Genomic DNA, 288,358 nt, shown 5'->3' on the forward strand with positions numbered 1-288,358 from the left:
AGGCCCCCTCTATAAAGGGTTTATAGGTTGTAATTTTTGGTTTTATAGATCAGTGTTCAGCCACAAATCCGTACAGGTTTTAGGTTGCCAGGCTCAGGAGAATCCTCCTTCAGTAAGACACACTTTGTCTTTTAGCCGGCTTCCTAATCCATCAGGAAAACCACTAAAATGGACTCTTTGACCCTTTGGTTGCAAGACATCATTATTATCATTTTAAAATGTTATATATTTCTCTGGCAATTTTTCTTATCTGATCAAAAAGCTAGTTTCTGCGAAGAAGCCATTAAAGAAATGGCTGGAATGAGGACAATTTAGTAAATGAGGAAGAGAGTGTCTCAGACTCTGAGATTACAGAGCAATTCAGGTCACTGCCGGATACAGAGAGGCTAAACAATTACCCCACCAAGCAGATGTCTCCGAGCTACAACACAGCAACACCACGCATCAATAGAGAGACTGCTCAGTCCGTGTATAGCGTGGACTTGTTTCCCAAGAGGACAGACTGTTAGACAGCCAATTTGAGAAGCTTCTCCTCTGTTTCTATATGATCATTAGTTTAGCAGGAAGGAGAGGCAGGCTGCAGACAGGAGAGGAGTTTGACCTGCCGTGTTGACCTATCATAAGGCTTAGCTGTTGTTTTCACAGGTTTAATTAGCACTTTCACAGATGTTTCTTGATCATTTTCACATGCTTTTTCTACAATGTCTCATTTTATTATAAACATCTGACATGGATGGTTCCAAGAAAAGTATTTAGTAAATTACATCACAGCAAAATCTGTGATAAAAAGAGTGCTTAGTCTATGTCACACTTGCAAGAAGCAGAAGCGAAGTCTTATGCTGTGTTCCAATTTTGTATTATATACTAAATTTTTTAGTGTATTGTCCTGCCAGCTAAAACAGACCATCTGGACACTACTGTGATGTGACAGTTGGGCCTTTAAATCAGAGTTGCTGATACACAATCTTTTTATAGGATGTGCAACTTTACTTCAGTGCATTCATGATTGCAGCTTGAAAAGACTGCAGGACACTTCTGTCGTTTGGATGCATTCATGGCTGCAACTACTATATGTTTTAAAGGAAATAATTATTCATTAAGTGTATAAGTAGACTGAAAATGCAAATCCTCACATTTGTAAACCTGAAACAAAGACATTTTTTGACTTTTCACTTCACAAATCATTTTTTAAAACTGATTGATTTTCAATTTACCTTTTTTTTTTTTGCACTAGATTCACCAGTGATCCAGGAAGTTACAAATCCATTACTTAAAGGGTCTGCACGCCCATGGTAAACCCACACTGGTGATTTTAATTGTTTTACCTGATTACACCATTTATCTTGACTGTGCTTGTAGAGACAGTGCTTCATCCACACCCCACTCACTCTGCTGTTATTGTTGTTGTTGCACCTGTTTGTGTGGGACAAGTTACACCTCTATCACACACACAAGGTCCTTTGACATCAAGTTAATTACACCCACATTAAACCTGAGCAGAGGTGGGAACAGCCAGAGAAAACCCCCCCTGTTTGTGTGCATGGAGGGCCTTAAAATAAAAGAAGCAAAAGACCTTTTTCACAGATGTTATTTGGTAAAGTTAGAGCAGGAAAATAACCACAGGTGTGAATAATAAAATTAACGATGTCTGAATTCCATTAAGCTGCTTCAGTTTCAAGGTTTCGATATTGTGCACGCGTCTCACTTTTACACTGTCATGGCTTACTGAGCCATTGTAAAGGTTATTAGTAACACCTGTGCCTTTTCCCTTTTACAGTCTCAAATATCTCCTCTGTAGAAGGCTACATCAGTATAGAACTGCAACAGAAGTCCTGCATCCGAGTATGTTAGTATTGGCACAAAGAGACTCATTTTTCAGAAAAATACAATTTGTATTGTCAAATGATCAACTATTTATGGTTTATCAATCATACTTTATGTACTATTACAGCCATTTTTATAGTAGTATCACAATGTCTATGTAGTTTGCAAGTGGTGTTTAACTGTAGCAGTTTTTTAAAGTAAAATGTATTTTAAAGTCGAGGTAATCCTTATGGATCACATCCCCGGTAATATTGTGCATCTATTTGACAATATAGGCCAAAAAAAATACAGAAAATCTATTTCTTCGTATTCTTATATCAAAATCCGATCATCGGTCGGAACGTCGGTCTACGCCCACTTCTCAGCGATCAAATCAAATCCCTCTAATGATATGTCCCGCCTGCACGTCCTGTTTCACTCGGAAATACATCACAATACAGAAGCTAGATACTCTCGAAATGCTGTTTCAGCTCGACTTCAACTTCTTTATGTAATGAGTAATTGACATTACACTGTTGTAGTCAAAGTAAAACAAATAGTAACCACTTAATGTACTATTAGGTAGTATAATGACAATACATTTCATCTGTATTCAATGTGTAAGAGGCATTACCCTGTTGTAGTAGGTCAAATAAACTGTAAGCAACTTTTACAATTTCAGCACTGTTGCAGTAGATAAAAAAATGCATCACAATTTACTGTTTTTATCAGCAACTAGCTGCCCCATAGAGTAAAACTACAATCCTGAGTTAAAAATGTTACTGAGTAGAAGCATAAAGATTTGCTCATGCAGGGAAAGATAGGGAAAGACAGCTCAAGTAAAGGTGTCTTGTATTTATTCATATCAAACTCAAATTATATCTTATATATAGTCTTGGCAGTTTGCCATTATGCTGTGGCATTAATGTGCAATAGCCTATTTTGTGTCCGCCCACCGCACACGCGCTAAACTGACTCCTGCGTGTTTAAACCACGCCCCCTTCTGCACGCGCAAGTTTGGTTCAGGAGTAACGCAATTAGTATGGAAGAGTTTGACCCTCTAGCGCCCGCAAATTATGACTTCCTTCGCAAATAGTTTGCCAGTGACACAAGTTTAAGCCAGCATTTTGGAGGCGAGATGAAGCAGCACACTAGGACTCATCTGTGGCGGAGGTAAAAAATGACGAAATTCAAAACAATTCCAGCGAAGCTAACATCTCAGAGGTTAGCTTAAACCAGGTGAGGCCACACCGGTTAAGCCCCCTCCTCCAATGTTCCCACAGGTTGCTCCTGCTGCTCTACCATACTATAGCCGAAGAGTTATATTACAGTTGACAAATCAAAAGCGCCATTTTCAGTGTCGTATAAGGACTGAAACTACCTGTATAAATATATTTTCACTTTTATAATGCCAGTACAGCTCGAGCAGCAGTTGTGGACCGAAAATAGCCATCTTTGTAACTTATTCAAATTGTCTCTCTTTGACTCTCAGCGCCTGCATTACTTCGAGTGAAAGTTCCCCATACTTTCTTCACACTTGTGCTAAAAATGGCCGAGTCATGCTTCTCAAATGGAAGAAAGTGGAAAAATATTACTCAGTCTGAGCCAACTGCGTCACTTCATTGGTGAGTAATTTTTTTTCATGACACTGTCGTTCGTGTGATGTGCCGCTGTAACCCTCTTCATTGTCGCTGTCCATGGTGTCTTGAAAGTTGAATGTTAAGTGATCTCACATCACAGCCAGTGTTGTGTTGAGTATGCACAGTGTGTTTGTGTGTTGTGTATTCTGGTCTGGTCACAGTGCCCTTCATAGAAGAGCAGTCTGGTAATTCCTCCTTCTTCTACAGCCTCTAAGCTTGCATATAAATCTTCCTGAAACTTTAATGCCTGGCCCTTTGTGAATTACATTCAGTTATGAGTTAAATAGAATTAATGTGATGAAACCATTGACAATAGCCAGTACAAGTATACAATATTATACTAATAGGTAGGGATGCACGATATTATCGGCATGTTATCGGTGCAGATTATGGCTTTAAAATGACATATCTGCATCGGCATAAGAGTAAAATGTAATGCAATTCAACAGCACCATAAATAAAAGCCTCTGAAATACCTTCAACATTGAATAAACACAACCCTGAAGTTTTATTAAAAACTCAACGTCATTACTTTTAATATCAAATTCATTGTCGGGCCAGTTTATTAAATAACAATAGTTTTATCTCAGTCTATCTAATAAGTTGGCAACTGAATGCATTTTGCAAATTTGCAATAATTGCAAATTTGTTCGCAGTTTTTAAAATTTTAAGTGCATTTCAACATTTTTCCAATTTAATTCCAAAGCCTGCATTTTTCATTATCTGCTCCTTCCATCGCTCCTCTCATCCTCTATCAGCCCACACTTATTATTATGTCAGCTTTCTGCAGAGTGCGCTCCTTGTATCAGACAATCAATAACTGTCAATTATTAACCAAGCATACCTAAGTAATATCTGATTTTCAATAGCTGAGTTTTGCTCCTGCTGAGTGTTATTATCTCTGCAGCGACATAGCTTTCATCTCTTTGAAGTGTGACTCACTACTTTGGCTTGTTGATGCTGGTACTTCAAAGTTAACAAATTAAGGCTCTGATCATCAGTTGGCAGACAGACTCTCAGTCGGGATATTGTTTGCTTGAACGGCGAACACACAACAAACAATTACTCTGGTTGCGCAATAAATCGCAATTATTTTTTTTTGCCCAAACATGAGAATTCGCAATGAACACATCACAAAATCAGAATTTATCGCGAAGAATAAGACTAAGCATGTGAAAATTTGACCTAGTGGATGGAGCCCAGGGTATAATGACCAGACTTTCACACCATACTGATGCAATCAGATGAAGCCCAAGCTAACTGTCAGATACCCTCGGATTAATTGGTGTCAATTTAGTAAAGTTTTTAAAAATGTATTTGCATCCAGGAGGGATTTGTTACAACGCGTCTTATGTAAAACATGCAGAACAGCAGCTAGACATAGGAAGTAAGAGTAATAGCTAATATGCAATGTTTAATATTTGTTTATTAATCACACATCATATCGTTATCGCAATATGGAACAATGTAATCGCACATCAGTTTTCTTATATGCTGCAGGGTTTAATTTAACACAAATCTGTTCTTGTGCAGTGAACAATGATTGTAATAGCTTTCATAAATGACATATAAATCTGTGCTGCTATTGCTCATGAATTATAACGATAGAGATTTTCTGGATTTTTATTTTTATTAAAAAGCTGCATTACTGAAGTCAGAATTGTTATGCCTGAAGTACAACACTTTACTGTCATGTATTAAAGGTGCGATTCTCCCTGGAAAAAGCCGCTGTCAGTCAAAGCTGGTGTTCTCTGTATTCGATAGAAACAATATTTGAAATTGTGTGTGGAGAAAGTTGTACAAACAGCTCGTGGTTTCGCCCATTCTACATTCCTACAACACCCAGCATGCATTGCGCCCCTCCCTCTGAAAGGAACGGCCCAGAAAGAGACGCTGGGGTGAAATACTACCGTTTTAGCTGCAGGCAATGGGTCAGAGCGGTACAGAATCCGAAATATGATGAGAATATACCAGTGGATTATCTAAAAAATCTTCAGGTCTGCAGTCTACTTTCAAACCTGACGATTTTGAACAAGACATGACATCGGAGGCGGGCGTCCTAGATTGTGGAAGTGTAGTTTATCAAGCTCCCTGGCCTCAGACTTGAAGCATATCTTTGCAAAAATGCTGTTACATAGATACTCTGAGGACATACACTAGTATTTGAGATGCACTCCCCATATCCCAGTGAACTGTATGAAAGTAAAACCCTATACTGCATTCTGTGCTGGACCGTCTATCCTAAGCAAAGTCTTGGATAACCAATCTAAAATAATCAGCAAAACAATGTGTTTTAGACCCCTGCTTACATCATTGTATCAGTTAACACTGCAGTGATAAGAGGGAAAAAACACCTGTGGGGTTAGAAGAAAATTGCATTCTGTAAGATCAGATGCTCTCGCTGTGATAAAAATGCTGTAATCATACACCACAGAACAACAAGCCGATAAAGCCTTTCTTAAAACATTACAAGGATGGTTCAAGTTTGAGGACAAGCTTTGCTATGAAATACCTACTGTGCTGTGAATATACTGCATAATGAAACAAACACACAGTTAATCAAACAATGGAACAGTATCAAGTGATTAAACAAAAAACAATGACAGTACACCATAATAGGTCTTTATTATACTGATTCCCAATACAAAAGGAAAAGGAGAGCACAGTTTAACCTGTCATGAAATACAGTACTGTAATACAATGACTGTTGTGGTATCTTCGTGATCGTGAAATTTGCTTTTCCAAGCTGAGAAGCTGCAACAAATTGGAGCCTCATTCAAATGAGCCAGCACAAAACAAGTTTTTGTTATTTTGGGGGGACGTGGGTCTTAGACTTAGCGCCGAGAGTCTGTCTGCCAATCTGCTGCTAATCTGATGATTTTATCAACAGCTGCAAACAAAATGGGAGCAATTACACAACAATTCTTAAAATGTAAATGAACTAATTTAAACACTCTCCAGCATGTAGACAAATGTAAATCAGCATCAAAAACATGTTATGTGTTTAAAGGAGAAACATTGTATGTCATATCTAAATTGACCTGCAAATGAATTAGTGATTCTTACAGTATCTGTTGTCCACAGCTGCTTTATACCGTGAAAAGCTTATCCTTAAAATCCCTGCAGCCATCTGAAGACAGCAGGACAGATATAATGATAAATCTACAGCCTCTGACTTAAGGAGTGCGGCACCAGAGCGCAGTGCTATTATGCATGACCATCCACTGTGTTTTACCTTAACTTACATACAAATAAAACCGGGCCACTACAAAATCACCGCACACCTCTACACACAGTGTAGTCTGTCATGTCTCTGTATTGTGGACTATCTGGGCTGATTCATCCTGTACATCAAAGCCTCTTTTTCAACTTCAACAAAAAAAAAAAAGGTTCATGTTTTATTTCTGAACTTCACTACAAAAGAACACATTTGAAATGTCACATTTTAACAAATAGGTGTAACCATGTACAATGTAAAATACAGTAGATGTATGAATGACATGGCTTTAGATTGATAAAAATCCAACCATATAAATGGCTTTACCCAAAAAAACTTTCCCCTCCATTATATCACTAACTAACTGTGTAAAAAAATACACCATCTGCCTCTGGCTGCTGATTGCATTGTGTTTACATCCTGCGATTTGCACTATCCAGACAACAGTATGATATTCTAGAGAAGCAGATTTTTTATTTCATTGTCATGTGTGACAGCATGCTCAGATCTACATCCACTTGGTCATTTTGCACTTTGCCCTTCTGCACCAACATGAACCAGTGTGCGCTTGGAGATGCCCACACAGTCTGAGCGCCAAAGACCTATAGAGTCCTGTGCATGTGACATACCATGACTGAATACAAGTAACTGATGAACACTGAAAAGCAGAAGTATGTTAACATTGCAGTTTTCTTCTCATTGGTGGTACCTTATGGCGATAAACGGTAATTGCGGGAGTACACTTCCTACATATCCAGACATCCACGGTTGGCTCCGGTTGTAACAGTTCTAACTCGTGATTTTCCTCGCTGACAGTCGCTTTCCTTCTTAGACTGTTTGCTTCATCTGAGCGTCAAATTAGTTTCTTTGTCTTTGGATTTTCTCTTATTTTTGAAGTTGTATCTGTAGTCATCGATCTTTTCTTTGTTTGTTCAGCCATAGTAGATTACTGTTTACTCGCAACACTTGCAGAGACCGGAAAAGCAGCCGCTTAGCTCCGCCTACTCTCTCTGGCAGACCAACCACTGCTGGGTGATGGAAAACGCGTCGCTAACTGGTCCATAATAATACTATATACTGCAAATGCAAAGGCTTTCATAAGTGGGCCATAGGCTCAGTCACCATTGTGTTACCTCATTCGGCAATAGATAGATAGTGACTTAACAGACATTTATTTACATGAAAATCTTGGAGATTATATTTCTAAAGAAGAAACTGTAATTGATTGACAGGTCATGTCTGGCTGTGCTAAATAACCTCATATGCCCTGGTACAGTCCTTTGGATCAAACGGGTCATTGCTACATATTAAGCCACTTTACTCTCTGAACATTGAACATACTAAGAATTACATACAAACAATAAATTTTTCTGTTAGCTGAAATGTCACTCCAATTAATGAGATTGACTGAACCTTTCCTTACTGTTTGAGCGACTCATGTCTTATAAGCATCAGCCTACATTATTTAATGTTAAACATGATAAAATGTATGAACAGTGGTTTATATGATTTTCCCTTCTGTCATTAGTATTGAATCACAGATCAGTCATGTTTAAGTGGTTATTTTTTACTTTACAGTATGTGAGTGATAGATTACTGTATGGGCATTGTATAATATAATATAGGTGTTTAGCCACAATCTGTACTTTTATAATGGAGACGGCTCTCTTCACTCAGAACATCCTCTGTAACCACCTTTGGATGTCCCCTTGATTTATTGTCTAATTTCCCATCGTGTGGGGAATGTGTAACCATTTTTATTCATAAAGTCAAGTCAGTGTGACAGGTTGGTCATTTCTGTCTGGGACACATATGTCTTTCAATATGAGGTCACACACTGGGGAGTTGTTCTCTTCTAAAAATAAACTTGGTAGTACAATGACAAAAGGCCTTACACTAAATTGTCTCAAAGGAATTTATGTTGCAAATCGAGAGGACTCTTTGTGTTAATCTTACGTTATAAGAATTGAATAACCGCTGTCAATATGCCCTCGACTAGGATGCAACCCTGACTGGCCTTTATTATAAAGTAGGAACTTGACAGTGGTGAAACAGAACAAGCAAACTCTGTCGACTTCGCCCCCGAATAAATAAGGTTTAGAAATCCTTGCAGTGAAACATCATTATAGACTCCTCAGTTGACCAGCAAGTTGCAGCCTGAGAGGGACTTGTGGACGAGACCCCTATGTCTGTCTTTAGCTCATGTGCCAGTCACCATTAATGCTTGTTGCACCAGCATGGCTTTTCCCTCTGCCTGACACTCACTTGTACTCAGTCTACCCTCAATTGCTGTCACTTGTGTCCTAAAGGCTGTCATCTCCACTTTGTGCTCCATTGCCACCATGTCTCCTCCACTGCTCTATTTTCCCCAGTTCACTCAGGCTTGTGGCTGTTTGTCAGTAGAGGCTGATAGCCCAGTTATTTGGTTTAGCTGTCTGCCTCCCTGTTGCTCTCCCACTACATTTTGGCTCCACTGAGACATTTCATTATCTATCAGAGCCTCAGCAAGACTGTATTTCTAACAGTATCTGATGCTCATCATTTTGCTAAATGAACCAGTGTCGTCATCTCTTGTACAGTACATACATGCATGGATGCCTACAAAGAACGCTTGAGGGAGATTTTCTTGTTCGGGGTTTGTTAATAATGATTTCAGTTGTAGATTTAGATAAGAGCTCCTTAATGTGCTCCATAATGTGAAGTGATATCTGTCAAGAATGCAAGGCAGAATCATACCTGTAGAGGTCAGTATCTGTCTAATCTTTTTCTAATGGAATATGGATAATATGTGGGGAGAGTTGCATCTGCCCTCCTTTTATAACAGCTTAAACAGTATTTTCACTGACAAAATACAGAAAACATTTCTCCACCATAAACATAAAAATGGCACACGTAGGAAAAACAAACTCTTAGATTAATGACAATTCCTCCTCCTTTGGTATTTGAATTCACAAGAAGTGTTCATCACAATGCCAGATTGTTGATTCCACATGCAGTGTATGATTTTATTAATGATCAGGGACCAAAACAGCAATTAGCTGATTCAGCTTTCAGCTGAACTATCCACCAAGGTTGTAACCCTCCACTGCTTTCACAGCAGGATTTGAAACACAAGACTCAGTTCAGCAAATAATTCTGTTGCTACCATGCAAGCATTTGTGGTTAGGCTTCAGTTATCTTGTTTTGGATCACTTTAGAAGAAGCAGCTGTTTTTTAACACAGAATAATTGAACATGAGTATTGTTCTATTAACAGCTCAAACAGCACGACTTTGTTTACATGTTAGACAACACTTGTAAAGGTGAACAGCTTAAGAACATATTCATAAATCTTGAAAAAATATTGTGGAATACACTTTTTTTTGCAGCCGCATGCCAAAATAATTAATATTTCTGTGTCAGATCTTGTTAGTGTCCATGTCATACCAGTGCCATTTTACAACATAATGATTCAAAAGCTTGACAGTCATTAGGCAGAACTCGTCAAAACTAAAAAGCCCTCTGGCTATTGGCATTTGTCTGTGTAACAGTCCTGATTAGTCATTGAAATGTGTGTCATTTAGATATTGGAAACACTGGATTGTTTTTATGGACAAGGCGTCCCACCCTATCTCACGTTCCTCTCCCAAAGCTTCACAATCTCTCCCCTGTATGCTGAGCAGTAATAGGAGCGCTTCATCTCACCAATTATAATAAGCAGAAATCTATCACTGTCACAACATGCCAAGATGGATTAATATCTAAATTTGTAAATGTTCAAAGCCTCAGGTAAAGCCTGTAACATACAAATTAATTAACACTCTTTGCAATTTAATTTGCAAATTAATTTGCACTAAAAAAAAAGTGGCACATTTCCCTGGCTGATTGCCAGAACTAATATATTTCTCAGTTTTCGGCTGAGATGAACATTACATTGACTAATCTACTCTGAGTAATCGGAACATGCCTTTTAGATACATACACAAATAGCCCATTTGACACGTGGGGGTAATTAGAAAGGTCGGAAAGAAGTATTGCCTCTACTGCAGCGCTGAACGTGACACCCAAACTGCTTCAGCAGAGGGATTTTATAGCCGATCTGTTTAATGTAAACGTTATATCAGTCAGCCTTTGTTTACTTGCTGCTGTAGGAAATCAAAACCAAAACATTTTACTCATCCGTCGGCATCCTTACCTGACAGCCAACCTCCCGCACCTGGAGAGTTTTCATTGCCAGCTGTCAGCAGGACGTTGGATTTGTAGTGCTGGTGAACACAATGTAAACTCCTCCACCACTGTGTTACAAAGTGCATAGGTATGGCATGAACTTCCAGTAAAAGCTGACACAAGCATTTTATTCCTTTTTTAAATGAATCGTATAGCCGAGTACAAACAAACGCACCAACTCTGCTGAGCCAGAATGTCCCTTTTTTAAGGAAAGCACTGCTTCACATTGATGTACAGTATTTACTCGGAGGAGGCAGCTAGTTTAACAATAGTGTTGCATTGTTGCAAACTGTGGAGCCTCGGTGGAGCAGTTGGCGACGCTCCAGAGCAAGTCAGTATTTATAGAGGGAGAGAAAAGCATTTATCTTTCCCCCTTTTCCATCCAATTTCCTACCCAGGAATTGATTTAAAACATTTTGATATCCCCCCCTGTCTACAATCACTGATGTGTCATAATTACACCATTATGTAAGGGTTTTATTTTTATTGGACAAAAACAGTGACATTGTTACACTTGCCCACTCACTATCTACATACAGCAGATCAATAGTTCCATACAAACTTTCTTAAGTTAGGCTAATTGTGTGTAATGTCCTCAGAACTTCTGTTAGAGACTGGTATAACAAACGACATGACTACAAACTAAACATGTGACTAAATGTTGTGATCTTGTATTGTTTTCATCACAATGATTTTGTGTCTATTATTCCATGTAAAGATTCTTTCAGTGCAAACAGCTATATAAGCCAGCTGTCTTTTGATAATCTACTGCATGTTTTAAAGTGATGTTGTTAGGTCTTCTATTCATCTCCAACATGGATAGTGAGAGGAGAACTGTAACTTGATTTCTCCCTTATTTAATTTGGTCTGAATGAGACATTGTGATTCTGCCTCGAAATGATTAGCTTCTTAAAGGGGCAATATCTTCTGAATGGGTATTCTCATATTCTGCATGGGTTTCACATGTTTGGGTGTTTATCGTTCACAGTGAAAAAGTGAAAACTGCATAATTTGGTGTTAGCCTCTGAAATCGACTGTTCAGAATAGCTGCAGGTTTCTACATAGAACCTTGCTTTCGCTGAAATTGGCTATTTGTCATTCATCTTCATTCACCTCATGCTGCCTTCTTGCACCATCCTGTAATCAAGTCGTCCTTTCCATTCTGATACTTCCTGCCGATTCTAGCTCGTACATATAAGGCCGAATAGCCGATCCTAGAGCAGCCATGTTTTCTACAACTTTGGAATGACCGTGGGGGGAGGGGCTACACGGTCACTCCAAATACTCAGCCAGTCATGACTAAGGTCTAACCTTTGAATGGCAAAACGGCGTCTTCGTTTCAGGAGGAAGGAGAGGCTCTGAAAAAAAAGATTCATAAACACATTAGAATAATAGAAAATTGATTTCATAGCTAAAATATGTCCCCTTTAATTTCGAAATAGCATGTTTTTTTCTTGTATTAAGGAGCCATTAGGTTTTAAATATTGTCACAGGGAAGGAAAAAGTTGGTTATTCTTTGCTGGCCTCAACTAATTGTTCCGCCTTGCTCTTGTCCACTAAAATGTACAGTCCAAAATATCCAGTTTACTGCGTATTGTTTGCCTGAATGCACGTTAATGCTGCATGTGACTTAATACTTTAAATAAATGCAAAAGCAAGTTATACCAGATCCAGTTGCTGACCGAAAATGGAAATTGTCAGCTGAGAAGCTTTTCTAACTGGAAAGCTGAGAGCACTGTAGAGCAAAAAGTGGTAGTGCAACTAGTCTGGGTGGATAAACAGAAAAGACCATTGAGCATGTTGGGTTGTATGGAGGCAGTCAGCTGAGAGATGTGTTTCAGGTTGGAGGGCTAGCAGAGTAGGCGGACAGGTATCGAGGAAGAGGCTGCAGAAGCGGCAGGCAGAGCCGGTAGAGATGGACTAATTCCACCTCCCACAAATCCTCCAACAGTTGATTGCCTGGGTGGGCAGTGTCGGAGGCAATCCTCCCTGCCCTCCTCTTTGCTCTGGCATTAGGCGACTGCTCAGCGGAGAGCAACTGGCAAGCAATGACCCTCTCAGCTGGATGACACACTGCAGCTTTTCCCTGGAGCAAAACGAAATGGAGCTGTGGCAGACTGCAGAGGATATCAGGACAGTGTTGATTGTCGATCTGTATCTGGACAGGATATGTTCTGATATGTTTATCTGCCTCTTTCTACAGAAAAAAAAAAGGTGCCACTTTTTTTCCGAGAGAAAGCTGCAGATTTTTTTGTATAATCAAGCTGGAGGTGATGGTTAGTGATAAATATATTCTAGGATAATGTTGCTAAGTGGGTAAGAGAGACGGGCATTGTTTCTGCTGTTTGATGTGCTGACCGTAAATTAGTTTGCAGCACACAGTGATGCTTATTAGTGTTGCTAATGCTAATTAATATTCAAAATACAAGCTTTGTTCTGCCGCTGGTCTGAAACCCTATTCAGATGGGATTTAGGGTGACGTGCTGCTTCGTGATTTTAATTTTATTTTAAATGCCAGAATATACTGATTACTAACAATGTATCCAAACTATTGATGTCATAGGTTTTAAATTTTAGCACAGTTAAAAACTTATTTACAGAACATTTGCCAACTTTCAGGCCTATTTATGTTCATGCACAAACACTTACTGAGCTCTTGCATTTATATCCATGTGCAGTAGGTAATTGCAGCTGTTTACTGATACGTTTCTGTCTATACATGTTGGTGGAATACTACTTTGAATAATATGACCATAAAGGTCTTTTCAAACATACAGCAGCTATGAAAGTTTTCAGTAAGAAACCCGCATTAAACTTTTTCAGCACAACAGCAGAAAGTGAGCCTCTGAGATTTGACAGAAGCTCAAAAATCCAGGGCCTTCGATTTTTCCTGAACTGACGTATAGAGGATTATCTACAGGCTCTTGATGAGATTATAATTCAAATTCTTCGTAACAGCCCTCATTCCAAATTACTCACTCTTATTTCCCTTCGTCTTTAGCATTTAGAGACTTAATACTTAGTATCACAGACGGATGAGCACGACTCATAAATCTCGAACATCAAGCGCACATGTAAATGTCGCACTTTGAGAGACTGAAGCAAGCTCTCGCTCTTTTGCTTACACACACACACACACGCACACCACACAAACATGCAGGCGCATGCATACAATCCACTTCAGGAGCAACCTGTATCAACAAGAGAAACAAATTGTAGTTATCAAGATGAAGCATGCTGATAACAGGTTCACCTTCTCTGTTGACCTAATGGGGGAAATCAAAAGCAGGGGCTGAAACAGACTGCTGAATCGATATAAAGCACTTATCCTGATTGGGCACAACTACAGGGACAACAGTGTTAAAGCTGCTAAGGTGGTTAGCTCGCTTTAATTCCCCGCCTTTCTGTTGTCTTCTTCTCAAACCAAAAGCAATTCTTTTAAAAAAAGCATTTATGCACACTCAACACAGATGAAGCGAAAGTCTCTCAAGGGAAACGTACATCGTTACGTGGTCCTGACGTATTAATCTTACAGTACAACACACGTCATACAGTAATGAACAACACGTGTTGACTCCAAATGATGGTTAATGCATCTGTCGGGTAGGATACAGCACATACACTACTCTCCCCCTCAGCGGTGTAAATGGAACATGGCCCCCAGCCTCGAACATGTTATCAAGTACAAGTGTCCATCTGCCGAGTGCTGAGCATTTGACAGTTCATCAATAGTGATGCTATTAATAACTTGGTTCGAGCACAACAGCCCAGGGACCAGGTTTGATAAGACAACATTCATCTCCTCAACAAGTCAATCCAGTGTGCAGCATAAAAGAACTCAATAGCAATTAACAGCGAAGGTACTCAATCAACTTCTATCTCCGCTGTCATTCCACAGTTATCACATGAAACAAAGTGCACGTAATGAGGTAATGCCTAAGTATAGACGGTCGTTAAATTAATTATCTATGATCCTTCTTGAAAGATGCATTAAAAAGGGAGATTTTTGACTGAAGGAATGTTCTTCGCTCATGTGAATGTGCAATTAGCTTTTTATCGTGGATAAGAGAGTGGCAGTTTTTCACTTTGTTTTTATTACTGCTGCCAGCACATGTCCGTGTTAGGCACAGGGATTTCATCATTCCCTTCCCAGTCTAAAATACAAACGTGTAATTTGTTCCTTGAGCTTTTCATTTTAATTCTAAAACAAGTTATGCTCAATCAGTAAAGTTTTGGCAAGTGGAAGCCCTTTTAATCACTGACGCACTGATGGTGTGACACCAGGTGTTGTCCAACCAAATCAACAAGATTTTTTAATGGTTGCAGGTCAGTTTGTTCAGTGAGGTTATTATTGTCTCTTCCAGTAATTTAAGGACAATTAAGCCAGGTAATTTACCCACTCCCCTACTCCAAACGCCTTCAACCAGGTAGAAATACACAAGCAGGTATCGCTCATTAGAAAAACAAAAAGGATACATGCTTATCTTTTAAAAATCAGCCTCAGTAATTGTGCTGACCAGTTCCACACAAAGTTTCAAGCTGCCTGCACAGCAATGAATTGTGCATTGAATTATTTAATGGTTAGTGGAGATGGCCTGTTTTTTTGCAGCCAGTTCATTATACGTGTTTGGGAGATGGCTGGGATGGAACTGCAGCAGCTAATTTGCAGGCTTTTTTAATGGTCATATACATTTATTTAATTTAAAGTGGACTTAAGGTAGGATGATTTGTTAGAGAGCATCATACCTGTAGGTGAATAGTTAGTACTTGTGCACATTCAGGCTTCAAATGTAGGATTTACACAACAATTTTAAAACACATGACCTTTCCTTAAACCAGTGGTTCTTAAACTTTTTCCGTCATGCCCCCTTTTGGAGAAAGAAAAATTTCCAGGCCCCCCCGCCCCAACAAAATAGTCACAAATGGGTCAAGTTTAACTTTTATTGAAAGAAAGTCAAGATCGTGACCATTCTTTTCACTTTTCTCTGAGTAATTTGCTGTGCCAAAAAAGAAGAATATTTCAGTTGCTCCATCATACTTTTTCAAATAGAAATATAATAAAATGTGTAATAACTTTTTCAGAACAATAACAATAAAGTTCAATCTGTGCTTAGAAAAACAACAAACAGATTTTTCCTGCAGCTGCCAGACTTTTCAGACATATAACACAGACAGGTTTCTCTCCATCTCCTACCATATTCGCTGTAAATCCAAGAGCAAGATAAGCGTCGTCATATTTTCTTGAGTTCTTGGATTTTGGCGGTTGGTTTAGCGTTAACGTCGGCCGACGTCATCTTGTTGGTATCTGATGCGTCAGCTGTTTTTGTTATCGCCCCTGTAATATATTTGTCCATTGGCAATGCTAGACTTTTTCTGTGTGTGTGTCTAAATGTGAAATCTGTCATGGAAATCACCAGGGCAACGCGTTTGTGTACTGTGCCACCCGGAAATGAGTCCGGGTTGTCCGACGTCAAAACATAGTTCCGCCTGCTACATTTTCCAAATGAAAAACCCCCCACACAGGAGCGGTGACGGGCCACTCCTGTCATGCCGCTGTGCCCCACAGTTTGAGAATCACTGCCTTAAACGGTTAAGAGAACACCGAACTATCTTTTAGCCATTAGGTAGCATGTGGAGTGCTATATTACTCATCCTTTTCAAACAAACACAATACATTTATCATGCTGAGAGGGGAAATAAACACACGTTTTCCTGTTGTCTATCACAGTACCTGACCTGGTGTCTTCAGCCGAGTTCATGGAGACAAATTTGCCCTTTTATCACTTTCTGTGCTTCCAAATTCACTTGGGCACCTGATACAGTGCATTGAGAATCCCTGCTACCTATGTGCTGATGACATGTCTCAGTAATACGAGCTGCGTTCATCCCTACTGTTTTAATAGTTCCTCTCCATGCCAAGTTATCTGATGACATCACCGAGTAATGCAATTCTCCCCCTTGTTTAGCCTGAGTGTAAGAATTGAATACTCGTGATGCAATTCACAGCAATGACTTTTATGCTATTGAAAAATAAGACAATTAAAGAATCCCAAAATTATGTCAGCAGTGCACCTCTTTGTGGTATAAAAGTACATTTATATTCACTCTAAAAGCAAATCAAAGCCATTTGGTATTTTTCCAGTGGGGAAGTTCAGAACCTGCACAGCATGTTTTGTGTGCTGGCAGACTTTCCACCTGCACAACTTGTGTGCATGAAACATATTTGAATAGTCTAGAAGAGAAAGCCTTTTGTGTCAGTGCACATTTTAGAACTAGATTAGGAGGAGGGCCGCTGCGTCCCTGCATACCAACATTACAATTTTTATTAAGGGCACATTGCTAAATCCCTCTTAATCTTTTAATCTGTAAACTTTTATTACTGTTTTGCTTCATCTGTCAGTTAACATTCCATTTCTACATAACGAAGGATGAGTCCTTTCTATGTAGGAATCTGAGCAATCAGATCCTTACATTTTAAACCCAAAGACTCTTGATGCTTTCATAAATGAAAAGAAATGCAGCAAATTCTAAAATGTGCGAAGCTGGAACCCTCATTTGCCATTTTTGCTTGAAAATACACTGAAATGATTAATTGATTAAAGGAGAAATTCGCCAACGTCAGTCAAAGCTGGTGTTCTCTGTAATCGCTAGAGGCAATGATAGCTGTGGAGAAATTTGTACAAACAGCTCGTGGTTTCGCCCCTTCCTACATTCCTACAATGCTCTGGGTCAGAGCGGTACAGAATCTAAAATACGACGAGATTATACCGGTGGATTGTCTAAAAAAACATATACGGGTCCACAGTCTACATTTCAAACCTGACGATTTTGAACGAGACATGAGTCGGTTATAAATGTGGAATGTCTGGGAGGGAAAACAAGAGAGCGGGCAGCGTTTCAAGGCTCCTCACGGAACAAATGATTACATTTTTCAGTATTGATAAGTTCAGTTTCAGTTTTTTTCGGCTAAACACTGCAGACATCGGAGGTGGATGTCCTAGTTTGAGGAAGTGAAGTCTAGATAGCTCCCTGACCTCCGCCAGATGACACATTTTCGTCTGGCGGAGGTTTTCCAAAGGCACAGCGCGAAATTGCATTTTTTTCCCTACCATAATGTCATTATCTCCCCTTAATAGCATGATAGGACTGAGGTTGAAAATCGGTGAACTGGCCCTTTAAGAATCGATTTGCTGATTAATTCTCTTTCCCTCAATTGATTATTAATCGTTGCAGACCTAATGTGTACCAAAAGTGGTGTTGTTGTATGTTTCGTCTCCACCAAATGTTGTGTGAATTCTTAGTATATCAGAGCTGTTATGAATAAGAAGAACATTCTATTGGTATTGTGGAAAAGGCAAGACAGATCACAGGCAGTTGACAGCCCTGCGGCTAAATCAAAATAGATTGAGGTTTTCATTTATCCCATCATGCATCACAGGACTTGCCTTACTATATTTCTGACTATCCAGCCCTTGCTGTAACTTCCTTAGGCATTAAATGTACGGCTCTTTGCATTTTTCCATTTCAGTGTCTTCAGCTTGCTCCTGTGTTTATGCGCAGTGATGTATGCCTTGATAGACTAATGGGTGACATTTGGGTGCGAGTCCTGAGGTGTTGAAGAAAAAAAATGAACCACCACCCTGCAGACACTGTATGTAAAAATACAGACAATGCACGTTTTGAGGATTATTTTTATCCTCATTACATTTACATTTTGTGTCGCACACTGAACATGTTAAAGAAAAGATGGTTATGGTGTTAAAAGTGTAACTGGCGATGACTGATAAAGGCTTGGTACGAAGGAATGCATTGGGCTTGTTCAATCTTAAATTTGGCTTTGGGCGCTGTGTGAACCAGCTTAATGTACCTGACTTCCATGTTGAAATTGCACCAGAGCACATTTATTGCGACAGAAGGGTGATGATTTATGTTTTCCTTCGGAGCCCTCAGGAAATGGACTCTAATGTCATCTATATACAGATGAATCACCTTTTCTTCACTGTGCTTGGAGCATTCAGAAACACTCGTCTAAAACGCCTGTGCAGCGTGAAGGATACCTGATGTTAGATTTGTTACCTAGAGGGACAAAGTTGGGACGATTATGCAAGGACGATATTGTTGACAACCAGTAATTGACTATGAAGATCTCGGGGAATGTTTGCCAGTGAGGCAATTTGGCCCCATGAAACAAGGAAATGAATGGCTTAATTAACAGCTTTTTTAAATTTACAACTTGACAGCACTTTCGGGGACCAATTTTCCCTCCGAGTCTTTCACGCAGGTGTTCATTGTGTTTTTTTAGCTAAACAAAACGTTCACAAAGACAAGTGGGGCGAATGTGTTTTCCAGCCATATCATTATAGATTAGATGGATAAGATTTACCGCCCTCTTACAGACCTCATTGGCGTTAACATAATTGTGCCTTCCTTCCTTATGATATAACTGTATGCAAGTTGACAACCGTGACGGCGGTATATTAACGCATTTCTCAGAAGTGCAAACTGGGTCATAGATTTATCTTTAATCAAAACATACCTCGTAAAAAAGGTTTCATAGGACATAAATGGCAAGGATGATCAGAGAATGAACAAACAGAGCGGCGTTTATTGTAGAGGAGCGGTGTGGCCCAACATCTAATGAGATTCAATTAAGCTAAATGGTGATAATAGGATTGGATTTGAGGTTACTGTATATTGCTTTACGATAGTTAATGTATGGCGTCAGTGTTAAAGCTTATGGAGGGTAATTAGCTAATATTGTCTTCCTGTCAATACATGTTCTGTGATGTTCAATAATACCCTTTTTATTTTAATAAATAAAGGTCACCGGAATTAATCATCCTTCTATTAGTTATTGGAAAAAAGCCAAGTAAGTGATGAAAGGCAAACCATTCATTGTGCTTGAAAGCAGGATGGATGCAGTGATTGGATTGATTAATTTACTTCTTAAAGTGTCAAAGCAGAGGACTCGGTGATGGGGAGAACCGTTTCAAATATTCAAAGGGGCGAATGTTCTCGTGAAACACCTATTAATCACGGAGATTTTGGCCGAGCAGATGAATTGTGGTGTCGCTTTTCTATGCACTCTGCCACAGAATCATTAGCTACAACAGTCGCTCAAGCCAGAACAGACACGGAGGCTAATCAGCAGCCGTAATGGACACACTTCATAATTGTCAGTCTTTAACTGAGTATGGTAAGCCGGGGGAAGCTGAGAGCATACTATGAAATGCAGGCAGCTTTGATCCCGTGAGCTGAGACAGTGATGTGCCTATGTACTCGTTATTTTACCTCCAGACTAAAGAACACAAAGGATTTCGAATATTTAATACCACAGTATTTTCAAAGTACAAATGTCGTCCTATTCTTATACTTACTGAAGCGAAGTGAGTTCCCTATAATTAAGGCAACTTTATAGGCACGGTTCCCAGGCGAGTGTATGTACGAGTACCTGTGTTAGATGTTTCATCTTTATTAGCCAGAGCATGGTAAGCCTAGCTCTTCATGCGCTAATCCCCAGCTAAAGAAACAGCTTTCAAGGAATTAACATCAAAAGTAAAGCTTTGCGTGCCGGCGGGGGAGCTTTCAACAGAGCCTGCCTCAACTATCTCCTAAGTATTTTCAGAGCCTCGGGGATGAAGTGGAAGTTAAGTTTAACTTGCTCTGTGTTCTTCGGCAAGTCTTTGACCTTGTTCTCAGGTCCCTTAATAATCCCTGATATGTTTGAATCCGTACGGCGTTCGGGGGCGTTTCCATGGGACACTGGCAGAGGGTGAGGATTTTTCACTGGGGCCCATTGCCCCTTCTTCCCTTTAACCGTAATTCCCTGTGATCAGCAGGCAGGGCTACATGCAGTGGAGGCTTTAGATCAGCACCTGACAGACATGAATTACCTGCATTGTCACCCGGTGTGCTTTGCAAATCTGTGAATTTCCATATATGCTCATGTAGAACATATTCATTAAAAGCAGCTGAGTATTTCATTTGATTAAAGTGTACACCAAATCATTTTTATCTCCCTGATCGGAACCAAAATCAGGGTTTATTGCCAAGTAGGTTTGCACATACAAAAAAATCTGCCTTTGTGAGTTTGGTGCATAAAGCAAAATGTAATAAACAAACTAAACAGCAGTGGAGAAACTTAATCAGAATGAAAAAAACAATATACCATAAAACCCGGAATATAAGTCGCACCGGAATAAGACGCAGTCTGTTTTTGGGGGTACCCCAGAGGGAAAATGTTTCTCTATAGCTATTTATTAATAAAAAGTGTATACAAGTTATTTCAACACAATTTCAATTTATTTTCATAATAATAATATAAATCAAATCATATAATATAAATCATATAAAACACATTCAAAACACCCACAAATTATAGCCTGCCATCTGTTTTTCGCCATGTCGAGTCTGCAATCCTGCTGGCTACTGGTGAGGTAGCTAGCAGCCTGCCTTAACGTTAATTGTTGTGAGGGTAGCGGCTGCACTGGCGGTCATGGCATTGCACGTCCGTGACGGCGCATGTCTGGGGTGAAGTGTTAGCTAGCTTATAGCGCCATCGTCTGGGTGAAATACTGTAACAAAATAAAATACCTTTCTCTGCATTTTATACTGGTATATCTGTTGCACTGGTATATAGGGCGCAGCCCACTTTTTTGGATGAAAAAAAATGTCTTAAAAGTGCGTCTTATACACCAAATGCTACGGTAAATATATATAAATAATATGCTAGATATTGCCAAGGAAGTGTGCAAAATCATGAATGTGCAATTGACAGAGATTATTGGAAAAATGCCTTAAACCAAAACATGATGTTTTTGAATCGGTTATAAAGCATACATTATGAATTTCTGTCTTTTTCTTTTTCAGAGATGTTGCAACAGCTGTACGAAGAAATATTGATTAAGTAATTTCATGGCACCATATTCCATTAATTTAGATAACATTGTGTTGCTATCATCCTTGCAGCAACAGCTATCTGTCTCCTGCTAAATGTTCCATCCCCTCAGATTAGCAGATGAATGAAACCAACAAGTGCATGAAGCTTACATAATGTTTATTTTTAATCTCTATATTCTTGAGACTGCAAAGTAACACATCACTGCCTCCTAAAGCCCCTTTGCAATAGATTGTTCTTTGGCCAGTGATGATTGCTTTCACAATACTTCCTCTTGCTTATGTTCCCATAACTCATTTAGTCTTTCATAGGCTGTGACAGCTTGGATTGAGCTAAGGGACACTGACGACGGATCCATTGTGCCTTTCCAACATACAGTCGGAGAAAACGACATTGGCAGCTTTTCTTTGTAGCTCAAAGCAAAAACAAACCGTCTTCTATCTCCCATCTTGTGAGGTCCACACTGAATTCTCCACGGTACGATAAATCACTTGTCTTCCTGATGTTAACATCCCATCAAGCAATCATCAGGCAATCTTCTTTCTCCCCTCCAAATCTATTTTTAAGGCTTTCTTGAAAGAAATGCGGTGGGATTTATTTTGTCACATGTCACACAAGCTGTGGGACTCTGGAACAGGCTGAACCGCAGGTCGCATCACAATGTCTCTATTATACACTTATGACAAGGTGAGCTTGTTTGACTGGGACATTGCATTATGAATATCTTTGATAACATTTGAAAGTCCCAAACTCAAAAAAAATGTGAGCCAGAGTAAGAACAAGAAATATTTCCACAGGGGCAAAACGGTGCGTGTGTGTGTGTTTCCAGCCAGAATACAATAACTACCTGCAATATCTCCTGCAAATGATTTTATACATTGCTGTAATATGTTGTGTGAGGAAATGCAATACCACCCAGTTTATGTATTCATCCCTTTTTTTATTGTCTTTAAATATATTCACGTGGGAGCTCAATATTCTTTTGTATGAGTTGGTAAAAAGACGTTACATGCCCAGATTGGAAGATATTAAACTGTAGAAAGAGAAATAAAATCACAATATAAAGCTGAACTCTTGTATTCTGGCCTGAAGGAAAAGCTGCCCTCAGGGTTTCTATCCTCAATCTGAAGGCGTTGTAAAAGCCTGCCACTCCCTGACCCCAAACTTGTTATAGAACCACTTCTATAACCCTGAACTCGAGTTCACTTTGGCCTCATCTGACCTTTCTCTTTTCTATATTTTTTCGTTATGGGATGGTTGAAAGGTTTGAGATCAAACTGCATATTTATATTTCAGTTTTCGAGTGTTTGTTTTACCAGTATGCAGCAAAAGCAACCATTCTCTGCCATGCTAAAAATGTAGCAATTAGCAAAGTCATTATTTAGAGTGCTGTCACTGGTCATGCTATCACAAAAGCAGAATTAGCTGCCCGTGGGTGCTGGGGGAACAAGGATGTGGCTGTGAGGGAATGGAGATTACTTCTCTGCAGTTTTTCTTTTATTGTTGGAGCCCTTGTAAAACAGCAGACGGGCAACTTAGGGAGGTGAAGGTGGGGTTACAGAGAATGATGTCCAATTTTTATTGTTGGTCAGATATCATACGCATGGGTGCTTTACAGCGTAATAGAAGTACAGTATGTTTGAGTTGGATAAGTCTTCCATTAAGATTTTTTACTTTTTAGTATTGTGGCCCTGAAGCTAGTTTGAAATAAGGCGTGTTCACTCAAACTTGAATGCCTGGATATCAACAATTCTTCTGTTAATCTTAAATCCATCAAGGCCATGGCCAACAATATACAACAATATATAACAATATTATAACGATCCCCACAGGTGAAAACACTGTGTATTGAAGATACAATAGATTTGTGCAGATGTCCATAACAATATTGATTTTAAAGTCCATAATATTAAAAGCAAGAGAGCTGTTTTCCAAGCAGAGTAAATATTTAGGCTGAGTTGTTGAGGTACTGCTTAGAATCAATAAGATGTTGTTTGAACCTAAAAGGAAGCATACATTGATGAATTGATGTACCCTCCACTTTAGCAAGCTTACCTTAAGCTCCTCCACATTATTTACTGTAGAAAGAGTTCTCTTCCACTTCTCCCCGAGTGCAGGGCTGAGGTGAGGGCGTATCAAAATCTTCATTTATTTTTTTATCTGGGGGCCTGCTGTTTTTTCCTCTGACCTTTATGTGCAGTTCTTTCTGCAAAGCTTCAATGTCCATGGTAACTTAAATGGCTGACCCCAAATACTCCTAGTCCTAGTCGACCACGTTTTCATTCGTCGGTTAGTCACAGGGTGAAAAAGACGGCCTCAAACACCATCCAGTAGCTGCACCTTGTCGGCTGTCTGAGCACCTTTGAGACCTGTAAGTGTTTCCAGCGTCATCCGTTTTAAGAAAGGTGGCTTTGTTGTGACGTATGCATATGATGTAGTCTGGCAGGTTTGTTATGGAAAGTGAGTCTCTTCTGTGTGTGAGTTAGGAAAAGTATGCGGATATACCAGCGACACAGAGAAGCACATGTTTTCCAGGGTTATGTAAAGTTACAGTAGTCAGCAGAAATGTCCAGATAAGCTCAGGTTCAAGTATAGCAGCTGTGAAAAGGGCTGTCATGTGTTCGCTGCACTGAATGAATAAAATATCTCTTTTATGCAATGTTACTACAACATGTGACAACCATCCTTCACTGGTTATTTAGTTTGCGACTTAGCAGCTACGAGCCAGGCCAGTAGAATTAGCCTAAAGTGTCCAGCAGTCTCCCAACTACTGCTTGGAGGACCACAGCTTTGGAAGGACGATCACATACTGTGATGAAATGACTAAACAAAATGCAAAGTCTCCTTTCCATCCAGGATCTTTTGATAGTCAACTAGTCGTTGATTATTACAACGATTAATTGATTAATCGGATAATGAATTGCAAAATTACTTAATGGCTCTGATATAGCTATCAGCTTTTAAAATAGGTTGGATGTATGTGCTAACTAGCTGCTGATTTGGCTCCCACTGATACAAAAGATAAGTAAAAGGAGAAAGTCTTTCAGGAGAAAGGTTTTAAGGTGATGGACTGAAAATGTAGAAGAGAGAAAAATCACACAGCGTGGCTGTAACTTAAGTAATTAAAGAATGTCACAGTTGATGTTTAAAGAGAGATGCGTCGGGTTCTTTCTATAGCACAGGAATAAATGAATGTTAAAAGACAATGTAACTCTGTCTATATACAGCTAACTTACTGAGAAGCTAATCATTGTATCTTTAGAACTCTGTGGTGTCTATGATGTTTCTTTATTTGATCAGGGACAATGTACAAAGAACATTAACCTTATGTAACACAAGTTTTAGCAAACTGCTATTTTCCGTCCGTAGTCCCATTTTGCCGTGTTTTGTTTACCCGTCGCCTCCCGGTCGCTGTTTTGCATGCGCAACTCTCAGCAGAGATAGTTAGGATGAGAGATGGCTTAACCCCTCAGCAACTCGGCTCCGGAAAACAACGTTATGTCTGCATGAAAAAACATGTGACTAATCGACTAATCGTTGCACACCTATTTCACATGTTTAAAATCATTTCCTGTTTTACCAAGCATTGGCATTAACAGGCAGCCTGCTTCCTGCATGCACTTGAAAAAGTTAGATTTTAAAGGGTCATTATTTGTATTTTCTGTAATGTAGCACAGTGTTAATAATCATACAGTATTTCTCAGGGCTGGAATTTTCACCATTTTCTGAAACATTTAGGCAAGGTCAGCCCTTGTAAATTTCGAACAAAATGTAATGGGCTGGTTTTTGAAGGTAAACAGATCAAAAGCATCTTTTAGATTCCATATAAAAGTCCATGTACTTGACTGCTGGTTTGGATCTGAATCTCCCCGGTGCCACTAAATGGGACAATGATGCATCTGCCTCTGGGATTGTTTGGTCCTCACAAAGCAGATAGCAGCCATGATAAACTGTGTGGTGGCAAAAAGTTGCTTTCCTTCCCCGTGAACTATTTGATAAGCAGAGAAAACAAAAAATCTTTTGTTTGTTCAGTTTTGATTAGTTTTTGTGTAATACAGGAGAGAAGGATATAGACTCGGCCATGATTTAGTTGTCTGTAGGTTTTATCAATATATTTCTTACTCCAGATAACAGAAGAACCGCCGTTGTCAGATATCTTTGTCATTATCTTGTAACCACTGTTTGGTTTCCCTCTCCCCTGGGGACACACTTGAGGCAGCCTTTACCCTTCCTTTCTGGAACAGTTTGTCAATATCATACAGTATACAATGTTTTATTTTCTTAGGGAGAGTTAAAGTCGGACGTGGCAGTCTGTTGGAAAGTCGCTGGAGCTCAGGCTGACGACACAATTTGCTAAAATGTGACACTTTTAAGTGCAAATAAGGTTAAACATTGTTTTAATCTTTTAATGGTTAATGGGTGCAAAGCAAAAGTCCTTGTATTTTTAGACTCGTTTCAGTCTCCCTCGTCTTTTCTAATGTTTATGTGTAATTTCCTAGTGTTTATTGCATTAGGAGAAGCCACTCTGGAAGCAGATGGAGGTGTATCCTCAGATTAACGGGTGGTATACTCGTGGGAATGCTAAATGAGACAGAGCGTGCACTTGCACAGAGCATGCAGTTTTTAGACAAACTTTAACACTGACAACAAGCATATCAAGGACAAACCTGGGGTGTCAGTTTGAGGACAAATGATTACACGTAATAAACTCCAGCGCTTCATACCACTGTCTCTAAAAATACACATTTATAAGTTAGAAGTAAAAAAGTCTGTTGTGCAATGAACAACAGCCGACAAAGAAAACTGCACACCTCCCTATGCGATGAAGCAGTAACACGGTGAAATCCCTTGGCACTGTTGCACATTAAAGCTGTGCAGTCACTGGTGTAAGACTGTCTGTCTGTAAAAACGTTAAGAGTATTTTACACTTTATCTTCCTCTTTTCCTCATGTCACACGTAAGGAGCCCAATCTTGATACTTTCTTTCCAACTACCACAAAAGAGCTGCTGTGTTCACTGGCTTGTGCAAGCTTTCCAGTTGTTAGTACACTCAGGTAGAACATTGCGTGCATTTGTCACACTTCGACTGGATAAGCACCTACAAATATGTTAGCCTTATCAGTGACTTGAAAGACTCTTTGGAACCTTATTCTCATCATAAAAGGGGCAGTTATATTTTAACTTAATAACTGCTTTAGTTTGAATTAGATGAGGCTTTTATGAAGACCATTCTGTGGCATCATTTGGTCTGATGGTACTAAGACAAGATCACATACTAATGTAAACTGTGATACTAGATCTTACAGCAACTACTACTTTTACCTGATTTGACTGTACTACCTTTTTGAGTTCTGGCTCAGTATTGAACTTAGAAAACACACATTCTGTCTGATTTTTGGAAGCATAAAGGATTTTCTCATTGTGATAAAAAACCTTGAACTGTGGGTCACCTTTATGCACGGGATGTAACCAAGAAAAAGGTTAATCACTTCTGCTCTGCCTTCTTAAGAATCCCTCTTTTGTTACATTTATTTTTGCAGAACTATTAAAAAGTCCCAAAATCACCTTGGAAATTACATTATTATTGATGTTTCTTGTATGAGTTTTGGAATTGTGCAGCGGCTGATTCAGAATATTGACCTCAGCAACCTTAAGTAAAACAGAAACTTTAATGCTTTACCCGAGCATTTCATAAATTTCTAAGAAGGCCAGGACAGTCAGGATCCGCTGAGCAGCAGTTGCAAAGAAATCACAAAGCAACACAAAACACAAAAATATTAGCGTCCAGTGTATTGCAAGTGTTTCTTTAAAGTACCAGAGAGATTGCCCAAAGCAAAATACTCCAATATTTTTCAAACTTGGCAACGCTGTAAGAAAAGTGAACTCTTACTTTTACTTGAAGGACCTTGCAAGAAAAAACATGAATGCAGTAATATTGTAAGCAAGTTCGACAAATAAATGGGAAACTTATCATATTCATGGCACCCTTTGGTTCTGAACAGTTGGAATACATCATATCCTCGTTACTCTTTAATCAAGGCAAGCTGAAAGTTTACTTGACTTTTGTGGTGATTTTAAACTTCCAAATAGGGGTGGGAATCCTGGGTAACTCATCAGTTTCACAGATTTTGACACAAGTTGAGATAAACAATGATGCGGTGTAAAGTCAAAGTTAAATTGGCAGAGAGATCTGTTTAGAGCGCTACATTTAGTTAAAATTCAAATATCAATATTTGGCGCCAGCAATACGATAATTGTATCACACCAGTCTGGACGAGGATATATATATTGCAATATCCATATTTTGTCCAACCCCTACTTCCAAATGAGTTTTTGTTTTTTATTCCTGCCACACTCTGATTTGCTGTATTGTGATTGATCAGGACTCTTGAATGAACTAGTAAAAATGATAGCTAACCACGCTAACAAATCAAATTGAGTTAGCATCATTGTCATATGAAAGCACCACAAAGTTTTGTGAGATTACTGACAGAACTTAGTCGCAAAAGATTTGTGAATTGTGAACGATTAAGAACTGGAGTTTGTGACAATAACCAACAGAATGACAAAATACAGAATTTTTAGGATCACATTATTATTCATGCTCCCGAAATCCACGTCTACGTCAACAACACAAAACCAAACATAATCCACGTCTACATGCTACGACGCTTTATCAGACAAAATGCACTAACTGCTGCTGTAGCAACAATCGCTAATTGATTATGAGTGGCTTCCTAAATTAATTAATAGATTCATTGCTAAGTAAATAAATGGATAATTATAAATAAAAGCAACTCCTAAATGGCTATGGATGAATCCACTTGTTTGTTGCTCTTATCTGCAGGCCAGAAATGTTTTGGGGATTTTAAAGCATGCTTACACCAAAATGTTTTATCCTGCAAAGTCCCTTGCTGAATACACTCTTGGAACAAAGCCTGGTAATCCATAACAGATGCTCCACTGGAGTCGTATCCCAATTCAATACATGAGTCATTGGGCGTTATTAAACCCAATCTGGGCTGAACACCATGCTGTGAGATTGACAGGCATATTGCTGCGACCCTTTGGCCTTTGCTGTTGTCCACAGGCACAGCAAGAACCTTTATTTTTCTGTGGTTTGTGTTGACTGTAATTGCAGTTGGGTGGTTGCTGATGCTGGCTGGGTTTGGGTTGAAGTTCTTTGATTATGGATTTTGTTTACAGTAATGAAATGAGTTCTCACAAGAGAGCCTTTTTGAACTTTATTCTACGAAACCAATGCCAACAATATAGTTTGGCGTGCTAAATATGTCAAAAACAGCAAAAGTTTGATATATTTGCCTGATCAGTGATGTTACATTTCCTATTAATCAACTAATTAAGGCATTTCAGCCCTTATAAGAAGTAAAGCAAATAGATACAACATTTTAATATGTTTATGTTCTTCACAGAAAGCGTGGTGGACAGAGGGAATAAGTATAGTTTCATACTTCATTTTTAACACTTCAACAACCATTATGGAAATTCATGCACCTTAATGACCAGCTCCAGTCGTGTTTTAAGACATATAGAATGCTCTGTGTGAAATAATAAATTGTGTCTGATATGTTTTTTTTGCAAAATACATTTAATTAGCTCCCAATCTGCATAGTCCCCGCCCACTATGCAAATGTTCAACTGCCCCCTCTGTCACGAAAACAAAACATGTCTCTGCCAACTTAGCTAGCTTGAAATTTAGTAATAAGTAGTAGTAACGTTAACGTTAGCAGTCAGTAGTGAGCTTGCAAAAATGACGATGACGGTTACAGCTGGCTCGCGCATCGACAGAGTGGTTGCCATAGGTTACACATAATGATATGCATAGCGTCACCCCGTCCATCAACGGGATTGGCTCCTTAGGTTTGTGACGTCTCAAACCTGCCAATCTGAAAACGTGTTGTTCAGCCTATCCTTGGTACACTGCAGTTTAAAGGCAGACAGGCCCAGCCATGGAGGTGACTGCTTATGTTGTCCTTGATATGTCTGTAGCACAGGAAAAACACCACATTGAGATGTTTACAAGGTTAAACACTTGATTCTCACTGGAGGGGGTCTTTAAACCATAACATGATATTCTAAACCAGTTACTTACTTTGTAAAGCAAGTGCTGTAAATCAAGCCCATACAATACATATTGCATTGTACATTATACCCAGTGGTAGAAGAGCAACAGCACATCAGTCAAGGTCAAAAGCACGTGTTCTTCAGTTGTGATACACATGACTTCATTGCACAACTAACTATTGATTTGTATTGTAGACCCTTTTCCCTTTCCAACAGTGCATTGCCTCTTCATAACCACGTCGAGGAAGAGTGGGAGGCAAATGCATATAATCTCTTCATCTCCACATCTGTCAGCTGGGGCTGTTTTGATATGACTGCACTTGCAAAGATTTCTTTTGCATGAAGTCATGGAACAAAGAGCATTCACATAGAGTCTAAAAAGGCAATGAAAAGCCTGTTGTGGCAACACCTTGGCTCTTCAGTCTGCTTCACGAGATCTTGAGGTTGAAAAAGCTTGAAATAGGACACTGCAGAATTAAAGGCTGCCTCAATACATTGTTGGCTTTTCATTGTTGTCTAAGCACTCAGTCAGTAATTTGGATGCATAACTAATTGCTGTCTTGCATTAAAGCAGAACCTAAGCTGTTTTGATGTATCAATTTGGAGGCTTGGCTCTGTCAAGGCTCCTTTAGGTCTTTCATTTTTCTGAATATGTTGCTGTTTCCCAGGTGAGCTTACTTCTTTACTTCAAAAAGTGAAGCAGAGGGGGATTTATATCAGAAAAGCAAAATGCTAACTTTGATAGAACGTGAACCACCACCTGGGATGGTTTAAGCTCACAATTGTGTTTGGGTGGTACCTTGTCTTGTCTTTTCCTTCAAATTCTATGTTATTCTTTTTATTTTAAAGATTATTTCCTTTTTTCCCACTTAAAAGTCACAAGGCCATACTTTTATGCTACCAGCTGTGGGGAAATGCCTTACAGCACCATCCCCAACAGTGGTGAACTCTCATAACTCACTACGGTGCTGCAAGTGCAACAAAAGTCCTGCAAGCAATAGCAAATAATTTGGCTATTTAACTTATTAAATAATCTGCACAAAAAATGTACCCATGACCAAAATAAGCATTTAACAGTTTATATAATTAACCAGGCAAAGGCTGCACCAAAGCGACAAACGCTAGGGGATAATATTTAAACCACTGGGACATTCCCTCAAGACAGCGTCAAGGTCAAAACCATTTTATTCAAACATTCCAAGAAGCTTCCAAATGAGTCAGGAATTTTGTTGAGTTTGGATGATCCCTTCCTTAGCTCTATGGCCCATTTGCTGGATAGTATCAATTAAAGGGGAGACTGCATGTTCCTACCAGCTGAACCGTGATGTCAATGGGATTGGTAAAGGGTAACATGGCCATTAGAAGGTTGTTTTTTTTTAGCTTAAATTCTGAGACTCTGACCTTGCCTTTGCAGGGTGTCTCTGCTGCCTCCATTGAATTTACTCACAGAGACTTTTTCAATGAGTTGTGGCTTACCCTGTTAATTCGATTCTTTCAAACATTTCTGCACAATGCAAGGGGAACTCGTCTTGGTAGCAGCTGGGTTTTATTGGGGCCAAGCTAGATTTTGCAAGATGGAAAATTGGTGAAAACATTTGCTAATTCATTCATGAGTTGCCCGCAAACATCTCGGATACTGCCAGAAATTCCAACTCCAAGAATCAAAGAATACATAAGATAAATTATGCAAAACTTTTCTCTGATACCATGGACCTTAATTTGTTTATAATGGCACACTTCAGAAAATGTATACAATTCCTTTGCTACATGTTTCACTGCCTGTCCTTGGCTAGAAATGTCCACAGTAATCGCTCATTCAACCCCTCTGGCTTGCAGTCACTGTTTTTATTTGGCGCATACACTGTCTTTACAGGCAGGGTGGTGAAAGCAGCCAGTTGGTAGCACAGTAGCGGTTTGAGTCTCCCTGACAGTATTTATCTAACACAGTAATATTGTGCCCATCAAATGCAATTGGCAGTGCTCAGAGACCAACACATAATCACTGTGGATACAAATGTTAAAGTAAGGAAAATGGTGTAAAAATATACTTCAGGATGGCACTTATGGATGTTATGTGCAAGCTGTTTCTTGCCCAACGTAGACTGCTGTATAACTTATAACTCCTTCAGTGTAGAAACCTTTATAATGCTGGTTTCCTATGAGCATTCATTGAAGATGTCTTGCTGAATGGGTCTTCTCACAGGGGTTAATGGAACTGCTAGTTGTTGCTTTTGGTTAGTTACACCTATGCCATTTTTGTAGGTATTTTTTTAGGGAAAGTAATTAGTACTGTCCCTAATGATCCTTTTTACTCTTAGCATTAAGAACAGCCTATAAGCAGTCAGACCATTGGTTATAATATAATGGTTAAATATACTGTTAAAGCTACTGTGAGAAACTTTTGGTTTTTGTCGATCTTGGCGACCCCTGAGGACAAAGCGGTACGTCTTATCTCTTCACTGATCTTTTCCTGTACATGTGTAAGCAGTATCTCATCCTGCTGTCAAACGTATCGCTCACTGTAAATCTTTGCTGTGGAAAATGTAAAAAAAGACTGCTTCAGCAGCGTGCTGTTAATTGACTTGTCTGACACCGACCTGTTGGCAGCAGTTACAGCCATTAAAAATAACTATACAGAAATAGTTAGTTTTCTTCTTGATGGTGTTTGCTTTTGTAGCTCATATAGACGCATCAGTATGAAGTTTCATAACCAGCAAGAACTCGTCACCGGCACTTTAACCTCTTGTACTGTCTCATGAATTTTCCAACCACCAAACGAATTTAGCATTCAACAGAAAATATGTCTCTTAGCGATCATACTGCAGAATCCAGGGGGCGGGCATGTATGGATGGACTCCAGGTTAAGGGACTCATGCTGATGAAAATAAGTTTACCATTCCTTCAATGTTAATAAGACCAAGATAGTGTGTTGTTAGGCATGTTTCCATAGTTTTGCATGCATTACTAGCAGAGGCGTGGTCTCATATCAGTAATTTTCCCCCTTGTGTGAGAATCTGGGCTTTCTAATGTAATCGGTTACTGTGCTTGTTGTTTTGAAAGTGCCACAACCACAGCAGGCTGGCAACTGTCATGCCTAAGATTGCCTTCTCCATTAGTCGGGGGCTGTGGCTGTCCAAAGTGAGGTTGTTCACTGAGGCTGTATGTTGTGGTGGTGTAATTAAAACAACAAACCGCTACTTAAAACATGTAAATGATTTGGACACAGCTTTCTGATGCAATGTCAACAAGGAGGAAAAGTTGGTTCAAGTATGGACCCTGTAAATCGGCAAAAAATCTGAAAGATCAGAAGTGATGCATATGCTTAGCAATTTTCAAAGACGTAGATGTTACCTAGTTAGTGGGCTGAATTTTGGAAAATCTGTAGAGGGCGCGATGGAGCTTTTTACCACGCCTATGTGTGAGACCCACATCAAACTTACGCTTTCTCCTCTCCTGATATATGTGCTAAGATTTGGAGCCCCTATAAGTCACCTTATATGCATAATAACTTTAACAAGGAAATAAATAAAGAAACAATAATCCAAGCAATAACGATGGGGTCCTCGCAAGGTCAGGCTCTAAATACTACCAATGTATAGTAGAGATTCGGTGGACTGTAAATTTCTTACTTCTACGTAATGCTAATACCATCGGGAAATTGATAGCCTTTGGTTTGCACAATTGAGGGAATTTTTCTAGTGCCGATTTGAATGAGTGGAGGTCATCTTTGTTTTGATATTTATGTGTCACTGATGACTTAAACTGATGGGGCACTATTTTGAATAAATCTTACTTTGTATTCCTTTTAAGTGGCAGTTATTGTTTGCTTACACGAGCTGTCTCATTGTGTCAGTCTAGGGAAATAGTGCTTAGTTAGAAACCACGGCCACCAGCAGAGAAGATTTACTTTGAACTGCCACTCTAGATCGCACATGTTGTGACTCAGCGGATGTAGTGGAGAAGACAATGAATTCTCATGGAGAATGCTGAGAACAAACAGGAGTGCAGGAGAGAGTGTCTGAGTTGCATATATCTGTGGGACATGCGCATCCCTCACCGTACGGTGGGATAAAGCAGGCCTGAAGTGCGGTGATTTATTGAGTGTGCGGAGGGGCCTGACAGGCACGGCTCTCATTAGACAGACAGAGTTTTAATTAGAACGAGCACAGCAGTGATGCAGGTGTTTACATTTTGTGGGGAAACTATGCCAAGAGCACAGGGGCTCACACGGCTCTCTCAGCGAGAGAACAGCATGAGTGAGATACTCTCACGACTTCAGAGGGCTTAAACTAAACAACCTGAATAAGTGTACAAAAACTCAAGCAATACAATAACTTCTCTGAAGGAAAATATTTTGTGACAGCGAAAAGGGACTAATTTATTTAGGTTTTACCCTCAAGTGATGGTAAAAATCCTTTCCACTCTTCATGTTGTGCAGCCACTCTCTTGTGAAGGTCATCAACACGGCACTTTGTTCAACTTTTGTTGGCCTTTTTAAATATAAAGCAAGGCTACATTCTTGTTGGGATCATTTTTACTGAAAGAAAATGTTTTCAGTTTTACAAAACTGTCAACTATTATAAATTGCTGGTGCATCACACAGGATGGTGAAGTGTTATTGAATTGATGCTACTCAGTATCAGTATATTCACTTATAGTAATGCAGTTCTAGGTAAATAAAATGCTGGTTCCCAGTCCACTACAAAGGTGTAGAACAAGTTGTAAACTCCAAGGGGATAGTTAATGGGTATATCAAACAAAGTCTATGATTATTATGATTGTATCTATTTTTGTTTGTTTCCATGACTCTGATTTCCTTTTGGTTAGTCAGAGATGAGGTTGCTTCATTTTTGGACAAACAAGTATTAGTAAAATTGGCCAAAAATTACGTTCCTTTATTCCTTCTAAAAAAACACACAGGTTCAAACTATTCGAATATCTATTTTTACGCAATATGTCCGCAAGAGGACATACCAACACAACGATAGACAAACTTACTTGCAAAGATATATTTATTTAAGCATAAACATGTCTTTTAAAAGATCAACATAGGCTTCCTACACCTTGCAAAATAAACAGATACAATTATTTGGTTAGGTAGGACAGACATTCAGCGCTCCGAGCATACATACATATACCTGTCTGTTATGCTTGGGGTGAGAATCTCTCTCTCCGGCCAGACTGGCATATAAATTCTCTGCCATCATTAACACACACGGTTGTTGTAGCAGCTCGTTTCGGCCAGTTAAAGTAAATTATTAACGTATCATAGTATAAAGTGATGTTGTGTGCATTCAAAATGTCTGTGAAGGTTCTCAGTCATCCAGGTAATTCTAAGCTTAATCCAAAAAGCAGCTGGACTTGGTTGAAGTTCTTGAAGACGTTTCACCTCTCATCCAAAAGGCTTCTTCAGTTCTAACTGACTGGAGGACTGGAGGACTGGTGGACTGGTGGACAGTCCAGTTGCCTTTTGGATTAAGCTTAGAAATGTGCATTCAGAGATGCTGTCATGAGTTCTTATTGTTTAATTTTGTATTTAATACATTGTGTTCTTCTCTTGATTTAGTCTCGTTTAGTTATGTAATTCATTTGTGTTTCATTGTCTAGAGATTATCTCCTTGAGTTCTGCTGTCACAGTCCTGAGTTTAGTTTTTAGTGTTTCCTGTTTTATTTTGTAGTTCTTACCCTATGTTTGTCTTGTCTTGTTTTACTTCCTGCCTTTGTGTGTTTTCCCGCCTGTTGGATTATGTGCCCTGCCCTTATTGTTTTCACCTGCTCCCTTGATTGTCTCACCTGTGCCCGATTAGTTTCACCTCCTAAGTTTATTTAGTTTTTTGTGCTCCCCTGTCTCGTGGCTAGTTCGTTGTCGTCTGTCCGTGTCCATGAATCGTATTATTCTCAGTGATCTCAGTGTTCCCTGTGTGGATTTTTTCACCTTTCTGATTTATTTGGATTTCTTATTGCCTGTTTTGTTGGATCTTTTTTTGCCATTGGATTTTGTTTGCCTGCCCCCCTTGGATTCCTCATATCAGTAAGCCTTCTGCCTTTTTGTTTTAATAAATACTTATTTCAGTCTGCATCTGGGTCCTCAACCGTTTGTTTAAAACCTAAACCTTGACTCTGTAACCAAGAGAATGCGTGCGAGACAGCCGCAGTAGTGCTGACTTTTTTGACATCGAATATTAATTCTAATATCCAAATATCTGTTTTTTATTACAATTTGGTTATATATGCAAATTTTGAATATTTGTTGACAGCCTAACAAGTAATAAGATTCCCATTTGTTCTAATTGGCTATATCAGTTTCTTTCCAACTTGTATAGAAAGACATAATCTGCATGTTATTCTGGGTATAAACAGACTGTCCTGCCTGATTATTATGTGAAATAATTCTATTTTAATGTCATATTTTGAGCACTACTATTGCACTCAAGCCTGTGATTGGGCCCACCAGTAAAAAGCTGGAACATTTTTGATTTGCAAATGATGGTTTGATAAACATAGTTGTTTTGCCTCATGTCTGATTGGCCAAGAATAAAAAGAACCACGACAGCCATATTTAAATCTGAATCATTCTCTTCAGGAAAGAAACTTGCCTGCATGACGTCTTTGACAGTGTGAGCAGGACAGAAAAAATCAGTGCAGCTAAGAATGTGAGTTTAAAACTGAAAATGTTCTGCCAAAGTGATTTATGCCAAAGCCTCTTTAATGTAAATGAATCTTGCATAAGAAGGTGGGAGGAATAAGTCTGCCTGCTTTCTCTCTATCATTATATCTCTGTTCATTAGGGCATGCCTCTTTGGATAATATCAATCTGAGGCTGTACAGCGGCAGACTGACACGTTTGATGTTAAGATTAATGACGGACTGAGCGCCGGGAACTGAATTATATTGATCTCTGGTCAGAAGCGATACCTAGTATCCATGGCAGCAGACCTGAAAGCTGTGAAGTCGCATATCAATCCGAGGGGTCAGAAACTACATTTGTCATCAGCAGTCACTCCCCAATCCCACACAGCTCTTGAAAAATACCACGACCCAGTCCTCTTTCCGGCATGCTTAGAGAAGATATTTATTGAAGTTAGCAGCTTTCATTCTGTCTGCCCGATGTCAAATATCAAAGGATCTTTGTGTCAAACAATGCCTTTTCATTTAGGAATCACATTGACTGAGATTTCTTATAGCATTCTGTGTGTGTGTGTGTGTGTGTGTGTGTGTGTGTTTGAAGGGGATGGATCTCTATAAAATTTATGCACTGACTTCTTTTAGTTGGATTGAAAAAATGATTACAAAAACAGTGAGTTTATGTGCATCATTAATCACACGAGATCTTGGAACAATGAATCTTTGAATAACTGGATATGAATGTAAGCGATATTAATCTCCATCAATCACTGACAAAAAAAGAAAAATACAATTAGATATAAAGAGCCATATTGTTATGAGGGAGGAAAAGCAGGTCAGGACAGCATCTGCTCACTGTTAGAAAGCTTTTGTGGTCAGCATTAGCTGCATTACGCAGTGCTGGAACCAAGAGCAGCTCCTAATGGGCATTAGGGCTTAATAATGACTACGTTATTACTCGGTTACTGTATTATTCATGACTTCCTCATTACACAAGCAATTCTTTAACAGTGAGGATCACATTTCTGTCCGTGTGTGCTTAATTGTAAGTGTGCTGACAGCGAGGAGGAAACGGAGACAGCTGGTGGAACAACTGTTTACCCCAAATTGTATATTTCCTATGTGTGATAACCACAGCCCCCGAGAATATAAAAAAGTAGGATGCCTCACTTGAGTTTTAGAGAAGCAGACACAGTCTCTGCAGTGCGGAGAGAAAAGAGAGTACATCTGCAGACATGCCCAAAGCTCATACCTTTTTACGGAGAGAAGCATTCACATTTACACCTTTTAAGACGATCAGATTCTTCTTCTACACCACACACCCTCTTAACACATCTCTATCTTGACATTTAAGCATAAAAAGATGTAAGTTTATGTTTTTATATGTCAAATTAACCCGAGTTACACTCTTAAAAATATACGATAAGCTACCTTCTGTACACCTTTAAGAAATATACAATCCCTATCCCTTTGTTTTTCTTTAATTGAGTGGAAAAGCATTGACGATATAGTCTCTCAGCTTCCTGCTAAGAGTCGGGGGGAGTGTGTGTGTCTATGTGTGTGTGGGATTTAGGAGGGTAAACAGTTTGTGCGTCTCTGAGGATGTCTCCCTCTGTTAGAGTGACTAAGAAGAGAATTATCCCGTTCAGGTGGATGTCTGCAACCCAATTAGAGTTATGACAAATAGGAGGGAAATCAGAAGGCATTACAAAAGTTGGAATCAATATGCATTTATGCAATTTTGACTTTACATATATTTTACATTTATTATCTGCAGGATTTGTCAAAATGAAGTCACTTTTTTCCCCAGAAAGAATGTAAAAGGGAAGGAAGAGCGAGAGGGAGAAGATAATTTGGTAACATGTAAGAGGTGCTATAAACCGATCAGCCATAACATTATGACCACCTGCCTGTCGAGACATGGACTCACCCAGACCTCTGAAGGTGTGCTGAGGTATCTGGGACCGATACATTAGCAGTAGATCCTTAAAGTCCTGTAAGTTGCGAGGTGGGGCCTCTATTGATCAGACGTTTGTCCAGCACATCCCACAGATGCTCGATTGGATTGAGATCTGGGGAATTTGGAGGCCAAGTCAACACCTTGAACTCGTTGTCGTGTTCCTCAAACCATTCCTGAACCGTGTTTGCAGTGTGGCAGGGCGCATTATCCTGCTGAAAGAGGCCACTGCCATTAGGGAATACTGTTCCACAAAGGGGTGGGCTTGGTCTGAAACAATGTTTGGGTAGGTGGTGCGTGTCAAGGTAACATCCATATGAATGGCAGGACCCGAGGTTTCCCAGCAGAACATTGCCCAAAGCATCGCACGGCTTGTCTTCTTCCCATAGTGCACCTTGGTATACCAGGCAAGCAATGCACATGTACCCGGCCATCCACATGATGTCAATGAAAACACGATTCATCAGACCAGGCCACCAGCCGCCAGTTCTGATGCTCACATGCTCTTTGTAAGCACTTTCAGGGGTGGACAGCAGGGCTGGGTATCGTTAAGGATTTCTCAATTCGATTCGGTCCCGATTCGATCTAATTCAATATCGACTTTTGTTGAAGGCATTTCGGTTACAATATCAGTGCACCTCTAACCTGGTGCATTATCAGAATGTTTAATGTTTACAATAACAATTGACCCTAAAGAAGTTACATCACGTACTTTTTATTTAACATGACCAACACACAGCCGTCAGCACAATATTAACACGAGAGACTAAGAGTTATAGGGAAAGGCATACTAACGTATAACAACGTGCCGAAAATACACTCGCGCCCAAAGCCCACGCTAACAGAGAATAACATGAACATCAGTGCAAAACTAACTTACATATTCATGGACGCACACACGATTAAAAAGAGTCAGTCAGCGATCACTGATGCCTCCATAGTAGGTGCAGTAAACAAGTCCAAGCATGTCTCCCTCACTGCCGTGTTTCCAGGGGATGCATTGAGTTGTGCTGCGTTCAGGAGCACTCAGAAACGTGAGTGACACGTTTCTACATATTTTTAAAGGTCGATCTTAGGATTTATGAATCGATTTTGGGTCATTCAAATGAGAATCGATTTGAATCAGAAAAATTTATTTTTTTTAAACCCAGCCCTAGTGGAAAGGGGTCAGCATGGGCACCCTGACAGGTCTGTGGCTACGCAGCCCCATACGCAACAATCTGCGATGCAATATGTGTCCTGACACCTTTTCTATCAGAACCAGCATGAACTTTTTAAGCAAAGTGAGCTACAGTAGCTCTTCTGTTGGGTCAGACCACACAGGCCAGCCTTCGCCCACCACACTCATCAATGAGCCTTGGCCGCCCATGACCCTCTCACCGGTTCACAGGTTTTCCTTCCATGGACCACTTTTGGTAGGTACTGACCACTGTAGACTGGGAAGACTGCCAGGTTTGGAGATGCTCTGACCCAGTCATCTAGCCATCACAATTTGGCCCTTGTCAAAGTCGCTCACATCCTCGCGCTTGCCCATTTTTCCTGCTTCCAACGCATCAACTTCCAGGACAAAATGTTCACTTGCTGTCTAGCATATCCCTCCCACTGCCCGGTGGTATTTTAAGTAGATAGTCTATGTTATTCACTTCAACTGTCAGTGGTCATAATGTTATTGCTGACCAATGCATATTTTTTTCTTCACTTTGTTCAGTCTTTGCATTTCTAATGCTTCGATATTTTAGTCACTTAAAATAACAGCACCATGCACTGCAATTTCTCAAACGGCAGACAAGTATTTGCAGTTTTCTCAAAAAGCAAGTTTGAAGTGGGTTATTTCAGTTTAAGCCTGGTTGACTGCTATACTGATTGCCTCTACTGTACTTACCCCGTGCGCTGCTCTGCACCAGCTACCATTTTTGGAGTTGATTACAATCATCCTTGTTTGCTTGTGTTTTCTGTGCTCTGAAGGCATCCTTGTAGTGCAATCCCCTGTAATTTTCTTAGAAAGTGCAAGAGCACATACAAGGCTCCATCAGTGTTATTTAAACACCAGCCATGATTGTCAGGCTCTTATTACTTGCTATAGTCAGAAGATATGGATGTTTTGTTGGTGTGCTTTCAGGTCTGGAGTACTTTTATAAGAGAGAAGGATTACAAGGGTGGTGGAGAGGATTTTTTGTCTCTCAGCCTTTGTGATAGCTGGGCTGCATTTTGTACAAGGTAAAAAATGACTGTTGAGCATTGAGAGGACACTTGATGAAAACAGCTTTAAGTTCTAGTTTAACAATGATTTTTTATTTTGAGTGGTGTGTTGTGTACTACCTGCAAAGAGTTTCTTAACGATGAATGAATGGATTGCTCTACTTGAAATGAAAATAAAGAAGAGAGGCTTTTATTTTATTGTTTGTACAAAATATTAACTACATGAATGATACTTGGAGTTCAGAAGTTCGGCCCTCTTGCGTCACCACAGAATGTGCTTAAATATGTGTTTGCACCCAGTAATTTCAGTTTGAGAGTGATTAAAAACAGGCTTCATACTGTAAAAGCTGCACCTGGTGCAGCCACGAGCAATTTATGCCAACCCCTTCCCCCTCCTACAGCAGTTGTTTCTGACAGCTCACAGTACGTCTAAAAGAAATGTTTGTCTATTAATGAATGACTACAGCACACAGCTGAAAGTGTTTACAGTCCATTTCAGGTTAAGTTGTTAAGATACACAGTTTTAGTATTATTAAATCATTAGTTAAGAAGTCACAGTTGGCATCAATTTGTCATCTTTGAGCAACATGTCGCCTACTTTGGTTCCCTACAGCATTTAGATTCAAACCTAAAACAATGTTTGTTTGCAGTGGTGGCATGTTATTTGCTGATAGAGCGATGCGAGCACAAAATGAGTTTAAAAAAGGGATATGCATGCTAAGTAGAGTTTGTGACTCAATGCTCTTGCTTTGTCAGGCTCAATGCACAGTTGGGAGTAGGGCTGCACAATATGACGATATATATGAAAATGTCTATCGTATGTGTTTTTCTATATCGTCTCTATTGTGATGTCGCAAAACCAGCGGCCGAACTGACACAATTTTTACGTAATTTTGATGATGCTTGGCGTTCTAAGCCTTGCACATGGGAGTGAACCTGGAGCGAACAATAGATGGAGGCGCTGTTTATTTACATTGAGAGGGCACAATGTGCAGAAAAGGACTTAGGCTCAGCCTAAGTGAAAACGGAAACTCAGTACTCTTATATGTCAAGTATTTAATTTACACAGGATTATACAAACATAGGCTTTACCATGTCGTTATTTCATACAGACTAATTATTTGTTAAATTACCAGAAAACATGCTTTACAATATCGTTATCGAGATATAAAAAATTCTACATTTTGGCCATATCGCCCAGCCCTACTTGCGAGGACAGGACCAAACAGGTTTACCACAAATGACATGCAAATAATACTGGTGAACAACAATATAACTATACTCACCTTTCCACTAATTAGATGTGTCTGGATGTGTAGCACTCTGTATTCTAGTCGTTTATGCGAGAGACATTGGAGCTTTTATCCTGCACATCACAACCTCTTTGCCAACCTAAAACAAAGGTTTTAGTCTACAAATGCATGACAAAACAAATGCTGAGTCACATCTTAAGATCTAATGGACCCATTTGCAACTTGAAAAAGAGCCAAATTACAACAGTAGATAATACAATCCAACAGTGTAATTGGCTTTAAGTGTAATGAAAGATATAGATTGATCCAGCTTATGTCTGCAAGTTATATTATGCTGACAGTACTATGAGTCCAGTGTAACCATTCACTGAATTTATCAGACGATCAGTCTAGTGTGTAGACTCCATTACCTCCAGTACAGAAAACCAATTGTCAGTAGCCCTTGGAAAAAAATGATGTGAATGAAAAGTGATATATCATTAAATGAATTTAATGTTTAAACAGAGTAACGATGATGTGAATATAATAATGACCTAAATAAATAATCTGTAATTTATTTATGTAATGAATCTCTGGGAATATTGCCTCATGTGGTCCTTCAGTCTTATATTGAGCAGTTGTAGCTGAGGCTATTGTGATGCCCAGTAATAAGTTGACTTCTAGGGACATATAGTGCAGCATGACAGAGTTAATGCTGCATAGACAGAGATGTGACATAAATGAACCTTTAGTGCTGAATCCATCTTTTTAGGTGTAACCTTTTATTAAAAAAACCTCTAATATTCACAGTTTATCTAAGACGTGTGACTACTGCAAGATCCTGCAAATTCTGTAAAACTAAAAACAATGGGAAAAGGAAAAAAAAAAAAGAAAGGTGTTCAGGTGTACGACAGAGTTGTATGGTTCTCAGGGGAGCAGCAGATTGCGGGGGTTTACGGCTGAGTTTTAGTAAGTGTGACATCTCATGGGAACAAACTGTTGAGGTGATGTGTGACCTCAGTCCCAGAGGAAAGTCTCCGGCACAGATAGAATCTAAGGTGGACAAGAATGGTGACAGCTCTTCCTGACCCCTTTCTCGCTCTGGCATCATTCCTTCCTGTTTCGTTGATCGAGGGTAGCAGAAAGGAAGTGTTCTGCTCTGCAGTCTAGGCGACACATTTGAGCTAAAGTACGTGGTGTTTGAGAAGCCACTGCCAGAAGTCTGTAATTTCTGTGTTAGAAAAATCAACCAGGGCTTTTTGTCAGATGATTTGCTTTGTCAGTTTTAACTTTTTTTGGATTGATATGCTATTCAAACCACCTGACACAGATTTCTCTGATCCTACTATTTCAATCTTCTCCATTTATGAACATAGTTTCTTCTCAACCCTCATGAAATTGATCAGCCTTTGCTCTCTCCTAATGATGCTGCATTTCAACCAGCAATTACATCAGCCTCTCAACTTCTTACTCTCAGTTTAGAGAGCAAAGTTGAATCAAAAGGCCATTTTGCCTCCCTCCTCTGTTCGTAATCTCTCTAAATCTCATACCGTTTCATCTCTGTCCTTATTTTAGCAAGTTGCACCATTTACCTGAGCACATGCAATCTTTCTTCCCAATCCATTACTTTCCCCTTTTGTCTGTCCCTCTGAGCCAAATGACTTCTGAGGCTCCTAAATCTCTTGCTTCTTTCAGATCACTGCCAACCATCCCTCCCCATTGGCAGCTGGACAAATTTTGGGTCATTAAATCCCATTTGAGCATTTTAACCATCCCTTGCACCCCCACCACTCCCATAGAACTCGATTACTTTGCAGTTGTCCCAAGCGCAGCACCCACACCGCCACACAGTAGCAGGTTCTATTAATTCATGTCTTGCCATCCCTTATTTAATATATACTAAATATGCTACTATTTTATACATGTTATATCATCCCTTTCCTGTTTGCAGAGTATTTCCAACTTCACATTAGCAAAATACCGTGTTTACGTTCGGAACATTTTGTGTGAGGCAAGAGGGAAAAGACAAAGATCAAAAGAGAGAGAAACTGAGCACATTTTATTCTTTAAAATATTTTTAGTAAATGTTAGCCCTTTCCAAAATGCAACCCCCCCCCACCCACAGCGAGGCTCCTTCACCCCGCCTGCCTACACCCACCTGCCTCCTCTCGTGCAGAGCCTTGCTTTGGGCTGACTACATCAGAATCTGCACCAAACTGGCAATCAGTAGCTGCTTGTTGACATCACAGTTAGTGCCTGCCAGGGGGATCCCAGTTGCTGGGAGATGTGTGGAGCGTGGCACTTTGAGCTTCTAAAGCAAGTATCTTTTTGTGCACTAAATACTGTAGCAGCTTATGAATATTCATCGCCAGACTCTACAGAAAAATGGATTTGCTTATGGTTTCCATAGCTGAATAGGTGATGATAATGAAGACAGCTCCCTCTAATCCCAAAGATTTTAAAAATAGATTATTTTAATGCCTCATTGCAAACGCATGACTGCCAGGCCTGACTGCTGAGGCACTGTAAATCTTTCATATTAATCCTACGCTGTTATACACTGCCTGGCCAAAAAAAAAAAAAAGTGACCACCTGGATTTAACTAAGCAAATAGGTAAGAGCCTTCCATTGGATACTTACTGCAGTGAGTAATATGTTTCAACTGGTAACAAGTTATTTAACTCTAACTGATGCAGTGAGCAGCTTCTCATTTATTAAACAACCATGTCAGAAGACAGATCCTGTGGTCGGGGAAAAGATGTGACTCTGTTTCAGAAGGGTCAAATTATTGTCCTGCATCAAGGAAAGACAAACAACTAAGGAGATGCTGAAACTACTAAAAGTTGGTCAACATATTATTAAAACCTGGAAGGGTAGAGGTGAACCATCATCTTTATGGAAGAAATTAGGTCGGAAAAAAATCTTGAATGATCGTAGTGCCTACGGTACAAGCCTGTGGGGGCATCGTTATGATCTGGGGTTGCTTCAGTTGGTCAGGTCGAGGTTCAGCACCGTTATGTGGTCAGCTGACTACCTGAATGACCAGGTTTTTCCATCAATGGATTTTTTCTTCCCTGATGGCATGGTCATATTCAAAGACAATGCCACGATTCATCGGGCTCAAATTGTGAAAGAGTAGTTCAGGGAGCATGAGACATCATTTTCACACATGGATTGGCCACCACAGAGTCCAGACCTTAACCCCATTGAGCGTCTTTGGGATGTGCTGGAGAAGACTTTACGCAGTGGCCCGGCTCTCTCATCATCGATAGAAGAAAAATGTATTCAACTCTGCACGGAAATAAATGTTGTGACATTGCATAAGCTTATCAAAACGATGCCACAGCGAATGCGTGCTGTAGTCAAAGCTAAAGGCGGTCCAACTAAATATGTGACTTTTTTTTTTGGCCAGGCTGTGTACCTACCATGTAATATTATGCAGAGTCCACTGTACTTTACCAATGGGTTACTACAGCACAAGCACTAAGCTGGGAAGACTGAAGTTAGATATTCTGAATAAAACATGCAGTCTTTTCATACAAAGTACATTGTGTCATTTGAATATTGAAAGGCCAGGTTGGTAGTTTACGTCCTCATTTCCTGTGCGGGTCCCAAGCTTTTAAATCAGCTACATGAGTCATCCATTCAGTAACATCGTGTACTAACAGGAAGATGAGTTGAAGTGATGGGTGGAGAGGGAGAGTACAATGACGAGTGGGAAGTTTTTGTTCATTATTCTACAGGAAGTGAAGACTGTGGCTCAGTGGTAGAGTCGGTCGTCTTTCAATTGGACGGCCGGAGGGTCGATCCCCAGCTCATGTCGAAGTGTCCTTGGGCAAGACACTGAACCCCAAATTGCTCCCGGTGGCATAGCCAACGGGCATGAGTGTGTTAACTGATTGACAGTTGGGAACTTTACGTAGCAGCCTCTGCCATCAGTGTGTGAATGTGTGTGTGAATGGGTGAATCTGATATGTAGTGTAAAAGCAGCTTTGAGTGGTCGCAAAGACTAGAAAGCGCTATTTAAGTACAGTCCATTTACCATTTAGTGGAAAAAAATTGTTTCCCATAAAACATATACTACATGTAGCCTATTTAGCCTTACTATGTTCAAAGATATTTGCTAACAATGCATAGCCCAAGTTTGTATTTCCATGTGTGCTCATATTAAAGACAAGTGTACTGTAATTTATGTATTTGCTCAGCAGAGTTTTCTGTTGCATTTGTATTCAGGGTTCATGTGTTTTAGGCTTTGCATCATGTATGTATTTACACATTTTGCTGTAAATGAATTTGTTTTGGCTTTCTGAAGAGCTTTTATTTATTTGGATATGTGTCTGTTATTGTTTTCCTTTCGGATATTTGTCTGTGCTCCTGAATTGGCTTCATTTCTGAAATTTCAGCCAGTCTCTTCCAGTCGAATTCTTTGGGGCTGTTAACGCCTTTTTGCCCTCGTCAATCACCATAGCAAACCAACAACACACACAGAACACAAATGTATTGAACAATTGTTTCTTTTTCTACAGTCTAGTTAAGTGCACTAACTTGCTTTTTTCTATGCAGACAGTAAAATTATTACATTTCTTTGTAGCTCTATGTAGTTAAGCTCCTAATACCCACGTAATAATGTGTAGATATTTATTGAAAGAATTAATGATTGTGACAAACTTCATATGTTACAAATACAGATGGTAACGTTGGGTCATAATCAAATTCTTAATCTCACAAGACACATCAGGGTATCAGTATAGCACATTACTTGCCATACAAAGTATCATGGTAATAGATAGTAAGTACATTTTCAGCAGTTTTAGGACAGCACCATCAGAAGCTACAATAAAATAAAGCTGACATTTCTTTTCCTCTTTAAAGATCTGTAATACTGTCAGAAGTCTAGTTAGAATTCAGTCCCCCCAATGATATGGTTATAATACGTTCAAATGAATAGCAAAGGCTCCTGCTCAATTTTCAGGACTTGCCCTTACTTCACTAATGTTGTTTTGTCAGGTGAAGACAGTGGAAGACTGGCCAGAATAAAAGTTTCTGTCAGCGATTATTGGTGTGATTTGGGAATGATTAAGCGTGAACAGGCGACGTCTAAGAGCATGTGTTAGTGTGCTCTGATGTGTGCTGCATTCCGGTTAGAGAGCTAATTTTGATTTTTCAAATATTAGTCATTTCTAACAACAATTCTTCTCAATATGAAAAACCTTTTTGTTCAGTCATTTTGGAACATTTTTGGAACTCTTTGTGGGAGCTAGTCCATACACCGGTCACACACAATGGGCCTGTGATTCACAAAGAGACTCCTGGAGATTGTGCTTTGGCTTCTGGAGAAGAAAGCACCGGTAAATTGGACATACTGCCATTTGAAACAACAGGCAGCATCGGGGCTCAGGCTGCAAAGCACATAACAAATATGAGTGAGAGCAAAGGAACAGCTGTCAACACTGGAGGAATCATGGAAAGGTCACACTTATGTCCCTTTCCACCAGTCACTCTTTTTTCTTCAGTGACCAGGAAAAAGCATGGACCTGGAAAAAAGCTGCTAGACTAGAATTGTGGTTCATCCAATCTATCTACAGATACAGTGTACAAACAAATATCAGCAGACACCTGACCATCACAACAACCTATATGAGCTTATTTGACATCCCATTTAGAGCCATGTGCATTTATATGGACCCGCTTTGTAGTTGTGACAGCCGCCTCTTTTCTTCAGAGCCTAAACATAGACTGTATAAAAAGATGGACGACAAGACAGCTCCCTAAAAGTGAAGCCAAAACATTTCGGGCGCCCCCTGCTGACTGGCTGCAGTATAGGTCATAAAGCCCGCCTCCTCCATGTTAACAGATGGGACATGAGTCAAACTATAAAATCAAAATACACGCCCAAAATTTTTTTCTCAAACATGGTTTCTGTCATTATAGCTAGTTATTATCATGCTGATTTACGTCCAAGTATTCAATTTTCTGACAAGTTTATTTTTAATTAGGTATTTGATGCTGTCAAAATGATGATTGACAGCTCTGTTGACAAATCCGGCTCCTGCAGCCGATCATTTCCGGGTTAGCAGAGCGGAGGAAGATCCGTGAGTAGAAACGTAACTAAAACAATCACTACAGTCATTGAAGTTTCCATACCTGTGAACGTCTGCCTCAGACCAACACAAGAAGCTGTTCTGCTGTTGCGCAGACTCTGGCTCTGTATGACATCACCATCGGAAGATGGCAGCCCCTATCGCAGGGGCTATTTTGGCATCAATTACGTACAATGGGAGAAGATGGAGACGCGTTGTCCATCTATATATGTAGTCATTGAGCCTAACAGATAACTAGGGCTGATCAAGTATCTCAGAAATTTCAGAAACTGACTTGTGGCAAAAGTTGTCAGGGAGCACCTTCAAGCTAATTTTTAATTCTTATGTCTGATTACGGCGATTTCATGCCCAGGTGTTGATTTTTGCCAACACCTGTTAGCACTGGGTGTAGCTGAAATACCTGAATTCAACAATTAGTTGTGACCTTTGATCCCTCAAGCAAGTAAGAAGTTTAACCAGCACCTTATCCAGATTCTGGATGAGACGATGGGCTTCAATCCAGGGCCTCAGTCTACCGGTTCATCTTTCTAGTGATTGAACCTTCTCTTCACTGGTGTCCTTGCTGGTTTGGTTTAGCCATTTGTAATATAGTAAGTAAAAATTACAAGTTTACTTTTAATGTGCTCAAATTTCCATCTTCACTCACTTGATTGTAACAGTGGGCTTAAAACGACTTGTCATAAAACATACCTGCATATTCATATAACCATAAAATGCATTTTCAGTAACATAAGAAATTGTGTAATTTCTCAGTGTGAGCGCAACGATTAAAAGAACTTATCAATTTGGATGTGACAGCCGGCTCAGATCCTCTGTTTTAATATCTGGCGATGGGGTCAAACTTAAGTCTGGCGTCAGTGCATGGAGATTAAGTTGAAGAAATAATAAATGGAAACAACAAAATCTCTCGAATGTATTTGTGCATCTCATTGCTGCACACTTGAGACACCTCCAAGAATAACTCTCCTTTCTCTGTCAAGGGCAGTATCATCCCGGTAAACATTTTAATGGAATAACTGAGACGTCTTATGGGAGGTGATTGCAGAGGGTGTACTGTCTATTTAGAATTCATTAAAAAAATCTTTGAATTTAATGCTTTGTCTAACTTGTGTAAGTACAGTAGGTCATTCAGAGTTCATCTCACAAGTCATCTCTCATCTCAATTTAATGAACTATGACACATAACAGCACACACCAAACAAACACTTTACAACGTCAAGCATCCGTTATTTTTTTTGGTTTCACTTTAATTGCTAACGACTTTCAGCTAATGTGTAGTGACAGAAAATTGCTCTATCTACTGTAAGGTGGAGAGTTAGATGAGGTTAATGCTCTCATTGCTGTCCATTTAATACAATATGTAATCATATAACAGTGGCCCTTACAGTGGTATTATGACGACCTTATAATAAAAGTTAGGTTGGACTATTGCATGGGATCAAAATGATCAGGGTATAGATATTTAACTTTATATAACTTATAAACCTCTGTCATACCTCATCAAGACAACCAATTTCCTGTTGGAGCTGATCCATCTTATTAGCTTTTGCCACTGATTATTCGGCAGCTCCTGCCCTATTTAGATTGGCTACTACTCGTTACTTGGATCCCAAGTTGTAGTAGTAGTGGTAATAGTTTATTTCAGCCTGTATAACATTGAGGTATAGATTTAACAGCAAAAGGCTTAAACTTTAGCTCTTATACCGACCATTTTAAACTGACAATCTTGAAGATTTCTTATTAGTTCTCTTGGGCGCCATCTAATGGAGATATACTGTAATTGCAGGTGGACACCTTCTAATTTAACGAGACGTCCATGGTTGTGCTCCCTCTTGATTTTCCTCGCTGATGGTCGCTTTCCTTTTTTAGACTGTTTGCCTTCATCTGAGCCTCGAGTTTGTTTCTTTTTCTTTGGATTTTCACCTATTTTCGAAGTTGTATCTGTAGTCATCGATCTTTTCTTTGTTTGTTCAGCCATAGTAGATTACTGTTTACTCACTTGCAGAGACCGAAAAAGCAGCCGCTTAGCTCCGCCTACCCTCCCTGGCAGACCAACCACTGCTGGGTCAAAACGTGTCACTAACTGGGCGCCGCTTGTGATTTTTCCTGCAAATGTCGCCACAGACACCCAGTCTGTAATAATACTATATACTGCAAATGCAAAGGCTTTCATCAGTGGGCCATAGGCTCAATCACCATTGTGTTACCTCATTCGGCATTCGGCGATAGATAGAGACTTAACAGACATTTATTTACATGAAAATCTTCGAAATTATTACTTAAGCATAAGATATAGCTTTAGTCAACCCTTTATCTAAAAGGCATCCTTGTGATTGGATGTCAGCACGGCAAGTCCCTCCCTACTTTAGTGAGAGCATAGTAAAAGTGTTGAATGTTTTATTCATGTGTTATTTTGTGTTCTGTGGTGGGTTTAAGCAGCAATGTAACTGCGACTTGTGTATTTTGTCATGGGGCGAATGACAAGTAAACATGATGTATCAATGTATTTTGTAGTATTTTACACAACTCTGGCGCACTAAATACTGCTGTTTAGTTTCTGTGCTTTAGCAGATGCTACATTGGTATCAGAGGGAAAGACAAAGGGCGAGGGATCTGTACATTTAAACATGTACATCTCTGTACATCCCCTTTTTTTTACAAATACAATCGTGCATTTTTAGGTATGTTATGCCTTCGTTGCATCACACAGCTCTTCACTTCCTCCATAGATCATATCCTCTAAGATGGGGTGAGCTGTATACGCCCCAAGGATGACAGAGATCCTAGGTGCTCCCTTACCTTTGATTTACTGCCTTAATTTTCTGCTTGGTCTTTATTGCAAAACAGAAAATATTGTATTATCATTTCCCACATTGGCACAAATACTTCTGAGGGGCATGTGTTACAATATTAGGCAGATAACGTGACAAATGATGTTTGGCGTGAGACACATCCATTTAGATAATTTAGCTTGTTTTGTCATCTTTTAATATTCTCTGGCCCTTTGTTTTCTCTGTGGCAACACATGGATTAAGATTGAGTGTATTATGTTCACTGAATAAAGTTATGGATATTAATACATGATTTGTTTTGAAGCTAATGTTCTATGAACATGAAATAGAAATGCAAGAAATGAAATTGAGTTGCAGCCCTGCCATTGATGTTACAAATAGATTTTTCTGTTTGTACTAATTTTGCCATATTGTCAACGTCAGTAGTGGGATTGGCCAAAAGCAGAACCAGCCAAAAACTTGACAGAAAAACTGGGGCAACAGGCATCATTCACAAGGATGCATCAAAGGAGCAAGTACTTCCCACCTACAGCTGAGTACGGAGCGACTTGAGGGGGGAAATGGTGTTTTCTTAGGGTTGCATAATTAATCGAATATTAATCCTGATCACAATTTCACTTTCCCACAATTGAATAAACATGATTGACAGCAAAAACGACGTTTAAAATGTGTGCTTTAGAAAACTCTGCTGCGTATCAGACACAGCCACTCTCCCAGGGCGCGATCAAGAGGTTTTGGTTTCACTTTTGGGGGGAGCTGGCATGTCATGGCAGTTTAGATTGAAAGAGTAGCTGTGTCCCAATCCAGGAGCTGCAGCCTTCGAAGGCCGTATTTGAAGGCCAATTGCGTCACAGCGGCGCATCGAGGGCTGTCCCAATTCGAAGGCTCCTTCAGATGCGGCCGACAAATGCGTCCTCCGTTTCCCGGGCCGCAAAGGATCCATCAGGGGTATCCTTCACGGCCCAACATATCCCGAGATAAATTGCACGCCAATTCAAACAAGATGGTGGACTCTTAGGCAGCCCAAAGAATAAACTTTTAAATCTAAAAGTTTTTGGTTTCAACTCAGTTGAATAGCTAGCGTTACACATGTTTACAAAAACGAAAGGGCCCTTAAAACAAATTATCTTTAAAATAACAGGCTAAGTTACATGACGTTTGTTATGCTAGCTAGTTAGCCTGCTATCAACCTGTTGCTAGGCGACAGTAGCGGCCTTTGGTGACGCAAGGGTAAGGGCGGGAACAGCTGGTGACGCAAACAGGAAATAATCTGTAGACCAGACCATCTCATTACAGTTCGGCTTTAACGGTCTACGCAGGTTATGAATGGCGCATCCTCAGTAGACCGCCTCCTTCAAAGGCTGCAGCCCCTGGATTGAGACACAGCTAATAACAACAGAGACCGGTAAGGAGAAACAAAAGTCACACTTATGGAACAGAAGAAGAAGAGCTGGTCCCCCCAAACTGCTCGTCATGGGTTGTTTGGAGGTATTTCAGGTTTAGGGCAAGTGAAGGTAATTTCAATAACAATTATATTTATATTTTACCTCTAGAAGGCAAGATGCACCAAATTCTTACTCTGAGCTATTTTTAGCCAATGATAGTAGTATTTTAGTGTGCTGATGCGTAACCATCTCCTCTCACATACAATATTTGCAGTGCAACTAGACTCAGCTGTTCTCAGACCAGCCGTAGTCTCTTTTTGTTAGTACCGTATATATATATCTCTCTTTCTGTATAATAATAGAGGTACAGGCTTATTGTGTTCTGCTGCTTGTTGTGAATTTCATAGACAAGATGATCCTTTTTCTTCCCGTAGTGAGGATTTTGTGCCAGGACCTTTCTAACTTGAGTTGGGGTTATATTAGCAGTTTCTAATAATTTCAAACTGGGCTGTTGGACTTGAGGGCACAATACAAAATAAAAGCTGTAACATCCTGCAGGAACATTTGCTTATTAAGAAGCTGCCGTTAAAACATTTGTTAGCCACGTTTTATAACCAAGCAGAATTGCACTGCGGACCATAAAATGTTGCAATGACAGCATTAACTCAAGGCAACAGGGAAGCAGCATCTGATCAGTTCTCTCTAGTGTTCTGGTACACTTGTACAGACACATTTCAGGCCGTATTCAAGCACTCTTCTGCATTGATTCCTGGAAGACAAAATGTGTCTTGAATGGATATCTGTGGCCTCGAGCCCTTTTAAGAAATAACAGGAATTTTGTTCATGAAGTTACAACTACTGGGTGGCAATAACAGTCTTTATTGTCTTGAAGCTTTTTGTTCTCAAGGACTAGTATTAGAATAATATTTTCAGTCAGACCACAAAAGATGGTCAGAAAGCTGAAATGGTCTAGTTAAAGGTCGACAGCTCCTTTCACAGCTGCAGTTTACCAGGTTCGGGGAAACCGATGTCACTGGAGATGCTGAAATGTCAGAACACATTTAAAGGTAACCGCAGTCACTTTTGGTGCACGAAAATGATTTTCTTGATGCCACTCAGCCACATGGGGAAAAGAGCCCACAATTTCTCTTCTTTGATTGCTGTGAGGAGAACCACTGAAGTGCATAAGAGAGATCATTAAGGCTGCACTAAAGATTGACACGTCTTTGTTGTTGTTAACGTGAAACTTTATACACCTGACCAGACAAAAGCCACATGCAATTTTGCTTTTGCTTTTCAAACTGGAAAAAAAAAACAATCATGGCACCTGGTGTGAAAAGATCAGGTGCCAGGAAGATCAGCTTCAAAAAGGAGAAGCCATACATAGACTTTGTATAAGAGGTGGATGTAGCTTTTTGGTAAGGCTGGGCGATATGTTCTAAAAATTAAATCTCTGATTTTTTTTTCTTTTAATCAAACAAAAAAAAGAAGGAATTATTTTAAATCCATTTTGTTATACATATATATGTATATATATATGTATATGTGTATATCTGTATATATATGTATATGTGTATATATATATATATATATATATATATATATATATATATATATGTGTATATATGTGTATATATGTATATGGCTCCGCGTGTAACCAATCAGTGCTGTGGGTGGGACAATGCTGGAGACAGAGTAGCGAATGCAGACAGAGAGGCGCGGCTGCATCAGAGCCAAAATAACCCATTTTTAAATTGATCTCTTATCGGCCATCGGATTAAAAAAAAAGGCAGATGCCGATATGCGTCAAAATGCTGAATATCGGCCGGGCCGATTATCGGTCTATCCCTAATATATATGTATGTATTACAGTATGGTATTTGCATGCTAAATAACAAGAACTTAAATGAAGTACTCGAAAGTGTTCAAAACTTTCTTTTTTTGGCAAGGAACACCAGCTTGTCTACTGTGTCAGGTTTAAGACATGCCGTGTTATAATCCTGCCTGTATCTGAAGTAAGCTCTTGGGGGCGGGGGGATGGGCTAACTATGAACTACGGGAGCCCAGAGGTTCTGCGAAGCTGTGGCGGTTCCCTGCCGTGTGCACCCAAGTTAAGTGAAAGTTGATTTTCTTTTTTAAAATCTTTTTAAACCATAAATTTGATTAATCGATAAAATCGATTTATCACTCAGCTCCACTTCTTGGTTACAAAATCGAATCCAATGCAGAATTTTGTTGATAGTCTCATCTGCTAGTTTCAGTACTGATGTTTATGCTTCACATTATGGTCTAATTATAGAGTTACATAAAAGATAAAGCAGGATATTATCTAGGGTGCGGCCACCTGTAATTGACAAGTCGCTTCATTGGCTGCTTGTCACCAGGATTGATGTACTGTAGCAATGAGTTTCTGCCCTGTCTTCCAAATATGGTCACTTATGAAAAACAAAAAATCTATATGGCAATGGCAAATATGTCAAACTTGAGGCCTCAAAGGGGGTTTACAATCTTGTGGATGAAGTTATGCTGGATACATCCATTTCTTATATACAGTCTCTGGACGATTCATGACAAAGACCTTGCAGTTGTATGGCAATTAAGATCAGTTGTTCTTTTCTTTGCAGTGTCTATAATCCTTTTTGTTTGTAAATATTTGAAAGGTGCTGATTTTGTGTTGAAGTGATGTCGCTGAAACCTACTTATAGGTGACAGCTTTTCCCTGGCATCTTTGTTGCCACCACTCCTTGCAGCTATGTGCTGCCAAGTTCAAAAGGAATTCAGCTCCATCCTTTCCACTTTTGCTTTGTGGTCAGCTCTTTGGGTAGATGAACTGTGTGACATGCAGCAAGCAGCATTGTTTTGGTACAGCGGGGTACCAGGCTGTGCAGCCCAGGGGAGCAGTCTTTATCATTCCAGGTACTGAAGGCTGGCCGGCCGGTGATGGTGCTTCTAGCTCAAAGAAAATGAAAAAAAAAAAAAAAAGTGAAGTTTGCCCAGAGAGTGTGTCTGTGGTGTATGCATTGTTTATTTCAGGCAAGAACAACAAAAGCGTCAATACCTCCTTATTGGCAAGACTTTGGCTTCTGCCCGACTGTCTGTGCATGTATGACTGGGAATTCCAGACTATCAGAGAACTCTCTCTGACACGGAGAAACTGTTGATGGATTTGGCACCACATTTTGAATTCATTCTTAATATATAGTGGCATAAAAGATAAGAAAGTAAGTCAAACCAGCACATTTACTGATTTTATACCATAAATTAATTATTGATTTTAAAACATCTCACAATTGCTTAGCTCCATGTCTCCTTAAAGCCGAGAATCAATTCTGCCACTTTATGATTATGTTTTAGTGGATTATATAATTCAGCGGCTGTGATGTAACCATGTCACTTGTGCTAGAAAGCTCTGCTAAAAGGCACTTCACTATCATCCTCAGTGTGTGCACTTGTTAGCTTGTGAATTTCCTTTATCATTAAAAATGTATCTGCCACCACGGAATGACATCAAATATTATTTTGTTAATGGCATTACACTATTAACTTTTTGGCATTTTACATAATTGAAATGTCACGTGTCGTTAGATGGCTACTTAATTTTTCATGAAATATTCCTCTCGCTGTGAATTAATAAAGGCAGCCCTATCAACAAGTTAGACTGCAGCAAATTAGCGGTCATTTAAACTCAAAGTTCAGACACACTACTTGATGAATTGGCCAGAGGCACAGGCCAAACACCCGACCTAATCTTGCATAGCCTTGCCTCGGGCTGCTTTAAATTCTATTTAACATCTCTGTTTATTGGGACTTTAAACATGGATGGTTTTAAAGGCGAGTCCGATGTCTTTGAGACCTTTCTCAGAGTTTACTGTGGTCTCGATTTAATTAGAATGTGCACTTTGCCCGAGCTCGAGACTTTTCATTTTGCCTTTCTCAGGGCACGGCTCCGCGGGAGATCAAAGAGCGCGTTTCCTCTTGGCCTGCCTTGTCAAAGTTTGTTAAAAATACTGCTGCTGAAATAGAAGCCTGTTGCACGTGCATCCTCTTGACATTACTTGCAAAACACTCCTTGAATAGTCTCATCTTTTGTTGGCTATTTTCTCATCATTCGCTGCTGCTTTCCAAAACCCATGCTTGAGGGTATGATGTGTGAGGAGGCATTGTTCTGCTTAATCGTTTTCTTACCTGACTATATTTTATTTTCTTGAGTCTTAATAATTTACAGCTAATACCTGTGTTTTGACAGAACTCTAGAGCAGAGAAATGACTGGCCTTTCTATATTACGACAGGTGTCTAAAGCCAATTTGTCGCTCGTCACATATTTTATTGAAAGGATGCCCATGGGAACCTCTTATCTGATGGACGCTTTCCAACAGCTTTGTGCCGACTAAAAGGCTTGGAAAAGTCAACCATTTACCTCAGCCCAGAGGTTTGGGATGCTTCTTTGTTTGTGAGAGCTCAAAGGCTCAGAAAGGCCAAATGCTTATCATAGACCAAAAGACCTTTAAGGCTTTAAGGCCACCTGCTCACAAAATATAATCTGTTTTGTGACTCTGCTGCTGGTGATTAATGCTGCTGCAGGCTGACAAGAAAGGCATCCACTCTATCTTTAACTTACACTGAGGGCATCGTGGTTCCTGCCCCTTGTACCTTTTAAGCCATGATTTTAGGATTCTTATTGGGGTCACATTAAGGAAGAAAATAAAAAACTGCATTATAAGTTTTTCTTCAACTTGTCAAATACATCGAGTTTGATTCATTTCTTTGAATTTAAGGTGTCCTTGAAAAGCTTTCAATATGCATCTATATGTCTATTATTCCTGTGCTGAAAGGCTTTAATGAATCATCAGACATGAGCTTATTACATCTCCGTAAAGACCTGTCGCATATCTGCATCCCCTCCTTGATTTCAAGGTTGCTCGCTGGCATGTGTGGTATTTTTCCCTTGATCAAAGAGATATCCAGACTGCCCTCCAACCTGGTTGTCATGGGAACAGGTGTCACATGACCCGAAGTGAGACAAACTTTGGATGAGAGAGGATTGGCTCTCTGGAGGGCGTCAGTCCCCCCCTCTCTCAATTCATCTGACATGGTTGCCTGGGAAACAAGGCTGTGAGACAGGAAGCTGAGGAGAAGAGATGTAAGCTCTTGTTTGTTTGGATAACAGCAGAGAAGCTGCTCGGACTGCAGGCATCTGGGGGATTCGCTATTAGCTGGAAGATTTTAAGCATTTAGAAATACCTGTCTGTGTAATTTTCTGTCCATCTGTTTCCATCTTTCAATCTGTTGGTCCGCGTGTATTTTCATAGGGACAAATTACAAAGACGAACTGTAGGATCATGGCAGCGAACAGGAGCCAGTTGATGTCCCCTTGTGATCAAACACCATAATTATAAAACTCAAAACAACAGGGTGAAAGGGGTTCATACGAGAGGATGTTTGATGCTTCCGGCAGCCCTACATGACTATTACTCACATTTGATTTGGATGGCACCGAGACTGAGTCTGACAGTCTCTCAATAACTCTGACAGACCATGTACTGATGGGGGCGGTAATCAAGTTTGCCTTGGGATGTTTTACAGGTCCCACTGGCTGTCAGTCATCTCCAACTCCACTCACTGTTGGGGCCCATGTGTTGTTTATTTCATGCCGGTGTGGCGTTGGTGCTCGTGGGTGAGATTATGAGTAATCACTCAGATTGGTTTGTGGTAGGAGTAGTCAAAGTGGTTTTTTTTGGGCTGCTTTCTCTTTGAATAAGTCTTTATATATGAAATAACCAATCAGAAACAATCTTCCTCAGTGTGACACAATCACTACACTTAGAAAGAAGAGTCTGTTTCTCATATATATTGTTGATATTACTCATAGGGCTACAGGCCTCTTACCTGCCAACTATACAATCTACTTTTTATTATATTGGAGGATCAGGACAATAATAAACAGAAAATCTCTTGCTTTCCTCACCTCTATCCTCTCCTCTCCTTTCATCAACACATGTGAAGCCTGCTCCACAGTGAGCCATCAAAAGAAAGATCCAATATTATATGATACCAATGTGCTGCTGCGTGCGAGCACAAGTTCAATAATCAGTGACCCAGTTATTTTAATTGCTTACCCACAAACACAAAGAGGGAAAAAAGATAAATAGCACAGTGTTGTTCCTGCACCAGCATCTCCTGCCATAAATAAGGAGGGTCTCCCCATTAACTCGCATGTGATCAAGGCGCTCTCTCACACAAAATCATGAAAGAGAATATATAAACAGGCTAATATCCAGAACCGTGTTTTATGTAAAAACAAAAGGGCCCAATCCAAGGAATAATTCAGATGCTTTCTGACCTAATAACACAAAAAGAGAGAGCTATCCAGGATTTCCAGGTGCTTCATATAAACTTCATTTGCTGCTACTTTGTGGAACAGCATTTTTAATGACAGTTTTATAACCGATACATTAAAGCGGTAGTGAATTATGGCTCGAGAGGCGGGTTTAAGAGCACTGATGTTCAATTGTCTGTCTTACAAATCTGTAGCACATCCTCTTCTAGCAGAAACACGACTAAATCAATCCAGTTTGCAGCCTGTCTCACTTTTTACCAAGAAAAAAAAAGAGGTACCATAAACAGGTTGGCACGGAAATATCTGATGCGGCAAAACCACTGAGCTGTAATGCCTATCGCCAGGTAATTATGTGCTAGTGTTTCTTTCTGCAGCACAGCTAGCAATCAGTTTACTCAGTTTAGCCTTTGGACGGAGGCGTTGCAGGATGGCTTTAGTAGCTCTACCAGTCTTCAATCAGTCAGCTGGCAATATAAGAGCTGATCTGGGGCCTCATGGAGTCATTTTCTGCTCGGCACAAGGTTTTGACATGATTGCCTTATTATCAAATACGTATGAAGAAGAAAGTGGACTATTAATTTTTCATTGGAAAGGTCTGCAAAACAACATGCCCTTATCATTATTTTTAATTTATAAAGAAGAAATGTAAAGGAATAATGTTTAAATGTTGATTCAATCCATCAGTGAAAGAAGCCTGTGAATGGAAGTTAATTGGGTTGTAGCACAAGGCGCCGCTGATAAGTTATTCTCTTTTTGTAAGAAAGTCCTACTTCTGTTCTTCTGTTTTTGGGAGTCTTACAAGGCAGCGCGAGCAACAGTGTGCCAAATGAAGTATTCATGCATTCATGTATGTTTTTTTGGCAGAGTTTGGATTTCTGTTTCTTCTCTGCACTGAATGTTGGGAGTGAACATTTTTTATGATGATAAAAACACACTGGTAAAAGACCATCAACAAATACAGTTTAACAAATACAGGATTTTAAATGACCAATTATACTGGGACAAGAAAGAGCCAGCTCTGTAGTCACAGGATCCTGAACAATACCAGTATGGAACATGTAGTAGAGAAACGCTTTGTGTAGTGACAGACTTCGTGGAGTGATCAGACCAATTTGTTTAGAACAGGTTTATTGTCTGTAAGGTATTTGGTATTTTATGAGATAGGCCTATAGGATAATTTATCAAATAAAATTCCATCATTCATTTCTCACTCATTTATATTCACTCATATTTTAGTTAATCATCCCAATGCCACATGCTGAAAGTGGGGGGTATTATACTGATTTCAAGCTTCATGTTTCACTGATACCTGTGGAGTAGCTTAGCGTAATTTACAGTTAAACTTCTCACACTGGTGCTCTGTGCAGGCCCTCATGCAGCCTTTGCATGAAACCACACAATCAGCTCTGTCCCTTTAAGAAACCCCGCCCCTACAAGCCTGCTTTCTTCTGATTGGCCAGCTCTCCGAAGCCTGCTGAGGCTGCACTTTGTGATGTCACAAAGTGCATTGTGTACAAAAAAAACTGTGTGAAACCTGGCGTTCACAGCAGTCTGCAGACTGAGCTGAGAAGCCTGGTGATTACTCCAACATACTTTTACCTACAGATTTGAAACTTCACCCACATTTAGTGTGAACATCCAACATTGTAACTTTATATATATGTCTTAAAATGTAAAAAAACATAATACCCCTTCTTTAAAGTGAGAATATTACTACAACAACCACAATCACATTTCAGATTAAGTTAAACTCCCTTTCTAGTTATAGACGGATCCTAATGTATTTATTATGATGATAGAAGTGAGTCAACAAATCGATTTATAACGCGCTAATATCAACTCTACTTCACTTTATACTGTAAATGGTCATCTGTACACTTTGTAAGTCAGTATAAGATCAACAACAGAAAAGAAAAACCCCACTATTACATGTGTAGGTACACACGCACTAACACGCAATGAGTGCCCGCAATAATGCAAATATGAAGAATAGGTAGAAGTAGGGATGGGTGCCGAAACCCGGTATTAAACGGGCCCCGGGGCTAAATTATGAAATACCGCAGTATTGATAAACTTCGGAAGTTAGCGGTTCTGCTTTCATTACTAGAGAAATTAAGAAAATTAATTTCCTGTTTATTATTGCTACAAAAACATTCGTCTGTGATGCATATTTCCAATCCAGAAGAGAGATCTCTCTCGCGGAGCCTGTGTGTGAGGGGCGGCGGCAGCTCTCTCTCTCTCACACACATACACACGCACGTGCACACAAAAGATCCTGCTCATTATGATGGCGGAGAGAACTAAACGGTCAAAAGTGTGGTTACACTTCACCAGAGTCGATGCTGATGATGCTCGTTGCCACAAGTGCAACAACAATTTTGTTTGTAAGGGCGGAAACATGAGCAATCTGTCCAAACAGCTGTCTAAAGTGCCTCACATACAGGCAGAGACGTGCGTCAAACTTCTCACTGGACGCTTTTACCCAGCAAACTTAGAACACCTGAGGAACAGGGTTAATTGATAAGCCCCACCCACTACCAGCCAGCCAAATTTGTTTTATATTTCCATCATCACAACATTGGAGTCTATATTAGTGATCTGTTCTAAACATTGCTGTTTTTTATACTGTGAATAGTTGTTTATTTTACATTTCAGAAATTCTTAATCTTAATTCTGTTCTCAATTTATTTCATTTTTTCTCTTAAAAAATAACAAAAAGAACCGATAAGAATACAGTTAAAGTACCAGATCATTAAGCAGTATTGATAAGAGTATTAATACCGTTAAAATCTTAATGAAACCCATCCCTAGTTAGAAGCTAGCAATTTTTAATAGCAGCAGCTATCCCAGCTGTCAGAGGGTGAGAGGGTACTACCTTAACTAGCATGTCTTTGGGCTGTGGACTATGTTGGAGTACCAGGAGGGAACCCACGCATGCAAAGTCCACACAGAAAGAGCCGCCTACATCCGTACCGGGATTAAAACCCGGAACCCTCTGTGAGGCAACAGCACTTACCACAGTGCAGCAAGAAGAAACCATGTTTTAATGATGATAGTATTTGTAGGGCTGGGTTTAAAAAAAATCGCTTTTTCCCATTCGAAATGATTCTCATTTGAATGACCCAATATCGATTCATAAATCCCGAGATCGATCTTTAAAAATATGTAAAAACGTGTCAGATCACTCAGAAATGTGAGTGACACGTTCACGCATCCCCTTGAGACACGGCAGTGAGGGAGACATGCCTGGACTTGTTTACTGCAGCTACTACGGAGACATCAGTGATCGCTGACTGACTCTTTTTATCGTGTGTGCGTCCATGAATACGCAAGTTAGTTTTGCACTGATGTTTATGTTACTCTCTGTTAGCGTCGGCTGTGGCCATGAGTGTATTTTCGGCATGTTGTTATACAGTATGCCTATACAGTATACTCTTGTGTGTCTTTGTTCTTCGTGCTATGAGATCTCGTGGCCAAATCTCGCGCAAGTTGAAGCCCAGTTCGTTTAATCAAAACCATGAGCCAGATGTACAGACTAGTTCAAGTTCATAAGCCGTCTGATTCATAAAATTGTTAATATTGTGTTGGCGGCTGTGTGTTGGTCATATTAAATAAAAGGTTTAGGGTCAATTCTTATTGTAAACATTAAACATTTTGATAATGCACCAGGTTAGAGGTGCACTGATATTGTAAGTAAAATACCATAAAACAAATCAATCGGATCGGATCGGAAATCGAATCGAATCAGGAAATTGTGAATCCGAATCGAATTGAATTGAGAAATCCACATCGATACCCAGCCCTAAGTATTTGCAGTATGTGATGTGATTTTTATTAGCTGTGCTATTCTTAAAATCCATTAGCTGATTGGGGGCTGTGCAGGAAGCAGTCCCATAATAGGTTGTTAAAAGTGGCATGTATATTAAGTAACACTTAGTAACCATGGCATCAGCATGTGAGTGTAGGATTTTACCTGATGAATCAGAGAGTGAAGTAGAAATAACCGTGGTGGGCTTCAACTCTGAGTACTTGCATTAGCTAAAAAGAAGAGAGTGACGTGGTTATCCTTTCGCCTGTTTTTGACCATTTTAAAAAAAATCATTTTGTCTTTAATCAAATGTTTCTTTGTGAGCTCATTTTTTGTTTACAGCGGCTGTGGCTCAGTGGTAGAGTCGGTCGTCTTTCAATCGGAAGGTCGGAGGTGAACCCCAAATTGCTCCCGGTGGCATAGCCAACGGGTATGAATGTGATATCTGATTGACAGTTGGGCACTTTACGTGTATAAATGTTTGTGTGAATGGGTGAATGTGACATGTAGTGTAAAAGCAGCTTTGAGTGGTCGCAAAGACTAGAAAAGAGCTATATAAGTACAGTCCATTTACCATCATAAATATACCACAACAATTGGTAGAGAGCTGCGCGTCAAGTCACTTGGTTTTGATCTCACTATGACTGACTTTCACTGAAACTGTCCCATGAGTAGGTTACCTGCTCGTTTGTATAACGTCATGCTCACTGCATTTGGTTTGTTTGTTAAAGTCAGTCAACAAAAACTGGACCATGACAAAAAGTAACACTGTGTGTTAGTTTGGACCAAATAAACATTATACCGGCTTAACATCGGCATGTTTGCATTGTTTTAGTGGACATGTGTGCGTGCTGATGGTGACATTTAGCTCATGCGAGAGCTTCTAACACGACTTTAAATCCCACTCTTGTGGCAGTATGACAGTTTATGAAACAGGTAATTACTCATAATGACTAATCGGCAAAGAAAAGGCACGCAAGACAGTCTGTGGTGCTGATCTCACACGCTGTAAGCCGTCACTAAGTGTGAGGATCTCCACTGCTTGAGGAGCAGGGAATGATTTGTAAGCCAGGCCGATCTGCCCACACTGTGTGGGCTGGAGGAATAAGATGACAAGACATAGCATGTCCTTGTGTAAAAGCCGATGCCAGGCATTCAAAATGTAACATGTTCACCTTGTTTTGTGAATGATGTCTATTGATTTGTGCAAACCATGAGCCAAAGCCAGCTGGGGAATCAAAGCTGTCATATTTCTACCCAAGATACTGCAGCTATTCAAAATATTTAAGGATAGTAACTTTGTATCCCTGAGTATTTGAATTATAGTCCAATGTGAAGTGTCCTGTGTATGTATGTTAAACAAATACCACAATTAAATGACATAAAAACTAGGGATGCGCTATATTATCGGCATGTTATCGATATCTGCAGTGATGGCTTAAAAATTACATATTGGCATCGGCACATGGCATTCTTCTGCCTATATTTTCCACCGATAAAGCAACGCTTTAATTCTGCCCAAATGCTCGATGATTCCCTTAAAAAGCTTGACATAATGCTTCCGACATTAACTTGGCGCGAGTGTGCGAACGCACTGCATGCGCAAAGTTATCAAGAAATATACAAATAAAGACTTAAAAGTCACAGAAACTCGAGCCAATGAAAAGAAGTTAAACGACTTTAACAGCTCTTAACTAGCTATCAGTTCGCTCAAATACTTATCATTTTACCGAACTTAACAGCATCAAACACGCCGAAAATACGCTCGCGGCCAAAGCCGACACTAACAGAGAGTAACATAAATATCAGTGCAAAACTAACTTACATATTCATGGATGCACACATGGGGGGGGTGCTGCATTCAAGTACGCTCAGAAACATGAGTGATCAGACACGTGACCTTTTGTACAACCCTTCTTCACGCCGTCAAGCGTGAAGATGTCTGCGGTATGGCAGTTTTTGGCCACTACAATAAGAGTAGGCATGATATTAATTCCACTACAGGGGAGACTTGATGTTCTCTGCAATTAGGTGGAAAAAAACGTGCCTAATATATCGGTATCGAAATCAGCAATCTGCATAAAATATCGGCTATCTGCAAAAAATCTAATATCGCGCATCCCTAATAAAAACAATAATAAATGAAAATTAAAATGTGTAGTCCTGCTATTTAGTAATGACAGAAAGACAATTTCTAATTCAGCTATGGAAATTTAACTTGTTTAAAATTCATCGAGGGACAGAATTAGAGAACTGCAGTTATAACCAAATTGGACAGCAGTCAGCAAATGTTCTTGTAGCTCCGACACTAACAATGGGTAAGTTGACTAAACAATGAAGTGAGAGTAAATCCAAAAGGAGATGATTAATGACCCTGCTGTTTGTGTCCTCTCTCCTTTGTTTGCAGTTTTTTTGCTCTTTCACGGTTGATTTCCGTCCAGTTTTTTCTGTGCATATGTTTCAATGGAAGACCTAACAGATAGAACAGAAACCTGCCATTCCAAAGTTTATCAGACATAATTGACATTTGCAACCTTTATCATGCTCCCCCCAGGCCTGGTGCGAACGAGTCGGCATCTGGATCGGGGCCTGTGACATTTAGACAACAGTTAGAGCAATTTCAGTAGCCATTAAAGCACTGGTACTTGTTATGAGTCTTTTTTTTAATTTTTTAATTTGGACTGATTTGTGAGAATAATATGAGTGGGCTGAATTAAAAGCAACTAATTAGAAATGACTCAAAAAATGCAGTGAGTAACTCTTCTTCAAAAACCAATAATTACCATGCCAGATAATACGCAGATTGTAACCTTTTAAACCTTGAATTAGAAATCCCATTGCTCGCTCATGATTGTTGATTATCAAGGGTGGCCTGTTGGGACAATTTGGCAAACAGCTGCTTGTTGGTGTGAAGATTTGACAGTGCCGGCTGCAGAAACTGCTTATAGAAGTGCATATTTTCATTGAAACTAATTCTAGAAAATGAATATAACACATCATGTCATTGCATGCTTAGTTGAACCTCATGAATTCTAAGATTGTACAAAAGATAAAACATTCTGTGTGCTGCAGTCTATGACTGTACAGTGGCTATATTTCAGGCTGTGCTGACATGCGTTTGATGGGACTCTAATCAGTTCACCAGTGCATGCCATAGTAATAATAACACCATCAAGTGCATGGTAATTATAGCTGCAGGCTTTTCATTGATCTCCAAGCAAAAAGGGTGATCCCCTTTCAGCCGCAGAATAATAGCTGAACCTTTAACCTGGACTTGAATCAATAAACCTGCAGGATTCCCTCTCCATTGTGACTGAGCACCACTGCTGGAACACCCATTAGGTGTAGCGCTCCTGAAATTCTATCATTGTCTTCTCCCTCAGAAACTTGCTGCATAAGATGAAAAAAAGCTACAGTGTTTGATTTGTGATGAGCTGATTGTTCTTAGTATTAATTACGTAGAGAAAACCAAGAAAATCTGGGTATGGATGAATAATTCATGTTTGTTTTTGAACCAGCCTTGTGAAACTGGCATTCCCTAAATAATGTATGACTGTGTGTCTTTGATAATAGGGTTTGCATTAGAACTAATATGCTTTCCTTCATTCCACAGGGCAGATTCTTGCCTGGGCCGGTTATTGTGCAAAAATTGATCTCCCTTAAACCTTGCGTGCCAGAAGACATTAGTCAGCGTTGTCTGGAAGCCAGTGATGTACGTCAGAAAAGCTCCCACGTGTTGCCGCAGGAAGGTGAGGGATATTTTTTAATCTCGTATATGCAGGCTTAGCAAATATGATTACTCCCATAATGAAGAGAAATTACTCAACAAAGAGATCAATAAGATTGAAAGTATACAAACACCTGCAATGATGAGAAATCTACACGTGGAATAGGAATTAGGACCTCTGTTGAATGAGGTTTATCGCATCCAAATGAGATTTCCTGGTAGTAAGTGGCAGGAACATGAACCTTTAACAATTAGTATTTAAGATATCCCCTGCTCACTGGAGCTTGAAGGCAGAGTGTGATGCACATATAATTCACTAGAGCAGCTTTAATTTCAGCAAGAGCTGAAAGAATTGCTTTAATGAGTGTTCAAACAAAGAAGGGAATTAATATGATGTGCATGCATCAAACTTGCAGTCGCATTAGAAAATAACAGTGTCCTTGGGTAGAGGGAGTGATAGAGACCGCTGAGGTTAATATACAAGCATTGCTGCTAGTCAGCACTGGTGTAGTATCTTTTATAAAATGAACAAATGTCATTAAACCAAAGTTTTTACACAGTGTCATTTTCTCATGGGTAAATGTTTTTAGTCTGACATTCTGCAAAAGTATTTTAAATACTTTAGAGTGAACAGAGACTCGGGGAAATGGTTGGATTTCTTTTTGACATTTGTAGGTTTCATGATATTTTTAGATGTTTTGATACAAACAACAACATCGCAGAGCATTGATCATTGTACTTGTCACAGACACAGAAGAGCGGGAGAGAAGAGACTGACAGAAACAGATTTCTGTCAAAACTCCGCTTCATAATATGTCACGCTCAAATTCACAATTACAAACGCATTGACATAAAACTGGTTCATTTTCCCCATTTATTATTTCAAAGCTCAGATTAATAACATGGAGGGGAATAATGACTAAACCTAATCACAGACTTCTGCTTCTTGCTCAGCAATAATTACAGAGACTGGCTGCCCAGCTATATGATTTATGACAGAACATGATGGATATTAATGGATTTTGTAATTGGTGCACGTGTTTATGAAAAGGCTGTCTGGCTATGACAATGTGAAAAGAAGTCAGGTAAAGTAAGACTTTGCCTTAAGACTGGCCACTGTGGGACAAAGACTTCTGTTGTACCTCCAGAAGACCTAGTTAAACAAACCAGTAAACATGTCACTGAATTAGAAATGGAATGATGTAGGATGATCCTGTCGTGAGTCAGGGACTTGAGTTGAGTTGGTTATAATGCCGATATGGAGCATTGACAGTCAGCTGCCAAACAGCGTTAAATTTGCATCAAGGTGACTCGATGCATTTTTACTTTCAGAAAGGAACCAAAAGAGAAAAACAAACAAAAAAAATTCTGTCAATAAATCATTTTGGATGCCAAAAAAACTGATTCAACTTATGTGCTTTCAAGTTTTGTTCCCCAATAGTTTAGAGGCTTTATTCTAGGATTTCCTATTGGTCCATGAAGGCAACATAAATCCAGGCATCTAGACCAAGTGGCAGCCTCCGGTGTTGAAAAATGAAGCCAATGGAAAAGTGCAGTTCCTTGAGTGTCCACTTGAGGCTGGCTCCAGAAACAAAGAAATAACATTATGGCAGATGGGAAAATACCCATATTTATAAGAGAAATAAACATGTTTACAGCCTGGTACAAGAACGGTTTAGTCATATATAGCTAATTTTAGTGTTCAAGATAACTGTAAATGTCTTTTTGTTTTTTAATATCACACCCATTTTGATTATATTAAGCCTCAAATTATAGGGGCAGGTCATTTAAGTGACAGGTGGATACTGCTGGCTGTCTGCGAGATGTCGACACAGACACAGACATTGAACTTAACTTCTCCTGTTTGTGTCTGTTTGTTGTTTAATTCAAAATTTGGACAAATAATTTGTTTCTCTGTTTATGAACTTTTGGCCATGCAAGAAGTCTGTGCTCCAGCTTTTCCTTGAAAATGCTAGTTATATGCTAGTATTATTTTTTGGGGCTAAGTAACAGGTATACTGTGCTTGCCATACCTGGCTTGTTAGCCTGTTCAGTTATCTGACATTTATTTAATGGTCAGCCAGGTCAGGAGCAGGGATTGTTGTTGGGGAGAGCCCGGTGCGTACACGGTGGATTTCAGTCATTCTTCTTCTATAAACCGGACCCCGACCGGCATATTCAACTTTCTGGAAATGTCTTTCCACTTTGTCCTTGGACGCGCAGAAAAAAACACAGGTCACTGTACGATACATGTTGAAGCACGGATTGATGTTGAAGCCACTGAAGCGATCCCACTGCAGCAGAGACGAAAATGAAAAGAGGCATGCTGTGTACATTTACGCACAAGGCACAGCATTAATGATTTAAGTCTCCAGACGGACAGGATCTTATGCTTATTAAAGTTCTGTGTGCTGACGATCAAAGAAAGGAGGCTTTAAATGTTTATTTACTTATTGTTGCTGCTGGATCACATGGCTGTGTTGTCTCGAGTGTGCGTAATTGGCACTCAGTGTATTAATATCTGTGGGCACGATTGTCGGTGCCACAGGTTATGTTTGAGTATGATTATATATTTACCTCTTAGTTCAGTGTGTGAAATAGAACATGCGTCAGAATGAGCGCGCATGATGGAGAGCTTGGTTTCAGTCTCGGTGATTATGGGTCCCCTGAAGTGAGGCAGGTGTGTGTGGAGGCAGCGGTGAGCTTGTCCACGTCTTCCTGCACTTCTAAGTAGATCGGTAACAACTAGAAAACAGTATCATAATTTAAGGAGAAGAGGGAAACCAAAGCTTGTAAACCTGTCCCTTAAACAACATTTTTTCACTGTATCTGCAAACACAAAAAGCACTGTATCAACAGTGAGTTTTCCTTATGAGTAGAAGAACTGCTGTGCGTCCCTGTGTGTGCAACAAGCATATACTCCTGTTGTGAACTCTCCGATGTATGTCTATAATGCGCTCTTTAAATAGCAGAGACAGACTGTGCCATAGACTTTAGACTTTAGGCCAGGTTTTTGTTGGTCTAAGACGCAGTCGCTTTCTGCGTCCTCAAGATAGCAATGCACCACCCCTGTAAATAGTCTTGTAGTGTGTTTTCTTCTTCTTCCATTGGCTGTCGTGTGCGTGTGTGCTTTATTTGGCAGAAATAAGAGGGGGGAAAAATCACGCTGTGTGAAATCATGTGGTCAACGACTCGTCGACGTCACCAAATAGACGTCAGCTTGTGGTAGTGACGCTGATGACTTTTCTGTGAAGCCCTACGGTGGCTTCATCAAATATTTATACAGAATGCAATGGCTGACAAATAAGAGACAGAATGAAATCTTCCCATGTGCCGGGATGAGCTCTGTATCTGAAGGATACAATTCACTTTAAATCCAAAGTGAAAACAGGAAAATGCAATTGAAGTAAAAGTGCCCACAAAAGATTTCTTTCAATATTTTAACTTGCAGATGTTTCTTCCATTTACTTTTCAAGCTCAAAAACATTCAAACTGACACTTAACATCTGGCGTAGCATCCCCTGAAGATGAACAAAATGTCCTCAAACAATGCTGTCACGTCCCAAACTACAGAAATAACTCGAGTTATCCTTCCCAAAATGCTAGAACTGGTAGTCCCATCATTTTCAGGTCGTCCAGGCTTGTAGCACACTTTTAGTAATCCATTTCAGTGCCATTCAATGCACACTACACTTTTGGTAATGGTCTTGTTTCAAGTAATGATACTCCTGGTCTGCTGTCGGCTATCTACCCCACTTGAAAATACTGCAATTTAAACACACATACTAACTTGACTGTGATAGTTAGAGAGGATGATAGACGGTTAATGACTCATAGAGGGTGAGAGGCTTTGAGTGAGTTTCTTTTTTTTTTATTGTGAAAGGTTTGCAGCTGTGTGACAGGGGCAGAGGAGACAGAGGCAGACAAAGTCAGACCGAGATAAAGGAAGTGAAAAGAAAAGTTTAGAAACAGATAAGAGGTGAAGATAGGGAGGTTGAGGAGCAGTCAGGCTGTTCACACTGGCAAAATGGATCCCGGAACAGTGCCAGAGGTGATGGATTTGAAACTCTATATATGGTTATGAGGTGTCAATCTGCGAGGAAAGATTTGAAATACAGAAAAAGTTGATACCTGTAGGGTAAGAAAGACAAATAAGACAGCACTGAAAAAAGTTATCTCTGCCACGGTTGTGCCCCCAATAATCTGATATGTTTAGTTTAATACCAGACTTGTACTCCATGGGGGGAAAGAGTCTGCGGAAAAAAGTTTGATTGCAGCCGATTAAGTGGACATAATGGAGAAGGCCCACAGTGCAATAGCAGGCCATTATCATTTGCCTGGTATGGGAGTTGACATTCGCAAGTGGGTTAGTTGGTATCTTCAAAGTAATGAGGTGGAATACTTCACATTCAATAATAGTTCACTTATGTAGCCTGGGGAGTGTAATCTGTATTTGTGCAAATGTCAGAGGACTGTCCAATTATGACATAATAAAGAGGAGAGGTACCTGCAGCTAATTTGAGCTTTTTTATTCTGATAAATGTTGAATCTCTTGCAAGCCTAAACTCTGCTTCCCAATAAGGGGTTTAATTTCTGCGGTAATGTTAATCACTGAAATAATAAACTAGAGCCACCTTTTAAGCTCAAATTAACTTGTATTCTTTGTAGCAGACACTGACGCAGGAAGTAGATGGCAACCAATACCTCGACTGATTAATATTTCATGAAATGGACGCAGGCAAAAACACACAACTGCAAATCAGCTGGAGTGGAGTGAACCATGTGCATCATTTCTTTGGAAATCTGTTGAACCCAACAGACGGCTCACACACCGGGGCTTAGCCTTTCATAACAAGGCAGAGTAAAAATTGTGTTGTCAATTTCTAGTATGTGACCATTGCTGGGTTCTTTTTAAAGGTCAACTACAGCCTGTGCAAGCTGCAGTCCATTGAACAGAGCCTCTGTTCCCCCTTCTATTTCCTAACAACTAAATTCAAAGGTATGTTTTATATTTCCTCTGAATTCCCCTCTTAAAGTTTAGATGAACTAGTAGACCTTGGAGTTATGCTTCTACAAAATTAAGTCTTTTTTTTCTAAACACATTTTACCCTTCCTATCTTAAGATGCCCCAGCATACAAAGTAACGGCAGACCACGCAAGACGTTGGGGAGAATGTGACAGCCTGCAGGGACCAAAGAATATCTGCACAAAAAACCACTCTTTTAGTGGAGGTGGGGGACATCCAAGGTAAACATTTTAATGTGACTTTTTTTTCTTTTCTGCTTGACAATGTCAATCATCTTTGGCAGAGTGGAAAATATGTGAGAAAAACAGCGCTCAGTGAATGACAGGCAATATCAAAAAAGGCCATCAAAAAGTGTGAGGAGAGAGGAAAGAAGTTGAGAGGACACTTTGAACATTTGAGCAAGAGAGTTCAGCACAAAACAACAAAAATAATCACAGCCAAAAAGTCTACCAAATTCACTTTGGAGCATTCTAACACATCTCATAGTCTACGCTCAGCAATGTGAGATTTTTTTCCCAGTTCCAGATGGAATAAATTACAATAATTGCAAACTTTTAATTGTTTTCAATGTAAACTTGTCATCCTCTGAATCTAGTGAATTATGATATGGCAACTGGAGCATTCTAATAATCATAAGCAATGTAGTCCTATGTAAACTAGGGATGGGCATTTGAAGGCATATCAATATTTGAATATTCTATTAAAAAAAAAGGTATATCCGGTTAACCTCAAAACAAAAAAAAAAAGTGTAGTGCACTCATAATGTAGCCTGTAGCAGGCCAACCGCGGGGGCAGAGGGTGCGGCTGCCCCAGGGCCCACGTTCAGTGGGGGCCCTCTAACGAGCTAAGTTTCAGCCATAGGGCCGTATCGTACACCCGGACCAAAGTGCTGTGGCCACATTAGTAAGATTGCCATCAGTGCGAAATTATTGCCGCCACTGTTTCAGATTTCTTTAACGTGTCCTGAAGTTGCAATTAAATGACGGTAATGTCCGCTCCAATTGTTCACCGATGTCATTTGGTAATGATCGATCGAATGTTTTGATCGCTACGTCATTAATAAAGTCCCTCGTGCACGCGCAGGTCACGTGCTGTTTTGAATTGTGAGAGAAAATATTTAACTTTTGTAACTTAATTAAAAAAGACTGCTGATGAAGACAGTCAACAAAGCAGACAGAGAGGCAGACAGAAACAGGGGGGCGGGGCCAGCAGCTGTGCAGAGAGCAGAGGTGCAGGTGTGTTGGGGGACGGAAGCAAAGCAAAGTGATCAGATTAAAGTAGATTGTGAATTAAAACTTGATACAGTCAAAAAAAGAGTACAATGTGTGTGGAAGTCTACATGTGATGTGGAAACACTGGCCACACATCGGCAAGTTCACAATGCACCAGTCTCTGTTTGTTACTCACACAGGAATGCACTGTAGCGCTCTTCCTCATAAGGAAACATCAGTGTATTTGCTGACGCAGCGAAATTAAGTTATTTATGAGACAGAGGACTGAGAGACAGCAAGCTTTTGTTTCCATCGTCTCCTCACATCATGATACTGCTTTGGGTTTGGTGCTGACCTGATGAGGACACGCTCACTGCTGCCTCCACCAACGCCTGCTTCACCTCAGGGACATCCCTGCTCGAGCCACTCACCAGCCAAAAACAGCCAGAGACAGACACCAAGCCCTCCATCATGCGCGCTCATTCTGATGCGCGCTCCCTCTAATACACGCAGAAACAGACACCTCAAACACAATTGCCTGTAGCACCGAACACCGTGCCCACGGTTATTAATACACTGTCCAGTATCTATTACGCTCGCACTGGAGAATACAGCCATGTGATCCAGCGGCAACAATCTTGGCTAAAGATGGATAAGGACAATGATGGTTTTGAAATTCAACTTCTTGGCCTTCTAGGTTTTGTTATTATTTCTTTTAGTACATAAGAAATGGCCTTCAGGGATTTATTGGAAATCTGTGGTTCACAGGAGATAATCTGTTTATAGTTAAAAAGATGCCTATTAAACAATAGTATTTTAACTTAATTTCTTTTGTGTTGATTCTACATTAATTTCCTGATTTTAGATTTAAATATCCATTATTACAAGTTTCAGTCTTAAGAAGAAAAAAGCGATTAATCACAGCAAATGTGCGATACATAGTTACTTTTTCAGTCGACAGCCCTGTGTAGGACTAAAAATAACAATGGTTTTCCAAGCACTTATTCAGTGTACTTAACAGTGGTACATTTATCAAACAATAGAGATGCATTATGTTTTACTGCATTCGTGAAACATGTGTGCCTATTTTGTTGTCCATATGGGTCGTCATTGTTAGAACATGAATATAATATAATGTAACATGAAACGGCATATAACAGAGAATGACATTGCCATTGAATTCTTCTACATCCTCCTGCTGTATGCAACTTGAGCGGCACAAGAGCAGACTGGTTGTTTTCAACATTGTTCTGTTTGTGTAGCAGCTTATCCTTGGGAAGTTCTTGTATAAAGGTCCACATTGACTCAACAGGACTGGAGAAGAGCCATACATCCATTATGTGAAAGTAAGAAGTGTTCTCTCTCGATAATAGTAATACTAATAATTTCATGGGACCCGAGACCACTTTACAGAGTAAATAATGAACAGACAACAGAACAAAACAAGCAAACAAATAGGCAGAAAGAGGTGGTGAACTATAGTCCAAACAGATTTTTTTTTAAATGTCCAGGGAGGTGGCGTTGCGTATCTCTGCAGGCAGAGAGTTACAGAGGGTGGGGGCTGCAACACTGATGGCTCGGTTCCCAACAGTTCGGAGGCGAGAGTGAGGGATGGAGAGCAGGCCTGCAGCTGAGGACCGCAGACTCCGGGATGGGATATAGGGACGGAGGAGGTACTTTAGGTACTTGGGGGCGAGGTAATGGAGAGACTTGTAGGTGAGAAGGATTTTATAGGTGATGCTGGACTTGACAGGGAGCCAGTGGAGATGGATGAGGGTGGTGGTGATGTGCTGCCGGGGCTTGGTGGGGTTGAAAACCCTGGCGGCTGAGTTTTGGACGTACTGGAGCATGTCCAGGGCTTTGCTAGGAACCCCGGACAGGACTCCATTGCAGTAATCCAGGCGGGAGGTGATGAAAGCATGAATAAGGGTCTCTGCAACAGAGTCTGGAAATGTTATGGCGGTGGTAAAAAGCACATTTGGTGTCCGATTTGATGTGAGCCAGGAAAGAGAGGGTGGAGTCTAGGATGACGCCGAGGTTGCGTCAACGGAGAGGAGCAGATCTCCAACCTTCCGGAGCAGTGCCTTAGGACCCGCAACCATGAGCTCTGTTTTATTACTGTTGAGTTTGAGAAGGTTAGATGACATCCAGTTTTTTATTTCCTGCGGGCAGTTGACAAGAGATTGAGGGGGGAGCTGTGTGGATGGTTTGATGCAGAGATAGAGTTGAGTGTCGGCAGCGTAGGAGTGAAAGTTGAGGCCGTGGTGGCGGATGATTTGACCGAGTGGGAGCGTGTAGATGGTGAAGAGGAGGGGGCCAAGCACAGAGCCCTGAGGGCACGCCTTGGTTGACTGGGGCAGGGGAAACTGGTGTTATTGATTGTCGCAAACTGTTTCCGATTTGAGAGGTAGGACTGAAACCAAGAGAGAGCTGAATTTTGGAACTTTTTATATAGAGAACTAGTCTGCAAACAATCGTCAAGACATAAAAGATTGTCTCGAGCAATAAAACATCAGAAAACTCCAACATCAGAACACAACATCCATCATTTCAAAGAGATCAGAAATAAACTTTGAGCCTGCAGATCTAATTTTCAGAAGGCACGCTGCACACACAAAACAAAAACCCAACAACTGTACTGTGTGATTTTATATGAAAAAATACTGTTTGAGTTCTAACTGGCTTTTCACATCAGCTTAAAAAGGCCTTTGCATCATTTTATGGCAGAAAAAAACACAACATTTTATTAAGAAGTCCAACTTTAGGCCGGGGCTAATTAAAAATAAGAGCTTCCAGATGTTTTTTTCCACTGTTTACAAAACACATCCCTTTGGCAGTCGAAGCTTCCTGCCAACACGAGCAATTTTGACTCCCCATGAACTGAATTTCTGACACAAGTTCATGACATTTGGCTCATAAATACGGGTAGGTGTTTTGGAATACGAAGAGTGAAGGCGTGCGTCACATTGCTAACAGTGCTAGCCAACGGCAGCACACTCAATACTTAAGCTGGTGACAACATGCACACAAAAAATGATGAAATACTGTTTAGGTTCTTACCTAAACACACTGGGAATGCTGCCTGTGAATGTATAAAGGCCGCTTCGAATGTGAGGTAACTTACCGCGTCGCTCTTTGTACGCATGTAGACTCAGAAATAAGCCAACTGCACAGCTGCAGATCTCAACCTCACTGCTCCAAAATATAAATGAAACACTAACCCAGCATGCGAAAAGTATCTTTCTCTGTCACTTAAAGTATTGTATGACAAAGTGTAGATGTTCTAGATTTTTTTGGCATTAATTAACATTTGCTTCCTCAAGGCACAATCCATGACAAATATGTTTTAGATTCAGTCAGATCTTCTTCCAAAAACTGAATCCGATCTTCCAAACTGGCAGCAGCACGGCCTTGTTTAGCAGCTCTCTTCCAACACTCGACATCTTTCCTCTGCAGTGTTTCCCTCACATGTGTTTCTGTCCTGTCAGCTGTTGCTGCCATGGAGCTTGACTAGACATGACGGCTGAGATGAAATGGGACTGTGAGGAGCCTCCGTGGCACTTTCCTCTGCCATCCCTTCGGTAACATTCTGGATGTTTTTGTTCTACCTTTCCAGAGTTTGGATTAAGCTCTGCCTCATCTGCATATCGCCTGGCTGGCTATGAGGCATGGAGGCAACCATCAGCTTATCTATGAGATCCAGATTGCTCTACATCCTCAGCACTCTACCACCAGACTGGTAGCACTTCATCCCCCCAGCCGTGCTCTGATTTAAGTGAGTTCCAGCTGGTTATTAGCATTTCAGCCTATGAATATGTTTCAAAGTTGATAATGGCAGATACTGGCCCGTTCCCAAACCAACTCGATTTCACTTCACTTTCATTCAAAGTCTCACCAACAGCTGTGGATGTCACACACTTACCACTCCATTATAACCATTAACAGGATATATCTTTCACTGTTGATGCTGTTAGGTATTTTACTAGTGATGATCTGATACCTTTTTTCCCATTACCAATTTTAATACCTATTTTGGGTGCCCCCAAAAAGTAGTTATATTTATATGTATGTACATCTATATATATATATATATTTAGCCTAGGGTTGTCAATCGATTAAAATATTTAATCGCGATTAATCTCATGGTTGTCCAGAGTTAACTCGCAAATTAATTGTACATTAAGAGATATTTGTTAAAGTGTTTAATCCTCTTATCAACACGAGGATGGATAAATATGCTTCCTTTATGCAAATGTATGCTTATTATTATTGCAACATTCCAAAACAATAACAAATACTGTCCAGAATATTCTACAGGATAACCTCAAAGGTACTGCATGCTCAAAAAATATGCTGAAAGCAGAACATGGCAATCATCGCATATATCAATGATTTCTGTGAGAAGCACATCACATGTAGTCTCACTCAGTCTGGATTACCCTCTTTCTAGATGCTCATTTCTTCCTTCCACAGTTTAATTCTGCATGCAAAGGCTTTCATCAGTGGTCCATAGGCTCAATCACCATTGTGTTACCTCATTCAGCGATAGACTTAACAGACATTTATTTAAGAGAAAGGAGAAATTCGCCCTTGGAAAAAAGCCACCATCAGTCAGAGCTGGTGTTCTCTGTAATCGATAGAAGCAATAATATTTGAAATTGGCGCCATAGCTGTGGAAAAAGTTGTACAAACAGCTCGTGGTTTCGCCCATTCTACATTCCTACAACACCCAGCGTGCATTGCGCCCCTCCCTCTGAAAGGAACGGTCCAGCGAGAGACACTGCAATGAAATACTACCGCTGCAGGCAATGGCTCAGAGCGGTACAGAATTCGAAATATGACGAGAATATATACCGGTGGATCGTCTAAAAAAATCTACAAAATACATTTCAAACCTGACGAGATTGAGGAAGTGTAGTTTATCAAGCTCCCTGGCCTCCGCCAGATGACGCATTTTACGTAGTCTGGCTGAGGATTTCCAGGGCCCATTGGAGAAGCGGATAGCGTCCTCCAAAGGCACAGAGTGATATTGCATATTTTCCTACCATAATGACATTAGCTCCCCATAATAGCATGATAGGACTGATGTTAAAAATCAGTGAACTGGCCCTTTAAGTGAAAAGCTTTGAGGTTATCACTTTAAAATATACTGATGGGAAACACTGACTGTTGACATTTAGTTAGCTATGCCTAATGTTACCCTCTCCACAAGTGATAATGTTGTTGCAATAAGTTCTTCTTTTGCACTCTAAAACAGGTGTGAGTAGTGCTCTTGAAAGATATGGTTCCTTTTAATTTCAAATTTACTCCACACAATGTGATCTATCCTGCTACATTAACACTGACGATACATTAACGATCACATAGAGTAACAGGTAGGATGAATATGCAGGAGCAAAAATTAGATTAACCCTTTCTGTCTCAACCTCTACCCTCACCTCCACCCTCCCCTCCCCCTCTGCCTGGAGCAGAAGTGTTCTTCCTTCCGTGCCACTCCACTCCTCAGCAGTGTGTCGTAGCTCGCTCAGACCTTGTTCCCTGTTCACCTACCGGGAGTTAAGGACATCACCTTTCCCAGTTTTCAGACAACCCCCTCAGGCTAACTGATTCACTGTGAGGGGTGTGTCATCTGGCAGCATTTAGGAGGCGGAAAAAAATAAGCTTTTTCTCTATATCTCTCGGTCCCCTTCTGCTTAAGTGTAAGTTAGCGGTCACCCCAGCTGGGACCTTTTTTTCCCTACGCCTTATGCTCACTCCTTATGCTCTGATTTCATAACACACCATTGGAGAGTTCATATAAAAAGTTAAAGTAACATTACTGACCTGAGGAGTCAAGATGAGTTTAAATGATAGCAGATCAATTTTTACCATCATAAGGTGTTATAACTTACCTGCTGGTGGTGTTATAGATAAACATTATATGAAGCTATGGTTGCGTTGCTAGGCAGGGGAAAGTAAACAGCAGCAGAATGGGTCAGTAACAGATATGAGATGAGTTTTGATTATCCTCTCAAACTCTTATTCAGAATATCAAAGAAGTACAAAGAAGTTTTTGATCAGCATTGTGACAAAGAGATCTGAGACGAGACCAAATTAAAGTTGTTTGCAATACTTTAGGACTTTTACAGGCTATTAGCTAAACAATACCACATTCTTCTGAACCGTGATTTGAATTGCACTCTGCATTTTACTCTGATCAGCCATAACTTAATGACCACCTGCCTCATATTGTGTAGGACCGCCACCAAAACAGCCCTGACTCGTCAAGGCATGAACTCCACTAGACCTCTGAAGGTGTACTCAAAATGGAGCATGGCAAAGGTCTTGGGATGTTGTTTTTTGATTTTGGCGACTGTTTTTTTGCTGCGCCGCCACGACCCCGCTTCCTGAGGTAGAGTCACAGAATTTTTCCCAGACCTTAATCAATGTCTTAGGTCCCCTTGTAGTATATAACATGAAATTACCTGTTATTTCTTGTCGCCAGAAGGTGGCGCTAGAAGTATCAGTGAATAATGGCATATCCACATGTTCAGGCTGGGAGCCTTATCAAACATGGAAAGGCTGGGTCACATTGAAACATGTACGGCCGAGTTAAAGGCCACTTCCTGTTCACTTCCTGGTTCGTAGCAACTCATGCAAGTTTGAACCCCATTAAAGGCCACTACCCCTTCAAAAAACGTCAAGCTTTTGATAACTTTTAGTCATCAATGTCTTGTCAATGCACTGAACGAATTTGAAGAAGATTGGATGGAGTCTCTAGGAGGAGTTTGTTAAAGTATGGACCCTGTAGATGGCCAAAAATCGCCCGAAAATTGTTTTGACATTCAAAGCAAAATGGCTGACTTCCTGTTGGGTCTGAGGTATGGGTGCAAGCAGCTTTTTTGTGCATGTTGACCCCTTATAGATACCTACGAAATTTCAGAGACCTAGGTGAAAGTAACCTCTGTGGGGAGGCCTTTTTGCAATTTTCTAGGGGGCGCTTCAAAGTCATTTTGCCGCTCTCGTGGCGGTTTAATGAAAGCAGTAGTTCATGTAATTTTTCATGTCTTTGGGATTATTTGAATATACTCAGCATATATTACTTTTTCCTTTTTTTATGCCTTTATTTATAGAGAGCACAGTGGATAGTCTTGGAAACAGGGAAAGACGGGAAGGGGGGGATGACATGCGGTTAATGGCTGAGGGTGAGAGTTGAACCAAGGGCCGCCGCATTGAGGACTATAGCCTCAGTATATGGGCCGGCGATCTAAGCGCTGAGTCGAACCAGCGCCCAATGCTTGACAAAACCTCAAGCTCACACTGGGTCATCATTGTGGATAGACAACAACAAAAACTGCCTGATTAATTCCTTCAGGACTTAATAACCAATTATTAACTAATCAACAACCATAAACTGTTGTGTGACTTGTAATTCATGGTGATGCATTTAAAGTTAAACCGGAACATAAGCATCAGTTGAAATGGTTGCATTTTAAAGAAGTGATCACCAAAGTCATACATTTCCATTTAATTTAATTTTCTTCCAGGTTAGTTTCTTGTATTCTACTTCTCCATATGGCCAGTATGAATACTTGCAACATCAACATATTGATTCAGTGTGTTAGCTAAGCACACTTCTCCCATGCTGCATAACACAGTAACAACACATCTCAATCTGCCTGCTTCCTAAGGTGGTGGAAAAATTTGAGATTTCACTGAATGAGCTTCATTTGAAATGTAACCGAACAAGCCAAACGGTGCACCCGATGCTTCCTTGCTCAAAGCTACGAAGCAAATCTTTGCATGTGTTGATCTTAAAAGGCCGACCTACTTCCAAAACCAACAGACAGGACTGTTTTTCTGAAGTCTGGATGGATTCTGGCACCGAGTCTGCTGACAAACAAGAATTCTTTGCGAGTCTTCCAATGTTTGCTTGAAAATAACTTCAAGCATGTAGCATCAAGTCCACATTACTCTGGGCCAGTTATATCTCCAAGCACAATGTCAGAGGAGTCAATTTAGTTTTTTAAGCAGGGCGATTGCTACCTTGTACTTTATCTCTCTGGTATGACTTAGTTTCAATAACCCCAATTCTAGAGGCTCATAGAGCAGAGAGATAAAGGAGTATTCAGAATGAAGCTTTTGTCGTAGAAAATAACAGTAATTGAATAGATCTTAAAACCTTACAGAACACCTCACAATCAATCAAACTGAGGGTTATGAAAAAGAATAGCAATGGCTATGTAACACTGGTCAGCTACAAAGGGAGTCTGGCATGTGCAATTCACCTGTCTAAACATGCTATTTACTGTAATTTACTCTAGTGAAATATATATTGAGAACACATACAAATTATAAAAAACATGCCCTTCTTTATCCTTTAGAATCAGACCCTATTCCACCATTAAACAGTATATGGCAGCTTACCACAGAAGCAGAAGGGATTACAGTTATTTTCACAGATGTTTCTATCCTTATGGGCCTGACTCAGACGTGCTTAATTAAACAGATTTTTCATTGTTTGGCCGGGCACAGTCAAGGTGAGAGTTCCCTGCATATGTAAGAACCCGGTGCTCTCACTATGCCAGGACTGAATCCAGTTAAGACTTTCCCACCTGTCTCCCTTGTTCCCTTGTTACTTTTTCTCCTTTCCAGAACAAAGAACAGAAACATTTTAAATTGTTACTGCGCCAAACCTTCATTGGGCTCACAAAGTGCTGCTGCTCTGGCCAAATTTGTCCTGTGTATCTATTATGTCAACCACTCTCTGGCACCTGGTTTGTCCCAAATATGATATATATTTGTGTTGAAGCTGATGGTGCCCAAAATATTCCAGACCTTCACACTAAGCATAGTTTAATTAAAGGAGCAGTTAGTGTATTTGATAGTGCACTCTCATTTCTCCTCAGCACTCCCTTTTTTATTGTCTGTTTCCTCCAGTGAGGCGGGCCGGCCAGTGATGCCAGGCCAGGGTTGTTTCCGTGGTAATGAGCTGTCAAGGATATAAAGAAGGCTGTTCTTTTTTCTTTGCATATCTCTTCCTCCCAAATAGGGAGTGTAGATGGGAGAACTAGTCTGGCAGCAGCATCTGTGGAGAGCACGCCCTGGGGATTCTAGTGTCGCAGATGCAGTTTAAGAAGCATGTGAATGGAGTGGCTCTCCCAGGCTGCGGGCTGCGGGACTGGCATGATTAGACCTTTAGATGTTGTCGAATGAGAGCCGGGGTTCTGAGGTGCTGGGAAGGACTCGGTCTAAAGGGCTGATTTAATTTGTCAGCCTCTTAATGACAAAAATAAATTCTCCAATCAGCCTCTGCTGTTTTGGGTGTGCTGATATGTTTCCCTCTGATTGTGTAAGCACTAATTGTCTCTTTCATCATGCATTTCTGCTTGCCTCAAAGCAGCAGCACATTTGTTCACCAGTAATATGTGCAGCTATTAAGACTAGCTGAAGATGAGATTTAATTAATTTCATCCCCTCTCTCTTCCACTCTGTACTAGTGTCACAGGCAAGCACGCTGCTTTCTATGATTTCATTGTAATATTTTTAAGCTAGGCTGAAAATCTTGGAACTGATAGAAAACTCTGGTGGAGACATGACGCAACACCGACATCAAATACAGACTCATGAGTTGCCTTAATTGATGGCATGACCACCTACTCTAATGCTAAAATGCATGAGACTCTTGAAACTGTGATAAGAATGCTCACATAAGATGATATATTTCTATATCATCCTTTAAGTGTATATATATGCATGCGCTGCTAGTTCCATATAATTAGGTTAAGTGAGCGCGGCTCTTGAGCTGTAGAAACTGAATGAGAATGTGCGTCATTGCAATAGAAAGTTGAGTTGCATGAATCATTGCTATTGCTAAGATTTATGTTCCGTTAGCAACAATGTCACTTTGGCTACTATTTTTCAGCAATACTTTTGGTAAGAGTGTATTTTATTACATTTTTAAATATAGCTTAAAACACAATTTTTGTGTATGATTAATTTCTCTTTACTCTTACGTCTATTTGCATGTACAAGTTAATTGCTACTCTTTCTTGGGTGTCACCATAGACTGTATGAAAAGGTGGACGACATGTCGGCTCCCTATAAGTGAAGCCAAAACATCTCTATTGCCCCCTGCTGACCAGCTGCAGTATAAGTCATAAAGCCCGCCTCCTCCATGTTAACAGATGGGACATGAGTGAAACTATAAAATCATGCATAATTAAGGGTGTGGACACTTTGAGTGACAGGTGTCTACATGTCACCTCAGCTAATTCAGTCACTGAACTTAACCTCTTGGCCATGTATGAGTTGTTGTTGCCTTTTGGGTATTTTTTAATGCAAATTAGGGACAAACATTATGGCTTGCTGTTCAGTTTGTTGTACAAACAGACTATTCAAGAAGTCTTTTTCCAGTTTTTTCCTACAGTGATTGAAAATCTACTATTGTATTCTTTAATGATAAGCTTTAATTAGCATGTGTCATTGTCTATGCCAACCATACATGCCTTGTTACCTGGTTCAGTATTTTTCTCTACTGGAGAAAGTCCACTACGTTCCACTCTTAGTTTCTTAATTCCAGTACATAAACAACTCTGGTCAGCTATCACCACCAATAAAGTCTCTTTCTGTTGGAAATACAACTGTTGACTTGCTAAGTCACCAGCTAATGAATTAGCCACAAGCACAGGGGGAGTACACAAAACAACTCGCTTTTCTCTATCGCCGCTTCTCGTATAAATATGGTCAAGTCTTGATCAAGAAAACCATCGTGGGGACAGCCAAAATGCCGAACTGAAGGCTTCAAAAAGGCAGCTCACAAACCAATCAGTGACCTCACTTTGTTCACTTTTCATACTGTCTACGGGTGTCACCTTTGCTGTGATTGACAGGTCATTCATTAACTAGTAAATTATTTACTGGATTTTTTCGCCCTAAAAAATAACGAGACAGAAAAGGATATCTGTATTCTGTACACATTTCAGTCAGGACTCGATACAAAACAAACTGGGCCGGTAAACAACAGTCAGTGCAGGATGTGGAAGCTCCATACTTGGCATATTTTGGAGCTGGGCGACAGGTGCATTTTACCAAATTAATTGAGGATTGGCAGTTTTCTCTCTTTGTTCCCTTAGCATATTTTTCATTGTTAGAGTTATAGCTTTAAGCAGATTGTGAAAAGCTAAACAGCTTGATAGAATCATTAAAATGACATGTCCATTTCACATTATCTGCCCCTAATACAAACATAGATACACATAGAATAAAATACTTCTCATGTTGTTGCTGTACTGCATCAATTTGGGGCATGTGAGTTTTCTGTATTTCTCAGTTTATTGGTCAGTGTTAAAGAGGGGGTATTATACTGTTTCACATTTAAAGACATATGATGTGACAATGTTGGATGTCCAGGATGTCCAGACTAAACGTGGGTGAAGTTTCAAATCTGTAGGTAAAAGTATGTTGGAGTAATCCCCAGGCTTCTCAGCTCAGTCTGCAGGCTGCTGTGAACGCCAGGTTTATACTCAGTTTTTTCTGCACGCAGCCTCGGCAGGCTTCAGAGAGCTGGCCAATCAGAAGAAAGCGGGCTTGTAGGGACGGGGTTTCTTAAAGGGACAGAGCTGACTGAGTCGTTTCAGGGAGAGGCTGTATGAGGGCCTGCACAGAGCACCAGTGTGAGAAAATGATTTTTTTAAACTTTAAATTATGCTGAGCGACTCTACAGGTATCATAAAGTGAAATATGAAGCTTGAAATTAGCATAATACCCTCCCTTTAAGCATGGGCAAACTTTCGATATAGTTACAGGTTATAGTCCTTTGCTGAGACATCGTTTAGGGTTATCTCGAGACTTTGAACACACCTTGCTGTAACAACCGTTGCCATCTGCATTTGTTGTTTTGTAAAATATTTAGTCTTTTGCTATTCTCTGATAACCTGCATGATTTTATATGCACCGAATAATTGCCCTTTCTATCCTGGCTTCTAGGCATATTTGAGAAAAGCTGGGAAATTACAGTTTTTAACTCATAACCATAAGAATATCTTCGCAGTAACCTGCAGCACTATTAAGACGCCGAACTAAAAATGAGATAGCACTACATAAAATAAAACAAACAGAAAAAATCTGAAAATATATTGAAAATCTAGGTCTCTTGACACCGTAATGATCATTACTGGCAGAAAAAATACAGAAAATTCTCCTGCTGCTCATCTTACAATGTCAGGCTGCAGTGGAAATCAAATTAATTTTCCACCCGGGATTGCCATTTTGCTAGTCAGACAAGAATGATGTATTGCACTTGATATTCATTTCCCATCATCTTTGGCAATCTTTGAACTTTTTGGCAGGCTAATAGGGTTTTTTTTAAAAGTAGGGACATCATGCATTTCAAATTCAAGATAGTTATTATCTAACACAAGTGGTTATCTGTATCACTGCAGGAATGTTTTCCTTTAAGAGCAACACAGTTTTTACTATTCACAATCCAGTGCATGATGGGTTATCTGCAGAGAATAATGATTCACAGTTGTAACAAGGTGCAACAATAATAATAATGATTAAATAACAGTCCAGGTGCTTTGCGTAACACTGTGACATTCCGTTAAAGTAATTAACAGCTCAGGAGGTAATTAAAGCGTACAGAATCAGTATTTGTCTCGGTTTATCTCAATCTGGCTGATAAACCTGAGCTTCGGATACTGCCAAGTAACAACTCTTCATTTAGTGCACTCGATACACTCAGACGCATATGTATATATAAAAGCAAGCCTTTTGCTGAAGCATAATTAGCCTATGAATTATGTGGTCAATTATATGTCAAAGTATGATTTTGTTATAATAATGCCACGTCTGAGTGACAGCAGAACGATGAGTGGGATAGAGATGACAATGTATGTGGGCTACAGAAAGAGGGAGAGACAAGGCATCATGGGGAATTTGTTTAGTTAAAGCAGGTTCTTTTTCTTTATGACTCCCAGTCCATGTTAAAAAATGGCTTAGCGATGCCCCTATTGAATGGTGCTTACACCGACTTTTCCATTGAATGCTGCTCCCTGTTTTAATGCTGCTTCTTTAAATTTCCAGAATGTGCAATTGAGGCCACTTTGCTGTGTTTACCCCTCACTAATATTCATTCCACTCATATTTATCAATATATTTTTGACTATTTATTATGGTATTTTGAGGTCAGGGAGGGAGGTATAATTTTTATTTAAAGCTACTGTGAGGAACTTTTGGTGGTTTTTAACAAAAAAATCTCATCCTGCTTTCTGTATTACACATTTTACATTTTTGCCCTGGAAAATATAAACAGCATGCAGTAGCGTGCAGTTAATCGCTTCATCTGACACCAACCCCCCGACAACAGTTTCAGCCATTAAAAATAACTATATAGAAATCATACATCTTGATCATACATCTGATGGTCTGGTTTGCTTTTGTAGGTCATATAGAGTAATCAGCGGTGGCCCCGGGTTCAACTCCCGCCCTCGGCCCTTTGCCGCGTGTCATCCACTCTCTCCCCCCTTTCTGCCACTATCCACTGTCATCTCTCTCAAAAAAAAATAAAGGCATAAAAAGCCAAAAAAAAAATCTTTTTTAGTCTTTACTTTGCATTATTTACTTTCTATTCAGAGGTAATTATTGTTAGAAAGATAGAAATCTTTGCTTAAAACACCCGAGTATGTTTTTCGGACATATTTCTGAACAACCGTCTGGAATGACGATAAAATGTCCTTGAACCCTTCAAAGAGCATAAAGAACCATTTTATCTTCGGTTTATAATAAAAAACTTCTAACATAAAGCAAGAACAGGATAAAAAGGTGCATAACTATTTTCTATGTTGAAATAACAAGAAATACTGTGTCCCAAAAGTCACTTTATACCATTCAGTAGATGGAGGCCTCTGAGGTAATGTACGCAGAGGTGATGTCGGGACAAAATAAACAGATGGCCTCTTCCCGGATACAGCCTCAAGAGAGGCAGTGACAGACATATCCCCCACCAGTGAGAGCACACGGCTTTACACCGTGCAAACACACATAATGCACGCCCTCATATGATACTCCCACTGGGAGGATGTGTAAAGCATGCACATACCAGTGTTTGGCTTGATTGACTAATGCACCTCAATCATTAACACCCTTTCCCCCGCTCAGCGCCATAATGCTGCTTGGTTCAATATTTGTAGGAAGACATGTTGCTCGGAGGGAAACAAAAGGAGGGGATTAGAGCGAGGTCGGTGATGAGACTATTTCTTGTTGTTTCAACACAGAGATTACTTTTTTTATTCTGCTGCTGTAAGTTGTGTACCAAAAGTTCCATATATTCGCCAAAAGCCATGCACTTAATTTACCTTCTTGTTTTTGACATGCAATAATGTGTTTCTGCCATTGGCTACCAGATTCAAGCAGTGGTACTTGGACACAACCTGAGATGAAGTATCTAAAATGCAAACCAAATCAAATTTATGTGGCAGTCGCAAATGTAAACTTCCAGCAGTTCTTAACAATTTAATTACATTCTGCTTACAGGTGACACTTCTCAGCATGGTGAATTTAAAAAGCCACAAGTCAGTCTGAGCCTGACTCTGTCAAACTCTGACACAATTTATCCAAGTTCAAAGCTCTAATATTGCCAGACGGGATTTAGGTATTACAGAAATCTTGGGGAACATCCCAATTCCTTTTTTTTTTGATTGCTCCTCGCTTGAAGGAAGGTCCATTTCCCTTAAATCTGCAGTGAGGAGTGAGGAGGGATCCCTGAGGAGACATGAGGGAGGATGCACAAGAACAGCCTACGCAGAAGTCTGTTACCGGCCCGACACACTGCTTTATTGGAAATCTGTTGGTTATTGGATTCTGCTTCTGATTAGACTGCTTTGAAACTACATCACAACATCACAGCAGCGTTATACCCCAACACATCACATACTCAACTCAAGTGTTTCACTCCCAGGTTTGTTATTTTATGTGTTTTCTGATTTGAAATAATGTATCTATGTAAACCATATATTTCATTTTAAAATGGTTTTTGTCCCCCATAGTTTCTTCTGATCCCTTATCATTGACAATATTATAGTCAAGGATGGAAGGAGAGCTGCTCTCTGTCTGCAATTAAGTCATTTTAATTGACTATGGTCGTTTCCATGAGGTCAAGTGGAAACTTGAAACAGCCTTCAGCTGAGATATATTTGCATTATGGCCACTTTTTCCTGAATTAGTTCTGAGACCTACAATAAGGTCTCCCTGCATGCACATTCAACCCTCTGCAGATGATCCAGTACACAGCAGCACGACTGGTCTTCAATCGACCCAAAACAGCACACGTCACTCCGCTGTTCATATCCCTCCTCTGGCTCCCAGTCGCCGCTTGCATCAAATTCCAAACCCTGTTGCTCGCTTTCAAAACTGCAACAAAAATGGCTCCTTCCTACCTGAACGCCCTCATCCAGGTCTACACTCCCAATGAAAGGCGTCTGGTACTCCCATCACAACAGGGTCTGAAGTCGCTAGCTAGACTCTTCTCCTCTGTAGTCCCCCCGGTGGTGGAATGAGTTATCTAACTCCATTCGGTCCGCAGAGTCCCTTTCCATCTTTAAGATGAAGCTAAAGACCCAGCTCTTCATGAACACCTCTGCACTTAATGATACTGATGCTATTGATGATGATGATGATGATGATAATATTGAGGATGTTGTTGACGTTGTTGATGATGGTGATTAAAAAAACAAACTATTTCTTTGGGTCAGGGTTACCTAACCCTAGCTATTTCTGTCAGCACCAGTGTCCCATCGCACTTGAAGCTGTTTGTTGGCTCTTACCGACTTTGTTCACTCCTGTCTTGACTGCCTTGCTTGTGTTGTATTAACTAAGTAATTAAGTATTTAAGTATTAACTTAATTGTATTAATTAAGCGTCTGCTAAATGAAATTTGACCCACCCAGTGACTGTTCAGGGTAAAGGACATCTTCTTTCCCTTCCTCCACCTTTTTCTTCCATCGCAACTTCGGTGAGAAGGAAAAGATGCAAGTGAGGGAAATGTGAAATGTGAATGCAATTAGGCAACAATCCCAGAAATGCCCAGAAATAAACTGTAAAATCTGTTTTTTCAAAGTAAATGGCCAATGTTCTCTCATCATGTGTCCTAAAAGAAGCCACTTCTGCTGTCACCAGACTGCAGCTGTGCTTGGCAACTGAAAGGTGTGACAATGTGACATTGTGTAAGCGCCAAGCAGGTCGTTTTTAGAAAACAACATGCACATATTCAGTTGGGATTCCCGTGAATAAAAACATAAAAGACATTCACCAGGTGGTGGATGGTGCCTCTTTGTGCTCTTTGCCTTGACCAGCTATCTCAGGGGGGAAACTCTACAAACTCTTACAGCAGTGTCTCCTAGCCCTCACCCCACCATGCTTTCCAAAACCTCAGATGTGCAAGCATGACCTATTCCCTTTATTATTTCACGTGTTCAAACCCATTTTGGAACTGAATTACAACCTTTACCGCGCCAGCAGACGGATAAAGTTTTGTGGCAATCTGGTTTGTAGACCAAATTTTTACCATTTCTTTTCAACTGAATCACTTTTTCACATTTTTAGGCAGATTTTTACATATTACATTTTGCATGTATGTCATTGGCAATTAGAGGCAAATTACAAAGTTATACAACTTATGCCAAACTCAGGTCCCAGGAAAATGTAAGTATACAGACGTTTTAAGACTTGCCTTTGCAACAATGGCAATAGCATATGTAAATGTTTGGTATCTAATACAAAGAGCCTCAAGTTAAATTCTGACCTGAAAGATATGTCATTACAAAGTTACATGCAAAGAAAATTGAGTATGTTTAAGTGCAAAACCTGGCAGCACTTTGTGAACTCTTTGTTTTTCTTCTTCTGTTAATTCTGCCTGCACTCAATAAAGAGTTAATACTCAAAGGTCTGAGTTTTAGCAAAGTGTCTGACATGTTCTCAGTACGTGATTGCTGCCATCGGGGTTTTCCAGATTGAATTCTATGGACAAGATGTAAAGGTGCTGCCAGAGGGATTGCACGGTATCCACTTTAATGACCTCAGAATTGCAACTCTGCTTCTTGCAAATGATGTGGTACTTCTCACATCACCCAACTATGATCTTCAGCAGGCACTGGGGCCATTCGCAGCAAAGCGTGAAGCAGTCTGGATGAGAGTCAGCACCTCCAAGTATAAGGCCATGGTTCTTTGACGAGAAATAAGGTGGGTCGCTCCCTCTGGATGGCGAGTGAGTTACTGCCTCAAGCGAATTACTTTGAGTATCTTGGGGTCACCAGTGAGGGTAAAATGGATAGCGAGATCGAACAGATGGGTCGTGGATTGTAGTGTTGTACTGAACCAGCATGGTAAAGAGCGAGCTGAGCCAGAAGACTAAGTTTTCTTTTAAACAGTCAATCCACGTTCCAACCTTCACCTATGGTCGTGAGCTTTTGATGAGGCATGAAGCTGAGAGATTCGGAGGGGGTTTGGAGTAGAGCCGCAGCTACTTTGCTCTGCTACTCTCCCTTGGAGGTTTTGCATCTCTTTGGGACACCAAGAGGTATCTTCACAGCTTGCTCAACAGATTTTTGATTTCATCTGGCCTGGGAACGCCTCAGGATCCTGCAGGAGGAGCTGGAAAAAGTTGCTGGGGAGACGGGACATCTAGACTAACTTGCAAAATCCTGCTGCCGTTGTGACCCGTCCCTGAATAAGAGGAAGAAAGTGGATGGATGGATAAGCCAGACTTTGCAAAGGTCATCCATGACTTTGCAAAACCTGACACCACTTTGAGAACTTGTTTGTTTTTTCTACTTCTAAGCAAATGAGTCTGATCAGGCTTCAGGGGGTAATAATGTGGAAATGGGTCCACGTAGGAAATATACGGAACGGGATGTGGCCACAGGCTTAATGGATCATAGACAGCTCTTAGTGGCCCTGTATTAAAGTTTGCTTTGTGGCCGGAAAGCACAGAGAGGACAAACAAATTCTGCTCATCTGATCTGATTGTTTGCCGTTGTGTGTATGGATTGTTCCACAGCACTGCCACCAATTACTTACAGGCTTGTTAGCTGGCACCACAGCTGTTACGCTCACCTCCCCTCTAGACATAGTGGGAGGCTCATAGCTTCAACAGAAATGTAGGCTATTATCTACTGTTATGTCAGACATCCACTGGGATGCTCGTAGGGCTAACACCCTGAAGCACGTCGATGCTGTTAGCTGGATTGTTAGTTGATCTTGAAATGATGGGTGAAGTGTTTTACATATAGCGCTGTGTGTGTTCCTTTAGCATGCTTTGGGAGGCAAAGTTTTGCTATCAGCAGAGCTACAGGGGGCCGAAGGTCTGTGGGATTGGTTGTTTTGCCTGCTGCTGTTTTTCTCCCTTTCACTCAAGATTATATTTATTTCGTTTGGCGACTGTATTGCTGTTGACAGCTCAGTCATTGCTACAAAGCTGAAAAGGCCAGAATATACAATTGTGTTTGGCAAATTAAGCAACTTAAGCAAGGGCATTCAAGTTGTGTGTATACATGTATAAATATCAACTGCAGATACAGCAGTGTTATATGGTGGTGTTACATTATATAGGCCTGTAAAACCAGTTAACACTAGAACCACCAGCGACAACGTCATTAATTGTTCTGTCATTATGTGTGATACGTTTCCCTCCAGATAGATGCCTTTTGTTGTTGTTTTTCACCCTCAACGACAGGTAACGGAGACGCACTCAAAACAGCGGCAAGCGGTCTATTTATTTAGTAAAAGCTATAAATGGTAAAAAAGCGTGGCAAGCAATCCCGAAGTAATTATTGTCATCAGTTTGGACATTGCTTATTGCCTCTGAACCTCACAGAGACAGCGAGAGAGAGAGAGCACGGTGGACAGTGGACTTTTCTTATTACACAACTTTTATAGTCCGACAAAAAGCGTGATTATTTCTGCTTTCATTTTTTATTATTTTATTAATCCAAAAACAAATGCTGAAATTGATGATGAGGGACGGAGAGACTTGAGCTCTGTGCGTGAAAAAGACCGCAGGGGCAGCTTTGTGTCGTTCTTTTCTTAGACAAATGTAATCGTTTGCGCCACCTTTTTTTTGATTATTTCTTAGACATTAGCAAGTGAGAATAACACATTTTTACTCTGCTTATAGCACCCCAGTGGCAACCTGTTATTAGATCATCTATCTGGCTGTGTTTGCGGGGGCTGGGTCGAATGGTGTCCTTACATGCACCTATAGAGATGTAAAGTGAGACGTCATCGACCCATTAACGAGAACAAAAGGATACAGACGCTCTTGATCGTCGAAGCTGGCCAAAGTAGTAACGAAAAGGTGCTTCTAGTGTTAAATTTTCACCGCCTTTTTCAACCTCTCTAATAGGTGGATTAACCTGAGGGTGTTGCCTTCAAATACAAGGTATCTGATGATAAAACAATTTTACAATCTGAGTGGTTTAAGTATAACCCTGTTCTGACATTCTACAGAAGGATTGATGTGCAACGCAGTTTGCTAATTTACTTGCAGTTCCTCGTTCATGACAGTTTTCATGTATTAACTGTGTTTTTGCCACTGATCAAAGATATGTCAATATAAGCGACATTAAAGTCCTTCTTACTACATCTTTGTAGCCTTGGAATGGAGTGAGGGCAGATGTAAGTATTGTGATATTAACCTGTAATCATATTAAATGTGAAGAGGTTGCTTTGCTCTCAAACCCACTGTGAAATCTCACACCACTATGGAGCTTAAGGAGCTTTTGGCCACTTGTAACCCATTTATGGATATCCAGCCCACACACAGACTGTCGTTTCCTCCCGACAGCTCTCACCAACCAACTGTAAGTTTAGTTCGAAGCCTCTCTCTCTGTTAAACATTTGTATTATTCGGCTGAATCTAACTTTTTATTTGAAAAACTTGTTTTGCCCCGAATTGTGTACTGCTTTTACCTGCATCAGCCTCTAAAAACAAACATTTCTTATCTGCTTGAGAATTGCTGGAGGCTGCATCCTGCCACTGATACTCTTCAGCTACATGGGGCTGCTGAGAGGCAACGTTTTTTAAATGCACAAATAAAAATATCATTATAAAAGGGTGCTTGTAAACACTAACTCAAATACATGAGCACAGCCTTGTGATTTCATACATTTATTTAGTGCATGAAAACAATGGAAGCAGGGCTATCAGACACATCAATCCTCTGAGGCTCCATGCTTTACTGGAATAGATTTAAATTCCATATTCCTCATGTTCAAAATGTAATTTTTTAGTTATATGTAGCCCTTTTACTTCCTAAACTGATGAAGTATATGCTTACAAACACCACTGCCTGTGGTGTTCGTCTTTGAACTGGGATTCATTGGATTAAATGGCTACTTAACCATCTGGTTTGTGGATTAAATGCATGCGCTGGAGATGTCTTATCAGCAGTGACAGCCGACCAGAAGATGGCACATGCTCTACAAGCCAGCAGGCACTGCCTTAATTTTGATGAAATATCTGAAATGATTAAGTAGTATGCAGTGGAGGTTTTTTGGCATTTTGATGTGAATTTACTGTAATAAATATCGCTGAAGTGAGTGGAAATTAAAGTGAGTAGTAGTTTTGATGGGCACCATCTGAGCTATGCCTTAGCTTATATCATTTGAGCACATCTTCCATAATAAATTCACCCCTAGTTCACTCAGCACACAACAGTAAAAGATCACACATGTATGTGCTCCAAAACTCATTAAAACAAAGGGATTACAGACTTTTTAGTCGAGCTGCCACTCAAGAGCTCAGGCAAGGGAGATATGAAATGTTGGTTTCTATGTTTAATATGGGTTTGTGTGCGTGTCTGCTAATTCTGCTCTGTTCTGGTCTATTATGTTCCAGACTCCAATGTCCAGTCCAACACATGGCAATCAACCTGCTGTGCAAAGAGCTGCAAAACTGAAAACTGAAAAGGTAGGCTGAAAATATTCACTTGCTGCACAAATGGCATGTGTATTGATTGAAACCTCCATCATTTTTATTTTTGGCCACTCGGGGGCATCACAGCAAGTAAGTGGTCAAACTTTTATAACTACACATTTAACCTTTCATGCATAAAGAAAGCATGGAGCAATATTAGCTTTACTGTGAGATCGGGTGCATAAGATGCACTTTTATTACATTTCTTTTACATCTAAAAAGTGGGCTGCGTCCTATATACTGGTGCAACCAATATACCAGTATTAAATGCAGAGAGGTATTTTATTGTGTTCGAGTATTTTACCCAGATGATGGCGCTATAATCTAGTGGAAGCTTTGTCACGGACATGTGTCGTCATGATCGCCAGTTTACCCGCCATCCTCACAACTATCAACGTTACTATAGGCTGAGCTCAACTACCGCACCAGTAGCTGGCAGGATTGCAAACTTGACATGGTGAAAACAGATGGTAGGCTTTAATTTGTGTGTTTTGAATGTGTTTCAAATTAAAATACTCTGTGTTAGTGTTAAAATAATGTGTATACACGTTTTTATTAATAAATAGCTCTAGAAATAGATACCCCCAAAACAGACTGCGTCTTATATTCCAGACTTTACGGTTATACAGATTTAAGTAAATACATCATAAATATTCACTCACCTTTAGTTGCCGGCTGGGCGACAGCAACCTTGAAAGATACTTGGTCTTGCTGAACCATTCCCCCTGTCTAAACCGAATAGAAACATTTGGTCTTGCTGTTGTTACGTGCTGGTTATGGGACAGCGCTTTGCTAACTTTTGGCTTCCTGTTGCTAAAAATGAAAGTAATAAAACTGAACCAGAATGACAAAGATGCTGTCTGATAACCAAAACAATGAGCCAAAAGATGCTAAAAGGTTCTACATAGCAGAGTCAGGTAATCACCCATTTCATCTATTGTTCCAAGCTAAACCTTACCGTACCAAGAAAAGGCCTGTGCTGTGCTAACCTCTAAGGGTTTAAGGATTCAAGTCTCTCCCGCTTTGACTACAGCCATCAATCATCCTTAATTCTGCGCCTTCATCTTTTTCTAATCATAACATTTGACTTGCTCAAGTTACAGCCCAAGTTTTAATACAGAACAGACAACCTCTAAAGACTTGAAAGTGAATTTACATGGTGTAGTTAGAGAAGCAAGGAGAGCAAAACAAGCTGTAGTGCCAAAGATGCAGATATTGGATGTATTGGTTAGTGAGGAGGAGTAAGGCTACGTTTACTGGCAATAATATGTGAGATTGACAACTTTAATAACTTGGGAGCATAAACTACATAAATAAAATGACTCTACCAGTCATCTACTGTGATGACTCCCCGCAACATAAATGGAGAAAGTGTCCTTCAGAAACCTTATTACCCCAGATAAAGTTGTCAAGTAACAATGAAAAAGTTTGTTTTTAGAGCCTTCAAAAGGAGTCAGCAGTTCAGATCTCTACAGGTTCCTGCTGCAAAAAGTAACATGTGGTGCTGGAAAGTCAAGAATTGTTGGTAGAAATCAGCAGGGAAACGTTTTGAAGCCAGTTTTGAAATGTGCTACCATGAGAGAGGGGGCAGTTTTATCCCAGCTCTGAAACTAGGTCCTTGCCAAGTTGCTTCAAATGATAGAATATGTCACTCAAATAAAAGAGGGAAAAAAAACCTTGGCTGCGATGCATATTTCAACCTAAGAAACACATCCAATATCTGTCAGCTGCTGATGCTTATTAGAGACAGAAATATTAAGCATGTTTATGTAACTCATTTTAATTGATATCTTTAGAGATGGGACAGATTAATAAGCACAGATCAAGTTTTGACAAAAAACCAGGAGCACTTGTGAATGTAATCTGTAAATTGCAAGAGTTGGAGAGAGCAAGTTTTAACTTTAGATTGAAGCGAGTTGTAGCATTTTCCAGTTATCTTCAAAGCCGCACACCGCAGAGTGCAGTTTGAAAGTTTGTGTCTCCCACATGAAAACTCTTGCTGAGAGAAGAGTAAAATCCACACGATTTGACCTTGAAATGTCACCCAATTACTCCCCAAATTTTACAGTATATAATGGTCAGACTCAGCTGTTTCTGTCAAACTGCTGTAGATCCTGACAGCCAGGTGTACGTTCTGTGTGTCCTGGTGAAACCTGTTAGCCTGTAAGGTTGGTTAAGAAACTTTTTGGACTCCCAAGTGCCCTGAATCTAACAGCTGCATTAGTTTGTCTTTTTGCTTTGTTACTTCTTAGGCAAACTTCACCTACAGCAGCACTGCCCATAAACTCCCAACGCAGGGTGAGTGATTGCTTAACAGCCAGTGCAACTGTTACAGGGTTATTGCTTACATCCATTGTGTTAAATCAAGGGTACAAGATTATAAAGTTGGAAATAAAGACGAGATATAAGGAGTTGAGCGGACGGGCAGAGGAAGCGCGGGATTAGGAGCATAGTAATGAACACAAAGAGAGCTGGGGGACAGGAATAAATGAGAGTAACGGAGGAACACAAAAGGAGGAGTGGGGAGGATGGAGGAGAGAATTACAAGAGGAAGGGAAAAGAAGATATGAAGTAAAGAATAAAACGGGAGGAAACAAAAGACAGAAGAGAGGAATAATTGAGAATATAACAGAATAAGAGGGGACAAACAAGCATATGATGAGGTGTAAAAAACACAAGCTAGCAAAGAGAAGCAAGACGTAAAGTTGGTGACTATTTGAAGAGAAGAGAAAAGATGATAAATGAGTATATGAAACATGCAAAAGGGAAGTTGAAGACCTGTAATGGGTATAACACGTGAATATCATTTTTGAATAAGCGAAAAAACACTTCTACCTAAGGTGATTTCAAACACAATTCAGTCTCAAATTTCCTGAGTGAAGACATTGCAGAAAAATGCAGCTTTTTCCTTGGTAATGGTGTTAGCCTGCAGACGTTATGAAATATAAAGCTGCTTCCTTTTATTCCATTCTTCTCACTTAATTTACATCCAGAAATGGACATAACACTGCTGTAAAAATACGAGACACTCTGAGAGTGACTTTACCATTATGTCTCAATGGTTATTCATCCCATACTGTATGACCGCACATAATAGTATTGTATGGGTTGCAACCTTGCCTTGCTGACTCATGTCTCCATGTATTTCATTTTCTTTAATCCAAAACTATGTAACTTTCAAGGTACCAGCGCTGTGTTGTTGAGATTACAGCAAGCTTGTCCAATTGGCCACACATAAAGGATGATGCTAGTTCAACAGCATCTGTGACTAAAAGGCCAAAATATGCTTTCTTAGCGTGGGGATGTGTGAATCATATACTCTGTCTGGGCAGATTTAGGCCTTGTAAGCACAAGGGAGAAACAGCGGAGGCTGGAACATTTGTGCTGTCTTCATTCCTTCATTTTGAACAAAAAAATGTCAGAAACATTTTCAGTATCTGGACAAGTTTTGTGAGTCCAGACCATTTCTCTCGCTGTTGTGACAGTTGGTTTGGTTAGATTCACACAGCTGGAAATAACTGACACACGAGAAGGCGGATGAGGGCCATGCAGTAAGGATGGTGGAGCTTGCTTTGTCATGAGTTGAAGGATGCTCAGATCATCTCACCATAACAAGGTTGACTGCTCTAGCATGGTTTAAAACAGCCATTCCCAAAGAAAGCCGCAGCCCAGTGTGAAACCTAAAAATGATTCAGGGTGGGGTTTTTTTTGCAGTGCATTGCCATTGGCCCACTTTCAGATTTATTTTTTTCATTCATTAAATAAGAATATATTTGGAAATATCTTAGTCTAAACGATTGATCAGTGCTGTGGGATTAAAGGTTTGGTTGAGCCCAAGAATTCTTGCAGGTTTTCAAATACGACTCGTCATTACTAAGTATGGGAGAAGCTTTTTTCAGCATTTTTACTGGCAAAATGTGTGAAAATAGTAAATTAAAAGTAAAATGACTAAAAATGAATTTAAAAATATACACTTTTTATTTATTTATTGTTAAAGGAACAAGTCGCCCTTGGAAAAAGGGTTTTCCAGGGTCCATTGGAGAAGCTGATAGCGTCCTCCAAAGGCACAGAGCGATATTTCATCTTTTTCTACCAAAATTGCATTAGCTCCCCATAATAGCATGACAGGACTGAGGTTGAAAATCAGTGAACTGGCCCTTTAATGACTTCTCGTGGCCCCACCTGCAGTACCTTTAGGGGCCACCATGGGGCAACGGTCCACACTTCGGAATCACTGGAGGATGATTGATCCATCATTTGGGCTGCACAGTGGTGCAGTGGTTAGCGCTGTCCCTTCACAGCTAGAAGGTTCCTGGTTCAAACCCCGGTTCGGAAGAAGGGGGTCTTGTGTGTGTGGAGTTTGCATGCTCTCTCTGTTCATGCATGGATTCCCTCCGGGTACTCTGGCTTCCTCCCACAGTCCAAAGTCATGCTCGTTAGCTTCATTGGTGACTCTAAATTGCCCTTAGGTGTGAATGTGAGCATAAAAAGGTTGTCTGTCTCTATGTGTCAGCCCTGTGATTGACTGGCGATCATTCCAAGGTGGACCCCACCTCTCGCCCAATGACAGCTAGGATAGGCTCCACCCCCCCATTTCGACCCTGAACAGGATTAGTATAGATAATGGACAGATGATCCATCTTTTTGAATGCAACAACTGAATACGAGCATCTCCTTTTCATCTTAGAAATGTGCACAGACTTTTCCTCCTATAAAACCTTGCACTTGCTGTATTATCACAGATTGTATTAGAGGCTGTAAGTCGGAGTTAGTATGCCACTCCCGTGTAGCTCTCCTGGTCGGAAGTTCTTAATTACGGCTTCTGAGGTTGCTGAAAGGCAGCATAAAGTACCCACTATTCTGTCTTCTCTGAAGCTGTAGGCCATGTCTCCTGGTTGAATTAATGATCGGGCTCGCGCATGAAAACGAATCAGGCTCACCCAAAGGGTACTCTGACCTGTCAGCTGGAATAATGACTGGAGTGTAGCAAGATCACTAATGAGAACAGTAAACAGTCAATTGTTCCCGAGTATGGCCGCGAGATAAAAGAAGTTGTGCTGCAGCCTGGTTAGAGAGTAATACAGACTTAAGGTGATGGGGAACAACAGGTTAAGACTGTTGCAGAATAATAATTTACGTTGTGAGAAAAACAACAATCCAGCGTGGCTTGTAGAAAAAGAACAGAAATCCAAACAATTAGTAATGGGTAATAACTTGTCGGTCGAAAACCCCTCACACTCTAATAAGTATTTGAGACACTATAAAAGCAAAGAACCAATCAGCAGGGACTGACACAATGACAGCAAGCAGAAAGGATAATGTGGAGATACTCGAAGGATTAATCGAACAGATTGCTGGCTGAAAACGCACATAATTTGAAGCTGAAAAAACAAAGAAGAAATCAACTGCAGTTACTCTACCTCAAATTAGAGACGTTGTCTCTTTGATAAAATAAACCAAAGGCGAACATCATCCAATCCAGCTGTGTGAAAGATAAAAGAGAATACAAATGTTTACACTGTCCGTTACATTCACCTCTAAAGAGAGGGGCAGAGAAAGACAAACAGAAACACAAATTGCACACCATACGTATCTCTTTTGGGATCACCACATGCAACCCCTATCCTAAATCATTTCTTAAACAGCACTCACCTGCAATTTATACTGCACTTCACTATTATTAACCTTAAACATGAATCCTAGCTGTTTGATCTTTTACTTTGAAATATGCTTTTATCGCAGCAGTTTGAAATATAATTGTGCATGTTGTGCAGCTTATAACAGTAAGGGTCAATGTGAGACCAAATCACTGCATAGAGCGTCTGTGTATATTTGATATGTCCTCATGTGTGATGAACAGACGTGTTGGAGTGTGGGATGACTTATTCACCGCGCCATGTGTTCCTCTGCCCTGCACACTCCCACTTTTGGCCCACGGAGGGTAAGCGGAGCCATGTCGGCAACGAGCAGCGTCAGCCGCTTCTTTTCCTCTGACAGTCAGGAGCTTGACTGTCCACGTGGAGTTTCATGGCAGACAATCTGCCCCTGAAGTTCCCACTCTGTGAGAGATCACATCCGCTTTGCTGCACTCACTGCTCCTTCTGGTTGAACAGACTTCCCACCTGCGTACTCTGCTAATTGTGTTCTGCTGGGGACTGAACCGCGGCTCTGGCAGTGTCAGGTGGGTGAGATTGTTTGTGTTTACTTGTTTTTAGTCGATGGAGGGCATCGTCAGTCATCCCGACACTTTGGTAAATGTGGAAATATCTAAAATGAAAACTGCTTGATGGATTGCTCTCAAATTTATTTTGAGACATCCTCTTTACTTTGCAAATGCCTTTCTTTCTTTGGATACTATAAAGATCACTTTTAGAAATAAAATATATAACAGTATATCTAACAATTATCTTATAACTTTTGTTGTTCTGAAAAACAAATGTTTAATTCTACTTATAATATTGCAATACTTTTATAATTTCTCCTTATTCTAAAGTAATTTTCTAATTGTGTAAATAATCTATCTTCTTGTATTTGTAAAAGTAAATATCATCAGCTGCATGTCAACCAACCTGATTGGTTAACAAACTTAATTTCGTTAAAGAAATTTATGATGATAAATGTTGGTCAATTACCTTTTTTCCACGACGTAGATGAGACGTTGAAGAGCTAAAAATAGAATGTTGATGATAAAAACTCTGACGTCAACGAGGCGAGACTAAATGTTAGTGGTGGGCTGTGGGAGATTTAAATTCCATGATAATTTCCCCACTGTGCGTCTAATCTGTCTGTCAATATACAAGCGATGTATTCCTGTAACTGGTTGTGTTGGGTGAGAGGCGTGCAGATCCCACTGAATCCGACCCAGCCATACAGGTGATGATTTCCCAAAGCGGCGGCTTGACAACAACGCACGCAAAACGGAGGGCCACACTGCGAAGCAAATTCAACATACCCAGGCTTTCTTTAAGTAAGCTGGCTCAACAAAGCTTCAAGCACCAGATAACGGGTATCACGAAGGTGGTTATGAACTTTCTCTGTTAATCCAGGCTGTCTGCTTCAGGCGTTGTGCACACTCACAGAAAAAGGGGTGCATCACGTGTCATTTGACACTTCTTCCGCACAAAAAGGAGCGATCATCGGCTGTCTGCTTCAGTCAGACTGTTTAAATGAGAAGATGAAAATATAAAAAGTTATCATCATAAAAACCAACACTGCTGCTGTAAATAAGGCAAGAGAGGAATGTGCAGTATGTGCTGTTGTATCTGCACGGCTCCGTTCTGTGGCTTTTCATTCCTTTAAATTCCAGAAGTTTCCATATACACATATAACCTCAGCTGAGGATCTACTGCATATTACCATGGAGAAAATATTAATGCAAGGACACCAATTTACAGCAAATTGAACCTGAATCAGGCTAATTCATTAGTTTAAAGAGAGAAAATGTTTTGACCAAAAGTAATGACTTTTTATTGACAAAAATTGGACTAAAATGTTGTAAAATGAGTTTTTCCTCAACTGAAACTAGAGACAAAATATAAAGGGTAAAAAAAGACTAAAATGTGACTAAAACTAATAAGCATTTTCATATCTTTTTTTATAAGATTATTTTTTTGGCCTTTCATATTGAGAGGACAGTGGATAGTGTCTGAAACAGGGAGTGGGGATGACACACTGCTGCTGACTTAACTACTGAACCAATCCGGCGCCCATCATTTTCATCTTAAGACTAAAATAGCTGCCAAAGTGAACACTGCTGTGCAAGTAAGCAGCAATATACTCGGACCATTAAGTGAAATGGATTGTATTGAGGAGATAGTAAATGCCTTATGACATTTCATCATATCAGCTTTGCATTATGTTTAGTGGCTGTTTTGCTAATATTAGCATGCTAACACACTAAAACAAGATGGTGAACATGGTAAACATTTTGCCTGCTAAACCTCATTTTAGCATTGTGACTGTGAGCATGATGTAGGCGTTAAGTTGTGCCTGATTGTCTCACAGAGCTGCTAGCCTGGCTGTAGACCTCAGGAGATATTAACTAAGCAAATTAATGTCAGGGGCACACATGTTTTTTCTCCGACTGAATGAGCACAGCTGGAGGATATCTGATTTGCAAAAAAAAGTGCCAAAAAATACGAGTTTTTGACAGGCTGTTTTGACACTTGTAATGTGTGTCTCGGCTCCTGTCAGTAACATGACGTAAAAGAAAGAATATTTGTTGAGGAGACACTTGTTGAACAAGAGGAAAACTTGATTTAAGGACCAGCCTCATGCTGTCAGTTCAACAAAAGATCAGTGTGAATAGTGACTCTTAAAAGCTCTTAACAGATAAAAATAAGAATATATAAGGGCCTCCTCATTACTGACTCTTTCAATCGTGTCTCACTGGACTGGAGAGGCTGTGAAACATGAAGTGAGAAGAATAGGAGGAAGGACCTGTGGGAAACAGAAAAGTAAAGATGTGTGGAAAAATCAAAGGTTGTTGCATTGCTGCGGAGAATTCCAATAAAGTGGCGAAACTGTATGATGTATCTTTCAACTTTGGTCCGTGTCTCTGTATATTACTGTTTAAAACTAACTGTGGCCTCTCTCTGCAAATGTATCGGATACAACAGTTCCAAAAATATTACACCTGCTTTTCCCCCCACGTAAAATGTCACACAGAGTCGGTGCAGCCGCTCGTCTGCATTAATGAATCAGTAGAAGCTCCTTGTTTGTACGACTTTCCCTCCTCCCTTTTTCTTGCCTCTTTACAGAAATACCTTCAAGTATATATGGCTTTATTTGTCACCACTATTCCTACGTTACACTATCAAAAGTGATCAATTTAGCATAGCACCTAATTATCGATCACAAATCCTAAGCAAATAACCCTATTATTCTTGATTTTTCAAACCTTTTAAGGTTTCAATCCAAGAATATTACTATGAGTAAGTATTAACCTTTGAAGGAGAAATTCGCCCCTGCAAAAAGCCACTGTCAGTCAAAGCTGGTGTTCTCTGTAATCAATAGAAGCAGTAATGTTTGAAATTGGCACCATAGCTGTGGAGAAAGTTGTACAAACAGCTCGTGGTTTCGCCCATTCTACATTCCTACAACACCCAGCATGCATTGCGCCCCTCCCTCCGAAAGGAATGACCCAGCGAGAGACGCTGGAGTGAAATACTACCGTTTTCGCTGCAGGCAATAGCTCAGAGCGGTACAGAATCTGAAATACGACAAGAACATACCGGTGAATCGTCTAATAAATCTTCAGGACTTCAGTCTACATTTCAAACCTGATGATTTTGAACGAGACATGACATCAGAGGCGGGCGTCCTAGATGAGACAGTGTAGTTTAGCGAGCTCCCTGGAGGTTTTCCAGGGCCCATCGCAGAAGCGGATAACGTCCTCCAAAGGCACAGAGCGAAAATGCTTTTGTTCCTACCATAATGGCATTAGCTCCCCATAATAACATGATAGGACTGAGGTTGAAAATCAGCGAACTGGCCCTTTAAGACTTCTGTTGAAGACAAATCTTATCAGGTCTAAAATCATCCAATTGCCCATAATGGCTGTGGACAGAGAACTCCAATATTGCCTATGACAATTTATGATATATGAAAATATGAGGACATTAATAACTGAACGTAAATAACAAAAAAAATGAAAAGTTAACCTATATCAACATCTTTATTGCACAATTGAACAAAGTAAAACAGTACATGTTTAAAAAGAAGTTGGATCAGTCTCTTATCTTTAAATATAAGATAAGATAATCCTTTATTGATCCCCAGGGGGGAAATCCGGGTGACAATTCATCATCAATCAATAGTTATCTTAGGGCTCTTTACAAATAGGGCATGTCTAGACTGTAATCTTTGTAATCTTATGTACAGAGACCTAACATGAATCCACCATGTTGTGGCGTAGTGGTAGAGAAGGTCGTCTCTCAACTGGAAGGTTGGAGGTTTGATTCCTGACTGCTACAGTCACATGTCGAAGTGTCCTTGGGCAAGACACTGAACCCCAAATTGCTCCCGAAGGCATAGCCATCGATGTCTGAATGAACATAGATCCTGATTGTAGATTAGCACTCAGGCCTTTGCCACCAGTGTGCAAAAGGTAATATGACATGTAGTGAAAAAGCCCTTTGAGTGGTCGAGGACTAGAAAAGCGCTATACAAGTACAGTCCATTTACCATTTACCAAGAGCGAGTACTTAACAGTGGCAAGGAAAAACGTCCTTTTAAAAGGCAGAAACCTCGAGCAGAACCAGGATCAGTGGTGAACAGCCCGGAAAGTGGGATAGAGGGAGAGGCAAGAGGCAGGGAGATGAATAGAGACAGACAGGGAGACAAAGGGACGTGCACAAAGCAACATAAATACAGATAATGGTTATGTTTACACTGCCAATAATACAAGTAGAAATATGTCTTAGCAATAACATCTATATTGCTAAGAATAATAATTGTAGCTGTAGAGTCGAGCAGATCCACAGCGAGCAGCATTTGTAGAATAGATACTGGAGTGAAAACAGGATTTTATCTACATAAAAGTGAACATTTTACACTGACTCAAGTATTAAATGTGCCAGTCTGATTCAATTATCTTAAAGCCATGTTGTGCTGAAGAGGGACGCCCTGGGTTGTGTTGAATAGACGTGTAGTGTATGCGAGCCTCTTAAAGAAAGGTTCTCATTTTATCCGTCCTTATGAGACTGGTCCTGTTAGGCAAACCTTGCTGCTCTTTCATGCCTTGCTCATATCACCATGGCAACACACCAGCCCCTGCAGGCGTCTGCCAAATTGACAGTGTAAAACAGAGCGCACACATCCACCCATTCATCCAGCCCCCCTCTCTTCCTTTAGCGCAGAGACACAGGGTTTGTGCTTAATTAGTGTATGTATACGATTCATTCTTATCGTTTACAACCTGCTTTAAGTTGTCATATGCGAGCTGTTAAATCAGTGATCGCTTTGTGCCTTTTTCAAGGGTTAATTTGTTGGAATTCAAGAGGAGTAAATTGCAAAAGGTGTTGCTGACCAAAAGCCTTCCAGGTTGAGATAGAATCAGGCGTAGGAGCAGGATCACAGTGTAGGAGGATTTAATAGACCCTTACCTGCAGGGTATACAGGCATTTTCAACAATTGAGCTGTGATGTTAGTAAGCTGTTAGAAAGCTGGAGATGACACACACTGTGACAGTTCACCACAATGTCTCCACATAAAGACCAGCCGTATACTTTCAGCAGGAGCAGATGTAATGCTTTTTAGCATTACAAATCTATTATTTTTGACATTTTGCATTTAGATGAAAGAGCAGAAAACCCGATGAGGATAATTGACATGACTAACGTGCAAAATTGCACGAGGAGATAAGAAACACGTGTCTCAAAATGTATTTTTGGTTGGGTTTCAGTGAACACCAAATGAACAGCGCGGGCTTGTTTGAAGATTTTTTTTTTTTTCCCAGATCTGTAAACTGTGAACTGGTAGCATGCTGTCTGCGAGGTCTTTTTAATAGACACTCCCAAAGGATTGGAGAATGCCTAAATGCTCTGAGGCGATGTATGATGCACTTGTCAGTCGTGACTTGTTTTCAGGGCTGCAAATGTTAGTCATTACATTTAAAATATTTTGGAATGCAAAGGATTAAACATCAGGCGTTCAAGTCATTTTAAATATTTGATTAATATAAAACTTGCAAATTACGCTTCATGCATTCTTATTATCATTATAAGAGACTATTTCAGGTTTTGACTGAATCCGACTGACAGCAGCCCAGATAGATGTAAATATACCTTCTGCTGTAAACATACACATTAAAGGATATTTCTACATATATGGTCCTAAGCGGTTGGCAGGGGTCCTGCTGTGCTGAAGATGGAGATGATCTATGCTCATTAACAGTCCCTCGTGCAGTCTAATTAGCATGTAATAGGACACCAAATCCAGCACAGGAGGCTTGTTATTTAAGGATAAAGCTCATCTCTCATTTGAATGCATTTTTCATAAGCTGCTCTAATTAAGTTTCATTAGCATTATTAATTAAACATGAAAAGCTTCTCATTTCCTCTGTATCTTGGCGTCTACTTCAAAACAGCTCAGAGTGACAGTTCTCATGGTAATGGCAGTCTCCATCATGATGCCTTATGGCATGAAATATGGTTTTGAGATGACAGCAAAGCGTCATCGTTCATGACACGATTGGGTGAAACTGTCGTATCCAAAAAAATAACCAAGTGTGAACCTCTTACCCGGTGTGAACCTGCGGAACAGGCTGGTGGTTTCACAGATCCTGGAACAAAATATTACAATGGCTGGCTGAGGACTCTAGAAGTGGATTACAAAAGCCTGGTGCTTACAAAACCGCTAATCTATGTCCCCAAGGTTCACCGAGGATAGCTCAGAAAGTCACAATTATTATTCTCATTCATACGCTGAAGTGTTATCATCTGTACCTTTTCAAAGAAAAGCCTCTTGAAACCGTCCGACTTCGTTTCCCTGCCGCCTGTAAATCATGTAGTTACAGTTGTAGAGCCCATCTGGCATGCTAGCAAAATATGGCCTTGGTTTCAGCAGGAACACTCTGTGTTTTTGTTGCCTCTTCAAATATGACTCATTTGTAGATGTAGATGAAGACAATCCATACATTTGTGTGCAGTAGTATTTTTAATTTGGGCACCCATATGTCAAAATCATCTTAAGAAGATATACTACACCATCAATCCACACACATGCAAACATGTCTCGTGTTATAGCATGTCAACAAAATGTTAATTTTTAGATCAGAACTGCTATAATCTGATATGATATGCTCAGATATTTGGCAAAATGGAATACCATTGTGCATTAATATACAATAATTGTGTGCACACTACAGTAGAGGACTGCATAGGGTTTGGGACCCAACGCAAATCTCGCAGGAGTGGGCAATTTAAACTTTGCTGTGGGCGGGAGCGGGCTGTCAAAAAATAAATGGTGGGATTTTCGCGGGATGAAAATTATCCAAATTAGTCCCTTTATGTCTGTGAATGATCTCACTTTCTTGAAATAATATTGTTTTTTAAGAATAAACACCAGTCCTCTTTGCCTACATGATGGTGAACTGGCGTTGACAGGGCTACGCATAAATGGACTGTACTTATATATCGCTTTTCTAGTCTTCCCACCACTCAAAACTTCTTTTACACTACATGTCACATTCACCCATTCACACACACACACACACACATTCACACACTGATGGCAAAGGCCTAAGTGCAAATCTCCAATCAGATCTATGCCCGTTCATACACCGGGAGCAATTTAGGGTTCAGTGTGGTGCCCAAGCACACTTCGTCATGTGACTGTAGCAGTCAGGGATCGAAGCCCCAACCTTCCGATTGAGAGGCGACCGACTCTACCACTGAGCCACAGTCGCCCCCAGTCACATACAAGTATGACAATCATTTAGCAAAATTATATACACAAATTAATAAAACTGTTATGCTTAAATGCAAAGGAGGATCATTTCGTTATGTCATTACAGACAGGTATGCGTGCGCATTGCGCCTCTCTATTAATACTAAACAATAAAATACAGTTTACGAAAAGACACAAAATCAATGGAACTCTATTGTGCAGGCGGGAATGGTCAGAATTTTTGTGGGTGCGGTGGGAGTGGAAAACGCTACAGTTAAAACTGCTGGTGTCGCCATGAGTTCAAGATGTCGTGAATCTCGGCATGTATCACAAGCCTTCGTTTTCTGTGGTACCGGTGAATGCAGGGTGGGTACTTTCCACAGAGCTCCAGTTATCAAAAGTTGTCTCTGTCTCGGACATTGGAAATTAATTTATCATTTCTTCTGAAAGCGAAAGCTGTGCCTGTTCTTTATCAAACTCATCTCTCATCATCTACCTGTACGCAATCTTCCAGAAGTCCCTTCAGCTCCAAGTGTTTAGTCCTGTCAGGCTAAGTTTAAGGGCAATTTTATGCTCTAATGCCCTGGAACTATAAAAAATACATTGTATCTTTTGAAAAGCTGATTCAGTATGCTGCAAAAGCTCGTCTTGCTCTACTAATCACATTTTTGCCAGTTCAGTGCAGAACAACAAAACAAATCAAGCTGAAAATCTGACATGTTTCACAGATTGTAAAGTTAATGCTGCTGAGGTTTTATTTAAAACTTATAGTCTTGTTGAGAACAATCTGATGAATCCAATAGTAAGTCCAAACATCGCCTTAGCTTCGAGCGTCTCACCAACTCTAAAGGTTATATAAACTCTCTGTTGCTGGCTTATTGTTTTCTCAGCTGGGCACCAACTTTGTCTATTTGATGTTTTGTACCCAGCAGGTGCAGTATCACGCAGCGGCTTATATCAAGGCTATGTGTTTGAAAAAGTTGGAGGACAACTTTGATGAGACCTGTTAAACTGGACCAAACAGGACATCTGTTGGCTGGGAGACCAAGATGTTAAAGCCTTGGGGACTGGAGGTTTTAATGGTAGGTGATGATGCTCTGGGACAACCCCTTACATTGATGTCATCCAACATAAACATTGCACCAGATTTATTGTTTCCAGTCCAGACTTTTTTTTTGTACAGGCTTTTATAGCTTCTCCTCACATTGAAATTGATGCAGGCTTTATACTTCTGAAGGGAAAGAAAGGACATTGATTTAGTGTTTTGCACAACAATGCCCCACTAAGATGCCACATTGTTGAAAAAGCCTTTTGCGGAGCATTTGGACAGAGGAAAGTTGCCAAGAAATAAAAGAAAGGTATAAAAGTGACGGCAAAACAAAGAGTAGTGATTGCGGCTGCATTGGATTTGTGAGGGCGAATCATGAAGAAGCGAGGAACAAAAGGAAAAGTGAACGAGTAAACAGCTTTTTTTATGATCAGCTGGCAGCATGCTTGTGTTAAGCATGTTCACATTCACAGTAGACATAGACAGTTGCGGCACTTTAAAATACTGTTACATTACACTCCATATGGTTGAATTAAGATCTTGCACTTTATTCTGATATAATTTTCTAAGTCTTGGCAACAGTAATAACCACTAATTACACAAACATCCAGAATCAACAGTTGAAAGCCTCATCTGCATTCACACATTCATCAAAAGAACAGAATAATTTTTCATTATGAGTTAGCTGACAGGAACAATTAGAGATTCCTAAAAACAAATACACAATTCACTGCTCCATTGCCGTATCGCAAATTATCAGAGCGTTAGGTAAACATACAGCTTGCATTAAGAATATTTATGACATTAAGCTGCTTGGTTCACTTTGGGAGACTTATGGATCAGAAGTCGTTAAAAGTTCCACTCCACTACAGTTTGCTGAAGTTATTTACTGCGTTCGATTGTCGAGTCACTGAAAAAGTCTACACACATCTCAGATCATGCTGCCTCCGTCTTTGTTTCTTTGGTCTGGTTGTCTGTAAACGTTATGTGTTGGACTTACTGATTTTAGCTTGTAGTGATTATTCATAGCACTTTGGTGTGTCTGAGTGAAGCTGCCTGTGATCTTTCCACCTGAGCGAGTTTGTAACCTGACAACCTCAGGACCCCCCTGGCCATTCTGTAGTCTAGACTGAAGACCAAAGGCGATTCAGCCTCTGCTTTCCAGGCCCTCAGGCTTTCAGAACATCCCACCTGAGGAGCTTAAATTGGAGAAGTCAGCGGATCTCAGTGTTTCTCTATTTGATGTCCAAGCACAGAGAAAAACCTAGATATAATCTAATCATATTTGTTAAATAATTCAGTGATCATTTATTCTTGGCTGGCATTTTATAATCAGATGCTTTTTGATCAAAGAAACAAATGTGCTTTAGTTTTGGCTTATATTGTCATCAATATGCCTCAAAGAACAAAGTGTAAGATAATGTAACACAAATAAAAGTACTTGATGAACATGATTATTCAAGAATAGCTTAGTGAATAAGAATAAAAACCTTACGATACGGAATGCAAGCCCCCTGACTGTGTAGTTTTATATTATCCATAGAACCGTATTTAACCCAGTTAGTCCAACTAAGATCAACATCTGAGAGGCTGTATTGCAAAGAGAGGCACTGTAAACTTCTGCAGCTGGGAATGTTTTTTCCTGCTTTCAACAACACTGTAAAGTTTGACTGTAAAGTCAAAGCAAACAACAAAGATATAATATATTACAATTTCTCAGCGAAATTAATATTAGTTTAACTCTTAAAGTTGAGTCTGTTGAAGCATCTTGTCAACTCACACAGTCCTAACAAGTGCTTTAATAACACAGTCACCAGTTACTAAAAGTGGGGTGGGCACTTTTGCCACCCGGAGAACCAACACGTAAGCTAACCTTGGTATCACAGTTTGGTGCAAACCTCCTTATCAATTATATAAGATGGTACTTTTTTCAATCACGATATCAGTCTGAGTGTGCGCTATATTTTCACTGCTACACCCAATGATCATATAGTTGGACGACGCGTCTCCATCTGCTCTCATTGTACAGAATTGATGCCACAATCGCCCCCGTGATAGGTGCTGCCATCTTGCGATGGTGATGTCAGTTGGAGCCAGAGTCGCGCAGTAGAGATCGGCAGGTGGCGCCACCGTAGCCACTTCCGCTAACCAAAATAGAAATAAACTTGTCAGAAAAATGAACACTTGGACATAAATCAGCATGATAAGAACTAACTATAATGACAGAAACCATGTTTGAGAAAAATGTATTTCACATGTATTTTGATTTTATAGTTTGACTCATGTCCCATCTGTTAACATGAAGTAGGCGGGCTTTATGACCTATACTGCAGCCAGTCAGCAGGGGGCGCTCAAAATGTTTTGGCTTCACTTTTAGTGAGCTGTCATGTTGTCCATCTTTTTATACAGTCTGTGGCTTCACCTATCACTCAGACAGCCTTATCCTTTGGCACTATGTTTCATTGAACCGTACAAGTTCAGTGTTCCTACACATGCTGTGCACTGTATCAGATCAGCTGTTTGTGTCATTAAGTGCTGTTGCCTGCTCAAACTAAACATTCACACACAAATCAGGATTCAAAGAGAGTGTTTTTGTCTGTTCAAACAAACCTGGTCACCATATAGATTTCACTTAAGTGCTATTAGCCTCAGATAGCTAGCTGCACTGAATATAAACCTCAATGGCAATTTGGTCGTTTCCATTCATAATTTTATTTTCTTATTTTTGTTGTCTTTTCTACAAACTGCTTACTAAACAGCCGATGTGATACAGTATGCTGATACCATAGGCATACAGACATTGTATAGTTAGTTCCAATAAAACTGGCTGTTTGACAGAAAGGGAAAGTAGTGAAAACATCAAAAAGTATAAGTTGTTAAGTGTGTTTAAGTCCAAACGTCCACAGTGTTACATAACATACTTACCATGACTGTACCACAGACGGTATAAAAAAGATGGACGACATCACGGCTACCTAAAAGTGAAGCCAAAACATTTTGAGCGCCCCCTGCTGACTGGCTGCAGTATAGGTCATAAAGCCTGCCTCCTCCATGTTAACAGATGGGACATGAGTCAAACTATAAAATCAAAATACACGCCCGATAAATTTTTTTCAAACATGGTTTCTGTCATCTGATCTCTACTGCACAGTATCTGGCTCCATATGACAACGTCTATCACAGGGGCTATTTTGGCATTAATTTCATACAATGGGAGCAGATGGAGACGCGTTGTCCATCTATATATACAGTCATTGGTCTGTACTCTGACCAGTTCCTCTAAGCAGGAACCATGCTAATATCTACTGAAAGTAAAACACTGACTTTTGATGAGCCTCATACCCCACTTAAACATTCCTGAACTCCCCTTTTAAGGTTCATGCTTTAAGTAGGCTATGGTACGGGGAACAGAGATAATGATTTTTTTTTTTGCCCTATGTCCGAGCTTAAGTCAGCAGAAAAAACCTCTGACACTTTGTACTACTGAGCTGCACATTATAGCCTAAATAGAAAGGCTTACCAAGTACCCCCCCACTTAATAAAATGAAGGTATGGCCTACTTGAGCTTATGCAAGGGCAAGGCTGGCCCGTCTTGAAATACAATGTACAATGGTGTCTGAGACACTGCCCAAAGAACGCTCGGAGAAAGATTAATGCTTCAAACAAACCCATTTAGAGCAGTGAAGCAGCAGTTTTCCACCCTGTGTGATATAAGCTCACTCTGGGGTATTTTCTATAGATAAGGGTGCATCATCTGCCTCAGTGCCAGTTGCACTTTGGTTGAACTAGTCTAATTTGAGCGTATAAAATCTCAAATCAAAAGAACTGGCAAAAAAGCTGTGCTTGTTTACAGTGTAACTTCAGACATTAGGATAATGACTAAGTCTTGGTGTGGGGTTTTGAACTTGGCTCAAGTCATTGCAAAATCAGTGGCGATTTGTGGAATTGCTGTGCTAGAATGTGTTTGGTAGTAAAGTTATTGAAGTTATAAATGAACATACACTCCTAAAAAAAAATGGCCTTCCACTTTAAGTGAATGGTTTATATTTTATTAATTTCTTTCACGTCATGTTGGCAACTATTCCTCCAGGAAAAGAAATACCCCGGTACGTAAAATGGAAGAAATCCCAATGGAAAGTCTAATTAAAATTTGGAGGCCAGATGTTTTGCCTTCTCTCTTTTCCCCAAAGTATTCTATTGGCTGCCTCCAGCCTCTGTATTTTTCAAGAAGCTATTTGGATGCACAATAAAGCAAGAAAGATTTCTTTCATTTCCAGCCAGTGGACAGTCTTATATAGATGTCATTTGCTGTATGTTTTTCATCCAAAATGCCCTATAAGACCACAAGGGTATACACTGTTAAAAGCCTCCTCTCGTATTGTTTCTTTTTGCTTCATTACTGACACGGTCGACACGAGGGAAAACGCTGGATTTGTGTCTCTTCTTTTGAATATCTGCCATATTGGTTCCCTTTGAGGAGAGGAAAACAATAACTTCTTTAAATGCTATAGCCATTAGTGACACAAGATAGCGCACTGAGTCTTTTGTTCATTGAGCTTTGGGATTTAGGGATAGCCGGAGCTATTAAGTTTCACCTTTTTGTAATCATAAAGGTGTGATCATGCTCAACACATTAAAGTTGAGCTTTTCTTCCATTTTATAAAGCACAGGGAGACTACACAGATGGTTGATTTAATATCACCCACAGTACACTTATCAGCCTTCTATTAGTCTCCACAGTCTCCAAATGTGTTCATAAAGTAGTGCCTTCCTTAGACTCTGAACATTAACTCGAACGACGACACCAGAGTGAGAGAAAAAAAAGCAAATTATTTTACACGTTTTTTTTCCCAAATATCACAGGTTTATCCTCCCTGTGGCGTTGGTGTCAATTGTTCTAAAAGAAAATATAATTACAAAAATGCTAAAGGCAAAATAAAAAAAAATACTTGGTAAGAAAAAAAACAGCATCACCATTAACAACAGCCTGAAAAATCCCCATGGCATCAAACACTGCCTCTTAAACAAGACAATAGTATGAGCTCCACCAAGATGGCATTTTCTGAATGGTTATTGTATTGCATTAGATTGTGTTATTGTGTCCAGCTCTTGTAAATAATTTCTCCCTTGTGCTCGAGGTTTGTGCCATAAATCAGCCCTGCATGTTTCCACAAAATTATAGCCTGGAACAAGTACAATAAACGCAAGCACAACACAGATTTAGTTATTATACACAATTAAACTTCAATGGCCTTATTTTCCCTCTCAAAATGTATTTCAAATTACACAGAAAAAAAATCAACACAGCTGGTCTTTACACAAGACTTAGGAGCTTGAATGTCACAGACAATTACTGTGGATTTGACCCATATGGCCTCATAAGACTTGATTTATAGTCTCACCAAGTCTGAAGGATGAAAACTGTAGGCGTACACCTCTTGAACTCTAGTCTATATATTCAGTATAAAGTGCAAATAATGATAACTTGCTGAAATCCCTTGTACTGTGCTCCGTCTAGACACACTGAAGCAACACATGCATTGAATGGGAAAAAGAAATTGCAAATGCATCTGAATGTTTCACCAAGGACATGGTTTTTCACTTTGGAACAGTTTTAGGTCAAAGTGTAGAAATCCAGGGTGACCTGCTGAGAATAATACTCTATGTAAAGATGTAAAGTGTTCTTTAGATACTAATATACCTCAAAGATTGTCGATAATAGCAATAAAGATGAAAGTTTTAGCCTACTTGTCTCTGCATATGATATATTCAGACATAGTTCGGATGGTTTACCATCTGTAAGTTGTATGAATGTGCTGATGTCAGAGTCCATGTTATTCAGAAAGTTTGCTTCTTACCTTCTCGGTTCTGAACAGCTGAATAAGTTTCACATTTGTTTTTAATAAGGATAATAAGGAAGTTATACTGTGTCTATTGACACTTATAAAAAGCCGCTTAAGACTCATTTATTCTAACCGGCCTTTGAACATCTGCTGGAATTTCATACATTTGAGTGCTTTAAGCTCTAATGTTTATGTTTTATTGCTTTACTGCTTTTTGTTCTACTTTTATATTTTTATTTTGAACTTACATACCCACTTATTTACTAACTTACTGAAATACATGCATACTTACTTACCTACTTACTTTCTAACTTACTTATATACCCACTGACTTACTTACCTACTTACTTTATAACTTACTTACCTACTTACTTACATAGCCACTCACTTACTTACTTACCTACTTACTTACATACTTACATACCTACTTACTTAGGTCCTTACATACCCACTTACTTACCTACTTCCTTACATACCTACTTACTTAGTTACTTACATACCCACTTACTTACTTACATACCTACTTACTTACTTACTTACTTACTTACATACCCACTTACTTACATACTTACATACCAACTTACTAAGTTACTTACCTACTTACCTTTTAACTTACTTACATACTTACTTACCTACTTACTTACTAACTTGCTTATTTAGTTACATACTTACTTACCTACTTACTTACTAACTTGCTTATTTACTTACATACTAGGGCTAAACAATTAATCGAAATTTAACTGAAATCGTAGTCTGGCCTGCTGCAATTTTTCAGATCGCAGGAGGCACAATATTTATTAAAGGTGAAATGTGTCATTTTAATATGTTTTTCAATTAAAATTCAAAAAATGATGTAAAAATGATCATATTGAAATCGCTGTATAAGTCAAAATAATTACATAATAATAATAGATAATTGGATTTTTTTTTAAACCGTTCAGCCCTATTTCATACTTACATACCTACTTACTTATTTACATAACCACTTACTTGCATACCCACTTACTTGCTTACCTATATAATACGCTGTAGTCCTTGAAGCTATTTGTAAGACCTGTGGTTTTCATATTAATAAAGGATTTCATTCAAATTCAGCGTAAAAAGCAGCATATAAAGGTGGTTTGACAGGTCAAGATCAGGTATAAAAAAAACCTGGAGAAAATAAGTTGTGTGGATGAGCTTGAGCAATCATCAGATAATTTATTCTCACTTCAGCCAACATCTGCAGCTAGCTAAGGCAATTAGTGAATGTAGCATGTTTAAAACCAATGAACCAGTGAATGGGTCACCTTCTTTCATTGGTGTCTGCGGTCTAAGGCTGCTGTCAGGAAGGGAACACCTCATCTATTACTGTTTGACTGCATGCGACAGGGTTTGTGTGACAGGCTGACTGACAGCTCGAACACAAATAGACACACAGAAGCTGCCATTTTGTTGTTATGCATCCAAATGGGAAAACATATTTTTAGATATTTACTCATACGTCTTACAAATGCGGCGTTCATTAAGCCGACTGAAATCATCTGAAAATGATAAAGAAAAAGTGATTTCCTGTTGTAGCTATTGCTCAAATTTCTTCAGAGGCCTGACTCAGATTTTGGTTATTAAACTCAAGGAAATGAGAGCGTCAAATAATGACAATACCAATACAGTTAATACAGAGGCAGTTCATTTGTGCACTGCAGTCTTTCTCCTTTAAGTACCAAACATCTCCCAGACTTGTTTTAAGTTTGATATGGAAAAACGTATCCCACCATATTTTACACACCATTACATTTTCTGCGTTATATTGGATTTCATGCCAGGATGTGTTGCAGACTTTGATATTAAAAGCATATCATTCACATATCACTCACTTGAATCTAAAATGAAAAGCATACACCTTTTTGCATGTGAAAACAGAAGTGAGTGCAAAATGTGAACCACAGGTCGTGTAAGTGAACTTATCTAGTTTGCTCAGTCGCTCGCTGCAGACATCAGAGCTGTTTGGAACTCGAGCTACAGCTGAGCGAGGCATCAGACGTGATGAAACTGAATAACAGGGGTCGTTCAAGGCTTCATAGAAAATAACAAGCAGGTTTTATGATCACTGGAATTAAATAAAGAAGAAGCATGAAGAGTCTTATGTTGAAAAATCGGGTTCAAAAACTCTGGATCTCAGCTTCTACCTAACACAAGCACTGATAAATCCTGTCTAATATAATTCAAGAAGGGCATTATTATTAATTGAATATAAATAATTAGCCCATAATATATCGCTATGTCCAGAGAGGAGCTGAATCCCAGACTGTTATCTGCTATTATACGGTGTTACTTTATGTGTGCTACCTTGCTGCTGTATTTCTCATTTTGGCTCGACCAGTTGGAGGATAACAGACATCTGAAGCAATATATCTAATCTTTTTAACCCCTTGATATACACCTTTTTTCACCATTCAATCATCTTAAAGCCCCGCAGTTACCCTGTGAGGATCTAGCCAAGTGGATGATAGTGTACTCATATTAAATCTGAGAGCTTACGAGAACGAGTTTTTTTCTTGAAAAAAGGTATTACATTAAATTTAAACCTTTCTTCTGTAATTAGAGGCAGTCTGTAATCAGCAGAATGGTTTGGCACAACACACAGCAAATATAAAAAAGTTGAGACAAAATAACTTGATCTACAATTCAATTAGTTTGTCCTAGATTCAAGCTGTAAAACTAGATGAATGCTACCATTTGCTAATCCCTTCAAATCTATAGAATTTATTTATGACTTTGTACATAATTTAATCTATTTTAAAAGCAAGACCAAAATGCTAAGTAGCTTAATTTGCTCTCTCTCTCTCTTTCCCTGTGTGTGACTCTCTCTTTTCTGCTCCCTTTATATGTTGCAGGGTTAGCAGCTGCGCTGTGCAGCGAATGACTGCAGGAGTGTTTAAAGCCCTGTGTTTCACTCTAAGAAATGTTATTGTTCCCGCTATGGCATGCCTAGCTGTCAGGATCATGTGAATATAATCCCAACCCAGTGGCAAACATAAACAAAGAACAAAAAAAGGGAAATGCAAACTACTGTAGCTCCTGGCAGAGTTAAACACACAGTGCAGTGCCCCAGCCCATGTAAGAGAAATACTGACAGTAAGTACTGTCGCACAGAATGGGGAGTAAAAGCAGTGAATATGATAAGGAGGCATGAGTATGAGACATAGAGACGTGTTGACATGATAGTTGCAGGATTACTTTCCCTTGCAGTTCAGTACACTTGTAAACATGTTAGAATATTAATATTAAAAAGGCATTTATACATAACATTTGTTATTTTACGTAACATTGTAACATTTATATGTTGTAGAGCTTTAGCAATTATCATAATGAAATAAATCTCCAAATATTTTGATAATTGAAAGTCTGTATTGTAATTTTTCAAGAAAAAATGTTTAAGGTATAATAAGTAGGATTTTCCTAGAAAAATAAAATGTAGACTTTTACAAATATAATATAAATCATCACTTATGATCGCCTCTATACATGTTGTCTCTTGCAAGACCCTTCCCTCTGCGTCTGTTCAGAGTTTTGCTTTGCACGTGACCTTTTCAGGATGGTTGTGGTTCCCTGAGCCAATCAGAGTTGGCCTTCTTTCTGTTGGACAGGTAGGTGCCTCAAACCGGGTAGAACAAGCTAACCGACGGTTAGCAAAGGTAACCGTGATGCTGTCGGTGTTAGCTCGGCGAGGTGGGTGTGTTCTCCCACGAGAGAGTGAGAGTTAGCCCAGTTTGAATGTGTGGAAAAATGTGAGGGAAAAAATCCAACTCATTATACCTTTTAACATTTGCTGGTCCCAGCCTCTTAAATGTAGAGATTTGCAGCTTTTTTGTCATTCTGTTAATAAAAAGTCTTGGGTTTGAACTGTTGGCTTACAAAAGAAGCCATTTGAAGACATTGTGATGAGCATTTTTCACAGATTCTTCACATTTCAACCATGAATCAATTAGATGTAACAATAACTAGCAGAATAATCAATGAAAATAATTTTCTGCTGCAGCCCTAGTTGCTTGTTTGAAGTGAAGTTTTATGAAGAGAGAGGAACCAGTTCTGAAAACATCCTGTTTTCCCTAATCCATCCAGTGCATTTTCTCCAAGAGGGAGGAGTGATACACATCCTCCTACCTCTTAATACTCTCTCCTTGCTAGAGAGCCCATTCTGTTAATTAACCAAACCACATGGGGCCAAACATAAGTCCAAATGCTCTCTCTTGTTTTGATTTAAGATCACTGTATACTCTCCCAGTGAATAGGAGCTAGAAACAAAGGCTGAACATAAAATAAATGTGTACTTATACCTGTAAGTGGGATGCCATATGGGGAATTAAGGGTCAGACCTCGTAGAGGAAGAATAAATGTGCCGGTATAAGTATAGCTTTAACCTCTGACCATAACTACCTATATCTTCCTACTCGTGTTGCCTTTGTCACCTCACTCACCGTCTTGTTCTTCTCTCTCTTTTTTTTTCATGCATCAGTGCGCATCTTACAGCTAAGCTCACCACCTGCCTCATGCATGATATCGTCGGGGAAAAGATAAACAAGTGTGCATGAGGTGAAGTGATAACTGAATTGGCAGCTGCTGGTGGAAATATTAGCGGGTAAATTGTTCAGCCTTTGTAACTGCCAATCAGAAACACAGACACACACACACACACACACACGCAGCACCACCCACGCTGCCACCTCAAACACACGCGCATACACGCACACACACTGAGCTAAATCATGACAGGAATGATGGTGAGTTGCTCATGTGGCGCTGACAGCTTTATAAACACACCGCTTTTAAATCTCCTCAGATGCCAGTGCCATTAGGAAATCAGTTGTCCATTAACACGTTTGAGTCATTACATCATGTCAACCTTCAGAGAATGATGGGTTTTTTTTCAGTCTCTTTATCTAATTGACATAAAAATCATGATGTCAAAAGATTTGTGAGACAAATATATGCACATTTACATCTGAAACTAGTCTAGAGTAGGCCTTGTTTAAGACAGTGTGTAATTTTTATGGCTTGTTTATAGCTGCATTAAGACTTTTACAATGATATATGAACATGCTCATTAAGAAGATTAACAAAGCTGAACCTGTTTGCGCCCATTATACTCTAAATAATCCTCACTTCCAACTCTCCGCACCATGTGGGGTTTCATGTTGAGTGATGAATTAGTGATACCAAAATAAAATGCTCAGCTGAGAAAAAAAAAAAGATTCTATTAGATCATACACGACTACATTATTTCGGAGCTACTTAAATTGTGCAGAATATGGAACCAAAGCAGAAATTAGTCATGTAGGGAAGCTCACTGAAATTGGGCAGGGTGCAAAAGAGAGTTGCTTTTACGATCAAATTGTTACGCTGATAAAATCTCGAGGAGTGCTAATAAATCCTCATGGCAATTAGGTCTAGGAATGAAAATGAGGAGGATAAATGGAAATGTATGCCCGTGAATTCAACAATAACTCTGCAGCAGTGATTCCCAGCCTTTGTTTTTCTGATATCCCCCGACTGCCCTGTAAGACACACACAATTACACGTGTGTGGACACCGTGGACGATGTTCATTCAAATTGATTTTAAACAGGATTCACTTTGATAAAACAATTATGTTTCATACAAACTGCCAATATGTAGGTCGGTGTGATCAAGTGTGTATTTGCAGTTTTTGCTACCTCTTAGATCGGCAAAGGCTGGAAATGTCCATCATTCATCCAGGACTTTCAGCTTTATAACAACAATTACCGTAAAATCTGGAATATAAGACGCAGTCTCTTTCTGGGGCATTCCCAGAGGGTAAAATGTTTTCTACAGCTATTTATTAATAACAACGTGTATACAAGTTATTTCAACACTATTTAACTTTACTTTCATTTAAAAGACACAAATTATTGCCCACTATCTGTTTTCACCATGTCGAGTTTAAAATCCTGCTAGCTACTGGTGCGGTAGCTAGTAGCCAACGTTAACGTTGATTGTTGTGAGGGTAGCAGCTGCACTGGTGGTAATGACGTTGTAACGCCGCATGTTTTTGAGGAAGCGTTAGCTAGCTTATAGCGCCATCATCTGGGTGAAATATCAGAACACGATAAAATACTTCTCTGCTTTTATACTGTTGCACCAGCATGCAGGACGCAGATCACTTTTGCAGCCCAAAAAAACATATTTAAAATGCACCTTGTACACCAAATTTTACGGTAATCAAATAGCTCAAAATGTTTAACTTCAAGTTATACACTAAGAACTCCCTACTTTGCTCTCTCTGAATAGATCATACTTGCAATGTCCAATAACATGTCCAACCATATTGAGCACCTTATTTTTCTTTGGAACTGAAACTGTTTCTAAACGGTTTGATCATATTGTGCACCGTGTGCTTCTGTTTTGTTTATTTGCTGCTGTTAACACTGCAAATTTCCCTGTTGTGGGATCAATAAAGGTTTATCGTATCTTATATCTTATCTTAGATGCCATTACTGAATCAGTGCCTACATTTTTAATCCAATTAATGTACATTCCTTTTGATTTTAAATGTGAATGTTTTTGCTTTTAATTAGAAATACTTTTTGGGGGGGTTGTTCCATTATAATGTACATATAATACATGTAGAAAAAGGTCAGTGCAGCAAATACGGTATACCATCAAATAAATATGCAAGTGAATAAAACATATTAATTAAAGCAGATGGGAAAGAAAACAGATGTCACAGTCATTATAAATACAGAAATCTGTATATGACGTGGACTGCTTCTCTTTATAATCTTATCCCACTTGCACCATCCTGCCCCCACATCAGTCCTTGGTTTTTATTGATCCTTACTGAGATTTTATCTCAAAATCTCCATGAAACTCCCCCAGATACGTCCCAGATAACTCCCAGCGTTCCCTTACTAATTTATGTTAATTTCCTTCCCTCCTTCATGGCAACAAATCGTGATAGATCCTTGAGATATTCATACTTTGGTTTGTTTTACATTTTGTCATCATATAGCTTTTGCTTTCATGGCTTGTAAGAGCCACAAGTCTATTAGTGCATGGTCACATTCTTTGGGATCAAATCTGTTGGGTAAATACCCAGAATGCATAACTTTGCCAAGGAGGGAGTCTTTGGTTTTGTTATCAGGCTAGCCATGTGGAGAACCTAAACCAAGAAACTTTTAATCACATTACATCCCATAAGCTGTGAAAAAGAGTTCATTTACATCTGAAGAATGTGTCTCAGTAAATGGAACCCAAACTGCACAAGTGATGAAGTCTTGTTTCATTAACAGCTGACTCTGAGTTTGCTTTGTCTCAGTGCCGACCAGTTCAAGACTCACAAAGTTTCCTCCTCGCATCGCTGCTCCCTCTCTCCCCCGGATGACCCATCTGTAACTGCTCCTGCTCCACAAGTGGATGTGCTACAAACTCGAGCGCCAACATATTCTTCAACTCGGCGTCTGCCAAAGAAAGAGCAAAGACAGTGCGAGGCAGGTAAAGGATGCTTCTCTCTGTGGCCCTGAGGATGAAATATTCAGGACTCTATTTTTATTAAGGTGACATTTAAAGAGTAAATCCAAGGCAAATCACACACGGAAGAGGAATGCTGCTGCTCTGGTACGCGGCTTAGATGTTTCACGTTTGGCCACACCCGATGATGTCACTGTGGGTGTTAAGGGCACCATGGCGATGCGCCCCAAGGTAAAGCAACCTATAGCATTTTTACCTATAGAGAGCAATGCAGCAGATTGTTGCCCACTTGTCATTCAGTGTGAATTTACTCTTCAAAGTATTCAAACTTTTGCTGCAGTTTCCGTTACCTGTTTTCTCTTTCCTCATTTTTCTCTCTCTTCAGAAGTTTCCCCATTTGTGTTATGTGTGTGTGTGTCTGCATCTGTCTGTTGTCGCATCTGTCTGTCTCTTTTTTTTCTCTCCGCATATACCTTCTGTGACGGTGTTTGTACAGGGGGAGAAAAGGTGCTCCAGGTGTGGTATGTGATAAGAGAATAGATGTAAATGTATACAGATCACATTCACACGCTGTGCTCTTGTGTTGCCGCTATAGCAAACAAACCATGAGCGGAGAGTTATAACGTTCAGTCTGCCTACAGAGTGTTCTAGCGAGCTGAGCTTCAAAGTTTCCAGCATCAATTGAAATAAATGGAGATGGATCGCAAACAACAGATTTTTGGAGGGAAAAAAACAAACTTGCCAAACATTTAATTGATGCATGTTGAATGTGTTTCCACAAATGTGCTCCTCATCAGAGTGTGAGGCTTGTCATGTTCAAACACTGGACACAGACACTGGTCTGGCCAGATTCTACATGTTGGGCAGACGCTTTTGGGGAATTTGGGAAAGCTTGAGGGCATCCTCTACCTTTTTGTTATGATGCACTGATTACCCCCGCCTTGTCCTGGTTTTACCTCTCTCATATTCAAATATGGCCGCCAGGAAAAGGTGAGCGGGAATCAAACAGGCCTGCGCTCTTTAATGAAGACATTAAATGAAGCAGTGTTACAGCCAACAGTCATTTATTATAGAAACGGCTAATTCCTCTATTAAATCCTGGTGTCAGTCTGTCTGTTGTTTGGTTTAAGAAGTAATTTAAAGTCTAATACTCTGCAATAAGTTTTTATAAAACTTAAATGTACGATGTATGTTGAATATTTTTGCCACTTTAACTTCAGACAGTCCTTTCCTTTAACATTTTTAACCATACATTTTCTGTACTCCTACGCATGCAGGGCACACTTTCAAATCACCTGTTTGTGTCCGAACAGGCCATCGCCAGCTCATAAAAAAAACATCACTTTTCTAAAAATTCTAAGAAAGAGCATGCTTGTGATTTTCCAGTCTGTTCAAACAAAGAGTCTCCCGGCCACCGTATGGATTTCACCGTGTTCTGTCGAGTGATTTGGGCTTTAGACGGCTTTGGCTAGCGGCACTGAATATAAACATCAACACTCCCTACACAACACTGAGACAACTCTGTGTCCATAGTGATCATATCTCTGAAGAAGGCTATGAGAGACATTGTACATCTTGCTGAAGAGCACTGCTTTACCCTAACATCAGGAAAGATAAAGCTAAAGAGATTTAAAAACTTGCCAACCAACCTAATAAATTTCCATCTAACTGCAGAAGGTAAGTCTCTCCTTTCCACAATGAACGGCAGTTAGATGTTTCTCGTATAGTAACTTGTTTTATTTTTTTTATAGTTGTCTCTTCTATAAACTGCTAACTTGAACAGCTGATCTGTTACAGTGCACTGCATGTTTTACAGTTAAAAACATAGTGCCAAAGGAAAGGGCTGTTTGATGGCAAGATTAAGGGCTGAAAGTAATTAAAACATAGGGTACATTTACTCCCCAGTGGGGGCCGTTCTATGTGGAGTTTGCTTGTTCTCGCTGTGTCTGCACGGGTTCTTTCCGGGGACTCCGACTTCCTCCCACAGTCCAAACACATGCTTGTTAGGTTTTTTATTTAGCCTTTATTTAGGCTAAATAAAAAAAGGTAAACTTGAACCTGTCCAGGGTCTACCCCGCCTCTCGCCCAATGACAGCTGGGATCCAGCCCCCCATCCCCCTGAACTTGATAAGCGGTAAAGATGATGGATGGATGGTACATTTAATTTAGATTTTTTCTTTAAAATGTTTTCTTAAAGCTCCTGTGAGGAGTTTTTTGCTTGTTATGAAACAGCCTGAAATTAATTCTGATGACTCTATATGAGCTACAAAAGCAAACCAGACCATCAGCAACAACATTGATTACTTCTATACAGTTATTTTTAATGCCTGAAACTGCTGGCGGGGGGTAAGTGTTAGACGAGGTGATTAACTGCATGCTGCCTTTGTTTACATTTTCCAGGGTAAACATTTAAAGTGAGTGATACATATGACTGTTAAACAAAGCAGGATGAGGATCTTTGTTATAAACCACCACTTAAGCATGTACAGGACAAAATCAACAACGAGATAAGAGGTACATTTTGTCCACAGGGGGCGCCAAAATCAACACAAACCAAAAGTTCCTCACAGGAGCTTAAAGTGGCTAAAACACATTTTACTTAAGTTCTGTCTACAGCAGTACACAGCTTAGCTTATGGCTTCTGAAGACAGGGGTCATGCTGATTGGCATCTACTGTTGCTTTATAAACTCTTAATTAATAAGTACCTCAAACAACCCCACATTAAAAAGTATGAAATGTCCCTTTAAAAGAGCATTTACATTACACATTTTTAATTAACTGACAAGAAACTCAAATGTAAATAGTTTGCAGTCACATGAAGCACCATTCTAAATGAGGCTTTAAAACACTTAAAGTATGATCATTGGACTCAGGCTGTTTGTCGCTCACTGTTGAACTTTTGTCTCACTTTCCTGTTTCCCGGACTTAGTATTTTATTGGTTTACATATAAATGTAAACGTCTCTTCCTCTTACATGTTCTTCCTGTCTGCTCTTTACTTACGGGCCACCTGTGACAACACTTAAACGTTATTAGTATGGCTGGTGAAGAGCAGCATAGCAGTGCGTGGGCGGGAGCTCTAATATGATTGGCTCAGGGACACTGTAAGCCTGAGTGGCAGCCCTTAATGGGAGCCCTGGAGAGGTAACCCAACAGCTGTGTGTTTGCAGCTAATGAGAGATGGGGGAGGAGTAAAGGATCACAGACTGGAAACACTCTGATAAACTCTCGTCTCAGAATGGCTGGGGAAGATAGCAAATCAAGTTTTCTCCGGAGGACATTGCTTTAGGCTTTTTTTTTCTCTCTCTCTCTTCTCTTTGTCACAAACCCTGTGTTTGACTCGTTGCTCCTGGTCTATTGCTTGTGCTTAAGCAGTTATGATCAGTGGCGTCGGTGTTTGTGAAGAAAGGGAGAGAATAAGTGTGGCGTGGGATGGATTTCACTCCCCGCTGAGCTGTGCTGATTTATAGCCCTGAGCAGAAGCATTGTTTTTTTTTTTAATTACACTGCTGCAGTTTTAACAGATGATGTCAGACATAACCAGTTTATTCCAATGTACACCAACAGCAATATGTTTCTTTTCTCCCCTGTGCAATTGGTAGCCATTGTCCCCACTGGCAGGGAACCAACGTAATGTGCGTTTCTCCAACATCCAGCAATGTTAACAGTCAAACGGCCTACTCCTCCTCCTCTAATTTCCTCAGCTGATGTAGAGGACTGTGTTACTTCCCTTACTTATTATATCCGCCTGAGGGTGGCGCCAAATGAATAAATTGTGGCCGGCCAGCTTCCATTTTAGGCCATTCATTTTGCTACGTGGAATGCATATCAACAAGTAAACTGTCAGTGCGGACTACCTGTTACACACATTTGGACATTTTTGCACCATTGGTGCATTTTAAATCAGCAGGAGCGCCTATATTTGCGCAGGAAGAATAAAACCAGTGCATCCGCGAGACGTTTCATAAGGTGCACCCCCCCCTCCATCTGAGGTGACCCAGTTTGATGAGATCTCCTTAAACTGTAGGAATCAAACAATTTCCTGGTAGGCAGCCCGGGTCTAATGCGATGCTGAGTGTGAAGTTGCTGTGTGCTGTATGCGGTGGATGGGAGCCCCACCTCCTCCCACGCTCTGATGAGTAGAGAAAGAGAGAGGGAGAGAGGAGAAGAGAGGAGAGGGGAGCAACTAACCTACCCACAGTGTCTCACCACTTGCTCTCTGGAAATGCTTCAGATGGGCTCCTTGTTTTAGGACCGCTTGTCTTTCCAGTTGAACGTTACAAAAATGACATCTGAGCTGCTGTTTTCCAGACACCCAGCGCGTCTTTAGAGTACGCTCTCGGCTATACTTAAACCAGGGGAAGCGCTCGAGAAACTTGGACCGAAGGGATGCGCCAACGAGTGCACATCTTGGCAGGGATCAGTTGTTGAGGATTGGAAATGGCACAGAGGAGGCTTTCCCCGCGGATTGAGACTCTTCTGTCTTAAAAGAATCTCGCACAAACCGCCCATAACTTCTATTGCCACGGACAAGAAACCTGAATCTGTTCTTCAAGACTGCCGGACGACGGTGGACGCAGTATCCTGAATTTTGACGCGGAAAGTTGTGAATACTGAATGGATTTTGTGGCTGCTGAAGTTCTTTTCATGTGAGCACTGTGACGGAGGTTTGAGGGTTAGACACCTGCCTCTGGGAGCACCGGTGGACACATCAGCTGCGGACGGATTGGCGACGCGTCAGGCGCGCATAGAGAAGTCTCTGGATCAGGTACTTACATTTATGCAAAAAAAATCACGAAGAAAGTTGCTTTAATTAGTCGACATAGCTGGGGAGAATGAAGTTTCTTTTGCAAACAGTTCTCACTCATGTGAAGTGGTGTTTGATAACGCAGGCCGTGGTGCAAATAGGCTGTTTATACAACAAGTTGTCCGCGCTGCACTTTATAATCTGAAAGCCGATAAAGCGGCGGCTCGGTGTTACAGGTTGATAAGACACGGGGGTAACAGTGTAGATATGTCAGCCACTATAATAATCCGCTGTGTGATTAATAACACGATGCATTGCAATTAAAACACATCCGTGCAGACTTGGGATCCAGCCTCCGCTCCGTGAGTGATGGTATTCAGTCATTAGGTCTACATATCATTGCACTTCACATGCAACACCAGCGCATACGCTTCAATCAGATGTGTACTGTCGATCGGCTAATTGCGTTTTATTACACCATTATGATCCTGTGAAGCAGAAAATGTGATCCATTTGTAGGCTATCATCCCTCTCTCGCCATTCCTTCCATACGAGCTGCAAACATCGTAATTGCCTCTATTAGTGGGTCTTTATTTGAAGCTGTTTACTCACCAGTAACGATTTTTTTTTTTTTTTGCGCAAATAATTCTGACGTACACCCTGCCATGTTAAGAACTAATCGGGCAGTTTTCCTATGGAGAGATTCGTGCATATAATTTGAGCAGAGGAGGAAGAATCAGCGCATCCGCTCGGGTAATCTCCTCTGCTCTCCAGTCAGAGTCTGGGGTGTTGTTTCTCGCCACTCCAGCGACCACCAGGCACATTTTAATAGTCTGCTCCACATAGTGATGTCCGTCCAAGTTCCCACACATACTGGAGGCTACGAGGCCGGCAGAGCAGAGCAGAACAAAACAGGCCTGGGAGCCAGTTGTACCCCACATCTGACAAAGTGTCTGTCAGACATAAACCTGATGAATGTGGTGATTTGAGTGAGATTATGAAGCAGTTATGAGAGATGAGAGTTTGGTAAAAGACAGGCTTGATTGGCTCTGACAATAATTCTTGCGAACAAGTATTATCTGTCTGTGTGTGTCCATCTGTTTATCTATCTGTCTATCTTCATGTCAAATGACAGACGGGGGATCTTAATTGTATTCTGTTGAACATCTGGAAACTTTGCACACTTTCTCTGCCCTCCTGCCAACACGTAATACTGTAAAAATATCAAGCGATGTGTCATAACGGACCTGCTGAGGAAAGGCTATCTGTCTGGTTAACATATCAATCACAGAAATGGGCAAACACGTCTGCTTAGCAGTAAAGTTTCAGGAGTGAACCTTGACCAGATTATATGCAGCAAAATCCCCAAGTAAGGAAACCGTGCTAAACCCTGGTTTTAGTCACACACAGACCAACATGGAATACAAAGTATGTGACCTGTCAGTATGCTCATATCTCCCTTTAAACACTCTCAATGCAGCCTCTTTGATCTCGGTGCTCAGTGGGATTTTTACTGGTAGATGTGACCCCTCCATGAGCGTTTGTGTGTGCACTAACCTGTGCGAATAGCCAAATCAAACGCCCATCCCCTCCCGCAAGTGTTTCCAACCAAAGGCCAGTGCTTTCTCATTACCAGTAGCCAGGGTTTACGGTCACTGGAGTAACATTTTGAAGTAAATTCCACTGGTGGATGAGCTGTAAGGAGACCTAAGCTGTGATACCAGCCGTCATAAATCATGCTGGTGGGAGGGTAATGGATTTTACCTGTTATAGTAGCCAAAGGCGCACAGTCAGCCAATATATCAAATCACATCGGTTGAGAAAATCATTAAATCACCCGTTATCTTTCCGCACTCTGGCAAAGCAGCTCAGAGATCTTCTAGTACAAATTCATGAGCTTGATTTGTAGCAGGTAACAGGTGGAAATCCAGGTCCTGCTTTCTCCTGGATCTTCATCTTCTCTGCAGCTACAGCAAAGAAATCAATTCGTATCAGTATTTTTTATACAAACAGGACATTATGTTACAATCAATTAGAGCAAAAAGAATCTTTTCATGCCGATACGTTAATGATTTGTTTTCCTCGACACAGCCCTGACCCTCTGACATATCACTAATACACAATTATTCCTCTGTTGATTCCGCGCTTGAGTCGTCTCCGCTGGACCTGGTGAGCGGCCAACTTAAAGAGCAAGTGTCACCCAGTCAGTCTCCGGGTTGACTCAGTGGGTCTGTCTCTATGGTAACCAGGACAGGCTCACATGCTCGGCGAAGCAATTATTATGCTCTTAATTTCTCTCATACCTTTTTTAATGTATGATGAGAACACTGGCAAATATCCAGCCAAACATTCCTTTAACCCTTTGAATGTCTCCTAGTTGGAGCCAAACATCTCACACATCTTTTCATAAACAGTAGCAACATTTTGTATCTCTTCAAATACATTTTTTAAAACAAATGCAAATGATTTCATTTTTCTAGCACATGGTGGACTTTTCATGTCATTAAAGGGAAGAAAAGATGAAAACAACAAAAGATTGTTGATTTTGGACAAATAGCTCATGTAATTGCAAACCTTTTCTAGAGCTCGTGTTCTTGGCATATTTTTCAAATGTATCTTCTGCAAAGAATTTCTTCTCAATTAGTCTTTTCAATTTTATATTTTCCATCCACCATGTTCCCTTCTAATCACTAACATAAGTAATTTATATAACAACAAAACAGGATCTACTTGTTCAGGCTACCAAATTGATATATCTATTTTAAAAAAAGCACACAGCTACTAAGATTCAGTAAACATGAAACGTCTGTGCCCCAAAAAAGGAAATAATCAAATCAGTTCATCTTAGATTTCTTTCCTTCCTAACATATTAAATATTGTCATTCCTAAAGAAAGTTTGTCAAGTGCCTGTTTTGCAAAAAGTGTCTGGCAAAACATGCAAACAAACGTCCGATAGGGAGTGAGAAGGTTTGCCACATGGACTGTACAGAAGAAGTGGACATGGCCACGGTGACATCATCCATTGGGTTCTGAAAACCTCTTTTGAAGCCTTAAAGGGCCAGTTCGCCGATTTTCAACCTCAGTCCTGTCATGCGATTATGGGGAGCTAATGCCATTATAGACGCTATCTGCTTCTCCAATGGGCCCTGGAAAACTTCCACCAGACTACAGAAAACGCGTCATCTGGCAGAGGCCAGGGAGCTCGCTACCCACACTTCCTCAATTTAGGACGCCCGCCTCCGATGTGATCTCGTTCAAAATCGTCAGGTTTGAAATGTTGACTGCAGACCTGAAGATTTTTTAGCCGGTATATTCTCGTCTCATTTCACATTCTGTACCGCTCTGAGCCGTTGCCTGCAGCGAAAACGGTAGTATTTCACTCCAGCGTCTCTCGCTGGGCCGTTCCTTTCAGAGGGAGGGGCGCAATGCATGCTGGGTGTTGTAGGAATGTAGAATGGGCAAAACCACGAGCTGTTTGTACAACTTTCTCCCCAGCTATGGCGCCAATTTCAAATATTATTGCTTCTATCGATTACAGAGAACACCAGCTTTGGCTGACAGTGGCTTTTTGCAGGGGTGAACTGCTCCTTTAAGTTTGGCCATCTTTTTAAACCAGAAGTGACCATATTTGGACCACAGGGGGAATACACTATGTTTAGTCTCTATCCTGGTTGACAGGTCGTCGGGTAGCGGCTCATCAATCACAGACAGCCACGCCTTAAAGCATGGCCTGCATATTGTCTATTTTACTCTAAATGTGACAAAAATGAACAAAATGGTAATCAGGCCGGACTGGACTAGGAAAACGTTTACAGACGTATATAAAGTAGAGTCATTTTCCTATCGGGTTTCATACATTCAGACTTCTTTTGGAGACCAGTCAAGTCTCCCCTCATGTCCTCTTTGAAAGAAAGCAGGTTTAAGGCACCTGTGCAATGGCTCTACCTTTAAAACCAGAGGCCATGTCCACTTCTTTTGTACAGTCTATGATTCGCCTGGTCTTTAAACTAGTGTGGTACCACTTTTCCAGGGGTCATTATCATGACTGGGTTCAGCATGCATGGCCTCATTAAGATAGAAAACTGTACTCCTCCTGAGAATGGGACCAACTGTGAACATTTTGCCACAGTGGGGTCAGTGACTGAAGACATGTACAAGTTGAAATGTTCCCTTGAACAGTGGAGCCAGCTGGGTGGTGCACTGTGTGCGGGCTCCAGGTGAGACTCAATCAGAGCTTTCGCTCTGACTGATGTTGAGCTGCCAGTGAAGTCTTTCACCTTCTCCTCAGTGAGGAGCAGAGCAGCGGCACTGGCACTGAGCCTTTAGGGAGAGGTGGAGGGATAGAGGATTGCAGGCGGTTGCTAGGAGGAATTTGGGATTTCACTGTCATTCAAAATGGCATTGGAGGAAATGGGTAGATCCACAAGGTAGGGGAGAGATCAGAAGGAAGGGGGATGGGAGCCACAAGGGGAGGAGACATCCCCTTATTTTGCCATCCACTGGTGAAATTCAAGTGTTTTCTCTTTTTCCTTTTGAAGTCGTTGAAACTATTCCATAATTCTGATTGTGAATGAATCATCTTTGCTTTGTCCTCTTTTGCATATTTTGCCTCCCGAACAACAAAACACTTCCGTTTTCTTTTAATTATTTAAAGCCTACATGGTATAAACAAACAAATATGCATCCCTTTACTTTTCTGAGAGAGACTTTTGTGTTTGTTGTGGAGAAAAAAAAGGTGTGAAGGTGTTTGACAACTTTAGAGCCAGAAATGTCAATCACAACACTTCTACATTTCAGGGAAACTTCAACATAAGTGACAGCAGCCTCTCTGGTGACGCTGTGGGCGGGGGTGAGAGCTACTTTGTCTCCTCTCTAACAGCAGTTCCCACTATAGAGGTCATTGTCAGGTGAAGGGGTATGCTTGGGTGAGCTTCTCCTGCAGGTTGTGACTGTGGAGAGATGGCCACGCTGAGCATGAGTCATGAAACGCTGACCCCCTCGGGTCCGTTCTTGTCCTTAGTCCTGGGTTTTGGCCAGGCGTGGAAAGCCAATCTGTGGCGTTCCTCAGGGTCTTAAACTCCATTTCTGAGCAGCTTTGCCTTGACTGCACTATTTATTGCAAAGTTAAACATCTTCACAGGAAATAAAGCAAATAGCAGACCCATCAGGCAGTTTGAGACTGCCTTTGAAAGTCCACCTCCATACTGTGGTACAGGCTGCCTTCAGTTTTTCTCTATGTTGGAACCATCTGGACCTTTGGATGAACACAGCGTGAGACTATGTGCTGAACGCTGCTTCGCTGGTAGAGTTAAAGTTCTCTCCTCAGTCAGACAGCGGACGCCTCGATTGTGTTTGGAAAGATATTTCTTAAGAACATTTGTTGCTCCGGAGCGGCTCCATAAGTATCTGGCTCAGTGTGTTTGCTGGTTTGGAGGCTGTTTTTTGTAGCATACAGCGCTTGAGGGAATTATAGTGTGAACCCTTCAGGCCGTGCAGAGCCCTAATAGCTCTGTGTAAAGAAAGAACGGTGTAAACTGCATTTATACAACTTGCGGTACAGTGGGGGTCATTAAAACATTAGGCATGTCTAAGTCGTCCTGTGGCGTAGAAAGCAGCTCAGCGATTCTCTTTAGTAAATATTGGGTACAAATAAGAAACAGTTCTGCAGTGATTCTCTCAGTTAAACACCGTTGTGCTTAGGGTGCTTTAAGGACAAAGGATTTAACTTACTCTGCTTCAAATGTCCTGAAAATTTTAGTGTTGCGTTTACCCCACATGTAGAATTCAGTCTTTACAAGAACCAAGAACTTCATCATTAAAGCAGCTAGAATCTTAAACTAAAGTGGCCGGCCAGGATTGTAATATGACAGACACATTTTAACACGCTTGAAGGACTAACTTCTTGTTCCTCTCTTTGATTTAGTGCTGAGTTATGTATCCCGATCTGCCTGAATCAGCTTGTAGTCTTGTGGGTCTATCACACCATCTGGGATGGCAGATGATAACCAAGTTTTTCAGATAAAAAGTGCTGAGATGCGGGGAATGTCACTCCTAGTTGTGTTCAGCAGTTCTAATGTGTCCACTTTGCTGCTCAGGTAGTGAACTTTGGTAAGAAACGGAGTAGACCGGTGTTAAAAAATCTCAGCACAAGTTCCCCTTTGCCACCACCTTCGAGTGCTCCGAGATGAGGAGAAGAAAAAGAAGCTGTCGAAGCTTTTGATAAAAAATTTGTGAGGAAAGCTGAAAAATGTGAGATAAAAACACAAAGGCATGGTGTCAATAATATTCAGCTGATAAGAGATTCTCACTGTGTGATGGCAAAACGCCTATTTCACATACAACATGAATTTTAATGTAAAAGTAAACAAAGGGGAGAAAAAAGAGCAGCGATTCGCTGTGGCTGTCAGGCACGGTGCCATCTGGAAGACAGGCATGAGGCCAACTGGAAGACATTAAGTCATGAGTGTCATCAACCATAACAATCATGTCACTATCAAAGCACGCCTTTTCATACTAGAAGTGGCTGTAATGGCAGGAGGACAGTTACAGCTAAACAAACAGTATGGAATTAATTATGGTTTTCATTTGTAACAGGCCGTTTTGTAAAGATGTATTTGCAACTTGAATTCTGCAGTGAAAAAGAAAAAGAGGCACGAAGCATCTGGACCTTTGATTGCATATTTAAAATGACATTGTATTTAAAACCAATTGGAGTATTTATACCTATGAATATTTCGGTTAAACATTTTTACAGTCGTCTGTTTTTAATGAAAGCAGGGGCCAGCTATTTGAAACATTAACTATTTGATTTAAAATGACCCTTACTTTATAATTACATCACAAATAACAGTGTTCAGTCGTAGATGTATTAAATGTGTTTCAGAGTGTAGCCACTGATTATGTTTTTACTCCTGCCCGCCTCTTTTTCCTGTACACATGAACAGCCAGAAAGCACACTGGCTGTTCACGCCACATTGACCAAAGGCTCCCCCTGCAAATGTAGAAAAGGGACACATCGATAACGGAGCAATTAGTGCATCAATAACCTGCACTTCCAATTTTAATGTATTCAAAAGGAATTGGATTTCTCATTGGATTTCTGTATATTTGTGTTTTGCTGTCTAGTTTAATACACATTTTCTTTGCTCGTCTCCGGAACATTGTTATAAGAGAGGAGATGCAGAATCGACTGATTGGGATGAGAGTAACACTATTTGCTTATAGTCATATATTCCTGTCTTTCTAACAACCACACTATCTAAGGATGCATAGATTTTCCCAAAGACTGTACATATAGATGGACGACGCTCTGCTCTAATTGTATGAAACTGATGCCAAATATCCTCCGTAACAGGCGCTGCCATCTTGCGATGGTGACGTCATTTGGAGCCAGAGTTGCGCTGTAGAGATCGGCGATTGGAGCCGTCGTAGCCACTTCCGCTAACCAAACCACACACTTAACTTACTGAAAAAACAGCAAAGATCCCCCACGTCAGTGTGTTATACAGCACAGCTTCTTTGTGTTGGTCTGAAGCAGACTTCAATGACTGTAGTGATTGCTTTAGTTACGTCTCCTCTCACCGTTCCTCCTCTACTCTGCTAATCCATAACAGAAGGGCTGCAGGAGCCATATTGGTCAACAGAGCTGTCAATCATTCTTTTTACAGCATCAAATAACTAATTAAATATAAGAAAAATTAACACTTGGACGTAAATCAGCATTATAAGAACTAACTATAATGACAGAAACCATGTTTGAGAAACATTTATTTGACGTGTATTTTGATTTTATAGTTTGACTCCTGTCCCACCTGTTAACATGGAGGAGGTGGGCTTTATGACCTATACTGCAGCCAGTCAGCAGGGGGCGATAGAGAGGTTTTGGCTTCCCTTTTAGGGAGCTGTCATGTCGTTCATCTTTTTATACAGTCTATGTTTTTTCCACTGAACCCTAAACTCAGGCTACTGGCCAATACTAGCTCCTGTACCTGTACTCTAAAGTTCTTTTAAGGCCTCTGAAAACAAAAGGTTTCTTGCATAATTCAAGTATGTTTAGCAAGTTGCATTCCATTTTTGTTACGCCGTGACTCATCTTGTGTTGTCTGGCTAATATCTGATCTATTTTAAAAAGTTAGTATCAGAGCCAAAAGCTATCAGTGTATTGGATTGGTGCATCACTAACACTCACACTTAGCAGAATAGTGGCTGTATACAAGAGTCATTGAAAGCACTTATTGAAATTAACACTGGATAATTAGTTTGTAGACGCACACAAAACTGGTAAAATATTGCAAGTTTTCCAGAGCGCTGGACCTTGATATTTAACCTCAATGTCTGCACCAATTTCAATTACCAATACAACTCTGCACACACACAGTCAGAGGAAATAATTATAGAATAAAGTCATCGTAGCATGAAAAAAGCCAGAATTCTATTGCTAGAGGGAATGCAGATCAAAGAAGACACTAAAATAATGGGTCATAATTACAGAGTTGAAAGGTTCAAAATCAAACATAATGATTACAGTGTTTAAGCTAGCCAGTAGCAATAGAGCATGGAAGGAAGTGTCTGTATTGTGCATTGTTTCAAGCTGCATGTGATGATAATGGCCAAGTTGCATAATCTGCACGAGAGGGAAACAGCCTGGTAACCTCATTGACCCTTACGATGCGAGCACTTTGTTGTAATAGGCCTCTCTGGTAATGACTTTGTCGATAGATAACACTTGGCAAGTTGGTGAAAACATCTTTTTCAAGGTGTGTTTGATACCTCAGGTTACTTTTTGTTCTACATCGCCTTACCACTCAATGTCTCTTAGTGTAATACTAAAATAATGAGTCTCTTAGGCCGTGTTGAATCTGAAATTGTATTACATTTTTATTTGATTACGCAGCTAAAACATTCTACACTGGCCCTCAAGACTGTTTTGCATGTAAGCTTAGAAGATATAATTTCTTGTTCGTATATTAATTTCTACATGGAATTTGTGAAGCTGAGACATTCATTAAAGTTACTGAAGCTCTGGGACAGACACGGAACAATGTCTGACTATAGTTATGGTTTGCATCTTTTCCCTCTGTTGTTGTTTAATTATCATATTTTGCTTCTAGGGCCTGCTGAAGGTTTTCGTACGACTTATTGGCAACAATAATTAACTATACAGATGTTTTACAATTATAATGGAGCACGGATTGTTTTTTCCCCCTACTGTGAATCACGATAGACTTAAGGAAATGCTTTCTGTGAGTTGTATGATAGTTTTATGATCACAGTTATGTAATTTTTGGCTATTTCAGTACAGCTACCAGGCATTTCATAGCTAAATCTTTTGACAGGAGTTCCAGCAGAAAACAACGTTTGACATAAGTACTCTTTGTCATTTCGCAGGCAGATCTTCTGATGACCCAATGGAACTGAATTCACGAGTAGTGCTATTTTGGGTCCTGGTGCTGCACTGCTGTTCTGCTGAAGGCAGCATCCTGTACCGGGTCCAGGAGGAGCAGCCTCCCAACACCCTCATTGGTAGTCTGGCAGCAGACCAGGGCCTGCCAGATTCTGGTCATCTCTACAAGCTGGAGGTGGGCGCCCCTTACCTTCGTGTGGATGGAAAGACGGGAGACATCTTCACCACGGAAGTTCCCATAGACAGAGAGACCTTGAGGGACTGTCGAACTCAAGTTAAGGGTAAGCCATGCTTCCTGGAATTTGAAGTATCGGTGACGGATCTGATACAAAACCAGAGCCCACGACTCATTGAAGGACGCATCGAAGTACAGGACATCAATGACAACACTCCGCAATTCCCCTCTTCTGTGCTCACCATCTCTGTTCCTGAGAATACCATCATGGGGGCACTGTTCTCCATACCTCTCGCTACAGACAGAGACTCTGATAGGAATGGGGTGGCAGATTATGCTCTGACTGCGGGGCCAGATGCCGCAACCCTGTTTGGTTTACAGGTGGCCGACGACAGGGGGGGGAAGCTCCCGCAGCTCATCGTCCTGGGCAACCTAGATCGTGAGTTAAAGGATTCCTATGATCTTACCATCAAGGCAGTGGATGGAGGAAACCCTCAGCGCTACAGCAGTGCATTGCTGAGGGTGGTCGTCACTGATGCCAACGACAACTCTCCAAAGTTTGAAAAGTCCACGTACGAGGCGGAAGTGTCCGAAAACAGTCCAGTGGGGCACTCTGTGTTGCAGGTGAGATTGTAATGCAAATATACTAGCGTTAAAGAGTTCCTTTTTTAAATCACTTTGCCTCGAAGTGTTAAGTTGCAAGGAACATTGTTTATATTGCTTGATGTACTGTTTTGAATATTATATTAGGAATGAGGAAACAGCCATGCTCAGTCGATTTAGCAACTTTTGTTTTGGCAAAATTACCGCGTGTTTGTGCAGATTTTATTCCTTAGACACACTGCAATGCTCAGTTTATTTTTCAAGATGTTTTTGCAGTGTTTGTGCGTCATGTTTGTGCTGTTTTTATTCCTCAAATACAGTCTTAGTCGTGCACATCTAAATCAAAGATAGATATTTTTATTCTGGTGTTGTGCTTTAAAATATTTACAAACCTTACAACTCTGAATGGGCAAGATTTAATCTCTAAAGCAAAACTCTCAAAAATCAAGGACACATTTAATTTCTGTCAACTCGCATAATTTGTTCTTGGTTTTAAATTTGATTCATGCAAATTGTTTCATTCTTATTACTCTAACGTGCATTGTTAAGTAATACTACAAGTATTAGAGCATCAGCATGCCATGCTTGTATAGGTAATTAAGCTGCTTATTGCTTTTGTTGTGCTATTATACTTGCAGAAATAGAGTAAAGAGATACACAACAGAGGAGTGTAGGAGTAATGTACTTATACTGTGAAGGATTTTCTCCACATACCGCTGGGAAATTGCACTGACTGTCATGAAAGAAATATTTTACCATATGTTTTCATGTGAACCTTTTCTATTACCCAGTTTCTGGAATAAAAGATAAAGGAAAAAGAGAAATAAAAAGGCCAGTGTATAACCATCAAAAGCAGAGAGGAAGGGCAGTAATGAAAAAAAGCGGTTCCCTTGATGTGCTTTGAAGTCTTCTGACATCTGTTGATTCATTAATTCATTCATTGACCCATGATTAGTAGAGAAAATCCTACACTGACCTCCTTTAGATTTAACCCCATATTGTTTCACACATCACGGCTTTAACCATAGATTTCCTTTTCTTGTAGGTCAGAGCGAATGACTCTGACATGGGCCCAAATGGAGAAATTGAATACACCCTTCACCAAGCTGTAGACCCAGTGCCAAGACTGCTACGGATTGATCGCTCCACTGGCATCATCTACGTCAAAGGATCACTGGACAGGGAGGAAATCAACAGCTTGTCATTCTATGTGGTGGCCAGGGACAAGGGTCCTCAACCTAAAAGCTCGAAGACTTTTGTAACCATTGAGGTGACTGACCAAAACGACAATGCTCCAGCTGTGGAGATCCGTGGGATTGGCCTCGTCACCCACAGTGAAGGAGTGGCCAACATTTCAGAGGACATGCCGGTTGGAACAGCAGTCGCTCTGGTGCAAGTGTCTGACAAGGATGAGGGCGAGAATGCTGTGGTCACTTGTGTAGTCGCGGGAGACGTGCCCTTCCAGCTCCGCCCTGCCAGCGACTCCTCCAGTGACAACAAGAGAAAGTATTTCCTGCAGACCACCACTCCTCTCGACTATGAAAGGGTTAAGGATTACCGAGTAGAGATTGTTGCTGTGGATTCTGGAAACCCGGCACTCTCTAGTACAAACTCTTTGAAGGTGCAGGTGACTGATGTGAACGATAACTCACCAGTATTCTCTCCGACATTGTTTGAGGTAGACTTTGCTGAAGAAAACCAACCTGGGGAAAAGGTCTTGGATGTTATAGCTGCAGATGCTGACAGTGGCACTAACGCTGAACTCCTCTATAGTATTGTGGCAGACTCATCTATCAAAGGTCTGTTTGAGATTGACCCAAATACAGGGGAAGTAAGAGCCAGAAGCCCCCTTGACCGCGAGCATAAAGAACGCTATGAGTTCCGAGTCACGGCAGCAGATAAAGGGTCACCGGTTCATAAAGGAACCGCAACTGTTGTAATCAAAGTCCTTGACCGCAATGACAATGACCCCAAGTTTATGCTTAGTGGCTACAGCTTTTCAGTGTTGGAAAACATGCCTCCCCTCAGTCCAGTTGGCATGGTGACGGTCCTGGATGTGGACAAAGGTGAGAACGCTCATATTCACCTCTCTGTAGAGCCTGATGGGGGAAAGTTTGTCGTTCAAAATGGCACGGGCACCATTCTTTCAAGCATCTCATTTGACAGGGAGAAAGAAAGCAGCTATACTTTCCGTCTAAAAGCAGTGGACGCAGGAGAGCCACCCAGGTCTTCATATGTCGGTGTTACCATCAATGTGCTTGATGAGAATGACAATGACCCTGTTGTCACCAAGCCCTCCAATTCCTCCTTTAGGCTCCTGTCACCTTTGGCTTCCCCTGATAGCCATGTTGAGATAGTGGAAGCTGAAGACCTGGATAGCGGGCCTAATGCAGAGCTGCTCTTCAGTATTGCTGGTGGGAACCCTTACCAGTTATTTCGCATCTCCCCCTCCAGCGGGGAAATCACTCTTGCAAAAGAGATGACCCGAAAACATGGTGGACTACATCGCCTAGTAGTGAGAGTTAGTGACAGGGGGAAGCCTGCACGTCACGCCACTGCCCTGGTTCACATCTATGTCAATGAAACCATTTCAAACGTCAGCTTAGTGGAGGCCCTAGTTGGACACAGTCTTTACACTCCACTGGACAGGGACATTGCTGGTGATCCTGACAATGGTTTTGCTGCACAGCGCAGTAACATTTTGTTTGGAAGCCTTGCCGGTGTGGCAGGTGTTGTCATGCTGATCTTGGTGGTGGTATTTATTCGACACCGCATCCAGAGAGAAACTAAGAGTGGGTATCAGGCAGGCAAGAAGGAAACAAAGGACTTGTACGCACCCAAACAGGCACCAAAGAACGCCAAAGGCAAGCGAGGAAGGAAAGGAAAACCCCAGAAGTCCCCCAAACCCCTAGGGGAAGAGGAGGAGGTCAGTCTTCAAAAGAGCCTCAAGTTCAATCTGGATGGAGTCAACGATAGCCCCAGAATACACCTGCCCTTAACATATTCACCAGGAAGCCCTGATATAGGCAGGCACTACCGCTCCAACTCCCCCTTACCCTCGATCCAGCTGCAGGCCCAATCTCCCTCAGCCTCACAGAAGCATCAGGCTGTTCAGGACCTTCCTGCCGCCAACACCTTTGTAGGAACAGGGGGAGACGACAACTCTACCGGCTCAGACCAGTACTCCGACTACAGCTACAAGACCAGCCAACCCAAGTACAACAACAAACAGGTAAAGCCATGGCTCTTAAAACTGCTGTCTAGAGGGAGTGTTTGGAGGAGTGGATGGTTGGTGTGTTGCATTGTTTGAAGGTATTTAAGAGGGATAATTCAATTTTAGGACTCATAGGTTTTATTGTTATTGTGTTCAACAGCCTTAAAACATTTCAGATTGAACAACACTAGCAAAGAACTATTCTTAACAGAGGAAAATACCAACTTCCACTTGTAAGACACTAATGGCACTCTACTAAATTGTTGTTGCTACTAAAAAGTTGGACCCACGGGCAACATTGATATGCTTTCGGAAGAATATAATATATGATTTTTTTTCTGGACACCAGTTTTGGATGTAATATTATATCAATTATGTCTTTTAATATTCACTGCTGTCTTACTATTTGTTTTGCTCCTGTGTAACATCTCTGGAGGGTGAAATTGGATACACAAAAGAAAGTTGTTCAAAAAAACAATAAACTTCAGGTACGTGGTCGAGTGCTGCGCTGTGAGAAAACACTAAGAGAAGAAAGACAGCACTTCATATTTGTGTTTTTTGCTTTCTCCCAGTTTGGCAGGAGGCTTAAGCAGGGAAGGTCCATTTCCTAGTGACTTACTTCTGCTCTTCTGCCTGACCTCTAGTGCACTCATCTCTGCAGGTCACTCGCTCTTATCTCCTTGCTCCTTATGCTCTTATCTCCTCTTATCTGTACAACATTTGGCAAGGCTCAAATCGCCATGGAAACAGAAATATTAATAGACTAAGAGGGGATTACAAACGGAAAAATTGTAGAGTCTGGGGATGGAAAGCGAGTGTGTCTCTAGGTTTCTGTGTCATCTGCCGGTGTGTCTTGGACAAGTGTAGACGTGTATTTGTGTGTGGGTACAGGGGGGATCAGGCAGACTACTACTATCCTTAAATAACTTTCTCTGTGTAACATTTTGTATTGTAAGGAAAAAAATCCATATATTGTCATCCCATCTGTTTAAACTTCCCACTTTCATTCTACAGTACATGAGGTAAACAGACACCCAGTTTCGGCACAAGATCGAACAGTATCGTATAACGTCAAAGAGATGCAAAGACGGCCCACTGCTGGGGCTTTCCTTCTCAAACAAAATAGTGCATCCGTGATTGGCAACATGGCTGTTAGTTCTCGCTACCTCTGAATTTTACCGAGTGATATATTTGTGAATCAAACAAAAAATGACAAGCTTTAAAATGCAGTACTGATGTTGCTGCAGAGGTATATAAAAATGGCAATATATATATTTTTTATTGGAAATATTTGACGTTGATGTGTACAATTTATTTCATCCAAGACGGGTTGACACCGGCTTTAAAGACGCTTCCATATATCTGATTCTTGTGTCACACATACAAAACAGTTTGACACTCTCCTCGGCTTTGCAGATAAAGTTTGCCACATGAAAAAAAAAAATTAGCAAAAATAGAAACGGAAAATATGCCACTGACTTCTGAACATGTGTAGATGACACATTTTCTGTGGAGATATCATCAGAGCCAGTATCACAGTTGGCTGGTTGGTAGTTTCAGCAGATGCTAGCTGACAGCTTAGGTGATCACAAGCCTTTGTGGGTGGAGTCAGCTGAGAGAACAGTCACCACTGTCTCCTTGATGGACAACATAAGGGACCAAAATGACTGCGAGCCACAGGGTGTGTCTGGGTACGTGTGTGTAGTGCCAATCTCTGTGTTTGTGTGTGGATTTGCCGCTAAAGTAAAAGAGTGTTAATCGTAACCTCGGCACAGATGTGAGCTCTCAGCACTTGACGGTGTTTGCGGTAACTCAATAACACAAATGTGTACGAGACATGACTCAAGTGATTGACAGACTGTGTGAAAACATAGACAGATGCTGAAACTCATGCGACATACCTCAGCAGATGTCGTCTCATGTACGGCATCCCCTCTCACATCGGGAGGAACAGATTGACCAAAATATATAATTAAAGTAACTGCCAAGTTATGTGACAGATGCAGAGTGGTGCCCTTGCTTTAATTAACTCTGCTACACCCGACAATGGCTTTTTATTGGGAACATGGTCAGGTGTCTGGGTTTGTACTTAACTTCTTGATATTATGTCGAAAAGTTATGGCTGGTGTGTTAATAAATTACGAGCACGGAATGTAATATGAGCTATAAGTAAAGCTTGTTTTCTGGAGACTGGTACAATAAACAGTTTAGCTCTGTATCTATATGCAGCAGTATCATTCTTTTTCTCCCGGTCCCTCGGGGTTTAATTAAAAGTCTTTTAATAATGAACAAGCTTCTATTGTTGGGTGAAATCTCAGTCAATGTTCACAAAGTAAAACAGTCTGATTTGGAAGCTGTGATGTCTCGTGTACTGTGTCTGGAACTTTGACTCTGTAAGCCCAAGGCTGACTTTTAGACACTGACACTGACATGACGATATTTTGCCTGCTCCTTTTGGAGCACTTTTCTGGCGTTTAGTGGAGAATTAGATCAGGTTAAGGGTAAGCGTCCGGGTTAGACATGTTGTCATTTAGGACTCATGAGGGACCAAAAGATCCGCCTGACCCTTATTGACAAATGTATGCATGTGCAAAGAGGTCGATTTGTCAGTGCTAGGGTGGGGATGTGCAGCACATGGATACTGTTTCCCACTGATAAACAGAATAGTGTGAGACATACTGCATGCTGTTTTACTGCTCTGATTTTTATTTAGATGTGCTATTTAACATTTCTGCTGCAACTTATTGACTCTACATACTGCACACATTCATTGATGATTCCATTAAATTATATTTCATTTATTCATCGTAGTATATTTCTTATTTCATAGGACGTCTGCACCTATAAATGCTAGCCTAGAGAGAACCCTGAGGCTGAATAGTAGAAAATGTAGATAGTGTACACTTAAAACAGGCTTGATGAGGGTGCCAAAACCCAAACAGATGTTTCAGATGTCCTAATTTCATCACAGCATTATCTGAGAATGCGCCAGCTATATGCACAAATGATATTTGTTTTGTTTCTTACTCTAGAATCTAGTTCTGCTACCAATTCAGAAACATTTTGATCTTCTCCCAAGACTCTGTAGAGAGTATTCCAGCGCTCTAATTGATTTAGATTAACCCACTTTGGCACTGAATTCCTGAAATGCCGCTTTCCGGGATATAGCATATATTACAACAGACATGCTGCCTCTCAACACGGTTGAAGGCAGTGGGGCAAAAAATACCCATTCCCTCCAAGAAAATTCAAAATAAATCCTTTTTTTCTAAAATGCTTGTTCCAAAAAAGCGAAAAAGATGAACCAAAAAATGATAGGAATAGACTTAGACATCCAAAACTCTGAGCCACAGTTGTAACCAGCGGTTGTCATGTACTGTATGTGTCTAGAACCGATGAAATTCAGAACCATGGACAGTGCTTTTTTCTTGCCAACTGCTCCAAAGCCTTTGTGCAGGCGGGGTACCGCTGCATAACGAGGGGAGAGAAAGATGATAGGCCTGTGTGAGGCTGATATAGACATACCCCTGCTGTCCATACTCCTCTGTCAACAATCTAAGAATAATACAAAACACTTATTGTATGTTTGAAATGCTAAATTAAAACAGCGCTGTGTTATACTGAGAGCCAACCCACACCGAGATAAAAAAAAAAAAATCCCGTTTCTGTATTACTTCTCTAAAGAAAACCTATTTTCTTCTTCTGTCTGAGCGTTATGCAAATGCAAATGTACCATAAAACAAACCCATCATGTTACTTTACACTATATAACAAACAGGATGATGTGCATGACAGGTTGCTGTAGCTTCCCGGTGCTGAACAGAGGGCCTTACAATTGCTCTCATACGGCTCGCACCTGTTTGGGTAATATTGTAATTAAAGAGGGGAGTTTGGGAATTTTCCACAGGGTCTTGGCATGTTAAACCACTCTCAGGTGTATGTCACCATTTTGTTATTGAGCCTTGGCAGCGATTTTCAATACAGAAAATAACGGATATTTCCAAGAAATTAGTATTTGAATGTTAATATTGATACTGTTTTAAAGCATAATGCGGAGCATGCCTTGTGATATGTAGACGTTGCAGATAATGGTTGTTCTTGAGATGTGCTTTAAATGTAACACCATCATAATGACATTTTAATAGATTTATATGAATGCTAATTCGAATTAGTGCGCACTCCTGCAACTATTTCCTACTTAATATTTGGTGATATTAAAGTTTGAGGATTGTGTTAGAAAAGCAAGTCTGAACCTGTCCTGTTAAATCAAGTTTACATTCATCATGGAAGATAAATGTGTTACAAGTTGCCATCCTGTAAAAAAAAAAAAAAAAAGTGCATGTACAAATGACGAGGTAATTTTACACTTCTCAGACAAGACGGCTGGAGGTTTCTGCACCTTTACAACAGCTTTCTTTTTAGTCCTTAGTTCCTCCCCGTCGTCACCTTTGAATGTGTGATATTGCATGATGGTTGCTGGAGAAACCAGTGACTCACATTAGCCATTAGAGCTTATAATTGGCCCTTTTGGGTCCAAGAGCAGGCACCCTTCTTTCACACCTCACTTAATGAGAATCCTACATTTCAACAGAACACAATGTGAGTGATATGGAATACTGAGAACCCAGTGTTGCACAGCAATCGTGGCTACTTGAAAGGCTGCATATTGATCCTTTAAATACATACACACTATTAAAAAGCTTTATTTATCAAACATACGTATATGAGTGTTGTCCCCCTGCGGGCTACTTGTTCATCTCCATTTCTGTCTGCCGTTACCTAAAGCCACTCCAGTGAAAGCAGGGAGAGGAGTAGAGTGAGTCACTGCGAGTGTTAATTAACCTGCTTCTTTGTTAAGCAGGGCCCACACTTTGTGAACTTTAGGCATCCCTTTGAGCTTGGATTAGCCCAATTTAGCCCAATACTGCTGTTTGAACTAAGCAGAGGTGTATTACAGACGAGGCCGCAGGCAAAATTTTCGATTGTTCTGCAAGACCGTGACGCATCTTTCTCTCTTACTGCTACTCAAGACCAGTGAAAGAAGGAAATCATTGAAAATATGCCATCTGCATGTCAGTGAATAGAAAGCAAGGAACACAGCTGACTTATTTTTTCCTATCTTTTCTTTTCCTATCTCAGTTTCCAATCTGCCTTCCAGTATTATTCAAACCGGCACGGTACACAGACATGCACACGCACGCAGACACCCACACACACTGGGCTCTTTGTGCGCCATATATTTGCCCTGGCTGATTACCCAGAAAAGCAAGGCTAGAAGGAAAATGAGGTAAAAAGCATTGTCGAGGCTGGAATAATTCACCCGAGCTGTACTGCGTGTTTTACTTACTGTTTTATAGCACAAAAGAATGATTCAATGCGTTTCTTTGTACGCTGCGGTGTATTGACAAATACTGCATGTTGTATACTGCTGCTATTTCACATGTTAAAACCACTTTTTCCGAACGTTGGCCCACATTATAGCATGCTTGTCAGGTGGCCAAACCTACAAAGAATAGTGACCTTCGTTCATGATAGGCTATACCGAGCTCATTGTATTTTTATAATTAAACTATATTACCTCTGAGAATTTCGGCTAGCACACTTATATAACTGAAATTCCTAGAAAACACCTACTATTTCCAGCCTATTGTGATATATATATATATATATATATATACACACACCTACATACCATCACTTAAATCAGCTAGTGACTCTACACTCATGGTTGCTGCTTTCATAGTGCTCTTTTATCTATTTCTGCAGATTATCCAGCAGCATTTAAACATATTTAAATTGTCTGAAAATTTGCATTTTATATAATCGCGTAATGCAGTAAGTATATACACTAGGCGGTACACAGTACCAGAACACCAACCAGAAAGCTTGTTGGAGGGAAATTGTTATTTTTGGCTTCGATGAGGCGACGGCTCTGACACAGGAACAAACAGTGAGGGGGCTGTTTTAAGAGCAGAAGCCAGTAATGAATGTATGGTACTTTGATCCAGACTTGATGGAGCCAAGGCATGGCTGGATCAAACATAGTCATGAAGATGACAGGAGCACATTCTCAGGAGGAAGCTTTTATCGTAGGTTTCACTACATTTTAATTGGGAATCTTGAACTATTGGAGAAAACACATAACACCAGGCTACAGAATAAGTCACACAGTGGACTTGCTTGTTAGGGTGCTTTATATTTCTCCTTTTTTCCTTCCATGGTAAATACTGGCTCTGCTAGGTCCGCTGTTTCGCTGGATCTTACTGTCACAATTTAGGTAACTGACACACAAGGCTGGACCCAAATGCAGACACCAATTTGCCAGCCCTTAACGGCAGAATTGCCGGATAGGTGCGGCAAAATTGGCAGACAGGCAGCATATCAACGACTAGTAGTCAGGCATACAGATACTGTAACAGACAAACAGGTTAAAAGAGAACGCCTGGACTGAAAGGTAACGTAACCTGGCAGTCAGCAGCCCGCTACAAATAGTCAGACTAATTGCTGATGAGGAGCAGCTCTGTAGACAGGCGATAGGGTCAGCCAATCTGCACTGGAGGGAAACTGTGGACCGGGAGGAGGACTGACAGGAACTGGGGGGAGAAATGCCAGAATACACTAAGACATGAGAGAGACAGTCCGAGGCTGTGTCTGAATGTGAACCTGGAAGAGAAGAAGGAGGGGGGAGATGAGGCAGGGAGCACAGTGCAGGATGTAAGGCCACGTGTGTGTGTATGTGTAGCTGAGCTGCGATTGCAGGCAGAATTCAAAGTACGATACAAGCTGTGTTTTCAGCTTCTGGTTTAGAGACGAGCGTCATCCTCAAGTTGTCTGTGAGAAAAAATACTAAATAATGTGCATTCTCGCTTTAGTGTTTCTGTGTGGTTGTTCGTGCCTGAGCTGCTCCCATCCACACTTGTTTTCCTCCCCATTAGAAAAAAGGAAGCCAAAGACTCCGGAGCATGTCCGTTACTTTCTGCTGAAGCATTGCCTTTAAATATTGTGTGCTTCTAATTTCATTTTGTTTAGGTTGGCTGAACACGGAGTCTTAACTGGCAACTTCCCCGTGGGACAGTAATTAAGTTAAAGCATAATAAAATATTCCTCACTCATCCTGGTATGATGTGGGCTATCCCACACTGAGGCGTATACACAGAAAGTTTGACAGAAAATACATGAATATATAAACTACTTAATAAAAACAGTTGCGTATAAAACAATTATTTTTGAGGCAATTGCTTTGTACTTTCTCTCTAACTCATTGAGGCAAGAAACTCTGACACGAAATAAGGAGCTAAACAGAAAGACTGCAAGCTTTCCTTATTACAATATCGGACACCAAGTGAATATTCTGCAGGGGGAAAAATGGCCACATGCAAGTGAAGCTTTCAGAATGATGAATGCCTTCTAGCCACCTATCTCAAGTCCTCCTGCACTTCCATAAGTCTCAAACACTAACTTCTGTACTTGCAAAGAAAAGCTGCTGTCCCTGTGTGTTAACATTATAGATTGAACTCCTTTTTTAAATAGAAGGCAGGTATCTCATGGTTAGTTCTGCAGGATGCTGCGTCTTTAGGAAGAAGAAGAACACTGGTTAGCGTACAGCTAGGTGGCTAGCTAACTGCTGAGGTGAAAGTCAACAGTTCAAATAGCTTGCTTCTGTAGTTGAGTAGAATTTTCAGGTATCTGTACTTTAACCTCCCACATTTAAACACAAATATCTCAACTTTCTACTTTCATTTTCATAATAGAATCATTACTTAAGCTTAAATGCATTGAAGTGGAATTATTATGATGGGCTGCAGTGGTTAGCGCTGTCGCTTCACAGCTAGAAGGTTCCAGGTTTGAATCTTGGTTCAGACGTAGGAGGCCTTTCTGTGTGGAGTTCGCATGTTCTCCCCGTGCATGCGTGGGTTCCCTTCGGGTACTCCGGCTTCCTCCTACAGTCCAAAGACATGCTCGTTAGGTTATTAGGTTATATCTAAAATTGCCCGAAGGTGTTGCCCCGCCTCTCGCCCAATGACAGCTGGGATAGGCTCCAGCCCTCCCGTGACCCTGAACAGGATATAGATAGTCGACTCAAAACACCCTGAAATGGTTGGGACACTGATACATTTACGTGTCCATCCAAGTTTAATTTTTACAGATGTTTAGAATACATTTTAAATTAGGTTAACAACTTTTTGTTGAATCTTTGTAGCAGTAGTCTGTAGATGAGGCTTTGGGGAAGTAGTGCAAATACCTCGAACAGCCTATAGTCTCCTATGGTGCATTAACTAAGTTGGTTATCCTCACTCACTAAATAACAGTAATGAACAGCAAATGTATTAATAATGACAGACTTTTCTGTCTTTTCAGATTGTGCCTGTTCCGTTCTGCTTTAATTCTGAAAGGCATCGCTGACCTGCCTGTTAAAACAGCAGCCAAACTTTTGCGCCTGCATCACAGACAAGCAGGCGTCTTTTTAGACATTCAGCTCATTGACAGAAATAGCTAGCCAACAAAACACCAGTCACAGCGCTGAGCACTAACAGCACCCAAAACCTAGATGTTTTATTTATTTATTTTGCAAACACACCACTACCTTTGGAAGAGAAAGTGCTGTCTTAAAATAATGAGGAAAAAGAGTAAAGGTGCTCTGAATTGTGGAAGCCAGGGGAGTGTTCTGCTGGGTGTGTAGAAGATCAAATTATATCCTTCTCTGGTTCTGTGTAACACACACAGACACACACACACATGCACAAACCCAAGCCAAAACTCCAAAGTGACCAAAGTAAGTGACAAAGTTCAAATTTAAGCTGAAATTGAAACAACCACAGCTGATTTAACGTTATGTTTTACTGATGTAGTAATTTCACTGCACATATCTCGTGGACTACTTCCCCAAATCCTTAAACTCCACCCCTCCATACCGTCTTTGGTTTGTGTGCCTGCTTCTAGCTATTAAAAACTGAGCGAGGCTGGTGAAGATTGAGGCCAAAAATATTCACATAACATCCCCAGACATCCTTTGAAGTATCTTGCCAGGGTAGAGAGGGTGTGTGTTACCTTGAGTTACAGTAGACGCAGACGGATGTCAGCTGTGCGATCTGGCTCTGCACAGTATAAAAGATGGCATAGCTCAATAATCAAGGCTTATGCGGAAACGCTGGGTGCACAGACTGCCTGCTATACTCAGCACATTTACAATTTCTTGGCACCCGGCATGTAGTCCTCTGATGTTGTCTTGTTTCATGTTGACTTAAAGACTTGAGTGCCTAAATATCAGGATACAGCCTGATTATTCGCAGGCCAATCAACTGTCGAAACCAGGAAGTTCAGAGTTTATTTAACTCTTGTGATAAAAAGTCAAATCCTTCTTGATGTATGTGACGCTCATTAGCATGCAAATGTCTGGTTTTGCACCAGCAGGCCAATGGAAGTGCCGGACGGATTGGTGGGTTTCAGGTAGTTAAGGAGAGGAGATTAAAATGTGACTCAGTTTAAAGTCTGAACCCATGGATTATATGCTGTAGGATTTCTAGACACCAGGTACCATTAGTAGTAGCAGTAAACTAGTTCTGGTAGTCAATGTGGCATTCTGTAATTGTTAGCAATGATCAGGTTACAGAGATATATTGATACAGCAATATATGGATACAGTGATATATAGATACAGCGATATATTGATATGGCAATATATTGATATGGCGATATATGGATACAGTGATATATTGATACAGTGAAATATGTAAATGGCGATATATGGATACAGAGATATATGGATACAGCAATATATTGAAATGGCAATATATTGATATGGCAATATATGGATACAGTGATATATTGATGCGGCGATATATCGATACAGAGATATATTGATACGGCGATATATGGATACAAAGATACATTGATATGGTGATATATGGATACGGGGATATATTGATATGGTGATATATTGATACGGCGATATATGGATACAGTGATATATTGATATGGTGATATATGGATACAGTGATATATTGATATGGTGATATATGGATACAGTGATATATAGATACGGCGATATATGGATACAGTGATATATAGATACAAAGATATATTGATATGGTGATATATGGATACGCTGATATATCGTTGTCCTGACTTGTGTAATACAATTATCAACAGGCTGGCGCCAAAAATCAATATTTAATTGTACCAATATATGGTGGTAAACAGATTTCACTGCGATTTTGACTCACTGTGTCACTACTTCACGACTCCTCCCAGTGGCGCTTACATCATGAATGAGGGTAACGTAAACAGAAATGAATTGGCCGAAGAAGAAGTTAATCAGATATCGTGGTGTATCATTATATGATTGTCTTGCAATATCAATTATTGCAGAATCACTGTTTTGTGATAACGGGTCATGTACCGCGTATCTTGAGTTACCTTGCGATTCCCACCCCTGTTCATAAGACATACGTATGGATGGATGAAGTGACGGGTCCTGTGTGTGGATATGTGTATTTGTCTCTTTCTGCAGCTACTGGACCAATCATCCTAATATCTTGTGTATGAAAATGTATGCTTATCAGCCTCTTGTCTTTACACTGAGGCACAATCACCAAAGAAGTTTTAGGCAAATCTCAACCGTCATAAGCCTCTGTTCAACATAGCGCCTGATCTGTAGTGCACTTGCAGCAACTGTCAACAGATATGAAAATGAAGTGAGATGACTCACACATCAGCTCCTTCCATCAGCAGCGTCAGACAAAACAAAGTGTTTAATTACTCGCCAGGTGTTTGTCCTATCTGTGCAAGGGCAAAGGACGATTAGTGGAATCCCTCAATGCATGAAATCGCAGAGTTCCCGAGAGGCGGATATGAATGTTGTTGTTGACATATGTATGTACTGATATTATTATATAGCACTGCGTTTAGAGCCGTCGTGTGACAGTTAACTACTGCGCTCCATTCATCCAGATACACAAGTTGACAGTTGTCTGAGGATGTAAGCAGAAGAACCGCCCCCCTCTGAGTGTGTGTGTGAGAGAGACAAATATTTCACCAATTACCCTCTTGGTGTAAATTAATCTTCTAAAGGCCAGGCTACCTCAGCCTTCCTGAGAGGTGCTGGACTGAAGGTTAGAGTAAGATTAATTCTATAATGCATACATACGAGAAGATAATACACTGTAAGATAATACTTATCAGTCAGACAGTGGTTGACATTAATATGTCAAAGGCAAAACTACCCTATACTTTAGAGAGGTGCTATCCTGTACTTCACTCTGAGTGATTCTTGATTTCCTTCACATTCATTTTGAGAGTAGCAGAGCGCTATTGATTATGAAAAGCACAAATAGCTGCAAAGTTCACCAGAACATAGGAAACAAGGTGTCGGACACTCTCATTGGGGAGGACCTCCAGACCCCTTGTTTAATTTGTGTCACTGGTGTATTGGTCTATTGGAATGAATGTCCCTTACTTTCCCTCATTAAAGGTGGTAACCCTACATACCGTGAATGCAGTGCTTCACGATTACAGCGTTTTTATCTTCATTATAAAGAAGCAGAGAGGTAAAATTGAGCGAGATTCAACTCCTCTTTGTTTCTGTTCATCACCCACATTTCCCCCAGACACACCTGGCAGAGAGAGAGAGGGAGGGATCTGTGCTCTACCGAATGCACTTTTCTAGTTTTATTAACAAATTATAATCAATTTTAAGTGGAGTGGAGCTACCAAAGTGGCACGAATTGGAAAACAAATTTTATCACCTGAAAAAATAAAAAGAGTCAGCGATGAGGAATGTTATGCTTTGGTTAGCAGATAATATTTAGAGATTTCCCACTACTCTAGGTAACAGAGGGGGTATTGATTCAGAATGAAAAGGCCTCTAACTAGAGGGATGATCAACACAGTGAGGGCAACACAGACAGCAGGGAGGCAAATGACTTCAATTAGCTGCCTGGCTCTAATGAGAGAGCCATTCTTTGAACCAGGACATGGGGATTGATTTCATTTGCTCCTCACTCTCAGACTGAATGATTAGAGTTGGCCCTTTGAGATTGGCTGGACCGTCCTTAATGTTACAGGACTGACAGGTGTAGATAATGGGCTAAAACTGTTTACAAGTAAACTTCTCGGTATGTAAAGCATAACTAATGACAGTATACAGTTTAGCCATATGGAGCTTTTACACCCAGTTTCCTGTGGGAAAAAAGAAGGCTTAAATCCTTACGTTTCTTCATATTTCTCTCTGCAATTGCAAGAGTTTCAAATCCACTTATCCCATCCAAATCCTTTTGAATTCCTTATCGAATCTCATTAAGTTCTGCTTTCATCTTCTGCAGGTAACTGAAATTATAAATAACTCCAGCTCACTGATTCGGTTTAGACCCGTGATCACCTGTTGTTTGGTGAGAAGCCAGAAATATCACTGTTTTAAGTGATAACTACTTAATTAATGAACATTAGCATTAATTAAGCTAGCCTTTTTAACTTCCACAACCTGTTGCTACGACCTGAGAATGAAATGAGCTGCAAATAATTGGAAATGTTGATTGGTATTGATTGTAATGACACACTGGAGGAACAGCTGCAACATCCTGATCCACAATCTGTAAATCTTTATTCAGAAGATAATGAGCTCAAAATATTGATTCAAAAAGAGAGGACTGCTAATGTTACCTGCATTTTTACCATACTTGTCTTTGCGGTAAAAAGGAGAGACACAATGCTCAATAAAAGACTTAATAGAGCTTAACCTGAGCTTAAAGGTATAATAAGGAGGATTTTTCCTCGCATTGTGTCAATAACACACTCAAACTGGGCCCCTCCTCCTGGGCTCTTCGTCACCAGAAGCTCACTCTCACTCTCTCGTGCCAGAACACGCCCACCCCGCCGAGCTAACACCGACAGCATCACGGTTACCTATGCACTAGCATGCTAACCGCAGTTACCGTTGTGCTAGCATGCTATACACCAGTTACCGTTGTCCTAGCATGCTAACCGGTTTGAGGCGCCTACCTGTCCAACAGAAAGAAGGCCAGCTCTGCATCGCTCTTTCGCCATGTTCGCCGGTCTGAATGGCGCCCAGTTGCTAATTTGAACCACTCCCACACTCACCTATATGCTGTGATTGGCTCAGGGAACAACAACGGCGCCCCTCCTGAAAACGTCCCGTGCAAAGCAAAACAACAGAATAGATGCAGAGGTAAGGGTCTCACAAGGGTCTGCACAACACACATGTGTAGAGGCCCATAAGTGATGATTTATATTCTGTTCTATTTATAAAAGTCTACATTTTATTTTTCTAGGAAAACCCTACTTATTATACCTTAAACATATCCTGATATTTTGTTGACTTGGAATCAGATTAAAAGTGCAGCTGTAAACCTAATTAAATTCAAACTCCCGTTCTTTATGACACTCTAACACGCAAATCATTCATAATATGAGCTTAGAGAAGTCTCCTTGTAACCATATGCGGTTTCAGCGGTAGATTATATTTGCCCCAACACCTCCAAACCAATATTTTAACAGCTAATGGCACTTTTGATTAATACTGCATCATGCGTCATGTCGGCTTTAATGTAGTCAATATGCATAAAGCATTTTTTATAACGTAATAATGTATTGATTTAAGGGGAGACGGGCGTGTGACGAAAGAGTTCCTGATAAATGGCAACTGGAGTTGAACTTTCAGTGCAGCTAGCCCGGGCTGCCAACCATGAGCCGTCTTGATGTCATCAAAATGCCCAGCAGTGCTGACTTGCTCTTTGATGTAGAGGGAAAATAATTAAAGTGATGCTAGTGATCTATATACGTATTAAAAAGTGATGGTCTCTCCCAATCGATCAAGTCTGATGAAACGCCTGATGAAAAGCCAGCAGTTCACAATGATCTGCTCTCATTTTCCCTCAGCTTCATATGCCGTCTGTGAGTGGCACATGGTCAAATTCAGTCTTTTATGTATAAAATAAAATAAAATAAAATGAGTAACTCCTTTAGGTAAAGCTGTGTGGAGGCTCAGCTCCCTGATGGCACTGCCTTTAGCCGAGATATTATATCACCACATATCCCAGCCTCCTTACCTTCTGCCAGGCAGATTAGTGCTTTTATCAATAAGCAGCTTAGCACCAAAGTGTCCCTCAATAATATGCCATGGTATTTTTTTTTTCTCCCGCTGCTTTAACTCCTCGGCTTCTCTTTCCGTGTCTTTTGCTCATTCACATAACCTCCCAGTTTCCTGTTTTCACCCCCCTAAAATGCTCCACTTTCCTTAACTCTGGGTGTTAACCTTTGACTTAGACAAAACTGGGATACATAATGTATTCTTCTCTTCAGGTCACATTAGGAACCTAGACAGGGCCCAGGAGGACCTGAAAGCAGCATCCCCATCAGACATTCTAGCCCATTAGAAGCCTGCAGTGCACCATAAAATCCATTAAGGTCCATTAGGGAAGTGCTCTAGCCCAAAGACACCTTTAAGGCCAGTCAGCCACAAAGGTGCACAGTTACAGATGGTCTCAAACTTATTTGATTTGTCTTGAAGCACCATGTTTTCCTTAGGATATTTACTCAGCCCCATGTGTCACATACTGTAACTCATTTGTAAGCATTTTTGCGTCATGATTGCAACATAGCGTCAGAGATTTAATTGCAAAAGTCTAATGTCAGTAAATCTTAATCATCCCAAATTTCTGTGATATTTGGTTCCAGCTGTTTTCACTCTAAACTTATGCCATTATTTCTCCACTTAGTAAACCAGCGCATAATGCAAACGATCACAATGAATACGAATTAGCATAAGCATTATTGAGCTAAAACAGATCCCAGCTGAGATTTCACCGGGGCTTTTGTAAGTGCCTGAACGCGCTCTGCAGCAAATGGCAGCTCTTTCACCCTCCTTCGATTGGAACAATTTGATACAACTGAGAGGTTTCAGCACACGGCTTCTCATGTGATCAGAGCGCACATTATTACGTTTGATGAGCCTGACCCAAATCTACCAGCGGCAGACACATTTTTCATAGCCAGTTTGAAACTCCAAATCCTAGATCAAGTCAAAGGTGGATCGAGGACTTGGCTATTAATTGCTATTTCTGGTGCATTTCTACAGGGACCAAAAAAAAATAGCAATTGGACTCTTACATCCCGTCTACAATTTGATGTTTTGAGAGATTTTCATGACGTTAAGGAGTCATTATCAACACTTAGAGATGTACAAACCGGATTTTAAAGCAATATGGTATATCCCAACCAAACTCCCCTGTCAAAACAGTTTTGGAGCACTGCAAAATGCATGGTTCATAAAGTAATAATCTCGAAGATTTACATTTAAATAAATGTCTGTTAAGTCACTATCTATCGCTGGACGAGGCAACACAATGGTGATTGAGCCTATGGCCCACTGATGAAAGCCTTTGCATTTGCAGTATATACTGTACTTTATTACAGACTGGGTGTCTGTGGCGACATTTGCAGAAAAAAATCACAAGCGGCGCCCAGTTAGTGACGCGTTTTCCATCACCCAGCAGTGGTTGGTCTTGCCAGAGAGTAGGGATGCACGATATTATCGGCACGTTATCGGTATCGGCCGATATTGGCTTAAAAATGAACTATCGGATATCGGCCAACACGCCGATATCCGCAGATATAATTAAACGATAAAATAATGGGCTGCTGCATACTTGATTGATTTTTCAAAGTGTCCGAAATAGATAGCAAAAATGCTATTTGCAATGACTGCTCAGCTTCGGGGATGCGAGGAGGAGCCAAGGCACAGTCTTTCAACACTACAAACTTGATTAACCATCTCAAGACCCTTCACCCCGACCGTTGTAACAAATGTGATTAGAGTATCACCATTATACTGTACGCTAATTCCAATACAGAAGAGAGTTGATGATCTCTGCAATTAGGTGTGCGGGAAAAAAAATATCGGTATCGGTAATCGGCTAAATGAGTTGTAAAATATCAGCATATCGGATATCAGCAAAAAATCCAATATCGTGCATCCCTACCAGAGAGGGTAGGCGGAGCAAAGCGGCTGCACTTCCGGTTTCTTTAAACATTGCCAGTTAACAGTAATCTGCTATGGCTGAACAAACACACCAAAGATGGATGACTACAGATACAACTTCTAAAATAAGTGAAAATCCAAAGAAAAAGAAACAAATTAGACGCTCAGATGAAGCAAACCGTCTAAAAAGGAAAGCGACTACAGCGAGGAAAATCACGAGTTAGAACAGTGACAATGGGAGCCAACTGTAGACGTCTGGTTAAATTGGGAAGTGTCCTCCCGCATTGACCATTTATCGCAATTAGGGGGCGCCCAAGAGAACGAAACTGAAATCTTTGAGATTGTCAGTTTAATTAGCTTTGGGAAAACAGCTCTATTGTGAGGTGTTAAACCTTTTGTCTTTACAACAGCAGCACACATTCTTTCCTGCAGCCTCACTCAAAAGACGTGTGTGTGTGTGTGTGACTTGTTTTAGTGGTATTACTGTCACTGCTGTTCGAGCTGATGATGGAATAACAACAGACAATGACATATATTCTGACTGTATAACTACTATATACTAATGTACGTCTAACATTTAATGCCCTTCTATTGCTTTAGTTTTGCATGTCTACAGCTCTGAATAGAGTTTAATATTCATACAGCCTGTTCATATTTGTTATATTCTAAAGTTTGCCCCTTAAGGGTTGCATGGCGAAGAAACCATTCATAATACCACAATGCATAATATTATATCCAGGTTTGTATATTAACGTTGTTTCCAAGCAATGTTAGAAAAATGAGGATGAAGTTTCTTCCCACTTGAAACACATCGCCTCAAGTGTGGCACGCTGAAAATGTCTCTTTTCACATTACAAGTGGTAATGCTCTCTTCATTCCTCCGCAATTTTGCTTCCTTTTATCTTGCTTACTTCTTTTCACACCCATAATATGTCTTACAGTGTCATTCACAGACACCTCAAGTCGTGAGCGTTTATTGCTTGAATATTTCACTTGAAAGACATTATGTAAATTTAAATAACTATGAACCTGACACATTGCATTTCTGTCACTCATGAAGCCTTTACAGCGTGTGTCTTGTTACTTGTAATACAGTGATAATTGGCAGGGAGCTTACTGACGAGCGGAAAACATCAACAATGATGTGGTCCGACCCAAGTGTGTTTATTTCTGCAATCAAATTAAAAAGTTAGAAGGCTTCATGAAAAGGGTGTTGACAGACTTTAACCACCATCTAATCCACAAAGACGAGCACTTTAAGGTTATCAACAAGATTCGCAAATGCATTGTTAGCCCGTGAAAGCCAAATGAATGGGGCTATGACTATGGTAATGTGACCATGTCATTTACATTTCTGATTAGAGACCTCACTGCTCCTGTGCTTTTTAACCGAACGGAGAAAAGACAGAGGAAGAAAAGGAAACTGTCAAAAGGAAACAATCTCATTAATTTTGATGCGCTCAACATTTGCAACATGAATCGAAAGGTTACGTCAAAATTTCTCACAAAGGTTTTACTTTATTAGCGCAGCAGCGAGAGTTTCATTACCATTTGTGACAGTGTAAGACAATTACGACTACCTGAATATTTCATTAAACTGGAAAGGGTTTTGACACATCACACACTTATGGCAGCTATTAGAATCAGTTCATTTTACATTTAGAGACAACTGTAAGTAGCTCCTTGAGTAAATTGTTATCATTTTTTAACTTGTAAGAAGTGCCAGAGCTGCCCCTGTGAACACGCTAACAGGCTGCAGCGTGTCACCTGTACAAACCTGAACGGCATAAGCAGGTATTTTAGGATGTGTTTTTATTAGCTGTTTTCCAAAGAATTAGAAGAGAAGCTTAGTGTCAGCTCCGTGCATCCATTGCAGAGGAAGCTCTATGATGTGTTACGCTAGCTTAGCACTCTGATTGGAAGCAGGTGAGACAGCCCGGAGCTCCAAACAGGCTGGCTTGTTTGCACATTGTGTGTGTGTATTTATTGCATGGAGAAATATGAAGTTTTGGTTTGAGCAGCATCAGCTCTGGAACGCTATGGAACTGTTTCTTGCACATATTGGCGCGGGGTGAGAGATGCCCCGTCCTTAAACATGTGGCTGCCACTCTGCCACAGTGTGTAACCTTTTATATCTAGCTGACTGTTAGATGCAATAAAGCAGACCGTGCTCTATCCTCAATCTGACTCTTTTGATTCACAAAATTAACATCATGCTGTACTGAAGAAGACTTAAGAGTAAAGATTGAGACCGTAAGGTAATTCGGAAATTGAGTACTGATTTTCAATTCTTCTTTTAAATTTGACAGACAAACTCCGTGGTGAGAGCCTGCTTCTTCCAGCTGAGAGCCCGAGCCACAGTCAAGCCGTTCTTAACATTCAATGATACTGAAAAACTCATTCATGCTTTTATCACTTCTCGTTTGGACAACTGCAACTCCCCATTTAACGGGGCCTGTCAGTCCTCTCTCCCACGTCTGCAGTATGTGCAAAACGCTGCCGCCACATTTTTAACAGGTACACGAAAGTGCGAGTATACCCCCCGCACGTTCTCGCCTCCCTCCGCCGGCTCCCTGTCAATTTTAGAAGACATTTAAAATTTGTATTACTTGGTTTTAAGACACTTCATGGATTGGCTCCCTCGTATTTATCAGAACTTTAAATCCCTTATAACCCAGCACGAGCACTGAGCTCCGCTGAGCAGTCTCTGCTGGTTGCCCCTCGGGCAAAGCAGACACTGCAGGGTGACGGCGCCTTTTCAGTTTTGGGCCCCCTCCTCATATCAGAAATGCCAGCTCGAGTCATTCAAAGCACAGCTCAAAGCCCACCTCTTTTCCATGGCCTTTACTTAAAGCATTTAAATGTGGTCTTAAATTTGTTTTGTCCCAAAGAGACCCGGAAATGTACGACCTGGAACTGAACAGGATCCATCATTATTTGAAAGTTGGAACCCGTACCCATGTAGAAACGAGTAATGTCGGACACGACCCCGGCGGGCAAAACAGACCAGATCAGCACCGACTTCACAGATGATTGCTATTAACTAGTTACAGTTGTCAAAACAAACCTTTTTGTCCTACCTAATGTGACACAGCCTTCTCCCCTTTGCCTGGCCGTGCATATAATCCGTCCTTCCTGTTATCCATGTCGTGTTGATAAAAACAGCAATGCTAATCCACTCGTTATTTCAGATGAAAAGTCCACTTGCTAAAAAATGTGCGGCTCGTTTAGAAGCAGCATTGCTGTATTGTTGCGTCTTTATTTATGTGTGTATGATCTTCATCATTTGTCTTTCTAAACTGTTTTATCCGCCACTGTCTGTGAAGCACTTTGGTCAGCTCACGTTGTTTTAAACGTGCTATACAAATACATTTGACCTGACTTGTACTAAGGTAATCAGATAACATACAAAAGTACTTCTTTTTGCAACCAGTGGAGTCTCCCCCTGCTGGCCATTAGAAAGAAAACAGGTTAATGGCACTCCCGCGTTCAGCTTTGAAACCAGAGGCTACATCCATGTCATACAGTCTGTGATATTAACACTGTCACAGTACTGATCACACATAGAGTACAATTGTGTAAATATTCTAACTAAATTGCTAACTAGCTGTCAAAGAGTGTTGCCTTTTACTTTAATTATTCAATCTGATCTCGTAGACGTCGTATTTGGACCGGGCACACAACTGCACTAATTGTAACTTTCATTTATTTTGTCTTTTCAAATTTGTTAAAATATATATTACACAGAAAGCTGTTCCCGGGGGAAAGACAGCTGAATGAGTCATCCATCACATCATACATATTAATGTAACTTTGTGGATGAATGATGAAAAGAAATCAGAAAAACAAATAAAAAGAGATGTTGAGATTATATGCAGCAGGACAGAACGGAATTAATCGTCCAGCTGTCGTAAGGCAGAGACGGCCGGAGGGAAACACTTGCAGTGACAGAAAACAGACTCGGAAGTATAAAAGGTTTCTTCGTCTTATCATTTGGAATCTGAATTGCTTGTCGGATAACTGCGCGAGCAGCAGAAACGTCTCACAGTTAGGTGCCGTAATTGCAGAGTTACCTACACACCACAGACAATTCAGGTTAATTACACCTGGTGAAGGATGCGTAGACACATTACCCACCAGGGGCTGAACATGCATTATGATTGCCAACTACACCCTGCTTTCTGAGCCCGAGACAGTCTTTTTTAACCTCCAACTGAGCGATTTTTACTGAGAAAGCAGCACCACAGTACTCATTACAGGGCTCAGGTTGGGGTACACACTCAGCCTATAAAAGTTGTGGAAATTTTGCCTGTGATGCATCCAGGAGTGCTAAATCAGCATGTTGCCTGCGCTTCATTGCAGGAGGTGCATACAGAGAAGAAAGAGAGGCCGTGGTCAAACTGAGCTAAAAGCAGCTGTTCCGTCTTTGTTACATATTCAGTTTAAACCCAGTATTCATCTTCTATTAAGAATGTAAGCTTTGTAAAAGAACACAAAAGCATGCATGCCTCATTACATATTAATTTAGCTTGTGAAAGAAATGCTAATATCATTCAGACATGCCTTTGGATAGATGATTTTACTCCAGGCTATGACTTGCTGCCGTTCCTGCGACGTACATTCGATTAAGCTCACTGAGCATGTCCACGCAGGCAGACAGAATCGTGTGCAGCAGCGTAGCGTTCACGGGGTTGCGTCCTCATCTGCGGCGATCGGAGCGAGGGCAGGTGCTGGCAGAGGTTGGAGGATAGATGGTGATGGGTGGTTGGCTTAAGAACGGGGAGGATCGAGGGGCTGGGTTGTGGGCCAGATCTCGTCCTTGCAGTTATGAAGGAGAAACAAACTGATCTGACAGTGACAAATGAACCATCTCCTCTTTCCCCCAACTGCCAGTTTTATTCCTCGCAAACTCCTTCCTCGCCCTCACTGTCTTCCCTCTTCCCTCGCCGCTTCCTTTTCAACCTCTATCTTCTTCATTTTCACCTACCAAGCTCTTTTTCAGCCTCACTTTCCCTTTCTTACCATTTTTTTTACTTTACTTTTGTTCTCCTTGTGATGCTCTTTCACTTCCCTGCCTCCCACTGTTGCCTCCCCTATTCTCTTTTTGCTCTGCTGCTTTAGAAGTATTGGGGGCTCTTTTTTTTTGCCTCTGGAGTGGTCCTGTTGCATTCTATAATGTAGCAATTTCAGTGGATTATTTAGTATATCTAATAGATAGACTGATTCCGGCACGCAATAATTACTTCCTTAGTCTGTTTCATGTCACCGATGCGACTAACATGGCATTTAAATATTATAAATTGCCTCGCATGTTTGAAAATTTTATTGCTTTTGAGTGGGACTGTCATAGTCGGATGCCATTAAAGCAGGAGACACTGAAGTAGCACGAAGTATGAAGGCATAGCTCAGCAGTGATTATTGTTGAGCTTTAATGACTGCCTTGCTCCTGTAATAGACCTTCTGGGGTGTTGAAATGAGATGCCAAGCAGAGAAGACAATTAATTGCTTGGCTTCCTTTTGTCCCCGCCCCCATCCCCCTGTGTATTGGACCGGAGCTTGATAAGATAAAGGCTTAGGGGCCACCCTAATACCTTAAGAGACTCGTCTGACTATCTGGCAGTTATTGTGGGTGCATTGTTTGACTTAACTTGTCTTTGTATTTGACATACAGTAGGAAACTTGTAATGCTCTGTAGGTGCAGAAATAAAATGCATTGGATATCGATTGTAGTCTTTAATGGGGAGTTGTGTATGGATTTACACAATCCTTACTTATAGTAATATTTGTATTGAGCTCGAGCACAGCTTGCTGTCTTTACACAGACAGACTGACTGACAGACAGACAGAACAATTGATTGTAGATATCAGATTTTGTATGTTTGCTCCAATATAATACGACAGCTTGCTTTGTGAGTTTTTGCTGCTCTTCTCTGCAGTTTTCAAACATAAATTCTGTTCTGATTATTAATGCAGGAGGTAGTTGATAGCAGGATGGATGCATTGCGAACGCGCTGTCTTTGCCGGTGCAATCTTTAAAAGATATACTTCAGTGACAGGTTATTAATATATGGATAATCTAATTGCGAGCACAGCGCCGCTTTTGGGCCAATCTGTCTACATCTGAAACCGCTCAAACGCAGAGTTGACACGCATCATTTGCTTAAATTTTTCACAAATTCACTCAGTGGTGTTTGAGATATTATGCGTGCTGCTTGAAGGGATGGATAAATACTGTAGTGCCCCCTTTGAGCTAATCAGTATAATTTAAAAAATGCTAAAACCCGGCGGTGATGTGCTTAATTCCCTCAGGTTTTGTTAAAAGCTGATCAGTATCACAACACCAGATCCCCAAAACCACAATAAGAGACACACTATTAATTATAAGATTCTCTTAAAGGCAGGCTTACAACCCGATCACAGCGACTCCACAGCTACGACCAAAGTCAGTGTATTTATAGCGCTGCGGCTCACCTCGAATTCAACTTAAATGTCTTTCTTTGTGTTCCTGCCTTAGACGCGTTTTCATCATAAGTCCTCACCAGAAGCGAGAGCTGTTTTCTTCCAAGGCCGTGCTGCAAACGCCATGACCGTACACACGCAGCTAAATGGCGGAGTAAACATATTCTGTGGGGGAAAAAAAAAACAACTACAGTACACACTCTTGTTTATGAGCATTAAAAATGCATTGGCGTTCTAAATCATTATAATGCAAATTCTGAGTCTGTTAAGCAGCAGTACACTGCAAGCATTAGATGAGTGCAAATCCATCAGGCAGGGCTAAGAAATACTGTGCACCGAATGTAATTGGAATAACAAATAGTAGGCTATATTATTCAACATATGGTCAATACCATACAGATTGGAGTGGAGGGGGAAAAAAAGCTAAATGTGCATGTTTGCCACACCGTTTCCTTTGGGCCGGCGCAATATGCTCTGCCATTAAAAGAACAGCTCGCCACGGCTAATGGAAAGTGTGAAAGTGAATACAACCTGAAATATACACTGTCAATCACCAAGAGGTAAAATTAACAGCAAACAAAGCACATCTTAAAGCCGTCTTCCTCTTTCAATATGTCCTGTACATATTTATATCTTATTTGCATATTTCAGTGAAGAAAACCCTGCAAACACATCGATTCAACAATCTGATTCCTGTCTCCTCTTCCTCTCTGCTAAGTGTCAGTACAAACACAGCACTCAGAGTGAGGACTAAAGCATCGCAGTGTGGAATTTCAGCTCTCAACATAATGACTCTCAGAGGCTGCCGCAGCTCATACAGGGAAGGATTGTTTCTGGTTTGCAGTCATATGAAATGTCATCTGGAATTTGACAAGATATGAAGAAGCAATCCCCTCTGAGAGCTCCACTGAACCGCACATTTTCTTATATTGTTCTCTTGTTCTAATCAAGCCCTCACGGCTGACCCATGTCATTGTGTGATAAAACTAATTATTTGCCACAAGAATTATTGTTGGCTCTGCCGTCTGGAGGTCAGAATAACTGGCAGACTTCTTATACTATTAAACTGATTATACTGTGTCTCCGGCCAACAGTCTGCACACTGTTATAACAGGGTTGATATCACGCAGCCGAGCAGCTGCCATGCTTTGTGTTTTTTTCAGCCTTACATAGTCATTGTAAAATATTAAGACACATTTTTATGTCTAGTGGTGTCATCCTCCTTTGGTGTGTTCATCAGATTAAACTTGCGACTAAAAAGATTAGTTATTTTGAGTTTGCACACATCTGGCTCATGTTTTCATGTAGGTCTTTTTGGAGCGCTCCCCGAGGCGCTCCAGTGCGAATACGGCTCGAAAAAACAACAAAGTGCTAAATAAAAACCTCCTCAGTTTTCTGATACATTAATTTTAGCTGCATTCTGTGTTTTGGAATCAGTCTGTCAATCATCCCTCTAAAGAAAAAGGTCAGTGTCCTCTACCTGTCCGTTTGTATTTCTATCATTATTCGTTCCCTTTGTTGCTGCAGGTTAGCTAGCTTCTACTTAAAGGAATTAGCTAGCAACCAGAATCTTTTCTTTCCTTTTTCCATTTTGAACTCTTTCCCAACGTCATGCTTTACGTTTGATGATGAAAACCAGCTCTTACAGTCTTACAGGATTGCATCATATTGGTATGAAACAGGGCTGTGAAGGTCCGAGGTTCAGGATCCAGCTGCTGAGAGGTTCGGCGGCACAGCTGGACTATGTGGGGTTTACATCTAAGGCTTCTTCTGCCCGGCGCATTGATATTTTCACGGTTGCACAGTTTAAGCTCCGGGGCATCCTACAGTAGGACAATTGTCCAGCTTCCACTTCAGTTCAAACAACAAGCATCCAGTGCAGCTGCAGTCACTGTTGCATACTAAAAGATCTGTTTGTGAATACTTCCTTTTTAATGATAGAAATAATCCTCTCGTATTTTTAAGTTGACATTCTCCTCACATTCAAGCTCGTGTTTATTCTCTCTCTGTCTATGTCTTAGAACATGTGTGTGTGTGAAGTGTTCAGCACGGTAAGCACATTGTTAGTGTTTTTATCTTCACAGCTCCAGCCGTGTATTCAGATTCACAAGTTAAATGGAGACTCACCAGGAGAAAGAACTTCTACCACAAAACAGCCTGCTGCAGCAGCACTTTTCGGCTTCTTTCATAATGTGTAGCAAAAGAAAAAAGTTCCTCTATTCGCATTCATGAGGTGAATGGAACTGAATCACTTACCACATTTTTCTAAGTGTTTAAAACCTGGTATAGTGTGAGAAATATTTTGGTTATTACCTTAACACAAAAAGTACCTTTTGCATGCTTCGTTCATTCCTTTGCTGTATGAAACTACGTTTAAAACACTTTCAGCACCGTCATATTTTGTATATTTTGACGTTACATATAAAGTTGTGTTTTCTTTCCCAGCTGCTGCAGCATATTTACGTGACTTTCTCACCCTGAACTCGTCCTCTATCAGCAATTAATGTTTTGTAAACCACGGGCTAACACAAAGGAGCCTCAGTGCCCTTTTAGAAAGAGTAGATATCTGATGAGATATAGACAGAAACATAATTGATGCACTTTTACTGAAATATGCATAATCCTTACACCTTGACAGACCAAATACTTACAGTATATATTCTTAATGGACTAATGTCCAATAATGATTCTTCATTGAAAAAGTGCTCTATCATCCTGGAGACACTCCAGTGGCATTACACTGGGGTAAGTTCAAGTTACAATTTAATTAACTAACGCATTAATCAAGAGGAAAAGAAAATGGCAATAGCCCCAAAAGGCTAATTCACCTTTCAGTAGGTGTCCTATCATCATGTAGAAGCTAAAGAAGGGTAATGTGGCCCCTTGACATGTACAAGCAGGAGCTGTGCTGTAGTGTACAACTGAGAGAAGTGTGTTAGGCATCATGTACAGTAGCAGATGATATGTAAGGGATAATGTATCGCAACCCCTTCAAGTTCAGACCTGCGTCCATAGCAACGGTTAACTCTGTGGCCTCCTTAAAATGAGCTGACCTAGCTGTTATTACTCACGTTAAAATGAGCTAACCTAGCTGTTATTACTCACGTTAAAATGAGCTAACCTAGCTGTTATTACTCACTTTAAAATGAGCTAACCTAGCTGTTATTACTCACGTTAAAATGAGCTAACCTAGCTGTTATTACTCACTTTAAAATGAGCTAACCTAGCTGTTATTACTCACGTTAAAATGAGCTAACCTAGCTGTTATTACTCACGTTAAATGAGATAACCTAGCTGTTATTACTCACTTTAAAATGAGCTAACCTAGCTGTTATTACTCACGTTAAAATGAGCTAACCTAGCTGTTATTACTCACGTTAAAATGAGCTAACCTAGCTGTTATTACTCACGTTAAAATGAGCTAACCTAGCTGTTATTACTGACATTAAACTGAGCTAAGCTAACTGTTTTTACCCAACTTTTTTCGGCAGATAAATATAATGACAGTTAGTCCTCCAGATTGTGTGATTAGACCCGCATCCCTAGCAACAGTCTGTTCTTCATAACAACAGTCTGTTATCAAGTAATGACAGACCTCGGAATGCCTTGATTAACCAATCAGAATCAAGTATTAACACATTTGTGTATATAGTAGCATCGAGAAGTCTTTTACAATTATTTTATATAGAAAATGTCTCACAACACGATTTTAAGGTTCACAATTTAAATACAAATCTTTGTATTATAATTGTTAATTTATGATGTAGCCTATTTTAACTTCCTCAGGCTACCGTGTCTGTGCTGTTGGTTGAAAAAGATTTTTTTTCTTTTGCGCCCTGACTAATTATCTTAGTCAATGTGCAGGAAACAGTGCAGTCAAGAACATATAGAGTGGGGGCAGAATGTTATATTGGCATTTTAGCAGCTTGGGGTGTGTAGTGCTCCCGTGCTCACATGGAAGTCAGGGTGGATAAGTATGAATCAATTTTAATAACTAATAGGTGTGTTTGTGAGTGTTGTGAAGGTGCTTTAACACCTATGGCCAATCATTTATCCTCTTTAAAAGCAGCACTCTCCCACTAGGACATGCTCCCAGTTGGGTAAAGGAGTCAACAGTCTGAACCACCTCCATCTATCGCATATCGGACACAACATTCAGAATGTGCTGTCAAGTGCAGATGATGCGCCTTTTTAAGTCGACTTCACATTTGTGGACATACTGAAAGCTGGCAGTCACCTTTTTTTTCATGGAATGACACACTTCTATGTGGGATGACAGTGTCTGAGGTGGTGCAGAAGGTCGGCAACTTGCTTGGAAGCTTAAGTAACATTGCACGAATGCTTGTGTGTGTGGGTGCAAGCAATGTAAAGGAAAGCATTGTGGGTCCTCTCTCTGGTTAAAGGCGCTGCATAAATAAACACAGCTCATGTTCTGTATCTTCTTTGGGGTTACAAAGATCATCGAACTAGCAGTGTATGCTGTCATAAAGCCCTTCTGTTATACACCACATTATACAGTATATCAGGGATGTAGATGTGAATATAACAATAAAGATACAGTTTGATTTTAATACAATATTCTTAAGGGACATTTTTTTTTTAATTAACCTTATAAATTACGTTCAAATTTGGCATCGAAATGAGCTCAAGCTAGCAACAAAACAACTGTATTTCCCTTTAATCCAGTTACACCGTCATGAAACAATATGCACAAACATGACAGTTATTCAGGCACACTACAGGTCAGCTTCATAAGTGTATCGCTTCAGGTGCCCCAGTTGCGTAATTGTTAAGTTGCATATAACATAACCTCAACATTCACTCCAGGAGATCTCCACTGCATGCCACCCTCCTCCCTCTCCCCCTTGTTTCCTGTCTATCTTGTCACTGACTGTCAAATAAAGGCAACTGTCAAATAAACAATCTAAAAATAAATGTGATGCTTCAGGCGCCAGATCAATTGAAACTCGATAGGAAAATTGCATCTCACCTCTGGATGGCCAGTGACACTCTCCCACCGTGCTGCTCTGCTTGTTCAAACATGTAGAAAAATGCTACTTCAGTATTGATCGAGGCGCAGACAAAGCCCTTATATCCCTGAAAATTAGCAGGGGTTGAAATATGAGACAACGGAAAGGGAAAGGAAAAACAACGCTGGAATTTGACACAGCAGCGTAGCGTAGTAATTACAGTAGTGTGACTATTCAAGTGGAACCATTTTGACTGTAGTTAAACTGAAGACTTAAAGGTATCACCACTCATCAGGTGTTAAGTTGCAGCGTCCCACTAGGGCCAGTTTCAGCACCTTGACGATGCAAAGAGCAATTGAGAGTTTCCATTACCTCTGAGTAAACACAAGCTTTCCGTTCTCCCCGTGTGGCTTTAATAATTTGCTCTCCAACTCGTGCTGAATCCAAAAAACTGATCCGTGCTAACTTATTTTATATAGGTGATACACTCCATGTCAAGAACCGACACTCACCTCAGTATATTTGTTATCTGACAGAAGCTCCTTATATCCCCTGTCGGTTGTGTGCTTCCTTTGACTATTCCCACCTTGTTAACTGGGGAGCACACAGTCTGCAGAGATGGATAAGCTGAAATTCAATATATCACAAACCTGAACGTTTCAGGGTCTGTTTGAGAAAGCCCCAACCCACGAATATGTTAGAAAGAGTCCATGCATTCAACAGTGTTCCTGTATGTGCTTGATAAGCATATGTCTTAAATCAATGGGCTGCGAGTGCGTGATAAGCCTTACATTTGACTACAGCCCTCTATAAATCCTGTGCCTTTGATCTGCTGTTCTGTGAGCATGTAACACTCTGTTTTTGATCCCAACTGTGTGTAAATTTCTTTAAGCGTATGGATTATCATTTGTCTCATATGGATTGTACTGAGAGGGGGGACTTGGTTGCATTTTATTGAGTAGAGAAAAAAGTACTTTTTGTCAAAGCGATGGCTTCCAAAACTTTTTATTTTTATTTTACTGAAATTGTTTAACAACATTTGTACTTATTTAGATTTCTGTGGTTCCCCTTGTTCTGCATGATAATCAGATATGGGTGCACCTAGTTGTAGTGTGTACCAGTTACATTTGTCCCCTGTAATGTATGTGTTTTTAGCTGTTTAGACTGATCTTCTGGCCAGGTCACATATTTTAATCTCAATTAGGCCTTTACCTGGTTGAAGTAAGATTTTCATTGAAATACATGTCTGTTAAGTCACTATCTATCCACACAACATGATGGTGATTGAGCCTGTGGCCCACTGATGAAAGCCTTTGCATTTGCAGTATTACAGTCTGGGTATCCGTGGTGACTTTCGTGATAAAAGATCACAAGCGGCGCCTTGTCAGTGATGCGTTTTCCATCACCCAGCAGGGGTTGATCTGCCAGAGAGGGTAGGCGGAGCTAAGCGGCTGTTTTTCCGGTCTCTGCAAGTGTTGCGAGTAAACAGTAATCTACTATGGCTGAACAAACAAAGAAAAGATCGATGACTACAGATACAACTTAAAAAAAAATCCAAAGAAGGAACAAATTCCATGACCGTCAGCGAGGAAAATCAAGAGTCACAACCAGAGCCAACCATGAACGTCACTGTCTAGGTATCTCGGACATGTGCTCCCGCAGTTACCATTTATCGCCATAGGTGCCGCCAAAGACAACGAAACTGAGACATACAACTTTAAATAAAGCTTATACTGATCAGCCATAACATTATGACTGCCTCATATTGTGCAGGTCAGAACCAGCATTCACATTTTCAGCAGTTTGAGCTACAGTAGCTCTTCTGTTGGATCGGACCACACGGGCCAGCCTTCACTCCCCACGTGCTTCAATTAGCCTTGGCCGTCCATAACCCTGTTGCAGTGACCCTTTCCTTCCTTGAACCACTTTTGTCACCACTTCAGACCAGGCACACCCCACAAGACCTGCAGTTTTGGAGATGCTCTGATCCAGCCGTCTAGCCATCACAATTTGGGCCTTGTCAAAGTCGCTCACGTCCTCTCACTTGCCCATTTTTCCTGCTTCTAGGATAAAATGTTCTCTTGCTGCCGAGCGTATTCCACCCACTGACTCGTGCCTTTGTAACGAGATAATCAATGTTATTCGCTCCACCTGTCAGTGGTCATAATGTGATGGCTGATGAGTGTAAATAAACTGTATTGTGTTGTACATGTATGAGTTGTATTTGACCAAAGATGATAGACGTGAGCCATGTGGGGTTTTTTTATTTGAAGCCGGGAACTACTTTTCTTGTGTGACGCCTGCGAGGCCTCAGTGAGGATCCATTTTTAATTGAAGAAGTGTCCCCATGTGTTCCTTGCCCTTGGCTCAGCATTTTAAAATGTGCATGTTGTTCCCTAAAGGAAAGAGTTAAGGTTATATTAATAACTACTACTTTTTCATTCCTCATATCTGGTTAAGCCCAAATGTCAAGTTTGCACAGGAGCACAAGATGTCTGCTTGTGATACGGAGGTGTAGATGATGTAATTTGGTTTTAGGTTTAGATAAAAATGCGTCTGATAAAAGCCCAGAGATAGTTGCAGCTCAGCATGCTTTTAAATGCTGTCAGTGTATGTATTTGATTATAGCCATTTGCAATTAGCTTGATTCTGTGACTTTGTGCATACATCTCTCCAGCTGCGAGCTTGTTTGTGCCTTTTAGCTTGTCTGCCTCGCTGTCGGAAACAGTCATTGACTCAGAAACAATTACCCTTATGACTTGAATATAATTCAATTAATTTCCTTCATTTCACAAGTAATAACGCATAGCCGGGTTCGTTTTGTGCGTTGCTATGAAAGACATAAGGTTTCCACAGGAGAATAAGCGTCGCCGTTGGCTTCAATTTTTCTGCTTTCTTGGAGACACACTTCCATGAAAGTCCTTAATCTTCTCCACTCATTTGAGATGATTTATGAGTTTGTAGACAGACCTCAGTTGGTTCATCAAAATGTCCGGAGAGCAGGATAACAAAAAAAGCACGCCCTGAATGTTTGCGTGTGTCTGTCTTCCTCCTCCGTCTCCCCCTTTAAAGGGTTTCTCTGCTGCCAGTCACAATAGGGATGATTGAATATGTTGGGGAACAGGATGTGACTCACACATTCTGTTTACATTTGACATGTATTTAATAATATGTCACAGCCCCATTGCAGACAGCTTGACACCTCTAATCCACATCTTGATGACATTTGCTGTTATGTGAAGGATCCCACACCACCGGGGTATTTCTGAAGAGTCTATGAAAATGATACATTTCCGGGCGTTGTGACAGTTTTTGATGTAATGCGAAAATTTCATCTGCTTAGTTTTTTCTGTTCCCTCAAATCAGGCCTTCTCTTCTTATCAAAGCGGTCCTCTGCTATGTGATTTCCTCCAGGCTGAGATAAGAGGTCTGGTCATGTCAGTATGATGCCCCCAAGTTTTTACAGTTCTCCTTGTTGTAAAGAATCCTGAAAGGCGTTTTTATGGTCCTAATTGTTCCTGTGCCTTGAGTGTTTCAGGACCCTTTCTTTAATAATTAAGGCTTTCTGTAATGTTTTCAGCAGTTAGGTCAAAGCTTAAACTGTGCCCGGCGCTTCAGGAGATGTAGTGTTCTCACAGAAATATACAGAGCAAGAAAGAAACACCAGAAGTGTGATCTAATTTTTTATTTTTAGCTGGAGGGCTGTGTGTTAGAGGGAAATATTAAACATATTTGACATTTTAAAACATGCATGAGCCAGTCAGGGCTGAGACGTGATGGTCATTTAGAGTGGCAGAATGCTCCTACCGTGATAGTGTCTCTTTAAAAACTCTGGTCCGATGGCTGTATATAAAGATGGACGACGTGTCGCCATCTGCTCTCATTGTACGGAATTGAAGCCAAAATAGCCCCCATGACAGGCGATCGTGACATCAGTTGGAGCCAGAGCTGTGCAGATCGGCGGGTGGAGCCGCCGTAGACACTTCCGCTAACCAAAACATGCACTTAAAGGAGAAGTTCGGTATTTTTACAAATTTGGGTGTCGAAATGACTCATAGGAACAAAAACTTTTGGAATCGATCCAGTAGATGGCCTCCGCCGTAGCCATGATACAGCCGCAATGGCTGCAACTCTAACTCACGTTTCCACCGTCCTGTTCAGGTAACATCTCACCACCCGCAGGATTTCAGAGCGAGACTTCTGTTTCTGGTTACACAAAAAGGAGCTTACTCTTTAAAAAAAGGACGATCTTTGTAGGGATCGTTTCCGTAATGTTGTCAGACACCTGGAGTAACAATCTGAGCCTGTCAGAGGCAAAAACAAGCACTTTTAGTGGACGTACTTTGATCGGGCGCAATTGCCCCAGGGGATTATGTTGCAGCCATTGCGGCCGTATCGCGGCTACGGGGGAGATCTACTGGACCCCTTCCAAAAGTTTTTCTTCCTGTGAGTCATTTTGAAACACAAATAGGGCCCAGGTTTAAAAATACCCAAATTCTCCTTTAACAGAAAGATCCCGCATGTCGGCGTGTTTAACAGCAGAACAGCTTCTTGTGTTGGCCTGCAGCAGACGTTCACAGATATGGAAACTTCAATGACTGTAGTGATTGTTGTAGTTACGTCTCCTCTCGCCGATCCTCCTCCACTCTGCTAATCTGGAACAGATCGGCTGCAGGAGCCAGATTTAGCCAGAGCTGTCAATCATAATCAGATAACTAATTAAAAATTAACACTTGGACGTAAATCAGCATGATAAGAACTAACTATAATGACAGAAACCATGTTTGAGAAACATTTATTTGATGTGTATTTTGATTTTATAGTTTGACTCATGTTCCATCTGTTAACATGGAGGAGGCGGGCTTTATGACCTATACTGCAGCCAGTCAGCGGGGGTTGATAGAGAGGGTGTGGCTTCACTTTTAGGGAGCTGTCATGTCGTCCATCTTTTTATATCTCGTCTATGCTTTGCTCATATGCAATTATTATTATGCACAAGCAAATAATGTCTCCAGTGAAGGTTTCAAGTAGAGAACATGTTTTTCTTTATATTATATGACAGAAAATATTGTTTCAGATATAATTTATATCTGTTAAATATGTATCGCTAATGCAATTATGTGCTTGTTGAAGCTGAAGTATGATTAGAGTGAGAAAACACTGTTGTTGTAGATAAATAAAAGATACATCATTTTTCTGCAATGTATAATTAAACATGTAGATCCACTAATGTAGAAAATAAAGGTTTGTTAGCTTCAGAGCTCCTCTCACCATGAAGTTAGCATTTAGCTTCTTTTCCACATGTTATTTGACACTAGCATTTAAGCTGTAAACAAACAGGTCACACGAAGTTTAGACCTCAGTTTGCTGTCAGACATCATCAGCTGGAAGCGATGACACAGAGTGTTTTTTGAGTCATTAGGACTAACGAGCAAATGTCACAACACATCACTTTTTGGTCCGTCTCACTCTGACTCAGCGTGGAGGTCTTGTGGTTGCATCTCTTTCCCGAATTTCATGCCGCCGCTTCCGTTTGAGTCCTGAGTGCCGCCTGTATCAACACTCTTTGCGGGGACAAAGGGATATAATCTAATTTAATCTGAGCAAGCTTTTCTCTGAGTGCCAATTATTTTTATTTGCATGATTGATCAAATCTAAGTGCTTTTTGGATTAAAATCGTGTCAGTTAAATCTAGCGTTAATATTCATAAAATTCAGCGTGATGAGGAAACTTTATTATTACGCTTTAATACTTGAAAGTGTTTCATTAAGGACAGGATGTATTTAGAGTGTGGCTGGATTTATTATGTGTATGAGGAATATTGCTAAAGAGCTACATCAGAAGATAATAAATTACATACATTGGGTTCAAGATTGCATTTTTTACTATTAAGACACATCAGCAGTGGAAATGTCTTGAAGCGCACTGTAAGTAATCACTTTTAAAAGCAGGAAGTGTTAAAGCACTTCTATAGGTCTTTTATTCCAACAGTAAGTGCAAACCTCTCCCCTTGTGTAAAAGCAGTGAGTGGTGGGCTAACAGCATGCACAGTTTACTGTATACGTCAAAGTGTATCAACATATACATGCAGAACTGCAGAGTTCACACACGGACCAAAGGCAGAGAAGAGAAAGAGAGAAAAGCAGAGGAGCTCTGAGGCTTGTGTTCATCCACTTCATATGTGTGTCTCTGCAGAAAAAGAGGCGTAACAATGAGTGGGCCGGGGTGAAGGTGAAGAAAAAGTCTAGTAGGAGATTGGAGGTAGCTGCTCACCTGGGGATTGGGTCAGGTGCAGGGAGCAGAGACAGAGGGCAGGGAGAGAGAGAGGTACGTGGGCTCGCGGAGTAGGAGGATGTGTGAATGCTACTGTAGCGCTTGAAATGGATGGGGTTGCTAGGATACCGGGGAAGAGATCAGATGCTCTTGGAGCGCACACAGTCCAGATTTGGCATTGGAAAAAATTAGAGCCGATGATTAAAACTTGTTTAAGTGAAAACGACCAAGCGTTAGCAATTTTTGTGATCAGAAGGCCCGCTGCGAAATCAGCACTTTACACGCTAACATAAACTTGTTGTGTTTATTGAAAAGCATTGCAAATTTCACCGTCTTTACAATCCTTTCAGGTGTTGCCTTCAACTCTAAGGTCAAAAGAGGCTACAGATGTCTGGCATAATTTATAATTCCAAGGCCTAAATGGATGTGTTATATAAACAAATATGTTGCACTCTCTCTTTTTCTGTCTGACACAGCAGAACACACTGCATCGTGTCAAAAGGAGAAATCACTACACACAACCTTATCAGCTCCGTGTATGCATAATTTAAAGGGGAGATGTTCAGTAATTGGCAAGGTTTAAATATCTTGAGCTATGGTAATTGAATAGTCTCCCCACTAATGGAAATGTGTCAGACATGCTCTTACACCCAGCAGACCGCAGACAGTGAGTGACGGAGCACCGGGGCAAGAGAGTGAGATGCGAATAGACGAAGGGAAGGAAATTCTGTCTTATTATTTGCTTGGCTGTAGAGAAGAAGATGTCATGATGAGAAAGAGTAGCTGGGTCATGTTGTTCTGCTGCCATCGATGCTGCCTGGAATTATTCCATCTCTTTCTTCTAATATTTATCTTATGATAAACCCACAGTTAGCTCCGGGGCTATCTGAATCCTGTTGGTTATGTTCTCATCGTAACCCTCCTGGCTATTTAGCTAGGTCTGACTGCAGACTGAGCAAAGCTGCTCTTATTCTTCAGTCTGCTTCTCCGCTGGGAGTTATCTGGAATGAAAAATCATTTCTAAAGACACTTGGCTAATCTTACATTTATTTTACCAGAGCTGCAGAAGTTACATTTCAATCCATACCTGAGGCTGTGATCTAGAGAGTGAAGCACTGTTAAATGAAGCCCTTTAACTCAGGGCTGGGTGATGTGGAAATATGACCATTACAGCTGTTTATACATTGATCAGCATACAGTGTATATGATTGAGTAATGATACAGTTTATTTGCATGCACTGAAATAGTGACACATTTCAATCACACATTTTTAAAGATGTTGTGTTATATTTTATGTAGAGATAATTATAACCTGTTAACACACTGAATAAAGCATTCTCACTTTCTATACAAGTCTTTTTTGTGACAGTCTTCAGCACCAAGGCACACCCGGAGGGGCTGCAAGCTGATCTGCTCCTTAGTGTTCATCACTCACTGGGTTTTTAACAGGAGCCGAATGATTCACAGAGAGTCTCCCCTTCCTGAAAACAATCAGACCTAGCACTTAAAACTGAGCAAAACACTAAATAGAGGAGTCTCACTTTAAAAATCTGTGTCACTTTAAAGGGGCTGTATCTTTTGAATGGATATTCTCATATTCTGCATGGGTTTCACATGTTTGGGTGTTTATTGTTCACACTGAAAAAGTGAAAACTGCATCATCCAGAGTTACATTTTTAAAAAGGTCGCCTCTGAAATGGGCCGTTCAGAACAGCTGCAGATTTCTATGTAGAGCCTTGCTTTCGCTGAAATCGACCAATCGTCATTCACCGTCATTCACCTCAGGCTGCCTTCTTGCACAAGCTTGTAGCAAAGTCAAGATTTCAGCTTACCATTCTGATACCTCCTGGTGATTCTGGCTCGTACATTTAAGGCCGAATAACCGATCCTAGAGCAGCTGTGTTTTCTACCACTTTGGAGTGACAGTGCAGTGTAGGATCGCAGATGTGGGGGAGGAGCTATGCGCTCACTCCAAATACTATCAGCCAATCGTGGCTTAGGTCTGACCTTTGAATGGCAAAATAGCTTGTTTGTTTCAGGAGGAAGGAGAGGCTCCGAAAAATAATGAAATTGAAATATGTTAACAATTTTTAAAACTAAACAAACTTTACCAACGTGATTCAGAAACAAATTAGAATAATAGAAAATAGCTAAAACATGTCCCCTTTAATGCTCTTTCGCAGACACAGTATGTCTGGTGAGAAGGCTGCTCGCCAAGCTGCCATGAACACCAGATCATTCATGTCATGTTTTCAACTATCTCCTCATCTCTAGAGGATGACAGGAGTTCACTTTCAGTGTTGCTTTGTTCCCGTTGGTCATTTTTTTCTCCTTTGCAGAAGATGTCCACTTTCCTTACCTGCTGCTTTAAAGCTCCTGTGAGGAGTTTTTTGCTGGTTATGAAACAGACTGAAATTAATTCTGATGTCTCTATATGAGCTACAAAAACAAACCAGACCATCAGCGACAAGATTAATTATTTCTTTATAGTTATTTTTAATGTCTGAAACTGCTGGTGGGGGGGCAGGTGTCAGACGAAGTGATTAACTGCACGCTGCCTTTGTTTACATTTTACAAGGAAAATATTTAAAGTGAGTGATATATGTGACTGTTAAAGAAAGCAGGATGAGATTTCTTGTTAGAAAAACACTACTTCAAATCAGGAACAGGACAAAATCAGCAAAGAGAAAAGAGGTGCGGCTTTGTCCACAGGGGGCGCCAAAATCAACCCAAGTTCCTCACAGGAGCTTTAACATGAATGTACGCAAAAACTGCTGCAATTGCTTTTTCTGTTTTCTTTTTCTGAGTTTTATCATCATTATTGGCTCTCCAATCAAATCAATTTTATCATCACTAGCAAACAAAGTCAGCTTCAAGCTTCTTTACACCAGAGCGATGCCTCCTCTGTCTCTAACATGAGCGTAATATCATATGTGCTACTTTATGTGCTCAAGGCTAGAAACTGAGAGGACATATGTTTAAAATGTGGCAGAAATAAATGTGATTATTGCTTTCTAAAGACTTAAAGAGGCCCATAATGTGTTGTTTTGATGCTTCAGCTTTCTGTGACCCTAGAACTTATCTTGTAATATTCACCATGGCAGAGAGGTGTAACAGAAGGCTTGAACACTTCATTTCATAACTGAGTGTCAAATACTGGAGAAGTGCAATGGTACTTTTTCTTCCCAGGGAATCATTTTAAACATGTCAGAAGTGACAATGTGAAGCAGAGGTGAACAATTTCGATCTGCCGGAATCTGAGAAAGGCCGATCATGCTCTCGAGTCAAAATAGCAATATTTGACAATGACTGTTGAACTAAAGGAGAACGGCTTATGGCACAAAATGGGATTTTAATCGAAACCATCCGCACAGATCTGCATCTGTTTTTCTCGCAGATCAAAGCTACACTGTGACACAGAATGGGTTTTTGTGGGTGTGCGTAGAGCCTCTCTGCAGTCATTTTGTACAAGCCTTCGTAATTGCTAGGTTCAATACATCTTGTTCTTTATAAATCAAATTAACACATTGATCAGCCAGGAAGCTTTTCTAATAACAACACTGACTGGGCCTGCAGAAAACGGTTTCATCAGTCTTATAAGGGCTGCAGCACTCTCTTCTGTATAGTTAATGCAAATACCTGTTTTGGCCCTTAAGGATCCTTTGTATGAGCAGACCTCGTCTCGAAAGCTGTAGCAAAACGCAGAATTAGCCAAAGTTATGTACAACTGTGTAAGTAGATTTACTTCTGAACGCATTTAAATTTAGAATAAAATAGCTTTTATTTCCAGCAGCGCCTCTGTCGTTATTGTTAGTGAATATCATAAGTCTGAGCCGGTGATGAATGAATTCCAGCTCGGGGTCTTTGGCGAACAATTTGTCTTTGTTGAGGTGAAATGCAAAATGGCAGCTATCTCTCCAGTCAGACAGCGGGAGCCGCTTCAGAATCAATGTCGCGAGGACGGTTCAAACTATTTCGGTTGTGATTGACTGGCGTGTCAGCAGCTGAGCAACCATCAACAGCTGCAGAAATAACCCCACATGGGGGTTATGGCTGTTTGTTTTATGGTTTGATTTTTGTGGGTCAGGATGCAGAAGGAACATTACATAGAAAGGAATATTTAACAATCTGCCAAAAGTGAATATCTGGGGAAGCATGCTGTTGAAACGGGGACATATTCATCTATTTCAAAGATTCCTCTGGACACCTACTGTGTCACTGAAAGTGGAGACACGCGCTACATTTCAAGTTCGCTGTCTAACACTTCCAACTGTGATGAGATGTGGCAAGTTTTGTGTCTTTTGGAACGCTCATATGTTTGGGCATTATACCCATTTGATCACCGACAATGCAGTTTTGTCAGTGATTTAGAAAGAGGTCTAGATCTTGCTTTAGTGTGGACGTAATGGAGCTCAGCTGCATTTTTAGCAGCGCCACATCTACTTAATTTACTCTTTGAACCTGTGACGGCTGCAGGACAGAAGGCCTTCTGTTCCCTCTGCCTGTAAGTCCTATATGTGCCTGAAGAACATGCTAGAATTTGACTTGTGTTGTCTAAATCATCACCACAGCCACACTATAATATATACTACAGTATATCAAAGGGTTGCTCTGTCGTAATATCCAGGCCATTTGTCAGGGAGTGGACAAATAATTGTGCGTCACACTATTAAACTAAGAAATGGGAAAGTCATTGTAGAGAGAGAGCATAAGAGAGAGATGGATTTGATGGGGGTTGGGAATAACCGTCTGACACGAAAGAAATTAATCCTCAATATCCACTGCTCCCAATGCACCTCCACAATTGCAGGCTCAGGCTGTCTAGTCCATTCATGAATCACCGGGTCTAGGAGAGACGCAGGAGAAAACCACCAGCTCTCATAAATAAAGCAGGAACCTACTACAGTAGTGCCAATGAGTCATCCAGGTCTTCTCTCATTCACTTTTAGAAAGGGGGGAAAGCATGACAAAACCTCCAACACTCGTACAAAAAAACCAAAAACCTGCCATGACTGTGTTTAGTCAAAAACTCAACCTCCCTGTCACTGCGTCCGTCAGCCCAGGAACGCCGTTAGCCGCCAGCACAGCGTGAAGACTTTAGTTATCAGAGAACCGCCTTGAAGATTAGGTGAAGAACACACATTTAATTTCCTCTTATTGATTCAGGGTGGTCATCTGGATTTTTGGCTGCGGGGATCGATCAGAGATAGATGATACGAGGTGGTTATCAGGCGCAGAAGATTTTTTATTTGAACACACATACGAGATTTCTCTCCAACCCACCAGAGACGCTTCGCATCAAAATGTCACTAAAATGCCACCAGGGAAATAGAGCTATTTTTTTCTCATATGCCTCTAATGTCTGAAGGAAGAAAACACAGCTGAATTCCTGGAGTGGCTGTTCATTATCTCCATCAAACAACACGGTTATCAAGCCAGGCCTATCTCCTGATCCGCAGTGTTTGAATTTCAACAGCAGTAAAGCGGTTAGGATTTAAAATAAGGGAAATAGCTGTGTGTAGCTTTATTGTCTGTGTAGCTAAGGCTTTATAAGTAGAGCAGGTATTTTACCATTGGGGCTGCTTCTGCAAACTATTGCAGCATGATTTGAAAACTCAGATGTCTCATATATAACACAACAGAACTGTACATTTTTTCTGATTTAGAAACCTAAGCTACATTAAGAGCATTGCAAACAGGTTTTTCTTGCATTTAATTAGCTTTAGACGTTAATTGTCTTAAGCATCTTCTACAATAATCTAGACCTTTAACACAATCAGTAGTCAGCAGATCTCCTACTGTAAGATATCACGCGGCAGGTCAATAAGATCTCATTATTCCAATGTTTTCACGACATTAAGCACGGCAACTTCATTGACTCTGCGGCACTGAACTTACTGTATCTATAAATGTTTATGTGCTCAGCGGCTTGAAGAAACCTCACAAGGATTCTTCCTCATTTACTTTGGACTTTTCTTTATTCTCAGAGTTAATATGTTTAAATCCTCACTTAGGCTAAGACCTGCAAAAGGCTCCTACCAGGGGCCATTTGAAAGCTCATTTGAAACAGTTTCTAAAGCCTGATCGGGCAACTTTCCTTAGGACTGTGTGTTCTCTCATTCTTATATGCAGGGTTCCTACGCAGCATGGAAAAGTATGGAAGTTCCAGGTCTGGATAAGTATGGAAAAAAGAAAAGAGAGTTTGGAAAAATATTTGTGTTTCCAGACTATTAGCTACATTCAGTTTTATTAAATATAAAATTCAGAATTTCTAAATATAAATTGATCCGTTGCGTTTGGAGCAGACATCAAGCGCAACCAGAATGTGTAGCTACTGTGGAGAGCGCGAGCCAGAGCGAGCTTGATGTTTGTGGAGACTTGCAAGTTTTGCTGGCTTGAAAACCCCAAATTTAAAGTGTAAAGATTCCAAATTAGAAAAGAAGGCTAACTGCAAACTTTGCTTAAAATTGTTCCACATCTCCAACATGGGGGAGGCGGCGCTTGTAAGCCACATGAAAGGGCAAAAGCACTGTCGTCCAAACAGTGAGAATTTGAGCTAGTCATGCTAGCCTTCAAATAACAAGCAAACATTAGCGCGAAGTGTAGAAAGCTGGTCAGCTAACATCAGCTAATCCCCCAGCACCACTGCCACTACCTGTCTGTCAGCTGCCTATCGTGTCAGTGAGTAAGCTACATAGCATGGTTTCATTTTTAGCTTTGTGTGCAGTCATTGCTACATAGTCAGAATGTAACATACATGTTAAGTTAAGTTTGATTTTAAAACCATTTATTTACATACATATCTCGCTATTTGCACTTCGATGTCAAATATGGTCTGAAAAATCGACAGAGAAGAAGGAATTTTGAGATGGAAAATGTGTAGGAACCCTGTTTATGTGTTGCATATTTAAAGTTAGAGTGTTTTTAACATTTAATTATATTTTTTCATTGCACTATTTATGCTTTTTTCCCCCTATGAACATCCAAGCCCCAGATTTGCACACTATAAATCCTTCTGTGTGACTTTATCCTTTCAGTAAATTTCCTATGCTCTGTGACTGTCACATAAAACATAAAAAAAAACATGAGATGTCAGCTCATGTATGATGTTTGCCCGTCCAATTTAATTATTTAACTCCCCCCTGACTGGCTAATGTGGATCTGTATGATATGAAATGATTGGGATGCAGCTGTGCTGAGCTGCGGCCTGCATGCATAAACTATGTACTGTATATATGCAACAATTTGGGGAGTTTGTTTTCAGGCCGGATCATTTTATTCTGAAAGTGCCTCAAATTATTGCGTGCACTATTGCCTGCTATTTTGAAATCAGATCATTTAATGTGCATAATAAATGGGTAGATGGGCAGTTAGGAGCCAATCCACTGACTTTTTTCCCCCCTGTTGGATTGTGGGAACAAAAATATTTCCAGTCAATGAAACTTCAGGGCTGATAAAACACAAACTCCCCCTTAAAAATCACTTCCACATCCATTAATTATATTCATTACAGCTTAGAGAGTGTTTGCTCTCCAAGGAAACAGAACTATGAATTCCTAAACAGCAATACTCTTTGAGCCCTCTGCAGGGATAAATATCAATAAATATAAGATGCCAGATATTATTAAACTGCAGGTTATTTTCCCTGCGAAGACTCGGCTAATAACAAAGCTGCTTTCTTGTTTGTATTATTAACTGAAAAGCCCGGTGTGTCACGGCGGCCTGATAAAGGTCACAGGTTTCATATTACCTCAGGAATGTCTTAAGAGCATATTGTAGGTTAGAGGTTTCATGGCTAACGGAGCAGGATCCATGCTTCCATTGGATTCCTATAATCTTGTGATGTTAATTCCTTTCAGGTAGAGCTGAAAATGTCTAGCAGATGGTGATCACTATTGACATTTAAGGTTGTTGTTGAATGTACAAATATGGCGCTCTGGCTTTTAGGAAGCATATCGATCCGTGTGACATACAACACACTTCAGAACCGGCTCCGCATTCTGGCTGACACGAGTCTGAGAGGTAAATTCAAGGTTCAACTGATCAAATAAAAGGTCAAATATCTGAGTGAGATTCTGTAAAACTCACAGTCATAGTGGACTCGACCCTCGTCTGAAAACCGGTGCTTTTATTCCGAGTTATCAGAAAGTTTCCCTGTATCTGTCAGTGACAAACGCCGGGGTTGTGACTCCATAGTGTAGCAGTCATGAGGCTTTCAATGCGCTGATGGACAGGGTCAAATACCATGATCTGTATTTATCAGCGGGATGCTGCTCCTGTGCTGTAAATGTGATTTTAAAGCCTCTTTATCCTCTTTTTGAGGATTTGCAGTATAGTACACCACATGTGAGTCTTTCTGCACTTAAGCTACGCCATCAGCCGCCCAGTAGGCTATCCATAACACACACACACACACACACACACACAGAGACAGAGAGAGAGAGAGAGAGAGAGAGAGAGAGAGAGAGAGACACAGCCGCCTTTCATTTTGTTTTTGTATTTATCGAGGAGCCGCACTCATTGGATACAATTCAAAAATCATGAAGCAATCTGCTAAGTGCTTTAACTTTCTGCTTTAAGCCAATGAAAGTATTGTGGAAAAATATCAGTGCGGCATCTGTCTTTGCTGCCTAAGAAGCTCCCTCATAAATCACCTGTTCGCTCTGAGAAAAGATTACAAAAGATAGCACCCCGGTTTACAGATAACAGCATGGTGTAGTTTGTATTGGAGTGTGGTAAATATTGAGCTTTAAATTGCAGGTCTTTTTCACAAACTTTCATGCCTCCTACCGCGTTTGTGATCGTACAAAGTGAAATGAAGACAGACGGAGGCGGGAGGAAAGCAGCATGTTTATTCATTCGAACGCGGAAAGCATCAGAAAAAAATGACAGTCTGTCGAAAGCATTTGGGGAGATATACCATCGATAATATTTCTTTTGTGGTCGAGCTTCATTACAGGAAAGAAATCAAAGACTGTGGTTTACTAATTTATATAAAGACAACAGCTCGGATGTCTGAAATCAACATCAAATCAATACTGTGGTGAAAGCAGCGTAAAATCAAATGGAGATGATATGCAGGAGTGCATTGTAAGGATACCAGCCTCTCATGGTAATTACAGAGCACTCTATGCTAAAGACAAACTAATGAATGTCCATTTTATTAGACCATGATCCAATACGCCACCTGCTCTCTTCATTCTCTGAGCATTCAATGAGTAGGACCGGGCCAAAAACATATTTGAATTGTAAAGGTTAGATTTGAATGCATTTGATGGCCTGTTGGTTTCATGCGGATGTGGGGCCGCGCTTTATTCCCATGAACTCGCTGCACACACGCAACTCTTGGATATCCGCGGTTAAAAATACCTGCCGATGTCAGAAGAATATGGAAATCTTCTGAAATAAAGAGTTTGTTGATCAGGCCTCCTGTTTTTTTGTTTTTTTCTTGCAGCTACGTCTCCCTCGCCTCTTAAGCTCCTCGGCAGTGTCATCTTATTGTGGAGATGGCTTTCTTACATGACATTATACAAGCTTACAAAAAAGCAAAGGTAATATGTAAGTGAATCTATTTTGGCAGCATGTTCTGTAACCACCCAAACAGACTTCATAGGGAATAAAGAAAGTGGGGAAGCTGGAGGAGGCGGGGGTTGGGAGGGTGGGGGGGGGAGCCAGCGCGGAATCATGGGCTGTCAGAACCGTGTCTGTCTAAGCTTCAGGAATCCAGGAAGCTAATGCTGTTTGATGTATTAACCATGATGGAGGGGGCAGTCTGTGTGTTCATGCGCAGTCCTGCAAGGATTTGGGGACACTGTGTATGTGTGTGCGTGCGTGGGTTGGGGGGGGTGGGGGGGTTGTCCGTATACGCTGCGCTTGTGTGCTCATTGACAAGTGGAAGTGGGAGGAGGATTGATGTTGTTTGATGTATTAATCATGCATATGTGGGATTGAGAGGCTCTGTGATGGGCTGCTTGGGCGCTGATTCTATCTTCAATCAGCGGCTCATTTAGGTCCCTTTGTGTAAATGCTTAACATTGTTTAGCAGAAAATAAGCAGTCTGCTTCTAAAACATGTGCATTGATTTGTGTGTGTGTGTGTGTGTGGTGCTTGAGACTAGACAGGAGGGGAGTTGAGAGGGAGGTAGCGAGTGCGTTTTCAGATTCCCCGTCGTCATACGTAACACATATTAGGAGCTTTGTTCCCCTTTTCGGTTTGATATTCATCAGGCGGTTTTTAGCTTCCAAACAACGAAGAGGAAATGTGTTTCCAAACGGCAGCCCTGTGTGCGACACGATCAATAATTCAGAGGAAAAAGGTATGACACTGATCTATATGCTATCGTGATTTATCAGCCAGGCGTCCACCCTTGTGATATTTCATAGATTCCAGCTGAAGGTGAATGAATAAGTGCATCCATTAAGACGGCCCGTTTCAAAACTACACAGTTAATTAGTTGTGCTTATTTTGTGCTCATTCAGCCATCCATTTTCAGCGACGAGACGGTGTCTCTGAAGTTATTAAGCCGCACAGAATTATTTGCCTTTTTTTCCCAATTCACTTTGCCCACCTTAGCTATTGAAATCTTGTCCAAGAGGCACTCCTTCTGTCTAAAATTTAATCCATGTTGCCTTTGGATTACAAATGTATTTCATTTGACACTTAAATTCACTGCAGAGCTCTCGTTCTGTTGCCAGGCAACTCTGTTAAGGTGCACACAAAGGATCATTATAGATTTCTTGGGTGCAACTGTTAACTTGTACTCCGTTTAAAAACATATTGTGCCACTCTGCATCCAGATAAAGCTGCCGTTTGGTGTGCATGCCAACGCTTCCAGTATCTCCGTCCGTCATGCGTGCCGTTCAGGATAAAGCTGTCAATTTTTCCAGTCAACTAAACAGGCCTCCTTATGAAAACCATTCCAGAAACTTCCCCAACTCTGAGCTCATGCCTCTCTGCAGCCCCGGCGAGAGAATCAAGTTAAGTGCCTCTTCTTATGTATCTATCAGACATATGTTGCTAAGTGGAGATGACAGCATGGCCCACAGTATTTAAATGGTTCATGGTGCTTGTACTGTGATGGCTACGATATGACATGATGAGCCATAAATATGTCAGATATGACTCAAATGAGCTCTGAAAGGATATAGCAATGGAGTATTCATGCTGGATATTCTGCTTTGGGGCCCTGTCGAAAGCCCATTGTGGAGCACTCCACCAAAACTCCATCAGTGGATTAATAAAATCTGTCATCAATATCAGACCAGATCTGTATCAACTGTAGCTAGTGACTCCCCCCGCAGTATTACCCACGTCAAAGAGAGACTGGGACAAACAAAATCTGCTCATAATAATAACAATAATTAGAATATATAAACCTTTTTTTGTATGGCAATCTTTATAAAAGAAACTTAAAGTGGTTTACAACAAGAAGAATAGTTGCATATGAAAACAGACAGAATAAACATTAAAACAAGGATTATATGGAAAGTATAACCTGGCTGAAATTAATAGTAACATAGGGAAAATAAAACCCACCTAATAGTAATGATAGAATAAAAATTAAGGTACAAAATCAAGTTAATCACAACATTTTAAAAGGAGTTCAGCAGTGCAAAGCAAAGTTTAAAAAAAAACTGTACCAGGAATGTCATAGCTAGCTAAAGGCTAAAGTAAAGACATACAGCTGGCCTTAAAATCAATTCTAAATGTTACAGGAAGCCAGTGCAGAGCAGCTCAGACTGGACTAATGTACTCTCCCCTCTTGGTTCTGGTTAGCACTCGAGCTGCAGGCTACTGAATGAGTTGAAGTCTCTCGGTGTCATTTTCCGGGAGGCCAGTAAAAAGTGCATTACAGTAATCGAGTTGGCTTGAAATAAAGACATGAATCATTTTCAAAACATCTTTTTGATCTAGAAATGGTCGTACTTTTCTGAGGTGGAAAAATTGAGTTTCACTACCTTGTTAATGCGGGACTTGAAGCTTGAATCTGAATCTGACACAAAGACAGTCTCAGAGTTTTTCACTCTTTTATGAAACAGACTGAAATTAATTCTGATGACTCTATATGACCTACAAAAGCAGACCAGACCATCAGCGACAACATCGATTATTTCTATATAGTTATTTTTAATGCCGGAAACAGCTGTCTGTTAGACGAAGCGATTAACTGCACGCTGCCTTTGTTTACATTTTCCAGGGCAAAAATTTGAAGTGAGTGGTACATATGACTGTTAAAGAAAGCAGGATGAGATTTTTTGTCAAAAACCGCCACCTGAAGGTATAATAAGTAAGATTTTTCCTTGCAGTTTTTCAACAACACTTCCAAACTGGCCCCCTTCTCCTGGGCTCTTCCTCACCAGATGCTCACTCTCACTCTCTCGTGCGAGCTCCGAGCTTACACCGACAGCATCATGGTTACCTTTGCAAAAGCATGCTAACCGCCGGTTACCGTCCAACAGAAAGAAGGCCAACTCTGCATCGCTCTTTCGCCATGTTCGTCGGTCTGAATGGGGCCCAGTTGCTAATTTGAACCACTCCCACACTCACCTATAAGCTGTGATTGGCTCAGGGAACCACAACAGCGCCCCTCCTGAAAACGTCCGGTGCAAAGCAAAACAACAGAATATATGCAGAGGGAAGGGTCTCACACACACTCACCAACACACATGTATAGAGGCCCATAAGTGATGATTATATCAGAAAAGTCGATTTTTTAGTTTTCTAGGAAAATCCTACTGATTATACCTTTAAGCATGTACAGGACAAAATCAGCAACGACATAAGTTTGTCCACAGGGGGCGCCACAATCAACACAAACCAAAAGTTCCTGACAGGAGCGATTATTAAACAGCATTCCTCTTGTGTTAAAGGGCTGACTGGTTGTATTTCAGTGTAGGATTTTATCCTCATTACACTTCCGTTTACTTGTTGCCAGAAGACAGGTAGTAATGGAATTTATAACAGCAGCATCATTTGGTTCAGTAGCAATGTACAATTGGGTGTCATCCGCATAACTGTGGAGACATACACTGTGCTCCCTAATGATGTCACCAAGTGGCAGCGTGTAGAGTGAAAATAACAATGTACCAAGGCATAAGTTTCTTGTACATTTATCTTCTATATGTCTAAATTGATGACCAGAGTTCCCTACATTGCTATAATGAAGGCAGTTTGGTTAGATGTCCTAAAAGCCCTCTTTTCTGTGATGGACAATATATTTATAACAGTGTGAACTCCTTTGAGTTTTGGTGATATTTGTTGTAAAAAAAAGAACAGACATTTTCCCCTGGAAATGGAAGAACACTACATTCGTGGCCTCATTAGCAGGGCATTTATTTTCTGTCTGGATTTGAAGCCTGCAGAAAGGGGACAGCAGGACAGTGGGAGGCCAAAGTAGAAACGATTTAAGGTGGGATCTAGGAAGGGGAAATGCAGCGGGATTACATGGGTTTGTCTCGCAAATGGGCGACGAGGCAGAGGGCAGGACTTGATACTTGTGTGTGAGTTTGTTTGTGCTATGATTGAGATGCAGTAGGTGGATTACAGGGCTCTTCTCACAAAAAACACGCTAACTCCTAAAGGCCTCGACACATAGAGCGGCTCACTCAAACCGAGTAATCTCTTCATCTGATGATTTTTGATATGTTGTTTTTCTGCCTGGTTTCACTGCGCCGGGGCTCTCCTCAATCCTTCGGGTCTGCAGAAAGATCAATGTTGAGAACACATCCTGCTTTGGCGGTGACTGGCCGCTTGTAGCCAGAGATGAAAAAGGTCACTTTGAATCTAATTAAGCATGATTTTTCACTTTCTTGATAAGATGGAGGGGCATGAGGGCTCCCCATCCAGTTGCATCGAAAGGATCGCTTTGAGTGCGAGAATGAGATGCAGACACACTTCCAAAAATCGTCCAGCTCTCGGAATGTATTGCCAATCGGGACATCTCGAATGCAGGGTAACAAATCAAGACAAGCGAGACCATGAGAGAAGCTATTAATAGCAACGCATACATGTGCATGCACACGCACGCACAAAGAATCGCGCTCTCTCGTGCACATATTAGAGGACAGCCAGGAAAGGGGAGAAAAAAAAGTTTTAAGTATGGTTGAAGGCTTTTTCATCCTTCTCCCCAATCCAATTATGTTCCAGTTCAAACAAATGGAAGTATATGCATGCTTCTCAGCCAGATGCTGCAGCAATAGAGATATTAACTCTGAAGATGGGAAGTTTGAGAGGCAATAAGGTACCCAGCAGGGATCGGATATTGAGGATTAATTTCTCTCATGTCTGATTCTTCCCATCCTTTACTCATCAGCCCATCTCTGACTATCTTTTCCCTCTGGCGTTATTAACCCCTGATACATCTTTCAGGGGGACCGTGTAGAAGATGCTTATTTTCTGTGCATTAAATGGAACGGAGAGAGAGAAGATGGAGTGAAAAAGCTAATTGACAATCACTGCTATATGTGTGTACTTCAAGAAGTATCAGAACATTTAAGTGGGTACTTGATGTAAACCTTGTTCAATTGAGCTTACCGTTCCTTGCTGACATGACTACACTGACAGAGTGTATACTGGCCCACAGACAGCTATTAAGGTGTGGTGACTGTGCAACTTCTGCTCTGGGCTTAAAAACAGTAAATATTGATCGGTAGCACAGAAGTTGAAGCAAAGGCTTGCGAGCAAAAACAAACAGAAAATGCATTGTAAACTGCAAATATCAGCCATAATCCTGGTCGGACCGGGCTGGGAACTGATACCAAAGAAAGGAGTCTTACTTTCAGAAAGTGAATGCTGTTTATTTCAGGGCTTCAATACGGTTAAAATGAGTGTGTATCTTTGACCTCTTCCTCCGTACCGTCAGCAAGGAGAGTAGTCGATCCATTGAGTTTTTTCACGTCTTGCTGTTGAAGTAGTGCCTCCACTTGCCTTTAATTCAGTTTTGTTTAGGAGCACAGCTGCAGGAGATTGAATTGGAAACTTGCCCTCGGGACATTATGTAGATAAAAAATATAGTTGCAATTGACCATTAGAGGGCTCTGAACCCATAGGCCAAACACACACACACTGATATTGCAATTTGCAAATCTGCCAAAGCGTCTGCTCAGCAACATTATGGAGCATGACCAGATGTGATCCGACAAACTGTGGGGCTGATTCCAGACATTTCTGTAAAAACTGATTCCTCTTGTTTCTGGCATAGAATATTAGGGACTGTACTTCAAAACTCAAGCCCAGATGCTGGCTCAAGCTAGCAGCGTTAGATCATTCGAGCTTGGACAACTTTTTTTTTTACATGAAGTACAGTAATGGAGGCCAGATTAGGATAGACTGGCTTCTATCACAGCCAATGATATCAGCTCTGTTCACTCTCCCGTTTAAAGCAGTGAACTCTGCACCAGTGCAGCGCTGACTGTTTCTCAGCAGAGGAGCTGCACAAAGGAGGGAAGCGATGTTCGTGTTTCTGAGGTGCAGAGTCGCACGATGGAAATATATGCCACCTAAAATATCCTGCTGAGGTCAGAGGATGTCAGGTTTTATGTTGAAACCACAATTCTGGAAGTATTAAAATCACTGTCACCGTGTTTTCCATGTGTGGTGATGTGAATCCATAGTTATGTCAGGAGACAGACTCTCAAGAATTCTAAATACAAAGACAACTACTGCCGTCTCCCTCATCTTTCCATTGTGAAGGCAGTTTGCTGACTGTTCAGTGATAGTGAAGGTCATATAGAACATGTTATTGTTTATATATAACTGAAACCAAGTAAACATGCAAGCAGCGATGAATGGACCATGCGACTTTATACATTCCAGGGTGCACAGAGGAGTTAATTGTCCGTTATGTGTCCAGTAGGTGGCGCTATCAAACATGTGGTAATCATGCATTATGTTGTCAACCGCACCGTGTCAATGAATGATGTATATCACAGATGGCTTACTTCTTTTAACCACTAGTTGGCGCTACAAGCATGCTTGAACTATTGGCACGTAGATCATGTGTTCATGTTGTGAAAATGTCTGCCCGCTGCTGCACTCTTTGATGAAAACTCAAGATTTGATTGAACTTGAATTCATCAAGGTCTTTGCAATATGTTCACCAAAATCCAGGTGGATCGGAGGAAGCACCTTACAGTAGTTCCTTCAAATGCGGCACCTGTAAATGCCGAAAAAATACACAAACATTTCAAAATGAATTAAAAATGGCCGACTTCCTGTCTGTTTTTTAGCCATAGCTAAAAGAGGTCTTAACATGACACGTGCTAACTAAATTTCCTACATTTAGCTGAAATGCCCCAAGAGCTTCTTTGGATAAAATATCTTGGGAGCACTGTTTATCGAATTTGCCATATCCATGCACAACCATAAAGTATATAAATATTCACTACTTCTCGACCATCTTTAGTCGACCTGATATGCCGACAGCATTAGAAAAGAAGAAAGAATAATAGTTCCTCGCATTCCAATAGCCGTCCTCGCACAGTTTGCTGCGTGGGTTTTTATAACATGTATAAAGGAGGCTGTTTCCTGTAACCTTATTCAGACTCACAGCCCAGCCCTCACTCTCACACACACAAAGATTAGTCTGTCTACAGTAAATAGTACAGAATTCCAATCATCTGTCCACTTCCTCTCCTGCGTCTCACTTACCCTACACCCTGCCTGCTGGCCCGACTCCAAGGTACAATGTAGTCAGTCTAATTCACTGCATCTCTCTCCTAAATGTTGTTGTTGTGCTTGCTTGCAGATTATTTAGGCTGCGAGTATAGTCGGGCCTCGGAGGGAGCGTTAATGTCGCCGTCTAAGGAGCAACTAAAAGGAACAAAACGACTTTTACAGAGGCAAATCACTCAAAGAGAAACTGATGAAATCTGAATGAGTCAAGCTGAACTTGAACCTTTTACATCGGGGAAATAAAACAACATGGTTAACTTATAGAGTACATTATGCACCGTATTTAATAATAAAAGTGCTTGCAGCAAAGGGCAAATGTGAAAATGAAGATTTGAGGTCCCAATCCCATGACTCATCAGTCTCATCAGTTTAAGATAAAGCATTATGTTTCAGCTATAAGGCCTCATAGGGAGGGATAAAAAATAATAACACATCGGCCGCTCAGTGTAAAATCCAAGTTGATATGGTAAAATTTGTTGTAGTGCATTATTAAAGCTCTGCTACATGCAAGGGTCAAAAGGTCTTACTTTGCAGCTTTAGCAGACTGGCTTTAGGAACTACTATTAGTACAGCTCCCCCTCTGCCATATGATCTTATTTTTTTGTGGATTTCCACTCTCCAGCTGTTTTCACTTCTTTATCCAAGCATCTCCATAACATCATCGCTAAATCTAATCTCTAAATTCAGATCACCAGATTCCCTACCAAGCAGCCGTTTCTCTCCTTATTCGTTCATTATTATTTTCTCTGCAGAGAATAGCGTCTTCAGCTCCTTCCCACCTAGACTGTAATTCTGCCTCTCTTTTCTTCGTCTTCTCTGTATTGTGTCCTCCATTTCTTCTGTAAACTTTCCCTTTCTTTCTTTGTCTGGCGCATTGATTCCTTTCAAAGCTGTCTCGTAGCACATTGCCTGCAAACTCGCAACCCTAAAAATCCGGTTCATTCTTTGCTACTTCTGTTAGCCCTGTGAGCTCATATTAGCATATTTAGTCCCCACACTTTAAGACAATGAGAGTGTCGGTAGAAAGAATCACCATCTAAACCCTAACTAATCAAAATTATAATCCTGTGCCCTTCCCAATTAAGTCCCACCACTGATCCCTCTCTGGTTTACCCAAAGCTTACCCCCTCCCCTCCAAATCAATCTTGACACCACAGACTATTACATTTGTTTCCCAGTTTCATCATCTTATTTCATTAAGTAAGAAAAATACCAATTAAACAAAATATAATATGTATTATTAATTAGCTCTGAGTCACTGTGTGTATTGACACATACATTACTCCCACATAAGCTTAGAGAAATGCTTGTTAGCAATAAATCAATATTAATTTGACTGAAGCAACACAAAAGGATCATTAGATAATGAGGAGAAAGTGTATTAAAACAGCAGCGTGTCATACAGTCATGTAACGTAGAACGGCAGGTGAGTTGAGTTTGTGCTGCATCGACACAACACTCATTTTCATACTCAATTTGCTGTCCGTGTCAGAATAAATGGTGTTAGTGTAGGGCGATAAGCCATCTCCATAGAGAATCATGAAATCATTTATGTCTGTAATGACACATTTACACACAATGGATAGATCAACCACATGTCACACGGCAGGAATAGCAACACAAGCCAGTTATTCTGCACATTTTGCTCGAATGTGAAGTACATGCCCACTTCCCACTGTCATGCATTGTTTGGTGTGCAGTCGAGGAAAGTGGATGTCTCCTGTAAAAGAGACAGGGAGTGGAACCTAGGGGCACTAAAGTGGTGCTCATAGTGAGTTCTTGTAGATCTCAAAGATCAGGAAACTGTTGACAAATAATGGTAACACACGATGCCTTTTTGACGGATGTTTGTGGCAGCTAGCTGGACATCCTGTGTCTGCTGAAGAGCACTGCGAAATGTAGATTTTTGATGTCCATCCAGCTGTCACTGGGCGAGAAGCTGGGTACACCCTGGACCTCCAAATAGGGACACTTTGATTTTACCACAAACCCACATGTATGAGCTCATGGTACAATAGTTTTTTTTTTATCAGTGCACCTTTCAACACCGTTGAAAGTGAGATGAGAGCAGCAGATGAAAAATCCTGTCTCCCAAGATCAAACTGAAACTTTAGGCCTATTTGAAAAATGTAATTACCAGTAAACACAAAACACAAGGATTGCATTGGTGTAATAGAACATATCCATTTATAACCAGATTGCTAATCTCTGTAGAAATTCTGTAGAAATGTAGAATCTGTAGAAAGGGACGTGGATTTTAGGGACGGCAAGTGTTCTGGTTTTCCGTTTGTGGTACGCTTGTAGTCTAAGTAATATTGACCAATCACGTATCAGCAGGCTGCAGCGTATGCAGGAAAAACGGAGTGTGGATCCCATCAGCGGTCATCTGACAACGATTTAGCTTCTTATTAACCTCTATAAAGAGATGTCTGCATGCAAGTTCAGCTAACAATCTGTTCTAGATGTAAAATTCAACTTGAGACAAATTCCCTTGATGCTGTGTAACAAAAGCCGGTCAGTGTTCAGATTTCCTTGAATGCATCATCAGATGATCGATCCGACCTCCGTTATTTGGCGTCCATTTAAAACATGTAAGCAGTAAACACTGAAGTACCTTTAACCCAACATCAAGCCATTGTCTGTAGAGACTAGCTGAGCCAACGTCTTCCAGCCTGAGCTGAGATGTCAACGGTAGCACCCATCCCCCACTCCAATGGACATGCTGTGTCCACAGAGAGTCTCAGACAGATGTATATATATATATATATACAGTATATGGTAAATCTGCTCAATGTTTTTACTGGTTTTAATTATCTTTACTTAAAATACAGCCTTAAAACTTTGTGACAACTTCAGGTCATGTTAATAAGCTGTATTCTAATGTTTAAAGTTTAAAACTATTGATTTCTTGAGGCGTCTGTCTTTATCAGGATGCTCCTTAACCTTCCATTATCAAGTTATATATAACAATAAATATTGATGTTGTTGGAAAAAAATATTGTGATGATATTTTTGCCACATCGCCGCGCCCTATGCCATGGCTTTCCCTAAAATAACCAAATGAATGCAGGTGGGGGGAACATTTTTGTTCCCACAGGAACCAAAGTTTTCACCAAGAGCCGTGCAGAGAGACGAAGATTACTTTTTGCACTTTGATTTGTTTTTGACATTGTCTATTCGGAGCGTTTTACGCTCTCATCACACTCTAAATGAGTCTAATTTAGTTCAAACCGGGTCAGTGAAAGTGGGAGTTCTGCGAGCAGTAGCTGTGGCAGTGGGACAGGATCATTGCTGGATGATGCCCCGCAGCTGACAGCAGCTGAAGCGACCAGAATCAGTTTCATACACTGACTTGAAATGTGTTCTATAGTGAGAGGTGTTCTTGTAATGGAAAAAAAGAGACATCCATAGCTCATTGTAGGACAGAGGGGCTGACGGAGAGCTTTTTGTCGATGGGTGATGCATTCACACCAGCACTCCCACATCCTGTCATATGGATGGCGTGAACAGTCAGATTTGTCATTAGATGTGGCAGCTATATTCACACATGGTGGGTCCTGCTGCAGTAATACTTGGTTTTACTGTGACAACATTATGGTATTTCAAGGCCACTGCTCCCATTGAAATGAAATTTTCTGTGTAGGAAGGGAAAAAAAATAGTCAAGAATAGGCGGCGGCACAGACAGTGAGGAATGTGAATTCAGTCTTGCCTATCAAGACCATTAAGGTCTATGTGATTGTTTTTTAATGCATTCACTCCAGCCTTTTTTTCTCTCCATTTACAGTACGCGAACAAAGGGACTTCTGCTCTTTATCCACTCCTCGCCCCCACCCCTCCCCCTGTCTGATCACTTCATCCTCCACCCAAACCCATGCTGACTCCTCTGCACTCTTCCCCCCCCTCCCCGCCTCTCGCTTATGTTCCTCCCTCCCCCCCTCTCTCCAGCGTGTCCCCTAGTTTTCTGGTAGCTGTGTCTCTTTGATAATCCAAGACTCTTTGAAGACTCCAATTCCACGCTGCTTGCCTTGGAGCTATTGCACCTACAAAAACAACTGTGTGTGTGTGTGTGTGTGTGTGCGCCCGTAGAGAAAGAGGGAGCAGAAGAGGGAGCAGTAAGATGGGATGAGAATGGAGGACATAATGGTGGAATGGAAAATAAAAACAGTTCCATATGCATTTCCCTTTTGGAACTGCTTCAGTCTTTATGGTTTTATGCTTGCTGCATGCACTGAGAGGTGCACTTCTTCATTGTCATATTTGTCGGTGCAGCTCATTTTTTCTGCGCCTTCAGAGGCAGCAGCTCATTGATTCCTGCATAGACGCCCAAAATGCCAGAGCCAGGATGTACTCACAAACAATGTAACTGAACGGAAACTGCGGGTGCAACACTCGGGGAACTCTTACCGCCGATCAAAGAGTTTACGTGCACATTTAGTAACTGATGCACGACAGGGAAATATATACTAGAGCCGTCTCCCGCTACTGCACAGAAATCTGCATTTCCCCTGTTAGATCTCAACAGAAAATGACTTTCCCTGCCTCTGTCAGATGCTGCACAAGTAGGTAATTAGAGGAAATGACTTGGCTATACTTAAAATGCCAGAGTGGTCAAAATTAATCATTACTAAAACATTTCTCTTCCATCCACTTTGTTGTGCCGTCTCCTCCTCTTACCTTCCAGTGAGCCTGGCTGCTCTCCATGACTCCGTCTCTATCCCTCCATTGTTTCAGTCTCAATCTTTAGTCCCTCTCCTTCCATCTTAGTCTCTCGCCCTCCCCTTTTTTTTGTCTCTGTCACTCTGCCTCCTCCCTGGCAGAGGAGCTTGCCATTGGGATTTAGAAGAAATTGAATTGAATTATGAAGGAATTTCTCTGCAGCACGATTGGCATCATTTCCTCCACACAACAGAACATCATTCTCATATCTCTCAGTGTGGGGAAATGAAAATAGGCCGTGCACCATTCTTTCTCTCATCCTTTTAAATTGAATTTTTCATATCACAGGGGCACTGAGACATCAGCCGTTTCCTTTAACATGGGCAGAAAACCCATTTCATAATATCTGAGAGACACATAACTGTGATTCAATAGGAAAAGCCTGGCTCGCGGCTCCGGAACACATACGACATACCAGAAGTCGGGCTTGATAAACAGGGCCACATAGGTGTCCTGCAGCTTGAAAAGTAGAGAGTATTCCAGTTGAGTATACTAAAGCTGTTTGGCTTCACAACCTGTAAAGGCACTCCATTGTGAGCGAAATGAAATGCAGCGCATGCTCTCCACCCTATAGAGTCCTTTCTCTCCACCTGTCTCTGTGTGAAGCAGAAAGACTGCATCTTTTACCCTCCTGAAGCCTCCCATTTTACCAGTTTACTTTTATTAGGAGGAAAGATGCCTAACTGTCTTTGCAGAAGCCGTATTTTCTGCAAGCAAATTGCACCCGAGTCGCTGCACAACGCGGCGATGATTATGTTTAGTTGGTTCTCTTCTCTATTCATGTGTCTTCTTAAAAGTTATGAAACTCGGGCGCTCGCTGGGCTTTGCACCTCCGACTGAAATTGTGAATATTCAGCATGTTTCAGCGGGCCACAGTCACTCAGCTTTACAATGCCTCTGTGTAATGAAAATCTGAGTAAAACCATTTGGCCACAAACTAACTGTGACAAATATATTGTAACCCATTGGACGTGGAAAGTAACATGATATTCTCTTTAAATGCAATGTGGGGGGACTTGGCGTTTTCAGCTTTTGGAAAAACACTATTTTGTCTTCATGAAAATTAAATATAACACATTAGTTATCCTCCATATAGAGCATCATCAATTTTTCTTATTTATTACTAATCTAGATCATGTTGCTATTTCTCACTGTTGGAAAATAAGTAACTGGTTTGATTAAAAAGGATTATTTTCATGATTAATTCATAAAAATGATGCAATTTTTCACTTTGATGCAGATGTGTTCTAGCAAGTCGAGTAGCATAAATGGAGATGATATCAAAGTGGTGTAAATGGGGCATCAAACACTTAAATATGGAGGTTAATGCCTCAAAGATTAGATGCTACGTCATGCTTTAAATCGTGGGTTACATATTAAAGGATGTATTAGAATTCACAGAAAATGGGTGTACTTGTGCAGAAGAACCATATATTATATATCCTTAATTTACTTTATTATTATGTTAATGTTCTGTTATATCCTGCTGCCACTACTCGATATATTCTAGCTAGACGCACCATATGCGCCATCTAATAGCCGCTGCTTGCTGTGAAAAACAGCCCACCAGGGAATTATTTCTACAAGGTAGTTAAGTACAGACAATGCAGCCGCCAGCTTGTTCGCCAAATGTTCACATCTACATCATTCAAAACACAGATGCAAACTTGGAAGCGGTGGACAGAGATTCAAAACAGTAAATCTAGCTCACCTGCTACTCTGCTGGAAGTCTGCTGAAAAAGTGGCAGAGAAGATGGAAAACCTTTCCCATCTGCATAAGTAGCAGCAGCCCTGTGCGCTGGCAGTCACTGAGGCTTGGCTGGATGACAGGGCACCTGACGGCAGAGTGGTGTCGGGTAGCTCCAGGGCATTCAAAATGGACCGGGGAACTCGGTGCTATTGGAGAGCACAACAGCGGTGGGGTCCGCTGTCCCATCAGGGATCAGTGGTGCAAATCAGCAATGCAATTGAGATGCTCCACAGCCACCAAAATGCTGTCCCTGTTGCTTATTTGCCCCTGGAATCCCCTTTATATTCCGTCATTCAAGCTGCAGGCAAATGCATTATTTTTTATTTCCACTGCAATCTTTAGGACGCACTGTCCAGAGTGTTATTTGTGAGTGATTAGATATAACCATTAACAATAACCCATCTGCGTCACTTTCTGTGGAAACAACATCGGCGTTTGTGGAAACAACATCGGCGTTTGTGCAAACTGGCGGTGCATTTTTTCCAGCACAGACACCAAACGGCGCGCTGCAGGCTGGGTGAATAATGGAGATGTATCCTCTCACTCTTCACACCATAGCAATATCTTGTCTGGGTGCAGAAGTCCTCCATCACGGCAGACAACATTAGTGACAGAGGTGGTTGATGTATGTTTTTTTGCAGCAGTCGCAGCCAGGATAATAGGGCTAACAGCTCCCAGGACGTGACGTCACTCCAATGTGTCACATTATAAGGTGATATAAAGGGCAGTTTGAAAGGCAATTTCTGCATCAGATATCAAACCACCCATGAATGTGGTTTAAATCTGATTCGAGAAATGAAATATATATATATTCTGATGTCGCTGTGTGCCAAAAATCTGATATGAGCTGCCAGTCTCAAAATGACCTAAAATGCACTCTGAAGTTCAGACCAGCAGTTTTCGCTTTCCTGAAGCCTAAAGCTCAGGATTTAAATCACACAGATCATCTCTTCCCCTTATCTGCTGCAGACTATTTCACTCATTTTAGTTAGTGGAAGCCATGTTCAAGGGCGTGTCCATTCCTCGACTGAGGTTTCCAACTGGGGCAAAGACTTATGCAGGGGTGGCATGTGTAGTATGCGCAATTAGTTAGCATTTTAGCAACACATAATCATATCTACTTTAACTACTAACATTAATGTTACATACAGTTGTTACATTCCTGTGCACAGGGTTTTCTAATTTAAAATACAACACAACAAAGTGTCAATATAAAAAACTTCCATGTCTTATCCTTTAAAGGGGGGGGGTTATGCTAATTTCAAGCTTCATATTTCACTCTGTGATACCTGTGGAGTAGCTTAGCATCATTTACAGTTTAAAAAAATCATTTTTCTCACACTGCTCTGTGCAGGCCCTCATACAGCCTCTGCCTGAAACCACTCAGTCAGCTCTGTCCCTTTAAGAAACCCCGCCCCTACAAGCTTTCTTACATCACAAAGCGCAGCGTGTAAAACCTGGCGTTCACAGCAGCCTGCAGACTGAGCTAAGAAGCCTGGGGATTACTCCAACATACTTTTACCTACAGATCTGAAACTTCACCCACGTTTAGTCTGGACATCCAACATTGACACAATATAAATATGACTTAAAATGTGAAACAGCATAATACTCCCTCTTTAATGTAATAATCTCAAAGATTTTAATTTTAAAAAATGTCTGTTAAGTCACAATCTATTGCCAAATGAGGTAACACAATGATGATTGAGCCGATGGCCCACCGATGAAAGCCTTTGCATTTGCAGTGTAACGAACTGGGAAGCGTCGCCCAGTTAGTGACATGTTTTCCATCACCCAGCAGTGGTTGGTCTACTGGTCAGTAATCTACTATGGCTGAACAAACAAATTAAAGATCGATGACTACAGATACAACTTCAAAAATAAGTGAAAATCCAAAGAAAAAGAAACAAACTCGACGCTCAGATGAAGGCAAACAGTCTAAAAAGGAAAGCGACCGTCAGCGAGGAAAATCAAGAGTTACAACCGGAGCCAACCGTGGACGTGTGGTTAAATTGAGAAGTGTCCTCCCATAATTACCATATATCGCCATTAGGGGGCGCCCAAGAGAACAAAACTGAAATCTTCAAGATTGTCAGTTTAAGGACAACAAAAAAAATGTCTACAAAAGTCACATTAAAAAGTTCCAACAACAGAAAATGTGCTCCATTCAAATGCAACTCAGACAAAGAAGTTGGTCTGAACTTAAGTCCCGCCTCTGAAAGAGCTAATCATAGTTTATAAGGTGGCACCTGAGGGGGCCTATGCCTAACCTAGAAACACCCCTGGCCAAGTTAGTTTATAATGCAGTGTAGTATCCACTTCTTTAAAAATCTGATATGTAATCACAATCAAAGTTACTTATTCACCAATAACTGTGTGGTCTCTCCATAATTCATCTTCTGTGCTGGATGTCTACCTACATTCTGTGTCGGCTTGTACAAGTCCGTTGGAGGATGAGAGAGAGAGAAGATGAATTGCTTAAGACGTCAAATGTCTTTCTCTTGGACGTTTTTATTTTACATCAATAGTTCTATTAATTAACAATGAGTACCCGCAACTTACATAACCTCAAATACAAGCACATCAAAAGGCTTTTAGCATACCTTTTCTCCTTGCTGTCCCTGAGAGTCCCTAAAGACTGTTTATTTCCTGTGACAAGTCTTTTTTAATACGACATTGTGTCATCTCAAAATCCAGAAAGGCTCCCAATCCAAGCAGAGGCAATATTTAGTCTGTTACATGTTCCACTGTCCACATAGATAAGGAAATATAGATCCCTAGTGAAATAGTGCACGCTTTTGTCGAGCAAACTTTCTGTAAGTTTCCAACATTTTTTTAGAAAGTGAAATATTTATGAAGACATTTCATGGTCGTGAGATTTAGACATCTTCTCCTTCATCCGTGAATCAAATAATCTTTTGTCTGTCGTCTCCTGTGGACTCCAGTTCCAAGAAGAGTTGTATCAAGGTGATGGTGTGCAAACAGCTCATATAAATGTGAGTCATAAGAGGCGTCTGGTTTGCTCATTCAGAGCTGAAGAGCTCAGATACTTAGCCATGTTTTTGATATACCTCTACTGTATAATGTGCTGGTGAGGTTGCAGATATAAAGGCACAGGCTGTCATTCAGTGTAGGAGTACAGTGTGCTGCTTATTTTTTTCTAATGCATTATATCTGAGGCAGTAAAGCTGCACAATCTGTGCTCGTAGGTGATGGGGTTGGTTTGGATGCAGATAAACATGAGATCTGTGCCATTCAACAGCTTGAAGAAATAACGGGGACATAGAAAATGTTTTTGGTGTTTTATTAACTAACTGCAGTGGAGGGCAGCTGGTTTTCCATGTGTAAAGAAAAATCATGCATGTTGTTACAAATCGAGGAAATAACTATATTTTTGTCCAACTGGCAGCGTTCTTTCTGGCTTTTTGGCACATCAGTGTATCAATGGAAATATTCAGCTGTTACCATATGTTCTGTAAAGTTATTCTGAGGCAGTAGGTTGTATATTTCAAGCAGTCCGACAGAAAAAAAAAGGTGCTCCAGAGAGCTCCAGGAGTCCAGGTAGGCAGTGGATGATTGCTGTTTATTACTTCTTAGAATGTGTCTTAGTCCCCCTTGTAAAGGGCAGAATCCTGCTGTATCATTTCCATCTTGGGATTGTAATATTATGCGTATAAATGAGGCCATTGAAGTCCAATCTAAATGGGGGTTATGAATTCGGATGTCATCATAAATGTCCCCTCTTTTCATTCTCAGCCCCATAGCTTCTTACTCGTACCACAATGCCCAAACAATCCCCGCTCTCCCGCCTCCAGTCTCCCAGAATCTAATCCTTCTGCTTGTCCCCTCCAGCCAAAGCGCCGTCCGTGTCTGCCTGACCAACTCCCCACTCCTGCTCAGCCTCCCCTTCTTCCCATCCTTCCGTCTTGCTGCATCCCCTGCAGCCCCCAAGGCCTGGCAAAGGATTTGTGCTCTGACTAAAAAGGAGAATCTATTTCCCATCTTTGCAGCCGTAGCTAGTTATCATACCCAGGAAACATGCTGACTCTCTGGAGTGATGCCTTAAGGAGGAGTTTAAGCAAGAATCCATATTTAAACTGCTAAATGCCCCCTCACATTTGAATAGTCTTCGGCCGCCCATCATATTGTGAGAATGCAGCACTGAGATATATAATTTGTCTGGTCGGTGTGACATTGAAATATCACTCAAACAAGAGCAGAATATTTCGCTTGTGTCTGGCGGATGATGAAGGAGATCTCTAGCGAGACTTCCTGTTTAGTATGTGTTTATTTTCGCACTTTGCACTTTATTACTTTCATAATCTCATTTGCAGCAATCAAAGTCATTTATAAGCTTCGTGAGTAATGATAAACAGTGTGCTCTTGCTGCGTATCTCCAGCTCAAAACACAGCATATAGGCACGTTTTTACACTTCAAAATGAGTGTATACAAATGTTGATTTTTTTTTTATGCCCCCAAACCTCTCATTGCACTCTTGTTCTCATTTCTGCAGCATGCACACAAATCATTACCGCAAATAAGAAGCCTTTGTTTTGTTGTGTTTCCACCATCTTCCATTTCAGCGTAAGTCTCATTAAACGTTACGCATTACCAAGAAAGCATCCTCGCTGCATACCATGTATGATTTATTGATGTTGTTATGTTACATCACTGCTGGAAGTAAAGAACATGATGCACCCCACATCTCAAATAATCATTATTTAGATGAAAGACCGAGAGATGTCTCGGTGCTGTGAGAAAAGTAGTGTTGAAAAGACGGGTGGGGGGATAAACAGGTTTCTGGAAACATTTTGAAGCCCACTGACGGCACTGAGAACACAGTGTTGATAGCACTTACCTGAGCTCTAAAAGCATGCCTCCGTATGTGGTGTGTGCGCGCTGAAAGGCTGATGGTTCGAATGATTTCTAGCATGGATTTGTTTGCCAGAAAAGTGGTCGAATGGTAGAAAGCACAGGACCGTGGTATTGATCTGGGCTGACTCGTGCAGCACAGGCAGCCCTGTTCTGCTGTATCAGTGCTTTCCTGACTTTTACGAGAGGTGCTCATGTGTGGGGGCAGGGAGGAGGGGGGAAGAGGGGTATAGTGCGATTGCATGTGCACTGTAAGGAGTCATCTTTCTGTTGTGGATCGGTGGTAAGTAGCCATTAGTAAACCGATCTTTGGAAGAGGAAATTTAATGGTCTTCTAACTGTATTTACAAGCCATTCAATTTGATAAGGGGTGTGATCTTGAATGATTTATCACGTGCAGCTCGGCTGCACTTCAAGCTATCAAATTCAGGATTTCATCACTATTTTCATTCGTTCAGTCTTTCATCAGTTCTCATCAGTATATACCAGCGAAAGCAGATCTAATCATTGAGTCTAACACTGGCCAAACAGTCACTGTCACAAACTATAATTTCCGAAGCTCAGATCTTCTTGGGACTCCTCTTTAGTTAAACTGCAGAAATATTGCCTGGCTTTCCACTCGGTTAAACATCAAAAGCAGTGGAAAAGGGAAATATTAAAATATGGAGATAGGAAGACGCTCACTGGGGCGACTGATTAGTGTACCAATCATTGTCATCAGAATTAATTTGGCAGCGGCAGATTTGGAAAATGAAACTTTTGTCTGACTAATAATATTACTTTTCACACTCTGAGTGTCTGTGAGGCCGAATGACACGAGTTTGCTTCTGCGTCCGTGCAAATGTAAAGACATTGTCTCCTTACATAACATGTCTTCATATACTGTCTGTACATACTGTACTTCTGTCTGAGTAAATGTTCTTCATGTTATTGTGAAAACAATCGACAATAATGCTCATGGCTCTCGCATTGTTATTCTCTCTGCACATATTGAACACCAGCTCCGTCTGGAACTCGTGATAACATTGAAAACCAATAACTTCTTTTATTCTCTGGACTGGATCTGCACCTGCTTTTACATCTGCATACATGAGGGTTACAGGTTTCTTACATTGGATACAGCCTCAATGTGCCATGATACTTTCATAAAAAAATGTGGCATTGTAGAAACATCATTATTTCACATAGAGCACGTTGCTTACTCATTATGTGCTGCAAACAAACACATTTGAATGTTTCCTTGCATATACAGGACACAATCATACAGCATATTTAAACACACGCCCCATATTTAGCGCTGTATTATGGGATATGTGTATTGCTTCCCTGCTGCTGCTAATTTGCACACTCTCATTATTGGAAGTCCATAACCTCCCTCTCTTCATATATCCCTACCTTATATAAGTCTCAGTATGATAATAGTGCGAAAGACTCTTTAATATTAAAGAGAGTTTAATATTTAATACTATTTTCTGACTTTTGAAGAGTGAACTTTATCGGGCCGGCAGAATTCAGATGGCGATCTTAAAATGAAGAGTTTACCCAGCAGCCGTTGCCCTATGATCTGTTTGCTGTCTCCATGGAAGCATCAAACAAACCTCTTTTCCTCGTGTTTAAGATATATCTCTCTGTTTTTCAGCATCCCCATCGACGGGTGACCTTTTCCACCACCAACCCGGTGCAGGACCTGCAGGACGCCTCTCAGCACAGCTACTATGACAGCGGCTTGGAGGAATCGGAGACTCCCAGCAGCAAGTCATCGTCTGGCCCTCGCATCGGACCCCTGACCCTGCCCGAGGACCACTATGAGAGGACCACTCCAGATGGCAGCATCGGAGAGACCGAGCACCCTGAAAACGGTACGATGACAATCCTGCTCTGTTGTGTTGTGGTCTCTATGAATATGTATTTGAATGTAAATTTCTCTAATAGGATCTGTGCGTGTGTGTGTGTGTGCGTGTGTGTGTGTGTGTCGTGGGAGATTTGTTTGTGCACTGTGCCCATTACAGAGTGGAGATGTTGTGGCACCCGTGACGTTGACTTGCTGTGTTGGGCGATGACTGCTTGAGATGTTATTGGTTTTTAAGCAGATCTGTGCTTGTGTGTGTGTGTGTGTGTTTATGTTTGTGCGTGTGTGTGTGTGTGGTATCCAGGGCCAGAGTTAGCAGTGTCTCCATCCTCCTCATCAGCAGGCCCTCTGTCAGACATCCTTAATGACCCTCTCTCACAAGTGTGCTAATTAAAAAGCCCAACTAATGGAGCTTTTGCCCTCTAAATAAATCTGAACCATGACATGTGTGCAGAAAACACTGTGTTTACTCCAACCGTTTCCTCGCTGCTAGTTTGACCGCACGTTGCACTGCAGCTTAGGTTTGCAGGAGCTGTAATTTCCAGGGCGCAGCAATCAATCCACAGGCTGAGCACTGGTCTCAGCATAGGTCCTTATTAAAAAAAATAAGCTACAGCCGAAGCTGTTGCTGCTGTTCTGCAAACTGTATCATAATAATAAATTTGCTGCTTTAAGCTGCCAAACATAATCCATTACCTGTCTTGTGAGACGCTATGATAAGTGATTCACATGGTGCATTTCCAGTCATTATAGTACTTTGCATTGCAGCGCTCCCTGGATTAGACTCTTCTACACGGTGATGGTTTGCTGCACACCTAGAACGTCTCGCCCTCTACTCGTATTTGTACAGCATTAGTTTTGAGTATTAATATATGGATTTATCTCAAAAGCATGGATTTTACAGGTATGTAATAAAGCTTTTTTACTGACCCCTGTGTTCAATTGAGCATGTATTGGGAAGGAAATGAGAGAGTTGTTGATCAGCATTGACGCTTCCTCTGCCAGTGAGCAAGACGCTGATGTGTCTGCACACAACACATGAAGAGAGCTTTATAGCTGCCTTTATAGGCGAGTGCGACTTTGCAGGATCAAAGGCTAAAATGTGTCATCGGAACACGAAAACAGCACATGACAAAGTTCTATTATTAGTGTGGCGTTTTGCGCAGGGATGCATTGCTTTTTCCGAGGCAAATGTATTCGCTATCTTTATTAGAAATGCCCATTGTTCTTTCTGTATGTCAGTCACATCATAATTCAAGGATTTGTGTGTGCAGGAGAGAAGGAGTGCTGCCAATATTGCAGCTCCCTCTGGCCTTAAAGAGGTCAGAGATTGCTAAACATCCCCTTTAATAGACAGATTTAGTCACCTCATATGCAGGCGAGCTGTTTATAGCCCACGAGCGGAGAGCCGAGTATTTCCGTTTGCTCTTTGCACTTAGCATGTGTTATGTATGCATTTTTTCTTCCTCTTTCGCTTCTATTCCTGTGATTCTTGATTGTGTTTTTGCCATCTGCAGCAAACAGGTTTTGTCAGGCAGGGCGCTCTTTGTTGTCAGCAGCAGGAGAGCAAGATTGTGAGTGGAGATGGAGCGGTTAAAGAATGAAAAGATGGCACAAGATGGGGGAGATGTTAGATTGTGACAGGGAGCGGGGACCGAGAGCGGAAGCAAAGCCCATAGGATGAGCACAGAGGACAGGGAGATGCGAAAGATGAACCGCTAACCAAGGATAGACCTAATTAAAATGTGATTCCCCCCTTCAGGGAGATAACAAAGAGCCCACAGAAAATGAAGGATCAGACAGAAAAATCAAACGAGACGGAGGAATTCCTCCCCAGCTCCACCTGAATAGTGACGTGAAGTCTTTTTTTTCCCGCGTTTGAGTGACAGAGTGACAGGTTGTACTGGTGCGGCGCTTTATTCGTTGCAGGAGAGATGACTGACAGGCAAAAAATTGGGAGGTGAGCATGATGTGTCACTCCATTTAAGTTGGATAAAAGGCGGTATATGAACCCCAGACTGTCAGCCTTTGCATCACTGGGCCCCCGAAATATCGACATGGATGTGTTTTCTTGTACAAGTTGAACTTTGACTGTGAAAAAAATCTACATTTTGAGTGAGTGTCAGTGGACTGCGGTGGAGAGGGAGGCTGTTCATCCATTTTAGAATCACTTTTGGATTTGGAGTTTGTGGAAATGATGTCAGAGTGAGACCTTTTTTCTATATTTGACTGGAAGAAGTTCAACTTCTCGCGCCTGACCCAGAATGCAGCCTCCTTATTCAAGACGTGCTGATACTCAGAATGTGATTGCCTATCAGCAGATTATACAAGATTAGTTATCATGTAAATGATATAAGTAGGTGAATCTCATGTTAAATGTTCTATTTCTGCTGTCGTTTGAAGATTATTGCAGACTGAAGTAACCTTGCTTTATTGGAGTGGAGTGTGTGTGGTGTGTAACCATTTCTGGTTCACTAAAGTCGACATATTCCCTGATGGTTCTCGCCTCTGGAATTAAGAGTAGATTCCAACTACATTAATACATTTCCTGATATATGTCATGAATGCTGCCTGATCTGCAGCAATTAATTTCTACTTCCTTTTTTCCCCCCTATGCCTGAGCAGCTGCTCCCTCCTCCCACTTTCTAATTCTTGTCTTCAGGCTGTTAGAGTGCACTCCATTTCAGTTTCCCATGTGCATTTTTCCACTCCTATGTTCAGGCGTGTAGCGAGCACATTGCTCAACTGTTGGTTAATCTCATCAGAAATGTTTTTCCGTCGGATGCATGTGCGTGCATACATGGGTGTCTGCGTGTGCACCTGCATGCATGCATTTGTTCGGACCGGAGGGCGTTGCATCACACCCCAAATCTCTAGATCATTGTGATTACAGTGCTATTTTACTTTAATAGACTCTCATCATAATCACTGAGCTCTTTAATTCTCTTTAAATTGATTGCTTCAGACAGCATGAAAACTGCTTATCTTGTATGTCTGGTGGCTGTCACGATGCATGATTTGTCCTGCACAGTGAAATCAGAGGGAGACCGGGACTGGTCTCTGTGTGTCCCATCTGTCCATCCGCTGTTACTCAGACACTGCGGATCTGATTTTGATTAGTGGTCAAATCGAAGTGATTCACAGAATTTATTACTCATTGGTTTGCAGGCAGAATGAATCATTTTGGGGGTTGCTGTTAAAATCCAGTAGTACTCAAATCCCCATAACAGGAAAGTGCTGCAACTAGAGGATGTTTTCCTTACTTATTAATCTGATGGTTCAAATAAACCAATAAACTTTTAGTCTATAAAATTTCAAAGAGTTGTGAAAAATGACCACAGTATTTCCAAGAGCCCAAAGTGACACCTTCAGATTGCTTTCTTTGTCAAACCAACAGCTCAAAACCAAAAGATAAAGTGGAAAATTGGGGCACATTCTTTCTCTAACCAGCAAATGTTCCACATTTTTGCTTGAAAAAAGGTGGAAATAATCACTTATTATCAAAACACTTGGCTGATAACAAAATTTCGATCGCTTACTCGTTGCAGCTCTAAACACAAGTACCAGATATTGTGAGAGAATTGTAATCTGTTGTATTAAATTACAGAATTACAGAAGATGATATCAGTGGACGTAAATTATTTTGGATCCTAGGTTGGCTTGGTTTGATTATTTCCCTCAAAGTTACTCCATTCATTCCATCAGTTAGGACTGTATTTGTTGCCCCAGCACCCACCTGGGCTGCAACGAACAATGATTTTAGTTCAGTCAGACAACTCATGTTGTTCTAGTTTGAAATGTTTATTGCAGCAGCAGAACATAGCTTGTGTTTGGCGTCTAGGCTCCGACCTCATCACTCCTTGCAGATTTATTTTACATGCAGAAATATGAGGAAAGATGAGATGGGTGGTGGATGCTGGGGCTGAAAGTAAGAGCGCAGTACTGGTGCAGGGCAGCGGTGGAGATGACAGAGCAGAGGGAGAGAGCGGAAAGCTTGCAGCTTAAATAGACCGCCAATTTTGTGGGAGTGTTGTCAGGTGAGTGTGGAAGTGGTGCGTATCAATTATTAAATCAGTGCAGCTCGAGTTGTCTGCCTGAACTAGCTCGCAGGCGTCGCCCCGTTTGTCTGTGAAAGTTCTCAGTCATCCAGGTCACGGTGATTCAAAGTTTAATCCAAAAGGAAACTGGACTTGGTTAAAGTTTCTGAAGACATTTCACCTCTCATCCACAAGGCTTCTTCAGTTCAGAATAATTTACACAAGCCCAGTTGCCTTTTGGATTACGTTTTGGATAATTTTTTGGCATTGGTTAATCTGTCGTTTAATGTTTTTACAATAAACTGTTTGGTCTATAAAATGTCCGGATGAGAGTCAGCACCTACAAGTCTGAGGCCATGGTTCTCTGCCGAAAAAACTGTGGATTGCTCCCTTCCAGTGGGAAGAGAGGTACTGCCCCAAGCGAAGGAGGTCAAGTATCTCGGGGTCTTGTTCACGAGTGAGGGTTAAAATGGATCGTGAGATTGACCGACGGGTTGGAATGGAATTGTACCGGACCGTCGTGGTGAAGAAGGAGCTGACCCGTAAGGTCAAGCTCTCAATTTACCAGTCGATCTACGTTCCAACCCTCACCTATAGTCATGAGCTCTTGGTGGTGACTGAAAGAATGAGGTTGTGGATACAAGCGGTCGAAATGAGTTTCCTCCACAGGGTGGTTTGGCTCAGCCTTAGAGATAGGGTAAGGAGCTCAGACATTCAGAGGGAGCTTGAAGTAGAGCTGCGACTCCTTCGCATCTAAAGGAGCCAGTTGAGGTGGCTCGGGCATCTGGTTAGGATGCCTCCTGGGCGCCTCCCTTTGGAGGTTTTCCGGGCATGTCCAACTGGGAGGAGACCCCCGGTTGGACCCAGAGCCCATTGGAGGGATTATATATCCCACCTGGCCTGGGAACTCTTCGGGATCCCCCAGGAGGAGCTGGAAAATGTTGCTAGGGAGAGGGACGTCTGGCCTACCTTGCTTAGCATGCTGCCCCCACGACCCAATTCAGGATAATTGGAAGAGGATGGATGGATGGATGTTTAGTCTATAGAATGTCAGACAGTTATAGATATTAGATTTTATTCATTAGATAGATATTAATCACAGTATCCCGGAGCCTACAGTGACGTCTTCAAATTGCTTCTTTTGTCAGTTCGGAAGGATTCCTCGATTGTCAATGTCACTGGTAAATAATTTTCTTTTGATCGATGAATCCTTGCCATTGCTGCTCTACACATCAAAGAAGTGGCATCAAAGACTGTGAAATAATTGAAAACTATTGTATGGAAAATAATTTACTCAAGAAGACATCAGTAAGCTTTAATTATCTTGAATCCCTAAGCTGACTTGGTTTGATTTCGTGTCTCAAAATAGCTCAATTCTTTCCAAGTTCCATACCAAAGAAATCTGCTGACGACAGAGTATAATTTTAGCGACGACACCCACCTGGAGTCACATAATACAGAATATAAATTGCGTAACTTTCTGTTGTCCAAAAAACCCTGAGCATGAGTCATCCAGGACCTTTGATAGACCTCTTCGCTATTTTTGGGGACAAAAGTTTGACCATCCATCTCGTCACGTCCAGTCCAACCCGGAAAATAATCACTCTTCTGCGGATCACTGGTTAGGCATCTTGGCTGTAATACGAGGGTTAGCACTGATAGGACACAGGTGGATTACAGACAGGTATGCACGCACACACACACAAACTGAACTGATCACAGATGGAGGAATTTTGCTGTGGCCGCTTGCCCAGCGTGAGGTCTCCCCGTGTCTTCCTCTGTGCGGACTCGCTGCCATATGGGCTATTGAGACGGGTGAGATAAAATGGAATAAAATGACATTTGCATGATAATGAGGTTCTTTAGTGATGCTGTCTGATTTTCCTGCCTTAGATCTCTCAGATGATGCATGTAGCGTTGTATATTTGTTCTTTTTGAACTGCCGTCAGGGATTTTACTCTGCTTTTACAGCTTGCCATATCAGTATCATACAGGGTAGCGGTGCTGTAGCCATTCCTGCAAATGGTTCCCTGGTTTGTGTCGTACAAAGCAGGAGGAAGATTTCAAACCAAGAAAGATGTGGAGGCAGACAGAGAAGCAGAACGTCAGCCCAATGTTGCTTGTTTGTCATATGAGTGCCAGCTTTGGCCCCTGCCTGGGAGCCAATATAGAGTGCTGATACAGGGGTGTTTCCTCTGACGGATTCATTGAGCCTGTGAGGAAGCGCCCCACACTCCCTCACCAGTGAGACTGAATATCTGCTCATGGTTTTGCTTTATGTGTTTATTAGCTAACATTAGGATTCAGTTTATCTGATTAATACATGTCTTTCAAGTTTAGTTTTCTTGTTTGCTTTGATTTCTAATCATTGCTTCGAGGTCCACATCTTGTTTAGGATTGTGCTCTAATGAACGTGCGCACATGAATGCCCCATGCTCCACCAGGTGTTGGTAATGTGGACTGTACCAAGCGGGGCTTGGGGGAATATGCAATAGTTTCTGTTTTTGTATTTTGTTTCAAACAAGCCGTAGTTAAATGGTAAATGGTAAATGAACTGATGGCAGAGGCTGCTACGTAAAGTGCCCAACCGCCAATTAGATATCACATTCACACCCGTTGCATTCCCAAGCAATTTTGGGGTTCAGTGTCTTGCCCAAGGACACTTCGACATGTAGCCTGAGGGAGCTGGGGATCGAACCTCCGACCTTCCGATTTTTTTAGTTTAAGTTGTAATCTTGAAGATCTGAGTTTTGTTCTCTTTGGCGGCATCTATGGCGATAAACGGTAATAGTGGGAGCACACGTCCTAGATATCCAGACAGTGTTGCATGTGTGACGTCCACGTTTGGCTCAGACGGTCGCTTTCCTTTTTAGACTGTTTGCCTTCATCTGAGCGTTGAATTTGTTTCTTTGTTTGTTCAGCCATAGTAGATTACCGTTTACTCGCAACACTTGCAGAGACAAAGCAGAGACGGAAAAGCAGCCGCTTAGCTCCGCCTACCCTCTCTGGCAGACCAACCACTGCTGGCTGATGGAAAACGCGTCACTAACTGGGCACCACTTGTGATTTTTTTCCGCAAAAGTCGCACTTGACACCCTGTCCGGAATACTGCAAATCCAAAGGCTTTCATCAGCGGGCCATAGGCTCAATCACCATTGTGTTACCTCATTCGGCGATAGATGGTGACTTAACATTTATTTAAACGAAAATCTTTGAGATTATTACTTTAAATTAACTCTAGCTTGAGGACTATGTTGTAGAGCGTATTCTACATTTTAATGCCTAAATGGAAAGCTTGATGTTCCAACCGTTCTTAATAGCTGTTGAACTATACCCTTGCTAGTAACAATGTAGTTTGACCCACGCTGCCTCTTGTCTGTCAGCCCTTGTTATGTACGTTTCCTCTGTTTTGCATGGATGACATTAAATTGGATGTAAGTCAATGCTTAGCACAGTACAACAGAGATCTGACCCAAGTTACTGGGCTGTTTCTCCAAACCTTCCATAACTGCTGGTTCACATCCTGATTACCAGGGTTTGAATTCTCTACCCTTGCAGTAGCTTGTCAGAGGCCCTGCCTGTTAGTATCATTGAGTGCGCTAAGACCATGCCGGCCTGTACCAGCGCAGTGGCCTATGCCCACCACTGCTGGAACTGCCACCACCCGAGAAGAGACAGGTCACGGGACTGGCAGTTTTGTGGAAGCTTCTGCGGAAAAATGTCCTTACAAGTGGTCCCCCGGGGCAACTTGTCATGAGTAATGCGCTTATAATCCCGAGCTCATTCTTGCACATGCATTATGCTCTGCACACATCAGCTGCTGCTGTTTGTTACCCCCCAATTGTTTGTAATTTTGCTTCGGTGCAAATAGGTCACTGGAAGAGAGAGTAACTAACTGGAGCAGAATTAAACTCTCTAACCTGGATTATGCTTTGACACCGCTGACAATGGTTAACTGCAGCCCTTTTACAGATGATTTTATGGGACAATGCAGCTGAATCCAAAATGGAACTGATGATGTGTCAAGACGCCACCGCTTTGAATACGTCTAGATTTCCCCTCGCCCAATTTGAATCCCAAAATGTGCTTTCGCTTATGTGACCTCTAACAATGAGATCTACACACACATTACAGCGCTCGTCAAATGACTGCAGACAGGCCAGACCTTTGAACAGGGCCAGAGAAAGGACATGCTATCACAGCTCAGGCCATTAACTGCTGTAAAGTATAGAATTGGCTTATTTTCTTTTCCAGTGAACTGACATATTATTGTGTGTCAGAGATTGCAGCCTCATGTGAAATCTAGACGGTACGAGAATAGAAGTCCCATTATCCCAATAAATCTACCCCCTTGCATTCAATTTCATTCCACCTTCTGCTGCACAGAAAAGTGATTTCTCTGTAGTTTCATCATTGTGTCCAGCTGACTGGAAGACTTTGGTAACATCACTGATAATAGCATGTATTTGCCAGACCTTGAACATGTTTGCGCTGTTGTTCTTACAGCTTGTAGTCTGTCAGGAAAATACCGGAACGGACAGAAAATGTGATTTAAATGATGGGAACGAGGAAAGCAAAAATCCTAAGTGATTTAGCAGAAGATTCCTGGAACATTTTCCCGGGACAGACTCCCAGTGCTCTCTTCATTTTAATTGAGATCTACACAAGCTACTCAGCTCCCATCTACATGTATATAGCATGGATGAAAATTCACATGAGTGTTTTGAATTATGCGTAGAAAGAAAAGTACATGCATATAAGCGCACATTAAGATCCATAAATAGTGCTTTTAACGCTGCGCTGCCGCTGAAAAATGTCCGGTTTTAGCACTAAGCTTGTAAAATGAATGAGTGACCCTTAATGCCTAAGCCAGTGTCCCTAAGCTTTAGATGTGCTCGTGTATTACTCTAACAGAAGTGGATGGCTCTCTCTACTTAGGCAAAAATTGGATACCATGCCGCCTGCTCTTACCCACGCCAGTGAGTCTGGGCAACAGCATGCTGAAGCAGCAGGTTTGGAGGTGGTGATGTGTGTGTGAACGCGGTCTTGAAAGAACAAGATTATAAAGACACATGGAGAAAGATTTCTTAATTAGCCTTGTGTAGCTTGTGGCTATACGAAACGCTCCGGAGTGTCCACTGGCAGGTCCATGGGACTCTTGAGATGAAACTTTAAGGATAATTAAGGAGGCAGAAATAGAATATGGCGGTACAGCTCTGGTGCTCTCGGAGGGTCTTACCCAGTCTCACCTCAGATGGGATTCGTAGCGCGCTCTACGTCGGAAGAGGGGATGCTGGCTAGGGGCCAGATCCACTCCAACCTCAGTTGGTCCGGCAGCTCAAGTCGGCATCAGAGAAAGGCCCCCGGGGGTCATCTCTCCATCATAGTGTGATGGGGGACGGAGGGCTGCTGAACCTCCCTCTAACTAGTGTTCTGCCCTTCAATGATGGATGGCACTTGAGGGAAAAGAATTGTACTGTATAGGTCTGACATGCATTTCCTTATTTTCTCGGAGTTACAGAGGAATGGAGCTGCTCTCGCTTTAAGGCTTCCTCGCAGTCAGTTGAGGATATCTCACAATTCTCTGCAGTTCAAGGACCTTACAAGCTCAATGAGGACTACATCCAGTGAGACTGAAAATGCTCTCTCTGCACAGACATAGAAAAGCTGCAGTACGGCTTTTTTTTGACAAATGGAAATATCCTCCAAGTGACAGGATCAATTCTTAATTTGCAGTTTTGTGTTAACATGGTACATTATGCGGTCAATATTCCGCATGCCTTAAGCTAAATAGAAATGACTTGAATCAGTCTTGCTTAACCTCGTGGCCACGTTTGTTACAGCGTTATGCATTTAAGGTGACACAACTAACACTTTGCTACCCTTGTATGAAAAATCATTCAAACTGTTTTTGCAGGGTTTTGACAGGCTCTTTAATCAATGCCAGATCTCAGTGACAACTTCACCATTGCTAGACATTTCTGGCTTTCAAGACTAGTTTTAAAACTTACTTTTTGGCTGAAGATACCTCAAAGGAGTCCTTGTTCCCGAGCCAAAAGCCGAGTAATTCTGACAGAATTTTGCATGATGAGGTAGCTGGTTTCCACCGTGCTTTTCTGCTGGATCTCTGCTCTAATTTGGAGCGCACTAGTAAAACTATAGTTCTGCTGCTTCCAAACAGCAGAGCTATCACAAACACAAAATCCTTCATGTAATTCCTCCGTCACCACCAGAGGACCGCTTCACTTAAAGCAATTATACGTGTGTTTTTGTCATTTTCCCGTTGGGTTTCCCTCTCAGATGGTCATGTTGTAAGCCCTCAACACTTGTCACTCATTTTGATGACCTGTCTGCTTTGAAACAGTATCTAGCCTGGAGATGAGGTACCCATCAAACACACAGCTCTCACAGGCACTGAAAAAGCAGATGGTGAGTGCAGCCACTTTAATATAAAAAAAAAAAAAAAGCGGCAGCGATGTTTACTCTTGTTGGGCATTTGCTGTATGTTTTTTTTCCCTCACTTACAGCTTTCCAGCTTTATTGTTGTAATTGCTATGGCTCCCTGGCACTTGATAGCGCCAAGCAATATTCATATGATTCAAAAGCATAGGGAATATTTCCAAAAATGGTTGGAAATATCATTATAAAAGTCCCCCAGCTTCAGCCAAACATGAAGATACAGTCAAGCACAGCCAGGGTCACAGACAGAGCCAGACTGCTGCACTGTATACGTGACCTAATTTACCCATCAGGTCATTAAATTTTCATTTTATTATCTGCAAATGTACTGGCTGTCCTGTCCATTTATCTTATTTTAATGTGATAAAACATTTATATTGCTGCTTTAATGTCCTTTTAATACACACGACAGCACTAAAGTGCAGGTGCGGTCTTCATTCAATTAACCAAAATACTCCCAGATATCCCCAAGTGTTCCTGCCTCCCCCCCCCCAACACATTTATTTCTGAGCGAATATAAGGGCAACTGTGTTTTTCCGTTGGAGGGTTTCGACAACATCAAAAGACATGACCCTTCTTCGCCCAGCCAAAGCTTATAAAAGTCAATCAAATGCAAGCAGCTGAGTGCGATGGATCAGCAAGGAACAACAGGGGAGCGTGGAATCACGCTGGCCTCAAAAAACCGACATGATGACCCCCTGCTGCCTTCTGTGTATTGCGCTTCCTTAAAGTCCATATTTAACGACTGAAATTTGCAGTTTCCTTTAATGATTATATATTCAATCATGTTCTTGATTCTATGTGATATTTCCCTTAATCAAAGCCTTATCGGGAAAGCTCTCGTCTGGCGCAGGGTATAGACGGGAAGAGCGGCGCTGGGAGACTGCTGCTGCTGCTCTTTCGCCGTTTGCCTCTCTGCTACACAAAAGCCAATTTTCATATTTCATCACGTCACAAATTTGAATTGTCCTGCTCCTAGCTGTATTGTTCAGAGAATTGTGGGAACAGAGCTTTCCATCTGACTGCGTTAGTATGCTGACTTTTCCGGCGAATTGTCAGTCATGCAGCAGCTCTATCTGCAATAAACAGTCAAATAAAGCTCTGCCTCTCCAGGGCCGATATTTAGCCGCTGCATGGGCCGCTTATGTGAATCTGAAGATCGGATTCTGTGAGATTATGTTGGTGTTTGTCCATACTTGGCTTTAAAATGATGTTTCTCATGTGGCTGTATTATTTAAATCTGCTAGTATTAACGGTGATCACGGTTATCTCTCTGAATGTGCTCTGCCTGGAATGAAACCAGAGTACATAGTGCTCTGGCAGGAACCTAAACCTAAGCCAAAAACTGCAGTTTCTCAAGTGGCCCCATATTAAAATGATTTTTCATGCAAATATTGGGCATATGGCTCACAGTGTGGCGTACTGTACAGACAAACTGCACAAGAAGTCTGTGCTCCAGTGATTACAGGGGCTGAAAATCTTGTACTATATTAGTTATTTGTGAACACAAATTAGCAGCTATCTGTTTCTGTGCTGCCATACCTCGCTTTTGAGCTACTTTATCATTTGCGATACATTGATTTACTTGTAGTTGCCTGTGAAACGGAGTCAGGATGCTGTTGCCTTTTTCCTGCAGAGAAGACAACAAAGCAATAAGAAGGCAGGTTATTTGAAGTAGTACGTGTAGTTCAACCACTCGGCAAGGGGCAAGTTTGATGAGGTGCACTTGCTCTCTTAGCTTTGCTAGTCTCAAAAACAATCAACTCTTGTCAGCTACTACGAGGGCTGTCAGGGTAACGGCATGACCGCAATACCGCATAGACTCAGTGATGTTGCTAGGTACACGTCCTGCGTCTCTGCTGCATTAACATCTAACTGAACGCAGTAAACTCACCATGAATGCGTCCCTGGGAAGCACCTCATCTTTCCCATACAGAATGACACATTATGAACATCTAAGATGTCTTAAAAATCACAGTAATCAGCAAAACAAACCAGAGCTATCAGAGCGCTACAACAACAACACATATTTAATTTCAATAATTTAGGATATGAACTTAGTAGTGGTTAATAAACTCGCTTTTCCACCGCTCATGCTGCGTTCAATATGTTGATGATGTCTGTTGGGCGCGCTGTCGTTAAATGAACAATACATACTCCGGCAGCAGGCTGGGGCGGCAGTTAACCGCTGAACCGCAAGGGGGCGTTAATGTTCCACCACGGGTAGTTAACGGGACAGCTCTAGCTACCACCACAAATAGAGTCACAGTCTTTCAGGAACACACAGTAGTTAACTAGCTCATTTGCGACCCAATGAATTAGACTGTACAGCTTTGATAACTTGGTATTTGCCAACCCAAATACCCAAACGTAGTTACTGCTGGCTCTGACAGAACAACATGGCAGTGACCAAAATGTCAACCTCGCAGCTTCAGAACAGCAGTTGACAAACCAATGGGTGACGTCCACTGGCTAAGTCTATGCTTTGACTATGTAATGTTGGTATTGAGAATATATCACCACAGAGAAAAGCTGTGCTTTTCATTTCTAGACACACTACGCAGGTTTTGCTAATTAGCAGCTAATGTTAGCTCTCCCAAGTTAACCACGTCTCACGCCGCAGACAGAGGAGATCAAAGGCAGACTTAGCAGAGAGATAACATCGTGATCGAAAGGGGAGGAAAAACAACAAATGGATCATGGAAGACATCCGTTTTACATGTCAATAAGATCAATGGGTGAAAGATGGTGAGCATGAAAGTGCTGCATGGGAGTTAACTCCAGGGGAAAATCCTCGGAGGAGAATAATTTCTTCTTAAATAATTAGAGCTGCAGATCACATGTGAGGAAGGCTTAAATTTTCTTATTGAGAATAAAAGTGCAGATGAGTTGTGTCCACGTTATACGGTGTGATTTGAACATATAAAGCAGTTATATCCAGTGAACATGGTGGGGATGTTATTAGGGAAAAATTCCACCGCTCTGTTTGTGTTAATACAAAGGAAACAACGGGTTCGACTGAAATGAAGAGAATAAATTCTGTAATGGGTTAAATGGAAGCTCTTAGAGCCATGTTAGTATGTGGGCGACAAACAAAGATAAAAGCACAACAGTAACATATTGCAACCCGTGTGGAAAAGCCATTACTGTGAGTGTTTCTTGGAAAATCCAGTTAATTGAAATAAAAGGCTTAAATGCAACACTAACAGTGGGCCCTAAATGTTTCATTTTCTTCAAAATAAAACATCTTCTACCTGCTCTGACGAGGCCATGGAGCGCTGCCACCGTAGCAAGAAAGGGGGCCAAAGAGTGCAAATGTGAAAGCCTGAAGCGGGATGAAAGCTTCAAAGGCAGGGACCAAGAAAGAGACATTCAGACAAGGAGAAGAAAGAACGTTTGGGGTGTGAGACAGGAATAGACAAGTGACTCTCCAAGTAAATGTCACACAGTAATCAGAGAAGGGTTGGCTGATAAAACAGTCTGTCTAATTATCATGACAATATTTCCCAAGAAATCAGTCACGAAATTCATACAAAAAAGTATTTTCGGTGTTTGGTTTTGCTCTATCTTCACTTCCCACCTCAGCGCTGTCACCAATTATTAATCTGTGCCAGGAACAGACTCCTGCTCGATGTCGACGTCTGCATTCGCTCGCAGCAGAACTAAGCAAAGCTCAGTCAGTCAAGCTGCTCCACTAAGAGAGTAGTCTGTACATTTTCTAATTTTCTAGTTTGTCTTAAACTAATGAATACCCCGTCGTCTGGTTCCCTGACCTGTGCAGAATTTGTAATGGAGTTACACTCAGTGGCAAGGAAAAAAAATAAAGTCAAAAAAAAAATCATCAGCCTATTGAGCGTCCAGTCACAACCCCACACCACAGGGATTTAGTCTACATTTCTTTGAGCTTCTCTAATTAAATTACACAGAAAAACTGAATGGGAAATGCAAGGTCTCCTATTTCAGGATTGAGAGAAGCAGAGAGAAGAAGAAAAAGCAGAGTGGGCCAAAATGTAATTATGCAAGCAGGTTATCACATGGCTGCCTTAAATATATGATAGGATTATAAAACGCTTTGCAAAATCAGTTTCTCAGTGTGACGGCTATAATGTCTATGCCGTAATTTCATTATCTATATTGTTATAGTGTAACTTTTCAAATCTTTATAATACACTCATGTTCAATGTGAAATTATTAACACTGTTCACGTTAGGGGTGGTAACTCACGATACGATACGTGATACGTTATCACACGCCTCGTCCACATATACTGTTTCAACCCTGTGAAAACCGACCTCACATGCGTGGTCAGAAGGCAGTCAGTGTTTTTTACATCATCCTTTTTAAATTGACCTAAAATTGAAAAAGCCGAATAGCTACAGCCTCCATTCATTTGGAGCCGAAGGCGAAGTAATCCCTTTTTTCTTGTCAGCATGAGGTCATTGATGACGTCGTTACATTACATAACTTGCGTCCAATTCGAAGAGCGTTTTTACACTATATATAAATAAACCCTTGAATAGTTAAAGCCGTCATTATTTGTGCAACAGAAAGCTCAGGCGCACAGCTTTTTATGTCATAATCGGACATTTGTGGATGACGTCATTCTGTTACGTTCCCTTTACACATGCCTCAGCCAATTATGTCTTAATTGTTTACAGCTAGTTCAAAATGCAGCTGCCAGATTATTCAGTAGAACCAGCCGTCGGCCCCATGTTTCCCCTGTTCTTGCATCCCTCCATTGGCTTCCTGTAAAATTCAGGACTGTTACATTTCATACCTCCTCGTTTCATATTCTGCCTCTCATCCACTCCGATCATCTAATCTCAGCTTTCTATCAGTCCCACGTTCTGATACCAAAAAAAAAGGTGATCGTGCATTTGCCGTTTTAGCCCTGACTCTGGAAGTATCTTCCACAATCCATCAGATCTGCTCAATCTTTGCATAGACTTCTTGTAGCTCTCCATCTCTGCCTTTTGTTTGAGTTTTTCATTTTGCCTTTTGTTTTTGTTTATATGTTTTTTATTCCTGTGTTTGTGAAGCACTTTGCACCCTGGTGTTTTAAAAAGCGCTCTGTAAATAAAGCTTTACTTACTTACTAACATTGCATGTGGTGTAAAAGGTGGTGAAAAAGCACGGATGGCATGGGGATGGGTGGCCACGAGAGAGGTTTGTGCTTATAATCATTTTTTAAAATGATCTAAAATGAAAAAAAAAACAACAGTTACAGCATAACTTTAAAAAACGTTCATGACCTTTAGGTTGAGCAGATTTTAGGGTTATAAAACAATATAAGATAGTCCAGGAAATTACATCACATTAAGCAAAAACAGCAGTGTAAGAATCTGTAGTTCAATTGCAAATGACACAGTGAAAACCCCACTGCACTTTAAAACATACTTCGTTCGAGTTTCTACACAGAGAACTGTGTGGTTGGTATGTTTTGTTTTGTATAATAATAATACTTGTATGTTCATAATTTATTTTTATACATTAACATATTATTGTATTTTTGTTTAATTTATCATACACACATAATACTTCAATCATTTATTACATTTTATTGACATACATAACCTTTTAGCTGAGGTGCAGATGCTGGGTACACAGAGCATTTGAAGTTAACGTATATTAAAAAAAGCAAAAATATCAATGTAGGCAATAGCCGACTTATTTCTATTGCAAAAAGCAAGCACGGTTAGTGGTAATTTAATCATACTGAACACATGTAGAAAAAAAAGAAGTGGATCTTTGCAAAATAACTGTATTTTAATCCTAATAAGAATCCCTGTGTTGCAAGCATACCTCCCTGCATGGACTGCGGCACCGCCCACCATAAACATTTAAATGAACAGCATTAATAAAATACCTGTTCTGGCCTCAGAGAACATATGCAAATTTCTAAATTTAGACACTGATGTCTAACTAATGCTTTTCAGACTCAACATGCACATTCTAGTCGGAGTCCCTGAAGCCCTCTCTGCATGAATATGAGATTGAATACAGCGTATAGAGTTCTGCTGTTTACTATCCGAGCTGACTGCTGTAATAAAAGATTCAGGCAGAACCATGTAGGCATCCTTTCTTCTCCAGTTAACTGCAGTGACAGTAGGACTCTGGTCGAGACGTACTGTACTGTAGGTTGTGTAACGGCTCGATGTAAAAGGAGAGGCCGTTATCGGGACATAGTTTACTTGGTTACCTTTGATTGCTCTGTATTGACTGCAAAACCAAGCAGGTATTGTTTAAGCAAAATCAATGGAGAAATATCCTTGAAACTGGATTTATATATGTATATATGATAATAATAATCCAAAATCTCTTATGCTCATGATAAATAATTTGATTTGTTTTTTTGCATTGGCATTTGCTGCAGATCAATATTGTGCTGTCAAGGTTCAGGATGCAATTTCCACTCCGTAATTGGCCAGAAAGCCGAACATATTGTTGTGGGCAGAGGCATGAAGCTGTTCCCCATACAAGCAAACACTTCTGTGCACCAACAGAGAAACGATTATATTACAAAAGCAACTAAGCCATCACTTAGAACTGTCTCCTCCCAGCCCTCCACCAATGTTTTGAATCTATTTTATCTGAAGATGCCTCGTGTGTGTCACAGTTTGACAAAGCCTTAGTGCTGGTTGACATTTCACACCGCGTATCAACTTCTCAATTGGAGGAGCTGGTGCATAGCGTGATCTGTCAGCAGGTGCTAAGGCTTTGTCAAACGTGGTGATACAAAAGGCAGTCTTCAAATAAAGGAACTCGGAGACAAAATGGTGGATGGTGAGAGAACTGACAGGAGGTGTAGCATCACCCACTGAACCATCTACAGCCGCTTTTTCCTGACGTGCCTCTGGCCGACGCGGCCACTCATCAGCCTTTGTCAGCGAGAGGCTTGAGTGCTCAGGAAGCAGAGGATTCTGACCTAACTGAACCTGGGAAGGAGAGTTTGACACTTTGGCCTTTAACTTCCAGTGCAGATGATTTCCTGGTTTCACCTTATGTGGACAACTTGACCCAGAATTGATTTCCTTAGATATAATGATGGGGGGAAAAAAGACATAAAAACATGCATCAGCTGTGCATTTATAATATGCTTTAAAGTCCTCCTCCAGTGAAAACAAAGCATTTAACCTTGTAAACATCTCCATGTGGTGTTCTTCATGTGCTACAAGACATATCAGGGACAACATAAGCAGTCATCTCTATGGCTGGGCCTGTCTGCTTTTAAACTGCAGTGTACCAAGGACAGGCTGAACAACACGTTTTCAGATTGGCAGGTTTGTGACATCACAAACCTAAGGAGCCACTCCCGTTAACGGACGGGGTGAAGCTATGCATATCATTACGTGCAACCTATGGCAACCACTTCGGCGTTGCTTGAGCCAGCTGTAACCGTCAATTTTTGCAAGCTTTCTACTGACTAACGCTAACGTTACTACTACTAATTACTACATTTCAAGCTAGCTAAGTTTCAACAAGTTGCCACTAAACGACGGCAGAGACGTGTTTCGTTTTCGCAACAGAGGGGGCAGTTGGAAATTTGCATAGTGGGCGGGGCCTGTGCAGATTGTGGCATTTTGAATGAGGGAGAAGGAGGAGATGCCTTTGAAGGATTTTTACATGGTAATGAAACGTATTTTGCAGAAAAAACATATCAGACACAATTTATTATTTCAGGCAGAGCATTTTATATGTACCTAGAAATGTCACTGTTTCTGGTTAAACAAAAAGGATCTCACTCTTTATATTGCTAAGTGCTACTCATGGTGATTCATGTTGGGCCTCTCTTTAAATAACATAACAAAGAGTCGGTCTAGACCTGCTCTTTTTGTGAAGTGTCTTGAGATAACTCTGGTTATGATTTGGCGCTATACAAATAAAATTTGATTTGATTTTGAATTTGATTTGACTCTTTTTTACGGATCACTTCCGTAATGTTGTTGGACACCTGGAGTAACAATCTGAGCCTTTGATCGAGCGCAGTTGCCCTAGTGTATTATGTTCCAGCCATTGCGGCCCTATCGCAGCTACGGCGGAGGACACCTACTGGTACAAAAAGTTTTTGTTCCTATGAGTCATTTCGACACACAAATTTGTTAAAAATAGGGCCCAGGTTTAAAAATACCAAACTTCTCATTTAAAACACGACTGGAGCTGGTCTTTAAAACTGTTTGCATGACATTATTACGTGTATGTACACAGATAATTGTTTGCACTGCATTGCTGTAGCCCCACTTTCACATTTACTGTCTTTGAATATTAGGAAATAATTAATTTTACACTCAAGTGTTGTTAAGTGAAGTGTGATTAAAGGTTTGGGTGGGCCCCAGAATATTTTTAGGTCTCTATGTGGGCCATGGCTTTCTTAATTCTGGGAAAGTTTCCCAACACTTAGACGGCAGGTGATGCTCCGTATACGAACTCTGTCACACAAAAGATGCTTGAGAATAAATGCATGCTAATGTTCTGCAGAATAACAGCACAGAACGGTAACTGAAGGGTTAACTGCAGCTTCATCTCCTGTCACTTTTCTCTATAAGTTAGGTGACAAAGCCTTCAAGCCTACACATTCTAATTCTGCTGGTAAAATGTGACAGCGTAGTCTGAGGTTACAAACTCCGCCATTGTTCTTTTGTTATTCCATAACAATGAGCAACGGGGAAAAAAGTGCATGTCAACACAGTGTTTGTGAGCTTGTAGCAAGTTTTCTTCTCTTAAAAAATGCTCCCCTCTGGAGGAAAAAAGGCTGTTTTTGGTAGCTTCTGCTTACTGTGAGAAACTGTTCACAGCACTTGAATAACAAGACTTGACATGTCATCGCTAAAGAAATACAAAACCCTGTTTTCTTGTTGTTTTTCTTCACCGAGTATGACAACCAGAGAATGCATTCACACCCAGTTATTATACTGATAGCCTGCACCAGACACTAATATCAGCTCGGATGTGGGATATTTCTTCCTCTCCCCTGTTTGTTTCTTGGAACTTTCTAGTCATTTACCACATAAACTGTTTGCAGGGACCACAAATATACCATTAATATCGCTCACACACTCCCCAACGATAGCGGCTGTTTTTCTCCCGACATCCCTCTATGAGCTGTGGGTCTCTCATATTTGTTCGCCATCGATCACAGCGGTGTGGCGCGCGCGCTGGAAAGCAGCCGGTGGGGAGAGAGGCAGCATTTGCAATCAAACAGAGAGCAGCGGTGTGAAATCTCAGGAAGAGGCAGCTTCCCCCATGCCCGTGGGCAGGGGATCAGACGATGAGGAAGCCTGCCTCAGACACTCAACACCTCCCACTGGCACCCTGATGCAAGCAGCATGCAAACCCACCCCTCACATGTATCTGTCAGCCGGGGGGGTTAAGCTCTGTGTGTACCCCCACTCTCTAACTGCTCTGTGGTGTGCGTGTTATGCTACTGCAGCAGAGGTGCTTTTAGAAGAAGGTTCACTGTGAGTCGCTGATGAGGTGCTGAAGGTGGCAGAAGGTGGAAATTACTGTTTTCTTTTTTTCCATTATATTGCTTTAAGCAGGCAGACGGCAGTGACCCAATATAAAAGGTGGAGAGCTACAGGTGCAATCTATCTCCGAGTCTAGAGGAAAAGAATTCAGCTGTGCGGAGAGGAAGAGATGTCATTGAGTCATTGCTCTTCAAAACCAAATCACAAGCCCCTTAAATCCAGTCAGCCTGTTCCATAACAGTGCTGAGGTTTCCCCTGTCTGTTCGCCATTGTCCACCTTGGCTCTCCATCCATGACATACAAGACTATAAACTCTAAAAGGGTTTGTTCCAGACTGAGAGCAGATTTATTTCAGGTGTAGGTGCAGGAGAAAACAGGCTCGAGTGGGTAAGAAAAGTCTCCCACTGCGCCTTTGGCTGCTCCCTCACCCGGTCCATTGTTGACTCATTTGCTTCATCCCGTCCACCGAATATTAAAAACAATGATCGCTTCAGCCGAGTGTGGGAGTGTGTTTTGATGTGCAGAGCAGACGGTGTTCTGCCACGCTGTGAGTGGGTACTACAGCTACAGATGGCTAATAGCCACAGCACAAGGCAGACACAAAAGTATAATTATCAGTATTGATTTTTGGGGGGAGAGATAGATTTGAGTGTGACAGAAAGGTCAGAGCAAGCAAATGTGTGCTTTCTCAAATGATGCACCCTATCATAACAGGCTGTCATAACTACACAGTAGGCAGCGTATTATTCATACATGTTGGGCAACTTTTCCCAGCTGGCATGTGCGACTGGGAAACACTCCTCTAACACGACAGGTTGCGGTTGAATATAGACCTCTCATTGCCTGTTAGGAAGAGACTCCATGTCAAAGCTACTTTAAAATGAACCTCATTTAAAATGTAGATGAAACTCTAACAGACACAATAATGGCTTCTAAAATAGCTGGCATCAGAGCGTCTGCGTTCCCTCTCGGTGACGCGTGATATGTGCTTTGGCACCGTTGGAAGAAAATGGCGAGCTTTGCCAAGCTAATATGTACCTCGCTGTCCTCGCTCATTTTCTGGCCCTTGATGATGATGATGAGCGCGGATCAGGACTGCGCTTTAATTCCTGCACGGTATCATTTTACATTAGGTGTTTTCTTTTAGACGCCGTTTCATCGCGCGAGTCCAAATTATAATTTCTAAAAAAAACACAGTCGTCCTAAAGTCAATTACCAAGCCGGCAGTCAGTACGGATGGAAATCAGCGCTAACCTTTTTGTCTTTTATCCCTCCTTTTGTGCAAGTTCAAAGAGAAATGATGCATCAAATGGGCAAAAATGGACCATTTCTCCATTTTTCTGGCTAACTGAGCTGCTGTGCATGAAGTCATACCGGGCCCCTTCACGTGCGCCCACGTGTAATGCCTAATTCATAAAGAAAGAAACCAATTGTGGCATGTGAAGTGTTTTAGAAAAGCGGTGTAAATGCACCTTTTTCTCGCTGTACACAGATTTCCAGTTGTGGTGCTACGCTGAATTTGAGACGAAGCCGCTTGGTGTGGCATAAACCTCCTGGAAGCTGTGGAGAGGTTTTAATCAAGTGTGAAATCCTTTTGGAGTAGATGCCTACACGACTGTGCTTGTGCTCGGAAGCGTACTCCTCAAAACCCCCCTCACTCTCCCCGACTCTCTTCCCATGAACATCTTTTTGTAGCGAGAGTCCATTTCTCTGCAGTGATGCATACAGACAACGCTCTTAGCTGAGAGCTGAGAAAATGAAACTCCAATCATCATGCACGAGGCGCTGCACTCTCGCCTTTGGTTGCCTGTCGGTTCTCAGAACTCCAAACTTTGGTTTCTTCTTTTCTAATCGGGCATAAAAGTGCGGTTCATTCATTTGAAAAGGAGCATTGACATCGGCCTTGTAAACAAAGAAGAACTCACCACTAGCGCATAATGATATAATTAAGCATGAATAAGGAACATTGCTCGATTGTTAAGTAAATGTATTAAATGGTCTAAACATCTAGCAATTTAGGATTATTGGAACAATGAGATTATGGCAACAATGGATCAAGCTATGCATTCTTTAAACAACAATGGGCACTTGTGCATGGATTACCCATAAGAAATGCATATTTTGGACATAAATACGGCAATTCAAACAAAAAAAAACATGCTTAAAATCTTCACATGCCAACACACAAGCTGTTTCGCCTTCTGATTGACTGAAGCCTGGGTGGGCCAGATGCACTTCTTTCCCCCAGCCTCAGAGGTCTGACATTTTGCAAGATAATTATCTCGCCACTGGTCATGAGCACAATACTGATGGTGCGTCTCATAGGCTTATTGTCAAGCTGGCATTTTCTCTATTAGCTGTGAACTCTCACCACCGCCTCTCATACGTCATCTCTTGCGGTTGCATCATTCACATGCAACATCTTTCAGCTCGTTTGGTGTGCAGCACCGAGCTCCCTGTTTTTTCCCTGTGAATACATTTGCTCCCCCTCGCACACACTGTCCTGTTAGCCGCAAAAACAAGACAGGCGCCTCCGTGATGGACGTGCGCTTTCATGGTGCGGACAGCGCGGTGGCATTACAGTAATGCATTTATCACAGCAATCAGAAGTTTGCATCGCAGACCCACAGATCTTAGTCGTCGGCTCCCCTCTTCACAGACATTGATTTGGCCGTCCTCGCCTGAGTCTGAAGGGATAACAAAGATAAATTGAGTGGTATTTCCATTAAGTCTGGGCTGTATGTTTAGCTTGTCAACAGGTGGACTGCTTAACAAGTCTATTGGCGGCCAGCTGCACATTTCGGGTAAACAAATACGTGAGATATTGAGTGCTGCTTTAGTTTCATAAAGCGTGAGATCCTCTTGAGTGATGGCTGGAGTAAAAACTTATTTTGGAGCTTTCACAGCTTGTACATTAAAACGAGGTCACTGGGTCATGGGCCCATTTATTTAATTAGGAACAGTTGAATAGAAAACGGATGATAATCAAGGGCAGGGAACTCATTTCAGCTCTGTCAATCAATAGCTCATTCAACAGCAGTTTTGCCTGAAGGGATGCAGCCGATGACACCAAACACTGTATGTCCACAGCATGTGTGCCTGTTGTATGTTGTCCGTTCTTGTACACTAACACCTTTCTGGACTTCGTTTATGGCCAACAAATCACACAGATTAGAAATTAATAAATCCCTGTTTTCGATTGATTACAAACTGCCATCAGACACTTTGAAATGACATATACGCAGCACGCCGTCTCCTGAATGCATCACATCAGCTCGTGGACTACACACACAGTACTGCTCATTACACAGTGCATAGCAACAGCTACATAGCAACTGCTGCTGCCTGCTTAGCAACAGCTGCAAAGACATCATGGAGGGGGGTGGGTTTCATGGGGTGTTTCAGATGACACCATTTCTGTTCACAAATGCCTCTTTACGACATTTTTTTTTTTTTTTGAATGTTGTTTTGATGTGTATCTCCCTCTGACGGCGCTCATTTCTCTCTCTTCTTTTCCCGCACAGATATTCGCTCCCTCCCTGATGTGGCGATGACTGGAAACTGCACCAACGAGTGCAGCGAATTGGGCCACTCAGACGCCTGCTGGATGCCCGGGCATCCCTCCCCAGTACGCAAGACCAGGAACCCCCCGAAACTCTCCACCTTCGTGCCTTACCAGGAGAGAGGGAGCCTGGGACGCCTGGCCAACGGGAGCGCCAGGCTGGGCGGCGAGGAGCACCGGTCGCGCCTCCCGCCCTCTCGCAGTGCCTATTCCAACAGTGGTCACGACGCCAGTCAGGACTGCCCCTTAGAGGAGATGCCCCTGAGCGTGGCCTCTGAGTTCCCGCCCACCTCCCCATCTGCCCACACTCCAAAAAGAGAAATCTACCTGTGAGGAATATCATCGTCTGATTGGTGCACAAGCGCAGAAAAGATACACCCACGTCAGAAGGAGGAACAGGCCGTCCACATGCTAAAGCCAATGCCCGTTTTGTAGGTAACAATAGGCTGTGACTCATCAATCACTGGCATGAACACTTGTTTTCTGTCATTTCCTCCTTAAATTATTAATTTATTAGCATATTTATTAAGAATTCCACAAAGTTAATTGATGCATTCGCTCATTTATTTATACGAAATCTTCAAGGGTAAAATTCAGACGGATCAAGAGGAAATGCAGATGGTAATTGCTACTTTAGCAGTAACTAATTATCGTTGTAGTTAGCCAAGTCCCATTCTGTGAAGTGATCTCTTGAATTTGAAAGTTGTGATCAGTGCTCTCGTGCCATTATTAGATATAATTTACTAGGCAGCCAGTCAGGCCCGATCAGAAGGCATATGATCAAATGAAAGCGGTCTCTCTTAATGTACAGTGCTGTAAATACATTTGAATGGTGTGTTCTACATATATTTTTGTCCGGCATAAGCTGAAAAAAAAGAAAAAGAAAAATTGCCTCAGAATTTTTAGCATATTTAAGCTTTTCTTTGCTGCTGCTGTTTAGACTTGATTGAAACCATCTCCAGACGTGGAGCTCGATATCGTGGTAGGCATTTATCCGCTCCATACAATCACACACACACACACACGTGCGCGCACACACACACCTTTGACCCATAATCATAGCAGAATGGCCTTTACCTCTGCTCCCTGTAGAGCTCTGCCACTGGTGGAGAAAGCTGTGTGGCAACATTTAAACTGACATTATGTTCCAGCGACTCTCAGCACTGTGACCTATCGTTCATCATGAAAACGGTTGACTTGGCCACAGTACCCCAGAGTCACAACGACCAAACGCAGAGTGCTGATTGGCTTTGCCTCTAAAAACCTTGTGACTCACACTGCTGATGATGAAACCGTACCAGTGTATCAGTTTGAAAAAAAAAGCTCCTTCTCTATCGTGACAATCAGACAGGCTCACAATCGTTCTCCCTGGAAGAAGTCCTATAGCTCTAATGAACGCATAAGAGTTACTTACACGCAAGGGTACTTGAGCGTTCAGAGCCATTTGAATGACTTAGTGCTTATGGAAGTTAATATAATACTTCTGTAAACTACCTGAAAGCTCTTCAGTGAGTGTACTTTCTTTGTTTTTAAGTTCTCACTAGAGAAGTACGTCTGCAGAGGTGAATTCACTGCACAGGGCACCGACTGAAACTGCATCCCTCAACTCTAATATATAGAAAGAGTTCATGTCAACAACATGAAGGGTCTCAATTGTCAGTTATATCTTCAAATAAAGAAGATTGTTGAGCTTTAACATCACATGGAAGGAGTCAGGCTCCATTTACTGCAGCTGCAGTTAATTATGATTTCCCTTGTATTGAGGACAACATGCTTAATAAATTATCAGGCATTTTCCCTCCTCTGGCTATTGAACAGAGGATAAAAAATAGGGCATGCCCGTGGGCTTCATTTATCTTTACAAAGATTTTCCAAGTGAATCTGAAGGATACGTCTGAAGGACACTCTGTATTAGCCAGTAATTGGATGTTAATGATGACAACACTAGCCTGCCTTACAACATCGCAGCTCCAGCCGCTGTCTTTGATTTAAACATTGATTTGATTAGATTTGTAGATACCTTTCACCTCTGCAGAGTATTTCCATAGTGAGATTGTGTCTCTGAGTAAGGGTGGAAGAGCCTGGAATGGACATTTCCTAATTAGGGTGAGTAATGAGTCCTGAGCGAGGGCATGTGTGAGCACACCCCCAGGACAAGGCACCCACCAGATAATGCAAATCTACCCTGCAGAGCTACAATCAGTTAAAAGGGGTATTTTTATCAGCACTTACCTCATCACGCTGCCATTGGAAAGTGCGTTTAGAATAATTAAACTGAAAACATATGGAAATTACTGGACATGGCCGTGATTAAATAAGGTGGGCGATTATCCTGCCTTGAGGGGGAGAAAGCACATTATGCCGTTTTCAAAGCCATTTAGCGAGTGGAATAAAAATTCAAACAACAGCCATGATACACTGTGATTAAACCCCACGGCCCCCCCGTCAGGCGACCCTCGCAGAGCTGTGGATCGCCGCTTCACCAACTCAAAGCAGCGGGTAAGACCACTGACCTGGAATTAACCACAAGTGAGAAAGATAGCAATGACTGATAAAACCAGTGTCACAAAGCCTCAATCACCACTTTATCTGTCGAAATGCTTCGACTCAATTCAGATTCACAACTGTTTTTGCATCAAGAGTTATCTCTGACTTGATTCCAGCCTAAATACACGCACTGTTTGAGTAAATCTGGAATGTATCTTTAAGATTCGTCACCAATAACTGGGACTGAATGACAGGAGCGAAGTGAAACCTCCGTCTCTGCAAAATAAAAAGCAAGCCTGGGCCTATTTTTCCCTCCTCTCTCTTAATGAGTTGGACTCCAGCCGATAATGACCTCCTGCTACTCACCCCTGGAACAATATATCACCAGGTTTGACCTTTCTTTTGAACTCATGCTGAATGAACTGTGTTTACTTCTCTCTATAACACAGAAGCGTGTTCTCCTTGATCAAAGTAAGAGGACATCATGAAGCACCTAGATACACTCAAAAGTATGTTGGATAATGTTTAATTTGTACTTAACATTGATTTAATGTTGAATTCACTTGAGTATCTTTTGCCTCTCTGTAGTGTGTATTGTATGGTGATCATTTCTGTGGACAGATGGACAAATTACTGTACTGAAAATTGGCAACGGGATTTTTTTTTTCTTACCGATCAAAGACTCTTAGAAAACTGGTTGTGTGAAAAAATAAATCTTTCGGTGGCGTAGTGTACATAGATCTCCACAACCCTGTCAAAGCAGGCGACGATTTTAGCATGAATTCCAAAGATAATTGGTAGAAACTGTTTACTCTTTTCTTTTCCTTTCCTTTCTGAAATGTCAGTGCTGGTTCATATTCAAACGGCCCTCTACCCAAACGAACTGAAATTAACTGAACATTTCATCTTTTTCACAGTTCATCTAGAAACAAAGACAATTGCCTTGAAAATACGTCTTTGCAAGAGAGAATCTAGTTGTTATCCTACTTGTTGGTATATTTATATAGGATAAAAATGCTTGTGATGCCATGTTTTTGTACAGTTTTATGTACATACAAGTGAAGCTTTCTAAAAGTTCTGAGAAAAGCCGATGGCATATAAAAATTGTAACATGTTTTTCTTGAGATGTGCACATCTTGCCTTGGTTGGATTGACCTTTGCTGAGTCAGTGTGAATGTGGCCGTTCTATGCCTGCACTGTAGTCATTCACCGGCTCCCACCTCCTGAGGACTTAATCAGTTTTTATGTTTATCGTGAACAGTGGATTGTCTTATCTTACCAGTTTGTTAAACTCCTGTGTTTCGGCTTTGTTCTGTTTTACGCATGTTGACAAATTCTCTTGTAATACTGTAAGTCCTCATGAACTTTGTAATAAAATCACTTCAGGGAAAAAATGAATGCTGTCAGTGTTTCTCTTTGTTTTTCTATTATTATGCATCGCTTTTGAGTGTTAAACAAGGGTTCGGTTGTTGCATTTTTATAAGTGGTTTTGCAGCCTTGGAGCTACATTGTGTAAAATGTGTCTCACTCTAGGACCCAGGCTCATTAAGAAGAACTAGTATTCTTGTCATGCCGGGACCAGCGGCTCATTTTTAAGTCAGGAAGCCCCAGAATGTGGAGAGGGAAGCATTCCAGGGCTTCAAGTAGGAGAGTCCCAGGACCTTTGTTACCCACTTCAACGAGAAAACAATGCAGTCCTCGGCATGCACTTAGCTTAATACAAAACATTTAAAGCATTGATGAGCTGCCCATCGCTCCGCATTTAGTGCGCGGCTTTAAAGACGGCTGTCTTGTGATGTTAATTTGAGATGTCTGTGTGACTTCTCTTAAAGTCGGAGGGAATAGGATTTACAGATGGACAATGAGCTATGCTTGGAAGCGTTCGGTGAAAGAGGAACTCTTTCCATGTCTAGATGTTCACGCTCTGTGTATTTCTTCTGTGTTTCATCATTAGCACAGAAGCTGGAACTTAATTGACTTAATCATTGTTGCACAGATATCACATTATTTAATAAAGTGTGAACTCCAGAAATGTAATGAGTAATTAACCAATATAAGGCCTGTTTCACAAACAGAATCCAAGACCAAGCGATGACTCCCTCCTAAGTAGCGCACTCTTACTGTATATTCTCTCTCACATGAGTGGAGAGAGCACAGCCCTACGTGCCTCTCCGCCTTTTACTCTTCGTTGCCTCCAATTTCTGCGCTTAAGGGATTTCAAAGCAGCGCTCATTTCTATTCACTGGGGCTACTCAAATGACAAGAAACATCTTGTCCTCTGTTAGCATTAAAATGTCATGTTACGCATATATTTTTCTTGCACTACAAGATGTATCAGTCAAGGTTAAGTCAGAGAGGAGTAAAGTATCACTTCCAAATTCCAGATACATAATGAGAAGAGGCCGTGTTAAATGAGAGATGAAGAGCAAAGTGGGTTTAGCTATGCTAGCAGCGATGTGACGCTGAATTACTCACTGTAATAAAAGTTAAGAGTCAGACAAAACAGTTGAGGTCAAAAATTTGTCTTTGATCGCACACAGAGTTGTAAGGTAAAAGTGATTCGTCTGAAGGTAGAGTCAAAGTAAAGGTCCTTGGCAACATATATCTGAATAGATGTGTTTTGTATGAAAGTGTTAATACAGGGCAGTATAAGTTATTTTATGTGGTGTAAGCAAAAGGTTCATCGTGTTAAGTCACTTTTATGATTGAATATCTTTCAGTTTAGCAAATTCTGAAAAATAGGGTAGATAGATGTAATAAACACTGTAATTCTTTGAACATTAGGGAGGGGGTATTATGCTGTTTCACATTTTAAGACATATTTATATATAAAGTTAAAATGTTGGCTGTTCAGACTAAACGTGAGTGAAGTTTCAGATCTGTAGGTAAAAGTATGTTGGAGTAATCCCCAGGCTTCTCAGCTCAGTCTGCTGAGAACGCCAGGTTTCACACAGTTTTTGTCTACACGCTGCACTTTGTGACGTCACAGAGTGCAGCCTCAGCAGGCATCAGAGAGCTGGCCAATCAGAAGAAAGTAGGCTTATAGGGGCGGGGTTTCTTAAAGACAGAAAAGAGTTGACTGAGTGGTTTCAGGCAGAGGCTGTCTGAGGGCCTGCACAGAGCACCAGTGTGAGGAAAATTGAGTTTTTTGTTTTACTGTAAATTATGCTAAGCTACTCCACAGGTATCACAGAGTGAAACATGAAATCAGCATAATACCACCACCCCCCACATATTGTTCACGGCTCTGGTTGTCATTTCTTCACAGTTAAACATCAGTGTCTTCATCAATGCTTACCAAGCAAAAGTAGAAGTGATGGCTATTTAATTGATTTTTAAAATATCTGGTCATAAACTAATGGACAAATAAAAATCCTGTCCAGATTATGGTGTAAAACAAAAGACCAAAAGAGGAGTTATGCTCTGGAAACCATGACGCATGTACAAAAAACGCGTGTCAATCAATCCAGTAGCTGACACTGACGTCATTCTTACATAAATGCTGCTTCCAAGTCTGAAAACAGATGGTTTGACAGTGTAGGATATTCGACTCTAAGGCCTTTAAAATTGCCTTTTGTTGCCCTGTAACAGTAGACGATCCTCCTGTACCTATATCATACTTACCAAAAAAAACAAACAAATGCTATAGGCACCCACAAACTGCTTAACTGCACTGGACAAAAAAATTGTAGGTATTACATTTTCTGGAAAAAGATAAAAGCAACGATCTCGCTTGTATAAGCCTGTTAATCTACACTCATTTGGTACATCGTCCTCTGTCATAGCTGCCAGTGAGAATTATGGATAAGACTTCAGTCAGTGTCAGTGTACCGCTTTGTTATATAACGAGTGCTGTGTTGTCAATAATTGTATGCTTGCTTTTTACCCATTATCTCAGTGAGCACTGGTGAAAAATGACATTCAGTATAAAATGGTGACACAGAAATTGCACATCACAGTTAATATGATTTCACAGGTGTTTAGAATCCCTGTTTTTCCTCATAAAATCGAGAAATATAATATCAAATTCAGTTTAACATTTGAGCGAATCAGGTGTAAATGTGAGGATATAGTCCAGTAAAGCAAACATTTACTTCATAGAACAGTTCCAACAATACTTGGAACAATGAAATTTTAATTCAGAAGAAGCGAGGCAGCTGACTGCTCATATCATTTCTCACCTTTGTTGTCTTCGAGTGAATGATTTGCTGCATATTCAGGATTTGCCTGTCAGGATGTAAACGTGACTGTTCTTACAGTAAAGCTGTCACAATATTTGCAATCACAGTGTACACACGCCCTCTAACAGGGATTTAAAGGCTTGAAAACTCATCTACACATATATAAACACAGGCCCTCACTTGCCTGGGTCTCTTGAGAATGCTATGTATGTTCTTGGATATGGGTATTGCACATGGCCTCTTGCTCCTGCCGGCTTTACTGGTGGTGCTTAGCACAGGCTGAGGCAAAGGATGTGCATCACTGAGAACAATGCGTGCTGGAAAATGGGGGCAACGGGCAGACTAATGGAGAATGGCTCTCCACCCATAGGTCATTCAAGCTGGAGTTCAAAAATGAGACCTTGACACACTCAGCATATAGGGGTAAGGTGCCGACCACAATCTCCTCCACGCAGGCTTGTCAAAATGCCATCGCAGAGCATCTTCACCAGCCCATCTAAAACACAACAGAACAAGAGCTGTATGAAGCCGTTGTGTGATGCACATAACATGCAATCCACAATATTCACATGGCAGCCATTTTTCTCTGACATCACTCTCAGGTTGGGAAGCTCAATTATTTCTGTTTCAGGTTTGCAAAAGGCTTCTCGATCTCAGATAGTGAAAATCAGAAGAGATATTGGGACATATTTCATGTCAAAACTTCAGGTTAAACTTTCATTAGATAACAGCCATAGTAAGCAACCCCACGCTAACGTTACCATTTGATAGTGTTTATTATGGGAAATGCACAACTTCCTAGCTAAGGACTTTACTAAGCTAACAGTGATGAAGCTAGGAGTTGGTTGAATGCTGATGTTAGCTTGTAACATGCTGTTTTTTTGTTTAACAAATAGCCAGTGCTGTTTCTATAAATCATTAGCACTCAACAAATTATAGGTAACATTACAGTTGATTTGCTAGCATTACCGTTAGCTTTGAAGTTGCATTTTTTCACAATCAAACGGTAATGTTAGCCAGGAAGTTGTTAAATGCTAACATGGATGTTAAACAAATATGTTGTTTTGATAACTTATTAACAGCTAATGTTAGCATTTAATCAATTCCTGGCTGACATTAGCCTACTGTTACTTAGCTAACATAACCATTAGCTTTGAAATTGCACCTTTTCTATCATATTGAGTAACACTATCAAATGGTAATGTTAGCCAGGAAGTGGTTAAATGCTAACATTAGCTGTTGCACCTTGTGCACCCAGCTGTCCCAATGTTTAACAAATTATTTTGATAACTTATTAACAGCTTATGTTAGCATTCAATCAATTCCTCGCTACTGTTAGTTAGCTAACATTACCATTATCTTTGAAGTTACACTTTTTCTATTGTAGCTCAAATGGCAATGTTAAGGAAGTGGTTGAATGCTGGTGTTAGTTATTGTCAAACATTAGCTTATAGATTAGCAAATTCGTTGTTTTAGATTGAAATATGGCCCGATGTCCCTCCAGATTTTCACGCAAGTAGCAATGAAATGTTAACGATTTGTAAATTTCTTACGTTCAAGTTTACAAACTTTAAACACAACAGTCCAACATTGTTTAGTACAGCATTTGAGCTTGATATCAGAGGAAAATGGTTGCTTTGAATGGTAAATGGCAAACATATCTATGATGCATGTTTTTCTCCCCGTGACATGTAGAATGAAAAGCATCCAAGTGGACCATCCATGCTTTTAGCTTTGAAGGATGGGTTCTACCTCAACACGACAGAACTCCCGTCCTCTCTGATGGGTTTGTGACTTGGATGGACCAAGAGAGCAAAGGTCTCTCACCCTCTTAGCAGACGTTGAGGAAAGCAGTCGGCGTGTCTTAATAGACAGCAGCTTGAGAGTCTTTCAATTGATGGGTTCAAAAGACCTGTTCCCTATTGAGTGTTTTCAGGATCACTGCACAGGGAGGCATCTATACACACATTCACATTCTTTAATATATGCGGACATTTTTCAACCTCTAACAGAATATCATCAAGGACAATTATGGAGTCACTTAACAGCAGTTTTATTTCAATGCCCCTGGTTACAGACTGAAAATGTGTTACAACAATATCTCTCTAACTAAGAGTCAGGACTTATTCCATTATACTAGATTCTTCGGATACACTGGAGTCTCGAAGGTCCCATGCATTATTAACGCAAATTTAACCAGGAAATCCATTGCAACTATGAAACAACCTAAAACTCATGGCCTGACACTCGCCCTGTCACTGATGCAGACGACTGAGTCGCTGGAATTTAGCTATTCCATCTATCATTCCAACATCCATCAACAATACACTGGATTTGATTGTGACACGACAAAAGATAAAAGTGACACGACAAAAGATAAAAGACTTCTTCAAGCCCTAATTTGCCGAAAATTAGAACAGTTGAACAGAAGCCTCACTCAGGACACTAAATGTGGAAGTTTGATTGTAGACAAATTACACAGTGAAGGACAGCTTCACCATGACCCTAATACAACACCACAGCTTTTCCAACACATTACATCACGCCTACCCATCAGTGACTCTAATAACGTGAGACACACTCCCTTCTCAAACACATGCAAACAGACTCTTGCCCCCATGGTCTCTTATGTGAACAGCCCCCCCCAAAATTCATGTTATCTCTGTTCCTTTGCATGAAGCTTATTTACATGTTTTTGTTTACTGTTGTTGTCAATTACTTTTATGTAAACTGATGACAGCATGCTAACATTAAAGATCTTTGCTCACATCATGCTCACATACAAACTCTACACTTAAAATCTTGCATAATCGAACACAAACATCCAATGAATATTCATCATGACAAGTACCATCCTAAAAGACATCAATCATTGCCCAACTTTAAACCAATACCCACCCAGATGGAAGATACTATGGCATTCATATATCAATCAGCAACATCATAACAAGCAATTACCTAAGGACAGGTTTATCTTATTTTATACAATCAAACAGATTTTATAATATTCACGGGATATTATAACGCAGCCCTAAACCAATCAATCAACAACAACCAACAGGAAATGGCAACATGCCAAGAAAATAAAACCACATATTGAGTACTTGGCCACAGTTGGCAAACAATAAATGCATATTTATTTTTCACTCCTACATCGCTCATACTACAGCATTGACTTTTCATCACCAGTAATGCAATTATACAGGACATAACTGATACATCAATCCATTCAATTATAATAAGTGACCATAGCCCTATCTCCTTAGTTCTCCACAGTAAGCAATTTTACAAACAGCCTTCCAGATGGTGCTTCAATGCTTCACTCCTCAGAGAGCCACACTTTGACAGGTTCTTATGGAGAACTCTCTGCTTGCGTCCTTCATGGACATAAACGATTATGCGAAACAGCTCACATTTATCACTCTGGGAAACATTAAAAACAATCATACAGCATACAAGAATCGAAAGAAAGATTAAGAGGACAACTTTGAGCTGAAAATGAAACATTTAGAGAACACTGAGGGAAATGAAACAAAATACAAATAGAATTGACTGATACAACAAATTCAAGAAATATGACTTTTTTATTCTTTCAATCACCACACATCACTTAGAATTATAATGATATGACAATAAATCACATAAATAAGTTGCAAAAGAACATTTAAGAAAAAGAAAAGAACACTATTCCAACTATAAAACATAATTGGGGAAGATCATCTCACCAAGAGAGATAATAAAAAAAAAACGTTCTAAAAATCTACAATAGATAATAAATATCAAACTATGTACCAGCCCTTGATGATATATTCTTCCAGACCTTTCTAATGACCAGGCAGAATAATTAGGTACCCCCTTTGTGAGTTAATAACTCCACAGAGCACATATGCAAATACTGTCCAGTAAAGCACCAAGTCCAGATGTCTGCCTTCGGTTTTTAGGCATTTTTGGCAAACCACATTACCTTGTTTTTCACACTGACCCAAGAGATGAACCAAACTGTTCAAATTCCACTTTATATGAGAGCTAACATCACAGTTCCAGTTATTGTTCTCTATCTTTGATTAATGTAGACATTAAAGTAATCAGCAAAGCCCTATCGTCAAGAAAGGAGAATTTCATCCATCGAGATTACAAGTTTATTAAAACGGGACACCAGAATACAATAACAGAGTCCCCATTGAACTCATGATAACTCTAAGGAGTCTAATGAGGGAACAACAGTTGCCTCATGATATACAGAAAAGCCTTTGCTCAAAGTCATACATTTCTTTTTGCCAGTTTACAAAAATGTAATATTATCAGTTGGGTGGCAACGTCATGCAACTCACCTAGGACCATGTCACACTTAAAAGGCTTAAGTCACCAAGTGTCAGATTGCATGTTGGGAAGATTCCCACTCTCTCCTTCTATCACCAAGTTTGTTGACTCCCTTACTGCAGCTGTCTGCCAGAGCCACGCCTATTAAAGGAACACCATAGGTTAACCATTTTAGACATAGAATACGTCTCTATGCAGATGACGTCTTACTTTACTCACAAGAACCCAGAAGTCTCGCAGCAAGTAACTATTAACCATTTATTTCAACAGATTCTCAAACTTCTCCATCAATATGTCCAAATAAACAGTGCTACTTTCTTTAACAAAGAAGTACTATAAGATGCATACTGTAGGTGTTACTATGTCCTCAGGCTATTAGAACTGGCACCTTGAAACTTCAATTAACTTAAAATAAAAAATGAAAAACAGCAGATGGATGAAACTAACAATCTAATTTAATTGGAAGAACTGCAGAGACAAAGATTACCTTATAAATAATGCAATTAAATAAAAAAATATTTGAAAAACAGCTTGACAATAATTATTCTACATCAATGTGAGCACCCCAGATGAGACACTGAACAATAAAAATGTAAAGAACTGGATATCTCACATCTCCAGTGCTTCAAAGAAACATGAGTATAGCCACGACTCCGACAGCTGGGTGGAAAGCCCACAAAATCCTGCACTTAATACAAGTATTTTGTAAACACATCCCATGATGAAATAACCAGGAAAGTGTCCATTTTATATACAAAACGCTCTTTTATCCAGCCTGGGAAAGGTTCTGTATTACGCAGCATATTATACAGAATTCTGATTGATCACCTTTTAAGTGCTTGTACACAGGTGATGCATAGGCCAGCAATCAATTCTCCAATACATACGACTCAAATAAGTCATTGCATGTGAAGAATGAATCACAAATTCCTCAACCGGCTAATCTAAAGAAAGAAGTAGTAGAGCTTTAGAATTTATACAAATGTATCCTTAGCCACTTATCTTTACCTGGACCATCATCTTTACAAGTACACTGCTTATGACAAATAAACCAAACATCTAGTTAATCTATAAAGCAAACCATGCACAACATTCCAAATAATGCATCAAATGTCTCCACTCACTGTTCACTCTGTTCCCCTAACTGTAATCTTACACTGCACACCCGAACAACACTTCTGGAATGATCACTGACCTTGGACTTGTGCCTCTGTCTTCGTACACTAGGTGACGAGGTGGTCATCATTCATACTTCCCAAACACTGTAGTAAAGTAACACTGATCTCACTTACTGTTAATAGTGTTGCCAAGAAGACCAACCTCCTGGACTGGAAGAGCTGAAAAATCATTCTCATGCCAAAATGGATAGACATCTTAATATCCAAACCAAAAGCAATGCCCTCCAATATCAACTACAAAATGCAAGAGATCTGGAAAGCATGGGATCCCAACCTTAATTCCTTACTGCATTAACAAATAAAGCATAATACACATATCTCCCTCTCTTTCCAATGTTTGACACAAAAGATGATTCATTCAATTCTATCATTATAATCAATATAATTAGATACATTGTATGGAAGCCCTAAGTGGACATGCATCCATACATTTTATTTATTCCTTTTTCCAGTGTTAACAAGGAATTTCTTGTTGCTTTCTTGAGATCTAGACTTATTTATCTCGTTATCTCAAAATAACAACGTTGGTTGATTCATTTATTCCAATATCTCGAAATAACGTTGGTTTTCACTCTGATAACTAATTAATTTATCCCAATATCTCGAGATAACAACATTTGTTTTCTCGTGATAACAAATTAATTTATCCCAATATCTCGAGATAACGTTGGTTTTCTCGTGATAATGGATTAATTTATCCCAATATCTCGAGATAACGTTTGTTTTCTCGGGATAATGGATTAATTTATCCCAATATCTCGAGATAACGTTGGTTTTCTCGGGATAATGGATTAATTTATCCCAATATCTCGAGATAACGTTGGTTTTCTCGTAATAACAAATTAATTTATCCCAATATCTCGAGATAACGTTTGTTTTCTCGGGATAACTAATTAATTTATCCCAATATCTCGAGATAACAACGCTGGTTTTCACCCGATAACAGATTAATTTATCCCAATATCTCAAGATAACAAAGCAAGTTTTCTCGTGATAACAGATTATTTTCTCCCAATATCTCGAGATAACGTTGGTTTTCTCGTGATAATGGATTAATTTATCCCAATATCTCGAGATAACGTTGGTTTTCACGTGATAACGGATTCATTTATCCCAATATCTCGAGATGACAACGATGGGTTCTTTCTGATAAGGGGATAATTTTCCAGCGATCTATAAAACAAAACAATAGGCTGGTCACTGTGATATTACAGACCAGGATATGCCATGCTGCCACTGCCCACACTGATGAGGTAAGTTAAGCCTACTTCCATGTATGGATGCATGTGAGCTTCGGGCTTCCATAGTGCTGCTGTTGTTATCTTCATCATATTTTTTAATTTTTCTAACTTTCTTACCTTTTATTTCTTGCTACCCTTTTGTTATGTTTTCTTTCTTCCCTATGGTGGCATGATCTGTGTGCATTCATGTTATAATTGCTATTCTTCCTACGGTCTTCCTGTACAATGAACCTTTCCTTTTTCTTTTCTCTCTCACTGCTTTGTTTCCCCTGTTCTTCCTCTCGATCCATCACTTAAGACAATGCCGTGAGACCCCCACGCTTTTTTTCTTTTTCTCCCAGTCGGTTTCTCTACACAGTCTCATTATTCATACTCTTACTCTTATTCTCTGTGTTCTTGTTGTGTTTACCAGCATCATTATACACTATGTTTCCCCCTCTAAAGGCCTGGAAATGGTGGCCATGTGAGCCTGTCTTCAGCCCTCTCAACTAGTGAAATCTTTGGGTTAGCATGAGAACTGGAATGGAGAGAAGCAACGCAAAGGAATTGAAAATAGGAAGTGTACCTTCAACCTCCAGAGCCATGAACATGCTCCCTCCCAGAGGATCCGGGCCTGCTCAGGATCAGAGATGGGATGTGTAGTCCCACTGGTCAGCCTCCTCCTCCTGGTCTGGTTGGGGCCAGTGCCGGGGCGTACCATCTAAACCATATGACTGAATAGATTAAAAAAAAGTGACTTTTTTATTTCTATAGTTTGTTCTTGCAACTATCTTATGAAACAACATTCTCTGCCAATACATAAACGCTCACACCCACCACACTTGTAACCACACAGGATAGCCTTCCCTCCTTTGCACAGCCTCCTTTGTCATCCCAGTCCTAACCTCACAATACATAGATCTGTTGTTGTTGCTGTTGTCTTTGTTTGTACATTCTGTCATGACAGCTCTGTCTAATCACCCACTCATGTTGTCACTCAACTCTTGAAGAGACACAATTGTCTGCTCCAAGGTTCTCTCCTTGCAAAAAGGACTTGCATGAGCAACTTGACTGACTTTATCAGCTCTGATGCCATGCTTAACTTGCTGCTAATTATAGCCTGCACTGCTTCCCAGGGAGTGAGAGGAAGCCAATATTATCAATTGCATATAACCTTAAAGCTGGACATGGGGCAGCTGGCTTGCTGTGCAAAGAATATCACCCAGACAGATACTTTTGAAGCTAAACTACATCACAGTGACCGTTACACTGGGGATTATGTTCCATATCTAAAAACAGAGTGTACTTATTGTTGAAAGAACAAGGGATGCAGCCTGAAATTGTGTACAACAGTATGCAAAGTGATAAGTGTCTTAAGCCCCCCGAGAAAAAATAAAAAGAGTATTTTATATAAAGAGACATCCATCTGGAGTATATTTTAAAAATCATTGTCATATTTCGTTTAACGCTCCAGTGAACCAGTTGAGGATGACCTTTGACCAATGCTGCTTGTTGTGCCTGTCACAACTAGCTTAGTTGTGTTTTTGATTTGTTTCGGTGATCAGATGTTATCATTGGTTTCTTGTTGTTTAGTTTTGTATTTAATATAATCAGTGTTTTTGTCATTTAGTCTTGTTTAGTTATGTTTTTCATTTGTGTTTCATTGGTGAGATCATTTCCTGTTTTACTTTGTCACCTTGTCTCTCGTGCTGATCCACTTCCTGCCTCTGTGTGTTTCCCGCCTGCTTGATTGTGTGCCCTGCCCTTATTGTTTTCACCTGCCTCCTGATTGTCTCACCTGTGTCTGATTAGCCTCAGTTCCTAGTTTATTTAGTGTCTGTGCTCCTCTGTCTCATTGTCCCGCTGTCGTCTTTTGTCCTGAGTCTTTGTCAGTATTACCAGTGTCCTTGCTACTCGTGGCTCCCAGTGATTTTACCTGCTGTTGTGCTTTTCATTTGGATTATTTGTTACCTGTTTTGTTGGACTTTTTGCGGTTGGACTTTGTTTGCCTGAACCCTTTGGACGGTAAGCCTTTCTTTGTTGCCTTTTTTCCTTTTTTGTTATTATACTTATATCATTGTCTGCATCTGGGTCCTCTCCCTTTTTGTTTTACCACCATGCAGTAACGTGGGGTTAGTCTAAGTTCTGGTCTAGCACTAAGGTTTCAAATCGATTCCGTAAAGTTTGTGCGTTTGACTGTGTTAATACGAATAAGCTAGTTATGGTCCATTATACATTTTTATCGCTAAGAAACAAGGGGCAGTGGATTATGTCTGTGGTGAGGATTCACAGGCTGCTAATTGCTAACGTGGTGGAGGACACTGTGTTGCCAAACATGGAGGATAATGAGGAGGATGAAGAAACAGATTCTGTAAGCCTCATTGATATTGTAATTTAGCTGTGTGAAACGAAAATTAGCTACTTGTTGTCATGTGCTGTGTGCATCGGGCTAATGTTGGCTAAAGCTAGAAGGCAGCTGCTAGCTAGCAAAGGTTTTGTCTTGCTGTTTCCAAAGTTATGTTAGGAAAATCTGTCGCTTTTGCTCACAGCTGGAGTATATTTATGAATCCACAGATGCTTTTTGTGGGGACTATGATTTGAACGTACGTTTTTCGTAGCTGTACATATTTGATTTGTTAATTCTCTATGTAATTAGTTGTGAATGCAATTTTACATTTTGTAGCATGCATTTCAGTTCTTTTTTTTTGTGGCTTTTTTATGCCTTTATTGTCAGAGAGAGGAGACAGTGGATAGTGTTGGAAGCAGGAGAAGAGAGAGTGGGGATGGCGCGTGGCGACGGGCCGATGATGGGAGTCGGACAAGGGGCCGCCGCAATCGAGGACTCTAGCCTCTGTATATGAGACGCACAAATTAGCCGCTGAGCTAAATCGGTGCCCTCATTCCAGTTTTAAACCAGGGATAAATGACTCTTGTTTCAGAGTTGTAATATAATTTGTTGCGTAAAATATCCATTGCACTGGCGATGAACAATCCAGTCCCCTCATTTCTCCCCTAATCACTGCAGGTAGTGTGCTGGTAGGAGTACTTGTCTAAATGGTTTACTGTTACGGTACCAATGTTTTAAAGGCTTTCAGCTGAAGAGAGCCTTTTTTCACCATCCTCGCATATTTTGTGATCTCAGTAACACTTGTTAAATTGTTACTTACACATTACAGCGTTTCTAATCTCCTCTGAATTTTAACTCAGGGTAAGGGGCTCCGTTTTCTAATTTATTAGTCTATTAGACTGGCTCGGCATTTCACTTCACCGTGAGAGATGACATAACTGGCACCTTCAAGACCTATTTGCTGCTGGAAATTTCTCCTGTGGCAGGCAGTGGGCCTCTCAAAATTGCCGTGTAGCGCTGGCTTTCTATCTATCAATTATTAATGTGTCTATGTTCTGCTGGAGACCCTCTTACTTGAGGGATGTGCTGTCTCAGTATTATGGTTATTATCTGCTTTTTGACTCATGGAAGTGTTTTGCTATGCAGGAGAGTCGCCTAAAATCGGGCGAGAGAGACCGTGCGGTAATTGACAACGCAATAAAGATGAGGCGGGAAAGATGATGAATTGAAAATGTTAAACTTAATCAATAATTCCATACATATCTCATGAGCAGTCTGACTTATAATTCACTTTTACGGATCCTATTGAGAAGCAGGCCGGCACCAACTGAGTTAACATGTGAGCTTGTTTTAAAGTTTAGAAGTGTGAATATCAAACTGAGGCAGTTCTTACGTCTGACTGCCAAATGTGAGACTTGAGATTGACCTGACATTATATTTTAGCAGGTCCTTCCTCCATAACAAAAAACCCAGCTCTTCCTAAAATATACAGTACAGCGAGACAAAGCAAGTAGCTTATATAACCAAATGTTCAACACCTCTTAGAGTGTTACACGTATAGTGTTAATAACACAAATCAAAGCCAGGTGTGACACAATACATTATTATGTCTCATAATAATGATCCAACTGCCTTACCAGCTCACTCTTCTTTAGATAGAGAAGTTTTTTTTTTCTTTGTACAGCTTTTAGCAGCCAAGTTCAATGGCAGGAAGAAGCTGCTTGTAGCACAGTGAACAGTCAGTGGGTGGATGTCAGGGTGGTTTATGGCTGCTGGCTGCGTTTATCACTTCCTGAACTTCATCAAATGTTATGTGTGGCTAACGTGATCTTACGCAAGTGGTTTATCAAACCTGGTGTTATTGTCAGAGACCTACTTTTTTTATTATGAATCATTTTTTGAAACAAGAACCTCAGAGGACAAATGTTTTAATGCAGTCTTATTCAACAACCTGCATCTACAGAGTTGCACACTTTGACGGGTTAAACTTTTGACTCAGATGTTTTGACCTCTTGCACTACCTTTTTTATAAGACGCTCCTTGCATCAGACATTACCGCTTCTTTGAAGTAACACATCTGTGAACTAAATAAAGAGAATTATACAAGAAGCGGCACCAAAAGTAGACTACATTTTCTTCAGCTGAGAGTTGAGTTGAAAAAAAAAAAATACAATGACTGAAATTCAGCTGCAAAAACACTGCTGAGCTTTATCTTAAACATACTGTAGCTGTGGCACATTTGTCAGTTTAATTTTGAATGCACACCAGCAATGTTGAGGCAGGGCTGAGAAACTTTTAGTCCATAACCAGCTCAATGTTGCCTTTTATACCAATACTGGCTACATCCCAGCTCGTTTAAACTCCTAGTTTCAGCAGGGAAAGACACTAGACGGTCCTGAGGAGAGGCATAATCGCGGATCATATCAGGTCGTAATTTTCCTTCGGTGCAGAAGTCTTCCCCTGAATCACCGGGGATTTTGAGACTCTCTCTTTAGGCAAGTTTTTTGCTTTATTTCATCCATTACTGACCGTTAGGCAAATGCAACACATCGGCCACGCTCTGCCTCGCTTTCTGTTCTTTCCTGCTGGGCATAGTGTGTCCTACTTGGAATACATTACACACATGGATGCAGACCATTGGCAAAAAAGAAAGAGGGAGCAATTTCTTTCTAAGTGATATTTGAAAATAACCAAACCTGAACACGACCTGGGGCTGGAGTGCACCAGAATCCCCCCGCCGAACTTGAGGGTGTGTTGGGGCCTTTGGACGGGGGTCAGTTTGCAGAAGTGTACTGCAGGGGTAATGATGATCCATTGCTGGAATCTGCGGATGAAATAGTGCAACTGGACACCATCTGGATTTCAAATAAATTGCTTGCTATAGATCTGTAAGATAAGCAGGGCAGAGAGGACTAGCCTATTTCTTTGTTCATATCTGAAGACAGAAGCTTTCAAAGCTGCCTCCCTGCAGAATTACTTTTAAGCTGCTGCACTGTTGTACTTCAGAAATGGCCTCTACAAGTCTAATCCTGCAGGTTTGGAGAGAAAATGTTTCCTCTGGTGGGCTGCGGACGATTCTACAGGTTTGCAAAATTTTTCAGCCCTGCAACATTTCTGCAAATATATCTATTACTGTATAGTTGTTCATTATAGAGCTGCAGGAAGCACTGCGGGGAAACACTGCTCTCCTGTAGCCTTTTCCTCAAGATGAAAACACTACTCGGCTACCGCTGCTGTTGCCTTGGAAACCTGGTCACTCTCACTGTTTTATCCACACTCTTCACCACTCGCTTCATTAAGTGCGTTGCTGCCGGCAATTAGAATAAAACCAGTGGCAGGGCTGGCTGTCTTGAAATGCAGTCTCCAATTAAATACTTTCAAATAGCAATGTTTCTTCAAGCTACATCTGCTCTCCATATAATACAGCATGCACCTGGGAGCTATGCTTCTAAAAAGCCCGCACTAGGCTTTCTATACCCATGAATGACTTCAAAATCCGTGTCTTTTAGCACCGTGAATACAAAGGTAACATAGATCAGACACTACCTTGTTACTGTGATGCTTCTTTTTTTTTCACAAGCCTGCTGTGCGCTCAAATAAGCAAAACAATGTTGCACACATTGTCACGGTTATCTCACCGGAGGAGGAAAAATGCCTGAGTGATCAATCCGAATCTGCATCGTCGCCTGTGTGTGCACTAACGGGAGAAACAGAGCCAGTTTTTTTTTTACTCCTCCACTCAAGGCCATTCCTATACCAATGATATATGTGGAGCGAGTGACGCTTACAAGTCTTTAAGTCTGATCACACTCAGCGATTTATTTTACCGCCCAGCATTTTCACTTTGATTAATTGAGGATGTTATGACTGCATTAAAATTGATGAAGTAAATTTAAGTGAATCATCATCGCAGGACGGTTTTGCTTTAAGTGAATAAGCACTCGGGAGAAGTGCACTTGGTATGTTTCATGTACAACATCATCATTAATTTAATCTTGGCCCTCGGCTGCTCTCACACATACTAAAAACTGAGAAAAGGAGGGAAAAAATAAAAAATACCGCATGTGTATGAGGCGGTGCAACCTCGGCCTTACTCAGCCGAGCCTGCTTTGTATCACTCATTTAACACCCTATTAACTCCCACCTGAGCGCGCGCTCGGTCATTACTGAGTTACCTACAAGCTATTCATTTGCATTGACAGACCTTTTGTTATCGAGCGACAAGCTCTTAAACAGTCAGGTCAAACGTGACTGTTGATTTCTGAACGCTGAAAGGTGCACGTCGTCTCGAAATTGCTTTTGATCATAAATCATCGAAAATCTAAGAGACAATCTATCCCACCCATCTTTTTGATGTTTTATTGCTTAAAGACTCTGCCCAATAAACCCATAAACTAAACGAATCCATCACAACCAGGAAGATAGAGTCACTTCCTGCCACAAAAGTACTCCCTTAAACAGTCCTCAGAATGTAAGCTGTCAATCTCCGTTCCTCTTTTAAAACCTTTAGAAAATAAATTTCAGAGTTAATATCTTCTCTTCAATAAATCTTTGTCCTAATAGAGCCAGAGCCTGAGAGTGCTCCAGAATTAATTCAAACGAAGAGGCACGCAGCCACCGAGATCGAGGACTTGTTATGATGCGACAGCCCCGAGTGAGATTGAATTTTAGTTTACTGTAATGATTTGTTTTACAAGGAGGAAAAAACATAATAACTGTGAGGTTACAGGACAGAAGGTTTTCTTTAATCAAGGAAATCAATATAAAAAAAACCCAACATCTTTTTCTCGCTGCACAGTCGCTGCTTTCAGTTATTTGTTTTGATTGTGTCAAAAGTCGTTTGTCAGATAACAGGTCAGGGATGTTGTCGTGCAATTATCCGGCTTGTCTTGTTTTCCTCGCAGGCTTGTTCCTTTTTAAAGAATTCCACTGGGAATTTATTTCTTTATTTTCATCATGGAAATATTCTCTTGATAAAATAATCCCATTGACACTAACAATCCAACACGATAACTTCCTGACATGCTAACTCTTTCTGACGACGCATTATCACCTTCTTAGGTCAAAACCACATGTGCAAATGTATGTCTGTAATTAGATGGTGGATTTACAGCGTTAGTTCAGTTGTTGCACATAAAAAAAATATCAGTCTTTTTAATTAATTGCTGTCATTTGCACACCGGAGTTCATTTCTAGGTGATAAAATCCAATAATGTTGTATTTGTTACACTGACAGGATGAAGGTTTCCTCAGCATTTGCAGGTAAAATATCAGAGATGTGAGCTGTGTCAGGGTTATTATTGCTACCACAAAATAAGTTGCTAATTAGGATGAAATAAATGGCTTATAATCAACAGGTTTTACTGAATTTTGCGCATGCATAAATCCTAAACGCTGTGATGAATGAACCAAGGCTGCAGCGTTTATTCGTTCGACATCTCCCACATAAGACAAAAAAAATTCCCCCTGCTCTAAATTAATAAAACATTTTTATTTCCTTTGACACGAGCCAAGCCTCGTCCGCAGGCCACAGCGAGCGCCCCCTGCACCTCTCCCCTCGCGCACCTGCTGGCTTTCAGGGTCGGCATGACGACTTAATGCGGCTCAGGTGTTGTAATTGAAGATTGCTACCAGCTGGTTGCGGTGTAGCTTGGCAGGGCGAGGCAGACGGAGCTGGCTGGCTGTCGGGCTGAACAGGTGAGCGGTGCTTCAGTGCTGCTGGCCTCTGTTCACAACAAGCCCCTTGTTCATGGAGAGGCACTCGTGTCTCCGGGCGCCACACGCACATAACGGCTCTAACAGTGAAATAAAGAGAAAGGAACGAGCGCTTCATGGAATATTAATTTGAATTTGAAGATACTCTAAAATTAAAAAAACGGCTAACCTCATTAGCATCATCTCGTTGAGCATTTGAAGTAGGAAGGGAATGGAGCCAAAATATCAAACAGTGTTCCATTGTCCAAATACTTTGTGCGCTCACTGCTGCAGCAAATATTCACTTAGTTTAATGTAAACCTCCCACACACTCCAAGGCATAAGGGGTACGAGCGATCCGTATGAGATTAAATCAGCCACAAAACCTGTTCCAAACTCTTCCCAAGCTCGCTGCTAGCCAGGGAGAGCTCGCTCACCACCTCTTTGTAGCTCTGTAAGGATACATTTAATGCTTTCCATTTACATCTCTAAACCTGATAAACACGACATTTAAGCGGTAATCTAATAAGCCGCCACTACAGGTCCAAATGGAATTAACACAGTTTGCCTGTGCCTAAGATGTATTCAGCATATACACAGATGTCTTCAGATGTCTAAACTACATTAGCAGTTTCTCCCTTCTCTCACACTCATTTCCATTAGCAGCCTAAGCTGCGCATTTATAATATCTTCTCCAACTGCAACAACTAATAAAGCCTCTCGACATCAGAGGTCATGGTGCGAGTTTACTTTCTCTCTCAAGTGCCCACTTGAATTTCAGTTAGAGAAGTACAGCCAAATCTGTTACAAATATGCACATATACTTCTAAAATATTCCAGCAGGACCTGGCTTTTTTATTTAATGTGAGAAAGTGAAAACAATAACAGGCATATCAATTACACGCCTTATGCAACCGGACTAATCCAGACTAGGCAGGCACACAAAAGCGCACACTGTACATGCTTGAAAACACATTTTGTTCAGCTTTTTTTAAGGTCTTTTTGAGCCTGTTTCTGCCAGAGGGACATAGGATATGTGAGCAAAGACAAAGCAAGCCTCGCTTTCTCGCCCGGTGAAATGCTGCAGGGAAAGAAGTCCAGCCTCTGTGGTTGTGGGACAGTTTGTGTAACCGCCGGCATTCCCTGCAGCTCTCAAGAAATTTGAAATCGATCATTGGATTTACACACTGTGGCACCTGGGTGGGGATGGGTGCGAGCCAGCACCTTATGCCTCTCAAACAACTTCAGTGGCACCGCACCATGAGGGGCCGCAGCACTCAGCAAGAGAGAGACGAGTCAATAAACAGTTTCTTGGGCCAGTGGGTTGTTTGTCAAGTGCAATTACAGGAAAAAAAAACATTTTTGAGACTGATGTTATCCAGTTCAGACCTGGTATGGATCGGAATGGAAAGCAAACCTGAAAAGATTGGAGGATGGATTGGAGGGGGGAATGTGTGGCACTTAATTCTCTCTGTAATAGGAGCTGCTGCGAAAGACCACAAAACGGGCCAGAATATAAGAGAGGGGGCAAGTGAAGGCAGGGGGCATGAAATATGCATGTTTGTCCTGGAGAAGATGAGATTTAAACAAGCAGGGAAAAAGTAGGGATGCACGATATTATCAGCACGTTATCAGTATCTGCGGATATGTCATTTTTCTACCAATATTTTCCGCCGATTAAACAATGCTTTAATTCTGCATAAATGTTCGAATGATTCCCTAAAAACGAACGCACTGCCTGCACAAAGGTAGTCACAGAAACTCGAGCCAATGAATAGACAAACAACCTTCACAACTCTTAACTAGCTAACAGTTGGCTCACATTCTCGTCATTTTACCTGATTTAACAACAACAAATACGCCGATAGCACCTTCACAGCCAATGCCAGTGCATAATTCACTTACATATTCATGGACACACACACACCCGATAAAAAGAGTCCGTCAGCGATCACTGATGTCTCAGTAGTAGGCGCAGTGAACAAGCCCGGGCATGTCTCCCTCACTGCCGTGTTTCAGGGGGATGCTGCATTCAGGTGCGCTATGAAACGTGAGCGATCAGACACGTGACCTTTTGTACGCCTCTTCCGTCAAGCGTGAAGAAGGGTGCAAGATGTCTGCGGTATGGCAGTTTTCTGCCACTACAGTAAGAGTTGGCATGATGTCAATTCCACTACAGGGGAGACTTGATGTTCTTTGCAATATGGTGGGAAAAAATTGCCTAATGTATCGGCAAAAAGGGTTGGAAAATATCAGCAAAAAATCCAATATCATGCATGCCTAGAAAAAAAGATGTAAAAACGAGGTAATTCGAAAATATTATTCCTTAAGAAGAGTGAAGATTGCAAAGCAAGATTGCTCGTTGCTCCCAAAACGCACAAGGGAAAAAAAGAACATGAAAAGGTCACAGTGTGTTCGTTCATTAAGATTTACAGACGAGATGAAATGCATGACACATGCAAAGTCATCTGTAAGAACAGAGGAAAATCTCCCAGCAAATGAAATGTTAAAGAAGAGCCATGTGTAGAACAGTGTAACGCCTGAGGGCATTACAGTCTGTTGTTGGATAGTCGCGCCTTGTTCTATTGTACAGGCTGTAGCTTGTAATTAAATAATAAGACTCATTAGCAGAATCTTCCTCGGTGAGTAATTAGCATCAGAGTAACCTTGAGTTGCGAGTTTTATAGAAAGATAAGTGAGAAAATATTACATTTATCACAGATATAAAACCACACTTCTTACTCATCCTTCTCTCTGGTGCATCGGCTGCAGTGTGAGAGGGTTTCTGGGTATTTGACAAAGAAAGCTGTCTCAACATCTGAACTGTTTCATCATGTTTAACTAAAAAAGTAGGAGAGCTTGTTAGAGAGTTTTACCGAGGAATATTAGCAATAGTTCTTTGAGTGCAGAGTTCACAACCCAATCATCTGACACTTAAAACTAATCACCTCCCTCTCACAATACGCCAACTGTTTTCACAGAGGCCTCTAGGTGATGGAATAATTGGTTATGGTTCACTTTCTTCCAGGAGTGAGATGTTTCTTTTCCTCGCACTGGCACGGTGTTTAGGTTTAGGTGTGCGATGGAGTTCTAGAGACGCGCCGTGATGTATTGCAGGCAAGGGGACGGCTTTGCAGAAGAGCCAACTGTCACTTGAGCAGATCCAAATAATTGATTGGCTCATTATCCTAACTCCGCATTATCTCTGTGTGAGACTTCACGTCATTTTGTTGCAGCAACCTTTTATTTCACCGGGGGTTTTATTGCTGAATTAATTTGCGTGCTTACTTATCTCATAACGCTGCACTGTTCTGATTTCGAGTACAAAAGTGCCAAATATTAACGTTCAACTTTAACACTGGTTATTTTTAGGAGCTGGATAAAATGACCAGGAGGCTTTGGACCAGACAACCAACCGCAGTCCAACATGTATTGATTAACACTATCTGAGCTGAGATGTGCTCTCAGAGGGGATCAATACTAGATAGTGGCAAAGTGTAAATATCAATGTATTCAGAGCCTTTTAGATGCTATTTGCGTACTTATTAAAGTACACTTTTACCCTAAAGAGCAGTCAGAACAGAAGCACATTGATTTAATTTCCATATTGTGTAATAAAAAAATCATAGAGCAAATTACGCTGTTGCACGTCTTGTAGATTCTGACCTGTTTAAACCTTCCATCGGTCTGTCATTCTCCTCGCACACGTAGCTACTGTACAGTAATCACTATCCGATTGTTGTCCTCTCAAACAGCTGACCCTCTGCCCCGTAATGACAGCACGTAACCTTTAGGAGGAAGTGACCCGTCTCCACAGGGACAGCCGGCGTAGACAGAAAATTCAAGTCTTTCAAGAAGCAGCCGAAAGGGCACCGGCTTGTTGAAGAAGGGAGGGGAGGTACGCACACAGCCCACGGATGTCAAACCCCTTGGAGCTCTGCCTGTTCACCGCTTGATAATTGGTCATCTATCTACTCTCCTGTGATCACAAGTTTAGTTCCAGCTCCGTGAGTCAGACGTTTATTTCTGGTCTCATTGCTGCTTGTTTGTTTCCAGTTGTGTAGGCAGCTGTTTACTTCTGGTCCCGTGATTTAGACATTTATTTCTGGTGCTGCAGTCAGTGGTTTACGACTGGTTTCAAGGACGTTGCAGTAGCCGTGCAACAGTGCAGCCATTTTCTGCTTGATTTTATTAATTGGCTTTAGACTTATTTAATGTAGTGGAAATAATGGTGTTTTGGTCATATATCCTAAAGTGAGAGAGACGGAGGCCAGCGAACACAGTTTCTGGAGGATTTGCGGCGGTTTTGCTGACTGCTGAAACGCTGACACTGGCTAAAATGCATGGCTTGAAAAGCTGGAAACTGTAGTGCTTCATGTGTAGCTTGGAGCTGACCTAACTTTGTGTGAAGGAGCAGCTGAAGGAGAACAAGGAAAGGGACAAAGGGTCAAGCAATGAGAGGTGTTGAACTGAGAGTTTGTTGTATTAGGACTTATATGAGCTTAAGCCAGCAATAATCCCTTTGAATGTTTATTTTTGAAATTAAGTTTTTCACTATGTTTATGAAGCCAGCCGTAAGCACTTATTACATTTTGGTGGTTATTTTATTTTTGTTTATAAAATCGGCCTGTTCCAGGACCCCAGCTAAGGTTTTGTTTCCATCCAAGGGCTTTTATTTTGGAAGAAAAACCACTCCAGGACCTCTCAGAAAACTTTTGTGTCTGTCAGCAGGCTTTCGGTTAGAAAATCATTCTGGATTTTAACTTGTGAAAGAAACGAAATTCTAACATTTTTGAGCTATTATTTTGAAATGAAAGTTTTCCACCATGTTCACAAGGCCAGCCATAAGCACTTTGAATTACGAGTTTGGTTTTTTATTTTTAAAAATCGCCCTGTTCCAGGACCCCCGGTAAGGTTTTTGTTCCCATTTAAGGGCTTTTATTTTGAAAGATAAACCACACCACAGGGCCTCTCAGAAAATGCTTGTGTCCATCAAAAGGCTTTCTTTTTGAAAATCTTTTGGGATTTTAATTCTTAGTTTTCCACTACGTTTATAAAGCCATAAGTACTTGTTCCATTTTTGGGCTTTTATTTTTTTTAAAATCACCCTGTTCATTTTTTTTATTTGAGGGCTTTTATTTTGTAAGAAAAACCACTCCACTCCAGGGCCTCTCAGAAACTTTTGTGTCCGTCAGGAGGGTTTCTTTTTAAAACTTCTGTCTGAATGAATGTGTGTGTATACTTGGTTTGACAAACATGACAGAGGGAGAGGAGCTTCTCCCATATTGTATATGGACACAGAGTCAAAGCAGCTGTCACTCCAAATGGTGGTATGTCTGTGGATTCCCAAAATTTGGTCCTTGTTACACATCCATGGCATTGCTTATATATCTGTGTGTGTGAGTCATGGTGGTTAAGAAACCCCCAACTGCAAATAACTGCTGTGTGAATCACTGTTTAGGCTGGTCTCTTATTAAAGATAAACATGAGGACTCAAAGAAATAGATGGAAGGAGTTAGCTGAAGTAAAAATGTTGAAATGTTAGTAAATAACACCTGTGTTATGCTGCCGTCAAGCTGCTGTGAGACTTCGTAGCGGGGGTCTCGCTAAATGTCAATCAAGTGGTTGGTGATCGTCACAGAGATCAGATAAGCGGTCTAATTAGCAAATCGCAATCAGCTGTGTGTCCCCACCTGCAATTAAAAGGTTGCCATGGTGATGGCAACTGCTGAGTGACTCCGGGATGTGACGCTTCATTTATAAGAGATTAACCTTAGAGGCACCTCTCAACTCTGGCTTATTACCCAAGAATGTACCTCCTATCACTTATTTTTTTAATAATTAAAGAAAGGCAATTGTGCTGAAGTTGATCCAAAAATGTGGGACACAGGGCGAGCTAAAAAAGTCTCCTTTTTTTTCTCCTGAAATTTCTAATCTCAGTTATTATTTTAGTAATTGGAGCAGTTGGATGGTACTCCGCTTACTTTGTAGCCTGGGAACAAGACACATCTGCGAGCTCATGTTTTATTTTTACTCTCCCATTCAGGCAGATTTCTTTCCGACCTGATTCAAGTCAGGCCAATCACAACTGTTTATCTGATAGGTGGCGCGTTTAAACACTGGTGAAATATTTTCTCCTATAGATGGCTGCTGCTTCAGGAGAGTAGTTTATGTTACATACAAGTGGTAAATGTTAGCTACTAAATCATCAATCATAAGTCATGCCAAATGTCTGCGTGTAACGTTGCACTAGAAGCCACATGAGTTGAAACTAGCTACCTAGCTTAGCCTGGCACTCACATTGCTTTGATTGGTTGTTGCGTGCAGAGTAATTTCGGTGAGAGGTTCCAAACTATAGAGAGAAACAAACACTACTGCACATTCGGATAATGTCTTCAAAGAGCTGAAATAACACAACAAAGTTTTGAATGAAGGCTCGATATTGAAGTGCCATACAGAGAAAGAGTAAGAACCATAAAGAGGAACAATGTTAGTGCTATATATTTGAGTGATATTCAAGCATGTGTAATTTTCTGCTTTTATGCCAGTAAATGTACATGTTTTCGTCCCTCCCTTCACAGTGTGAGCCCTTTCAAGTACCTGCCCAGCTGAGACTATGAAATGTAAATCGAAAAGTAAAGTGCACAGAGAAGTTGTGTTGCGGTGAGCGGGCTCTGTGTGTGAAATGAGTTTGAGTGGGACACCCTCGTGCGCAATTTTGAATGGAGCCATGGGAGCAGAGTGGAATCGTGGCAGGATGAGTCAGCTCTGAAAATGCAGAGAGAGAAGTAAGTAGTAGCTTACTTATTGCCTGCAGAAGGTGTTGATGTCTCTGGGGAAAAAGATCCATATGACAGAAATACCTCGAGGCCCTTTTGGAAACTCGGTCAAGAATATCAACTACCGGCTAATCAGCGATGAAGGTATCTTTAAATTGGTAGTCTCCTTGAATACATTTGGGATGAATATTGCACCTGCATGCTAAAAACAATATTGATCAGCTGGTACATAGATATTGCCCTCTTTTAGTAAACAAGTTTATCTAACATACTGCTTTAAAATCACTGTGGGGGGAAATTTCAATGTTTCATTTACAGAAAAATGATTAGTTCAAGTCATAAGAATTGCAAAATGGTTTCAGGGGAGCAAAAAATATTTAGAATCAATTTGAAAGAGAATCCCAGGTGAGGAAGGCGCATACTTTCTGATAAAGGTTTTAAGTTACCAATTCAAGATTGGTTTGAGAGGGCTGTAGGTGTAAAATATCCGTACTCAGTTCCTATGTGTAAGCTAACCCCTCTGTGCTTGACTTTGACAAGAGACCACACAGATCAGACAGCACTTACAGTTAGCTGGACGTTAGTTTAAAGTGTCTATAATCAATATTTTTATAAAAACAATGGATCAGATGACTGTGTAATGTGAAAGCGATCGCTTGTGGTGATCAGACAGCAGCTCTCAGGAGCTTTCTACCACCTATCAGGTCATTGGTTTACTGTTCAGGTGTACAGCTTTACTTTTTTTGGTCCACTTTCGCAGCTCTCAAAGAATCCTTTTCATCCAAAGACGGCAGCAGTGGAAGCAGCTCAAAATACAGCACCAAACGGCAGAGAGACATAGTTAGCGATTGGCTAGGGAACAGCTAGCAGTGGAGCATTTAGAAGCTAAAGAGACAGACATATCCCTCAGGAGCTGGGATGAGCAAATTATGTTAAAATAATGTTACTTTGGTTCCATATGTGCAGCTGTAACAGCATCAAAGCTGCGTCAGGGGCCAAAATACCCGTCATTGCAGGTAAATCACGCCATCCTTCTATAAATGCATTGCATCAGCTTGCATTTGCAAGTGCCCCAATTGCAAGTGCAGTGGCTCTATAAGTAAGACTTTCTTCTAAACTAGAAAATAAACATCCACACTGAGTGTTTTCTTGGTACCAACAGAATAAGCTCCCACTAATTGACAGGAAGTTTCTCTATCATGATGGGTATATTTTTCCTTTTTGAAATATTGTGTCTGCAAAAGCCTCGGGGAGTTTGGCTTGTGGTAGTACAAATGTATATTTGATATCAAAGTTCACATTATTAATACAATATGGAGCGGAAATACATATTTATAACTTTTAGCAAACGGCTCACTTTGCTGTTGAGACCACTTTCTGAGACTGTGTGGGCGTGGCAGGTCATGTTTTGATTGACATCTCCCCACCTCCTTACCCAACAACCACCCATCAGTTTTGTGCAGCCTCAAACTATATTTGAGTCAGAAGCAGAAGCAGGGCCATCTAAGTGATTCATTTCAATTGGTCTCTGCATTGTGAGTTACATATTGCTTTGCTAGTCATATTATAGTTAGCAGTTAGCTTACATAGCTTACACATTCTTAACGCTATAGATGCAATCCTGAATGATGGTTTTGTGGCGTTAGCTAGGGTTTTATTATTATGGAGCTAAACCTAATTCCTGTCGCCCCAAATAGATATTTTGCATCGATATATTATTTTCCTTCTCGTTGGCGGTGGCGATAAACGGTAATTGTGGGAGCACACTTCCCAGATATCCAGACAGTGTCGCATGTGTGACGTCCACGGTTGGCTCCGCTTGTAACTCTTGATTTCCCTCGCTGATGGTCGCTTTCCTTTTTAGACTGTTTGCCTTCATCTGAGCGTCTAATTTGTTTCTTTTTCTTTGGATTTTCATTTATTTTTGTTTCTTATTTTAAGTTGTATCTGTAGTCACCTATCTTTTCTTTGTTTGTTCAGCCATAGTAGATTACTGTTGACTCGAAACACTTGCAGAGACCGAAAAAGCAGCCGCTTAGCTCCGCCTACCCTCTCTGGCAGACCAACTAATGCTGGGTCACTAACTGGGTGCCGCTTCCCAGTCCGTATCACTACAAATGCAAAGGCTTTCATCAGTGGGTCATTCGTCGATAGATAGTGACTTAACAGACATTTATTTACAGGAGAATCTTCAAGATTATTTCTTGGTCCTGACCTGCACACGCCTACCCTCTCTGACAGACCAACCACTGCTGGGTGATGAAAAACACGTCACTAGCTGGGCGCTGCTTGTGATTTTTTCCAGCCTGTAATTCTGCGAATGCAAAGGCTTTCATCAGTGGGCCATAGGCTCAATCACTATTGTTACTTCCTTCGGCAGTAGATAGTGACTTAACAAACATTTATTTAAATGAAAATCTTCGAGAGCATCACTTTAAATCATGGTGTTGTCAGGTTATGAATAACTCGGGTTATAAAATGCAAAAATAATACAAAATGGTAATCTACTGGTGGCATTTCTAAAGTGGTTGATACACTGCTGGTCATTTGTTAAAGGAAAAAGATAGCAGGCACAATGCGCCACCAGACTTCTGTGTGACAGCACCGTAGCGTTCAAATGAGCTCTTGAGCCTTTTATTGCTATGAAGACTTTCACCAGAACAGCATGTATAATGAACAAGAGCGCTGGTGTGATTGTTTATTCAACAGTTTAAGAGTCGAAAGAGGATCTGACTTGAAAAGGTAATACATCTAAAACTGTTTTGATTTGAATTTGAGCAGGAATAGATGAGGGGGGGTTCTGCTGATTTTCAGATGTCTGTGTTGATGTGACTTCCCGAGCTGCAGCCAAAGTATCGGCACTAAATTGCAGCTATTGTGCGACGATACTTGAAAGCAGTGGACAGAATAATATTCATGCCAAATTGGCAGATTTTGTATCGACGTTTCCCTTTAGTGTGCTTCCCTGCACATTTTGCTACCGCTGATGTCACAGAGAGCCATTAAATTACCAGTTGGGCGCAGGCGGGAAAATACCTGCTCATTGAAACTGTCACTTTACAAGGTCACTGAGCTGGATCTGCTCCGGTGCAAAATGAAGGCCCTCGGTATCATGAAAATTAAATTGACAGGAAATTCATTCGCTAATGAAACAGACAAAAGAACTAATCGCTTGTTATCTTAAATGTCGCCCGTAGTGATTCCAAAAAATACACCCTCCATCTCTGGCTTTCTTTCAGCTATAATGAAGTCTCTCATTCAGTTGAGTGATCTCACTTTCAGAGGCGTTTTTTCAAACACACCTAATTGGACTTCACAACCTCTCACTGTCGATCTTGTCTAATTAAAGGTCTCTCATTCTTCCTCTCACCTCGTGTGTCTAGCGCTCGTCAAATAAAGGTCTCACTCGCTCCCTTTTCTCCCTGCTCCCAACTAAATAAACTCACTTCCTCTTCTCTCCTCCTGCATTCACCTCATAAGGAAATTAGAAAATACTTAATTGAAAATCACGGCTCCCTCCCCCCAACTCCCGTTAAGCATTCTATCTGCTCCTTCAACACTCCTCTCACCTCAGTTCCCACCTAAGTTTCTCACTTGTTTACTTCCTCCCTGCAACTCCAAAGCCTTGTTTTGGAACTGAGCCTATTCCTTTAGATGTTTAAGATCTCAGCATCTCGTTTGCTTCCTGTATCACCGCTGAAACTCTGCTAGCCTCTCAGGAGGCCGCTCTTTTGTTGCCCTACACATATGGGACGCAAATCTGTTCAATGAGGGAAGCTGGAACATCATCTTATCTCCTCCATAGCTTGTCCCCGCTGTGCAGCACTGCACAACAACACAGTGAATGTGAGAGATATTTTTCTTTCAATATTGCATGTTGTGAAATTCCGTAATTGTAAATATGTCTTGTGAGTAGGGCACGGCATCGGGGACATTTACAATCAAAGCTTCTCATAAATGTTGCAGTAAAGTCTGCTCTAGATTTACCTCTGCATGGCAATTAGAATAAGGAGACAGGGAACCAAATAATTGAGTAACATTTTTACATGTTGCATTTATCATGCGTTATCTATATTCATGAAAAGATTATGGATAAACACAATACTGCACAAGTACCATTCAAATACAACATAGTTCAGTCATATCTACCTCTTTAGTCTGTTACAAAGTGAGTGTCTTCCTGAGGACGTGTAAAAAAACAATCAAATATTAATGTGCACAAATCACCATTCTATGTAATGGACTGCACTGATGGAGCGCTTTTCCAGTCTTCCGACCACTCAAAGCTCTTTTACATTACATGTCACATTCACCCACTGATTGCCAACGACTTCTATGCAATCTCCAATCAGGATCTAACTACATTCATACACCGATGGTGATGCCTTCAGGAGCAATTTGGGGTTCAGTGTCTTGCCCAAGGACACTTCGATACGTGACAGGAGCAGTCGGGGATCGAAACGCCAGCCTTCCGATTGGGAGACAATTGATTCTACCACTCAGCCACAGCCACCCAACAGCTGTAAATTACATATCCCAAGAGGTGTTGCTACTACTATTACACAATTGCATTACACTGCAGTAATGTGTCCTGTGTAATTTAGTCGCTTATAATCAAGCGATCAATCAATTGCAATTTATATATAGATAACTAAATCACGACATTTCTCATACCACTTTACATACAGAGCGGGTTTAGACCATACTCTATGTAATATTACATGAAGAGACTCAACAGCCACCATGAACAAGCACTTAGCAATGGTGGCAGGGAAAAACCCCATTGAACAGGCAGAAACCTCTCTATAAGAATACATATTGTAAGTGTATTAGCTCTTTATAAGCACTTATTAATGGCCTATCCTGTACTTCAAGGCCAATTATAAAAGGGATAATTCTTTTTTTTTTTTAAGTGGGGTTGTATGAGGTATTTATCAATAGTAACTAAGTAATCCGACCAAAGGTCCAACAAAAGGGCCAACCAAAAATGCAACAAAAGGTCCAACTAAAGGGAGAAAACACAAGGAGCTACAAGGAGAATCCACAGGAGAATAGGTATGAATCCAAACAAAGTCCACCAGAGGTGACTTCACAAAGGGTTTTACAAAAGACAAACTGGCAAACAAACAGAGCAAGACAACAACTATGTCTCAATTTGGGGGCTACATCCTTCGAAGGACATGGACTACAAGGGATGAGTCATTTGTTGCCTGTGCAGACTGCTAAGGCCAAACTGAGATGGTCTGGTCTACAGACGATTTCCTGTTTGCATCACCAGCTGTTCCCGCCCTTACCCTTGTGTCGCCAAACGTCGCTACTGTTGCCTAGCAACAGGTAGCTAGCAGGCTAACTAGCAATCATAACTAACGTCATGTAACTGAACCTATTATTTTAAAGAATTTGTTTCAATGCCCCTTTTGTTTTTTAACATTTGTAATGCTAGCTATTCGATTGAGTTGAAACCAAAAACTTTTACATTTAAAAGTGTATTCCTGGGCCGTTTAAGAGTCCGCCATCTTGTTTGAATTAACGCGTAATGAAACTCCCGATGGATCCTCCTTGGCCCGGGATAAGGAGGACGCAGTTGTCAGCCGCATCAGAAGGAGCCTTCAAAATGGGACAGCCTTGAACACGCTGCTGTGACACAATCAGCCTTCCGATACGGCCTTCAAATGATGCAGCCCCTGAATTGGGACACAGCTAAAGACTGTATACACAGAGACAGGTGAGACTAATCAAACACCGGTGAAAACAATAAGGGCGGGGCACGCGATCACAAAGGGTCAGGAAAACACACAAAGAAAGGAAGTGGAACATCATCCTATGGTAAAGTGTTTACTTGTGCATTAGTTATGGAAAGAAAGAAGTTTTGTCTTTTAATGGTACCTTTTTTAAAAGCAGCGTCAAATCCTGTGATGAAGCCTCACAGCCAATATAAATCCCTCACTGAGGCTTTTACTTTTAGTGGTTTATTTTGGAGGATGACATGAATCTCTCCGGGTTTGTACGTCATGCTGTGGAGGTGTAGGGGGCATGGTAGGGGGTGGCTGCGGATGGGGGAGTCAGGATGTAATGTCAGGCTGCAGCATCTGCTCATGTCCTCTAGCCTGGCTGTTTATCTCCTGCTGAGCAGCAAGCATCTCAGGGAAGAGATGTAGTGTATGTGGCTGCCAAGTGCAGAACTTAACTTAAAATTTCCTCCCACACGATGCATCGAACAATGAGGTCGGATTGATTTTTGGCTGCGTGATGTGCCTAACTTCACTTCCCAAATATGCCTTATTTCACCAAAGATAACCAGAACTTTCTTTCTAAAACATTTGGAGGCTTTATGGTGACGACAAATCAGGGGGGAAAAAGGCAATATGAGCCTCAGCTCTGACAGTGGAACAGTTGGGGACTCGGCTTGCCAAACAGTGAATGGCAGCAGCTAATCAGTTTTGGGAAATCAGGACTCGGTTGATTACAAGTATCTCTGGAAATGAACACCAGAATTGTGAAGTTGTGTGTGCTTGGCAACAAAGAGAGCAATGATGATCACTCATTACACAGAATTTAAGGAAATCTTAAAACAGTTAGTGAAAGAGATTTCACCACAATACCTGCTATTGTTTACCAGGATTACAGCGTGGTGTTTGGATTTACTTGTCTTCTTATCCAGCATGGAAGTTTTGGAATTGAGCAAAATGTCCTTAAATGCAGACACATGCTGCGTGTGCAGGATGACAGACAAAAACAGGGTCCTACAAAGAGAAGATGAAGTAGAACAAACACAAGGAAAAAAAATGGCTGTTAAGATGATTCAGTGTTTGTAAATCTGCAGAAAAAAAAAATCTTGCTGTGTAACCATGATCTGCAGCCTTCATCTGTTAAAACTATTTTTATGGCTGTGGTGTGCAGATTTTTGGGGGGTCAAAATGTTTTTATTCAATTTTAGATTAAAAAAAGAATTATTGTGAAAGTAAAAAGTTCAAAGTCAAGAGTAGTCAGCAGCTAGAATAGAGCTCATCTCTATTAGATTAGATCTATGATCTATTCTAATAGGTGGGGCGTGGAGTTTTAGTAAGGGAAGTGTTCTGGTTTTCCGTTTGTAGTACGCTTTTAGTCCGAGTATTGACCAATCACGTAGCAGCAGGCTGCAGCATATGCAGTAAAACAGTTTATGTGGAGAGCAAAAGCAGGCGGAACGTAATGCGCCGTAATGACATCCCAGCTCCCATCAGCATCATCTGATGTTGATTTCGGTTCTTATTAATCTCTATAAACAGAGTTCAGCAAAATATATGTTAAAATTTCAACTCGAGATAAATTCCCTGACACGGTGTCGCGAGAGCCGTTCAGCGTTCAGATGTCCTGACTTCATCAGAAATTATCGATCTGACCTCCGTTCCACGATCGAGCATTTTAAAAGTAGTTTTATTCTCCTCTTGACGACAGACCTGACAAAGCTTCATTTTGACTTTTTACAAATCTGCGTCATGATGTTGAAATTTCGGTAAGACCCGTTAATTAAAGTAAATCACAAGAAAAATGCTTTATTTTTCGGGGTTCATAGCGCTGAAGTCAGCCAGAGTGCCGCCTCTGTGTAACTTACTATTTACAGTGAAACTGAGACTCGCCAGTTCACTTTTTATTCTGAACACACAACAAGTGGACTGTTAATGCAGCGCACGGAAAAGGAAGTCTTGGCTTGAAGTTGTTTATCACAAACCGCTGGCTAACGCGGACTAGCCAGACATGTTCACCATTGTCCCCAGAGGCTGTATCACTGTCAGACTATAGCTGATGGGTCCCGAGATTGGAATAGATCAGACGTTTGTGGATCAATGTGAATGAAGCTTTGGGGTGATGGTTAAGCTGAGATGATAGAGCAGGCGCTCAATGTAGAGGCAAAGTCCTCGACGCACAGCCGTGGGTTAATCTCCGATTAATGGCCCTTTGTTGCATATCTAACCCCACCTTCTCCTCCCAACATTTCCTGTCCATCTCTTTTGCCCTAATAAAGGCAAAAGGCCAAAAAAAATCCCTAAGTTTCACACACTAACATACCTGTGTATACAGCATGCTACAGTGTGTATATCTTGCTGGCGGGCTCACTGATCGCTGAGGAAGCAAACGGTTAACTTTTGTGACCTCAAAACAAACCAATGTGTCTTCGAACCTTCAAAGATGTACATTCCTCTTGCTTCGTGTTGAATTTAAATCCTTTTATAAGTAAGAAAATGATTAAAGCGTTCTTAATTTATCTTTGGTGACAGGTCATACATACTAATTCATTATCTTGTCTCACCAGTGCTTACTCTGATTCTGGATTCTTCAACCACAAGTCAAATCTTGTTACATGGATGCCACTTGAAGTGTCGGGGAGTATTTTTAAAGGCAAAGGCAGGTATTTATAAAATATTAAACCTTTTATCACCTAAAACATTGCTGTAATACATCATCTGTGATTGAGAGTGCACACATTTATCGTGAGCATATTTGGTGATTCTGAAAGTTGCCGATTTTTTAACATTGTGGCAAACTGAAAAATTGAATTTAAAAAATATCAATTTGGTAGCAGCCTATGTGACATCTTTCACTTTCATAACGAGATGTTCTTTCACACATGACTTAACCTGTATTTCCTGCCTTACTCGTCGGAGACGGAGGCCATTTTTGCACTCTTCGGCCATCACAGCAACAGTCAGGAAGATTTGACAGGCTTGGCAGGTTTCCCACTCTCAGCCTGGAAATTGAGCATGAGCAAGCTGCAACTTCTGAAGCCAATTACTTAAGTTTTGCCTGTTTTCTTTCACTCTCCGCTCACGAGGAAGGATTGAATAAAAACTTCCTACAGTCCTCTTATCGCTGCAATAATGAAGCACTGTAGCCTGTATGTTTTCATGTGCCAAGTCATCCTCACATCATTTATTCTCTTTATTTCCCTGCACATTCTAATCTTCCTTCATTTAAAAAAAAAAAAAAAAGGTACTTAGAAGATCCTTTCTGCAGAATAGCTTGTTTCTGTGCTGCCGAAGTGTGCCAACGGGGACATTTACTCAGAGATTCTTCGCAGTGTTTAGATAAGACTTTGGATGCTGGTGACAAATCAAATGCATGTCTGTGGGAGTGTGAGAGGACAGCAATACAGCCAATCATGCAAAGCTGTGCTGCCTCTCTGCCAAAATGAGATTCATATCGGGAGTGAATAGCTGCTCACTGAAAAAGCAGCCTTGAATAGCACAAAAATATCCAGTAAATGTTTAAGAACACACATTCGTGCCAAATAACCGTGATCCCAATAAAGTAGAGAGAAGTTAGTGAAGAAGAGTCTGGGAAAAGTGACGCCCACTTCTGCAGCACCCACTGCTTTATTTAGAGCAGAGAGTAGAGTTAAACTTAGTAAAAAAGTATACATTTGAATGTGTAAAAAACTCTCAGCTATTGATTTTGAATTACATAAAGCTGTCTGCACAGCGCTACAACGGCTTTCTGTGCAGTGTTTTGTCAAGTTTTATGTATTCGCTTCCTGCATTTTGAAGAAGAAATGCGGTGTTTGTAGCTGGGTAATGAAATGTTCTAGCTGGAGGTCTGTCACGCTGTCAGAGGGCTACAGCTAAAATGGCCCTCTTCCGTTCTTTTGCATGTTGGCGTGTTGTGGATGTAGCCGGAGGGGATGCAGAGAGAGAACGGAGGAGGCAGAGCAGGTTGCATATCATCAGTCTGTGTCTTCTAGCCTTGTAGCAAACAGTCTCTTATGCTTCTCTGAGAGTAGTTAAGAAAATTGCAGCTGCGCCTCGAACAAATTACTTATGTCAAAGTGATCCCAGGATAACACTGCATTGTAAAGGTGCTCTGATCAGTGCAAAGTACACGATGATCATAAAAGAAAACAGCCTTTTGTTGGTGCATCATAATGGCTGCAAGTGAATGGGTTCATCACGCTTTGAATGCGACAGTTGATGTCTTATTGTGTGTGGATTATAATGACACGTGGAAAACGCAAGAAAAGGAGTGAACCTTGGATTCTCTCGTCAAAGATAGCGCTGAGCTTCACTGGATCCCATAAGGCTTTCGCCTTCATCTTAAATATATATATTTCTACGAGAGGAGGTGGTAACAGGTCTCAGTGGGACTGACCTCACTGCAAAAAAGAGAGAAAAAACCCAGAAAAACAACAACACAGACACGCAAAGTAAAAAAAAAAAATCAATAGCACATACAAGGAGAAATAAAAAGAACAAAATCACAATGTAAACCACATCAATATTTGTATCGCTGAATATTTTATTCCTTTGATAGCCATCTCTTTCTTTATGTTTTCTTTCTTTTGGTCTTCAAATCCTCCCTTTGTCTCCGCGTATTCACATCAGAAAGTCTAATTATACGTAACAAGTGGGCTCTTTATGTCTTCAAACAAGTGTGCTGACATGCATCTGCAACCGCCAACAGAGCAAACTCTTTGTTCCTGTTTTGGTTTGTTACACTTGACAAGTCCTTGATGGCCAACTGCGCGAAGAAACATTTAACATCTATTTAAAAAGTCTAATAATAATGACCTGTCAACCATTGATGTCATAATGCCTACCATCAGTTCTTAATTTTCCTCCTTTAAAGGGATAGATCGCAACTTTTGAAGAGTGGTTGTATGAAGTAGTGCAGGAGGTGTCAGCAGTACGGCCACTGTTTGGAGAAGCCGGTGAGAGTACTGATACGAATGCTAAACAATGCACCGGTTTGGATTGTGTTTGGAGCAAAATGAACTAAAGCTTAAAGCAAAAAACTGGAGTCTGTGACCGGATGCTGTATGCTGCTTTCATGTGTGACTTCCTGTTTGGAACGATCTGCTCTGTTCAGCATGACGTGTGCCTGAAGCAGCCGCCGTGAAAAATAGACCCCTGCTCGTATCTTTAGCAGAGCAGAGCGGAGAGACGCTGGAGATGGACTGCCGCGCGTGCTGTGGAATCACGAGCATTGACTTGAATGGGCGCGATCGACTCCGGAGTTCGCTGCGCACACGGAACATGCCGGAGACGGATCCTGTGGAATTTGAGGGTTAGACCATGCAAGCTTGTTTTCTTCCAGAATGTTCAACCAAAGTGTTTCCTGGTCACCATAAAGATTTAACTGTTATGTGTAGTGATATTGGCTTCAGACCGCTGTGGCTAGCTGCACTGATTATAGACACAAACAAGTGACAAGCAACGCTGAGACAACTGAAGAGGTCAAACCACCACGATATATAATACCCACAGCGCAGCCTATATCTTCCTCCGTTAACGTACAAGAGGCTGTAATGAGGCAGACCCAGGCGTCGTGTACATGAGAGAGGCCAGCTGCATATAGACCAATACGTTTGATGAATTGTCAAACGAAGCCCATGATGACTGTTCTCTCATAAAGATGTCTGTAAAACTTTGCTCGACTTGATTGATGGGTTCCACTAATAAAGTTACAGTCTATTCTCTTTCCCATCAGCCTGTCACGCTATGTGTCACTTGTCAATTTTTCATTCTCCCCGCTGGACTGTCAAAGCTATGATCCTGCAGCAATGTCATCCTGAGCCACAGAAAGGTGATCACTACAATCCTGGCTTTTATTAGCACGTTCCATATTTTCTCTCACAGTGAGTCGTGTACTTCTGTGTGAATATGTTCATTAACATAAGCCTTGAGCTGTGGAGCTGATAACTTGACACGTAAGGGATAAAGTACTGTGAGAGGGCTGTTATGGGGGGATTATTACACCGCTGTGTTGAATACTCGATGCTAATTGGCCAATTACAGCATTCTAAGGTTTGTTATTTCTCTATAGCAGACTGCTGCTATGAACAACAGAGCATTGCTAGGGACGCAACTCTGATCACGGACTTTGAAAGACTACATTTAATCATATCAATCTGCAGAGAGAAGTTTGGTCAATTTGATCCGTTTTTTGTTGGAAAAAAAGGAAAGAGACGAAGTCAATCGAGAAAAAAAGTTTAAATGCACAAAAACCTTTCGACTACAACAGAATAACCAGCAAAATTTAAAAAGACATATAAAGCAAACACTGAATGAACATGGTATCAGATATGACAGTGTTTAACTGGTGAATGGAAAAGAAAATGTCAACAGACTTGACGGTCACGCCACCATTTAAAGTTGTAATCTCAAAGATCTCAGTTTCGTTCTCTTTGGCGGCACCTATGGCGATAAACGATAATTGCGGGAGCACACTTCCCAGATATCCAGACAGTGTCACATGTGTGACGTCCACGGTTGGCTCCGGTTGTAACTCTTTTCCTCGCTGACGGTCGCTTTCCTTTTTAGACTGTTTGCCTTCATCTGAGCGTCGAGTCTGTTTCTTTTTCTTTGGATTTTAACTTATTTTTGAGGTTGTATCTGTAGTCATCGATCTTTTCTTTGTTTGTTCCATAATAGATTACTGTTTACTCGCAACACTTACAGAGACCAGAAAAGCTCCGCCTACCCTCTCTGGCAGACGAACCACTGCTGGGTCACTAACTGGGGGCCGCTTCCCAGTCCGTGACACTACAAATGCAAAGGCTTTTCAGATAGTGACTTAACAGACATGTATTTACGGGAGAATCTTCAAGATTATTTCTTGGTCCTGACCTGCACACGCATATGTAGTCTGTAACTGTAAAACGTATCACTCACTGTGAAAACAAAGGCACTTCTGATCTGTGTGCTCGCCTTGACACCGAACGAGTGGTAGCGGTAATAAGCATAAAAAATAGAAAGAATCGATCTCCTCGCTGGTCTTGTTTGCTTTAGTAGGCCTTATAGAGGCATCTCCTCACAGAGTTTAATGGAAAGCGTCGGTTTAATGTAAATTATAACAGCTAAGTAGACTGATTTTAGGAGGCTTACCAGATCTGCGTCCCAAGCAAAGGTCTGTTATGCATCGCCGTTGTCTGCTATGGCACAATAGCAGACCGTAGAATGCTGTTACTGACTAATCAGAAATGAGTATTTGACACAGCTGTGATATGTTAAAGAACGAGTACGGAATGCTAAGTCTTGCTGGAAGCTAATGAATATATTCTGTGTAAAGCTTTGATGGAATCATGATTATAAAGATCATTGAGAGAAAATAACCTCAGTGGCTTGGCTCTGTGCGAGCAGCCTTTGCCTTACATAGATTGCACATTTTCGGTATCAGTGGGTAATAAAGTCAGTTTGTGACATTTCCTGTGGTCCGGTTATTTTGTTATAGACTGACAGCCTGTAACTATTCTGACACAGTCACTAACCTTTTGTCGAACATGTGCACCCAAATCATGTTTTTGACCTTTCCCTCATTTCACACATTCTGACAGTCACAGCCTCACGCTGTCAATATTCAGTCTAATTTGGATACTTCTGTATCTTCCTTTGCAAATTAAGCCACACTGGCCTCCCTGCATGAAGCGTATCGGCGTATCTGTATTAATTCAATAAAACTGTCTGCTTTTTTGTTCGGATATTTTTTGTGTTTGATGCTTCTCATTGTGCATCAGCTGCCCTTCTAGTTTGATTGCACAGACTGGACTGTGATCACTCGTTCGAAAACAAAAGCATCGAAAATGTGAAAGCTTTTACTGAAATAATACATTGTAGTCAGACGGCAGACACCTTTGAAAAAACAGATCCTTTTTCTTGCCTGTCAGGCGGACCTGTGAGATGATTGTTAAACCTCATCACGGAGAACATTTGTTTACGCAAATAAATACTTCCGAACCAGAGGCAGCCTCAAGGCGGAGTTGTGGCATTGTGTCTGAGATGAAAGGGGCAAACTCTTTCGCCTCGAGAGATTCAAACTTGGCCCTCAGTGGGCTGTTCCGCTGTAATTAATTCAGCTCTATGTGTCAGTATTTTGGAGAACTCTCCCCATCAACAGCGAATAAATTTGTAAAACTTTCAAAACTCTATTTATGTGCATCAAGGTTTGTAAACCTCCTTCGTAATTTGCTGCGTTTTGGCTCTCCCTGTGAATGCGGTTTGGTTTGAATGCCTTTTTACTGCAGCATGCATATTCATGAAAGCCTGGTTTGTGTCCTTCCAGGGCATGGATATACTCTGTTACATCACACAGAAAAGACATGTCGCCCAGGTTTTCATCTTTAAGCTCCATGACAACACTTCTCTTCCTCACCATGGAACTGGCTTTCTCTCGCATCGTGCAGAATCTGCTTTTCAGTGCAAATATCCACGCTCTCCTTTAAATGTTTCTCATGCATGTTTCCAATCAGAAACCCCCCTAGCATAAACTATCTTTCCCCCCTTTGTTTAAGTGAGATATAATGCAAGATTTCTTACCCAATAGTCCCCTGTTGTACCATGTACTTGAAAGCCTGTTGGAGCGCACAGATGGCACAGAGAAAACACTTGCCGCCACTTCAGAAAACTCAGGCTCAATCCCCAGTTAGGGTACCTCTGTGTTTGTTGGATTGGCACAACCAAACCAGTCGTGTTCACTGGTGGGAAAGAAGAGAAGGAGCGCGTCTTTGTTGTTTCAAAAGCAACTCCTTCCAGTTGGTACAGAAAGTGCAGTCAAGGGGATTTTACCAACTCTTGCACAGATTATGGCGGCTCACCGGTAGATAGTGGTGGGTCACACTCTGTGTATCAGAGTGGATAGTGGAAAGTGCCGAGACAAGCTCTGGTGGGAATTGGTGATACCAAACAGGGCAAAAAAATGGAATCTGGGAGGGTAAAATGAATAAAGTGTGTTGGATGGTGTGACAGATCTGTCTGGTCTGTGTGCACTGTGCAGTTATGTACCTTGTGTGCGACTGGTTCTCATCACGTCTTTAACCTTTTGGTCCATTCAAACCGACAAGGTAGTTCTGTTGCATGTTAATACAGACATGCTAGCATCTGATTTGTTCCTGTCTAACCATAGACTGTATAAATAATGGACGCAGCCACCGTGACGTCACCCATCGGTTTCTCGACTGTGTAAATGAAGCGGAAACATGGCCGCCGCCATGTTGGTTTTACTGGAGCCTGAAGTGACCAGATTTGGATGAAAGGGTGGAGCTGCAGAAATGTGAGCGGTTGAAAAACGCCAAGTTATCAAAGCTTAACACTGTCATGTTTCCCACAGAGGAGATCATTTTTGTGACTGACTGCAGGTGTTTATTTATCAGACTAATGAAGAAGCAGACTCGCCGCTCACTCGCCCAGTGAGATAGAGGCAGGTGAACGATATGTACTGGGAAACTTAAAATAAGTGCTTCTCATCACTACGGTCTGCTGTAATCTCTCTGGGGAAAAGCCAGCAACTCCTGACTCCTATTTACTGGCTGATGATTAAATAAATGTTTGATAAACACTGAACGGGCTAACAAGCCAGGTACGGCGAGCACAGTATACCTGCTACTTAGTGCTAAAAGTGTATCAGTACAATAATACTCGCATTTAACTCACCGAAAAGCACAGACTTCTTGCTGAGACAGAAAGTTCCATAAATCCCACAGAGAGACAGACAAAGGCTCCAACAGCACAAACAGGTGAAGTTAAGCTCAGTGTCTGTGTGTCTGTATTGACGTCTAGCAGACAGTCAGCAGGATGCACCTGTCACTCAAGTGACCCACCCCTAAGATTTAAGGCTCTCTATAATTAAAATGAGTGTGTTATAAAACAATTCACCCCCCAGTACAGTTATCTTGAACAGTAAAATTCGCCATCTATAATAAAACCGTTTTCTGTACCAGGCTGTAAACATGTTTATTTCTGCTGTAAAAATTGGCATTTTCCCATCTGCTGTAATATTATTTCTTGTTTTCTGGAGCCAGCCTCAAGTGGCCACTTGAGGAACTGCAGTATTTTTGCACTTCCGCATTGGCTTCATTTTACCAGAGGTCACTGCTTGCGTCTAACACATAGTTAACGTCAAACAGTGTCTTTGGTTAGGTTGTGTAGTGCTTCAGGAAAACATCAGGGAGAGGGACATGAACCTCAGACTCCTGGCCTGAGGTCTGGGGTTGCGGGCTTTCTACTATGTCACTAAGAGCAGTTTCTGTGAGTATCCAGTATTGCTGCAGATGGGTTAAGATTGCATTTAGCTGAAACCCAGATGCGTCTCATACAGACGATAAAGGGTACCTTGTGCATCTGATTGAGACGCTGAGGGCTGTCACAAAGCATCCATGTGTGACACCTTGGGGATGACAGGCTGATGCGTGGGACACGTATTGTAACTAGTTGTGCTAGTATCAACACAGATTGAAGCCCTGTGCATGTCTAATCAAAATCAGTTATGGACTCTATTTGACCTGTGCCTCCTGCGAAGCTCACTTTGAATAACGGTGAGTCAAGGTTGAATGTGACGATACTAATGCCCCCAAAATAAAAAAAAATACTAATACCATTTTAATATCAAGGTGGTCATAATGATGCAATTAAAAATGGCCCACAAAATGAGGAGGTGTGCTGACTTTGGGGATAAAATTTTATGAATTGAAACACTAATTTATTTTGGACTCCCCTTCAAAAATAAAGCTGTCACTGTTTTAATGCCCCGGTGTGATGTGAGTGAGGTGCAGGGGTAATCTAATGCAAATGTGCACGTCTTGTTGGCAGGCAGGCAGCCTCCTGTAATAGCCCTGCAGTGTTGGTTTTGGCACAGCGGCAGTACAAACATGTTGCGGTGGAAGAGGCTACTTCCACTGTAATGTATTTACTGTCTAATTTGTGTCTCAGTGAGAGACCATATATCCTGTTTAGGGAGTGACACCTCTCCTCCTCCACTTTATGGAGCGGTGCAGGCATTTGATGGGGACTTGAACATGCTGTGCTGATGGATGAGCTTGTCAAAGCAGCCCCATGATGCTCTGCTCCCCACAGAATGCACGGGGCTGCAGAAACTCAATCATATAGAAAGGCATCAGTGCAAACGTAGTTCATAACTCATTCGTAACACCTGAAAATAATCTTCTTAACTGTGTATGCCTCACTAGTGAAGATCTGTTCACAGTTTATGGCGGGTGAGGATGTCAGCTTTTATACTATAGTTAAAAACGTGACATTTAGCAAAAAAAGAAATGCTAATTTTGAGCGTCGTGACAACTGATAAACATGCCTACGGTTTAGGCTGTACATTTGTCAACAAGCTGTTTTTAAATCACGCAGTTTGTTGCTCACATTTATTCCTTCCCCTCGCTCCTCTGCTGCCAGTCGTACAATTTTGAACACCGAGCCTCTAATGTCAGAAATTCAGCTCCAGACTGAGAGTTTGATTCCCCGAGGCAGAAGTTCTGAAACGCTGACAGGTGTTTCAAAGTGTTCAATTTGTGGATGTTCTAAAACAAATTCTTGAAACATTGCGCTTTAATACGTCTCTTTGAGTGACTTTCGGCACTATTTCTGTGCCTCTATTTTTGCTCTGTGTTTTTCATGTGAATAATTCCAATCAACAGCATTCCTCAGTGAAGCCTTGAGCTATGTTAAGGGGCTGAATAATTGACAACAAGTAGCAATTTGAAATTATAGCTGCAAACTATTACTGTGCTTGTGTATAACTTGTAATGGCATTGGATATATTTGAAGACATGTGACTGTAGGGGGAGTAAGGCATCATTCTACAGCACAAAAAAAAAGTGCTGCTGTTAATATTACCTGCATAAACAGTCAACCTGAGGCAAGCTAGGAACAAAGGTAGAACATACTGGCTTGTAATTCCTCCCACCTGACTGCAGCAGCTGAGACAATAAGGTGTTTTAGGTACAAAAACTTGCACTCATATAGTGTTGGTATCATCTCTCTGCATTCTGCATTTTAACAACGCTGGAACTGAGGCAAAGAGATGCATACTCTTTTGGGGCTGCACAAAAAAGTGTCCAGTAATTCCCATTGTGTTCTATAGCTGACGGGCTGTATATAACTGAACATTTAGTGCTTTTTAAATGAGATTAAAAAGCTAAGTGGATAATAATGTTGTTTAAAGGGCAACTACGCCGATTTTCAACCTCCGTCCTATCATGCTATTATGGGGAGCTAATGCCATTATGGTGCAACAAAAATACAATTTCGCTCTGTGCCTTTGGAGGACGCTATCCGCTTCTCTGGAAAACCTCCGCCAGACTATGTAAAACGTGTCATCTGGCGGACTCCAGGGAGCTTGCTAAACTACACTTCCTCAATCCAGGACGCCCACCCCCTTTGATCGCCTGCAGCAATCAATCAATGTCTTTGACTTGAAACGGGGAGTGTTTCACTCCAGCGTCTCTTTTCCTCATGCTCTCCTTACACTCCGGTACGACGCAGGTGAACACCATGATGCTCTGTTTCTGTTTTGTTTGTCGATATATTTGGTAAGACTCTAAGGGGGGAATTCAGTAAAGGATTGCACGGCTTTTGTGCCGGGAAAACCTGTGCAAATGACATAAAGATTCTGCCTCATACTCCAATGCACCCCAGAGTTGGCTGCAGATCCCGTTTGTATTTCAATGAGTCATGTTATGCAAACATTCTGGGCATATTTGTCCCTTTTTCTACGCCTCGTGGCAAAACAGCACCTAGTTCACAAACGCCAGCACGAACAGCAGGTGGTGGGAGCTGCCGTGCAGTGTGATAAGGGCTGTCAGAGTTTCCAGTGATCATGAGGACAATTTCACCTTTTGTGTGATCAAAAATGTGTAGTCTCTAAAAACAATCTGTAAATAATATATTGTCATTATTATTATAATCGGGAGACAAATCAGTCCGGGGCTGTGCGAGGCTTAACCTCGGCACACGGGCACGCTTTGTCCACATGTTCGGAGCCGTCACGCAGGAAGAGGATTATTATATGAATGGACTATATACGCTGCTGTTGCATGCTCGTTTTATAAACATAAAGCTGCGTTACAGAGAGTAATACTAGTAAACACCTGTCGAGTCTGGACTTTACAGTAAGCTGTTCAAAGATTTCCCCCCTCCTCTCCCTTCTCCTCATTGATCTGTGCATGCAGTTGAGGTCTGTCAGTGTGCGCGCAGCTGAGAGCGCAGCACCGCACAGCAGTGAGTGGAGCTGCAGACAGCTTCACTCCACAATCAGACACAAAACGAGCAAACTGCACGGAGCTGCAAAACTTTTGGGCGAGTTTGCGCTTGAATATCATCAGGGCAATGTGCTTTGTGAATCGGACCTTGAGATGAGTGAGTTACCCCAGTTAAATTCAGGTCCAGGTGTGTTTCATGTTAAAACTGGCAGGCAAAATTGAACTACAGCTGAATTAAATCACAGTTTATACAGTTCTTATAGTTACAAAGTTATGAGTTACAATGTTTCATGTTTATTCATAGACCATGATATCTAAATAAATAGCATGCAAAAGTTACATTTTCTCTGCATAACCTTGCATATTGGTAAATCTTAATTAAGTGGTGATCACAAAATTTCCAATGCCCTGTAAAAAAGTGCAGTTAGTACGGGTAACGGCATGTTTCTCTGCCTTATTTCTCTCTATGTTACTGTCTCTTACCGGCCTCAGGAGACTCCATAGCACTAGTTTCAAGGCTAAACCACTGTGTGTGTGTGTGTGTGTGTGTGTGCGTACACACAAAAGCAGAATACATTGGCGCTGCCTCTAATTGCCGCAGGTTATGTGTACATATAAGTCACTGTAAAACGTTGCACACATCGAAAAGCCTATTGCATATTCACAGTATTTGCTGTGAAGAGAAGTCGGCTCATAATGTAGTATAAAGGTCTTGCAGTGAACCTTGGGCTGACACTGGATACATCCTGTAACACCCCTGTATAGCAGCTTTTTGTGTCATTATTCACAAGCATTGCATGCTGTAATTTGAGCCATAATACGCTACTGATCGATGACACACAATCTTAAGTTTCACATGCATTATGCCCACATTAACTGCGCATATAAAGTGACATTATGAAAAGCTATACATGTGTCAGAATAACAACACTTTGCAAAGATTTTAGCGCACATTTTTACATTGTTATATGAAAACTTGTTTTTGAAGCTAACAGTGTTTAAACGATTAGGCCTGCAAATAAAATGTCAACCAGTGTGTGTGTGTGTGTGTGTGTGTGTGTGTGTGTGTGTGTGTGTGAAAAGTGTTGCATGCATGTATACACACAGCCCCTGATGTCTACTAAAGCTCTGACAGCTGACAGGTAAATTGTGAAATATTACATGGTTCTGTCAAACAGCTTATACCTTCCTCCTCTCTCCACTCCAAGTGAACTCAAGTGTGGATTCCTCAGTAAACACAAAAGGTCTTTAGGAAAGGCAGCAGAGGGAGCGACGACACGCATCATATTTGCGTTTTATATTAAAGGAACATGTTGCCTTTTATATCCGGATTGAGCCACATTTATCAGAATTATAAAAGCAGAATGCAGATTTTGTCCGCATTGTAGCATGAAACGTGCACGCGGCCACACCCTTGTGCCAGACGGTGCTGTCACTAAAACATCTTGTTTCCTCTCTGCGATGCTTTTACAGACGCATCATCCGTTTGAAAGGCTAGGATTACTTTCAGGACAAGCGTGGCTTATGGCAGTAATACATGTTTGAAATAAAAACACTTTAAATTGCATGACAAATCCGACTCTTTCATGCATCTGATCCGTAGTGGCACTGATTTTCCCGCACTTGCACGAGATGTCCCAAAAATACAAACCCTGTGTTTGTGCGGCCCTGTGTCTGGGAGACTTTATGGCACGCACAAAAAGATTTGCCAGTTTTGCTGACTGCATGTCTTGCACTGTCAGTGGTGCATAACGGATTCCCCCCTATTCAAAAGTGCTAATAAATACTGTCTCTACACATGCTTCTCTGGCACACTATAAGAAAAACAAACTCTGGGAACAAGTGTTCGGTAGGTGGAAAAACACGCTGGTGTTGAACGATTTAAGGCATCATCCCAGAAAAGCAGGCGCACTTTGAGCCTGATTGATGTCGACTGACATTTGAGTGTGTCCTTTTTTCTTTTTTTTTTTTTTACTGTGGTTTCATGCTTATGCTCTCTTCAGGTGACTAAATAATACAGTATACAGTTGTCACACAAATGGATGCATGCTTTGCTGAACGTGTTTTTTTCAATGCAGCCGTCTCTTTTTGCTTTTAATGTTACTCTGATAATTGGCCAACACTTGATTTGGTGCTTTTACGCGTTCTACTAATGACTGAAAACAAAAGGGACTCATCACGCCGACCAATTTGAGGCAGTATGTGAAACAAGCTGTGCTTTGATTGCTTGTACGACTGCATATTACTGCGGTTAAACAAAAAAAAAAGAATGTAATAAAGGCAGCAAGATTAATTGACCTGTTTCAAAAAACTAACAAACAAATACGACCCTCAATTTTCTAAGTGTTTTTATGCTGATGGAAATATAACTGTAAGTAAAGTTCGTCTTGCTCTCGTTTTAGGCGACAGTCAGATACACATATTTTGTCAAACACTCAAATCAAAACATTAATCATTATTAAACGCAACACATTCAGTTGCATCTCCATTAGCTCTGATTTTCTCATTTACTTTTTCGCTGTCACTGCTTGTACAACTTTGATCCATACTGTGCAGGCTCACTGCAGCCGCAGTCAGATTCATGTGTCAGGGCCTCGTGTTTCTAAAGTGGTGAGGGGCGGTTGTAAAGTTGAGTCCCTCGTCTCCTTAAAAAGCAAACTGTGTGTGAACTGTTCTGAGCTGTACTGGACTGAAGCGCTCCAAAAAGGAAGAACAAGTATATTTAGCTGTGGTGTATCCTGAGAGACAAACAGAAAGAACTTGTGCATGTAAGAAACTCTGCTACCTATATTTGAATGTTCTGCCATTCAGCGTCCAAAAAACAGCTTCAACTAAAATTGATGAGAGAACCTGAATATATGCCCACTTTCCGATCATTAATTGCACAGATCGTATACACCGACCCTAACCCTAACAGCCGTAACATTTATTATCTTGTTACAATGGCAACTGTCAGTGGGTGGGATATGTTATGTAGCAAGTGAACACATTGTCCTCGAAGTTGATGTGTTGGAAGCAGGAAAAATGGTCAAGTTTAAGAATCTGAGCGACTTTGGCAAGGGCCAAATTGTGATGGCTAGACGACTGGGTCAGAGCATCTCAAAAACGGCAGCTCTTGTGTGATGAGTTCCCAGTCTGCAGTGGTCAGTACCAAAAGTGGTCCACAGAAGGAAAACCTGTGAACCGGCGACAGAGTCATGGGCGGCCAAGGCTCAGTGATGCGTGTGGGGAGTGAAGGATGGCCCGTTTGGTCCGATCCAAAAGAAGAGCTACTGTAGCTCATATTGCAGTGGCCTCTTTCAGCAGGATAATGTGCCCTGCCACACTGCAAAATGGTTCAGGAATGGTTTGAGTTCAAAGGGTTGACTTGGCCTCCAAATTCCCCAGATCTCAATCCAATGGAGCATCTGTGGGATGTGCTGGACAAACAAGTCCAATCCATGGAAGCCCCACCTCGCAACTTACAGGACTTAAAGGATCTGCTGCTAACGTCTTGGTGCCAGATACCTCAGCACACCTGCAGAGGTCTAGCAGAGTCCATGTCTCGACAGGTCAGGGCTGTTTTGGCAGCAAAAGAGGGTCCTACTCAACATTAGGCAGGTGGTGATGATGTTATGTGTATATTTAAGACCAAATAATGGTTGAAAAACAAAAACGGAACACAAAATATATGAGCTAATTTATCAGAAAGAGCTTGTACTGTTTTGATTTCTGGTGATTCTTCCAACAGGGCGGCCAAGCTACACTGGAAGGATCTCAAAATGAGAAAGCCCTCGAGTGCCTGCACAGACAAAAAAAAAAAGCAGAGACATCTGTTTCACATCCAACTAAAAAGAGCACAAGTCAATATGCAAATTGAGGAAATTGGATGATTCTAACCATGGAAATGATTTCTGGAGCTCCGTTCTGTTTTCATACAGAACAAACTCCAACCAATGCTCCAGATAAAGATTATTTCTTTGTGCAACTCTGAGGCAAACCGTCTACAGCGTGGCATTCTGTATGCTTGGATGGAGATGTCAGAATGACAAAAATGTAGTGCGTCAGTTTGGAAATCTGACCACATGATTCATGAAAGCACGTCACTCAGTCAAACGGAAATCCGCATGGGGCTAGAGCTAAGGCAAGGATTACCTGCAGGCAGTGAATCCTACACAAAAACACAACTGCCATGATATAAGGATGTTCCTTTAGCTGGAGATAAGGAGAGAATATAAGAGCAGTTCTATGCAGCTCAGATAAGGATAATGTGACCTTTGGAAACAGTTTGGGAGAGGAAGAAGTCGAAAGCTTTTTTATTTACATGTTCAGAGAAAACTTTGAGAAGTCAGTGAGCTGTTGGAGCTGCTGTTGTGAACGAGGAAGGCACACTGCAGGTACTCCAATCAATCATCTATCCATTATCTTTACTGGTTATCCTGTTCTGTCATTGGGCGAGAGGCGGGGTATACCTTGGACAGGTTTCCCAGTCAATCACAGGGCTGACACACAGAGACAGACGACCCTTCACACTCACGCATAGGGGCAATTTTAGAGTCACCAATGAACCTAACGAGCATGTCTTTGGACTGTGGGAGGAAGCCGGAGTACCTGGAAAAAACCCATGCAAACTCCACACGGAAAGGCTCCCTATGTCAGAACCAGGATTTGAACCAGGAACCTTCTAGCTGTGAGGTGACGGCGCTTACACAAGCAGAACCAGACTCATGGTGAACAGCCATCTGCTGAGACCGGATGGGCTGAGAAAGTGGGATCGAGGGAGAGTCAGAAAGACGAAGAGATGTAACAGACAGCAACAAATATAACAGATGATCGAGATTTGTAGTAAAATTGACAATAATAGTAAAGTGTGAATATCACCCAAAACAACTTATATAAGTATAAATAATAATTATAATCGTAGCTGTTGGTGTCTAGCTGGTCTACGGCAGCAGGCGGTCCGCAACAACGATCCACAGGAAGCTGCCAGACAACAGAGCACAAAAACGCCCAGGGGGACATAAAGTTGCATGTAGTTATTTTAATGTTTGAGTTTTGACAAAAAAAGAGTGTGGAGGAGCCAATTGCAGACTAAAAAAGGATTTAATGAACACAACCAGGAAAAACCGAAGGCCAGAACAAAAGGCTTGCTGTGGAATCCAGGCAACTAAAATCCAATGGAAGAATACAACAAGGTCCAGCAAAAGGTGAAAACACAGGGAGCCAGTAGGAAACAAGGAGCAGGGTTGGAAAGCTTGACGAAAGACAAACAGGCATGAAAGGGAAGAAACACGGAGACTAAATACACATGTGGTAAAAAATTCTACTTGAGATAAATTCCCTGACGCTGTGTCACAAAAGCCGTTCAGTATTGAGATTTCACGACTTCCTCGAATGCATCAGAGACGATCAATCCGACCTCCGTTCAACAAACGAGCATTTTAAAAGTAGTTTTCTTCTGCTCTTGAGGACAGACCTGAAAAAGCTTCATTTTGACTTTTTACAAATCTGCATCATGATGTTGAATTTGAAAGGTGAGACCCTTTAGTTAAAGTAAATCACAAGAAAAACTGGTTATTTTTCTGTTAACAATACAGCACACGGAAAAGGAAGTTGTTTATCGCTAACCAAATGAACCCTAACCCTAACAAAAACGGCTCCTGCCTACCTGAAGGGCCTCATCCAGGTCTACACTATGCTCTGCCAATGAAAGGCGTCTGGTACTACCATCACAACAGGGCCCTAAGTTGCTAACTAGACTCTTCTCCTCTGTAGTCCCCCGGTGGTGGAATGAGTTACCAAACTCCATTCGGTCTGCAGAGTCCCTTTCACCTTTAAGAAGAAGCTAAAGACCCAGCTCTTCATGAACACCTCGCTTAATGATACTGATGCCATTGAGGATGTTGTTTATGTTGAATAGCATACTCATGATGATGATGGCGATTATATTGACCTTGTTGATGTTGATAATGATTTAAAAAAACAAACAAACTTGAACTTGTAGCTGTTTGTTGGCTCTTACTGACTTCGTTCCCTCCTGTCCTGATTGTTGCTTGTGTTGCATTAACTCTCAGATGTACGTCGCTTTGGACAAAAGCGTCTGCTAAATTAAATTGTAAAATTGTAACATTGTCAGCTCCCGGAGCCTGACTGGTAGATTATTCCAAAGGAGGGGGAGCTGATAATTGAAGGGTCTACCTCCCATACTTCTCTTAGAGACTTTAGGTACCACAAGCAGACCTGAGAGCCTGACCTGGGAGTACAATGTTCTAGAGGGGTAACGGGGCACTATGAGCTCTTTAAGACATAAAAGTGGTAGACAGAGTGGCCAAATAAATGTAGTTGACAATTAATATGTGATTATGTCTCTAAATGCATGGTCAGTTCATCTGTCATTGTCATTGCCATGCAGACTTAACTGTGGTGCTGCTGTTGTTGACGACCGTTCTTTCTAATTTAGGTAAGGGTCTTAGCCATCCTGTCTTTGGGGATTCTTCAGCATGAATGGATCTGTAAAAAAAATACTTTCCTGATCCAAGAAAATTCCTAAATGCAGCTAGAAATCTTGTGGGTGTGATATCGAAGATCCTAATTGTCATCCTAAACTTAGATAAGACAGGATCTGAGACGTATGAAGTTTCTGTAATGAGGCTACAGTTTTTTGAACATTCTCTGTTGGCTCAGAAAATGAATGGACGGATGAGATGATCAGAAATCAAGACACAAACGTGAGCAGATGATTAGAAACCTGGATTCTGTTATGATCATGTATAGAGGGGTATGTAGAAGCAGGGTGTTCGTGTTCCATGTAAACACTATTTCACCAATGTGATCAAAAACAGACTCAAAACCAGGATGCTTCTACGAAACGCACTCAGATATACATATTAGCATTTACAGTAATTAAGCAACAGCATTTCCCTTGTAAATATTTTCCGTGCATTGCATTGTAATTGCACAGTTTATTATACATAAAGAATTTCACAAACCAGTCACAACTCGCTGTTTTATCCTTGCACAGTACCTCTACGCCCTCCGCTTTCTCTCCCTGCTGTTATTAACAGGATTTTTCCACAATCATCCCTCATTGTTCCCTCAATTATGCCCTTAATCAAGACATAATTTCATGTGCGTCACTTATTTGTGAAAAGTGAAAATTGTTGCAGTCCATTCCTTTTACCACGAAGCACAGAATAACAGCATCGGGAAACAACCGAGCCCAACGTGTCAGTGCGCCTCCATTAAAGGATCATGATCTGTTCTATGATTCATGATGGCCATGCAGGAGAGTCATGTAATTGGAGTGTATGAAAAGCGATGGCTCTCTCCACAGGATTTCAGCTCTGTTATCAGCATAGTTACCGTTCCAGTGTCACTTCTTCTTTCCCTTTCTAGTTGCACTTCATATACACATCAAAGTCATGTGTGCCAGCCGTGCACGGCGGTAATGAATGCCCCACATTTCAGCTGCTTAAATTTGCTGATGTCCCATTGAAGTCTTTTTCTTTTTCCACAAGTTTTGTGTTTCATGTTCTAATTTCCACTGATCATTTAAGATTATTATTAATGTTTTATTCCAATTACCTGCTGATGTTCAGAGCGTCTTTCTTTGGTGAGGAGAAAATGTAAATGACGTGCTCTCTTAAAATTAAGCAGGGACTGAAAGGTAGCGACAAAATAAGTAGCCCAAACGTACGAGGGGAAATATTTTAAGACAATTAGTGAACGACTCAAGGACAAAATCAGATTGTGTCTGTTCACTTAGGAATGCTCATGGTCACACAGCCCTGACCGCTCCTTATTTCTGAGATTTGGTATTTTTTAATTTTTTTCATTAAATTTTATTCAACTCAGTTTGTTTTTTTTCTGCAATGATTCACAATCAATTGAAAGAACAAAGACCTTGCATTTATTTTCTCAAAATGGAACATTTCTTTTTTGTTGAATATGTGCTCTCTCAACCAAAACAGCATAAGTACATTGAATTCAGCATTACTTTTAAAGGAGCAGCTATTGAGTCCATATTTTCTTTATTTTACTGTTTACAAATCTAATGTTAAGACCAAAATCGAAAAATGGTTCGACTATTAACCAATCTGATTTATTTTTGCATGAAAAATTCTCCAAAAGAAACAAACACCATGAACACTGAATTTACAGATTCTGCATAATGACTCGGGAGCATTCTGGTTTCTGTTTCTGATTATTTCAGCAGGCTTTGATTGTATGCACAAAAACAGCAGTGTTGGGGGTAACGCATCACAAGCTAATCCGTTAGCTTGTGATGCTAAGGTTACTTTCTGGAGCTTTGTTTTTGGTTGTGTCATGGGATCTGTTAACAAGGACCATGCCAGACTCATTAGTTAACTCCTCCCTCGGCTCAAAACTGTGTTTTTCTTTCTGTTACATTTTCGGTTTGAGCTAGTGATGGGAATTCTGGCTCGTCAGTGAGCTGGATCACTTGGCTCGGCTCAGCAAAAAGAGTTGCCGCTTTTGGCTCCCAAACTGCTCTTAATTTAGTACCACTGGCTTTTATAATTTAGCCAAATTTAACTATAATTTGACATGTGATTGGCGTGTAAGTGTGCTCAAATATATGTTGGAAACAGTCGCTACCATTTCATCCGTATAAAGAATGATGACACGTCTCCCTCTCCTCTCGTTAAAAAATGAAGCCAAAGTACCCAACAAGGCTGGCTGCTATCTTGTGTGTTTGGAGCCAGAGTCAGTACCGCAGCAGAGATCAGCTGGTGGAGCCACGGTATTGAAGCCCCGCCCCTTCCGCTACTCAAAACACACCATTTAACTTACCGACAAAAACGGCAAAGATCCCTCATGTCGGCACGTTTAACGGCAGAGCAGCTTCTTGTGTTGGTGTGAAGCAGATATTCAATGACTGTAGTGTTAGTGTTAGATACCTCTTCTCTCACAGTTCCTCCTCGACGCTGCTACTTGATACAGATCGGCTGCAGGAGCCGGATTTGTCTTCAGAGCTGTCAATCATATTGTTAAACCCCCTTTTTATAACATGAATTAACTCATTAAAACTAAACTAAACACTTGTTCATAAATCAGCATGATAAGAACTAACTATGATGACAGAAACCATGTTTGAGAAACATGTATTTGCCGTATATTTTGATTTTATAGTTTGACTTATGTCCCATCTGTTTACATGGAGGAGGCGACTTTATGACCTAATCTTCGGCCAGTCAGCAGGGAGCTATGTTTTGGCTTCACTTTTAGGGAGCCTTTAGTCATGTCATCCATCTTTTTATACAATCTGTAGTCGCTACTTTATAAGAGCCTCACAGTGCTTAGTTATAAAAGTTAGAATCAAAGTGAGATAATGATGCACACTGTGCAGGATCATATCCTGTATGTGCAGGGTTTGACACTAGAGGCCTGGTTTCACACTCATCAAAAGTTTCTCCTTCCTCACCTTAAATCTGAGTTCATGTTCACAACTAATTTGGGAACATCTCGCCCACTTTGAGAGCCAATCATAGGCCGATATGCAACTTACACAAGTATGATGTGGAAAGTTGAAACCTCCTGTGCAAGTATACACTGAAAATTAATTTAAGGTGAAGTTGGAGACATCTTGCATCCAGCTAATCTTGTGAAATGAGTAATATGCAAATGAAAGATTTGCATATTTATAGATGCTGTATTTTACAATAAGGGTGAAGGAGAAGATGATTCGATGTTTTTTTCCTAAAGTTTGTAATTAAACTGTTGGTGGAAAAACATTGAAACAAATTATTAATCCAGGCAGGGTGCTTTTCTTTAACATCACTCTACAAGAAGTACAAAGAGTAATGTGTGGTATAATCAGATTTTTAAACTATAAAATATATGTTTGATGATCTTTATAACAATACATTTTCACACAGCCAGCCGATGCTCCATAATAGTTGGAACCTTGATTCCAAAGTCTTTGGTACATTTGAATGACGCAGAAATTGATGAAATCCTTTGGAGTCGTGCTTAAATACACAACAGTCTGAAGAGACAGCTGGTGCAAAAACTTGTTAAAAGTGAGTCATTCATAGCACTTGTCATATTTATCCTTAAAAGTAAGAAATAATGACGGAACAGGACGCTGAGGCAGAGGAGAGATTGCAGCAGCTTGATGGTCGGGGCTGAAAAAGTATGCGGATTGGAAAGAATAACAAGTTCACTTGCAAAACAACTATATGGAAATAATAGTGATAATGCTGCATTCAAGGTCACTGCTGCATTCTAGGTCACTGCCAAGATACTGTAAATAAGTGTAAGGAGTTTGAGATAGTACATGCTCTCCGCTGCGGATGTAGCCTAAGATAATGAAGCTGCCAACAGGGTCACGATGCAGAGCCATTAGTGCATCATTTTGGCTACCGAGACCAAGCGAACAGATCTTAGTGATTTCAACAGAGTGCTGGAGTCAAGTGGCTAAATTTGGCAAGGGACAAAGGCTCAAGTGATGCTCCATGGGTAAAAAATATAATGACAACTGTGGAAAGAGGAGACAATTCGTCGCTTGAGCTTGGGAGTTAATCGACAGAAACAAAAAGAGGAGCAAGCGAGTATAGATCACCTGACTGTAAAAGTCAGAACCGACCTAAAGAGAATCTGACGCTGATCGTCTACCAGCTCCAGCTGTCTCCCACGGCTCCTCTCACCTTTGATTGCAGAAACCTTTTTTTTTTGGTCTCATTTCGTCTGACTTTTGTTCACCTTTCTGTCTGTTAAACTTTTCCAATAGGTCCAGCATGATTCTTCTTCTTTATTTTAATATCTGAACTTGATTTTCTTCCGAACAAGTTAGCCCCAAGTCTTCCGATAAACACGTCGAGAACAGAACTGTTCCCTTAGAGAACAAAATATTTATAGCCTTATTTTATGTCCTTTTCATTTCCATTCAGTCGTAGTCCGTGACCCTGGCAGCAGATCCATAAGAGGTCTAAGAGTCATTTGGTACGATCAAGAGTGAGATCAGCCAGTGATCAGTGGTTTGCTTTAACGCTTATGCTTCAGCCAAGCAGTCTGATTGCCACTTAAACGCAAAGGGCCCGCGGGTCCCCCTCTTGAGTCTGGTACTAGCACAAAAAAGCTTTACTGACTTTTTCATTTCACATAAAGCAGCCATATTTAGAAACGCACGATGAGCTGCTGATGCACATGAATTCATTCCATATTTGCTGGCTGAATTGGCATGTGGGTCCCGCAGTGGATAGCATTAAGGGAGCCTACTCGATGTGCAAGTGCTTTACTGTCAATACAATACAAGCCTTAATGAGGTTTTGCAGACTTTCTTGCTTGATGGCTGTGTCCAGACACTGTCTCCTTGCCTTCAGCCATCGCTGCAGTTTATGATGGAGCACGTCTCTGCATGTTTTTCACCAAAGGGCAGCTCCCTAGGTGATAAGGTTGGTGAATAGGGTCATCAAGCCACGGCTTTAGCAAGCAACCCCTGTCCCCTAAGGATGGAATTAATGTGATGAAGAGTTGACAGCATACAGGTTTGAAGATACTGAATGTCTAACCCTGTGCTTACCCAAGACAGCCACTCTTGAACCTCATTCCCATAATGTGGGTCCATAAAACAACCCTCACGCATAGAGATTATGTTTATGTACTGCTGATGGCAGTTAGTATTTGAGAAAACAATGCCACCTGCTTCACAGTTTTTATCAACCGCATGAGGAAATGTTTTTTAATGAAGGAATCTGCCAAGTTTATACAGAAGAGTATTTGCAAAATGTTAACTGACAGTGCAGATAACCAATTAAAATCCACTTTAACTAACTGAAGCATGGCATTTCATGGTTATGTCGAGGCAGCATTGCTGCCTCAAAGAATAAGTAACGATTTTGGTTAAATATTTGAACCCCACTTTGTAACTTACCTTGGGCTATTGTTGCCTTTTCAAAACCAGTCAGGATTCAAACCCCTGGCTCTGGTTCAAAATTCATCTGTTTGGTACACCCACCATCTCTTATTTAGCCTCGAGTTTGGTTTGTGTTCCTTTAGTTTTTTACTGAACAGTTTGAACATCTGTGTTCTTGTGTGTTTCCACAAGCATTTATGAAATTGTTTGGTCAGCCCATATTTCTGTTTCCTCTACTCAACCTGCTGCGTGTCTGTCTCTGCCAGCGTCAGCACCCATTACCAACCCAACCAACCAACCAATGCGCAGTGTTTGCAGTCTGTTTATGTTCACACCTGAATTGAACCTGACCGTAGTTCGCTTGGAAACGGACCGAGACCTGTCTTTTCTCGTGGACTGTGGTCCAGTGGTTTGGTCCGCACCAGAGTTTGAATGCGCGTTCTCACCCTCCCAAACGAACCGGACTTTCCGAGTAAAGTCCGAAAGTCTGGAACAATGCTGTCAGGTATGAAAGCACCCTTAGTCAGAGATGCCTGATAGTGGTCACACATGTATGTTGCGTCAATATGCAGATGACATATAACTGTACCTCTGTGCTGAACCAAGTGATGCTGTAACTCCGTTACTATCTGTCTTTTGGTGAGAAATAAAGGATTTTATTCAAAGATAAAACTGAAGCCTATCAGTCCTACAACAAAAACAGGAATAGTGTTTATTATTCTGGATAAATTATCTCCCTGTGTTACCATGGGTTACAGGTCTGGGTCTTACTTAAGATTCAGATTTAAGCTTCAAGTCCCGCATTAGCATGATTATTTTTGCAACTATAAGAAACAAAGTACAACTATTTATAAGTCAAAAAGATGCTGATAAATTGATACAGGCCTTAATTTCAAGTCAACTCTATTTCTGTAATGAACCTTAATCTACATATACGTAAAGCACTTTGAGCTGCATTTCCTTTATAAAAGGTGCAAATAAAGTTTACCTGTCCGCATCTGTTTTGTACACCTACCATATCTGAACTCCTTCCCAAGCTGCAAGTGCATACACAAACTTCACCCTTCTTCACTTAAAAAATGGCACCACTTTTCATAAAGCACGGCAATTAATTTTCCCTAAAAACATAGTCAATATTATACGTCATCATACTATACTTAGTACATGTACGTGCCCTTTATGCATAATCTGGTTAGACTTTTATTTTGAAGTTTGTTTGTCATGCATGAAGACATGCTACTTCCTGTAAGTAATTTTGAGGAGGCAGGCTAAGTGAGACCACATGGCTTTTGTCTTGACTGCTATCCACAGTGTAAACGCCACAGAGGCAATGTCATAATTAAATAAATGACTTATGTCATGGTTGGACTTATTTATGTCATTTGTTGTAGTTAAAAAACAATTTTATATACATGTATTTACACTGTGAAAAGCACTGTTTGCTCTGCAAAATGGTGATAGTTTGTTTTCCCTCTGTTACAGTTTTCACTGTCTGGTGTAAGAAGATGTGAAGAGCCACAGTAATAACTAACTAGCTAACTACGACTCAAGTCATCCTTGTGCAAGAAAGAGTTAAGCCGCAGCTCCCACGCTGTAGAGAAAAAAAACATACATGTACATGCATAGAAATAGTCCTAGGAGACTAAATACAGAGAAGCTAATTGAAGGACTTGTTAGGCAGAGATCAATCAAAGTGCTACATCAATTAAAATGTTTAAACAATGCAGTATTAAAAGACTTAAGATGAAAGACACTGTTAGAATAACGGTGGTTGAGGTCTTCACACACATCTGTCTAAGTAGAGTCCTAAACTGAAAAATAGAGACCGTTATCTAATGTTAAACAATCATAATGATTAAAGTGTGCTTTTTACACAAATGTCGAGTGACTGAAACTGTTTGACATATCACCCTGGCATTTTCAATAAAGGGAAATATTTAGTTCAGTAGTTTAATATTACAAATCACAGGATGACCTCAGATAAATGGGTTTTAATGACACAGTCAGAAGCCAAATCATTTTACCGTTTATCAAAATCACAAGTGCGTGATATCATACTTGGATCTTGTAGTTGTCAAGTACAATTTCCCTTTGAGTGGTGGAATTATTGCAGTTAAATTGGGTTCATATACCCATGAATAAAGTTCAAAAGATGGCCTTGTGTCAGTTTAGCTCAATTTTTAAGATTTTTCTTAAATTGAGAATTTCATATTTATTCACAATAATTGAGAACTGTAGAAGACTTCATGCTGAATCACAGACAATTAATTTGAAGTTCGTAGGTGCACTTTGTCTACGGTCCCTTAATTGTGGACGCAGCAAAACGGAGATTCGGCTTCATTCGTTCACTAGAATGGGAACTACAGCACCGATCGTGATAAGCTTAGGTTCTGTGTTGCTGTCCGTCATCAGCCGTTTCTGATTGTCCTTTTGATTGTGTGCCGTTACGTTGAAAAGTTATTGCCGTGGAAAGTCTCGATATCCAATATCCAACCGAATTTACCTCGTTCAGCCACGGACATGGATTTTGCAATACCGTACTCACAAGAGGGAGATTTACATATTTGCTTTTAACGGCTTAACCTGCAGCATACAGACAGCGTGAGAACACTCACCGTTGTTTGCGTGTTTCATGATCATTCGGCTTAGGCACTCGGCACAATCGCTTAGGCGCTGCGCCTCAGAGTTTATATGGTAGGGAAAACCCTGACATCCACATTTTAATGGATAATTCAGAATAACTCAAGTGTTTTCTTGATTTGCCTGTGAAGTGGCAGCTTTTATAACAATAATTACAACCACTTTCTATGTACTGCTATTATGTATAAGTGCTCAGGTATGGTTATTTCCCCAATTTGCTCCATAATGTCAAATAAAACAGATAAGCATTAGTACAAGTTGAATAAAGCCTGGCTATAAATATCGTCACCATTAAACTCATCAGCATATGATCACAATTTTGTCCTTTGGAAATCTAAACCCCAAAGACTAGCACAAGCGCACAAGAGAGCAAGTTTCTTCCCTCAACCTGAAACTTTTAAAAGATCTCAACCATATTAAAATGTAAAGATCTGATAAAAAATGCTCACAGTGTGTTTTAGTCACTTAGACCTCATGAAATATTTCCCAGAGTGCAATGAAGCGACCAAATGAGTCGAGTGGATGACTTCTTCCAGGCCT

General features: G+C 40.9%; 1 protein-coding gene across 1 annotated transcript; it reads left to right on the forward strand.

The window, feature by feature from the left end:
• The first annotated feature begins 87,648 nt into the window (after positions 1 to 87,648).
• pcdh1a (protocadherin 1a) lies at positions 87,649 to 230,036 on the forward strand. The gene is made up of 6 exons (XM_069671693.1): positions 87,649 to 87,727; positions 87,810 to 87,944; positions 135,081 to 135,895; positions 136,920 to 139,106; positions 202,435 to 202,654; positions 226,129 to 230,036. Exons 1-6 carry the CDS (start codon positions 87,649 to 87,651, stop codon positions 226,497 to 226,499), a joined length of 3,807 nt encoding a protein of 1,268 aa, XP_069527794.1. The 3' UTR covers positions 226,500 to 230,036.
• Positions 230,037 to 288,358: the final 58,322 nt, after the last annotated feature.

This window comes from Semicossyphus pulcher, unplaced genomic scaffold (genome assembly GCF_022749685.1).
Source record: "Semicossyphus pulcher isolate SPU_LCO1_2020_fin unplaced genomic scaffold, fSemPul1.0.p SCAF_10, whole genome shotgun sequence".
Taxonomy (NCBI): domain Eukaryota; kingdom Metazoa; phylum Chordata; class Actinopteri; order Labriformes; family Labridae; genus Semicossyphus; species Semicossyphus pulcher.

What these genes read in the sequence shown, in the direction of transcription:
- pcdh1a (XM_069671693.1), top strand. Translation starts at nt 87,649, where the DNA reads ATGGCTCCTTCCTACCTGAACGCCCTCATCCAGGTCTACACTCCCAAT. An exon ending in GGTACTCCCATCACAACAGG is followed by an intron (nt 87,728 to 87,809) that starts GTCTGAAGTCGC and finishes TTCGGTCCGCAG; the next exon opens with AGTCCCTTTCCATCTTTAAG. An exon ending in TGGGGCACTCTGTGTTGCAG is followed by an intron (nt 135,896 to 136,919) that starts GTGAGATTGTAA and finishes CTTTTCTTGTAG; the next exon opens with GTCAGAGCGAATGACTCTGA.